The sequence below is a fragment of the Heptranchias perlo genome, chromosome 13 (genome assembly GCF_035084215.1).
Source record: "Heptranchias perlo isolate sHepPer1 chromosome 13, sHepPer1.hap1, whole genome shotgun sequence".
In the NCBI taxonomy this organism is placed as follows: Eukaryota; Metazoa; Chordata; class Chondrichthyes; order Hexanchiformes; family Hexanchidae; genus Heptranchias; species Heptranchias perlo.
The window spans coordinates 49,857,293-50,145,650 of NC_090337.1; the positions used below are offsets into that span (position 1 = coordinate 49,857,293).

At 42.4% G+C, this 288,358-nt stretch overlaps 7 protein-coding genes and 1 pseudogene across 9 annotated transcripts; 3 read left to right on the top strand and 5 right to left on the bottom strand.

The window, feature by feature from the left end:
* Window positions 1-11,679: 11,679 nt before the first annotated feature.
* LOC137331569 (transcription cofactor HES-6-like) lies at window positions 11,680-13,650 on the bottom strand. Its single transcript, XM_067995449.1, has 4 exons — window positions 13,382-13,650; window positions 13,187-13,273; window positions 13,014-13,095; window positions 11,680-12,839 (listed from the first exon to the last, which is right to left on the bottom strand). Exons 1-4 carry the CDS (start codon window positions 13,451-13,453, stop codon window positions 12,385-12,387), a joined length of 696 nt encoding a protein of 231 aa, XP_067851550.1. The 5' UTR covers window positions 13,454-13,650; the 3' UTR covers window positions 11,680-12,384.
* Window positions 13,651-19,027: 5,377 nt separating this feature from the next.
* On the bottom strand, window positions 19,028-20,606 carry her8.2 (hairy-related 8.2). The gene is made up of 4 exons (XM_067994690.1): window positions 20,453-20,606; window positions 20,249-20,344; window positions 20,054-20,132; window positions 19,028-19,794 (listed from the first exon to the last, which is right to left on the bottom strand). Exons 1-4 carry the CDS (start codon window positions 20,513-20,515, stop codon window positions 19,313-19,315), a joined length of 720 nt encoding a protein of 239 aa, XP_067850791.1. The 5' UTR covers window positions 20,516-20,606; the 3' UTR covers window positions 19,028-19,312.
* A 37,451-nt stretch (window positions 20,607-58,057) lies between these two features.
* cab39 (calcium binding protein 39) lies at window positions 58,058-128,113 on the top strand. 3 transcript variants are annotated; one of them, XM_067995450.1, is made up of 11 exons: window positions 58,058-58,281; window positions 89,399-89,540; window positions 107,894-108,103; window positions 108,328-108,381; window positions 109,413-109,577; window positions 114,658-114,776; window positions 116,445-116,613; window positions 116,940-116,999; window positions 121,899-121,964; window positions 123,982-124,125; window positions 125,028-128,113. In XM_067995450.1, exons 2-11 carry the CDS (start codon window positions 89,427-89,429, stop codon window positions 125,214-125,216), a joined length of 1,290 nt encoding a protein of 429 aa, XP_067851551.1. In that variant the 5' UTR covers window positions 58,058-58,281; window positions 89,399-89,426; the 3' UTR covers window positions 125,217-128,113. The 3 variants fall into 3 exon arrangements, with proteins under 3 accessions (XP_067851551.1, XP_067851552.1, XP_067851553.1); XM_067995451.1 differs by lacking the exon at window positions 108,328-108,381 and having other exon boundaries at window positions 58,060-58,281; XM_067995452.1 differs by lacking the exons at window positions 107,894-108,103; window positions 108,328-108,381 and having other exon boundaries at window positions 58,067-58,281.
* An 8,849-nt stretch (window positions 128,114-136,962) lies between these two features.
* Window positions 136,963-177,325, top strand: LOC137331571 (integral membrane protein 2C-like). Its single transcript, XM_067995453.1, has 6 exons — window positions 136,963-137,216; window positions 168,064-168,201; window positions 173,449-173,640; window positions 174,344-174,454; window positions 175,052-175,202; window positions 176,750-177,325. The coding sequence occupies exons 1-6, from the start codon at window positions 137,124-137,126 to the stop codon at window positions 176,839-176,841; spliced, it is 777 nt and encodes a 258-aa protein (XP_067851554.1). The 5' UTR covers window positions 136,963-137,123; the 3' UTR covers window positions 176,842-177,325.
* LOC137331761 (U2 spliceosomal RNA) lies at window positions 167,332-167,504 on the top strand (annotated as a pseudogene).
* A 21,244-nt stretch (window positions 177,326-198,569) lies between the features above and the next one.
* Window positions 198,570-199,738, bottom strand: LOC137331139 (lysophosphatidic acid receptor 6-like). Its single transcript, XM_067994743.1, has one exon. The coding sequence runs from the start codon at window positions 199,736-199,738 to the stop codon at window positions 198,758-198,760; it is 981 nt and encodes a 326-aa protein (XP_067850844.1). The 3' UTR covers window positions 198,570-198,757.
* Window positions 199,739-215,788: 16,050 nt separating this feature from the next.
* LOC137331088 (G-protein coupled receptor 55-like) lies at window positions 215,789-216,741 on the bottom strand. Its single transcript, XM_067994691.1, has one exon. It carries the CDS (start codon window positions 216,739-216,741, stop codon window positions 215,830-215,832), a length of 912 nt encoding a protein of 303 aa, XP_067850792.1. The 3' UTR covers window positions 215,789-215,829.
* Window positions 216,742-241,659: 24,918 nt separating this feature from the next.
* On the bottom strand, window positions 241,660-243,566 carry LOC137331089 (G-protein coupled receptor 55-like). Its single transcript, XM_067994692.1, has one exon. The coding sequence runs from the start codon at window positions 243,564-243,566 to the stop codon at window positions 242,655-242,657; it is 912 nt and encodes a 303-aa protein (XP_067850793.1). The 3' UTR covers window positions 241,660-242,654.
* Window positions 243,567-288,358: the final 44,792 nt, after the last annotated feature.

Below are 288,358 nucleotides of genomic sequence, written 5' to 3' on the forward strand. Positions count from 1 at the left end.
ATTTAAAGCATTTCTTAATTCTACAGTGATTTCACAAACCAGTAATTTTGGCTGATTATCAATACAACAAGGAAGTAGAGGACACTGACCGTAAGGCCTCGATATTACCAGGGAGGCGGTATGGCAGTGGGGGGGGGGGGGGGGGGGGCGCGGGGGGGGGGTGACTGGGCACGTGAGTAACCCGCCCAGTGAAATCTGTCCGTTCCCCACGTGATCGCGGGTAAATTGAAGCCACTTAAAGTGGCTTCCGGGTTTCCCGTCGGAAACCTGCACAGCGGGCGGACTGTGCACCCGCATCGCAGGCTGTCAACTGGAGGAGCTCTACTTAAAGGGGCAGTCCTCCAATGCTGCTCCTGCAGCAAGGAACCAAAATTATAGAATGGAGCAGCCCAGGGGAAAGGCTGCTCCCAGATTTACTGATGCCTCACTCCAGGTCCTACTGGATGGGGTGAGGAGGAGGAGGGATATTTTCTATCCGACGGAAGAGAGGAAGTGGCCTGTCTCTGCCACCAAGAAGGCCTGGCTCGAGGTGGCAGAGGAGGTCAGCAGCAGCAGCAACATCTCCTGCACGTGGATCCAGTGCAGGAAGCGCTTTAATGACCTAACTCGGTCAGCCAAAGTGAATACACTTACTCATTCTCCCACATTCTGTCTCCCACATCACCGCCCCCACCCCACAACTCATTCTGTACATGCCAACACTACTCTATCACATCACTCCTCACACCCACCCAAAGCTCATCCTCAACTTACCTGCACTTACTTACTTCCCCAGTACTCATCCCACCACGACCACTCAACCCAATCCTCATACAATGTCATGGCTCTGTCTCATATTCACCCTCTGATATGTCTTTCACGGTCAACCTGACCCAAACCAATGCATTCAGCAGTTGGCCATGTCACCATCCCTCGCTCAAGCCTCTCTACTTTCTCCCCTTATTGGAGAAGAGAGCCCAGAATGCACGGGAGAGGACAAAGACCGGAGGAGGGTCGCAACAACGCGGAGCAGGAAGCTCTTGAAGTGAGCTGCACCCTCGAGTACCTGTCCATCGAGGATGCCGAGACTGCCACCCGACAAACAGCTGGTGACAGAACTTTAACATTCAGCACTCACAATAGCAATTGATGTTAACATGCCTTGCCATCTTCAGCACCTCAACATCTGTCATCATGCTTAATATTGCCTTCTGTTCTTTTACAGGGCCTTCAGCGACCTCCGTGATGGACGGCGATTCCTCAGAGGACCTGCCGGCCTCTGAGGGGACACCGTCATATCTGAGCGAGCCATCCACCAGCGCAGATACACACACCTCGGTGGGTCCCCGTCCTCACTTAGTTGGGGTCGCACATGGTGAGTCACCACACACGTGAGCATAAGCTGACACTGGTGGCAGGGGCAGCTGTGGAAAGTCCACATCGGTGGGAGCACTCTTCTCCAGGCTCTGCTCAGCTGGACACAGATGCTGAACTCTGGGGGCCACCCTTTAAAAGGAGAATGATCGAGGGCAGCAGCACATTTGCGAGGTGCTGGAACAGGTGCCACGCGCAGTCTCCACAATCGCGCAGAGGATGGAGGAGTCCAACTCCTGCATGAGTGGAATGGTGGCACAGGTACAGGAGGGAATCTGAGATATTGTCACAGGGACGTGAGATAGTGTCCCGGGTAAGTGCGGGAATGTCTGCGATGGAGGGAAGGCTTGCATCCATCGAGCTTCAAGCACGGCTCAACAATGAGGCCCTTGAGGCCCTGACAATGGCCCTTTGGACTCAGGATGAGCAACTTTCTGCCGCCTTAGGCAGGCAGATACTCTAGCACTAGCCTTACAAGGCTTCACACAAGTCCTCCAAACTGTCGTCCATTAGGGTGGTAGGAGTGATGTGGGCCTGGCCCAGGAGAGGGATGATGGTGAAAGGGGACATGGAAGTGGGGACGCCACTCAAAGCGCTCCCACGACTCTCCCATTGTCCCCCTCTCAACCAGCACCCGCAATGCTGCCTCCTCTCCAGGTGGTCAAGTCAGCCCCTGCATAGGTGCAGGTGGAGCAGTCGTTGGAGGGGCCCTCACGGGCACCGAACCCAGAGGGCGTAGGCCCAAAGCATCTAATTGGTCAGGGCATGACCAAGAGCAACCTGCCACTACCTCTGCTGCAGCCACAGGGGAAGCACCACGTAGGAGTAGTCGGAAGCGTAAGGCAAATGTTTTGTGAGCACAAAGGGGATGCATAAGGGTGTTTGACGGTTTGTCATGTTTTTTATTTATATTTGATTTTTGTTAATGGCACATTAAGTATTATTATTGTCACCACTACTGCCACGCCTTGGCCATTCTTGACTGGCTTGTGTAATAAGTCCCTTTCATGAGGTTCACCATGAACACCCACACTTGATGCCACCCATTGAGTCACCCTACAGTGGGTGTATGTGTAGTTGCACAATTATTTTGTGCAGGTGCCTGTGGCGCAGCACTGTGTTGTGGAGCTCCACGTGGCGGAGGTGGACGACGTGCCTGGTGAGGCTGGTGATGTTGCTCGTCCTCGGATGAAGTGATGAATGCAGCTATGGCACCCCCACATCCTGACGGAGTGAGTTTGAGGGGGTCCGCAAAGTAGGTAAATGTGTTTGCACAGCAGAGTTTAGGGTATAAATTAATAATTTTGAGTGGAAAGACAAAGGTGTTGCAGCCAAAACTTTGTCTGAAGTGACAGAGTGCCCTGCTGCAATAAATGAGGTATTCCCCCCACCTGTCAAATAATCCTTTGCATCTCCCACTGGCTGCTGGCTGAAACACGTCTGCTCCGACAGGGAGTGTTTCCCACAGCACAGGAAACACGCTGAGGATCCTTCAAAATTGCACCCCTGCCAAAATCTCCACTCAATGAGGTCTGTCAACTAGCTAAGTAAGTATCTAAATTGTCATCCCGCCGGCTTTAATTGCCGGTGGGAGTCCCGCATGCGGGAGTTGCGCGCGCCCACCCGAACGCATCATTGGGGAACCCGGAAATGAGTGGGTTGGAGTCGGGCTCCGAACCCACTCCGGGGTTCCGCCATTTTCGGAGCCCCACCCCCAACACACCCACTCAGCCATCCGAAAATCGGCCCCTAAGAGTCTATACTGGCAGTACAGCAAATATAAAGATTGACAAAAAAAATAAAACTCCCATCTAAGATTGAAACAGAACATACAGTAAATGGTAATGGATACCTGTGATCTAATTTTCAGAGAAAATGATATCATTTGAGTTCTCCAGCCCTACAACCCTCCGAGAACTCTGTGCTCCTCCAATTCTTGCCTCTTCCGCATCTCTGATTTTAATCGCTCCACCATGGGTGGCCGTACCTTCAGCTGCCTAGGCCCTAAGCTCTGGAATTGCCTCCCTTAAACCTCTCCGCCTCTCTCCCTCTCTCTCCTTTAAGACGCTCCTTAAAACCTACCTCTTTGACCAAGCTTTTCGTCACCTGCCCTGTCCTTATGTAGCTCAGTGTCAAATTTTGTTTTATAATCACTCCTTTGAAGCGCCTTGGAACGTTTTACTATGTTAAAGGTGCTATATAAATGCAAGTTATTGTTGTTATCATTTTTTCTGGCTGGAAAAATTGAAAGTGGCAATGTACCCTATATTAACCATCACTTTATGTTTTAATCCTTATCAATATGTTCAACGTACATTTGAAAGAGAAATATTTCACCAGATAGGTCAAAGATAGGTTACAATCAATCTCAGGATCCCAGTACAAATAAATTACATACATACAACAACTTGCACTATTACGACATCTTTAATGGAGAAAATATCCAAAGACAAGGGGGAGAAAAAAAATTAAGTAATGGATACCAAGCCATGCTGAAAGGTTGAGAAGGTTTTCAAAGGTGGAGAGCAGTGGAGAGGTGGAGGGACTTAGGGGAGGGAGCGATTGAAGTCTCATCCACCAATGTTGTAAAGGGAGGACCGAATGTGCAAAAGGCCAGAGTTGGAAGATGAAAGGGGATGGGAGGATATAAGCTGGTGGAGGTTTCAGAAATGAGATATGGTGCAAAGGTATGGAAGCCTTAATCTAACAGTTGTTAAGTATTTATAATTGAATTAAATTAACTTTTTTTTTCCTGCCAAAGATATATATCAGAAAATATATACTGTAATCGTCAGCTCCCCCAGTGACTCAGTGACCTTGCACAGTGAGCAGCAAGATCCCAAGATCTTTGCTGAGTTAGCTGGCCTCATTGGAGGGAGTGGTGAAAAGGATACAATTTGCCTCAGTGCAACCTGGTTAAAAGAGGTCAAATCAGTTTGGATATCAGTCAGGATTGTAAATCCAATGAGCCTTGCTGGAAGTGCACATGTGTGAACATCACATGCCTGGTGTTTGTGAGCATGATAATGAAAATGATATACACTAGTAGTTCTTTGCGTCCCAAAACCATTTCTTCCACATTGTTATAGACCAGTTTTGCCTTTAAAACTAACAGCAAATGGAATTGTGACAGGATGAGTTGACCAAAGGAAGTTCCTTCCTGCAATATATTCCTTTTCTCATCGTAGGATGTATAATACAATTTGCATAACCTTGCTATTTCACTTCTACCTTACGTGTTACATCTCTGATAACATTTCTTTGTACTGTCACAGTGGTTATTTTTGCATATGCAGTATGTCTAATAATTACTACTTTCCTTTGTGTGCCTGTACATCCTCTGCTGGTACTTTATAGTTACATCCATGTCTTACCTTTGCGCTGTTCTGTGTTGCCACTACTTTCAGACCTACTCATATTTTCTGAGTTTTTGGCACCAGCTTCAATTTTTTTTTTGATGGTACATGTTAACCTTGTCCCTTTGGCAAATTTGTGGGATGTCCTCAACCACCAGTTGCCATTGCTCCATAACAGAGGCTGCCAGCATGGGTGGGGTCTCATTGTTAAATCTGCTGTTTTGAATTTTCCATTGAGTGTGTTTCCTCCAAAATGACACATTTCACAGCTGGTGGTGGTGTTTTCAAAAATAGAGCCAGTTAAATGGCTCCTTAGCTGCTTAAGAAAAAATAAATGATTGTTATTACGGGTCCTTATAGTTGGTTACTATTCTTTTCATTAATGCTAACAAAATCATACTCTCAAACTGTATTTTGCCACAATTCCAATAGCAGGCCCAGCAATTCTCCAGCACTTTTAGATGAGAACAATCTAGCCCTAAAATGGTTTCATAGGAATCTTTAAAAAGATAGTTTGTGAAATCATACTAAACGGAAACTGCAGTAAATCAGACAGCAGGATGATTTTTAAAAAAATATATCAGCTATGGTGCAATATAGTATAGTATTGCTATAGAAAGCTGTAGTGCCCCTTCTCCAGCCATCCTCACAAATTTATGATCTACCTGACACAAAAGGGACATCTGTTTACTGCAGTCAAATTGAAATGACTTTGAAGGAAATGGGTGGAATAAAAATAACAGAATTTCACTCTTTTTATAAATGGCGAGTGAAATGGTGAAGGTGGAGGGGGGTGGGGGGGGGTGATGGGTACTGCCTAAGGCTCCTTTCGTGTATCCAACCCTAAAAACATCCCTCTAATTCCAATACATGGTGCTAAAGCAAAATCATTGCCCTACTCCATACAATTCACTTCAGCAAACAGTCCAGAAAGTCGCACTGTGAAGAATGATTAGTGTCTTTATTTTATTGTCTCAGGAAAAGTGAGTTTGAAACAGGAAATGTTTTTTCCTCAAAATATTTGTGACTATTTTCCCCTGGTGATCTGAAGAACTGTGCTAACGTACATCGCGCAGTAAGGCCCTTGTCTATTTAACAGAGTCCTGGCAGGAGGATCTATAGATTCACCGCTGATTATTAACAGTTGTTACTTCAGAATCGGTGTCAATATTGGCACGTTGTTTGAAGGACCAGACAAGGTGACAGTTTTACAATCGGCAGGGTGAAAAGGTTATTTCATGTAATGAAACAGAGTAGGGGCTTTGATGTAAAAACAGCAATTCGTCTAAATGGGTAGCTGACCTTTCACAGATCCCACTCAACTTCACTTGCGTTCGCACTCAACTTTAAAAAGTTGATTTCTAGGGAACTTTGAGACCTCACCTAAAAGTTGCTCTTTTTAAAATCTCCTTTTATTCATTCTGCAATGCAATGGAATGGTTTTGTGGGGTTTTTTGCTATCAGTGTATTATGTATTTCTGATGTGTTTACTGTTCTGATTGTCTCCACTATCATAAACATTGAACAAAGAATCAATCAGCAAAAAATATATCTGACTTTCTCTATGCATTGCTGATATAGTGTTGGTGTGTGTATTTGCTTGGTGATCTTGTATTTATGAGTTTAGTTACTCTATTACTTTCATTTTCAGTATACCTTTAGTTTGATCAATGGTTAATGCTTAAATTGGCAATAATCCATATTGAAATGCATTTTAAATGGGAATTAGCATTGTCAAACATTTTTTATAATAGGAAAAGGCTTTAGTCAGTATAATACAAGGATAATTATGAAAATGTGGTTTTAATATTACAACATAAGTGTGAATTTTAATAACATACAATAGTTGCAATTATCAGAATTAATGCAAAATTGTTGTCACAGACCTTGTTGGGAATAAAGGAACACATTAACACATTATTAGGAATAAGGATTTGCAAAGGAAATTTCAAATTAATATAATTTGAGACCTTATATATAGTAAGCCTTGGTCATCACAATATAGAAGCTTAACTGCACCAACCATTATCAAAATTGTGGATACAAGAGAAGGACGGAAGGCTGGGTACTCTGCAATGAGTAGCTCATCATCTCACCTCACATTACCTCTCCAACATCTACAAAGCTCAAGGAAGTAATCTGATGGAATACTCACCACTCATCTGGATGGTTTCAGCTACAGAAACCCCCGGATAAAGCATTCTGCTTGATCAACATCCCTGCCACTGAACTCAATATCCACCACCATGCACCGTGACTATGTACAGGATGCACTGCAGCAAGTCGCCAAGCTTACTTTGACAGTGCCTCCCGGCCTGAGAGCTCTATTACCAGGAAGGAAAAGAGCAGCAACATCATGGGAACCCCATCACCTCCATGTTCCCCTCCCAAGAAAACATGTCATTCTGACTTGATCATGTTCCTTCAGTGTCGCTGGGTCAAGATCCTGAAATTCCCTACCCAACATCATCATGGGAGCTCCATCAGCACAAGGACTTCAGTAGTTCAAGGAGAAGGCCCACCGCCATCTTAGAGCAACTAGGGATGGGCAATAAATGCAGCAGTCAGTGACATCCACATCCCGAGAGCAAATACATTAGAAATGGATAGAATATCAAAGTTTAGAAACTGACCTCTTCCCTCTCCCCCGAGAAAGACAATGGTCAAAATATATTCTATTGAACTGTGATTGCTGTAGAACGTAATGTTGCTAGTGATATTATTGGAAGGGATTATTGAAAAACCTTGAAGGACCTTTATTCATAGAACTTGTGTTTTTAATTGGCATTTTCGCATACGATTGTAGAGTGGAGACAGCATCTCTTTAACCAGTTCAAAATGAAGTTACACTAGATAGAGATAATTGTAAACAATTTTACAACACCAAGTTATAGTCCAGCAATTTTATTTTAAATTCACAAGCTTTCGGAGACTTCCTCCTTCCTCAGGTAAATGTTTCAGGACCTCCTTGAAGCCTACGCATTTATACATATAGAACAATACATGGTGTTTACAGACTGCCCCTGCAACTGCCCGTTGCCAAGGCAATCACCGTGTTCAGACAGAGAGGTGTCACCTGCAGAACCCCCGAATACACATTCAACAAAAAAACAAACAGAGAAAAAAAACAGAGAGAGGCAGAAACATCCGGAAGGCAGAGAGAGCCAGCAAATGACCCATTATATTAAAAACAGATAACATTTGTTCGCTGGTGGGGTAACGTGTAGCGTGACATGAACCCAAGATCCCGGTTGAGGCCGTCCTCATGGGTGCGGAACTTGGCTATCAATTTCTGCTCGACGATTTTGCGTTGTCGTGTGTCTCGAAGGCCGCCTTGGAGTACGCTTACCCGAAGGTCGGTGGATGAATGTCCATGACTGCTGAAGTGTTCCCCGACTGGGAGGGAACCCTCCTGTTTGGCGATTGTTGCGCGATAGAGATAGATAAGATAGAGATAGAGATAGATAAGAATGTGTTTTATAACCTCTGCTTATCAGGAGGCCCTATAAGAAAATGTTGGGCAACAGTAGTTGACAAAATACAGATTTTCATGCATGCCAGACAGTTGTTTTATCTGGGAAAAAGGGAAGTGAACAAGAGCTGGCATTGTTCACTAATATTTGATGTGTAAAGGCGTTGTTCGTATAGAACCAGGTGGAGATTAATCTCAGCATCATTTTTGATCCCCAAAAAGGTTAGTTGGTCTGCAATAAAACCTTAGATATTACAGCTTTCATTTAGCTACAACTTTAGTAACTAGGCATTCACCATTTCTTTTGTAAAAAATGTCTGTTTCGCAGTCCTTTAGAAAGAAAGTGACAATGCTGACACAGCTGTTAAAGGCAACAGCTGGTTAAGTCAATATGAAAATGTCAAATCCTGGTCGTTGGGAATAGAAACCCCCAAAGAGCCTTTCCCTCGGCAGAACCTCTTGCCAGGGTTCTTTCAATGTTTTAAATCACTTGTCACAATTATCTACTAACTAATCAATCTCCTGTGGTATTACACACAGGGCTAGTGGGTATAGGATAATTGGATCAGGGCATGCAGACATAAATCAGTCCCTATTTTAAAGTCATACATTCTATCCTTTTTTTATATTTTCTTTATAAATTCCTATATACACATTTATAATGTAAACTTATCACACTGTAATTATACCCTTCTGCCACTGGTGGTGTTGTAGCATGTATTATGGCTGCATTATTCACCTTTATTTGCCTTGCTTGCAATGTAACTCAATCTTCCACTAACATAGATTCCAAAAAACAAAATTGACAGTACACTGTAATGTTATTTTCATAAAGATCAGTTGTACTACATACATATTTTGTGTTGGTACAAAGTGATTTTTGGCTTCACATCCATGCAATATGTGTAGTATAATTCAGTCATGAAGTCCAGATTCAAACTTCACTGAGTAACATAGACCATCTCAAGGACACTACTTTGGCTTCATAGTTGCTGTGTTATCAATGAAATGGATACACAGCAAGGTTTAAAGAGCTGAGAAGTTTCTATACATTTTAAAATTATTTTCATGTTAGCAGGGAGTTGACTATCATGTGGACTATTTATTAATGTTAAAATTTAACCAGCATTTGAATGTCAATGAGAAGAGCTGTCTTTCCTGGTCAGAGAGTTATTGGGATATAGCAATATAACTCAGGTCTGCTTGCATCACTCTAAAGCTACCAGTCTCAAATTTGTACCTGTAGTGTAACTGCATCATTCATATATACTTAATCATATTTATTTATATGCCAAATGGTGAGAGAACTATTCGGTCACAAAGTTCAAAATGCAAGAAAATATATAGAATTTTACGATTAAAGTGGCACCTGTATTGTAGAACAAAAATATATTGCATAGAAGCTTTGTATTCTAACCTACTAAACCAGCTTATTTCCTCAAAGGTGTCATGGTACTGCAGCTATCAGTCATTATATATGAAGTGTGATGTGCAGGTAGTACAGCTGACTTATAATGTCAATTGCAAATCACACGGTCAGTTACAAAAGAGCTGTGGGAACAAAAGCTCAGAGCTCTATTCCTGGACAACTAAAAGAGACCAGGTAAAACTGTTCATTTTCTCTGAACATTAAAACTTTCAAAAATAAATTTACAAATTGCCCCAGTAGTCCAGCAAACTGCCTGAAACTTCTGAAAAGCAGCTTTGCTGAAGTTATTACTCAAACCAATGTGAAATAACTTCTTGGAAAAGATTGTACATTGCTTGGTTTTACTGAACTCAACAATGAGATCAGGACCTGACTCTACATTTATGATACCAGTTTCAAGTACACACACATCCAAAACCTTTGCATTGAGGTGAAAGTAGTGATACCAGTGTATCTTAAAACAGTGCACACTCCCATATAGATAAACTGCAGTGGCCTTTTTCCTGCATAATATCACCAAAATCATAGTTAATTCAAATGAAAGGTTGTGGAAACTTACTAGCTTAAATTATATAGTACTATTTTTTCCCAATTTTGATTCTGGCTTCACTTTAATAAATATTGTTTGGTTCCTGAATAACCTCTTTGGGAAATGCCAGTCAGCCTTTCATAACCTAGCCACTTAGTTATATGTCTTCTTTAGGTTCTGTATTATATTATATGGTGTTATATTTTGCAAATAATCTAAAACTAGAATCTTTGTTGGAAAAAAGTCTATTGTGGTAATGGTATCTTGGTTCTAAAATAGGTGCACACATATACATCCTCTTATCATAAAGCAGTTCTAATTTACACAGAAACAGGCCATTCAGCCTAATAGGTCCATGTGGTGTTTGTGCTCTACACGAGCTTCCTCCTTCCTCATTTAATCTAACCCTATCAGCATATCCTTCTATTCCTTTCTCCCTCTTGTGTTTATCTAGCTTCCCCTGAAATGCATCTATGCCAGTCACCTCAACTACTCCTTGTGGTAGCAAGTTCCACATTCTAACCATGCTCTGGGTAAAGAAGTTTCTCCTGAATTCCCTGTTGGATTTATTAGTTACTATCTTATATTTATGGGCCCCTAGTTCTGGTCTTCCCCCGTAAGTGGAAACATCTCTGTCTACCCTATCAAACTCTTTCATAATCAGACCACCTCTCAGTCTGCTCTCTTTTCTAGAGGAAAGAGCCCCAGCCTGCTCAATCTTTCCTGAGAGTTATAACCCCTTAGTTCTGGTATCATTCTAGTAAATCGTTTTTGTACCTTCTCCAGTGCCTCTGTATCCTTTTTATAATATGGACACCAGAACTGTCCACAGTACTCAGTGTGGTCTAACCAAGGTTCTAATACAAGTTTAACAGCCTCTGCTTTGCAATTCTATCCCTCTATAAATAAACACCAGTGCTTGGTTTGCTTTTTTTTAAATTACCTTATTAACCTGCGTCACCACTTTGTGCATCTGCACCCTCAGATCCCTCTGCTCCTCTACCCCATTTAGACACTTATTATTCCAGCAGTATGTGGCCCCCTTATTCTTCCTACCAAAATGTAATACTTACACTTATCTATATTGAAGTTCATTTGCCAATTACACACCCATTCTGTGAGTTTATTAATGTCTTCCTGTATTTTGTCAGTTCTTCTCCATATTAACTATACCCCCCCCCCAATTTGGTGTCATCTGCAAAATTTGAAAATTACAAACTATTTGGACTCAGAAATCAGAAGTACAATGTTGAACAACACTGGTTCCAGCACCAATCCTTGTAGAATACCACTTCCCACCTTTTGCCAGTCTGAGTACCAGACTTTAGGTGCTTGGCTTGAGCACCATGGCAAATGCAAGTCTGGTTTCAAATGCCAAGACTACATAGTTACTGTAGAATATAGTATAAACCAGATCATATTATAACCTGGTGTATATATATACTATAATCAGGAAAGTACCATCACATCTATATTTTCTTTATTGATGTAGAAAGATGGCAAAGTGTATATTTATAGGTTAGAAAATAGACACTTTAAAAAGTGTTGAAAGTTTATTTAAATGACAAAACATAACAAAATTCAAATTACATAACTGACAATTATACATACAATTAAAAAACTCAGGTTAATGTGCTTTTCAAATGTAACTGTGCATGGAAGCACAGGGATCAGTTACACAAGTATCCTAAAGGCATTCTCCTAGAATTAATAAGAACATTTACATCTAACCTTTTTTTCCTTGCACATTTCTAATTCAGTCTTCCTTCACTGAAGGTAGAAACTATGAACCCTGTTACCAAAAATTCTAGCTCCAAATCAATCCCTTGACGGGATTATAACAATCTTTTTTACCACTAGAAGTAGAATGTTTACTTCCCCCTTAAAAATGTAAAAAAAATGGTTAAATGTCGTACTTTGTAGAAGCGCTTTGTTTCACTTTTCTGTTACTAAGAAACCCGAATACCTCTTAACCCGGAGACGCTAATGCAATTAGAAATGCATGACAGTATCTAAAACAGCTAAGCTTTAATATAGGATATCGGCCAATTGTTTTGTATTACTCCCAGTGCTATTTTCCGTTCAGTTTCGTAACCGTATTTCCCCGTTAAACACAGTACTGCATTTGTTATACACTCAATAATGTTCGTTGAAGGTAGTGATGACATGCTACTGGCTCTTAAAACGGAGGACCAATGTCCGACCCAAATTAGGCAGCTTTGTTATTTCTCTTGGGTTCATTCCGCTACCACGGCCTCCAGACAGATTTTGAATACATTACAGGGGACGTGCTTTGTGTCCTACAATTGTCTACTTTTTCTTGCAACAAGCGGTCCTGTCCAGCAGTAGGCGAATCCGCTTCATCTAGATCGGAGCACAGATCATCGCTGGCTACGGTAGAGGCGGGAGACGGTGCTGAGGGGCTGGTCTGGTCTCCACCTCCGGGGGACACCAATAAATGGCACACGTCGTCAGGGTCTGGCCACATACTGGGGCCAGTTTCAGCCATTAATTCGCCCAGTAAATCCTGAAAGTGGTCTTCGCTCAAAGGCATAGACTCCAAAAGGTGGTTGAGTAACTCGGCGGCCACTGCAGAGTCGATCCCCGGGCAGCTTGAGACGAAAGTGTGGACCTCATGCATACACTGAACGTAACCCGCTGCAAACCTCTCGTTCGCTTCCTGGTTAAACCTGTCCGTTTCTGCCAACAAGGAGAGGGGAGGGAGGGGAGAAAAAAAAGTCATATTCCATCGCCTATTAAATTATAATGGTCGCTTCGATAAGGCTATGCAGCAGCATTTGCACTAACTGAATGCCAGCCCCCGGTAGCTTCCAATCTTATCTGTTTTACAGGAAATGTTTAAACTTTACTCACCAACATTTCTGTTGCGAAGAATGTTTTGGACACGTTTCACGGTCATCTCCAGCACCTCCGCATTCTCCATTTTCGACTGCAGCTGAGAATATTTAGTACATTTTAGATTTTTAAATCATAACTGAAATCTGAAGGACTTTTTTTTCCCCCGATCAGCACAACATAAAACTCACTTCCGTATCCGCCAAGATCAGCCTCAGTTCTTGCAAGCTTTCGTTAATGCGGGCTCGTCTCTTTTTCTCGATCAGTGGCTTGCGAGTCTGAAATCAGACAGGAAACGCATGGAGTTAGAATGGTATTTATTTTAACACGGATGCATTATAAAGACCGACGTTTTAATGCTGCCCCTTTTAAGTGCACCGATTTACCTTCCGATCTTCTTTAACTGTGTAATAGTCCCCTTCATCCCTGACAGATCCAGGTTTGCACGATGGAGCCATGTTGTTTAGGATACCAACAACCTAACCCCCCCGCCCCCCAAAAAAAAAATCCTCCCACCAGAAGCACGTTTTGGTAGCAGCTGGTATGCGTACAATCTCCTATTTATTCACTGCAGCCTGCCGTTGGCAATCTCTCTATTTATACCCTGTCGTTTGCATTTGAATGACTGGGGAACGGTGCGTCCCAGGGACGCCTAAAGGTCATTAGCTTATCCAATGGGAGTGCGATGCTTTGTGTCGGGCTCAAGGCTGCGCTCTGCCTGCTGTCAGGCTCTGGCTGGCCACGTGAGTAAATGGGACTTTTAAAGTTATTTGTTATGCAATTCACCACAACAGAACTGTACAATTATTTTTTTTTAAAAACTATACATTACCCCATCCTGCCCTCACACTCCAAAGCGTTAGCTATCAATTGCAGGTCAATTTCATAAAAGCACGATTAAGAAACAAACAGGCTCACTATTTCCTGGATAAAATGGTAGAGCTTCAGACAGGAATCGTTCATTATCCTATTCAATGCAGGTTGACAGAAGTGTCGGGAAAAGAAAGCACAGTAAATTTAAACATGTACAACTATACTTGTTACATAAGAATAGGCCAAAACCAAAACAATAACTTAAATCATTAATGTTGATATTCGAGGTTTAATTTTAATAAACTCGTTTTTTTAAAGAAACTAATTTCAGAAGAACACCGAGTTTGAAATAGAAAAAGAGAAATTCCTTTTTTGTTCCGCCTTACACTTGGACAAAAATCTATTTCTGGGTATGTAGGTGAAATGTAATATGATGCTGACAGTTAGCAGCTGCAGCCTCTCGCCAGAATGAATCAAATAAGAGCATTAGTCCGCCCTAAAGAGCAAGCGACAGGTGTTAGCTCTTGCTTCGTTTGTTTTTGTCTTTTACTGCTAGTAACGTGTATTTGCCATATTTATTATATCCAAGCTACATCCATCCAGCCATCCTTCCTCCTCCTGCAGTGGTTTCTGCAAAAGTGATTTGCTAGATACATAATCAGCATAAGTCATTTATCCCCTATTTTAAAAATTACACTCTTGTCAGATCAATTATGTAAATCGTTCCCTTTTAACTAGCAGTTATCCTATTTTATTAGAATAGTAAACACACACAATATTGTCCAGCATTTTCACTCTAAAGAACACGTCTGAAAGGGGAGAAAAAGTATTTTGCATACTTTAGAAATAGCCTCAAAGATGACTGTTTGTAATTTGTATGGGAATGTTTTACCAGAATACAATAGAAATGTCTTTGCATTCGCTTAGATTCTGCTGCACGTTCACTTCGTGCTTCTACCACTCAGCCTCTTTATTATTGCAGCTTAAATCGCCTGGTGGGTGTTACTTGGTGAGAATTAAAGGGGTGCTATGATGTGTGCTGTACCAACTGAGAATGGTTTTAGCTGCATTTTTAATATATATTCTAAGCTGAATGCGTCCAGTGATGTGACGTCTTCCCGCTGTGTTACGGTTTGAGTTCATGTTCATTTTGCACGTATAGTGTCGCAGTGAAAGTCATTGTATTGTTAATGACATGCGTGCACTTCTTAAACATTTTCGTGTGTATAAAGAGGGAAACAAGCAGCAAAAAAAGCGTTGGTGGGATAGATAGACATATATCAAAACGCTTAAATGCCCAACAAATGAATATTAGTACACCGCCCGATATCAGGGGTTAACGGGACTAAAACGTTGTGACACTTCTATTTGATTACTCTTTTTAGATATAAAGTTATTTACTATTCACAACAAAAACATAGCTTCGACAGAAACAAAGGCTATAAAACGCCTGAAGTGGTAATTAGTTTTTTGGACTTTTCAGTTGATAATTCAAGAAGTTGGTGAGGAGATGAAAAAAAATTCCACAACGGGTATGAGGGGTACAATTCAGAGCTTTTTTTTAAAAAAAATTAAAGGTTGGCTCCTTGCCATGAACGTAATTGGGCTCAGTCATTATGCAACCTGGTCAGCGGATCTTGCAGCTGTCGTTGAAATCTTTTGTTTAGGGCAAGCAGGCGTACCCGATTCTCGCTTTCAATATATTTCATCAGTATTCAAGAATGGTTGGCTTGAGAAATAATTCTGATAATAGAGGGGACTGTGTGCCTCCCTTCAAACAAGTCACGGGGGATGCCTGCTAAGTTGCATCTGCGAGGTTGTGCCTCTTAACAATTTTCTTTTCTGTTTTCAAACACTTGGAAGAGATGGCAGTGGAATCAGAACGGAATGATTCGCTGTGCTTGCATCGGTCTATTTGTAGGTGCATCTGCGTTCGTGCTGGTTTCTTTGGAGAATGATCTGAATCTTTCTTTAAACTGTGTTAGTACAGTGTTTGGAGATGTGTTGCACCATGACCTGTACTGTCGATGGGGGTTAGAATCGAATGGCTGAAAATCAAATTGTTGCCCGTACTCAACTACAGGAATATTTTTGCAGCAAGCTTTCAATTAGAATGTACTGATAAATCCAGAGCTAAATATCCGAAACATTACTATAGGGAAGTAATTAGCTCGTGTTATTCTACTGCATGTAGGACAGATTCTCTATTTTGTTAGATGTAGTCTGATAACAGTGACCAGAGGAATCACTATTTTGAGCAAACAATTACTATTTTCCTGTTCAGAGAAGCTTTTCTATCCGTCTACTAATATGCACAATGTGTAAGGAAAGCCAGTCTCGCATAACGGGAAGGGTGGGACAAGGCCAAGGCCACCTATTGCCCCTCCCCCAACTCTCCATCACACACACGTAATGTGTGGATTCATTATTGTCAAAATTTTCCAAGAGATTTAGCCCACCTATCTGGACTTTGTTCTCTTTCTGTTCATACCACGGGACATTATATATCTGAATATTTCTTCAGGAAAATAAAATTACCGAGGACAATTGAGGGAAAAGTCTGTGATGCTATCTACAACTCAATTATGTTCTGGAACCACCAAAGCGACTCTTTCCATGCAAAATGTATTCTTAGTGAGATTGGTCACGTTCGTGGTAAGACCTGATTCGTATGTATTCTACATTGATTCCAAACTCACAATCAGCACAACAAAATCATAACAAAACATGTGTAAACTGATACATTTCGTGCTCGGTCGTTTCACAGGCTATAACGATGTCTCCATTTGCTACCATATTATTAAAAGTCCGACTATAACACGTTAATCTTGTTGCAGACGTGGTCCAGTTAATTGTGCAGAACATTTAACTTTTTACTCTGCTTTAAGAAATAAAATTGTTGTACCTCCGGTTTTGATTAGAGATGTGAATCGCAATCATTCATTTGCATTAAAATGCTCGTCAGATCAATTATGTAAATCGAACTCCTTTTAACTGGCAGTTCCCCATGTTTATTAGAATTGTAAACACACAATATGGTACAGCATTCTCACTTTAAAGGGCAGGTCTGAAAAGGGAAAAAAAGTTTTGCATACCTTAGCAAATCCTCAAACATGACTGTGTTTGCAACTTGTAATGGAATATTTTGCTGGAATACAATAGAAATGTCTTTGCATTCACTTAAACTCTGCTGTCCGTCCACTCCGTGCTATCACTCCGCTTCTTTTATTTATTGCTATAAATGTGATTATAATCTCTGGTGTTACTATCTGACCAGTTCTTCATTTTAGGAGTTTACTGCACCCGTGTGCACTGATGTACATGTCCCATATGGTCTAAGCAAATGCTAGACAAGCCTAATTTTGATCCTTAAGTGTTGATTTTGCTAATTCTCAATTTGACTTCCGTGGTATAAAGCGCTGTTCTATTCTGCATGTCTAGTTATCATCTTACTAACCAGACTTCTAAACTTAAAGTGCGCTATTGTGTTCAATATAATTTCTTTGCACTTGTTCATTTTGAATGTAAATGTTTTGTACTTTATTTAGTAACCTGCCTGGGCTGCATTTCTGTTGAAAACGTCGCTAAATAAATAGATCTGTGCGGAAAGATTCTAATTTTAAAAAACCCGGATCTTTTAAAATAAATTTAACCCTTTGAGGTTTTTGAGCATCAAAATTTAAAAGAAAAAGACCAGGCGTTTACATTGTCTAAGAATACTATAAATCTAGGAAAGGGTCATTTCTGTAAATTTCTCATTGCTATGTAATCCGAATGATTTAAACATCCGCAGGGCATCATGTTCGTAGCTGTAACTTGTATTTATACCAGAAAACATAATACCACTTTCATTATCGGGTGGGCTAAACCCGCACTGTTGGCACTGCTCTTTCAGCTTGGATAAGTTTGGACTTATTCTGAAGAACATCCTGCTGGGCATATTCCACTGTGCCACACGGTTTTTACCGATGTCCGCTACATGATGTGGAGATGCCGGTGATGGACTGGGGTTGACAATTGTAAACAATTTGGACACACCGTTCACCTGAGGAAGGAGGAAGCCTCCGAAAGCTTGTGGAATTTAAAATAAATTTGTTGGACTATAACTTGGTGGTGTAAAATTGTTTACAGCTGATATACATGGCATGAGGGAGGATGGGCACTGAAAAATTTGCCCTAATCTGTTTTAAAATGCTATTTTTTTAAAGTAAGAGTTCATCTTTATTGGGGAAAATTCTACTTCGGAGCCTGAAAAGACCGTTACTGCAATCGAAGGCAAAATGGGATTTACAATCTTAAATAAATTCACATGAGTTGTTTTATGCCCCGATTGTTAGCCGCCTTCAGACTGTGGGAACTTCCCTCTCAGGACTGTCAGTTTCCAGATCAAAGCAAAGCCTGGTCAGACTTGGGTGTTAAAAGCGACAGCTTTCACTCGCCAGAGATCACAGCAAAACAAACGATTTACATGACGATTGGTAAAACTTCTGAAGTCTCCATTAGCACTTGTGTAGTGTTTACTTTGAGTACAACACAATCGTTTCATTTTCTTTTACCGCATTTTACGACTTACTGAACAGCTCACTGTTTGAACTGAGATGTTTCGCGCCTCTTCCATTTTTTAATGCAGGGAATCGGGCTACGTGTTTTGTGAAATTAACCCTCGTTATTAAACGTTTGGACACAGACTGACTAAAGTATCACTATTTCCCTTTGTTGTAAATTACTTTCATTTTATTCGAACAGAAACAAAACCAAACCCCCAGAGATTATTTAAGATCTGCAGAAATGCCAGTTGTTGTTTGGTTGGGTTTAAGTTTGTTTGCAATGGACAAAAAGATCAATTTGGAAGTGAATGTTGCAGATTTAAGAGGGGGGGGAAAACTGTACTGCGACCTCCTGTCCTGAAATATTTGTAAACTCAGTCATTGTGAAACTTAAGTGGAAATGTCATATGTGCGATAAAATTAGATTATATTTATAACTTGCATATTGGTCCCACTAAGAATTCAGCTGGTTCTAGCTGAATGATATAGATGAGACAAATACTCTGTAGTTTTACAAAAAATGTAAGTTTCCTATGCTTTTTAAGTCTCCAATTTTATTAACTTTGCAGCATAAAAAGGCGGAGTGTTTTCCTACGGCAGTCTGCCGTTATATCTCAACGCAAAGGCAGACGAACAGAGCTTTTAACACTTGTTACAGAGTGAAACACAGACTGATTTTCAAAGTTTATTAATAAGTCGTTAATTGCAATATAAACATAATATCGGGGAAAGTAAGAAGCCCGCAAGCAACTCTCTATCAAATAAATTAGATGTATTTCATTGAATACAACATTGTAAACGCCTTCTACAATATAGGCTACGGATAAGCACCCTTCAGCGTGAAGTACCCTGATTTTAGCACACATAAAGGACATGATTTGCCCGGAAGTGTTTCGAGAAGCATATCTATGAGATACATAAGGAGAGTCTAATATTTAGAGAAGCTGTGCAATCCCTTCACCAGGGTCTCCACACGTTTGAGGATGCAATGGATGGATTGAGCATTAAGGACCAGTCTTCTTGGAGCTGTTGGGTAGGAGAGCTGGCAGGTAGCTGAAGGTTTGCTGTGGGATTTGGAAATGGTTCCACATTTTTCCCGCACGCTTTAAATCCAGGGTTGCAGACTCGGTCTGGAGATAAGCCAGGGGACGAATCCGCAACTCCCGAAGAAGCGGCGTTGACTGCAGGCGTGTTCCCATGGGTCACCGAGGAGAGCTGAGTCTGAGAAGGTTGGAGGTTAACGGTAGGTGTCTTCAGGCTAGACTGGCGCGATTCTTCGCTGGATCGAGGCAGTGACTTGAGTAAGTGATTCAACAAACGCGCCCCTACAGTTTTGTCCATCCAATCGCAGGTTAAAAGCAGGTTGTGAACTTCATGCATACATTGGATGTAGCCAGCACTATATCTCTGCTGAGCCTCAAGACCAATTTTAGTATCGGCTAAAATAAGAAAAGGAATAGGTATAAATAAACTTGCCGCATTTTACTTCCCAACTGTAATCTTATATTCATAGACAATCCATTTTCAAAGATGGAAATACATTTGCAAATTATTATTTCCCACGAAGTTGCATTTATACTTTAGGATTGAACTTGATACGTATATTTTTTAACGGATCTTCATAAAACCTTCTTTGTGTTCATGATATACATTACTCCGAATATCAGTAGAAATAACAGACATTGATATAAAACTCACCCATCATCCTGCTGTTTTGAACGTTCTGAAGATGTTTTACAGTCATCTCGAGGATATCTGCTTTTTCAAGTTTTGATTGCTATAAAATAATGAAAAGATGTTATATTCTGTCTCCCTAGGAGTTTAAATAAATACCATCAGTATGCGCGTATTTAAGGCAGAACAGCAAGAGCAGAGCACAGGAACTGTACTTACATCGAGCCGAAAGGCGCCGACCACGGTTTCTTTTAGTTGATCGAGGCAGTTATTGATCCGTTCTCGTCTTTTTCTTTCGATGAGAGGTTTTCTTAACTGCAGGACAGAGTAAACGGGGTAAGCAAATGCCAACGTCGAAACTTCAGTACAAACACCATTTTCGAGCTTCCAAAAGCAACCTTGTTGACAACGCACTCCTCTTACCTTGCGTTCCTCTTTGGCATTTGAGAGTTTTTCCACGTTGTTGCTAAAAGTTGTGGCAGTCATTTTTCCACCGATCTGCAGTCTGAAAGCTCAAGATAAGAGAGATTTGCTGCAAGCTTTTGCTAGCTAGTTTCAGCCTGTCTGAAGCTGTGATGTCTTCTCCCTCTCTGCTGAACTTCTATTTATATCCATGAATTAGCATGTGAATGCGTGAGTTCCTTCGCTCAGCCACTTTCCCACACTTGGGGTCGCGGCCAGAGGCGAGTGTCCATCAATCAGCAGTGACAGCTCACTGCTCGCACTCAATGGCCAGCCTGCCCGCCCAAAGAGCGACAGATGGCTAAGGCCAGGAATCTCTTCCAGCCCAATCTTATCTTTCCCTCAGCACTCAGAGCAGTTCGCATGGCTCTTCAAATCACCTCTCCCTACATTCCCATGGATTTGGTTAGCGGTGAGAAATGAGATGGTGTTACTCCTGGGAACTCCGTCCCTTTTCACTGCAATGAATGGTGTCAATTTTGTAACTGCAAAAACATGAAATGTATCCGCCCTTTCCATTCACAGCTGTTAGTTTGAATTCTTATTTAGGCTTGTATCATTTTCCTAGTTGCATTGTCAGGGCTCTGTTCATTATGGGAAGGAATACAGTGAAGTATTATTTGCATTTTCTTGAACGATACTGTATCATGTTTTGGAAATAGTTTATGTATTTACTTTTAACATGCTGTAGATGGGCCCATATAGGAAATCACCGCCCCCTCCATTTTTGTAATGTTTACTATATTGCTTATTGTCAGAACGACCCTTTTTAGCCAGTTCACAAAAGGTAAATCTTCTAAGTGTCTTTCATTAGAAGTGAGACTCACTCGTGTGGAATTAGGTCACTAAACACAGTTCCATATTTTAAATGGCTCTGCAAACTACATCAACCTTACAATCCAGTGTTGACCGATTAATTTTTATTAGCAACTTACTTAGGGACCATCTGAAATGAACCCACGTACATAAAGTACCATTAGCTGCATCGTTAGAATCGGCTATTAATGGTATTTTGAAAATATTGCTCTTTCAAATTTTTTGAATCAACAATTTCTTGCTAGAATTTAGCTTTCTGTGATTTCACCCTGTTCATTTTCTTTCCGTCAAGTGGAGAATGTAGCATTTTGTTTTTATTCGCAGATAGCCAGCGCTCGGATTAAAGGGCGGGCTGCATCGTGCTGCAGTTCACATCGGTTATCACTAGGGGATGCTTCGATCAATGTGTGTACATAGTCCTGTACCAGGAGGGCGCGCGCTTTCAGTTGGTTCCTTTGCAAATCTTTAATTCGTAGCTCTGCGATTCTGAGAGCAAGCCAGTTAAATCAGGCAGAGGTGAGACGTAAAGCGAGACACCATGTGACTCTCCATTGGAGAATCTAACACTTCATTTCACTTACAAAATGCTCGTTTCATGAGTTTTTTTTAAAAAAATGCTGGTTATTGAGTAAACCAGCAAATGGTTGATTTTTTTGTCTTATTTGGGGAGGACGGTGGAGGAATGATGCTCGAGCGTCTGCCCAAAAATGAAAGCACATACTGAAATATTCTGTATTTTGGACCCTGCATTTTGTTTTGCACATAATTAATCTGTAATATTTGTCTTGTGACAGCATTCAATTTCCGTTAATCCCAAACACCACCCCCGTCTCTAATGCCTACAGAGTCTGCTCTATTAGTTAAGGTAATTATGCAAAACTGTGCACTTATTTATATGAGGAAATCAATAATACAGCATTGGGGGATTGTCCTATTCATAATTTGAAAACACGATTTTAAAGAGCAACTATGTATTAACTGAATAGGTCACATTGTACGTGCCGAACCTTTTATAGTCAATCATATTATACGCTGCAGACGTCAATCAAGTTGGTACAGTACTTGGCTTTTAAATCCTATAAAATGGCAACATGTTTTAAAATATTCAAACTAAAATTTTATGTCCAAGTTCTTGGTTTTAGGTTAACAGGTGCAGTTCCTTAGAACAGAAGGTTAATCTGACGATTAACAGAATCTCCCCTGCCCGTAATCATGCATTTTGAAACCAGAACTTTAAAAAAAAAATGTCCATCACACTCCCTGAAGCGGTTGGAAGTGTTTTTGTGAAGGAGTTCGGGGTTTGTGAACATTGTGCAGCAGATACGCTGAGGCAGATGTCCATTCATTCACTGCAAAGTTTTCTTCTTTTTGTGGAATTCATCGCAGCGGTTCTGTTTGCCTTAAGACACGCGACTGCCAGGCGCATGAACGAACGTGGGAAATTCTTCTGAACAATAACCTCCTTTCACAATATTTCCTAACAACCGTCCAGATTAACTGCGGAGGCAGTGCTGTGGATGTGGACCATAAGGTGAATCCTTTCAGATGGCGTGACACCAGTTTAATCACCATGGCAACCGGGACACACTTGCATCACTCCAGTGGGTTTCGACAATTACATTTTTGTATTTACTCAATCCAATCTACTTTTAATTTTAATATTTTAATGGGTTTTCTTTTTGCTCCCTTTTAATTCGCGGGAGATCAGTAGCAATTTACCTAATATCCGATTTTACAGACTGAGACCCACATTACCATTTACCTGAATAATTGGATGATGTCAAATTATAGAAAGGACTTGTTTTGCCCCGCCTTAACGGAGCTGGAAACATAGGCTGAATGGCCTACTCCTGTTCCTATCGAGCCCGCTTCCCCATTCAATTAGATCACGGCTGATCTGTACCTCAACTCCAATTACACACCGTAGCTCCATATCCCTCGATACTCTTGCCTAACAAACTCTACCCTTCTCAGTCTTGAAAGCTCCAATTGTCCAAACATCCACATCCTTTTGGGGGAGAGTGTTCCAGATTTCCACTAACTTTTGTATGAATAAGTGCTTCCTGATTTCCCCCCTAAATGTCCCCGAACATAGATGCTGATTTTGTTACTCAGCAAGTCTAACATATTTGATACAGCTGCAATAAAAATCGATCAAACGTCTTTCACACCCTTCTGAATTCTACTTTTTTTTACAGTAAGTCGTTATATATTGGGTTCGTTTTCAGCCAATGCACTCAAACAACCCGCCCCCTTCCCATCTGTCGCAATAGGTTTCAGTAATTCCCACATAGGGTGCATAAAGTGCTTTAAAAGGCAGTGCAAGGAACATGCAGCAACATCCTATTTAGACGGTGGGATTGTGTGATACGACATCTCCTGACCCGGCATTGTTCGAACTCCTTCCCACGCCCGGAAGCTGAAGGTTACACTGCAGGTCTTTTCTAAATGGTTTAACGCTCGTTTTCAATGAATTGATCCTCATTCAGTTACCATAACGCCCCGCACAAGACTGAACAGCACGATTAAAGCCAGCACGCTGTCGCTTTTATGATCAATTCGTTCATTCCATCTGATCCAGGCTGTTCAGCGCGTGCCCGGAGTCTTCATTCCTTTTTTCATGTAATTTTTTTTAGAAAAAGTTTTTTTCACAATGACAGTGGATCATAATACATTTAAATGCACACGAGGAGAAGCAAAAGGAAAAACAGGGGATCCTGTGCAATAATTATCAGGGTTAAAAGTGTTTGTTGAATTCAATATTTTTAAAGCAACCCTATTTTGGTTCGATTTCAATTCTTCATTTGACCAGAATCGGGAAGAGTTGTTCTGGTCTATGTTCAAATGGTCATCAGTCTCTTTTTGGGTGTCTTAACCCTGTGCACAGCGAACTGAGAGCGAATCTAAGTCGCTGGGGAATAAACAGAAACTGATGAAAATACACTGGCTGGTCAGTCAGCATTTTGTAAAGACTTTGATGGGCTGGCTTTTCCAAACCAGATTTTGCTACCTTTTTCTGAAGGCAGTTTCCCCCCTCCCCAAGTTGTGCCGTCATGTTACAATGCTACCCATGATCGAGTTTGAAAGAAACTGCTGAAAGCCATTTTTACACTGTAGTCAGGGATATTGGTGTTGCAGTGACGTGGGTTTGCTTTGCTGCTACATTCATGGTGTATAAATGTACCATTTGATTGGCAACTGTTAACTGAATGTCAGGGTTTTTATGTTTCCTCATAAAATAACAACCCTTTCCCTGCCCTCATGGGACCAAAATTCATGCTAGTGATGTTTTCTGGGGTTTTAACATAACACTTATATACATAATTGTTAAATATGGTTCAGCAATTTCAAGGTTCTCACGATGTCTTTTTTTCCATATGTTTTCAGCATTTGGCATTGACTCAATACAGTGGATTGGTCAGGATAAAACTTTTTTGTCTGTTTGAGGAAGGGAATAATAATTTTCCCTACTTGAGGGTGTATAAACACTTTTTTTGGAGGGGGCACTGATGCCATAACTTTTGCAACCTCACTAATTTACACCCATTGAATTTGAACTGGGTCTCTGTCCCCTTTGTACTTCATTTGTATCTTCAAGGGTATCCCTGGTGTTGGATGGAGAACTTCTGCCTGAAACAAGTAGGAATGTTTAAGTGAAACATAAATAACGTAGGAGTGACATAAGAACACCTTCTGTATCACTTTCCTGGTACTCTGACTGTAATCTAATTTAGGTATGATGTTCACAAATTGCCTGAGTTTTCATTTTGTGATGTGACTGAAATTTTTCAATACCTGCTGTTGATTATTTTACATGCCCCTGGCGTTACTTTTAAATAGTCAAAATGAAAGCTTACCTATTTAACCAATTCAGCTTTTACAAAGCTAGTTTGTCAGAGTAAGTTTATTGAATAACAATCTATAAATTAAAACACTTTGATGGGCTGACTTCCTGAAAAGAAATCTTCATAAACAAAGGTGGAAGTAATTATACAAAAGTGTTGTCTTCCATTCTGAAGTTATTTGTTTCCTTTTTGGACTTGGCCCAGAGTTTCCATGAGATTCTTCCAAACTCCAACCATAAAGTCAGCGGAAACCCTGGAGAAAAGGCATTGGTGGCTACTTTTAGCCATTATACCATTTCTCCGAGGATTCTGATGTCCCAGTGGAGAACCCCTGTGGAAATTCCACGTGAATTTGTTTAATATGCCAATTCTGTCTTTATCAATGTGAAGCAGTTTCAGTTTGGCATTGATGCAGATTGTGTAGTGCAATTTGGGTGTGAAATTACCAGAGGTGCATTTAGCCAAGTGATGTGAGACCATCTCCAGGAGGTAATCTCACACCACTGTGGTTCACACCTACAGCAATTTAACTGTGGCCCATGCGAAGCCAAGTTTAAAATGTTCCCAGGCAGTCTATTGGACAGTCTGGGTACCTTTTAAACTTTGTTTTTAATATGTTTAAATGCTAGCAGACAAATCTCCTTTAAAGTCTCCAATGTAATCGGCATTCAGATGCTGGTGAGTGGAGCTCTGTGTAGTTTGGTTGCCCTTGGGAGGGGGTGGGAGTTGTAGGGAAAAAGGAACGTGCCTTTACCCCACGTTACAATGTTTGTGACTCCAGGAATTACAGACACATACACAAAATGTTGGATTAACCGTTAACACTTTTATTTGTCTAACTCAAGTTAGATAAGCACAATTTTAGCACAACATACACAGAGTAAATACCTTAAGTGTTCCTGTTTATGCTACCCAGACTCAAGTGCTGGTCAGGCTTACTTGCCCTGGGTGCCTCAACTTGGTGACCAAACCAAGGACTCATGCTTAACTGCAGTGCCCAGATCTCTCACTACCTTCATATTTATGTCCTGAATTATCGTGGCTGCAACATGCTGATCAATTGTGTGCTAATCTCACTTGATCAGTTTAATCAGTGGGCCTCAAGACCCATCTTCTCATTAAAAGTCAGCAACAGTTTCCCAATTTAATATTGTGGCCATTCCACGTGTCAATTCAACACAGGGCCATCTTACATGTCCCCCCTCACATGCCTGTACTGAAAAGTCAGAAAAGGCATGTACTTTGGCAACTGGACAGCACAAATAAAGTCCCCCTCTCATGTTACAAATTTTTTTCTCTCGCAGGGTATAGTAATTGCGCCATTTCCATCCGGCCCTGGGTAGCTCTCAGGCTCCTCACCAGGCACCAACATAACAGCAATACATAAGCATTATAAGGACAAAACAAGGCTGCACAAATAACAATATCACTGATGTTAGATGTAGCCATGGATTTTGGGACAGGTTGTATGTTGTCTCAAACCAGGGTCCCACTCCTAGTTCCTCATCTATCTGATTAGCTCTTTCCTTAATCCTCTCTTGCATGGTTACCAGATGTTTTTGGGAGGTCACAGTACGTTGCAAGATTTGCTTCAGATTTAGGGAGAGTGAAGGAATTGGGTGCCTGAAGGCTTGCGCTGCCTCAGCGGCTGTAACAATTCCTTTGATTTTTACTCGGAGGGCGGTGGAATTGTGTTGGTGCGTGGGATAGTACTGATCCTCTCCAATTATGGTTATCTGAGTGGGGTGGAAGCAGAAGTTATGGGTTGTGAACGCGGATGTCTTTAATCCATGTTTGTACGTTTTTCGATTGGTTACTCCACATTGAGGGCATATACCACCCTATGATTCGGGTGGCCCCATTTTTCAACGCTCGTGGAACAGAGCGGGGAATTGTCCTCGTTTTAAGGTGAATCTGGATCCCCTAGTTAGGTTACATCACAGGAGCAAACCAATGTTCCTCCATTCGGGTGGCAACATTCAGTGCAAGGTGCCTTCCAAGTTATGCCTCCTTATTAAGGTTGGGGCTGATTTAATGTGCTCCGAATGTACCTCACCCTCTAATACTCCCACCAAGGACACCGTAAATAGTTCCCATCCCTGTGACTTCTCCAATTTGGGAAACCAGAGGGCTGCCCCAGCGAAGAGTCCGGGACTGTTATCCGTGTGATTACTACTAGGACACGGTCCTTGGGCCACCATCGCCCTCCCATGTCTATGGTTCTTACACAGAGGAGGGGAGTCAATTCCAGGGTACGTTGGAGAGACTCACCCGCGGCGTTGGTCATCAGACACCCAGAAGGGGATCCTCCCCTTTTAGTCCACTAAAAGGGGAGACTATTCTTGTAGTCCCTCCTGTACTTGTGTCAGGAGGAAATTCCCGTACACCGTGCACGCTACCGCCTTTGCAGCTTGACTATCTGATTCCTCATTTTCCAAACTAATATCGTTAACCTTTTTCTGAGTATTTGAGTGCCGTCATGACCTCAATAATTGACTGGAGCATTATGGTATGCTCACTTAGAGACTGTTTTTGTTCCTCATTCATTCAGCAAGCTGTGCAACACTTTGCCCCTAGCCTGGTGCTCCTCCCAATAATCCTCTATGTCCTAAGAATTCATAATTGCGGTTCCTAGGGCTCCTCTTTCTATGCATCCCCCTCTTCGATACAGTTATATTCCCCTTGCTGGAGCTATTCTGCCCCCCCTGTTCAGGCACCTCGGCCCATTTTTCCTCTCCTGGTGGCCACTTATCTCCCCACTCTCTTCCTGCAGTGCGTTTTATAAAAGTTCTCAATTGTTTGGTCTAACAGCGTCTGGAATAGTCGTCAGTACCTCTGCTCACATAATTGTTCCGGAATGTTTAGAGCCGAGATCTCAAACCACAGGAACATTCTCCCATACGATGTTATTGATCAGAGGGCAGAGGCATTCGCTGGAATAGGGAGGGCTTGAACAGCCTCCTGTTTGGCCTGGTAAATGCCCCTTTCACCTTGTTTTATGGTAGGACCCAGGAATTGGACCTGTGACTGTCCGATCTGGGCTTTGTTTGGATTGACCTTTAACCCCACCTGCTGTGCAGTAACTGGAGGAGATCCCCCAGCAGTTGCCCATGATCTTCCCCACCTTCAATGAATAGTAGGAGGTTGTCTACATATTGCACCAATGAAGAGGGTTTAGAGAATCCCTCAAGTGCCTGCGCCATACGCTGGTGAAAAATAGAGGGACTATTGTGGAATCCCTGTGGGAGACAGGTCCAAGTGTACTGTTGTCCCTTGAAAGTAAAAGCAAATTTATACTGATCTTCCTTTCGAATGGGAACTGACCAAAATCGATTGGAGATATCCAAGACGGTAAAAGTGGTGGCATTCGGGGGAATATTGGCAATAAGGACCGTCACCGCTGGCATGGTGGGCGCGCACGCTGGGATATGCTGGCTTAGAATGCGATAGTCTATAGTCATGCGCTATGAATCATCTGGTTTCCTCACCGGCCAGATAGGGGAATTAAACCTCTGTGGTGATGGGGCGAAAACCCCTTGTTCAACCAGGGAATTAACCGTTGGTTCACGGTGGGCATTAGCTACTGTGGGGTAGGGATATTGCTTTTGTGGCTTCAACATTGGCTGTCCGTCGACGCAAACTTCTACCCCAGTCATTCTCCCACAGTCATTCTTATGACCTGCAAAAACATTCTGATGTTTCCTAACTACTCCCCTCAATGTCTCAGGGGCATTAGCACTCAGCCGTTCTAGGTCGTATACAGTGGATGGGTGTAACATGCACACTGGTCCCCATTCAGGGGGAATGATCACGACAGCGTCCAGACTCCCTACACCTCCTGCCCCTACCCAAACACAATTATTTTTAAATCTACAATCGCCTGATGGTGAAGCATCCAGTCAGTCCCGATTACCCCATGTTCCCATCTTAATAATATACAGCTCCAATCCATTTGGAGTGGACCGATTGCGACTGTTAAAGGTTTGGATGACGCCCCAGTCCTTTCCTGGCCCATGAATCCTGAGAGATTGTAAGGTTCTCCTGACGAGTGGGGTGAGTTAAGAGGGTCGCTACCGTGGACTACTGTCCGGGAGGCCCTGGTGTCCACCAAATAATCTCCCTCCCTGCCCCGCGACCTTTAATTTCACCCAGGGGCAACCCCACCCGTCACATCTGATCGAGGTCAAATACTCGGGCTGGGTGCGGCCACGTCATTGCGGGGCAGACCCTGGGGGGGTCCGCTTGTCATTCCTGTTGCGGCTATTGCGGGTTCGCTGGGTTTGAGATTCTGCAGGGCGTGCGTCAGTTGAAGCAGCGTGGCCTGCAGCTCATCTTTATTTGAGGACTGGTCTTTAGAATCCCGCGGGCATTGCAGTTTCCTGCATTCCTTTGCAAAATGTCCTCTCCTCCCATGGTTCTGGCACAGTCCTGCCTGTGGTTTGGAGGGCATTTTCCCCTTTTTGTCTCCATTGCTTATTTGGGGGTCTGAAACTGAGACTTATCAGTCTCTCCTCCTGGGTGATTCTCGAACAGCTTGCCAGACTTGGGTTCTGGCGCTTGGTCAGTATTATGGAGGAGGGTGAGTCTATGTAGGAACTCTGCCTTGGTGCTATTCTCATTGTCTGGGTCAAACCAATTAAGTGCCTTGACTTGGACAAGGGAAGGCACAGACTGATCAGTGTCCAGAGCCAGTGGTTTAGAGGGCCATCCTTTAGTTGGTGGCGAGCTGCCACCCTTCATGGGCTCATAAATAGGAAGGCCAATGTCGATCGGCAAAAGCTTTCGGGTATTCCCCTGGTTTTTCTCAGGCCTTGGAACATTCCAGGAAGAGGTTCCCTCCTGACATGCCAACAGCTTTCAAGATCGCCGCCTTCAAGCCGGCGGTAGTCCCCCGACCTAGTTTCAGGTCCAGTCCCAGGCCCCCATTAGAAACAGGAGTAGGCCACATGGCCCCTCGAGAGTAAATAACAATTTCCGATTTTCTTCCTCATCCAGGCCATGAATCCAGCAAATTGTGTGGCCAATAAGAAGGTGGGTTCGGGAGATTGGTCGCGTCTGATAGGTGGCAATTTCATCGCAAGTTCCTGTAGTTTGCCCATAGGGTGGGGAATCAAAAAGGTGCTTGCAAGTACTGGTTCATTACCCTCATCCTGACCGGGGTATAGTGCAACGGAAATATCAGCAACACCAGGCTCGCCTGAGGGCTACAGGGGTTAAATGGAGGAGATCGACTCTCAGCACATTGGATCCTATCATCGGGTCCTTGTACCTCTGTCTCGTCCCGCTCTATGGCCGGGGTTATTAGACAGACAACCCCTCATTGGGCACTAAGCACTGTTTTCAGCCTATTAATTTCTTGTTGACACTGACTGTGACAAGCAGTCTCACTTTTCTGCTATTTTAAAACTCTATAAGCTGTCTTCATATCCTCACGCCCCTGTTCTGCCGTCTCACATCATCTCTTTCCCGTGTTCGTTTCTGCAGTTTATCCTTTGCATTAGTCAGAGAACACTGTAGTAAATGCTTTTCACACTTAGTCTTCCTGCATTTGTAACTTCTCCTCCCCCACCTTTTGTAGCTCTTTCATCAACCTTTCTACCACTGCTTCCTGATTACTCAACTGTTCCTTCGACCGTTTGATCGCTCTGTCTTGTTTGGTGGTATTCCCTTGTTTATTAGTAATTTCACAATCCATGGCCAAAAGCCAGACTGCCCGTTCCGATTTCCCTTTTCGGGCCGAACTTTCCGACCGCTCAAACGCTCAGTCCTTCGGACTTCCTTAGGATTTACCTTTCGCAGACAATACTGGTAAATTTGCTCATGGCCCGGTGTGGGCCCCTTTCTCTTTCCCCTTACCCCTTACCGCTTAAGCCTGTATAATAGTCTAACCTCAGAGTCCTGCCGCAGGTCGCCAAATATGTAGGTAAAAAGGAACGTGCCTTTACCCTACGTTACAATGTTCATGACTCAAGGAATTACAGACACATACACAAAATGTCAGATTAACCGTTTACATTTTTATTTGTCTAACATGAGTTAGGTAAACACAATTTTAGCACAACATACACAGAGTAAATACCTTAAGTGTTCCTGTTTATGCTACCCAGACTCAAGTGCTGGTCAGGATTACTTGCCCTGGGTGGCTCAACTTGGTGACCAAACCAAGGACTCATTCTTGGCTGCAGTGCCCAGATCTCTCACTACCTTCATATTTATGACCTGAATTATCGTGGCTGCAACATGCTGATCAATTGTGTGCTAATCTCACTTGATCAGTTTAGTCAGTGGGCCTCATGACCATTGACAGTCAGCCTAACAACAGTTTCCCAATTTAGTATAGTGCCCATTCCATGGGCCCGATATTAGGAGGGAGGTGGGTTGGCAGCGGGGGGCCAACTGGGCGTGTGGGTAACGCACCCAGTGAAATCGGTGAGTTTGGCACGCGATCATAAATAAATTGAAGCCACTTAGCTTGGCTTCCGGGTTTCACGCTGGAAAGCTGTGCAGTGGGCGGACTGCGCACCCGCATCATAGGCTGACAGCTGGAGGAGCCCTATTTAAAGGGGCAGTCCTCCACTGACTGATGCTGCAGAAAAGAGGAAATATTACAGCATGGAGCAGCCCAGGGAGAAGGCTGCTCCCAGGTTTAATGATGCCTCACTCCAGGTCTTACTGGTGAGGAGGAGGAGGGAGATCTTCCACCCAGCGGACGAGAGGAAGTGGGCCTGCCTCTGCCGCCATGAAGGCCTGGCTCGAGGTGGTGCTGGTGACCTCCTCTGCCACTAACATATCATGCACCTGCATGCAGTGCAGGAGGCGCTTCAATGACCTAAGTAGGTCAGCCAAAGTGAGTACACTTACTCATTCCCCTACACTCCGTCTGCCACATCACTGCCCCCACCCCACATCTCCTTCTGCACTGCCAACACTACTCTATCACATCACTCCTCACACCCATTCAAAGCTCATCCTCATCTTAACTGCACTTACTCACCTCACCAGTACTCATCCCACCACTACCACTCAACCCAATCCCCATACAATCTCATGGTTCTATCTCATTCTCACCCTCCAATGCATCTCTTTCACGGTCAGCCTCACCCAACCTGCAACCACAGGGCATGCATCACATATGTGCAGTAGGAAGTGTAAGGCAAATGTGTCGTGAGCATGAAGGGGATGCACAAGGGTGTTTGAGGGTTTGTCATGGTTTTTACTTATATTTAATTTCTGATCAACTCACATTACATATTATATTGTCACAACTACTGCCACGTCTTGGCCATTCTTGAAAGGGCATTATTGCACAAGCCAGTCATGATGTTCTCCATGAACACCCTTGATGCCACCCATTGGGTCACCCTACAGTGGGTGTATGTGTTGTTGCACGACTACTTTGTGCAGGTGTCTGTTGCGCAGCACAGTGTTGTGTCGCTCCACGTGGCGGAGGTGTACGGCATGCCTGGCAAGGCTCGTGATGTTGGTCATCATCCAATGGAGTGATGAATGCAGCAATGGAACCCCCACCTCACCCCCCATCCTGACGGTGTGAGTCTGAGGGGGTCCACAAAGTAGGTAAATGTGTTTGGACAGCAGAGTTTAGGGTATGATTTAATAATTTGGAGTGTGGAGACAACGGTGTGGCAGGCAAAACTTTGTCTGAAGTGACAGAGTGCCCTGCTGCAATGAATGAGGGTTTACCCCGCACCTGTTAAATGGACCTTTGCAGCTGCCACACGTGTGTTTAAACAGGGAGTGTTTTCCCCCAGCGTGGGAAACACGCTCTGGGTAGTCCAGAATCTCCAACTAATGAGGTCTGTAAACGACCTCAAGTACCCAGATAATGATCTTAAGTGGGATCCTGCCGGCTTTCATTGCCGGTGGGCGTCCCGCAGGCGGGGGCTGCGCGCGCACCGATTCGCGTCATTGGGGGAATCCGGAAGTGGGCGGGTTGGAGACAGGCTCCGGACCCGCTCCGGGAATCCCCAATTTTAGGAGCCCCCCCACCACCATGAATGCACCCGCTTGGCCATCTGAAAATTGACCCCCATGTGTCAATTCAACACAGGGCCATCTTACAGGGGAGGAGAGGAATCAATGCAAGAGCTGATAGTGTAACTGGAGTCTGTGACTGTATGTTGCTCCAGGCAGGTATCAACTCCAGACCAGCACCTGTAGTATCACATTGCTTTAAAATACCCAGAGCTGTACAGAAAATTTAGAATAAAATCATGCAATCCTGAAAATAAATTTTGCCTCACATTTATCACCTTTGGGCATTAAAATAAAACGATTGCATTATACTGTGTGTATGTTAGTAGTTTAAGTTTTGTATTTGCTGAATGACTTCTGTTACTAAACAATCTCAACATTTTTCAGTTCTGTTCACCTGGTGGTATTTCTGGTTGCATCATTGTTTACGATAAAAGGCCATTAATCCAGTTTAAAAGCTCAGAAGATGTCATCAACTGCAATAACTATCCTTTGAATCCTAAGATTACATTATTGCCATGAACTCATTCGAGGTATGTGTTTTATAATGTATAACATAAGATTATTACCAACCACTTATGATTCCTGTAGTGTCTTTACTTGCAGATTTCTTTTCTTTCCCATTGGGAAGCATCTAACTTTTCCTCAGTTACACAACTGAGATTGTGAATCTACCATGTGGAGAATCAGGAATGTGTAATGTCATCCTATCACTCATGAGCACACTACATTGCAGCTCCATCATACTGTACCATTTCATGGTGAATTTTTATTTTGTGTTAGTTTATCAGCAGTGATTCTTTTTTTGCCAAGATTACTTTTCATCACAATGTAAACCATCCAGAGCGCTAGTGCACACACTCAACACAAAGAGTCTCGTGTCTCCTTCACAGCAATCTGAGCATCATAAAACTCTTTCCCCTGGACCTATTGGCCCAGCTTTTTTTCACACCCTCTTTGACACCTCTGTCCTGCAGCCTCACCTCCGTGAAATCTCTGGTTCTGTCCTTTCTTCAATCCATATATGGTCTTGCCAACCATCTCAGCCCAACTAGTTCCTCTTCAGTTACTTCCAGCCTCACTTCTTTCAGGAGAACAGTAGAAATAGTCTAAGCATTCCTCTCACTAATGATGGGGCATATCATCTCCATGTTCAAGTGCAAAAGGTCTGCGTCCATGGTTTCTTGACATTAATGATATGTGATTTACATGTACTTGTGGCCCATAAATGCCATTCCAAATTGTATGTGTGAATGCCAGACAAGGACAGTAACAGATTTCGGTGTGATTTCCTTCATAGTTGAATAGAATGCTGACTGTCAAAAAAACATTGAAAATGTATGAAGATAACCTAATTTGAAAGTGCAAAACATCTTTTTTTAAAAAGTTTGATACGTGATCTAAATATAATGATCTTTAGAAATTGCATTTGTGAAAGAGAGAATTTGCATTTATATAGCATCTTTTACATTCTTAGGACATCCCAAAGTGCTTCACAGCCAATTAATTACTTCTGATATGTAGTCAACAGACCTTGAGATGAGCTTCCGACCCCATATCTGCTCCATCACCAAGATTGCCTACTTCCACCTCCGTAACATCGCCCATCTCCACCCCTTGCCTCAGCTCATCTGCTGAAACCCTCATCCAATGCTCTCCTGCCCATGCCTCCCATCTTCCACCCTCCATAAACTTGAGCTCATCCAAAACTCTGCTGCCCGTATTCTAACTTGCACCAAGTTCTGTTCGCCCATCATGCCTGTGCTTGCTGACCTACGGTGGCTCCCGGTCTGGCAGCAAAAATGAGACTCTTTGTGTTGAGAGTATGCACAGGCGCTGTGGATGGTTTACATTGTGATTTTAAAATTCTCATCCTTGTTTTCAAATCCCTCCATGGCCTTGCCCCTCCCTCTCTCTCTAACCTCCTCCAGCCCTACAACCCTCAGAGATCCTCCTCCAATTCTGGCCTTTTGTACATCCCTGATTTTAATCACTCCACCATTGGCAGCCATGCCTTCAGCTGCCTAGGTCTTAAGCTCGGGAATTTCCTCTCTAAACCTCTCCGCCTCTCTACCTCTCCTCCTTTTAAGATGCTCCTTAAAACCTACCTCTTTGACCAAGCTTTCAATCACCTGTCCTAATATCTCCTTATGTGGGTCGGTGTCAGATTTTGTTTGATCACTCCTGTGAAACGCCTTGGAACGTTTTACTACGTTAAAGGCGCTATATAAATGCAAGTTGTTGGGCAAATGCAGCAGCCAATCAGTGGGGCACAAATAGCCTATAACTTACTTACACTATTATTAAGACCAAAAAACTATGGCCTAGAAATTCGGGCATGCAAAGGGAGTAGGAAACAATTCCTGTGTCTGAATGGATTGGCCCGATGCGCACCCAATAGTGGGCCTCTGGCTTCATTGTCATCGAGCTGTGGGCACCTAATAGGCGCCCCAGGCAGCTTGCCGGTGAAGAGAGTCGGAAGGGTAATCGATTAGGTTGGAAGGGTAGCAGCCAGGATCGAGGGGGTGGGGGAAGTGGCTGACAGCGGCCCATGTGCTTTGAATGTGGGGTCAGTCGGAGCATTCCTGGTTCCGCATTGAGATAACTATATATTTAAAAATGTACCTTTGTTGGCTATAGCCTCAGCAGCCCATTTAAGGGGCACCTGTTAGGCCTCATTTAGACCTGGTTTTCCTGAATGCAGCTAGCACTGGCACCAGCTTCCTCAGGGCAAACCAATATTGCAGAGGGGCCTTCACACAGGCATTAGGTCCCTTTATTTGCATATATAAAGCGCCTAATGCCTATTTCAGGCATTGGCCCTAGACGGTGATTTTATTTTTTGGCTTAATAATATGGCGGGTGGCGCGCTTCCTGCCCTCCGAAAAATGGGTGCTGAACGGTCGAATCGTTAGGCCTGTGACACCTTATTTTATAGCAAATATTATGGCAAAACTACATCAAAATCATAAGAGTTAGGTGCGATCAGAAACACTCTAAGTAATGATGATCAACTGCATTTATAAGAATAAGAAAGGATTTCCCAAAATTATTAAGAAAAATGTATTTGGGAAAACCTGGCCACATTGTGGAGTCTATCGAACAGTTTTTCTCCTCAAGGTGCTAACCAGCTTCACAACTTGTCAAAGAAAACCTATAACTCTTGAGCAGAACAGATAAGTTTGTTTCTAATCAGCATCAGTGTCCATTAAGAAGAATTATATGCTGATGAAACATGGTAACAGAAACTGATTGAAATTCACATAATTAAATATTACACCAGGCTGCTTGGGTTGACAAACTGTGCCTGGTGCATGTATTTGATGTTTTTAAGTACCGTTGAACCATCTGGACACGCGACTCAATTGCATCAGCTGGAGCGTGGGAAACATCCCTAGACAATAGGCCTTTGATAAACAAGCCATTCATCCCTTTCTACTCTCCAGCTCCACTCCTAATTGAGGTGAATTTAGATTGCAGTCTTAAACTCACTTTATCTCACCATCTGGGTTTGTAAACAAAAGGTTCTACATTTTGATTGTAAAGCTCACTGAATGTTGTTCATGCTCATTGTAAATGTATTAATATTTTAAAAATGGAATGAATTTTAAAATGGATCTAGGTAAATTAAAATATTAACAGCACATTTTTGTCCTCAACTTGTATATTTTCCATTATATTATGATCACAATATCAAACCAACAATCGTATTAACGATTCAAAACAGTGCCAAAACAATAGTTAGTAACAGACATGTGGAAATAAAAATATTTCCGTATTAGCTCTTCGACAGCATCAGACATTTTCGTGACTTTATAAAAACTTAGAGAAGGGTAAAATCAACTGATTCCCACTCCCGCTTGTTATCTAATGCACGTGTATTGCATAGGGTGAGGATGGGATTGGACTTGGTCATGATGTCCTCCGTTGTCTAATAAGCTACTAACACTCACTGCTTAGGCTCATACGTGGAGTGTGGTCACTTAGGAGAGGTACTGGAGAACTATTGATCCCCCATGTAATCAGATCCCAGCAAGAGTTCCCTCATCAGAGATGAGGGGAGGAAATTGGGGGAGTGGTAGTGAACTAATGCTTGGAATGATCAAAACTAGGGTCAAAAGATTTCCATTTGGCTCAATGCATCTGCATTAATGTTTTGATCCCCGGCACTGCCATAAACAGCTTTGCAGCACTAGCAGTAATGATTGTGGACTGTCTCCTTCCCCACACTACTAATAGTACTAAGGAGCTTGTGCTGCCCAGTGCTCGGAATGGGTGAGGGGGAGACACATAGACAGGCAGATTATGATTTTAGTACAAAAAATGCAATCTATAAATCAAGCCAAAGCAACTGAAAGTAAACTCATAGAGCATATGTTATCGTAAAGAAAAACCCCCAAAATGTAACTTACAACAGACTCCGATCCCTGGATTTGACAAGAGTCCAGAAAAATGCTTTTTGTTTTGTGTAGGTATTCAACTGGAGTAAGTCAGAAAATGACTGACAAAAGAAAATGTAAAAGTGCAGCATCATCCCATTAGTTTAACAGTAGTGACCAGTGATGCTAAAGGAAAGTAGTGGAAACATCATAATTTTACATTGTATATTTGCCCTGGGGTAGAAAATGTTACCATTGGACTGTTATATGTGGAATCAAATTACTGCCCAGATCATGTTACCTTTTTATCCACTAATACTGTTAGCCATATGTCTGCTACAAATTCACCAAAAATTCTTTGTCACTAATATACTTTGCAGTCTGCCTTAAGTGACTTTTATTTCTTGGGAGGCAGTCGATATCCATTATTATTAAGTGAAAGATGTCCGTACTGGGGAATCCAACACTTTCCCACTTTAAGCATTCCAGCATCAAGGACTTTCAGGTCAGGTATGGTACATCCAGTTGTTCTACTCTGTCTCAATAATGGGGCTTAGACTTCAACTTTCGACCCTCTATTGCACTAGTGTGACATTATTCCATTTCCCACAGCAGCCATTCTGTGGCTTCTTTGACTGAAGCAACTGAACTTATTTATGTTGGAGAAAAAACTGAAAGACTGAGGAGAGACGATGCAGGCCTTATAATAAAAAAAAGTATACATAAAGCATGAAGTAAGAAAGTTATTTAATTTCGTTTTAGGTTTATGAATTTTGCACTTGTGCCCTCTCGTTGTCCAAATTAAAGATTAGGAAAGGAATTACCTCTCACAGGATAATGGACACGTGGAATAGACTACCACAAAAGGTTGATGAAAAGCAGGCCCTACGTGGCAACCCAAGGATCCAAAGTAGCATCCGAGATATGCGCGCTGCACAGAGCGCCATCTTGATGCAGGAGGGAGTGCTTCACACACCGGCAAGATGCAAAGGAGGGAGAAAATCACCTGGATGTGTGTGCCATGCTGTGTGTAGGACGCGATTGCTTCAGTGAATCGAACACATGTGCTGACCTTGCTGTAATGTATCTGCAATGAATCTGTAATGTACCTGTAATAAATCTGTAATCAATAATCTGTATTGAGTATAATGCAATGAGACACCCCAGAGTGTCATGAACTGTAATTATGTGCAATGTGTTCATTGAACTGTACTTGATGTAACCTGCAAATTGTATAATCTGTATTGTGTACGTTTGGAATGTGATAAGACAACTGTATTGTATGTTTTGCTACAAATTTTATGAATAAAGTATATTTTTTGAAAAAAAATGTGCTGACCTCGTTCAGCAGAACATAACACTAACCAGCATGAAGGCCCCTTGACAGTGGTATTTAAAGGGATCATGCAGGGCTTACAGGTAAGTTGCTGGTTTACTACTTCTGGCTACTGTTTGACTTCTAGGCATTTTTGCAGAGCTCTAGCACTGTTCAAAGTTCAATTTGTCTGCAGAGAGAGAGGTCCGGCTGCTCTTGCACTCCTGTTGTTGTTTCTTTCACCAATTATCTAGCTCCAAACGTGAGTGGTGTGGTAGGGCTGCCTCTGGGAATAGAGCATGACAGGGAGCATGAGGGAAGACCCCGCAGAGCAGGACAAGCTGTCAGAAGAGGGAGGAGGAAGAGGCGGGCACTCAGCAGGAGGCCATATCCAGAGAATCCCCAGGAAGCACTTCTACTTCAATTTCTCTGAGGAGCAATCTATGAGGCAAGGTGGTTGTTACTGAGCTATGCCAGCTGCTGCAGCCTCAAACCAGGGCATGGTCAGCACTGTCTGTGACTGTCAAGTTCACCGTCACGCTCAATCTTTATGCCATGGGCTCCTTTTAGGCTGTAACAGGTGATATTAGCAACATTTCGCAGTACACTGATGTATCAGGGAGGTCACCGTGGCTGTGTACACAATGAGAAACACTTACATCTCCTTCCCTATTGACAGCAAGAAGCAGGAGGACAGAACATGAGGTTTCACTGACATGCAGACTTTCCATGGAGCCATTCAGTGCATGCACATTGTCTTGGATGCTCCTCATCAAAACCCTGGAATATTCATCAATTGAAAGACATACCATTCCCACAATGTGCAACTGGTTTGCAGCCACAGGATGTGCATTATGCAGGTCTGTGCTCACGATCCTGGCAGCAGTCACAACTCTCATACTGCATCAGTCCTTTGCCACTTTTATTCCAACCAGGCCTCCAAGGTAAAGGCTGGCTATTGGGCAACAAAGGTTATCCCCACCTGACATGGCTCATGACTCCGTGCTTAGCTGCACAGCAGACCTACAACGAGAGACGTGCTGCCACAAGGAACGTCATTGAGCAAACATTCGGCGTCCTCAAGTAATGCTTCTGCTGCCTGGACTGTTCAGGAGGAGCCCTGCAGTACCCCGCTGAGCGGGTATCCAGATTCGTGGTCACCTGTGGCATGCTCCACAACTTCACAGTCATGAGGGACCAGCCTTTACCACCACCTGCAAACCAACAAATGGAGGAGGTGTAGGAAGAGCAGGAGGAGGAAAGGCAGCAACCAAGGGAGCCCCTTTCTGCCCGAGCTGTAAGAAATCAGCTGATTGAGCGGTTCCACTAACTACAACTCCAAGTCCCCAATCACCAGCAGTATCACACTCCTTGCCCAGTTTCTTCCTATCACCATTACACTGTCCTCTTTCAGTTAACACATCAGTGGGCTGGAAATTGCTTTAAAAAGAACGGTGAGCTGAACAGTGCTCATAATTGTTAGTGGCTAAATGACAGAGCAAGTTCCGGAGTCCGCACATGCACAGACAAATGCGGAAATCTGGAACTTGAAGCTTTCCGGCAGGCTTCCCCGTACACCTAGCATTTGCCTTCGGCAGTCTGGCCCATAGAAGTTTGCATCTGAGTCGTCTGCAGCAGAACTAGTATGTAGTCTTGCCCTCCAGCGAGCTGGCACCTGTGGCATCCTTTTCCCCCTGCTTTAGCTCTTGCAAACTTGTGCCTGGTAAGTCACCTCATGCAGATTCCTCCTCTAATCTGGCCTCGTCTGCTTAGTGTTAGCATCCGAGCGAGAGTAAGATCAAGTGATGGAGTACCTTTCTGATTAATGTCGTCCTCTTCCTCTACTGGCTGAGGGACTTTCACAATCTGGCGAGCTGAAATGAAGAAGGGGCAAGGGTAGTTTGTGATGTGGGGAGAGCATCTACCGCTTGTCATGCAGTGTGTGTGGGCTGAGGGAGAAGAGAGGAGGATTAGGTATGAAGAAACCCTGCTCGGTGTGTTCTCCAGCATCGCCAGTGGCCACACCTCTGCTCTGCCCTGTCCCATTATCGCAGTGCCGTCTCCTCAATGGGGGGGTGGGTATGTAGACCCGTTGGTCCTCCACTGGTAGCAGTCTGTGGCTTTGTATTATGAGCCACCTTCTCCTGCAGAAAGAGGGATGTGTGTTTGTGAAAGTCTTGAGAGATGTTTGGGTAATGTGGCTGTTATGGATGAATAGCAGCCAGTGTGTGTGTGAGATGTGAGTTGTAAGTATGAAGTTTGTAGCTGTGCTGAGTGTATGAGGGTGAGGTGAAGAATATTAATTCTGTATTGATTTGTAGCAGATTTCACCAGGTTGGTGGGGGAGGGGAGTGCTGTGAATTCAGCAGTTAATGAGGCTGAGTGGTACAGCCGTTATGAGATGCCATTTGAAGATTGTTCTTACCTTAAACTCTTGTCAGATCATTAAACTTCTTGCGGTACTGCATCCATGTCCAAGGAGCCATGTTCTTCGCATTGACCTCTTCTGCAACCTCCTCCCACTGCCTGCGCATGAAATGCCTGGAGGGCTTCCTACCCCCCTTGGGGATAAAGAATGTCCCTCCTCTTATCTACCTCCAGCACCAAGGCCTCCTGTGCAGCATCTGTTAACGTTGGTGCCCACTCTCTCCCAGCTTCAGCCATCTCAGCTCACAAATGATTCCCAATAGTTGTTGCAGCCACAATGCACCTCCACTTTTTTTTTAAGAGGTGCTGGCTGCCTTTTAAGTAGCGTTATGGAGTCTTGATATCATGCTCCCTCCTCATGTGCAGCCAATGAACAATTATTTTAATAAGCAGGCAGAACAGATTTTAAGTGCTGCCTGCATCACTATGAACAAGTGCAGGTTAATCGCGTACTGTGATCCCCGCGCCTTTTCTAATTAATTGTACGCTTTCATTACCTTTTGATTCTGCTCGCCAATTGAAACGTTAATGATATTATGTCCGCTGTTTTCCAGGTATTCTCCCACATAGAGGTCAGATACCAAGTTAGGCTCATTATTAAACATTAAATCTAGTAAATGATTACCCCTGGATTCCTCTTTGACGTGTTGAGTTGGGAAACGGTCTTAACCGAGGACAATTTCTTTACTGTTGTTTGTACTAGAATGTCCTCTACAGGCAGAATAATGTCAGTGCACTTTTTTTATATCTTATTTTTTTATCAACTTTCTCAGTTTCTTTTTTGTCTATGTTGTTTCAAATGCAACCCTTTCCTAACTCTTCCTTTATCTTGTTTTGCCTGGGAGTTTTCTCATACATTTTTCTCCGCCAATTTTCTCTCCTCCAGTTATCACCTGAAGATATAATTTCACAGGTACCAGTTGCCCTTTGACGCCTCTTTCAAAGGCCCATTCCTCATTTATGGACCTTAACGGTGCTGATAGACTATTACATGGTGTGGTGACATTACAGCTCAACCCAGTCCTGGCCTCACCTGATGTCCCTACATGTGCACTTCCAGCATAGGTCACAGGATAACGATCAGGAGTGGGAATGCTGGCTAATTTCTCCCTCTCCAGTCCAGCGCACTGAGGCCAAATGTCATGCCTAATCTTTGCTTTAATTGAGATCAGCTACTCGGGGGTCAAACCTGAGACCTTTGTGATCTTTTTGGTGCAGATACTTAGTCAGCAAATTCACTAACCCATCACAGCAGCAGCATCTTAAGACGTGTATTGCTGATATTGTTTCTAAATGAACTGTTTTAATCAAATCAATCGACACTGAACCTGGATCAGTTCAATAATGATAATTTTTCTGTAGATATAATTAAACAAGAAAAATAGCTGTTCCCATTCATAAGTGACTGGAAAGTCCAATTTGTGTGCTGCCCATCCAGATGTGTCCTTGAGCTAAGTCATCATAATCCAATGGTGCACAACAGGTGGCAGAATGGTCAAGTGAAACTTAAAGGGAAACAGTCATCAGAACTAGTATTTGAAAAACCCAGTGTCACTGCACACTCCATCAGTGGCCTTTCAGTTATTGCATTATTCACTGTCAAGGGCTGTAGATTGAAAAAAATGTATCATTGCACAATGACCCTAAATGGAACTCCATCTAGTGGCCTAGGCAAGAACTTGCAAACAAAAATAAAATACTGCAGATTCTGGAAATCAAATAAAAACAGAAAATGCTGGAAATACTCAGCAGGTCAGGCAGAATCTGTGGAGAGTGTAGCAGAGTTGACTTTTCAGGTTGATGTTTCTTCGTCAGAACTGGAAGAAGTTAGAGAGTTAACAGTTTATACAAAAGTACAGAGGCAGGGAAAGATGGGTGGGTAGGAAAGGACAAAAGTGAAGATCTGAGATAGAGAGGATGGCAGGAATCATTAAATGACAAAAGGGATGATGGGGCAAGGCAAAAGGTAATGGGACGTAAAGAAACAAAAGATAGGTCTAGAGGAGCTGTAAATGGCAACAGCAGAACCATTACCAACACCTGCTGTCCGAAAAAATGGGAGCAGTGGTTATGATCTGAAGTTGTTGAGGCCGCAAGGCTGTAAAGTGCCTAATCAAAAGATGAGGTGCTGTTTCTCGAGCTTGTGTTGAGCTTCATTGGAACAGTGTAGGAGGCTGAGGTGGGAGTGGGATGGAGAATTAAAATGGCAAGCGACCGGAAAGTCAGGGTCAAGCTTGTGGACTGAATGCAGTTGTTCAGTAAAGTGATCACCCAATCTGGGTTTGGTCTCCCTAATGTAAAGGAAATCACATTCTGAGCAGTGAATACTGTTGAAAGAAGTACTAGTAAATCGTTGTTTCACCTGGAAGGAGGGTTTGGGGGCCTAGACGGTGGGAAGGGAGGAGGTGAAAGGGCAGGTGTTGCATCTCCTGCACTTGCACAGGAAAGTGCTGTGGAAATGAGAGCGGGTGTTGAGGGTGATTGAAGAGTAGATCAGGGTGTTGTGGAGGGAACAGTCCCTCCGGAATGCTGGGAGGGATGGGGAAGATGTGTTTAGTGGTAGCATCACATTGGAGGTGGCGGAAAAGGCGGAGGATGATATATCGAATGTGGAGGCTGTTGGGGTGGAAGGTGCCTCTTGTCCTCACCTATCATGGCTCTGGAAGGAAGGGGTGAGGGCAGAAGTGTGGGAAATGGGACAGACACGGTCGAGGGCCCTGTCAATCGCAGTGGAGGGGAATCCTCTGAGGAAAAAGGAAGACATGTCGGAAGCACTGGTGTGGAAGGTGGCATCGTCAGAACAGATGAGACAGAAAAGCTGGGAGAATGGAATAGAGTCCTTGCAGGATGTGGGGTGGGCGGAAGTGTAATCAAGGCACTTGTGGGAGTCGGTGGGATTATAGTGGATATTGGTGGACAGCCTATCCCCAGAAATGGAGATAGAGAAGTCGAGGAAGGGAAGAGTCGGAGGTGGACCACGTGAAGGCGAGGGAGGGTTGGAAATTTGAAGCAAAGTTGATGAAATTTTCCAGTTTGGGGCGAGAGCAGGACGGGCACCGATACAGTCATCAATGCACCAGAAAAAGAGGTGAGGGAGGGGACCTGAGTAGGACTGGAACAAAGAACGTTTCACGTATCCTACGAAAAGGCAGGCATAGCTAAAACCCATATGGCTTCCTATAGCAACATCTTTTATTTGGAGGAAGTGACTGGAGTCAAAGGAGAAGTTGTTCAATGTAAGAACAAGTTCAGCCAGGCAGAGCAGGGTGGTGGTGGATGGGGATTGGTTGGGCCTCCATTCAAGGAAGAAGCGGAAGGCCTACCGGCTGTCCTGGTGGGGGGTGGGGGGGGGGGGGTAGGGGTGTAGATGGACTGGACATCCATGGTGAAAAGGTTAGGGCCAGAAAACTTGCAAAATTAATTCCTGCTTCAGTAACGTTAAATGGTTGAGACTCAAAACCAGAAACATTTGCCTTGCTTTGAACCAAAAGCGTCTGCCGGGAACAGGGCGGGTTCGAATTGAATTCCCATTTTACTCTTCAGGTGGGTTAGGTTAAAGTCAAGAGTTTTCTTGATACTTTAAGGGGCTGGCCATAGGTATATCTGCTAGTAAGCTGTAGTGATGGAGTTGAAAATTTATACCAAAGGAGTGGGTAGGCAAATGGGGTTTCCAAAGCACGTACTTTCTGTTTTTGATCTTCCAGGTGGTTGGTTAGGTTGCATATTGGTGATTTACAACAATGTTACAAAGGTATTTAATGTTCATTAAATCTCTTTTATCTAAATTAAAATAAAAATGTTGGTGGAGGTTTGAATCAATTATTTCAGGCAGGGAGAAAGAAAGAAAGAGACAGAAGGTGAATGTGTTTGAGGGGAGTTGGAAAGCATAAGACTGGCAATAAAGGGGAGGGGTACACACATACAATATAAACCACCCTAGAACAACAACAACAACTTGCACTTATATAGCACCTTTTAATGTAGTAAAATGTCCCAAGGTGCTTCACAGGAGCATCATCAGACAAAATTTTGACATCGAGCCACATAACAGAGGTATTAGGATAGGTGACCAAAAATTTGGTCAAAGAGGTAGGTTTTTTGGAAAGAGTGGCAGAGAGATTAAGGGTGGGAATTGCAGAGGTTAGGCTTCCAAGACAGCTGAAGGCACGACCGCCAATGGTGGAGCGATGAAAATCGGGGAAGCACAAGAGACCGGAATTGGAGGAGTGCAGAGATCTCGGAGCCTTGTAGGGCTGGAGGAGGTTACAGAGATAAGGAGGGGTGACCACTTCGGCCTTCAAAGTTCTTGTTTGAATATTTGCTACTACCACCAAGAAATGCATCTGCAATGGTTCCACCCGGGCCTGTGCCCTGGGGTTCCATGCTCACCTCAACGGCCCTCCTACTCATTGTGGCCTAGCCCCCGCGGCTCTCCACTGCCGGCGATAGCTGGATATGGGCCCAATGCTCCAGCACCATCCATTTTCAGGGCTGGTTGATTCAGCAGGTGAGTTGTTACACACTGCTTAGAGGATTCCAACTTCCATGGCCACCATCCTGCTGTCTATCAACCAACACCTTTTTGTGAGGTCTGACGAGCGTCGGCATTGGGTGGCTTAACTTGGCTTCGGTTCATCCCGCAGTGTCAGTTTTGCTCACTAAAAGTGGCTCACTAGGCAGTCTCACTCCACATCCGACTTCAAGCCAACAAGTCGGGCTTCTTACCGATTTAAACTTTGAGAATAGATTGAGATCGTTTTAGCCTCTAGTCATTTGCTTTACCAGATCAAACAGCTTATGGACTAACACTAGCTATCCTGAGGAAAATTTTGGAGGGAACCTTCTACTGGACGGTTCGATTAGTCTTTCTCCCCTCTACCCAGGTTGAACGATCAAATTGCATATCTGGTCAAGGGCCTGTCAGCTTATCGATTGTCCTCTATCACTTCCTTGTATCCCTCTCCACCCATCCCCCTCTTAACCCCAGTTCCTTCTGCATCCACCCCTGGGAAAAAAAAACTCTTCCCCCAAGTCACTTACAACGGCACTTTCAAATTCCCAACTGTCTAGCTTTTGGCCTTCCATTCATCACAACATTCCAGCAGATACCGATCTGCTCAATCACACCCTCACCTCTACCTTTGATGCCCTGGTCCCCATTAAAACCATTACTCTCTCTCACCCTCATCATTTCCCCTGCCCTTATCTCTGCTCCCTTAAGTCCAAGGGATGCAGACTTGAATGTTTATGGTGGAAAACATTCATCATCAGATCTGGCTGGACCACATAAAGCACTATCAGGTCCTGCTCTCCTCTGCCAAAACTGCTCACTATCCCAGGATCATCCTAGAATGCAAAGATAACCCTCGGCTTCTCTTCTCCACTACAAACTGTTGTCTTAAACCCCTCTCCCCTGCCTCCTCCACCCTCACCTCCAACAACAATTGCGAGGAGCTCGTGGACTTCTTTGTCACTAAGATGGAGACCATCCTTTCAGCTGCCTCTGCCGCTTCCCTCCTTTCCCCCAGCCCACCAAGCCAAACTTTCCTTAAGGTTCCCCCCTGCCCCAGCCCTGAACTTGCCTCTTTCTCCAGTTTCGCTTGTATCTCCCCTCATGCTCTCCAAGCTCATCTTGACCATGGGACCCACTTCCTGCTCCCTTGACTCTATTCCCACCAAACTGTTGTCCACCCAATTTCCCTTCCTGGCCCCCAGTGTTAGCTGATAATGTTAACGGTTCCCTCTCCTCAGGTACTGTCCCCTTCCCCATCAAATCTGTCATCATCCCATTCCTCAAAAAACCCACCCTTGACCCCCCTGTCCTTGTAAACTATCACCCCATCTCCAACCTCCCTTTCCTCCAAAGTCCTTGAACGTGTTGTCGCTGCATAAATCCATGTCCATCTTTCCCGCAACTCCATATTTGAATCCCTCCAATCAGCTTTCCGTCCCTGCCACAGTACTGAAGCCGCCCTTATCAAAGTCACAAAAGACATCCTATGTGACTGTGACCATGGTAAACTAGCCCTCCTCATCCTTCTCGACCTTTTTGCAGCCTTTGTCACGGTTGATCACACCATCCTCCTCCAATGCCTTTCCTCCATTGTCCAGCTGGTTGGGACTGTGCTTGCCTGGTTCCATTCTTATGTATCCAGTCATAGCCAGAGAATCACCTGCATTGGCTTCTCTTCCCGCTCCCGCACCATTAGATCCTTGGGGGACTTGAGGTATCTTTGCCCCTCCCCCCTCAATGACATCATCTGAAAAGACAACATCAGGTTTCACGTGTATGCTGACGACACCCAGCTCTACCTCACCACCACCACCTCTCTCGAACCTTCCGGTGTCTGATTTGTCACACTGCTTGTCTGACATCCAGTACTGGATGAGCAAAAATTTTCGTCAACTAAATATTGAGAAGACCGAAACCAATGTTTTCGGTCCCCGCCACAAACTCCATTCCCCTAGTCACTTGAGCTCATCCAAAACTCTGCTGACCGTATCCTAACTCGCACCAAGTCCCATTCACCCTTCACCCCTGTGCTCGCTGACCTATATTGGCTCCTAGACTGGCAACGCCTCGATTTTAAAATTCTCATCCTTGTTTTCAAATCCCTCCATGGCCTCGCCCCTCCCTCTCTCTGTAACCTTCTCCAACCCTCCACGATCTCTGCGCTCCTCCAATTTTGGCCTCTTGCACATCCCCGATTTTAATTGCTTCACCATTGGTGGCCGTGCCTTCAGCTGCCTAAGCCCTAAGCTCTGGAATTGCCTCCCTAAACCTCTCCGCCTCTCTACTGCTCTTTCCTGCTTTTTAAGACACTCCTTAAAACCTACCTCTTTTGACCAATAACTCCTTACGTGGCTTGGTGTCAAATTTTGTTTGATAATGCTCCTGTGAAGCGCTTTGGGGTGTTTTACTACATTAAAGGTGCTATATAAATGCAAGTTGTTGTTGTTGTCGTCGTCGTCACTTCCAGCCTAGAGTCAATCATCATGCAATTTTATTTTTATCCTCATTCTTTATTTTATCTTTTCCCTCACCTTTTGCATTTTCTTCTTCCCATATCAAGCGCTGTCCTCAGCTAGAGAATAGGCTTCAGCTCGCTGCTCAGCATTACCAGGAAGACAGACAAGAACAGAGCAAGTTGATTAATGGCTCTGATTTTCCCACCCTCAAGGGAAGTGTCTCAATTCTGTCAAATTCAGCAGCTCTCCAGAAGGTACAATACTGCCTCGTATTGTTTTATTTTTAAGAGTCCGTTCCTTTTGGATAAAATCTTTAATTGCATTCTCCAGCATTCACAGTGGTCTGGTAATCCATGGCTCGAAGGTAGTGATCAAACTACTAAACTCTTAGTATTGAGCCATGTTATTTACCAAGTACTATGTAAAGGTTATTACTGTCACATAAGGGCCAATTTTAACTCGATCTGCCCAGTGGAAACAGGGACATTAGTGGCCCTAAAATAGCTGTGTTGCATTTACTGCCCTGTTCTTGCTCTGATACCACTTGCTGCCATGTTTCCTGGTGTCTGTCACTGGCTATTTGCCACTTGTTTGACCAGAAACTCAACTGGACCAGCCATATAAATGTTATTGCAACTGGAGCAGATCAGAGGCTGGGTATTCTGTGGCGAGTGGCTCATCTCCTGACTCCCAAAGCCTCTCCACCACCTACAAGGCATAAGTCAGGAGTGTGATGGAATACTCCACTTGCCTGGATGGCTGCAGCTGCAACAACCCTCGAAGCTCAACTCCATCCAGGACAAAGCAGTCCACTTGATGGGCATCACATCCACTAGCCTAAACGTCCTCCACCGGTGCACGGTGACTGCAGTGTGTACTATGCACTGCAACAAGTTGCCAAGCTCCCAAACCCGTGATCTCCACTACCTAGAAGAACAAGGGCAGCGTGTGCGGGGGGAACACCACCACCTCCAGGTTCCACTTCAAGTCACACACCATCCTGACTTGTGCCTATATTGCTGTTCCTTCACTTTGCCTGCCATAAGAGTGCTCAAATGCTGTGCCATTCTATGACTTTCCGACAACTCGCTTCTCCACATTTATTTTAGCCGCCAGTGGATTGTCACAGCCACATCTTTGTGGCCTTTGTAAAGGCTGAAAATTATTGTTTTATATTTGGGACAATTCAGATTTGAGAGCTGCTGCCACATAATTTCCTTCTCTCCTTCATCCCCACCGCCCCCCACCCCCCCCCACCCCAAGACACCAGCTCCCAATTCCAGACTTAATATTGGCTAAGAACTTGCTATAAACATTTAAGTAGGCCTCATCCTGGAAGGTTTGGTGGAATCGGGCATCCCCCATTCAGGCATTTCTCCCATTCTGGCAACATTTCAAAGAATGCTTTTATAAGTTAAATTATTGTTCTTTTCTTTCTCTAGTTGTTTTCTCTTCCTGTCCTAAGGCAAAATCATGTTGTTGTATGGTTGTGCAGGCACCAGTCATCCTCCTAGTAACCCTCCCAGGCAGCCACAGCTCATTTGTGAGCCCAGACGGTATGTTTCCAAGTGCTATTTGAATATAGAGGGTGTCCCAGCTGAGAATAAATCTGTCCTCATCCAATATCCATATAACTACAGTTCTTTCCCCATAGGAGTCACTGGACAGTGATCAGGAGTAGGAGCCTTGGCTTATTTTTGTTTCCCTTCTCCCTGATCTGGGATACTAAGGCCTGTTACAACTGCTCCAGCTAAGATCAGCTAACTTAATATAGGCTGGGAATTGAACCTGGTACCTTGTATTTTTTGAGGATCTCGTTTAAGAATAGGGGACCTGAAATGAATATGCTACTTAATCTGTAATAACTTGAACTCTGGCCTAGAAATTGGTTTGTGCCCAAATTTGGGTCCAATCACGGTGCAGCAGCTGCCACATGCGCCTAAAGAGACTGTCGGCAGGACCACGGGAAATTGGTCCACCATTTGTTTATTATCAGTGAGCTGTGGGTGCTAATCGCTAGTTGCTGGAGGGTGAGATCAGCTGGCTGGGACACTGGTCAAGGGCAGCAGGTAAGTCCATGAACGGGGGGTGGGGTGAGAGTGTGGGTTGTCAGCAGCCCACAATTTTAACGTGGAGCCAAGAGGGGCATTTCTGCTCCTCCTGGATCCACATTCAGGTAAGTATAAAATTTTGTGCTTATCATCTTGGAGGCAGCCTCCAGCAGCGGTCCCTTTAAGAAACGGTTGGTTTGGCTGCTGTGCGTCCGAGATAACGGACCACAGCACGCATGCTGCACTCAGTCACAACCCAATTTGACAAAGAGATCTGAAACAGGCGTTAAGCCCCTGATTTGTATAGGCAATGGGTCTAATGCCTGGTTTAGGCAAGTGCCCTCGACGCCCTAACCAACATGGCATGCAGTGCACATCTGACGCAGACTGAGCGCATGCCATATTGGACCCTTCAGCATCTGTTTCCCGCCTGAAAAAATGGACGTTGTGCAATCGAATTTCTAGTCTCTACATCACCCTTGATGCAACATTGGATTAAAGCTTTTGTGTCATAAATTTTCTTGTTTCCAATTAAGTACACAGATAATAGCAAACCATTCAGGTTGCAGGTTTGTTGAGTCAGTGCTCTCCAGTGGATTCTGCTCGAAAGTGTACATATAGCCATCAGGTTAGGAAAGGATTGGCCACTCGTGCAATGCCCTCTGAAGTTAAATAGCTTGCCAAATCTCACTGCCAAGTCTCATAAGTGAAGGATGTTCACTGACACAAGTTACTGTTGGTGCCTATGTAAACATACTTCAGCAAGAGTCAGCACCTTCAGAGGAAGAAGAGGGGAATATTTAAAAAGAAAAAAAATAGTTTGAAAAAACTAATAGGTCCCTAAAATCAGAGGTAGGTCATTGCATTGGGATCATGCATTGATTAAATGCATTCATACCAAGTGTGTGTGTGTTAAATAATCACAGAATTATATTGTTACTAAATCACTTCCATTTGGTTAAATTGTTGATCAGAATTGCTCCCAGCCCCATCTCTATGCTGTGTGACTTCTAATACTGGAAACCTAAATGGGAATTTATGTTAAAAATATTTGTTGACTTACTTCAAATGACTTTTAATTCATCTATTCATTGTTTTAATTCATCTATTAATTGTTAATTGAAATTGGAAAATAGAGAACACTCTCAAGCAATTACCCATCACTTCTGCACCTGTCTTTGATTCCAGACAGTACAACTCTTCTTAAGGTTTCTGAATGAATAAAGTTTTTGTCTCCTATTACCTTTTTATTGTTTATGTTTATTTCCAACAAGATTGGAGAGTTATTCAGTCCAACCATTCAAAGATCAAACTGATGTTTTCCTGACTTTGCACTTGTGAAATCTCATCAGCTTATTACAGACATTTCACCTTGAGTACTACATTCAGTTTTGGTCACCAAGACATGAAACATTCAAGTTCCAGAGCCAGTTGGGAAAAGAACTAGGAGGCTGATTCCTACTAGCAGAGCTAGTTCATGAGAAAAGACTGGAGAAAGTTATGCTAATCAGCCTTGAAAGGAGGCAACGTAGGTATACAGGATGGTAAGTGAAACAGAAAAAGTAAGTCTGGGGCACTACTGAAAACCAAACCATTGCAAGACAACAAGGGAGCATAGGCTCAAACTAGCAAAAGACTGCTATCAGGAAGCTCTTCATACAAAGAGCGATCAACAAATGGAATGAACTTTCAAGTCAGGTAGGGTAATTTAAGAAACAATTGAATGCTGTGATAGATTATTGTAGATTCCTTCTGGATAGATGAACTGGAATAGGCTAAATGGCTGTCTTCATATGCACTTAAAATAGTTTGTTAAAAGGTATTGGTTGCTGACTCAAAGCATTTTTGTTAAAGTATAAACCCTTTTTTATTTTGGTTACTTTTCCCCTTTTTACCTAGTCTTTATAGATCATGCACTAACTGTAGCTGAGTGTGAGTGAGCAGGTAACATGTCCGTAGGCCTACATTAGGCTGCTCTGTACCTAGTCTGGATGGGGGTGGTGATAGGTAGGTGTTAATGAGTCTCTACTAGTGATTATTTTTTATTCTACTGTGGGAGGTGTCTGACCTCCACTTTATGCAATACTTTCTAGCAGTGATGTGCTTGAGATTTACAACTCACTATTGTGGGGGATTGCAGGTCCAAACTTTCATTCCACCACTGTGTGGCACTACATGTTGATGCTTGACTGCACTGTGGGTAACTCTTTGTTGAAAAGTATTTCTAAATGTTGGCACAGTGCTGAATTTATGAATACTGTAAGTATTGGCATTTAAATCAGTGCCAAACTTGGCATTGGAATTGCCACATTCAGCAACGATACCATTTAGTATTTCTCCAGACTCCTCCATTTGCTGCCAAATCCCTTTTTATAAAAAAAAATTAAAGCCTTGAAATTCCTGGGTTGGGGGAGGGCATAGAAATTTTTCACAGGATCAATTTAGGCTGGATGTCCACTAGACAAGGGCCCCAGCATAAATTCTGTTCCATTTCAGGGGTTGCTAAAGAAGTGCTCACCTTCCCAGTGGCATGCATATGCAAATTTCAGAGTTGGGATGGGATGATGTCACCTGGCCTAAATTCCTGGACTTCTGCCTTCCTATCCATCCTTGCTAATTTGCACCACTGTTTAAAGAGTGCAGTTTCCCAGAGCCCATTCATCGAGGCAGAAGTATTTTGTTAAAGGGACATTGCTTGTGGAAACTTTTGGTCATATCTTGGGATCCACTGCAGGTATTGTAAAGATTTTTTTACTCTTGTACGCAGGGAGCCTTCTCCTACATTTTGCATTACCTTTGGAAGCCATTTAATTTCAACACTATTATTGATCTAAGATTTGAGGGCTGCACAATAGGCTTCCCAATCAGAATCCCACTTCAAATGATTTATATCCTGGAGGATGAGAAGCAGCAGGAGGCTGTAAGGGTAGCGAGATTAATCAGGCAGCACCAGAGGAGAGCCTGACCATCCCAGCGCTACTTATCCAGCAGGATGTATGGACCATGAAGCACTTTCTAAGGCCTGTCCCAGAAGCTCTGTGGCAGGAGACTGCAGCCAGATCTGAAACCAGGATCCACAGCTCTCAACCTTTATTCTACAGCCTCCTTCCAGGGAACCACAGGGGACTTCTGTCAGATCAGCCAAGTTGCTGTGCACTCCTCTATTTAAGGCAAGTCACCAATCTCCTCGTTGCCAAAGCAGTTCAATTTATATAATTTGACATTAGGGCTATCAAATTTCTCTCAATTGCTGGATTCACCCGGGTTGCCAAGGTTGGTGATGGCATCAATGTGGCATAGCGTGCCTCAAATGTAAAACTCTATATCTGTATGAACCACAAGGCTTCTATTCCCTACAGTTGCAGCTTGTTTGTGATGACATGCACAGCTTCTTGCACATCAATTCATGACATGCTGGGAGCTGTCATGATGCTTTTACATTTTGTCAGTGCAGTGTCTCGGCTCTATTTCTACAGCAGCCGCAAGAGGCAGAACGGCCGCTGGGTGACGAGGGATACCTGCTACTCCCATGGCTCGTGACGCCTCTTCGAAGGATAACCAGTGCTGCAGAGGAGCCCAACAATGAATCGTAATTTGAGTGGTTAACCACTAAAAATGGGAGAGTTCATAGAAATTATGACTTGAACCAATGAGTAAAAATCAGGATGGTGCAAAAAAAAATTGGGTAATGGCCAAATAAGAGTCAGAAGAACATAGCTCACCAATTCAAAGGGCAAGAGGATTACAAGCTTCCAAATACTACAAATGAATTATTTACTTTTACCTTATTATTACTTCCACTAGTATCTCTCTAATTCCAAGTTAGCAGTTCAATTCACGCTATTTACAAAATACGGACAAAACTATCCAGTACCGATGGAAATGGCGTGACTATCTAATATACAAGTTGGCAGACATATTTTGCCCTTGCAGGGTGGGTTGGGAAAAAGAGAGAAAGTCAAGGTGATGAGAAATGGGGAGAGTAGAGCAAATAATTTACTGGGAAAGTGTCAGGCTAATTCTCCTTTGGAGAGCTTCACCAGCACCTTAAACAAACTATGGTGATGCACACAACAGACTACAGGATGCTTTATATTTACATAACAAAAATGAAGTTTTAAAAAGTGGTGGTCGAAGTCATAACTTCAAGTCCTAGAATAATAATAAATAGCACTTCCCAAATTTGAAACTTTATGGGGGAGAAATTCGAGTAGTACCGGAAATTGGCACGGAGTGGGCGGCACGATCGCAATGTGCTTCTGATCACGTGAGGGAGAGACAGGAGCGAAATTGATGCTCGTGCCTCATTTGATTGATTGGCAAGCTGCCAGTGTTACTCCCATTGTTTATTGGCAGCTCGCTGATTGGGGGGGAAGATTGGGAAATAGGGCGTCGGTCACATCATTTAAAGACTCCTTGCACCTCCTTAAGGGGGGTGCATTTTGGCTGCTATCTATTGAATTAAAGTTGTGCAGGTAGAGATGCTGCAGGAAGGCCCCACCTTTCTGATGCTGCTTTGGAGGTGCTGGTAGAAGAGGTGACCAGAACAAGGAAGCTGCTCTTCCCTTCAGATGGCAGAAGGGTACCAAAGCAAGTTTCTTGGCACCAGTGGGTTGTGGTGGCTGAGCAAATTAATGCAAGGATCATGGCACCCAGGACTTGGCTGCAATGCTATGAGAAATTGAATGATCTGACCCGAGCTGCTAAGGTAAGAATCCTACTCGCATCTCTCTTACTCTGTCCTTAGCCCTGCAGAACTTATAGCCCCAGCACTCTCAAGCCTTCTCTCCCTCGCTTCTTATCACTCTCCTCCATCCCAGTAGTACACCTCCATCTGATGTTATTGTCACAGTTTGCACCTGCTACTGCCCTCACACCTCACTTCCTCACACCTGTGCCATCTTTGACACACCAGCAACACTTCTCCCCTGGCAGCTGCATCTGCACAACTTTCCACCAGCCCACATGCTAACACTTCCTTTCTTCAAGGAGAAGCTGGCTCACAACAGCAGGAGGAGGGCCACCATCCATCCATATCTTCTCCCCCATTGGAAGAGACGGCCATGGACATTGTGGGTACTGGGCGGGTCAGGTTAGACTGGTGAGGCTGGAGGATATGCTCCACATGGTGTTAGGCCATCTTTTTCTCTTCACACTGAAATCACCTCCTAAACCTACTCTGCATGACAAAGTACTGCTGCTTTGAGTTGATGCTCATCAGTCTCTACTTACCCTTAACACCAACTGCTAACTCTTGTACCTCTCTTCCCTCTCCATGTCCAGCAGAAGTACAGGTCTCTGTTGAAGCAGAGAAAGAGGACAGGTTTCCAAAACACACATCATTTGACCTTACTGTTATAGGTACCAGCTCAGAAACTGGCACCCTATGTAGTGCAGAATGTTAACTAGAGGGGTCTGCACTGGGACATTCACTGAGCATAAGACAAGAGCAAGGGCAGGGAGTCCAGCTCCAACTAGTGTGAGGTATTCCAGAATGGCATAGAAACGTAGTGGTCAACCATGGAGCCTATGGTCAGCTCTATGGATAGTGCAGCGGGGCCCACGGTGATTGAGCCTCTGGTGACAGCTTTGATGGAAGCTCAGACTGCTGCCATCTTTAGCTCTGTGTTCCAGCATCTTCTCTGGTGTTTAAAGCATGTAGGGGACCATGGATAGAGGCTTCCAAAGTGTCATATCACTCTTGCAATCTGTTATTGCACAGACAAGTGAGGATACTGAGGTGCAGCCCCATGACAGTGGCATTGGCACTATAGGAGAGGCAAATGCTGTCCCCTCTCAGGATGATAGCACACCTGCTGCTCTGCCAGCCTCAACCAGTGCCTGCGTTGGTGCATACAGCCAGCTGGGCCAGACTGTCCTGGCTGCCACTGACGTGTTGTAGTCTGCAGCCTGGCCCTCCAAGATTAGAGCTCCTCGAGGTCACTCACCACGGCCATCTCAACTGTCCACAGTGGAAGGTCAGCAGCTTTCCACCTCCCAGGCTGTTGCCACTGGAGAAGAACCCTGTAAGAGCACCAGAATAGGCCAATGAGCATGGAAGACGGGCACTAGGGATTTGCACAAGGGTGATTTTTAGGTTTTGAAATGAACTGTTATGAACCAGTTTGGTCCAGCAGTTTCTTTGCATTGGTGTTGGTGTTCAAGATAAAGGCATTCCATAGCTGGGTATAAAGTGTGGATGTTATGATAGGAGAGATTGTTAGTGCATTTGGAGGGGGGAGGAGGAAAAGAGAGGGATCATTCAATGGACCTGTTCATTGATAATTTGCTGCAACAGAGCTCTGGCAGTATTGCTGGCCTTTGCTCTTCCTGTTTGTCCTCAGCTTTCTGATCATCCCCTTTATCTTGCTCCTCAACCTTTCCCTCCTGTGGTGGGTCCAAGGGTAGCTCCCTTAGCAGGGCGAAGTTGTGAACAATGCAGAAGACCATGGCGATTCTGGAGACCCTCTCGGGGCTGTATGGAAGGACCCCTCCAAACATGTCCAGGCAGCGGTACCTCTGTTAGAGTAAATCGTTGGCATTCTAAATCAGACCACTGGTTGAGGTGTGGCTTTTATTGTAGTGTCTGTGCTAAGCTTCCTGACAGAGGTCATGAGCCAGATGGTCAGGAGATATCCCTTATCCCCAAGCAGCCAGCATGACACCTGATGTGTCTGGGTGGAACACAGTGAGGGGATTGAGGAGTGGTGCAGGACAAAGGTATGATTACTGTCAGGAAACTGGGTGCCGACCTTTATGATCCATTGCCTGTGGTCATATACCAGCTCCAGAGTTAGAGAGTCCTTACTGTTGCTTAAGATAGCAGGGTCTTCATAAAGAGTATGCTGGGCACTGCATGTGCAATCAAATGATTCCCTGGACCTGTGGGAAGCCAACAATTCAGATGAAGCTCAGTGCTCTCTGCTCTTGTTTGGCTGCCTCCATTGAAAAGGTGATATGTTTCTGCTTAACGAATTTGTGACTTGCTTAATGCAGTAATGAACTGCAGATTTACTTATGTTACTTGAAATAACCCTGAGCCACAGCCACAGGCCCTGTATGCTCGGACGCTGGGCTGGAATTGTAGCTGCAACAGGTGACATCCCTCAATAACTGCCTTCTTAATGAAGCCAAGCCGCTAGGCACACTGCACCTCACTGAAGCTGAGGTATTGTGTTGCAGAAGACCCCGTGACCTGTAAGGCCTTCTTGTGCCAGTAGCTGCAGGTCATCGCGAGGAGGGTTGAGGCACATTAAATTTAGTAAAATAATAAAATTGCAAATGTCAATTAAAAATGGATCCCTTTGCTTTTATTGCACATAGATTTCCTTTTGTTTTAAATCTCCAAGCATGCATCAATATCTATTTGTTGCACAACATAGGAGGGCTTCAAACCTTCTCACAAGGTATATCCTCACAGTAAACTAAATAGATGGTTTATTGTTTATTTAAAGACTGGGATGAAAGTTTTAAATTTGAGGTGTTGGGGCAACTTTGGCGGGTTGCAAATCTCAGCAATTTACTTTCACTCGTTCGTTTATCCTGTTGGATACAAAATATATCAGCAAACAAAATAACGAAGATAGCAGTGGAAGCGATTGCTCAGAGTTACTATTGAGCTGGAAAGTCTGCCCAGCCCAGCCCAGCCCAGCCTCACAACTTCAGCCCGCCTCAGCTCGACTGCGGAAGTTGCTCACGCGCTGACGTAATTACGTGACGCCAGAAACCTTGACGCGCTGACGCAGCACGTCGCGGGGCCGCCCCGTGTGTGGAGAGAAGGAAGCGGCGAAAAGCAGCAACCAGCGCTGCGCCGAGCCAGGCAGGCAGGCAGGCAACCAACCCGGGGTGGGAGGGGGGGGGAAACGGTCGAGAGACCCAGGGCAGCGAGTGGGCCAGGCAGAAGAGGAGTCTAGCGCTGAGCCGAGGAGCTAGGCCTCACAGAGAGAGACCGGCAGCGAGGCCCAGGTGACTGGGGACAGAATCGCCTACTCAAACCGTGAGTCACCAGCTGTCCGCGGCGCTCCGACCAAGGAGGAGGCGCCCTGACCCCCCCCGGTGTCCGCGCTCACTCCGGGCTCCGGCCTAGTTACCACAGTATTGGAGCTGGGAGCGTGGCCCCGGCCTGGGGGTTGTGTGTGTGTGTGTGGGGGGGGCCGGCCACCTCTGTCCCCTTCACCCACTCACACTCACACACACTCTCCCTCCGAGAAGTTTAAATGGGCGGCGGGTTGAGTTTGAAGCCGCCGCGAGATTTAGTTCATCGCTGATCATCTGCCAGTCTCCCCGTTTCCAGCGACTTTATATTTAAAGGAGGGGGCCTTGGGGGGCCCCCTGCAATGAGCCGGTTGCCTGAGCCCTTGGGCCGAGAGCGGGACTGCTGCTCCTTCCTGTGTTTGCACCTGTCTGTCATTCTGCTGCTTCATCGTCGCGCAAACTGCAGCGGTTCCTGTATTGAGTAATGCAGGGGGCCCCCCTCACAGCACACACAACAAAATAATCAGTGAATTAATGCCACAAGGCAGTGCAACAGAAGATTAAATGTGCCCTCAAAATAACGGCATTAAAAAGTATTTCTTTTGTCCTTAATTGTTTTAAATATCATATTGCCAGCACTCTTGTGCTCTGCAGGTGCTCCCAGGGCGGTCAGTGTAACCTTCTTCTTCTTCAGATAGATGTATCCTAGACTGCAGTGTTCTTTCTTCCTCTCGGGTTACGAGTGACCTCAAGAGTGCTCTGTTTATGCTATTTCACTCGCAGATGGAAAATCTAATGGTGTCAAATTCAGATGCGCTTGTTCACACCCGTCCCGGTCCCCAACATTTCTTACAAAGTTGCAAGCTTTCATTCAACGAGGGTCTAAAATGTTATATTGAGATCCTCGTTAGTCTCAATTTTGTGTACATTACATGTTTAGTTTTTAGTACTACTGGGTTTGAGATCATAGACTAGCTCTAAAGAATATTTGCAAGCATCCTTCTATGTAGGCCTCTGAATTATTTCACTACTGTACTCTGCATGGTGTATTGCTAATATGTTTACATCAACTTGATTGACTTTTTTTCTTCATTTCAATGCTTTAATTGAAATGCAGGGCTGTATTGATTTTATTAAAAGATTTAGTGAAGTCTGCTAAATACTACTTTGCTGAAACAGAACAAATTGTCCCTTTTGATTCTGCTAGGTTTATGAAGATTAATACACACACCAGTGCTTTGTAGCTGGAAGTTATCTTTGTGAATTCAAATATGTTAAAAAAAAAGGAACCATTTAGAACTTTTTTGTAAAATATGTCCTGTCTATTACTGCACTTTGACTTGCATTGTTTGAGTACATAAATGATTGTGGACATCTGTGGACTCTACCAGTATTCAATCTGCAGGAAGGTTTTGAAGTTTGGTTTGAGCTGGAACTTGTGTATTTATAAGATTGTTTTTGCATCTCCTTAGTTGTGTGCCTAATGAGTTAGTAGAGTTTGATAAAACTTTGTGCAGTCTGAACTGTCTAGAACCCAAACCCTGTTCTTGTGCATTGCACAATCTGTTAATTTCATGAACCACCCGATACTGGTTTTCATGCAGAGTGTGGAGGTAAATAGTGTTTGGATTGTAGATTTAAGATTTGCAAGAATGGCATACATTTGATTAGTAGTATATCTTACTTTGGATTTTAGCATTGACAAGTGATTGCCACAAAAGTAGACAAACACAGAGCCATTGTCTGGTTTAGTATCTCTGCCTCTAAGTGTGTGGAAGGGCTTACGTTGTCCTGTGGGTTGTTTGAGGATATTTGTGCTGCTGTTTCCAATAGCACATTATCCACCTCCCCCTTCCAATACTGTGGGACAGGGTGTACAGACAACCTGTTTCAGGCCTCTATTAGTTTGCTGTGCCAGTTTGCAGTTAGGTTGTGTTTTGAGACTCTTGTAGATCGGCTGCCCTTGCTTCTCCATTTTTAGGAAAGTTCCTAGTGCCCCCTTAATGGCCCAATTGAGAAATTCTGGGTGTAGACCTTTTTTGCCACTTTGTGGTATAGTATGTTAATATATTAACATGTTTTGTTGTGTGACTAATCGATGGGCATGCAGTCAGCTTGATTAACTATAGTGTCAAGATATTGACTTTATTTTCATCGTAGCAGTAAGAAAGAGTTGATGGAATTGCTGACATGGATTAATGCAATCGTAGCCTTATTTCAAGATTAAGGCTACATTTATTGCTTAGTTATGGATCCAGTGTCTATTGGTATTTATATCGCACTTGTTGCCTGAGATATGTTGTTCTCTTGCTTCTTCAACCTAGAAGTAAAGCTAATCCACATGACCTTGGTTGTGACCATCACCTGCATTTTTAAATGTTAATTGATGCACTGTACCTCAAATCTATCATGCAAATGGTACTGACAGCAGTGATTGCACATTAGGAAATTGTGCACACTTGGGTTATCGTGGCTATCCAATATCATTTTTTTGAGCTTTTTGGGTTGCAATTCTCATCACTTGGTGAATAATTTTCTGTATCTGTTTAATTCTTTATTAGTGTTTTGCTGAAATGGTACCTTCCTCTCTCGCTGGAGGTTTAGTCTTATACTTGTGCGCTGTAAAAGCTGTGCATTTGCTTCTGCTCACTTCACGCTTCATTTTTATTTCCAACATATTTTTGATCCATCTATGAGACTGCCAAAGGCAAGATCCATTTGTCTGAATTGCTTTATAATTTTAGATTGCAAAAGGAATTTCTGGGCTCCCCTGATGACTCATTGAGTCAATGTGCTAGCTGCTGGGGCACTGAGCAAAAAAAGGTCCCAGGTTCAATTCCTGATCTGTGCTGAGTTAATTGATCTGATTCAGGGCAATAGTGCGGATGCTACGTTTACTCTTGATATCTGTGGTTTTGGAGGGGGGATATTGGCCGTTGCTTCCATTACTGACCTCTGGAAATTGCAAATGTAGAAGATAGCACAAGAGAGGCCATTGCTGTGCTGTCCCATGTAGTTAAGTAGTCTGTCAAGATTCACTGGGCTCATATATGAAGAATAACCATGTGTGAGAAACCAGAAAGCCACTGCTTCCTGTGGCATTTTACCCGAGCGTAAGCCTGTCTCCAGGAAAGAAGAAAATTTGAAGGAAAAATAAAGTCATGATTCTTGTGCATTTGTTTGTATATTGTTAACATACCAGTTTGATACTGGAACGAATTCTGAAATTTCTGTCTCCCTGTGAGGAAAAGAGCAAATTGCAATCTATATTCTGTGGCAGACTCTAGGTATTCTTGACATTAACTTAAAAACTGTTGTCCTTTTGGTCTTTTTTAATAAGTTGATGTAAAAAATATGATTTATGGCTTTGCTTAATCGTGCACAGTGAGGTACCTTAGCAGCAGCCTGGCATGTTATTGGGAACCTGGGTATATTTTTAGAGTCCATTGGAGTATGTAGCGTTCTAAGTGTTTTTTTTACATGCTGCAGAATGTAAATCATCAACAATGCTAATCAAAGATTGGCGATGGCGAGAGATACTCATTGGTGTTAATTGCAAGCTGGCTTGTTCGTTTTTCAGCTTATGAAAGCTGCTAAATAACACCATGGTCGAGTGGAATTTTCCAGCTGTCGAGGGTGGGGGAGAAGGACTGCATTCTTCAGTTTCCAGAAGTTATGCAACTAATTAATATAGGATATATTCCCATTAGAATTTTGTTGGTCAAATATGAAATGTGATTTGCTCATCAATGGGCAGTTTCTTTAATTGCAATTTAAATGTAATCAATGAGATTAATTGAGCAGTTCAGAATTTTGATTTAATGCTAGGAGCTTTAATCGCATAGAATAAATTATTGCATATCTATAAAGATGACTTGGAAACTAAGTTTTCTAGATAACCAAGCAAAGATTCTTAGTGGTCCATTCCCTTTGGCAACTTAAGTTCTCGAATGGAAAAGTTAGTAAACTAACTATCATAGCGAAGAATTGTGCAAATATTTTGAAAACAAGCTTGGGAGTTTTCAGAAAATTAGAAATCTGTAAGAATTTAGAATTCTTACCAAAGCTAAAACATCGTATCTACTAAAATCGCTGAGGAAGCGTGATGTGATCAACAATTGGTAAATACTGAGTTTTTTCCCTCGGCGGCTTTTCCCACCAATTTTTCTTCCCCACCCCAAGCAATATTCACCTCTAGCCGAGATACAGTTCCACTGGCATAGGTCACCTTCTAGTACCGTACCAAAGTATTCATGTGTGAGCATAAACAGTAAGAGTTTATGCTCGCACATGACTACTTGGGCGAAGTACCACATTTAGGATAGGGAGGATTCTATTGCAAAATGGCCCTATCCTGTCCTCACTGAACATCCACATGGAAGGCCAGCTGGTTGTCTGCTTAACCCAAGGCAGTCGGATTGATTGTGATGTCTCTACCACTGCCATGGCTGAGCTCAGCTAACTCAACGTCAACTGGGAATCGTACCTGAGAGCTTCCTGATTGCATGGCTCTGCTACTGTTGGGATAAACTCACTCATCAGAAAGCAGCAGGTGGAATTCTAATGAAGAAATCAATGCAGAGTTCCTTTTGCTGTCTATTTTGAAGGCCTTTGAGCCTAATTTTATTTTGGCATAGCACCCTTATGATCAGTATGATTCCTTCACTTTGAGGTCATCTGAAGTTGCTGCAATTTTTGAGATGACTGAAAATCACATTATACAGTTATGACTATATACAAAGTAAAAATGGTAACATGCTTAACTATCAGAGTACTTATAGTTCTCAATGATAGTTAAACAGTTCTTTCACCCTGATTACAATTGAGTGAGTACCATGACATTTGATTTGAATAACTGGCAGTAACTTGTAAGTATTTTTGAGCACTTTTAAATGCTGCAAGTGACCAGGAAATTTTTAAAAAGTGCATTTATGTAGCACTTCATCACATCCTCCAGGACATCGCAGCCAATAGCGCACAAGAAGATCCTGTGAAGAGCAAATGACGTGGATGCTTTTTTTTTGGTGATGTTGGAGGAGAACTGTTGGTAGGACCCTGGGAGAACTTTCTGCTCACAAGATAGTTACAATAAGGAAGGCCATTCAGGATCTGAATTCATCCACTTAAAAAGATCTGAAGTCATATCCAATTGTTTCTTGAGAGATTTCAGGGTTTTTGCCTCCACTACTGTAGATGGAAGTCCATTCCATTTATTGATCTCACTTTCTATAAATAACTTCCTGGTATCAGTCCTGAAATAACCCTTTGCCAATTTAAATCTCTAATCCTTTAGGAGGTAGGGAACTACAGGACTTTGACTGCTTGATTACAATAGGAAGGACAATAAGTGCAAGTCAGATGGTGTGTGACTTGGAAGTTAAGGTGTTCCCATGAAGTTGCTGCTCTTGTCTTTTAAATTCACTGGCAGCGAAATTCATCAAATAAACTAATTTGTTCTGGATGGTGTTGAGATTCCTGTTGTCCAGGTCCTGCAGTAGGCTGGCATGTGTTGCTTCTTTATTGGAGGAATTGTGAATGGAGCTGAACACTGTAGAATCGTCAGCGAATAGCCTCTCTCCTGACCTTGTAATAGAAGGGAGGTCATTGATGAAGTAGCTGAAAATGTTTGGGCTGAGGGTGCTGCACTGAGGAACTCTGGTAGTAATGTCCTGGAACTACAGTGATTGGCCTGGACAACCATAGCCATCATCTTGTGTGCCAAGTATGGCTCCAGCCTCTGGACGGTTTTCCCTTTAGTCCTCATTAATCTTAGTTTTGCTCAGACTCCTTGATGCCAAACTTGGTTGAATGCTTCTTCGATGTTAAAGGCAGTTACTTTCCTTCCTCCCTTTCATTTAGCTTTTGTGTTCATGTCTGCTTTGATGAGGTCAGGACCTGAGTGGCTATGGAAGAACCCAAATTGAACATCATTGAGCAGGTTATTGGTGAGTGGGCATCACTTGATGGCACAGTTAACAGCTTCATTCATCACTTTGATAGGGTGGTAATTATCTTAGCTTGATTTTGTCTTGCTTTTGTGGATAGGATATACTTCAACAATTTCCCACATTGTCAGTTCAAAGCCAATGTCATAGTTGCACTGCACTAGCTAGGCTAGAGAAACATTTAGTTCTGGTGAACAAGTCTTTAGCATTACATCTGAGACATTGTCTGGGCATGTAGCCTTTGCTGCATTCACTATACTCAGTCACTTAATGTCACATGGAGTGAACTGAATTGTCATCAATGGTGGGTATATCAAGAGGAGGCCGAGTAAGATTGTCCACTTGGCACTTTTGGCTGAAGATGTTTGCAGATGTCTTGTCTCTTGCACTTGTGCTGGGCTGTACCATAGTTGAGGATGGTGATTCTCAAGGATCCTGTCAGTTGCTTAATTGTCCTCCACTGTGCTTGACTGGATGTGTACGGCTGTTAATCCGTTGGCTGTGGGGCAGCTTAGCTCTCTCTATATCCTACTGCTTTTGGTGTTTAGTATGCAGGTAGTCCTGTGTACTAGGTTGATACTCCGAGCATGCTCTTCTACATTCCCCGTTGAACCAAGGTTGATATCCCAGCTTGATAGTGATGAGGAATGTCAGTCTCAGGGTGTGTGGTATACAATTCTGTTGCTGCTTATGATTCTCAGCGCCATGTGAATGCCTAGTTTTGAGTTGTTTGGTCTGTCCCAATTAGCATGGTGGTAGTGCCACACTACACGAAGGAGGACACTCTAATTATGAACATGAGCCTTTATTTTCATGAGGATTATGCAGTGGTCACTCCTACCAGTGCTGTTGTGAACATGTTTGTGACCGGTAGGTGAGACAAGGTTAAGTAGGTTATTCTCTCATGTTAGAGCCAATGCTAGGTAGCCAGGGAACCATCTGGCAACTATGTCCTTCAGGGCTCAGTTAGTGGTGGTACTACCAAACCACTCTTGGTGGACATTGAAGTCCCCCACCCTGAGTACATTATGTGCCCTTGCTTCCCTCAGTGCTTCCTCCAAGTAAGTGGTAATCATTGGGGGGTTTACTTGGCTTTGTTTGACCTGAAACATTGATTCCAGGCTCCATAAAGTTCAATGTTGAGGACTCCCAGGACAATGCCCACCTCACTTATATATCACTGGTGCCACCAACTCTGTGGGGCCTATCCTCTCATTGGGATAGGACATACTCAGGGATGGTGTTGTTGGCATTCGGGATGTTGGTTGATATTTATGACTCTTGTGTGTGATTGTGTCTAGCTGTTACTTGAGCAATCTGTGAGGTATTTTCCCAACTTGGGACAGCAGTTCCTAAATGCTGGTGAGGAGGAATGGGCAAGACCGACTGGGCTGGGATTACTTGAGTTAGTTCTGTGTGATGCTTGGATAGTTACCAATAGACCTGTCCAATATTTCTCTCTTTTTTTCTTGTGGTTGGTTTGTACCTAAATGGCTTTGCTAGACCAACTACACATAAGGGGACTGGAATCATGTAGACCAGACAAATTAGGTAGATTGCCTTTCCTAAAGGAAATTAGTGAACCAGCTGGGTTTTTGCAACAAACTGGAAGCTTTTCATGGTTCTTTTCTCTGGCCCACAAACTACCAGATTTATTGGATTCATTACAGTTTACAATGACAACCTTGAAAGGCACTGACCAGAAAATACTTGTAATTGCTATTTGCCAGGGCTACACAACTCTTCCTGTATAATTGCCTTGTAAGCACATAACACGATCCAACTGGTGGAAAAGAAAATTTAATTAGCTAAACGATAGATCTAGGAAATGTATCTGTTTACTCATTCTACAACATTGGCAAAAAAAGTTGATTTAACATCTCCACTGCATTTCAGATATAATCCTTAAATTTTCCAGTTCTGTGAATTTGGTTCTGTGCCCCCTTATTCCTGCCGATGTTTTAAAATTCCATTTTGTTTTTGTCATTTTGGCTAGTAAATGTGAGTTACAGTATGTACATTAATTTCTAAGAAACTGTGCAAAAGTTAGCATAGCACTTCAGCTGTAACAGGTGTGTATTGTAGAAAGTAAGATCCAGTTTAAAAATAATCTGAACAGGATTGAGTTAAGGCAGGTGTCAGTGCAATGAGGCAAACCAATTAATGAATAATCAACAAATTTGAATTGTTGAGCTAAACTCATTTGCTTGAAATCATAAGCCCCCTTCCTGAAAGGGTATACAGTGGGAACCAGTGGACTTTACAACTGATTAGGCACTTTATAACCTTCCGGACTCAACATTGATTTCAGTAACTTCAGATCATAACCACTGCTCCCATTTTTTTGGACAGCAGGTGCTGGTAATGGTTCTGCTTTTGCCATTTACAGCTCCTCTAGATCCATCTTTTTTGTTTCTTTACTTGCCCCATTACCACCCTTGTGGCCTTGCACCATCATCCCTTTTGTCATTTAATAACTCCTGCCCTCCACCCTGTCACAGACCTTCCCTTTGTTCTTTCCTTCCTCACCCCCTCGCCTGGCTCTGTACTTGCTTAAAAACTGTTAAATCTTTATCTTCCAGATCTGATGAAAGGTCATCGACCTGAAATGTTAACTCTGTTTCTTTTTCCACAGGTGCTGCCTGACTTGCTGAGTATTTCCAGCATTTTCTGTTTTTATTTCAGATTTCCAGCATCTGCAGTATTTTGCTTTTGATTTGCCCAGCATCTTGCCTGAGTGTAAAAGGTCTCTGTAATAGTAGTCCTGTGATCTGTGAAGATCTTCCTTCCAAGTGAAATAAACTCCACGTCTTTTTACCATTCTTCATTGGCTATTAGCTATATGATCTGAATGTTGCCAAATTTTCAATCAGCCACTGTACTGAAAAATATTGTGCTTGCCACATCAGTTTCTTGTAACAGGCCATGTGGTACTGCCACTATGAAGTGTTTGAATATAGATTCATAAGACATGCATCACTGCAGCAGCTGGAAAAAAAACTATTATGATTAAGTTTCAAACTGTGTTTGTAAGCATAATTTTTCCTGTAGGGATATTTTTGTCACCTCACAGATTCCATTTTCTTATTTATGCAGAGAAAAAAAAATAGGGGAAGGAAGTGTTAAGGGGAAGTACTTTCAACCAGTAGTTCCTTTTTCTGCTTTGTGTCCTTCACTGACATGTTCTGAAAATATACCCCTACTCTTCAAGAGTAATCCTATATAGAACCCAGTAAGTGCCAGTTGTGAAAGTTGAGCTGTTCTATTAAAAGTCCAGCAGAGAAACCCATGGTAAATATCCATTGGAAGCCATTTCATTCAGTATGGGTCAGACAGATGAGCAATGTGTATTTGTTGCTCTCGCTTTCTGTTAGGCCAAGGTGCTGACTCATGGCGGGATACGGTTCTCTGATCCTTTACCGAAGTCTAAGCAATGAGAGTTCACCATGTGGGTATAACACCTGAGTCTAATCCCGTCCATGTGCAATATGCACATGCTTACTCTCCACCAGTGGTCTCTTGGTGGAAAAAATCATCTAATGTTGCCACCAGCCATCCATTCAAAGTCATCGTTAATCACGTTATACAAAATTGCATAAGTTTCTCTCTACCTGATGCGTAAAAATGCCTTCTGTCAGAAATTGGATTCCTTTTTGAAAATAGCTATACTGTTCCCATATCCAGTTTATTCAGTGAGTAACTGAGCTATTAATCACTTTTGATGGTAATATAGATTTTTAACCAGATTTTATAGATTGCTTTCTCCATCTGCATCAGTTTATAAAAATGTATGATGATTTTCCATTTGAGTGGGATTACTAAATTAATCCCTAAATTTAGTGAATTGCCTTAATGCCCATATGCTTAATACTTGTAGAAGGTGCCACTTCTAAGTTGTACACAGAACGTATGTAAAATATGTAAGTGTTGGCTTCGAAACTAGAAGTGGCCAGACATGCAAAATGCTTTTGAATGTTCCTGAGGTTTGCATGCCAATTAATTAGAATGCTCTGCAGCATACATCAATAACATAACGAAAAAGTTGTTTTTCTCCATCGTTCCAAAATGTAGGTTGCTGTGGGTTACAATGCTTGGGTTTTATCCCTTCGTTCAAATGCAGCCCAGAGACAGGTAGGTGCATTCTTCCTCTGATGGATTGCCAAAACTAGTATGAGGAGGTTCTGAAGACCAGAGAGAGTAGCTCATGCTTGTTGCTGTGTATTATCTAGTAGAAGATTTCATTGTGACAGTAGGACCAGATAGTTTGTCCTCTTATCCCATGCGACGCATAGTATGTGGCCACCAATGGACAGAGATTGGAACAAAATACGGAGCGATGGAGAATGGCCTCTAAAACTTTTTATAGGAGTATTTAACTGATTTATGAAGGTTGCTATTGAAGTTGGGGATAAATACATTGTAGCCGTGAGAAGGCTCAGTTCCAAGTGTTTTAGGAAAAATGTTACACTGTTTATTGACTCAAAGCTAGAATGTAAACTTACTAACAGAACTGTAAGGGATTAAAATGAAAAACAGGAAACTGAGGAAAAACTCTTAATAGTTTGGAATACTTGCTGGTGCTATTTTGCCGCAGAAGTAAATGTTTTTGCACAAATTACAAAGTCTGCATTATTTCTATAAGGACACAGTTTGTGTTCTAATTCACTTGGCTGACTTCAGAAGTTGAAGAGTTTACTGAAGTTTTAAAATTATATTTTTCCTATTAAAACAGTTTCAGTAGCATCTATGATAGTGAAGCCCAAAAGTTGATGTATTTCCATGGCGAGGCCTATTGCAAGCTCTGAGCCCAAGAATATGGCTGTTAGTAATTGCAGCCTAACCTTGGGCTGAGTGACCATCCAAACTTCTGATTCAGCTGTTTGGCCAAACGTAATGATAGAAATTATAACTACAGCTCCACATTTATAACTATATTGTCAAACCACTGCTACATTTTTCAAGCTGTGAAATGTATTACATATTCAGTGCAAAGGAGCACTCCTCTAAGTGGGTTTTTGCTCTATATCAACCAAAGCCTGACCTTTACATGCACAATCTCTTGTAATGTGTTGTTCAAGGTTAAATAGAACACACTTACAACTGATTTTTTTTTCATGAGAATGAAGTGAACCTTCTCATCTTCCTAAAGGAAGAATAACCACTCTGTCAGACTATGTGGCTTAAAATATAATCTGCCAATCAGATTTATTAAAAGTAAAATAGAAACAGTAGCAAAAAGATCAACAAAGCAGTTTCCACTAGGTCATATTTCACTTACAACTTCTACGTTCACAAAATAATAAAAGCTCCAGCGCTTCACTAACTTCTAAGATCAAATCTGGACCAATGTTCGAAACACACACAAATACATGAAGTTGAATCCATCCCATGAAACTTTTACTAATTCAGTTCTACAGTAGTACAAGAAGAACTGGTCAACTAGCCAAATGGTACCTGTGCACATGGAACAGTTAATCAACCTCTTCTCAGCGATACTCTGGGGCATCCTGTAATGTGAGAACCAGTTACTTAAGTTGAGGTCTCAGGGATTCAAGATTGTCACTCGTTAATCAAAAGATGCAGTGGCATCTGGTTAGCTTTTTTGTAGAACAAAAGTGCCTTGTGCTGCTTGCAATGTACAGGTGGCACCATGACTGTTGGAAGACCGGAACCCAGGCCGGTGCTGCTGCCCGGAGAGGTGGCAGCAGCAGACACTTGGACAGCAGCAGCCACCCTTCCGCTGCGGTCTTGATCTGCAGCTCGTCACCAGCCTGATGGCTGGCACGATGGCCTTGGTAAGAGACTTGAAGCCCCGATTCATTGCGCTCTTCAGTGTGTCACACAAAGCCTCAAGCAGAAGTCTGAGCTTCCATCAAGGTGGAAACCCTGACTGCTGATCTGTGTAGGAGCAATAAACATCTTTCTCCATTGTAAAATGGTACATTTTACAGAAATATGAACTGGTTGGATCAGTGGGTTAGCATACTTGAGTCTGTCACCTCCTGAGAGTCATATTTTGAACCAGCCTAGACTGGTGTGATGGAAATCTGTTCTTACTGTTGGCTGTAAGTGTCCTGTGTGAATTTCACACATCTCAACCGACTTCTTGGCAGGCTTATGCCCACAGTGCATATCTACTCCTAATTTAGGAATCTGAGGGGCCAGGGGATGACCAGAATGGGAAATGCCATGTAAATATAGTTCAGGGTGCTCTGGGGTCAATGACTCTGCATCTAACTCTTCTGTTCTTAACCTGGGAGTGCTTGATGGTGGCACTGAGATGTCCATTTCTCAACACTGCTTTTCTCTTTCCACCTCCTCACTGCATTTTAAAAAAAATTAAAGGTTGCTGTAACTGAAGTCCATTTGTGGAACTTGGGGTTGTGTGCGTATTCTGATGACCTCTGCTCTTCAATGCTGAGTTCTTGTAAATCCAGTTCATGTAACTTTATGTGAAGATTCTTTATGACAAGTTAGTGGAGGTCTGTTCTGAAAACCTAAATTTAACATGTAGGAATAAAACATTTAACAGAATGGTATTTCTATCTGAACATCAGAAAATGTAATTTGAGGCTTTGCAATTTTTATATGTTGGTTAAAAAACTATTTTTCTATGCCATACTTATGCTTTGGTGTCTTAAATATATGCCTTTGATTTGCTCAGTTGTCTTTTGTGAGGACCTTTTTTTAATTAGTTCTGGGAAATGTAGAATCATAGAATCCTAGAAGTTTACAACATGGAAACAGGCCCTTCGGCCCAACATGTCCATGTCGCCCAGTTTATACCACTAAGCTAGTCCCAAATAGAATCATAGAAGTTTGTGTTGTGATTTGGTGTGATTCAGTTATATCGTGAGCCACAAGGCATAGGGTGTGTGTTTGAAGTCAGTTTCCTAAATGGTGAGTTTCTCCTGTTGGCTGTGTCGTCTGATGGCGTTGCAAAGCTGTGGCTTGGTACTTCTCCACAGACAATTAACAGCAGAGTCACTAAGAGGCATATTCACACACCTAGTGCCTAGATTTCTGAATTTGCTCAGGCCTGTAAATAAGTTGACAAAGGACTTCTGTGTGATAACCAAACATTGGGAGAAAATAAAGGGGAAAAACTGGTCAGCCAACATATTTGGTACTGATTGCTGTACTTTATATACACACAGGTGTGCAGTTTGTAAGAAATACGTGTTGACCCAGTAAATAGATTCTAATGCCAAGAGGCTAGTTATGTGCATGCAACAACAACTTGCCTTTATATAGCACCTTTTAACACAGATAAATGTTCCAAACTGTTTCATAGAGGCATAATCAGACAAAAATGATCACTGAGCTAAAGGAGATATTAGGAAGGGTGACTGAAAGCTTGGTCAAAGAAGTGGGCTTTAAGGAGGAGAGGCAAAAATGTTTAGGGAGAGAATTTCGGAAGGTATGGTCTGGACAGCTGAAGGTCGGGCGAAGGGAAGTGGGATGCATAAGAGGACAGTCTTGTATGGCTGGAGGTTACGGAGATAGGGAGGGGCAAAATCATGAAGGGATCTAAACATGGAGATTTTGGAGGACTGGGAGCCAGTATAGCTCAGAGGGACATGATGAAGGGTGAGTGGGATAAGATACGGGCAGTAGGATTTTGGTGAGCAGATGTTTATGGAAAGTGGAGAATGACCAGCAGGAAAGCATTGGAGTAGTTGAGTTTGGAGTTGATAAAGGTATGGATGAGGGTTTCAGCTGCAGAAGGGCTGAGGCAGGGTGGAGGCGGGAGTTGTTATGGAGGTGGAAGTAGGCAGTCTTTGTGATGGTGAGGATGTATGATTGAAAGAGGCCGGACTGGGTATCATCAGAGAACACGTGGAACCTGCGTCATGTCTTTGGATGATGTCGCCAAGGGCAGCGTGCAGAAAGGAAGAGGAGGGAGCCAAGTATAGATCCTTGGAGGGCCCCAGAGGTAATGGTGCAGGGAGGGTAGTGAAGCCATTGTCGGAGATGATCTGGCTATAATTGGATAGGTAAGAGTGAAACCAAGCCACATTTGGGAGACAACAACACATTCAAGGACTTTGGCGAGGCAAGGGAGAATGGAGGTAGGGCGGTAGTTTGCAAGAGTAGAGGGGTCAGGGCGGTGAGGCAAGGGAGAATGGTGGTAGTTTGCAAGGGTAGAGGGGGTCACAGTGGAGTTTTAGGTAGTGGTAGGGGATGGTATCATCAGGGAGATGGCTACTGTTCTCTGCAGCCCTGACCGAGAGTCCCGAAAGCTGAGTTGCCTACCCCGGTGCTAGGGTTAAGGATATCTGCTCGTGGCTGGCAAAGAACTTGAAGCATGAGGGGGAGGTTCCAGTTGTCATGGTCCACTTAGGAACCAATGACAGAACCAAGAATGGGGTTCTGCTGAGGGAGTTCGAGGAGCTAGGATCTAAATTAATAAGCAGAACCTCAAAGGTAATAATCTCTGGGTTTCTACCTGAGCCATGTGCAAATTGGCATAAGGTCAAGCTGATCAGAGTGTTAAATGCGTGGCTCAAAAAGTGCTGTGGGAGGAAGGGGTTTCGATTGATGGGGCACTGGCACCGGTACTGGCGATAATGGGAGCTGTTCCGTTGGCATGGGCTCCACTTAAACCGGGCTGGGACCAGTGTCCTGGCTGTAGATCGGGCTTTAAACTAAAAAGTAGGGGATGGGGGGAGGGGTCAGGTGAGGGGAAATTTAGAAATCTAAAGAGAAAAGACAAGGCAATAGAGCAGTGTAGCGATTTGGGTAAAGATGAGCAGAGTGAGACAGGAAGGGACAGAGAGCTTAACGGAAATAGTGCATCAACGAATAAGGTCAAAACAGGGATTAATGGTAAAAAATTAAAATGAGAGGCTCTTTATCTGAATGCACAAAGCATTTATAACAAGATAGATGAATTAGTGGCACAAATAGAGATAAATGGGTTTGAACTGATAGCCCTTACAGAGACGTGGTCGCCAAGGTGACCAAGGTTGGGAACTAAGTATTCTAGGGTGCTTGACATTTCAGAAAGACAGGTAGAATGGAAAAGGAGGGGGTGTAGCCCTGATAAAGGATGACATAAGGACAGTAGTGAGAAAGGATCTTGGCTCTGAAGACCAGGAAGTAGAATCAGTATGGGTGGAGATAAGAAATAACAAAGGGCAGAAAACATTGGTGGGAGTAGTTTATAGGCCCTCTAACAGTAGCTATACCGTTGGACAAAGTATTAATCAAGAAATAATAGGAGCTTGTAACAAAGGTAATGCAATAATCTTGAGGGACTTTAATCTTCATGTAGACAGGGCTCATCAAATTGGCAAAGGTAGTCTGGAGGACGAGTTTATGGAATGCATTTGAGACAGTTTCCTAGAAAAATATGTTATGGAACCAACCAGGGAACAGGCTATGTCAGATCTTGTGTAATGAGACAGGGTTAATTAGTAATCTCATAGCAAAGGATATTCTGGGGAAGAGTGATCATAATATGATAGAATGTCACATTGAGTTTGAGAGTGACATACTTAAGTTCAAAATTAGAGTTTTAAATAAAGCCATGAGGGGTGAGTTGGCTAAGGTAAATTGGGAAATTAGATTAAAAGATATGACGGTAGATAAGCAGTGGCAGACTTTTAAAGAAATATTTCAGAATTCTTAATGACTATGCATTCCATTGAGAAATAAAAACTCCACGGGAAAAGCGATCCATCCGTGGCTAAAGAAGTTAAGGATAGGATGAGATTAAAAGTAATGTTGCAAAGAATAGTAGTAAGCCTGAAGATTGGGAGAGTTTTAGAAATCAGCAAAGGATGACCAAAAAATTGATGATAAGGGAGAAAATAGAATATGAAAGTAACCTCGCAAGAAGTATAAAAATGGATTGTAAGAGCTTCTACAAAAGGAAGAGAGTAGCAAAAGTAAACGTTGGTCCCTTAGAGGCTGAGACAGGAGAAATTATAATAGGAAAATAAGGAAATGGCAGAGACATTAAACAAATATTTTGTATCTGTCTTCACAGTAGAAGACACAAAAAGCATACCAAAAATAATGGGGAACCAAGGGGCAAACGAGAGTGAGGAACTTAAAGTAATTAATATCAGTAGAGAAAAAGTATTAGACAAACTAGTGGGACTGAAAGCCGACAAATACCCTGGACCTCCTGGCTTACTTTCGAGGGTTCTAAAAGAGGTGGCTGCAGAGATTGTGGATGCATTGGTTGTGATCTTCCAAAATTCCTTAGATTCTAGAACAGTCCCAGCGGATTGGAAAGTAGCAACTGTAACACTGCTATTCAAGAAAGGAGGGAGAGAGAAAATGGGGAACTACAGGCCAGTTCGCCTGACATCAGGGGAAAATGCTGGAATCCATTATGAAGGAAGTTGTAACTGGACGCTTAGAAAATCGTAATATGATTAGACAGGGTCAACGTGGTTTTATGAAAGAGAAGCCGTGTTTGACAAATTTATTCGAGTTCTTTGAGGATGTAACTAGCAGGGTAAATAAAGGGGAACCAGTGGATGTAGTATATTTGGATTTCCAAAAGGCATTCGATAAGTTGCCACATAAAAGGTTGCTACGCAAGATAAAGGCTCATGGGGTTGGGGATAATATGAGCATGGATAGAGGATTGGTTAACTGACAGAAAACAGTAGGGATAAACGAGTCATTTTCAGGTTGGCAGGCTGTAACTAGTGGGGTGCTGCAAGGAATCAGTGCTGGGGCCTCAGCTATTTACATTCGATATTAATGACTTAGATGAAGGGACCAAGTGTAATGTATCCAAATTTGCTGACGATACATAGCTAGGTGGGAAAGTAAGCTGTGAGGAGGACAAAAGGAGTTTGCGAAGGGATATAGACAGGTTAAGTGATTGGACAAGAAGGTGGCAGATGGAGTATAATGTGGGGAAATTGAGCGTATTCACTTTGGTAAGAAGAATAGAAACGCAGAATATTTTTTTAAATGGCGAGAAGCTATTACATGTTGGTGTTCAGAGAGATCGGGTTGTCCTCGTACAAGAAACACGAAGTTAGTATGCGGGTACATCAAGTAATTAGGAAGGCAAATGGCATGTTGGCCTTTATTGCGAGGGGGTTGGAGTGCAAGAGTAAGGAAGTCCTGCTACAATTGTACAGGGCTTTGGTGAGACCACACCTGGAGTACTATGTACAGTTTTGGTCTCCTTATCTAAGGAAGGATGTACTTGCCTTGGAGGCGGTGCAACGAAGATTAACTAGATTGTTTCCTGGGATGAGAGGGTTGTCCTATGAGGAGAGATTAAGTAGAATGGGCCTATACTTCTTGGAGTTTAGAAGAATGAGAGGTGATCTTGTTGAAACATACAAGATTCTGAGGAGACTTGACAGGGTCGATACTGAGAGGTTGTTTCCCCTGGCTGGCGCGTTTAGAACTAGGGAGCATAGTCTCAGGATAAGGGGTTGGCTATTTAGGACCGAGATGAGGAAAAATTTCTTCACTTTGGAATTCTCTACCCCAATATAGTCAGAGTCCAAAAATCTATCTAAGGGAATTGAGGGATATGGGGATCGGGCGGGAAAGTGGAGTTGAGGCCAAAGATCAGCCATGATCTTATTGAATGGTGGAGCAGGCTCGAGGGGCCATATAGCCTACTCCTGCTCCTATTTCTTATGTTCTTAAAAGGAGATTGATGATGATGGTTTTGAAAGGAAGGGACATGGTACCCGAGGAGAGCGAACCATGTACAATGTCAGCTAATGTGGGGGCTGGGAAGGGAAGTTGTGTGGTCAGCAGTTTAGTGGTATTGCTGTAGGGGAAACTGTAAAATTTCAAACACTGTTTGATTTGAAAACCCTTTTCTCAGTTTCATGTCCACCCTGTGAACTAGAGTTGAGGCGGTCTCAGCATTACAAAGCATGGCACTCCTGTTATATGATGTTTTTATATGTTGGGTGGGGCGATCTAAGCTCGAGGATACAGTGTTAATGCCTGGGAGCAGAAATCTTTGTGTTCAGTGTTCACATCAGGTTTTACATATGCCTTATGCAGTACCTGCATGATCAATAATTGATATTTATCCTAGCTCAGAAGGGAGCGCTATTTTGCATCAGGATGACTTTCATCTTGTACATTCTTGTGGCTTTGAGTGAGATTGCATATGATATGGTACAAGTAGAGTGGTTTTGTATTAAGACCTGAGCCTAAAGGGAATTGGTTTATGATTGCCTAAACTCATTTCACTTGGGACATTTACTGGGCTGTCAATTTCTTCTTAAAAAAGAGTGCTTCCCTTTTTGTGCAGTACATTTAATTCCTGATGGTCCCCAAGCAATTATCAGTTTTCTCTTTAACTTTTTTTTCTGTATGCAATATTCAATAAGAATTGAGGATTTTGAGTTTTTGTGGGAAATAAACTGAGATTGAAAACAGTAACATAATTTGGGGAAGGCAAGAAGAAAGAGCATAGGGAAATGGCTCAGCTTGCTCTCAAAGGTATAGATGAGAATAAATGAATTCCATCAAGGGTAATAGATTTGCACACAAAAGGGAAGTACTTGGATAAGATGGTCCTTAAGTTCTGGTAGTTAACTACTTTTTGTGTAAGTAATTGTCACAGGTTGTGTATGGGACCATTATAAAACAACCCAAAGCTGCATAATGAAGCTGAGTAGGTAGCCTCTATGCAGATGACCTGGCATAACTTGCCTGACATACCCACTCCCTGAGCTATCCTGACCATGAAGTATCCAGTATAACATGCAATCAATGTGTAAATCTGTGTACGATGATTTTTACATCCTTCTTCTTAATGGTACTGCAGGAGGCCACTTTATTATCAAATCCTAACATTTCTTGACACTCGCTTTCAGACCTGCTACAGGCTTTACTAATTCGCGTTTTCTAATAAAAATATATTGAGACAGGAGCTGTGAAATGAGTCCACATGTCTCAAAAAATGCTGTTTTAAAAAAAAGTTTCATTTTATTGGGATTTTAATTGCTTTTTTTTTGGTCCAGACCAGAATTCTTAAACTTGTATTTAGTAGGTTCATTTAAATGTTTCCAGCACAATGACTAAATATACAGATCAGACCATTGATGTATTCTTGCTTGACTAGTTCTGCAGTCTCTTCCTACATGCTTATTATGATGTAGGTTAGTGTAACCAAGATGCTGGTCTGCAGAAAAACAGATCCTGATTTTGAGCCTGTTGTGAAGAGTTCCTACTATTTTGCTGGTTCATCAGGCAGGTACCTAGCAAGAAAATGCTGAAAACCTAGCAAAGGCTGATTGCTTCTCACAACATGGAGGGAAAATTGACAGACATTTAATTCCTGGCCATAGTTACACATCTCTGCCAGTTAAAGTGGTCACAGTGAAGATAGGAATGCGGCCACAGAGGAGGATTAAAAAAAATATAATGCCTCAATGGCTAAGTATTGCGCCAAAAGTTTCTAGTAGTTAGTATTTCCCTTCCGCACAACTTTTGATTTCTAAATATTGACTAGCTATTGCATTTTTATAAGATTTATAAGTTATAGTTGTTTATGTCTTGGACAAATGTAAGGAGTCTTACAACACCAGGTTATAGTCCAACAGCTTTATTTGAAGTCACAAGCTTTCGGAGCTTTCCTCCTTCGTCGGGTGAGTGTAGGGTTCCATAAAGGCACAGCATATATAGTCAGACAACAATGCCTGGTGATTACAGATAATCTTTCCAACTGCCTGTTATCACACCTCGGCAGAGATATAATCAAAGCAATCAATGGAGTGGATGGTGTTCAGACAGAGAAACATTACATCCAAGACTACTGAATACACAAGCGGTCAGAACACAGACAGAGAGAGAGACACCCGAAAGGCATAGAGAGAGAGAGAATGACCAGATGCATTAAGAACAGATAACTTTTTTTTGCTGGTGGGGTTACATGTAGCGTGACATGAACCCAAGATCCCGGTTGAGGCTGTCCTCATGGGTGCGGAACTTGGCTATCAATTTCTTTGTCTTGGCACCTTGTTTTTCAAACTAAAGATTAGAGCTAAACTTGCTGCTTTATGAGCACATGACTACATAAACACCAAGCTGTGCATTCAGTTTACACTAACATTTGCCAGTGAGTGTGTTGGCTTTTGCTTAATTTGCATACCAAGTAACTGCTGTGTCTTGAAACAAAGCTATTCCAAGTAACTTTCAAGTGATGCTTGATATGGTTGAGTGTCAATTTTCATTCGTGGCACCAAATGTTTTAAATATGTAGATACTTGAATATAGTGAGATCTGCACTCTAACCATGGCAGTTGTGATGCACTTAGAATGATTACAGCACAGGAGGAGGCCATTCGCCCTGTCGAGCCAGTGCCGGCTCTCCAAGAGCAATCCAGCTAGTCGCACTCCCCTGCCCTTTCCCCGTAGCCCTGCAAATATTTTTCCTTCAAGGACTTATCCAATTCCCATTTGAAAGCCACAATTGAATCCGCCTCCACCACCCTTTCAGCCAGTGCATTCCAGATCATAACCACTTGCTGCGTAATAAAGTTTTTCCTCATGTCATCTTTGGCTCTTTTGCCAGTTACCTTAAATCTGTGTCCTCTGGGTCTCGACCCTTCCGCCAATGGGAACAGCTTCTCTCTCTCTGCTCTGTCTAGACCCTCATAATTTTGAATACCTCTATCAAATCTCCTCTTAACCTTCTCTGCTCTAAGGAGAACAACCTCAGCTTCTCCAGTCTATCCACATAACTGAAGTCCCTCATCCCTGCAACCATTCTAGTAAATCTCTTCTGCACCCTCTCTAAGGCGTTCACATCCTTCCTAAAGTGTGGTGCCCAAAACAGGACACAATACTCCAGTTGTGGCTGAACCAGTGTTTTATAAAAGTTGATCGTAACTTCCTTGCTTTTGTACTCTATACCTCTATTTATAAATTCCAGAATCCCCATATGCTTTTTTTAAAAAACTTAACTGGAGTTCTGTAAATCATCAGTACATTGATCACTGCTTGGATTTTGTATGTTCTCTTTGTATTTGGAATTGCAAGCTCAAGCCCAAATTTTCATTAAATTGTAATATTAAGACATCATCGTTCACCTGACTTTAATTAAAGTAGAAGACAGATGCAGAGTTAGGAAGTATAACTATTCAACGGCCATGTAGTCTGAGATGCATGCATAATTATAGCTTGTTGACAGAAAAACAGCAAAGGTTTTCACTACACTTATCTCACTTACTGGATTCAATTAGTTCCTGAACTACAGGTTCCACTGTAGTCAAAGCTAGCTTTGTTCACATTCTAGCTGGACAATTTTTATGTGAAAATCTTGCACAGACGAGCTCAGATTGAGTGTGCCTAAATAGGTAGATTTTGGTATTTTTCACAGTTTTGAAGTAGTTATTATCTGCCCTTGCCCAACTTCAAAATGGAGGCCTTAATTGTCTCCTGCTGTTGTGCCCAAGCATTTTATTTTTTCTTTATTTTATCTTGGGTACTTTCGCACTTATCTCGCTCCCACCACAGTTGAAACCCTTATCCGTGATTTTGCTACCTCTAAACTTAACTGCTCTAATGCTTTTCTTTAGTCGCAAGATCTATTCTTACAAGCTTACAACTTGGCCAAAATGCCTCTGCCCATGTCCAAGTCCTGCACTGAGTGTCCCAAATTTCCTTCTACTGCTTGGAGTCCGTTTTCTCCAATGTCAAATGCCTTTGGGAATTTTCTTTATTAAAGGCACTATGTAAATGTAAATTGTTGTATACCATTAGCTTATTATAGGAGAGACTTTGTATTGCTTTATTATCACTATGCTGTTAGTTTAGATAGAAACTACACAGCATGTCCCAATGAATTGAATGCTCCTAAAAGGGAATAGATCCAACCACATAATTGACATTGGTTTGATTGGATCAGTATTACATCTAATGTGACTTGATGTGATTTCTGTTTTCTAGCAAGATTTTAGTTTCTGTGATTTCAACATTATTTTTTAAGAGAATTGCTCAACACACCTCGAAGGCATGCATTTGATCACTCATTTGTATCTAAAAGTATTCTTCCAGTTTATATGTAGATGTATAATGGTTTTGTATAGACTTTTTCTTGGAATTGTAAGACCTAGAATGATGCCTATGATTTTTATCATCTTTTAGGTTGTGGGGGGAATATCAAGAATTAACTACCAAGAAGTAGGAAGTGAAAAGTATTTTCTTGTAAAGACTACTTATCCAAAGTACCAAATTTTGAAACATTTAACGAGACGGCATCGGGGTCTTTTTTCTTAAATATTCTATATTGAAGTGGATCACACACCTTTATTTCTTAAACCTGTAAGCAAAACAAAAAGGTTTACTTTGATGGTATGAGTTTATTTAAATTGGTCTGTGAGGAAGAAATCAAAAGGGAAATCTTTTGTAAAGGAAGTTTACAGTCATTTGATTCTGGATTGTACATTTCAAATTGGATCCTTTTGGAAATCAAAATCTGATGCCAGTGAATGTAGCTGAAGTTTATCTCTTTTTTTTGGAAATCCAGACTTTTCCCCCTATTTAACGAAGAGGAGGAGATTCCAGTACTCTACTTCCTGTTGTGGAACACTTTATCTTCCTTGGTTTTCCTTTCCTCTTGAAGTTTGCAGATTTTTAAAATTCAAGCTTGGCATCACCAGAACACTTGATTTGCCTTGTGTTCCATCCTGTTTACAAACTTTAGTAGTATTTTGAATTATGGCTTTTCAATTTTTATAAAAAAAACTTAAGGAATTGCTGTTTCAGAACAGAGGATATTGGACCGTAGCCCAGGTGAGGCAAACCTTTATGCCAAATTTCTCCTGTTCCAGCTCTTTCCCCCAAGGTAATTGAGTGAGATATATTTTGTCAGGGTCCTCCGAGATTCTTTTAGAGGAACTTGAATTTGCTTTGTTTGTTGTGTAGATTTGCTCTAGATGGCTTGAACGGAGGGGACCCCTCACAAACTAAATCTGGCAACCAATCCAGTAGACTTCAGTTAACAGTTTGGAGATGGCCTAGTTGAGAGCCTGATGATTATAGTAGGTCACTAATACTACAGTGATCTCTGGGAAGCCCGCATAGCTCAAATGTATACATTGATACGACTTGTCGTGCTGCATTAGGTCTTTCCTAATCTTTGTCACTTTTGAGTTTATAATTTTTTTACCTGTACAGCTTGGTTACAGTATTGATTTTCAGTTAATAGCAACTTGCATTTATATTTTACTTTTAACCTAGAAAAATGTTCACGGTGCTTCACACAAGAGGAGCAGATACTGAAAGCTTCCGCTACGAAATTTGTTTTGAGAAGATTTCTATAAGTAGGGAAGGGGTAAGAGAGATGGAGGGGTTTGGGCAGGAAGTTCCGAAGACTGAGGCAGCTAGAGGGTGTGCCTTTGAAAATGGAGCAGAGAAAAATCGGGGAGGGGGAAAGCCACCACAGCAGGCCAGAGTAGGAGGACTGGAGGATGTTGGAGGGTTGTAAGGCTGGAGAAGGTTGGGTGGGGTGAGAATTTTAAATCTGATCTGTACGGAGATAGAGAGCCAAAATAAGTCAGTGAGTTGAGGGTGATGGCGAACAGGGCTTACCGCAAGACAGGATGTGGGCGGTGGAGCTTTGAGTGATTTGGATTCAGTTTGCTGGTTTTACTGTTGAAAGCTTCTGTTGTATTGAGGCATAAAATTCACTTGAATTTGCTACTGTTCCACTTTTAATCTTAGATTTTGTGTTGGGTTGAATTCCATAGATTTTAATGTCATCGGACCATGGAATAACTTTATCATCAAAAATCATTATAATGTTGGACTTTTTTTCTTCCATGCCCTCCTTCCCAAATTCTACTATGAACCTATTTATAGCCTATGTTGTGAGCAAAGTAGCCACAATTCAATCGTCAGCCTGATGGTGAACTAGAAATTCACTACAGTAATGAGGCATTTATTCACAAATTTCTCCCTTTCTCCCATGAAAGCGGTGAAAATTACAGGGATAAGGTTGCTGGCAGCCATCGGTAACATTCCCAAATGACCGTTTTTTTATATTGGAACTTGGACAATAAACCATTTATTTGTTTGGGCATTACATCCTGTCGTCAGCTGCTAGCCACATACACCCATTTTCCAAAAAAGGCCTCTGGATAATCAAGAATGGGAACCCATTTTTATGTTATCCTAACTTGGATACACTAAAGCAAATTACATTAACCCTAGGGCTGTGCCAGTTGTGAGTGAACCTGTAATACCGTAGGTCTGTAAGGTTTAGTGTAATTCAGTGTTGTCTGATAGAGACCACTGACTAGCCACAGGTAAGGCTGTGGCGACACTGTTTTAGCCACATGCACTCATATTTTAGTTGAAAATGCTTTACATACTCTCGTACAATACCGGTAAAGTACTTACTGTATGTATTTACTCAACAAATACCTACCACCATTCAGTAACCAAGGAAGTAAAGCACTCAACGATCAAAAAACACTGGCACCTCTGCTTTTTGTCTTAACTATTTTACCAAGAAATATACAAAGATTCAAGTACATGTGGTGTGAATAAGAGTTTTGAGATCACATGTCCAATGACTGTGCCTATTAACTTTTTTATTCACTAATCAAAAATGCAATTAGCCACATGTGGCTAACAACACTGGAGTAATTCTAGATGTTATATTTATCCATCGAGTCAGCAGGACATTTGGATATTTCTTTCCTACATTAATTTGAAGGGGCAGTTCTGGACATAGTTTTAGGGAATGAAGCTGGGCAGGTGGAAGGAGTATTAGTGCGAGAGCATTTTGGTGATAGTGATCATAATTCAGTTAGGCTTAGTATAGTTATGGAAAAGGACAGAGAAAGAACAGGAAATTGGGGAAAGGACAATTTTATTAAGCTGAGAAGTGATTTAGCAAAACTGGACTAGAAACAGCTACTTGAAGGTAAATTAGTGTCAGAGCAGTGGGAGGCATTCAAGGGGGAGATAGTGAGGGTTCAGAACAACCTCATCCAAATCATTGATATGTATTGTGAATAGCTGGGGCCCAAGCACTGATCCCTGCGATACCCCACTAGTTACTGCCTGCCATCTCCGAAAAGACCCATTTATTCCTACTCTTTCCTGTCTGTTAACCAATTTTCAATACATGTCGATATAGTACTGCCAATCCATGTGCTTTAATTTTGCTGGCTGACCTCTTATGTGGGACTTTATGAAAATCCAAATGCACCACACCCACTGGTTCTCCCTTATCTATTCTACCAGTAACATCCTCAAAAAAAACTCCAGTAGGTTTGTCAAACACGATTTCCCTTTCATAAATCCATGTTGACTTTGTCTAATCCCGTTGATATTTTCTAAATGTCCTGTTATCACGTCCTTTATAATAGACTCTAGCATTTTCCTTACTACTGATGTTAGGCTAACCAGTCTGTAGTTCCCTGTTATCTCTCTCCCTCCTATTTTAAATAGTGAGGTTACATTTGCCACCCTCCAATCTCCAGGAACTGTTCTATAATCTATAGAATTTTGGAAGTTGTCAACCAATGCATCCACTATTTCCATGGTTACCTTTTTTAGTACTCTGGGATGCAGATTATCAGGTCCTGGGGATTTATCGGCTTTCAGTCCCATTAATTTCTCCAGCACTTTTTTTACTAGTACTAATTTCCTTTAATTCCTCCTTCTCACTAGTCCCTTGGTTCCCTAGCATTTCTGAAAGTTATTTGTGTCCTTTTCCGTGAAGACAGAAACAAAGTATTTGTTTAATTGCTCTGCCATTTCCTTGTTCCCCATTATAAATTCTCCTGTTTCTGACTGTAAGAGACCTACATTTGTCTTCACTCATCTTTTTCATTTTACATGTAGAAGCTTTTACAGTCCACTTTTATGTTCCTTGCACGTTTACTCTCATACTCTATTTTTCCCCTCTTAATCAATCTCTTGGTCCTTTTTTGCTGAATTCTAAACTGCTCCCAATCCTCAGGCTTGCTACTTTTTCTGGCAACTTTATATGACTCCCCTTTGGATCTAATACTATCCTTAATTTCTTTTGTTAGCCATGGTTGGGTCGCTTTTCCTTTTTTTTGCGCCAAAAAGGAATGTATAACTGTTGCAATTCATGCATTCGTTCCTTAAATGTTAGCCATTGCCTATCCACTGTCATGCCTTTTAATGAAGCTTCCCAATCTATCATAGCCAAATCACTCCTCATACTTTCGTAGTTTCCTTTGTTTAGATTTAGGACCCTAGCGTCGGATTGGACTACTTCACTTTCCATCTTAATGAAGAATTCTATCATGTTATGATCACTCTTCCCTAAAGGACCCCCCCACAAGAAGATTATTAATTAACCCCTTCTCATTGCACAATACCCAATCTAGGATAGTCTGTTCCCTGGTTGGCTCCTCAACATACTGGTCTAAAAAAACCATTTTGTACATACTCCAAGAATTCATCCTTCACAGTATTAGTGCTAATTTGGTTTGGCCAGTCTATATATAGATTAAAGTCACCCATGATTACTGTAGTACCCTTGTTACATGCATCTCTAATTTCCTGTTTGATCCCATCCCCTACATTACCACTACTGTTTGGAGGCTTATAGACAATTCCCACCAGTGTTTTCTGTCCCGTGGCGCTTCTTAACTCCACCCAGACTGATTCCACATCTTGATTTTCTGAGCCAATACATATCAATGATTTGGATAAGGGAACCAAATGTGATATTTCTCTAAGTTTGCTGATGACACAAACTAGGTGGGATCGTGAGTTGTGAGGAGGATGCAAAGAGGCTTCAATGCGATTTAGACAAGTTGAGTGAGTGGACAAATGCATGGTGGATGCAGTATAACATGGATAAATGTGAAGTTATCCACTTCGGAAGGAAAAACAGAAAGCAGAGTATTATTTAAATGGTGATAGATTGAGAAATGTTGATGTACAAAGGGACTTGTGTGGAATTGTACACTAGTCACTGAAAGCAAACATGCAGCTGCAGCAAGCAGTTAGGAAGGCAAATGGTATGTTGGCCTTCATTGCAAGAGGATTTGAGTACAGGAGCAAGGATGTCTTACTGCATTATACAGGGCCTTGGTGAGACCACACCTGGAGTATTGTGCAATTTTGGTCTCCTTACCTAAGAGCGGATATACTTGCCATAGAGGGAGTGCAGCAAAGGTTCACCAGACTGAATCCTGGGATGGCAGGACTGTTGTATGGGGAGAGATTGGGTTGACCAGGCATGTATTCACTCAAGTTTAGAAGAATGAGAGGGGATCTCATTGAATCATATAAAATTCTGACCGGGCTAGACAGACTGGATGCAGGGAGGATGTTTCCCCTGGCTGGTGGGTTCCAGAACGAGGGGTCACAGTCTCTGGATACGGGGTAGGACATTTAGGACTGAGATGAGAAATTTCTTCACTGACGGTGGTGAACCTGTAGGAACATAGGAACAGGAGTAGGCCATTCAGCCCCTCGTGCCTGCTCTGCCATTTGATAAGATCATGGCTGATCTGTGATCTAACTCCATATACCTGCCTTTGGCCCATATCCCTTAATACCTTTGGTTGCCAAAAAGCTATCTATCTCAGATTTAAATTTAGCAATTGAGCTAGTATCAATTGCCGTTTGCGGAAGAGAGTTCCAAACTTCTACCACCCTGGAATTCTCTACCACTGAAGGCTGTGGATGCCAAGACACTGAATATATTTAAGCAGATGGATAGATTTGTAGACCTAGAAGGCATCAAGGGGTATGGGGAGAGAGCAGGAATATGGTATTGAGATAGAGGATCAGCCATGATCATATTGAATGGTGGAGCAGGCTCGAAGGGCCGAATGGCCTACTCCTGCTCCTTATTTCTATGTTTCTAGAACAAACATGTTCCCACAAAGAAAAAGGGTGGAATTGCCAAATCTAGAGCTCCCTGGATGACGAGTATACAGGGTAAGGTACGGCAAAACAAGGAAGCTTATGTCAGATACCGAGAGCTCAGTCCTGTAGACAGCCTAGAGGAGTATAGAAAGTGCAGGGGTGAAATTAAAAACGAAATTACGAAAGCAAAGAAAAAATACTGGCAAGTAAAATCAAGTAAAACTGAAAGATGTTTTATAAATACATAAAGAGCAAGAGAATAACTAAGGAAAGAGTAGAGCCTATTAGAAACCATAAAGGTAACCTATGTGTGGAGGCGGAAGAAGTGGGTATGCTTCTTAATGAATACTTTGCATCTGTCTTCACAAAAGAGGGGGACGATGCAGAGATTGTAGTTGAGGAGGAGGAGGAGGAGGAGGAGGAGGAGGGTGAAATATTGGATGGGATAAACATAGAGAGAGAGGAAGTAGTAAGAGGTTTAGCATCTTTCAAAGTAGATACATTTCATTCGGGCGTGGCAATTTATCACAGGCTGTTCAAAGAAACAAGGCAGGAAATAGAATAGAATCATAGAAGTGATGTGGAGATGCCGGTGATGGACTGGGGTTGACAATTGTAAACAATTTTACAACACCAAGTTATAGTCCAGCAATTTTATTTTAAATTCACAAGCTTTCGGAGGCTTCCTCCTTAGTCAGGTGAACGATGTGTCATTTTCACATCGTTCACCTGACGAAGGAGGAAGCCTCCGAAAGCTTGTGAATTTAAAATAAAATTGCTGGACTATAACTTGGTGTTGTAAAATTGTTTACAAGAATCATAGAAGTTTACAACATGGAAACAGGCCCTTCGGCCCAACATGTCCGTGTCGCCCAGTTTATACCACTAAGCTAGTCACAGTTGCCTGCACTTGGCCCATATCCCTCTATACCCATCTTACCCATGTAACTGTCCAAATGCTTTTTAAAAGACAAAATTGTACCCGCCTCTGCTACTGCCTCTGGCAGCTCGTTCCAGACACTCTCCACCCTTTGAGTGAAAAAATTGCCCCTCTGGACCCTTTTGTATCTCTCCCCTCTCACCTTAAATCTATGCCCCCCTCGTTATAGACTCCCCTACCTTTGGGAAAAGATTTTGACTATCTACCTTATCTATGCCCCTCATTATTTTATAGACTTCTATAAGATCACCCCTAAACCTCCTACTCTCCAGGGAAAAAAGTCTCAGTCTATCCAACCTCTCCCTATAAGTCAAACCATCAAGTCCCGGTAGCATCCATAGTGGAGGCTCTGACCATCATTTTCCAATCCCCTCTGGCTACAGGCAGTCTAACCTCGGTGGTGGGCAAATTAATGGAATCAATTCTGAGGGACAGCATAAATCGACATTTAGGAAGGCATAGATTAATCAAGGACTGTCAACATGGATTTGTTAAGAGAAGGTCGTGTCTGACTAACTTGATTGAATTTTTTGAGGAGGTAACATGGAGGGTCGATGACGGTATCATGTTTGATGTAGTGTATATGGATTTTAGCAAGGCTTTTGATAAGGTCCCACATGGCAGACTGGTCAAAAAAGTAAAAGCCCATGGGATCCAAGGGAAAGTGGCAAGTTGGATCCAAAATTGGCTCAGTGGCAGGAAGCAAAGGGTCATGGTCGACAGGTGTTTTTGTGACTGGAAGGATGTTTCCAGTGGGGCTCTACAGGGCTCAGTACTAGGTCCCTTGCTTTTTGTAGTGTATATTCATGATTTGGACTTGAATGTAGGTGGCATGATCAAGAAGTTTGCAGATGATACAAAAATTGGACTTGTGTTCGATAGTGAGGAGGAAAACTGTATACTGCAGGAATATATCAGTGGACTGGTCAGGTGGGCAGAAAAGTGGCAAATAGAATTCAATCCAGAGAATTGTGAGATAATGCATTTGGGGATGTCAAACAAGGCAAGGGAATACACAATAAATAGGAGGATACTGAGGGGTATAGAGGAAGGGAAAGACCTTGGAGTGCATGTCCACAGATCGCTGAAGGTAGATAAGGTAGTTAAGAAGGCAGGTGGGATACTTTCCTTTATTAGCCGAGGCGCAGAATATAAGAGCAGAGAGGTTATGCTAGAACTGTATAAAGCACTAGTTAGGCCACAGCTTGAGTACTGCGTACAGTTCTGGTCACCACATTACAGGAAAGATGTGATTACACTAGAGGGTACAGAGGAGATTTACGAAGATGTTGCCAGGGCTGGAAAATTTTAGCTATGAGAAAAGATTGGATTGGCTGGAGTTGTTTTCTTTGGAACAAAGGAGATTGAGGTGTATAAAATTGAGGGGCCTAGATAGAGTGGATTGGGAAGACCTATTTCCATTGGCAGAGGGGTCAGTGACCAGGGGGCATAGATTTAAAATAATTGGTAAGAGGGGAGTTCAGGAGAAATGTTTTCACCCAGAGGGTGGTGGGGGTCTGGAACTCACTGCCTGAAAGGGTGGTGGAGGCAGAAACCCTCAACTCATTTTAAAAAGTACTTGGATGTACACTTGAAGTGCCGTAACCTGCAGGTCTACGGACCGAGTGCTGGGAAGTGGGATTAAGCTGGAAAGCTCTCTTTTGGTTGGCACGGACGCGATAGGGCAGAATGGCTTCCTTCTGTGCCGTAATTTTCTGATTCTATGAATGTAACACAAATGAGCCTACTAATTCTGTATGAGTGCTTTTAAAGACTGAAAGTATCAATTTATGTAAACGTTTTGAGTGCCCATCACACTCCAAATGTCACAACTTGTGTAAAATGCTAACAAATCACAACTGGACAATCTGAAAAAACATAGGAAAAAAGCAGTTTTTTTTTAACCTGGACAGGATGTTAAGACATGGAGCAAAGCCATGCAGTTGCCAATATGGAGAAACTTCCAGAAAAAGTTCCAAAAGCCACAAGTTATACGTCCCACAGGGAGTACCTGTGCATTATCCTTAGAGACAGGCCGGGTTAACAGTTAAACATTGATGCACTGACTGTATTTGTCACATTTAAGGAGCATAGTTTTGGGATATCAGGAAAGTGACCAACGACCATTAAATGTTTCAGCTCGGCTGCTAAAGAATGCCGTAGTTTACTGACCATTAGAACAAATTGGTTCATATTGGTTTGTCCATATACCTTGCTGATCTGGAAATAGTTATCCAGAATTTATTTGCATTTCTGCCCTCCCTTTTAAATAATTACCTCTGTGAATTGAATTGAATTGAATGGTTGGATAATTCCTATTAAAAGTGAAGGAAGTTAAAATTCCTGAAAAATCTTAATGTGCATTGAATTTTAGATGGTATTGAAACGTCTTCATAAAATTTCCTAAAATTACTTTTTTGTTCTGTCATTTACAGGTGGAATAGTCTGGTTCCCTTGGCGACAATGCCATTTCCATTTGGCAAGTCCCATAAGTCTCCAGCAGACATTGTGAAAAATCTGAAGGAGAGTATGGCAGTGTTAGAAAAACAAGATATCTCTGACAAAAAGGCAGAAAAGGTACAGTGCCATAAACACGTGAAATGGCTTCATTATCTTCCTTTTTGTTTTTAATCAAGTACAGAATGAGAATTGCAATAACTCTTGTCTGCTTATTTCAGTTATAGCACTTTCTGTAGCATTGCAAATGTACGTAACTTTTTGTTGAACTTCTAAGGTAGAAACTTGTTGAAAAGTTGTAAAGACTGTTTGATATTAAAAGAAATGAAAGCCACGCTCAATTTAACGCTTTCTTAACTGTATAGTTTATTTCACCTAAAATTCAATCCAGTTGTTTGTACTTGTTTTGTTGAGCTGCAGCAAAATATGATCTGATCAGTTGCAATACATGTTGTACCATTAAATATGTTGCAATTTTATAATCACTACATTACATTTTTGTAATTTGTTTGTCTCTTTTTAGGCCAATGTGCACCAAATCATTGCACTAAGATCTTTAGGGAACTTCCAGCCTTTTTGAACAGAATAAGCCTATGTCTGAATTTTTTATATCACCTGTCAGTAGTCACAACTTTGTAATGTTTATCAGAACAGTTGAATTTCTAATTCCAATACCATATTGGCATCTTTCATATTTACCATGTATGATGCTGAACTGAGCTTTCATCTGTTTTCCTCTTGCCCTCACTCCAGTTTGTGATATCAGAACTAGAAGATATACTGGTAGCTTTAAACTCTTGAAAGTGCTTTGGTGAGTTGTCACTTATCATCTACCCTTCTTGCTTAAAAGGGGATCAGAATGGAGCAATACTTCAGGCTCATTTTAAGTTCTACCACAAGTAATTTTGAGCTTCACTTAGATTGAAATGTTACTTTACTCCAAACAAATTTAGAATGGTATCAAAAATGCAGTCAGCTGCTTAGACATAGAGAAGATATTTCCACTTGTGGTGAAGACGAAGACTAGGGGTCATATATATGAGAAGGGGACAACAACTGAAACTTTAATTTTCCATCAGTGAAGTAACCAAATTGAATAGAGGCACAGCACAACAAAGAACTTAGGGTAGAAATTAATGTGGTACTTAGGTTACAACACTAACTTGGGGTGTCTAAAACTAGGAATAAGGAATTCAGGAGAAACTTCTTCACTGAGTAGTTAAAATGTGGAACTTACTACTACATGGAGTAGTTGAGGTGACTAGCATTGATGCATTTAAGGGGAAGCTAGATAAGTACACGAGGGAGAAAGGAATAGAAGGCTCTGCTGATAGGGTTAGATGAAGTAGGGTGGGAAGAGGCCTGTGTGGAGCTCAAACGCTGGCACTTGGGCCGAATGGCCTGTTTGTGTGCTGTAAATTCTGTGTAATACTTGTGACTATAGAAAGACCAAATATAAATGGGACTGGGTGCCATTTGTGGGTTGGACACTGGGCTTTCACCTCTAGGACCTGGGATAAAAAGTTCCATGGTCTGCTGACTGTAAGGGTTCTATATGAAATGAGTTTGGATGGTTTCAGTCCAGTTCCAAGGGAAAGGGTTGGGGGGGACAGGGGACAGGGGACAGAGACCATAAAGCTACCCAGTTTAGTACAATTGGGAATCTCACTGAGGCCAAAGTATGACTACTACAGTTCTGTGTTTCACCAACTCTGAAATTGCAAATGTAATTGCATGTGTGTGAATTTGGCCACAGATCTTTCCGAATGCTTTTGGTATCAACAGTTTTGGTTGGAGGCACTGTCAGAAACTCCTGTTCTAGGATGGTTTTGTTGTCTCTGTCAAAAGTACAGATAATTTATGTTACAGGGTGCCCCTAGCAGTACTTTTGCAGTCAAATAGTGCAGTATTAAAAAGAGGGCATTCTTTGCATCTACTTGGTCTACCCCTGACTTGAGTGTTTGATACTGACAGTGGATGCCAAAAATGGAAACTGTTCGATACACCAGTATTAACATCCTTCACCTTGATGAGCACAATATAAAGAAAAAAATGACCTGGTTATATCTTAAACAACATACTTAAAACCAGTTTCAAGTAAAGTAGTCAGAGTTGATCCAAGCAGGGAGAGGTGGCATGATTTTCTGTTCTAAATACTGCTGCTGTTGCAACAATCAGTTTGGTGGGTGGGGGAAGAGTTCACACGGTGGGTGGGGGAAGCAAAACTTCTCACTGAACACAGTATTACTGCAGGGAGATTGTTTGGCAAAGCCAAATTCCAGTTGAGCCATTCTGGTATCTGCAGTGATTCTTAATTAAACCAGTTTCCGTAACAAAGTCTAATTCTTTCTGAAATGTTGCTACTGATAAGTGAGAACAAATGCAGAGGTGAAGTACTTGTTTAAATGAAGCTGGCCACATGCCAACTTTCACACCACTCTTCTGTGTATTGATTTTGACTGAAAGGATGCATTTTTTTCCAGAGTGTGCAAATGCAGTGTTGTTAATATGGTAGGTAGGGGGAAATGTGCCAGTTCTGTCTCATAATGGTATGTGTATGTACAGTAGAGAATGATGGGTATCCAAGAATCACCATTAGGCAGTAATATCTGATACTCTTTCTTCTTGCCCCCAATCATCCCATGTACTGACTGTTTCTTGTAATATATACCTATGATGAGCTGGGCAGGTATTATGAATGAGTACTGTGGGAGACCTGGGTGGATCCACGCAGTTGATGTCAAGATTCCTTGCTAAAGGATTAACAATTTGGTTATAAACCCTACTGTTTTGTTGAGTGAGAAGAAAGAACTTGCCTTTTATGTAGTGCCTTTATAATATCCTCTGAGCATCCCAAAGCACTTCACATCCAATGTTGTAAGCAAAGCAGCATGCAGTTGATTATTTAAAATAGTGGTAATATATATATTGCAGGATTGTTTGCTGTATTTATAAAGAGCTGCTTGGGAGTTAGCCCATAACTTTGTAATAAAACATTTGTGTATGCTTGAGTCAAAACTACTGCTAAATCAACACAAATAGTTGCTCTTTGATCTTTGAAATGTCAATTCTTTGGGTGCTGTCATGTCCATGACATGACTCTTTTCTAGCCTTTCCGGTTTTGTAAATTTTCAACTTGCTGAAGGGGATGTCAGCAAATCCCTAGTATTATAGTGGTACAGCTAATCAAATTTTAGCAGCTTTAAGAAAGAAAAAGCTTACATTTTTATTACAACCTACATCCTCTGTACAAAAGCATTTGGCATCCAATGAATTAATTATTGTTGTTTTTGTTAAGTAAATTATAATTGTATAAACAAATTTGGCAGTCAATTTAGACACTGCAGGGTTCCCTAACAGCAAGTGAGATGAATGACCAGTTAAGCTGCTTTTGGTGGCGTGGGTTGAGATGAACATTGGTGACATCCTGCTTTTCGAATCGGTTCATGAATATTTCTCTTGCTCTTTCTTTCGCCAGCTCGCCCCAAAAATAAACTATAAATTTGTTTTCTTACATCAATGCTATTACAGGAGGGATGGCAGTTTTTTAATTTAGAAAGAGCAACTTCTTCTGCCTGAATGCTTGATACAAGTTGCTTGATACTAATGTTGAACCTGCTTAAATAACACAAATGTATTATAAGTCCGGGACTTGGCTGATCTGCTTTTGGATTTGTTTGTTGTTATTATAGAATTTAAAAATTAAATTAAGTGACATTTTAAAGATATTTGACAGTGTATGCATTTTGATACCCTACTGTTGAACTCAGACTGAGGAATCATCAGTAGACATAGAGCAAAGGTAGGGTCATTGATTTAGAGACTCTTGGGTCATATTGTATTGTGTGACATGCTAAGATTCTTGACGAAGGGGAAAGCCTCCGAAAGCTTGTGATTTTCAAATAAAACTGTTGGACTATAACCTGGTGTTGTAAGATTCCTAGGATTTTTGGAGTTAGATTCTAGATTTTCTCTGTACTCTGAAAAATGCACATTGCTTATTGCAAACTCACAATGTTTGATGTACAATGTTTGATGGGTGCGCTCACCTGGTTCCATTCTTATCTATCCAGTCATAGCCAGAGAATCACCTGCAATGGCTTCTCTTCCTGCTCCCACACCATTACTTCTTGAGTCTCCTAGGGAATCTGTCCTTGGCGCCCTCCTATTTCTCATCTACATGCGACATCATCCGAAAACATGACATCAGGTGATGACACCCAGCTCTACCATGCCACCACCTCCCTTGACCCCTCCACTGTCTGATTTGTCACACTGCTTGTCCGACATCCAGTACTGGATGAGCAAAGATTTCCTCCAAATAAATATTGGGAAGACTGAAGCCATTGTCTTCTGTCCTTACCACTGACTCCATCCATCTCCCTGACCACTGTCTGAGGCTGAACCCGACAGTTTGTAACCTTGGCATCCTATTTGACCCTGAGATGAGCTTCCGACCACATATCCACTCTATCACCAAGACCGCCTAATTCCACCTCTGTAACATCACTTGTCTGCACCCCTGCCTCAGCTCATCTGCTGCTGTAACCCTCATCCACGCCTTTGTTACCTTTAGACTTGATTATTCTGATGCTCTCCTGGCCGGCCTCCCATCTTCCACCCTCCATAACTTGAGCTCATCCAAAACTCTGCACCCTGTATCCTAACTCGTACCAGTCACCTATCGCCCCTGTGCTCGCTGACCTACGTATAAAATTCTCACCCTTGTTTTCAAATTGCTTCGCGGTCTCTCCCCTCCCTATCTCTGTAACCTTCTCCAGCCCTACAACCCTCCGAGATCTCTGCGCTCCTCGCAATTCTTGCCTCTTGCGCATTCCTGAATTTAATCGCTCTAACGCTGGCGGCTGTGCCTTCAGCTGCCCAGGCCCTAAGCTCTGGAATTCCCTCCCTAAACCCCTCCGCCTCTCTATCTCTCTCCTTTTTAGGATGCTCCTTTAAAACTTATGTCTTCACCTGTCCTTATGTGGCTTGGTGTCAAATTTTGTTTGATAGTCGCACCTGTGAAGTTCCTTGGGATGTTTTACCGCGTTAAAGGCGCTATATAAATGCAAGTTGTTGTTGTACTGCTAAAGAAACACTACAAGTGGTATAGTGGTAGAATGTTATTTTCATCTTTTTCAAAAGCTGTTCATACCCCTTTATGTCTCAAACACAGCCAGAGATGTATAGTGAGTAGTAATAGGTGTTAAAATGCTGTTCCTAGTCCCCAAAATACTGCAAAGGTCCAAGTGCCAAACTAACTGAGGATCAGTAACTAGGAGTCCCAGTTGAAATGAATAAATTCCATTCATCATAGCTTGCATGAAGTGCCACTTAACAAACAGAAAATTAGTTTACTCAGCACTTGGATATTTGAAGACGGAGCGAGAGGAGCGAGAAAGCGGTTAGGCCTCAAATATTACTAAAACGTCACGGTTACAATCATAACTGCTCTAGTGGCAAGTTGCATTGCGATTCTGTCCATTTGTCTAGGTATCCATTTTAAAACCGAAAACCATTGTTCTTGGCCAGTTAGACTAATAAGTGTGATTGCATCACCAGGTTTCAGCTCATTCACAAAAGTGCAGTAACTTTAAAAGCTTGCTTAGCGTGCCTAGTAATCATAGCAATATGAAATTATTAGCTTAGGAATGCAGTTTCTTTGGATGAAATGTGCTGCTTGTGCAAAGCTACCTCGCTAGCACTTGATGTAAAACACTGCTGATGCATAAAATTTGGTGACTCGTTCATCACTGTTTTGAGATATTCTGGTTGATTGTAGTTATTAGTATCATTACTCAGCATTTCATTCAAAATTTCACTGCAAAGTGAGTGAGTATTTTTGGTCTGTGTTTTAAAATTGAGTTTGATCAGTTATCTTGACAGTGTGAAATAATAGATGGCTGGCAATAAGTGCCTTTTTCTGGTGTCAATTTAGCACACCGGACACAAGACCAATAATCTTTAGCCACTACTTTTTTCATGAGCACCAACCCTGGTCGTGGTCCATATCGGTACCAATGACATTGGTAGAAAGAGGGATGAGGTCCTGCAGGCAGATTTAAGGAGTTGAGAAAGAGATTAAGAAACAGGCCCTCAAAGGTAGTAATCTCCGGATTACTTCCGGTGCCACGAGCCAGTGAGCTTAAAAATAGGAGGATAGAGCAGATGAATGCGTGGCTGGAGAGATAGAGCTTTAGATTCCTGGGGGATTGGGACCTATACAGGACGGACGGGTTGCACCTCAACGGAGCTGGGACCAATCTCCTTGCGGGGAGGTTCGCTAGTGCTGTGGAGGGGGGTTTAAACTAATTTGGCAGGGGGGTGGGCACCAGGATGTAGCAATGGAAAGGAGAAACAAGGGGCACAAAGGATCGGGGACGAAAGATAGCACTAGAGCAAGTAATAGAGTATGAGGTGGGATCAGACTGAAAGAGTACAAGAAAGTCTAAGACTCGTTTGCAGTGCATGTGTGTAAACGCACGAAGCATGGTAAACAAGGTTGGTGAGCTGCAGGCGCAAATAGCCACATGGGAATATGATGTGGCGATAATGGAGATCTGGCTCAAAAAAGGGCAAGATTGGGTACTAAATATTACTGGATACAATGTGTTCAGGAAAGATAGGGAAGGAAAGAAAGGAGGGGGCGGTGTCAGTATTGATTAAGGAGTATATTGCAGTATTGCAGAGAGAGGATGTCCTGGAGGGGTTGAGGACAGAATCTATTTGGTTAGAGTTAAGAAATAAAAGAGGTGCTATTATACTACTGAGTGCATTCTATAGGCCACCAACTAGTGGGAAGGATATGGAAGAGCAAATTTGCAGGGAAATTAGAGAGGTGCAAAAGCTATAGAGTAGTGATAACGGGGGACTTCAACTATCCTAATACAGACTGGGATAACAATAATAAAGAGGGGGAGGAATCTTTGAAATGTGTTCAGGATAACTTTCTTACTAGTATGTTTCCAGCCCAATGAGGAAGGAGGCATTGCTGGACTTTGTTCTAGGGAATGAGGTGGGCCAAATGGAGCAAGTGTCAGTGGGGGAGCATTTAGGGAGCAGCGATCATAGTATCATAAGGTTTAGAATAGCTATGGAAAAGGACATGGATCACTCTAAAGTAAAAATACTCAATTGGAGGAGGACCAATTTCAATGTGATGAGAACAGATCTGGCCCGGGTAAATTGGAATCAAAGATCTGCAGGCAAAACTGTAATTGAACAGACTTTGGCAGCATATTCTTCCTTGGTAAAGACAGATGCTCATGTAGTACCTTGGCCATCCCCTCTGTCTCCACGAATAGATCTCCTTTATGGTCCCTAACCCCTCCTCTTACTACCCGTTTACTGTTTATATGCCTGTGGAAGATTTTTGGATTCCCTTTTATGTTGGCTGCCAGTCTATTCTCATACTCTCTCTTTGCCCCTCTTATTTCCTTTGAGGAGCTGGTTTGGGTACAGTCTAGGCACATTCCCATGAGGCAGAAAGGTAGGGCAACTAAAGCCAGAGCTCCCTGGATGACAAAAGAGACAGTGAGCAAGATGAAATGGAAAAAAGGGGCGTATGACAGATGTCAGGTTGATAACACAAATGAGAACCAGGCAGAATATAGAAAGTTCAGCGGGGAAGTGAAAAAGGAAATGAGAGGGGCAAAGAGAGAGTATGAGAATAGACTGGCGGCCAAAATAAAAGGGAATCCAACAGTCTTCTACAGGCATATAAACAGTAAACGGGTAGTAAGAGGAGTTAGGGACCATAAAGGAGATCTACTTGTGAGACAGAGGGGATGGCCGAGGTACTAAATGAGCATTTGTCTTTACCAAGGAAGAATATGCTGCCAGAGTCTTAGCAAAGGAACATATAGTTGAGATACTGGATGGGCTAAAAATTGATAAAGAAGTAGTTCTTGAAAGGCTAGCTGTACTTAAAGTAGATAAGTCACCTGGTTCGGATGGGATGCATCCTAGGTTGCTGAGGGAAGTAAGGGTGGAAATTGCGGAGGTACTGGTCATAATCTTCTAAACATCCGTAGATACATGGGTGGTGCCAGAGGACTGGAGCTTTGCAAATGTTACACCTTAGTTCAAAAAAGGGTGTAAGGATAAACCCAGCAACTGTAGGCGAGTCAGTTTAACCTCAGTGGTGGGGAAACTTTTAGAAATGATAATCCGGTACAGAATTAGCAGTCACTTGGACGAGGGTGGATTGATTAAGTAAAGCCAGCACAGATTTATTAAAGGCACATCATGATAGTTAATCAGGTTAATCATAGTTAACCTGATTTAACTATCAGGTTAACTAACCTGATAGTTTTTTGATGAGGTAACAGAGAGGGTAGCTGAGGGTAATGCAGTTGATGTGCTGTATATGGACTTTCAAAAGGTGTTTGATAAAGTGCTGCATGGTAGGCTCGTCATCAAGATTGCGGCCCATGGAATAAAGGGGGCAATAGCAACATGGATACAGAATTGGCTAAGGGACAGGAAACAGAGTAGTGATGAACGGTTGTTTTTCGGACTGGAGGGAGGTGTACGGTGGTGTTCCCCAGTGGTCAGTGCTGGACCACTGCTTTTCTTGATCTATATTAATTGACTTGGACTTGGGTGTACAGGGCACAATTTCAAAATTTGCAGATGAGACAAAACTTGGAAGGGTAGTAAACAGTGAGGAGGATAGTGATAGACTTCAAGAGGATATAAACAGGCTGGTGGCATGGGTGGACACGTGGCAGATGAAATTTAAAGCAGAAAAATGCGAAGCGATACATTTCGGTAGGAAGAATGAGGAGAGGCAATATAAACTAGAGGGCACAACTCTAAAAGAGGTACAGGAACAGAGATATATGTGCACAAATCGTAGAAGGTGGCAGGGCAGGTTGAGAAAGCGGTTAAAAAAGCATACGGGATCTTGGCCTTTATAAATAGAGGCATGGAGTTCATAAGTAAGGAAGTCATGATGAACCTTTATGAAACACTGGTTCGGCCACAAGTGGAGTATTGTGTCCAGCTATGGGCACCGCACTTCAGGCAAGATGTGAGGGCCTTAGAAAGGGTGCAGAAGAGATTTACTAGAATGATTCCAGGGATGAGGGACTTTAGTTACTCCTGCTTCTCTTATGTTCTTATGGAGGATTAGTCTGATGTACAGCTGGACTAAATGCCATCTGTTACAATTTGCAGTTTAGAGTTGTGTACAAATTCAGCATCCACCAAATCAGCAGCGATGCTGGCCATTCAGAATTAAATAATCCAATATTATAAGACTGCAATGGAAGCACGGCAGCTCAATTTAAGCAACCAATGGGTCAGGATCAATAAGATTACTCACTGGAGGTGTGGTAATCACCTCCATCAATACAACTCAGCTCTCTATGTAATTTTAGGAAGCTTATAGAATCGTTTTCATTTACACTGGTGGGTAATCGTTCTTTTCTCCTTCCACCCCCCCCCCCCACTTCCCCAAACAAAAAACAGCACCCCACTAACAACTCTACCATGTGTACACTGATCTGTAACTGACTTTACTGAATTTAAAGTTAAAATTTAGGATGCAGACACTACAGCACTCTCCAATCCACCAAGAAGAGGGCTGTCCTCTAACAATAAGCAACCACCCTCTTGAAGGAAAACTTTGATTAGCAGAAGCTGTGAGTGTTTCTCCCTTCCCAAACCACAGGTCCATTGTTTGGTTTAGAGGCTTTACAAATTTCTACAAACTTTGGGTTTAAATCAGTTATTGCACAGGATTACAAGGTTCTGTAGTTTACCTTCTTCATAGATATCTTTATTGTAAGAGGCATTCATAACCCAGCTGCTTTTGCTCCACGCCCATAACCTATCCCCTTGCTATACAAATTGCTCCAGCCTGAACATAACACACTTGCACAAGAAACACAAACACCCACTCGACACAAACACCTGCTATACCTGCCTACAGCAATATCTGGCAATAAGTTCCATGTGCTTTTAGTCATAGCATTAGATAGGCGATGCCTCTCTCTTGCATTAGTACAGCAACGCAAAACTACAGTTATTCAGCAATGGCCACAGGGATGAAGTGTACATTGACGACAAAGTGAAACTCGAGTTCAAATAATTCAGTATAAAATCAGTTTGGACTCATGTAAAAAGGACAATGGTCAATATATTTAGTGAGGTTTGAAAATCTTAAAAGCTAAAATATAACCTCAACAGAGTCCTCTTCAGCAAATTAGAAGATTTTTCAAGCTCTGCAGGGAGGAACAATTTTTTTTAAGCTCTTAAAAAGTATGACCATTCATGTAAGGAGGTAAACTAAGATTCTTCATCAGCCAAAAGAAACCACACAGTTAGTGAGGAATTGGTTCTTCCTGCTGCACTTGAGAAGCAGTTAACTACATTAAAGGTGACCCTCTCTCGGGTACTAATGTTGCACGATATATTGAAGAAATTGTCCTCTGATATAAAGGACCAAACAGTTAAATTGCTCTGGGATCACTTTTGGTGCTGTAACTGGGAATTTAGTGAAGTGCAATGATTGACCATGCAAAATTTTCTTCTTAAATACCCATTTGAACAGTGAAAACAACCAACAGCAAAGTTATATATGCTACTCTTCCAAGCTTGGCTTCTATACAAAGAAACTATTTTGAGCTGTGCAACACTGATGGGAGTGGCAAGAGCAATGAGATGATGAGTCAAGAGCACAACATCAGAGTCACACAACATCAAAAAACAGATTGGCTTACAGGTGATTTTTCTTCTGGCACATATGCTAAATAAGCCTAGTGACAGCACTTGAGTTGGACTGTGCTAGTCTGTCAAACTCTGTACATCTTTTTATTACCTTGACAGATGATGAATTTATGGACAAACTATTGTCTTATCACAAACTGAATATAAGCAGGTAAAGTCATCTTCTAGCTTATTGAAAAATGAGTCAAATTCACTACAAGATAGCAGAAATTGTACATTCAGAACTACAGCAATGAACAGGCAAGAAAGTAATACTAACTGTGAAAAGATACTTGCTATTAATGACATTATATATTGCATCAAGAAGCATTGGTAGCTAGCTAAAAATACAATTGCTGAACTTCATGTTGCATTGTCAGGAAAGCAGGTCTGTGAAGGGGAGACCTTTTAAGTGACAGTTACTTCATGCATCTTTCTGTTCAGTGATGACTGCTGGCCACAAACACGTGTTGCTTCTCACAGAAGGCTGTTATTTTTCAAGTAGAAAGTAATGTATGAACTTTTGGTGCTTAGCTTACCAATTTCCTGTCAATTCACAATTTGGGCTTTGATGCCTTTTTCAATGATAACATCTCACTACACTTCAACCTTTTGATCACTTGAGCATCCTGAATGAAAATATGCAGTGAAATGAAATAAGCTTTTCATTCGTCAAGACAGAAATTACATTTGTTCAGGAATTATTTCAGAAATCAAGATAGATGAAAGGTTGCAGACAAGTATTTTGGAAACAAATCCAACAAGATACGGCCAAAGCCACACTAAAAGAGGAAGTAGTTGAGATAGTGTATGGGATAAATTTGATAAAGAGGAAGTACTAGAAAGGCTGGCTGTACTTAAAATAGATAAGTCACCAGATCCGGATGGAATGTATCCTAGGTTGCTGAGGGAAGTAAGGGTGGAAATTGCAGAAGCACTGGCCACAATCTTCCAATTCTCCTTAGACACGGGTGGTGCCGGAGGACTGGAGATTTGCAAATGTTACACCCTTGTTCAAAAAAGGATGTAAAAATAAACCCAGCAACTACAGGCCAGTCAGTTTAACCTCGTAGTGGGGAAGCTTGATTGAGTTTGTTGATGAGGTAACAGAGGGTTGATTAGGGCAATGCGGTTAATGTTGTGTATATGGACTTCCAAAAGGCATTTGATAAAGTGCCACATAATAGGTTTGTCAATAAAAACCCACTGAATAAAAGGGGCAACATGGATACGAAATTGGCTATGTGATAGGACACAGAGGGTAGCGGTGAACGGTTGTTTTTCAGACTGGAGGGAGATGTACAGTGGTGTTCCCCAGGGTCAGTACTGGGACCATTCAGTAGGATCGTGGCTGATCTTCAACCTCAACTCCACTTTCCTGCCCGATCCCCATATCCCTTAGAGTCCAAAAATCTGTCCATTTCAGCCTTGGATATACTCAACGACTGAGTATCCACAGTCCTCTGGTGAGGTAGCGAATTCCAAAGATTCACAACCCTCTGAGTGAAGAAATGCCTCCTCCTCGCAGTCCTAAATGGTGGACGCCTTATCCTGAGACTGCCCCCCAGCCAGGGGAAACAGCCTCTCCGTATCTACCCTGTCAAGCCTCCTCAGAATTTTATATGCTTCAATGAGATCACCTCTCATTCTTAGAAACTCCGTAGAATCTAGGCCCATTCTACTCCAACTCTCCTCATAGGACAACCCTCTCATCCCAGGAATCAATCTTGTGAACCTTTGTTGCACCCCCTCCAAGGCAAGTATATCCTTCCTTAGGTAAGGAGACCAAAACTGTATACAGTACTCCAGATGTGGTCTCACCAAAGTCCTGTACAATTGTAGCAAGACTTCCTTACTCTTGTACTCCAACCCCCTTGCAATAAAGGCCAACATACCATCTGTCTTCCTAATTGCTTGCTGTATGTGCATATTCACTTCCTGTGTTTCGTGTACAAGGACACCCAAATCTCTCTGAACACCAACATTTAATAGCTTCTCGCCATTTTAAAAAACATTCTGTTTTTCTTTTCTTCCTACCAAAGTGAATAACCTCACATTTTCCCACATTATACTCCATCTGCCACCTGCTTGCCCACTCATTTGACCTGTCTATATCCCTTTGCAGATTCTGTGTCGTCTTCACAGCTTACTTTCCCACCTAGCTTTGTATCATCAAACAAACTTGGATACATTACACTTGGTCCCTTCATCTAAGTCATTAATATCAATTGTAAATAGCTGAGGCCCCAGCACTGATCCTTGCGGCACCTCACTAGTTATGGCCTGCCATCCTGAAAATGACCCGTTTTTCCTATTCTATTTTCTGTGCCACCCTAAACATTTGTCTTGCATATTTAGGACACAATTATTCATTTGGCTGTTTGTATAGGTTTCTTCAACATACTGAACAAAGTTAACAGTGAATCTTGCTTTGGACAGTATAATGTAAGAATTTAAATGGATGAAGCTTGTTTTGTTTCGTGTATGATCTTTAAAATCTTGAGGAAAAATGTGTGATAATTATAATGGGTTTACGTTGAATTGATTTGTAGCATTTGTTGCTAGATATGTCAGCACTTGCCATCAAACAATTGTTGCAGTTATTGGAATGATGATGCCTTCTGGGCATTCACATGACCACTATATATTGGGCTTGAATCTAGAACCTGAGTTATTCCAGTGCATTGACCTGTTGTTGCTTTAGGGAAGGTCTGCACAAGCCGAGGCATCCACTTAAAGCTTTTTTTTTCTCCCAAGAATCACATTGCACATGGGATCAAGTGACTCTTAAAGTGGCCTCATAAACATGTAATGCAGTGAACTGTTTCCAAACACCTGAAATCATTATGCAACCACTCAGGAGAAGAATTTACTAAGTTTCATGAATAGTAGCATACATCAGTAACAAACTCTGATAACCAAAGCATAATTCACCAAGGCGTCTATAGGTTTTTGTGACATTTTCCTTTTACTTTTTTCTTCCTCCCTAACCCTAATCCACAAGCGCTGGTATTTCTGTAAAATGTCTCTTTTGTATATAGTTCCCGACCATAGGAGGTCCTCATGGAGCCTTTGTCTAAGCAGTAATGTTGGTGCCACTACTGTCTTGCTACTGACAGTCCATAATACTCGCATGTTTATTTCTTGCCTATCTGGTCAATGGCCTTGCATTTTCTGGGTCACTCATACCAGAGCTGTTGTTACTCAGTGTTTTTAACACTGGCTGATGACATTCACAGTAGATTTCCAATCAGGTCTGAAAGATACTGTACAGGTGCCCTTGACTAATCACTCCCAGCACACCTTCACATATAGCTAAGCTGATTTCATACTGACACAACACAAAATCAAGACAATTTTAACAGCTCAGGCAAACACGGTGGTGTTCCACTTCTTTGACCTTTATAACTGCAGTAACAAAATGCCAGTGTGGAATTATTAATGGGAGCTTGCATGTTATATGGAATAAATTAGGCATAACTGGACTTCAATTTTCAAGAGATTGTGTCTGAGGACTTCAATAATTTAGGTTAGTAAGCAGAGATAATGGGTTACTTTGAAGACGCGACAGCATTTTTCCATAAAATTAGTTTCAGCCTTGGCTCAGTGGTAGCACTCTCCCTGAGTCAGAAGGTTGTGGGTTCAAGCCCCAACTCCAGAGACTTGAGCATATAATTTAGGCTGGTATTTCAGTGCAGTACTGAGGGAATGTTTCACTGTCGGAGATGCTGCCTTTCAGTTAAACTGAGGCCCTTTTGAGTCGACTCGAATGATCCCATGACACTATAAGTAGGGGAGTTCTCCTGGTGTCCTGGCCAATATTTATCCCTCAACTAACACCTGAAACAGATGATCTTGCCATTTATTTAATTGCTGTTTGTAGGACCTTGGTATGCGCAAATTGCCTGCCACGTTTCCTACATTAGAACAGTGACATTACTTCAAGAGTACTTAATTAGTTATAAAGTGCTATTAGGGTGGCTTAAACTTGTGACTGGTGCTAGCAAATCTTTTTTCCCCTAAAATTGAAAGTGAGTTTAATAGTACAAATACAGGTTTCATATTTTCTTGAAGTAAGAAGTGATACGAATGGGCTGGAAAATTTCTGACTCAGTACACTGTATATATAACCTTTGTTCAGATGTGCCGACCATGGGATTTTTCCAGTAGGCCATCTGCATATTTCTTGACTTTATGAAATTGTTAATCCTGTAATGTGACCTATCATGCTTTATTGACATGCAGCACGCTGGTACACTGTGTCTGCACTAACAGTTGCACATATGTTGTAATTAAAAATTGAATTAAACCCGTAGAAATGTTATGGTCCATGTTCTGAATCTCTGTCGATGATGATTACGAAGTTGAACTTTGCATTCCTGGTTTGATGTCTTTTTAATTAACTCCAACACCCTTGGGTATCCATTATTCTTTGTGAACCATCTACTTAAAAGACTCTTTCTCTCTGTTCACTGGAATTCAAAACAAGAAAATTTCTTTGTCTGTCAGAATAACTAAAATACCTATAATTGCAGACAAAAGCTTTTTTTTTACAACTTTGTACATTTTGTGCTATCCTCTGGTATCGATGTTTTAATGCTTAAAGGCCAGGAAGCCAATTTTAAAGGAATGCATACAAGACTTTTTTTTCTAACTGGACAGGGCATTTAGAACTTGTGTATGTGGACTCGGTAGCAATTTATGCAAAATTAAATTCTTGAAACAGTCCATTATTTTGGGGAAAACTGAGTCCATGGTGAATTACACCTGTTTAACACACAAAAATTGGTGATAGAAATACTGCAGAAGGTGAAGCGAAATGCATGATGAATGACTAGATAAATGAAACGTGATCGTTCATATGAAAACAAGATAACAGCTGAATTTATATAGTACCTCATCAGATCTCAGAAATTCCTCATAGTGCTTCACATACGATGAACTAATTTGAAGTATAGTGATTTTATGAGGGCAGGCATAGCAGCCATATTGCACACTGCAAGATCCCACAAATAGTTTCGATGAATGACCAATGGATCTGATTAGATAGTGGTTGTGGGACGCATGTTGGCCAGTATATCACGAGAATTTGAGAGCAAGAGTAAGTAGAGGTAATACAAGCTCCATGACAAAACATTAAAAGGAGCGCAGACTTAGGAGTTCGAATACACAATTCTTGAAAAATGGGAGGAAATTATCAAGATTTTTTTTAAAAAAGCACCTAGGTTTTATAATGACGTGTATAAACGCAAAAAGGAAATATTGCCTAGCTTTGGGTATTCTACTTTAGGAAGAGTATCAAGGAAGTGCACAGGGTGCAGAAGAAATTCACCCGGATGATACCAGGGTTGAGAGGCTTTAGTTATGAAGAGATATTACAGAAAATGGGGCTTTTCTTTCAGAACAAAAGATTAAAAGGAGATCTGATTGAGGTGTTCAAAATTATGAAGGGTTTTAATAAGCTAAATAGAGATCACTATTTCCACAGGTTGGTGAGTTGTATACTAGAAAGCATTTATTTAAGATAATTATCAAAAGAACAAATGGAGAGATTAGAAGAAATTTATTTTATACAGAGAGTTGTTAGGACGGGGAATATCTTCCAGAAATGGTGGTGGAAGAAGAATCCATAATCGCTTTTAAGAGGAAATATTTGAGAGAGAAAACTTTTTACAAGAAGTGGAATAAGACAAAGTGGGTAGCTGCTTCAGAGAGCTATCATAGGACGGGATCGACTGGTTTCCTTCTGCGCAGTAAAGTTTTATGATTCAATAACTCCCTGCTCCTCTTCGATATTGTACATACACCTAAACCACTGGAACATACAGACAAGACCTTGGTTTGACCTTTTCTCTGAAGGTTGATACCCCTGACAATGCAACATACTCTCAGTGCAATACTGGTATGTCAGCTTAGATTGTAAACTGAAACGCCTGCTGGACTTGTTTTATAAAGAACAGTAGCAAGAATTTGAGTTAAAGAAAGTAACATTGTGATTTTTTTTTTTCCCCCCAGCACTGCCAGAACCCCTCTTCCATGATATAAAAATGCTGTTCAACACAACCGTAAACAACACTATGCTTGTGTTCACTCCTCAGAAGATTTTAGTTGCTAGTTTACCTGATCATTTTTACCTAAAAAGTCAAAACCTTTTGATGGCCCACAACTAAAAGATCACAGTATGAATTGTTGTAGACATATGTGACCGAGTGGAAGATGTAAACTTATTGTCATTGGCATTTAGATAAATGCTGTTAGAAAACTGTGTGGAATCTTTCACAAATTTTGTACAGCATTTTTGAATTAAACATGTTGACACCAACTCTGAATTTAAACTGAAGGAGGCATTTCAATACTAAACTAAAACACTACAATTTAATTTGAATACTTTTTGTATTTAAACATTTTGTAGGATTGCTCCGTTCTCAAATCTAACTTTTTGAAATAGTCAGCATTGAAAATTTGGCTTTTTTTTTTGCTGATCTTTGAAAAGTATGAAATGAGAAAAGAGCATTTGACTCATCAAGCTGGTTTTTGCCACAGTTCATGTAGATTCTGCTGTGTCCATTTAGTCTACTGAAGAGTTATTCTGCAAAAATGCCAGAATGTCATTCTTGATGTTGACTGCCTTGGTAGTGTATTTCCGTGGTTCCTTGTATACTTGGGGTTGCCTGTATGACGAGTGTATTTTGAAACCCTTTCAGAAGCGGTTAATAACCAACCTTTTTGTACAAGGGCTCAGTTTTGACATTGTTAAATTAAATACTGAATCTAATCACAATGTTATACTACAGCACTGTAGGTCTAGAGAGAAGTTTATCAAGCAGAAAAGGCTTTAGGGACTCCATCAGTGGCTCAATGAGTAGTCAGGCTATACAGATCAGGAAGGCCTACGGTAGGGCAGTACCTTAGAAAGGGGAGTCGTCAACTTCAGGAGGGAAGTGGGTAAAATTGGCAAAAGAAAGTGAGGAAATATAAAATAGGTGCAAACAAGCATAATTCATTAATTTTGTAAAATTAGCATTTGGAGCTATGCTTTCCGAATCTGTCCATCTACATAAAGGGGAAGAAGATACAAGTACTTTTTGTTCAAAAATCTCTCCTGTTTCCATTTATATTCAACCCCACCACCCTTCAAGCATTTTAAATATATTTTCATGCTCCATGGATACCCTTGTGGGGTGTCTCTCTTTGGTAGGCTGCTCTGGTGCTGTCAACAATGGAGAGCATTCTGGAGTAGCTGCATTTCAAGTGGCAGAGTGTAACTTCACATTTGTGTAAAGGCCTCTCTGGAGCCTCCTGACCAGTTGGAAGCCATGCTGCTGAGTGTGGGGTAGCAGGAAGGGAAACCCTACCCTAAAGTCTGTAGGACACCAGGAAAATGTTTATTTTTTTAAGCAGCAAATTTTTTAATATGCTTCTTCATAAAGTAGTTTGGACAAGACAGATTTTCCTGTTCACCATCCTTCATCTTTAAATTGAGAACCAGTGACTCTGAACATGCATTTTGACCGTCAGCATAAAGGCAATTTCTTTTCAATCCCTCATGTACATTTTGCCACAACTGAAGTAAGATGCTGAAATAACTTGCAGCAGTTGCACTTCAGTGCTGACTAGGAAAGGCTTTGAGATCCTAAAAGTACAGTTAGTCTGGTCAGATTGACTGTCCATAATTGTATTTTTTCCTACATTTATTGATTGATGTGCTTTGCTACTTGTTTTTCTTTCTGATGTGCTGTTTTATAAACTTTCTCCCACAGTCAGCAGGAGGGTTACATTGTATTCAGAGTGCTCCAGCCTTAATAAGTGCCTCCAGTCAGCAACCCACAAGGCGCAATCTGTTATCCAGCTACTCTGCAGACGAACTGCAGCTTGGTGACAAATCTAAGGATGCGAAGAAAATACCATGGCCAAAGCGGCACACTGTTGCGTTGGGGAAGGAGAAGCTAGACAAGACTGTTGTTTTATCAGTTAATGGATTTTTTTTGCCCCAGTTTTAGGCTTTCCCTGGTGGTGGATGACACATCTGTGGTGTATTGAATAGAATGATTTGCACAGTTTTTAAACTAATCACTTGGTAACTAACACATTTACTTTTAATTAATTGCAATTGGACAAATAACGGACAGTAACTTGTGTTTACTGCGATTTTACTCAGTTATGTTTAATTGGAAGTGTTTACTTTTCTGTTTAGAGCTATTGGCTAATGCAACAAGAGAAGGAAGGAAAATGTGTACATGCTAAGATGGTAATTTCCTGGGGCTGTTTTTTGTATAGGTTACTAAATAACTTAAGCTTTCTACAATTCCCATTCATTGCTTTGGTTACAAGCTGCAAAAAAATTACTTTGCAGATGATCAAAAAGCAGTGAGTCCAGTGGAACTGCTTTTTTTAAAAAGAACTTTTTAGTTTTGTTTTTTCTTAAAGTGGTACACTATCTCAATTGCTGCAATAAAGATAACCAAGTCTGCTTTCCTATTGGTTTACAGAAATATTTGCAATTTTATTGAGACTAATCCCCATTGATAAATCTTTCCTATGATTTGGACGGAAAAGGGAATTATGCCCCTTCAAAAATCCTTGAAAACCTTATCCTCCCTTCCTAGAATTAATGGGCCTACAAAATGTAATATTGTACGATTGATTTTTTTTTTGTTACCATTTGCTCATGACTTAATTGACACCAAGGGATTGAAAGTCAATTACACGTTTAAATAAAATTCCTATATTAAACTATTTGTGGGAGACATTTTTTTAAAATTCCATACTTTAGGCACTCCAATGCATGATGTCATTCTCGAGCTTAAGATCATGGGTCAGTGGCCTGCTTATTGATTTCAATACTACTAGGAGAGGCACAAGTCAACCCAAGATAACTTGCCTCTTTCTCTTATTTCTGCCCTATGAGCAGCTCCTTGCTTTGTCCATCCTCTTGATGGCCTCACAGAAAAAGGAATCACCTTTTACTGCATTGTAGACCTAAATTCTTGACTTAATATTCAAGGTAGTATAGCTGAGGACCAATGAATCTGTTACTGGTTGCTCAAATTAATAAATGACACTTTCCTGTCTGACTGGAAAACCAATGTTTTAACAGCTATTAAAACCACCAGAATCGTTCAGGAGGGGAATCTAAGAGACATTAAAAGTGTCTTGTAGTGTTTGAGACTTTCAGATGTGTAACATTGCTTTAAGCTTCAGTAGTTTTATACTTCAGTGAACTTAAGATATTGGCCTGTAAGAGTGCATCTGTCTTCTAAACCTTTGCTTTCTATCTAGGCCACAGAAGAGGTGTCAAAGAATCTGGTAGCAATGAAGGAGATCTTGTATGGCACAAATGAGAAGGAACCCCAGACTGAGACGGTGGCACAGCTGGCTCAGGAGCTGTACAACAGTGGCCTCCTCAGTACTTTGATAGCAGATTTGCAGCTTATTGACTTTGAGGTGAGAAGAAAAATGGTCTTCAAATGCAAAGTAATTTTTGTTTTAGAGGCGTATATATAATTAGGTTTTGTTCTGCCAATGTTGACAAAACTAAGATGTATTAAACACTCATTTGAGTTTGAGAGCATGTTTTCAAAGTGTTAAACTTGGATATACCTTCTGTGAGCCATTTATTAAGCAAGGAGCAGAATATAGCCCCCAGACATCCTTACAGATGGTCAGTAGCTCTTTTAGACATGCCAGAAGCAGGGTTCAAAATTGGCAACAGCTGCCTTGGCCAACATCTGTACTGAGTGATCGATCCGATGGATAAGTGAATGAAATTTGCTAATAGTTGTTCACGCTGTTATGCGGCAGAGTTGTTTTTCCACCAACCTGCCTTAAAGGGGAAGTGAAGAAGAAGCACTTTCAGTATTAAGGAGTTCCCTCATTATCTAAATCTATTTTCTGCCTCTTGAGAGAGCTTCATGCAAGCCCACTATTTCAGATTTTTCGTTAGCAGTGAGCTGCTATGATTAGTTGAAAACTGACTCCTAAGGCTTGTTTTTCAACACATCAAGACACTACATAGTGAAGATATTGGAATGACCAGGTCAAATATATGTGTTTTCCTTCAAGCAACTGTGGATGCTACATGAATTCAAATTCAGTGGGTGATGTCAAAATAAGTTGATGCCGTAAAGAGGTTAATTCTCTGATGGACTCTTTGCTGTGCAGGCTTGATCCTTCTCTAATTACTGGTTTACCTGCCTGTGTGCTTTTGATCGCTGCCTGTTTTATCTTTTGGGTTGCTGCCATGAATCAACTCTTCTGCTTTTGAGGAATCCAACGGAAAGGGGCTTAATATGGAAAAAGCACAGACAAAAGCCTGAAAGATGTTTTGCAAAGTGCACACTTGAGTGTTTTACCTTTTTTATATTTGACCTCTTGCTTCACCATAAAATGTTTGAAGGGTGGGACAAAGAATCCACTTTGATAAAATCCTGTTGCCTCTGGTACTGTGTAGCTAAAACAGTTTTTAAAATTGGTTGCCTACAGCTAATTGTTTTTTTTACATCCTTCAGTGGCTGGCATTTTAATGTGTGTTTCTAGTTAATTTTTACTTTAACTACTTGTGCATTTAATCATTTGAATAATTAATAGACAGTTGGGAGTAGGTGGAAAATAACTTGATACTGATACTGCTTTGCTATAATATTTTAATTGTGGATGATTAAAATCAGTTAGATTAAGTCATTAACAAGTTTTCTTTCCAGTAACAATAGTTCCAATATCCCATAAGTAAACACATTAAAACCATTTTATATAATGATGTGGAGATGCCGGTGATGGACTGGGGTTGACAATTGTAAACAATTTTACAACACCAAGTTATAGTCCAGCAATTTTATTTTAAATTCACAAGCTTTCGGAGGCTTCCTCCTTCGTCAGGCTTCCTCCTTCGTCAGGCTTCCTCCTTCGTCAGGCTTCCTCCTTCGTCAGGCTTCCTCCTTCGTCAGGCTTCCTCCTTCGTCAGGCTTCCTCCTTCGTCAGGCTTCCTCCTTCGTCAGGCTTCCTCCTTCGGAGGCTTCCTCCTTCGATTTTCACATCGTTCACCTGACGAAGGAGGAAGCCTCCGAAAGCTTGTGAATTTAAAATAAAATTGCTGGACTATAACTTGGTGTTGTAAAATTGTTTACCATTTTATATAAGGTTGTATAATCCAGCATTAGAGCTAATCATGAGAGTAATTAGCATTAATTACTTCAAGTAGCTTCAGCTTGTTCTCCAGTTTTTAAATGCTTAGAGTAGTGCTAGAAAATGTTTCCTCAGTCGATCATTGAGACACCAACTTCCAGGGAGCCATCTAGACCCACTTTAAAATTCGTAAAAGATGACTTCACTCAGTAGCCAGAAGACATGCCTCCATTTTCCTTCTAACTCTCTTATCCTTAATATACAGGGCAAAGCTCTGTTCTGTTTGACCCAGGAAAAACCCCAACATGCTATGTAAAAATTGTACATCTAATTGTCAGATTGCTGATGGCCCGGATTTTGCGCTAAGTGGCAAACAAATGGTGCCTGCCGCTCGTTAGATTTAAATTTACCCAGAAACTCTCCATGGGCTTTTGATCACCAAACTCCTGCAATGGGAAGTCGAGAAAAAGTGCACGTCCTTTCCCAGGCATCTCTCAGGTGTGTGAGCGGGGCAAGGAACTGTGTATCCCCATAACCAATCAGATTGAAGCATCATTCAGGAAGTGTTAGTTAGAATAGTAAATTCTATGTACAATCAGTTTATAGAAAGTGAAATAAAGAGAGGGTAAGAAATACTGAATTAAAAGACAGAGGTAAAAGAGACAAAGAAAAAGTAAAAACTTAAAGATTTAAATTGTTAACGTCCAACAACAATTAAATTTTGAAAGAATGAGACTCCACACATGTAAAAGTAAATTTTCAGTGCCAGAGAGGTTGTTTGGCAGTCATTAAGACTTAGCACACTCTTAAAGTTTTGGTTAGACTTAAACAGGATGTGCCTTTTTCTGGCAAAAATAATTAGTTTCCAGCAGGGCAGTGCAGCAACTTTGTGCCGTTGCAGCCATTTGAACGGCGAGCTGTCATTGTCGCACAGCTCTGAGGAGCAGGGCAACTGGTAAAGCAACTTCTGGATTTCCGCGTTCGATTGCGCATGTCACTTACTGGAAATTGCTATTCCATTTGCCCTGAAATAACGATGAGCCCTGTTAGGATCGCCGTTATTTCCAGAGCAAATTCCGGGTTATCGTCTTATTACAAGCCCAGCTTTAGACTTTGGGCTCTGATATAAAGCCAGATTTTGCTGTCAGAATAATAGTGACGCTAATGGTGTTTGCCATTTTTTATGCACAAATGGTACAGCACCTTCAGGTGAGGAGCAGATGTGCGGTTAAACACGGATATACAAATGTTGCTGTTTGAATTGGGCCGCTCTACCGTTAGCTTCGCAAAAACAGCATTTCACTGTCTGTCACCATTGAGATGCATTGAATGTCAAAGTTGCTGTATTTGTGTGATAAATACGAATTAAACTCGCCACAGAAAGTTAAGTCTTGTCCATTTCAGTCTAAGTACCCTTTTAATAATGTAATGTGTTAATTATTGCCAGTCAACCTCTCTGGCACTGAAAATTAACTATTACAAGTTTGGATTCTCATTGCTTCAGATTTTAATTGTTGCCGGAGATTTTAAAAATGTAAAATTTTAAATTAATTTTTTTTACTTTTTTCTCTTTTTTTAATCCAATCTTTCTTTACTCCCTTTATTTCTCTTCCAGTACCTGATTTGACATTGATTTCATACACTCCAATCTACACTTCCTTCTTAGTCCTTGCGCTGTTAATTTCACAATCCTTCAGTCTGTTAAGGAGATACACAGTTGCTTGCCCTGATCACTCGGGTCCTCGATGCCCTGTTTCCCTCACTGCAACATTATCAGCTCACACTTTCAGCAACTTGCCATGCAAAAAATTTAAAAACCTAATGTGTAAGGCCAAGTCGATCTAATGGCAGTCACTATTAGATGCCCTGCAGCAGCAAAATTTGGCCCATTGAGTCAGATCACGAGTGTTGATGTGTCACTCCCCTCCCAGTCATTCATGATGGGCATTGGTGGGTTCTATACAGAACCCATTGATTTTGAAGCCTTCGTTAATTGGTGATTCTGAACTAGAGACCACTAGTGCTAGAATCATGTTTTAAAGTTTTATTATAATTTTGAAGATGATTTAGGTACCTAAATTGTATCCAGGTCTTGTCATAATCTCTGGCTATTAGATTTAGGTAATGGGGGAACCCCTTAATACTGTGATTGCTTTCCTTTTTAAGGCAGGTTTGTGGCAAAAATCACCAAAAAGTTAGTATGCAGGTAAAGCAAGTGATTAGGAAGGCAAATGGAATGTTGTCATTTATTGCAAGGGGAATGGAATATAAAAGTAGAGATGTTTTACTACAGTTGTACAGGGCATTGGTGAGACCACATCTAGAATACTGTGTGCAGTTTTGGTCTCCTTATTTAAGAAAGGACATAATTGCTTTGGAGGCGGTTCAGAGAAGGTTTACTCGACTGAATCCTGGGATGAGAGAGTTATATGAGGAAAAGTTGGACAAGATGGGCCTGTATACACTGGCGTTTAGAAGAATGAGAGGTGATCTTATTGTAACATATAAAATCCTGAGGGGACTAGAAGGAGTAAATGCTGAGGGGATGTTTCCCCTTGTGGGAGAGACTAGAACTAGGGGCCACAGTTTAAAAATAAGGGGTCTCCCATTTAAGTCGGAGATGAGGAGAAATTTTTTCTGAGGGTCATAAGTCTGTGAAACTCCCTTCCCCCAGAGAGCGGTGGAGGCAGGGTCAATGAATATTTTTAAGGCTGAGTCAGATGGATTCCTGATTAACAAGGGAGTCAAAGGTTATAGTAGGTAGACGGGAAAGTAGTGTTGAGGTCACATTCAGATCAGCCATGATCTTATCAAATGGCAGAGCAGGCTCGAGGGACTGAATGGCCTACTCCTGCTCTTAATTCGTATGTTCGTAAATCAATTCTGCCGCACAACAACATGAACAAATATTAGCACATTTCATTCACTTATCCATCGGATTGGTTGCTCTGTATAGATGTCGGCCAAGGCAGCCGTTCCCGTGTTATTTTACGCTACGTGATGCTTCCGGCATTCCTCCATTGAGAAACCTTTTATAGTGTAAAGGGTTTTTGATAAACATCGGTGTATGAGTGAAAGAAAGTTAGACCTAGGAACCTAGTAGTCGAGTTTCTGTCTTTGCATGGATTGCAAGTTATTATGTGGTGGAGGGTGGTGTAAGTGTTGCGATTTTAGTGGGACGAGGGTGGCAAAGTTGAACTTTTCTATATTTAGCACAATAAAATTAACATTAATATTACATTATCTGTGCTACAGCCCTTGGTTATTTGCCAGAAGCCAAAACTTTTGAATAAGAGCAAGTGGACTAGTATCACTGAGAAGCTATGGCATGCCTCCAGTCTTGATCCCTCCATTAGCTGTAGCTCAGGACCCACATATAATTTATTTTTCTTACTGTTCACAGGGCAAAAAAGACGTGGCTCAGATTTTTAACAACATTCTTAGAAGGCAGATTGGAACACGGACCCCGACAGTGGAATACATCTGTACTCAGCAAAATATATTGTTCATGTTACTGAAAGGGTGCGTAGAATACCTTTTTGTACATGTGTAACTCTTAATCTGTTCCAGATATTTTTGAATAATTTTCTTGCAATATATCCTTTTATTTCAGTTAAAGAGGAGAGTTGGCGAGGTTTAACCTGCAAAAATCTCAACAGTCTACTTTTTAAAATCTATTAATCACGCTTCATTTTCTGGGCCAAACACCACCTACATTGACATCTACATGGATTCCGAGACAGTATAACCCAACGGCTTGGCAGGCACAAGAAGATGGTGTAGCCAAAGTTGTGGGGTATGGTGTTTGGCTAATTACTGCTCAAACTTTAAATTCAAACACACTCCTCTTTATGTTGTGTAAACTGAGTGCTAACATTCTTCTAGTTTAGCCAAAGAAAGCTGACGTTCTTTTGAGATACTAATTTGGAATTAATTTATAACCTATTCAATTCACAGTTGACTTTTTAAACTGCTGGGCACATGCTAGTTTGTAAATGTCTGTTTTTCAGGATGCTCATAACTAGATTCAAAAACTAGTTAAATACACACGTTTTCTGAAAAGTGGTTCTAAACTACAGTGTTACAGTGAATACTGCAAACCTACAGAGTGTAACCTCTATCTTGGTCACAATTATATATTCAGTTTTCCCCCCATCTCTTTTAACCCAACCCCATGCAAAAAAAAACTTGATATTACTTGTACCTAGAGCCTGCAATCTACAAATAATTTACGCTGGTTTCTTTTAACTGTAATCCTACTTATGTTCAAGAAACAGACTGGTAAGCATTTCTGGCAAGTGTTCCGGTGAAAGCAAAGTTTTTTTTTGTTACTAGCTTCCCATTTTAGGAAAGCTAGTTTGAAAATATTGGTGTATTCAGTGCATCAGCAATCATGTTGGTTGTGTTCCTCTTTTTTTTATAAAACAAAAAATGGGGAATGGGCTTTTGCTATTATAAGAAGGAACTTAGGAATCACACTTCCCAGAATACTAAATTCTACTGCTTTGGACAGGGTTTTGAGTATTAGCCATTCCAAAAACTCCTATTTTAATATATGAGGAATCCTGTACCATGACAGCTAGTCTAGGTTAGTTTATTAGGTTGAAGTAATTGTGTGCGCTAATACATAATTAAATTGGATTCATTTTAAACATTGTCCATTCTGTTCTACCTAGTTAAAATTTTTAAACATTATGAAATTAAACTGTCCGAAGTTAAATGCGTTGAAGTTTACTAGAGGCAGCGTTCCAGTGATGCTATAAAGGAGTTTGCAGTTTTAAGTCCTTATTGTTTTTTCAATATGCACAAGTGAAATGGCACTGTTACAATTTGTATTTCAGGTTGGCTGTTTCATAGAATTATATGTAAATGGCACTGTGGTCTCCTGAAAGTTGAAAGAAAATTTGAGTCTTTACTCATGTTTGCTTTGCAGCGCAGAAAATAGTCACAGAAGAGAGTTACACACAAGTTAATCAGTGGTCAAAAGTTCAAATGAACGTTTGCAGTGGAACTTGCAAAAAGCATTGTTATTTGCAAAACTCCCAACCTCGATGCATTAAATCAGAGTAAACCATACCAAAGTAGTGCAGTAGGGAAAAGCCATATTTGGACATCTGATGTAAAATATAGCAGGATATGGATAAAGTTGACCTTTGTGTGTTGTAAAGAATCTTTTTTATATTTTTATAGGTACGAATCACCAGAAATTGCTCTTAATTGCGGTATTATGCTACGGGAATGTATCCGACATGAACCATTGGCAAAAGTTATACTGTGGTCTGAGCAATTTTATGATTTCTTCAGATATGTGGAAATGTCAACATTTGACATTGCTTCAGATGCGTTTGCCACATTCAAGGTAGCTCACATATAAAATTTGAGTTTTTCTCATTGTTGAAAAATTACTGAAGGCTTTTGTATTTTTTGTTCTAGAGAAGGCGCAACATATGTTAAGCACGTAATGCAGATCATTAAACAATTTGCATAACTACAACTAATTTTTGCACTATTGAACAGTAGCTGCATATTTGGCACAAGTTTGACATTCCCTGAAATACTGTAAGGTAGCCCAGTTTTTGCTAAAATTGTCCTATCTTTATAAAGTGATTTAATTTTGTACCGTTGTATTTATTCTTGCTCTGGAAGTGAATTATAGTCATACTACAATGTGTTATTTCCTTGCAGGATTTACTTACACGGCACAAACTACTGAGTGCAGAATTTTTGGAACAGTATTATGATCGAGTAAGTAAAAAAACATTGTTTTAGGGAATGGGAGGTGACAAATTTGTATTGTGATTGTATTTTTACTATTTTTGTTTTGCCTTTTAAAATGGCACTTAAAAGACATGGTCCTTTTTTTTAAGAAAAGATCTCATCTAGCGTTTGATTTTTTTTTTTGTAGGGGTTGGAGGGAGGGAGGGGGGAAAAGGAGGTTGTGAGGGATCATTGTATCTTCCACTATCCAGCACTGGATTTGCACGGAGGATGTGCATTTCACAAAATCGTAAAGTTTAGTTTTTTTTAATGTGAAATAGACTGCAAGTTAGGATTTCAGTTTTAAATTTTCTAAAGGTCTGCTGAATTGCATTCTGAATAGAACTGTCCTTGGATGTTTTAGCCTTAATCTGAATTAACGCATTGATGGAATTTACACTGGTACAGCCATATTTGGCAAGTTGAAATGCAGCAAACCTTTTTTGTTCCGAGGTAAGTGAAATGTACACTGGTAGAAATGAGTTATCGTCCAAAGGGAGGACATTACAGGATACTGTCCCTTCAACATTTCGCATACGCAGCTGCATGATCTTCCCCCACTCCATATTTATATAGAAAGTCTTTTTATGGATTTGTCACCATCTTATTCTGATGAATCTATCCTTAGTGGAGGAATATTTTCTTCGTGATTGTGGATCCAAGGGGGTGCGTTTTTGACACATTTGAACTTCAGTCAGTTTATTCTTGCCGACATTCAATGATAGTCTGATCTGATAAGGCAAAAATAATGAGAAATCTATTTGTACTCTGCATAAGTTCCATTCGCAACCCCTCAAATAATGGTCACCCTATTATAGAAAGGATATTATTAAACTAGAAAGAGTGCAGAAAAGATTTACTAGGATGCTACCGGGACTTGATGGTTTGACTTATAGGGAGAGGTTGGATAGACTGAGACTTTTTTCCCTGGAGAGTAGGAGGTTTAGAGGTGATCTTATAGAAGTCTATAAAATAATGAGGGGCATAGATAAGGTAGATAGTCAAAATCTTTTCCCAAAGGTAGGGGAGTCTATAACGAGGGGGCATAGATTTAAGGTGAGAGGGGAGAGATACAAAAGGGTCCAGAGGGGCAGTTTTTTCACTCAAAGGGTGGTGAGTGTCTGGAACGAGCTGCCAGAGGCAGTAGTAGAGGCAGGTACAATTTTGTCTTTTAAAAAGCATTTGGACAGTTACATGGGTAAGATGGGTATAGAGGGATATGGGCCAAGTGCAGGCAATTGGGACTAGCTTAGTGGTATAAACTGGGCGACATGGACATGTTGGGCCGAAGGGCCTGTTTCCATGTTGTAAACTTCTATGATTCTAAGCAGTCCGAGCCCACATGCAGCAAGACCTGGACAGCATGCAGGCTTGGGCTGATAAGTGGCAAGTAACATTCGCGCCAGACAAGTGCCAGGCAATGACCATCTCCAACATGAGAGAGTCTAACCACCTCCCCTTGACATTCAACGGCATTACCATTGCCGAATCCCCCACCATCAACATCCTGGGGGTCACCATTGACCAGAAACTTAACTGGACCAGCCATATAAATACTGTGGCTACAAGAGCAGGTCAGAGGCTGGGTATTTTGTGGCAAGTGACGCACCTCCTGACTCCCCAAAGTCCTGCCACCATCTACAAGGCACAAGTCAGGAGTGTGATGGAATACTCTCCACTTGCCTGGATGAGTGCAGCTCCAACAACACTCAAGAAGCTTAACACCATCCAGGACAAAGCAGCCCGCTTGATTGGCACCCCATTCACCACCCTAAACATTCACTCCCTTCATCACCGACGCACAGTGGCTGCAGTGTGTACCATCCACAGGAGGCACTGCAGCAACTCGCCAAGGCTTCTTCGACAGCACCTCCCAAACCCGTGATCTCTACCACCTAGAAGGACAAGAGCAGCAGGTACATGGGAACAACACCACCGGCACGTTCCCCTCCAAGTCACACACCATCCCGACTTGGAAATATATCGCCGTTCCTTCATCGTTGCTGGGTCAAAATCCTGGAACTCCCTTCCTAGCAGCACTGTGGGAGAACCTCCACCACACGGACTGCAGTGGTTCAAGAAGGCGGCTCACCACCACCTTCTCGAGGGCAATTAGGGATGGGCAATAAATACTGGCCTCGCCAGCGACGCCCACATCCCATGAACGAATGAAAAAAAAGGAACATGAAACATAGTGGATGCCTGGGCAAGTATTAAGCACATGTTGGTGACTGTACCCTAGGCCCCAAAACAATGTGTATTTCTGGAGATTCTATTTGATGGCAACTTTCCTGAGCAAATAGCTTTTTTTAAAGGGATTTAAGATGTACGGTGGCCGCTGTATGTCGTGTACCGATCTCCTGGAACCTGATGTTCCATAGGTACTTGTTTCAGTTTCCCCTCCATCCCTAGAATCATCATCGAGCTTTGAGCAGAAGAGACAATATCATCCTGGTAACTTATCAGTTGAAAACTTGGTACTATGACGACCTATTTGAACTGTGATGGTCGGCACATGGATCCTTAAATTAGGGGGGGATCTCGAGCGAGCAAAGTTTACAAAAGTGGTGGCAGGGATATCTTGGTGAGGGCATTCAAAGAATTGGATGAATTACACTAGTGCTAAAAAGACCCATGTTTATTCATTATTGCTAGCTTTTGAAGTGGACATTTTTCTGGATGCCCACTTGGTCAAAGAACTGAGTTGTGAATCCAGAACAAGGCATTGTATGTGGTTTGGGCTTCGGGAGATCACGTGGCATAGGCATATAGTCACTGTGAGGAGGAAAATCAAAATGACCATGTTCTGTCATTTAGCCCATTTTGAATGATGGCCTATCAGTTTGCATGTGAAAAATGAAACATATTTAAGAATGAGACTGTACCAAAGGTAAGAAATTTGCAGTACTCTGAAAACAGCTGTTGAGAAAGTTACTATAACCTATTGCTAGGTTATAAAGTGTTAAATTTGTCTTTAAGGCAGAATTCCCCATGTAAGGTCACCCATGTTGAAATTATGTTATGGCTATTGGAGTGCACAAGTTATCTGACCAGCCTCCACAAACCATAATATTTTTTCTGAGCCCCTGGTATTAAATGTAGATACTAATATGCTGCTGCATTTTGAACCTTGCAATCATGTCCTGCCTCAATTCCAATTATTTCAGTATTTTTTAAATTTTGTGACGGGTTGTATTATCTTAAATGGACTAATGTAGCAAATTGAGGATACTTAAGAGATAATGTGCAATTTATATTCCCAGACAAAAGGATGATCCATTTAATTTGTGACACCCCCTTACCCATTTCAATCACATTTCCTGATTCCCTAAAATATGTTTTCATGAATAATAAATTAACTCTTGTCAGTTTCTCAGACAGACTGATAATTTATTATTTATATATGTTTGCGGAACAGGCTTGAGGGGCTGAATGGCCTACTGTTTCTATTTTCGTTCTCTGGCACGCTGTGTGTCTCTTACACACGTTCTGTCTCATCGGTGTGTGTGTGTGTTAAAATAAATATGTATGTATGTATCTTGCACGTAGTTGGAGTTTGAAAGTTAAGTAGAAGCACGGAAACACAAATCAATTGAAAACATTTTTGATTACGTGTAACCTTTGCAATACTGAGCTGTGACATGAAGTAAGACTGGGAGAATGCAAAGTATCAGAACAATGTGGAATAAACCTCTACATTATGAAGGACAAATTCTGTAATGATTTATCTCATGATCATATATATGTATTAATTTATAGTTCCACAATTCCTAGCATTTAACATTAATTTATTTAAAAGCCTCCCAACAAAAATGGGAATGCTGAATAAAGTTGCAAACTAAACCTGGAAGACAGAAAAATTGTTGGGTTTTCTAATATAAATTCAAATGTTAAATGTATCCACCCTATTCCAATGGAAAGCCATCTTCTACTATCTGTAGAGAAAGTTGATTCAAACTGTTCAAGTACACCGAACATTGTTGTGAATTCTTATACGGGAGTGCCCTCTAGTGACATTTGTTTGAATCCGTTCTTTCCCCTGGAATTCTATTGTGGAACAAAAGTAACAATCTTTTGGCTTGTTACTTCTGTTCCACAATAGAATTCCATGGCCATCACTATAACCAGTAATTGGCAAATTTTGAAATGCGCAGACCTGTTTTTTCTTTTTTGGAACGATGTCCTATTGTTACTGGTTTGGTGCTGAAACCCATAGTATATACCTTTTTGACTTCCATTTCTATCACATAATCATAGTTGAACATTAAACTACACCCTTACTAAACAAAAGAATTGGATTGAATTGGATATGCAATGGTTAGGCATGGCTCCCTAATGTATACTTAGGTTTTGGTGATGAGAAACAAGGCTTTAGTAAATGTTAAAGTTAGGAAAATCCAGGCATTATATATTATCCCTCATATCTATTGTGACATTTGTAAAAGTGCAATTGATCAAAAGTTTCAAAAATCATTCTGTTTTCATAGGCTGTACACAGAATAGGCTCATGCTTAGCGGCACTACATCTTGGCAGTATTATTCATTAAATATGTACCCAAGAAAGAATAAGTTACAAAAATAAAAAAATAACTTACAATTGAGTTGTGGAACAATTTTGTTGCATATGTTGCAACTTGATGCAAGTTTTTACAATCCCCAAACCTGGGGGAATTAGATGGCATGTGTACCAGTGCGCAAGGTACGTATATGAATAATCTCTCTCTTGCTGTCTAAACGTTGCAGGTGTGACCTCCAAAATGGATTTTTAAAATTTGTGCTTCTTTGGGAGGTTTTGTACAGCAGGTAGTATTTGCATTACAGTTTAAAATTAGAAGTTACAAGGCTGAACTGGAAGAGAGTTAATCATCTATAGCTTTCTTATTGCAGTTCTTCAGCGAATACGAAAAGTTACTCCATTCAGAAAACTACGTCACAAAAAGACAGTCACTGAAGGTAATTAAATTCTGAAGTTTCAAATGTTAGAGTATAATTTTTGATAACTTCGCTTCAGCAAAATAAATTTAAGATATGCAACAATGCAAAATTTTATGTCAAATGTACTACTATGAACATCTTGTACTATTGTACAGTTATGCCGCAAGTGTAAGGGTGCAGCCGTTGCAAATATTTGTTCAAATGCCTTGTTTGCATGTGTGGGATAGCTATTGTGTATTCCACTCGGGCTCTGAAATTACCACAGCCAGAACTCTAAGATCAGTATTTCAGTTTTGTTTTGGGGTTGGATTCAATTCCTTGTCCCAAGACTCATACACCTACATTTCTCAAAACTGTCCCCATTCTCATCAGTAAGGCCATATCCTGGCATTATTTTGTGCAATATTTTTAGTGCCACTTGGATGTAGTAGAGATGAACTTTGTAACCTAATTAAACTATATGGAATTTGAGGTGGTGCCTACAGAAAATTTCTGATTTTAATCCATAGTGATGTGAATTGTAAGATGGCAGGGTAAACCCCCTGGAAAAGTCAAAAGCTGCATGTTAATGATGTGATGTTTATTTAATGTGTTGGTGCTAATACACAACTGGAAAGTCCATCCAAGTCAATACCCTTGTTTGATCTTAATTCATCACCTCAAGCTACTATTGCCACTACGACCCATAACAGACCTATAACTACCAGTACTCCACTCTGTACAGTTCAAAATGCTCTCTTCAAACACAACTCTTATTTGGAAGGACAGAATCTATGTATACTAGTGCTAGGAGTACATGGTATGAAAGTTTTACCCACCCACCAAAACAGTTCGCTGCAATCCTAGTGACATGTTTTTTCTAAAATAGAGGAGGGGAGGGGGAGGTCCACAGAATTGGTGGTCAAGAGTGCCTGATCTCATAAGTAAGACACCTCTTTCCAGGGTGGGAAAGTTACTCTGTACTCTTGACAACACCGAGCAATTGCTGACTGAGCAGCATTGGGAACAGTTTTGCCTTCTCGTCACTGGGGAGCAGTCAACAAAATGGGAGTGAAATTAATTTTGAATTTGGGAAAATGCAAGTGAAATTTAGGGAAACCCAAGTTACAAGGGGAGAGATACAAAAGGGTCCAGAGGGGCAATTTTTTCACTCAAAGGGTGGTGAGTGTCTGGAACGAGCTGCCAGAGGCAGTAGTAGAGGCGGGTACAATTTTGTCTTTTAAAAAGCATTTGGACAGTTACATGGGTAAGATGGGTATAGAGGGATATGGGCCAAGTGCAGGCAATTGAGACTAGCTTAGTGGTATAAACTGGGCAACATGGACATGTTGGGCCGAAGGGCCTGTTTCCATGTTGTAAACTTCTATGATTCTAAAGTGAATTAAAGATATCTCATTAAGAAAAGTTAGGCATGGCCTGATGTGGGAGGGGTTACTAAGTTCCTACTCATCATACTTCACATTGTAAGTTACTAGCTTGCCCGTGTTGTCATTGGGAGATTCGCTGTAGAGGTTAGGTATGTAGCAAACAGAGAGGAATTTGGAGGAAGAAGCTGCACTCCGCTTCAGCACAATGATGGAACCTTGAGAACAGGTTTTCTGCTGGCCACAATGGCAAGGGATGGTGTACAACTGGAGGGGAAAATGGCCTGAGAAAAGTTCATAATTGTACAGTACAGTAGAAATGATTGCCCTTTGAACTTCCTATTACTATTGAACTTATCCTAATAGCTACTTTGTATACCAAAAGCCACGTGGTGTTGTGAATTTTTAAATGCTTAATTTTTTGCATGTTATTGGATTAGGTTAAACTCAACTGAAGATTGTTGCTTTTGCAGACTTATGATGGTAAAATAAAATGTTTTAATGGATTTATGTGGCAGATCAGTTCTAAAAGCTCAGATTGCAGAAATCATTTTGTAAAGGGGGAGTGTAACCTGTTGTACACATTGAAGCATTTTCTGCATTTGCGGTGTAATTTCTTCAATTTAGTCATCATTAAAAATGACTGAACTTGAATATTCACTATTATTTAGTTACTTGGAGAGCTTCTACTGGATAGACATAATTTCACCATTATGACGAAGTATATCAGCAAACCAGAGAACTTGAAGTTGATGATGAATCTTCTGCGAGACAAAAGCCGCAACATTCAGTTTGAGGCCTTCCATGTATTTAAGGTATTAGTACATGTGACTTGTCTGGGAGGGGGGGTAGGATAACAGGAAGTTGTAACGTAAAAGACCTTTTAATATCTCGGTTAAATGTCAGCTTCAGTGGTAGCACTCTTGCCTCTGAGTCAGAAAGTTATGAATTGAAATCTCACTCCAGGACTTGAGCATATAAACTAGGCTGACAATTTAGTGCAGTACTGAAGGCATGCTACTCTGTCAGAGGTGCTGTCTTTCCAAGGAGATGTTAAACTAAGGCCTCATCTGCCTGCTTAGGTGCAAATAAAAGATCCCACATAACGATTTGAAAAAGAACATGGAAGTTCTCCTATGTCCTGGCCAACACTATTCCTCAACTAGCAGCACTAAAGCAAATCTGGTCATTTATTTCATTGCCGTTTGTGGGATCTTGCTGTGCACGTTTGTCAACATTTACAACAGTGACTTCAAAAGTAATTAATTGGCTGTGAAGTGCTTTGCAACATCCCAAGGATGTGAAAGGGTCCATATAAATATAAGTTAGTTTGTTAGTTTTTTAATCGCAAAATAATTCAGCCATTGCTTTTTAGCCAATAAAACTGGTAAAGTACAAGTATTGTTTTTGTATTAGGTTGTTTTCATAAAAACAACCTATCGGCGCTCTAGGTTGCCAAAGGCTTGGGTTAAAGAGGAGGCCTATTTTAAAAGTTCTGTTAGTAACTGAATGGCAAAGGGTTTTGAGCTATCCCATGGATAGCAGAGCTCTTTGGTTGCTACCCAAAAAAAAAATTGCCAGTGTTTACAGTAACATTGTGTTAAGACTCACTTGCTTTTTAAAAAGAAGTCAGTATATACATATGTTCAGTTAGATTTGTCATCCTTGTTGAAGAAATGGTCATGCAAAGATGTGTGTTTTTTTTCTCTCTCTCTAGGTGTTTGTGGCCAATCCCAACAAGACCCAGCCAATTTTGGATATCTTGCTGAAAAACCAGACCAAACTCATAGAGTTTCTCAGCAAGTTCCAGAATGACAGGACCGAAGATGAACAATTCAATGATGAGAAGACTTACTTGGTCAAACAGATCAGAGATCTAAAGAGACCGGCACCCCAGGAATCTTAAAGCTATGTTATAAAACAGAACAGAATTTAAGCGACTGCTGTCTATTATTGAACATCAAGCACCCTTATTCGATTCTTATGGAATATTACTGCTAATCTGCTGTCCAGTGAACGGTTTATTTGTTTTTTATGTTTTGAAGTCAAAGATGAAATTTAGCTGCTGCTTTCCTGCGCATTAGAGCACAACATGGACTTTGTCTGAAGTTATTTTTTGTCATTGAAACAATGCAAACACACTGTCTTATGGTTAAGCGTAGGTGAAGGGGAACTTGGTTTATGTAAGCAGGTATTTAGAAATTAGAATGGGTCGATGAAGAAAGGATAACAACAGTAAAACCAAGATTGCATGCCTGGTTTTTAATCCACTTATTTGCATACTGTGCTGTGAGTTTGTCATGGATTTGATCTGTGCTGACATTTAAAGACATACACCATAGTCATGAGGATTAAAGTGCTGGATCTCTATGCTGTTGATTTTTCTTTATGAACTTGTGATATAATTTAGTTGGGAACATTTTGCTATGGTGTATGTTTTCTGAAGTCATTTATTAGCATTTGCTCACAAAATGGTTTGAAAGTGAACTCAACCCTAATAAGGGGTGGGGTGGGGAGAGAATTTAATTACTGTATAGAATTCTCTTCCTAGGGTGCAAAGCTATGCATGACTGCCATGGAGAAATCCAGCTTGCAGCATTGTGGTGGAGATTGTTCCCTGGTGCTTTGCCGACAGGTTTCCCAGTGAATAGTGTGTCACACCTATGACACTTTATCACTGACAAGTTTCCTAGTTAAAAATAAAGTTGAAAGATGAAATGCTGCACCTCCCCTCCAATAATTAGAGAATGCAGTGTTACAAGCTGGATTCCTTTGCATAGTTGTACACAATTCAGAATTCTGGCAAAGAATTGTAGATGTGAGAAGTTTTTTTTTCTAGGGTTGTAATCGTCCCCCTTAATGTATTAAGTAACTTTCAGGAGAATGAATGTCGGAAAAGGGCGGTTCTTATGGGGGGAAAAGAATGTACATACACCTTTCATTGGTTTATAGATTTTTGCAGGTAATTTTGATTTACAAGAATTGACAGTACATACACATTTAAACATGTTTTAGATATGTTAATTTTAATTAATTCTATTTTTCTGTTTTGGAGTTAGCATTGAAACTCTGCACTTCATTAGAGGGATTTTCTGGTTCTTTGTACATAACTCTTAGGCCGCTCAGTTCTAAAAATGATTAATTTGTACAGCGGAGGAATGTTATTGTATTAGTCTAACTATTTACTTAATATTGAGTTTTGCATATGAATGCTGGTATGTAATTTGAATATTTCTGCTGATCACATGAAATTGCTGATTAATATTTGCAGTAGAACAGCATTCAAAAGCCAATTCTGTATTTAAGCTATTAGCTAATGGGCTGCCGTGATCAGGATAGGCTAATGTATAAACTGGAACCCCAAACAACTAGATTTATGTTCACTAATAGTGAGGCCTACACATTCAGTTATTCAAGTTGGGACTTTTTAAAATTGGTTTAAATAAGCCTGCAGAAAAGTTCTTTGCTTATGTGTCCTTAACATAAACTTACCAAACAAGGTGGAAGCATCTAATAAATGCATTACTGTTTCTTTTCAATCCAGTTGATAACTTTCAGATCTTGCCTTGAAATGTACTTGAGCTTTTAGATTCCAGTGCAGCAGGTTTCTACAATTTTGAATCTCAGAAGTTAGTATACATTTGAAGGAAATGAGTGTAATTTTCAAAAACATCTTTGCTATAGTGTTTTCTGATAGGGTGAGATTGAAATATATATTGTAAATGTTGCACACTTAACAACCTAAATGTCAATATAAACTGACCACACTTTTAAGAAATAATTGTAAAACCACCTGGACTCGGTTTATTTTTTCCTCACTACAATTGCATGTTAAGTGGAGTGACTTTTTTTGTACTACTGATTGTAGAGATATTGTATTGGGATTCACTGATGTGAACTTAGCCATAACATCCAAATATTAGTCAACATTTTAAATTCCTGTCAAGTGACTGGCAGAATCAGATTAGTTGAATATCCATTTAACCATATCAAAAATATTTTTTAACACCTTGACCACTGCAACTTCAGGAAAGTAATAATGTAGCATTTTTTAATGTCCGGGAGGAGTTGACAAAATCGAGCCCTTGACTGAAACTTGTCTCAGCTTTACTGCCTTCCATTTTACACCTGGTGACTTAAGTCTGTATTCACTGTTGCTGTAATGTGTATACAGTTTTAGCCACCTCCATTCTTGCAAGTGCAGACTTGTTAAAGATACGTGTACAATCCTCATTGTATCTGGAAATGGTTGTTTTTGTTTCATTAGAGGTGCCCTGTGGGATTATTTTCCTGTAACTAATTCACCACTTGGTAGCTGCATAGAGTAACTCAACGGCAAGCTTTTAGTTCCTGCACTGGCTGTTTTGCAAGTCTGTCGTCATATTGAGAATTGGAATCCATGCATTGCTGAGTAATAACTTGCTGTGTAATCCATACTATAATTGGGTTGAAAATTAAAGCATGAGGTCACTTTAGGAAGATGCCAAATATATGAACATTTTAAGATATAGCATGAGTATGGTTAGAACATTTGTCAGCTGTGTTATTTGTAAGCATATATATGCAAATGATGCTGCAATTATAGGTTGTATGGAGCTGTTGCACTGGAATCTTCAAGTGTTTTTGAAACATTGCCCTCCAAAGATATTTCTGCAGGATTTGAGCACAGTTTTTGAATAATTAGGACTGCTTTACAATAGCAAATCTTGCTAACTACGTCCTGTCTCATTAGAAAACATCATTTAACGTCAAAACATCTGGCTGGCCCCAAGGATGCAAATAAATTTTGATTAAACATATAAATGTTCCTGTGTGTTTATTTTCACATTTTAATGATGTGATTTGTTTTGGCAAAAGTGCAGTTCAGTCTTCAGTAAACTGCAATTTTTAATGCTGAAGATGAGCTGTCAACAGCCTAAAATATCTAATGTGTACATTTGTCTCCACTTTCAGCCTCTGTTACTAAGAGGAAAGGATTACCTCTGATCTAAGGTATGATGTGGAATAAGAATCTGACACACTGCTTCAACATCATGTAGCAACTCATCTGATGGCCCAACAGAGAGTACCTGATTTGGACACCAGAGGCAGGAATTCAAACTCTGGGGCATTCAGTCTTTGAGTCCATTATTTTAGTACTAGCTATCAGGTTGCACTAAAGTGAAATTCTATATGCTTCCAGTAACAACCAGCAGAATACTTTATTTTTCCTTTTCCACATTAGATTGAAAGATGAGAAGTGCATCACACTGAATTACTGAGCAGTTTTTTGGCCCCTTACAGTCTGCAGCATTGAATTTGAATATGAAGGTTTGTATTATGGAAGGTTTATTGTTGCACGATAACTCAGTTGGGTAGAAACAGTATCTGAAACTGACCCTAAGCTAGTACTATATGGGCACCCTAACAGAAAAGAAATTACCCAAGCACATTTAGCTCCAATCAGAACTCCCTTTTCAGTATGGTACCAAGAACATTTGCTTTTTGCCATCAAATAAACAGTAGTGCAAATCATCCTCAGATTTCTGTTTTCTTCACAAAGTCGCACTTCTTTGACATTAACTACAACGCCGCCACCCTTCCCCCCCCCCCCCCCCCCCCCAAAAAAAAAGGTGTTTGCTAAAACCCTCATCCACGCCTTTGTTACCTCCAGACTGGACTATTCCAATGCTCTCCTGGCTGGCCTCCCATCTTCCACCCTCCATAAACTTGAACTCATCCAAAACTCTGACGCCTGTATCTTAACTCGCACCAAGTCCTGTTCTCCCATCACCCTCGTGCTTGTTGACCTATATTGGCTCCTGGTCTGGGAATGCCTTGATTTCAAGTCCCTACAACCCTCAGAGATGTTTGCGCTCCTCCAATTCTTGCCGCTTGCGCATCCCTGGTATTAATCGCTGCACCGTTGGCGGCCATGCCTTCAGCTGCCTAGGCCCTAAGCTCTGGAATTCCCTCCCTAAACCCCACTACCCCTCTCTCTTTTAAGACGCTCCTTAAAACCTACCGCATTGACCAAGCTTTTGGTCACCTGCCTTCGTATTTTCTAATGTGGCTTGGTGTCAAATTTCATTTGATTGCTCCTGTGAAGTACCTTGGGACATTTTACTACATTAAAGGCGCTATATAAATACAAGGTGTTGTCTTATTACAGGCCAAGAGTACTGCATGGTTCTAGACATGGGTTGAGGAAGTTACTACATGTGTGTACTGCAACAAATACCATTAATGATTTTGCTGTCACAAAAAATTCAGAAAAAGTCACCACTACATCACATAAAGTACACTATAGATCAGGATGAGGAAAAAATGCCTCATTATCCCAGAAGCTTTCATGTTTTTTGTTTAATAGGAAGGATGACAGGAAGAGTATGAGGGCAAGTAGAATGATTACTTGAGATCTAAGGAGCTTCTTGGTTCCTTTTTCGTGCCCCAACTACACAATTTCTATTTTTTCTTATTGGTTTTGTGCTCAAATGAGACTGAATTCCATGTTTTTTTTGGGAGACATAATTTTAATAGTTTCAGTTCTGTTAACATATTAAATTTTAAAATACTTGGATTCATGCTAAATCTTGGCATTAAAGTGTTTAAATCACAAAGGGCCTTTTCATTCCTTAGTCCCTGACTTGTGCCGAGCAGTCACCTCAAGTGGAATTTTTCCTGTTGACTATGTGCAAAGAAAATTTACAACTCAAAATGTTGTTTTTAGTTTAAAGGATTGGCCAAAAGTATTCACTGAAAAATTACAGCACCATGAAATAAAAGATGATTGAAGATAATGTTGTGGTAGTGCTGAAAAAACCCTACCATATAAAGTTGGTCCAAGGCCGTTCATAAACTGCGCTGTGTTCTTGCTGTTTGGTTTCTTATACACTATCATTGTAAATATACAATAGAGAATGAACTTCACGGTACTAGAAATTTCCAATCGTTTTTTTAAAAATGGTTGTCACGTTTTTCCTACTCTGTGTACTTTCTTGCTTTACATAACATGACCAGTTTTGGCTAAGATTGTAGTAAGGTTAGGCTGGAAGAAAGAATGCCTTAATGAGTACTCCAGTATATCCGTTACAATACAGTTTATGTATTGCAAGAAATATCCAAACATGACCTTTTGTGAATTTTATGTTCTGATTTTCACAATATATTGTGGCAGGAGTATTGCAGGATACTGCCTAAAAAGTAAAAAATATAATAAGAACCACATTTGAAGTATTCTGGTGACCCAAATTGTATTAATACAGTTTAGGACACTTTCTGATGCATTTTGAACCATCAGAAAGAACTGAAATCAGATGTCTGGTCAGCTCATTTCCAACCTGTATTTTTGTCTTTATGTCTGGTTGCACTAGCACTCACCTGTAAATCCATACAATAATCCCTTAGTTCAACCCAGAGAAACAACCTCATGCTGATATATTTACCAGATGTTATGCATGCTTTATGACTTTCCTGTAAGAAAGTACTGGAGGTCGTTACGTTTGTGTTGGTTGCCAAGCGAAAGGATGGTTTATTAGATCATTTTTTTGAGAACTATTCACTTTTCAAATTTCAGTTGCAATTCATGATATAGTGGGAAGCTGAGAGAAAGGTGATAGCTTGGTCACCTTGTTTTTAAATATGTCATCACATTGCAGAACTGGAGAAGGATCATAATGTTTTAGACGAGTAAAATAGTGATGAGATGCAGGTTACAATGCTGTATAATTCATAGCATCAAAGCACGCAAAAATAATTTGAATTTAAAAATTTGATCTGAACACATACTGATTACATTGGCATTTTCAATTTAATTAACAGCAGTGTTCTAAAATATTAAGCATACAGTGCAATGATGAGATGTATTTTTTCTTCATTTAAAATTAAGGAAAACTAAATACTTTCCTGTTTCAGGCACCCAGCCTTGGTTGTGGAGAAAAGTTCCCTCCATTCTGTTTCAATGTGACAGCCCTGACTGCAGAAGAGCACCCTGTATTGCACTAGCGTGACATGACATTACATTACATTACTCTGGCCAACCATCACTTGTAGTGATAGCATTGCTTCCTGGGGTCTTGTGACATTAGTTCAATTCTCTGGCCAGTCCAGTTTTCTCTCCTGTTTCCTATGGAGCCACTCACACTCTGTGATGTCATTGAAGCAGCCCAGGAATGAAGGAGATCCAACATGAGAATTTCCACTGAAGCAATAAAAGAAAAATTCTGGGTTTTTTGTTCAACATTTCTACCCTTAAGTTTTTTATTGCATCTCTGCAAAGTGCTTTGGGACATTTTTCTATGTTAATGGTGATATATAAATGCAAGTAGTTACAAAATTCAAATATTATGTGTGCTAATGACTTGCTTATAAAACTTGATTATTAGTTGAAGACCTGGAGGGAGGTTTCCACTGGAGGGAGTCCTTGGTGATATTTTAAAGTTACAGCATTATGTTTATGCTTACAATAATTCCAATTTTTTTGCCTTCCAGCAACTCAACAAACTGTTTGACCATTCCTTAGTTTAGATTGTATAAATGTAAAAAAAAATTGTGCTAACTAGCCCTGATTAGCTCTCGTGTCTCCAATTGCTAAGTAATTACATCCTGTATTTACAGGCTCTAGTAGTTTACCAACAACCGAAATAAGACTAACTGGCCTATTCTGTTTTTGTTTTTGGAAAGGGGAGTCACATTTGCCACGCTACAGTTCTCTGGTGCAATTTTCCTTTCCACGGAACTTTGGGAAATTATAGCCAGAGCCTCTGCTATTTCTTCCCTCAGGATCCTTGGATGTAAACCATCAGGCCCCAGTGATTTGTCTACCTTTTTAAGTGTGAGTAACTTCTTTAAGTGACATTTGCCTTTGAACAGTAACCTCTGGTAACTGTTCTACACCCACCTTTTAATGGTTTTACCATTTTCAATATCCACCTCATCTGTGAAGACCAAGGCAAAATATTTATTTTATATCTGTTATTACCTCATTTTCCAGTACAAGCTCATCTCCATCTCTAAGTCATGGTGGGGGTAGGGCTGCTAACATCTTACAACTAAAATGTCAATAGAAAGCCTCTTTTTATGGTTTTGCTGATTTTCTCTTATACTTGCATTTGGCCTTTCCAATTTTTTTTGTAGCTTTTCTATATTATATTTTTTGCTGGCTTTATTATCTGCCCTGTAAGCAGTCTTCTCAGTTTCAAATTTGATCTAATCTGCCTATTGATCTACAGAACCCCAGCCTTCAATATATATTTTTTTGTTATTGGAATATATGTGATTTGTACCCTTTCAATCTCCTGTTTAAATACTTCCCATTGCTTATCTACAGTTCTGTCAGTTTTTCCTTCCACTTAATTGGGGCAATGCTTTTTATCTGTGTAGTTTTTTTTCCTGGTCAAGCACTTTTATCCTTGAGTCTTTCCTCTTCTATTAACATGAATTGTATTATGCAGTGGTCACCACTTCCAATGTTCCCCCACATTTACCATCTTATTACCCAGAACTTGGTCAATTAATGTTTCCTTGTTCAAGTAGTAAAATATTAGCTGAAAACAGGTCTGAACACTGCAATAAAACCTCCTGTTTCTCACCGCATTTCTCTACCCTGGTCTATTTCGGGATAATTAAAATCTCCTACAGTTCTAACTTTATTGAATCATGCCTCTCTGTCTACAAATATCGTCTTTGATTATTTACCACTGAATAGTGGAAAGGAAATGCACTTCCACTATTATGACTGATGCCTTGCTATTTTTCAACTCAATCCAAAGTGATGCTGTTTGGACCAATTTTCTATTTAAATCCTTACATTTTGGTGCTATGATTTTAATTAATATTGTTACCCTTTTTCCTTCCCTATCCCTCTTTAAAGTTTCATAAATAAATAAAAGATTCTAAACTACTGAGTGTGACAGATCTAGGAAATTTTGAATTATGTGTTTTTACGTGAACTCATAGCTAGACCAGTGCCCCAGGCATTTAAAATGGACATCCACCAGTGCTTCCCTTGGGGAAAACTATTGTTTCCAAATGTGCCTTGAAGTCCCAGTCACTCATTGAGCTACAGCTAATCAAATTATGTACCTTTTGAAAAGATTGATGTTTTCACCTTTGATTGCTTTAATTATATTTGAGCAAATATGGATGACTTTGAACTATGTTAGATAGAAGTTTTCTGACTCATGTTCATAACATGATGAGGGAGCCAAAGGGGTTGCAATGTACAAGACACTGTGCTTTGTTCTACATGTCAGCCAGCTATCTCCAAGTCTAATCTGATTATTCCTCATCAAGATGTGGAGATGCCGGTGATGGACTAGGGTTGACAATTGTAAACAATTTTACAACACCAAGTTATAGTCCAGCAATTTTATTTTAAATTCACAAGCTTTCGGAGGCTTCCCCCTTCGTCAGGTGAACGATGTCGTTCACCTGACGAAGGGGGAAGCCTCCGAAAGCTTGTGAATTTAAAATAAAATTGCTGGACTATAACTTGGTGTTGTAAAATTGTTTACAAATATTCCTCATCAAAGCATTCATTCAAAGTGCTCCAGTATGTCTTTGATTCTGACTTTGATGCTCTGAGGCCTCCTATAGATAAATACTGCTGTTCATGTGACCGCATCACAGGTGAACTGAAACTCAGAAGCCCATTGTTATAAATTTTGATCTGCTCTAGATTTCAGGTTCAGCATTACCAATATCTCTCGTTAGCAAATCCTGTGTTTGTTATGATCAGTCTACCATTACTACTCGATCTAGTCATACAACCTCCAAGCCACATTATTGTAATAATGAAACTCACTTGGTACATAAACTGCATACCATAATCTTGCACATACAGCCACTTCAATCGTCTCTAATCTTTTGAAAGGGGGACTGATTAACATTTTAGTGAGACCAAGCTGAATGCAAATCAACAAACTGATTTATTTTACTCTTTGTTCACATAACAATTGTAACATTTGTAGTATATCTCATATCATCTCGACTTAATTCAGTAAACCCTCCCCATAGTGTAAAAAAAATAACAATTCACATGACACTACCCCTGTTAGCAGGCAAGGTTTCTCTGGACCTGTTGGCTTTCATAAAAAGAGGCCTAGTCCCATGTCTGCCTCTCAGCAGGCTTTCTATAACAACAACTTGCATTTATATAGTGCCTTTAATGTAGTAAAACATCCCAAGGCACTTCAGAGGAGTGTTATCAAACAAAATTTGACACTGAGCCACATGAGATATTAGGACAGGAGTGTCTTAAAGGGGAAGAGAGAGGCGGAGAGGTTTAGGGAGGGATTTCCAGAGCTTAGGGCCTGGGCAGCTGAAGGCACAGCAGGCATTGGTGGAGCGATGAAAATCAGGGATGCGCAAGACGCTAGACTTTTTTGATCAGGTGTTCCCTGTCCTTTTGTCTACTCCCTCCGCTCTTTGAGCTTCATCCATAAAACTAGCTAATTGTTTATCCAGACGAGGGCACACAACACCCGAAGCATCTATAAAAGTGGAATACTAGGGTAAAATATTCATGTCGTATTAACTCGGCCATTACGGGAAACAAAGTAGAACTTGCATTTATAAAGCATCTTTCATATCTTCAAGTCATCCCAAAGTGACCTCCTACCCAATGTTGGTTCAAAGGCAATTTGCACACATCAAGGTCCCACAAAGTGGTGTTGGGTTGAGGGGTGAATGTTGGTTAGGACACCAGGAGTCCTCACTCTTCAGGGAGTACCGTGGGATCTTTTTTATAGCCCCCTGGATAATTAGATTTGACCCCAGTTTAATATCTCATCCAAACACCTTCGATAACACCTCCAACACTGCAGTATTCCCTCAGTGCCCTACCGTGACTCTAGATTATGTGCTCAAGTTCTAGATTGGGACTTAAACCAACAATCTTCTGACGTGGGTGGGGTACTTGAGGTTTTCATAGATATATATTCATAAGGGACAAGAGATGGTTTACCACAGAGGGCATCATACTGTTGCTTAATAGTGCAAGGCATTTGTTACACAAAATGGAAAAACCTTGAGCCTTTGCTTTACTTAATCCTTACTTTCTTCAAAACTAATATTACCCATCATTCTCCAGGTGATAGTTGTATAAGAAAACCATTTACCATTTAACACAGCAGATCCACTTTGCTGATGCACTTACTGTGAGTATTGAGGTTAATCCTCACACTCTGGGCAAATAGCTTAATCACAAGGCAAAAGGCTATCTAATTGGACTGGCTAGCAGTGGAATACATTTGTGTTTGGCTATGTTTACCTATTGAAGTGTACAGGAAAATTTTAACAGTCTTTATGGCAACCATACCAAGAATACGTATAAATAGCAATACCAGAAAAAAATTGGAAGGAGACCAGATCCATTTTATAAGATGCTAAATAGATGTTAAAAAAAAGTTATTTTTATTTACCTTGGACTGGCAAACCAGAGGGTAGAAGTATAAAATTAACAAGCCTCCATCAAGATTTATTAGAAGGAATCTCTCCGCCACCCCTTCCAGAAAAGTGGACGTGTGAAATAGGTTCCCAGCCAAAACAGTTAATACTGTGTCAATTAACATCTTTGAAAATACGCCACAACTCAAAACTATCCTACTTTAGCATAAAAGGGAGATTTTCTGATGGTAACACGACTGGAAGTGCGTGAACCGGTCTCGTATCGCAGCTGTTTCGGTATTTTCTGAGATTCCCTCGCTTCAGGAATTATGCAGGGCTGATTGGACCATGAACAAGATGAGTGGAGGATAGTGGGGACAAGGGGCTCTCTTCAGTGAAAGGAGTCTGTATAACCACAGGGCTTACGTTTTGATCCTTCCTGCCACTCTGAAAAAGCGCAGAACCTTCTCGCTGCTGGTCGTTGTCTTTCGGAAAAGTAATTAAGTCCTTCACCCTGGAAAGCAACAGATAAGTACAGTGAAGCACTGCAGACTGCAGGTCACCTAAGGCAGTTTGAAAGAAGCCAAACTGACATCAACATTCAAAGAAGTAATAATTTGTATCATAGTCGTGAACAAGCTTTGGAGGTTTAAATACATGGGACAGAAACATTAATTTTAAAAAATCAATAATCACTGAAATTAACCGCAAATGGACCCTCTGCGTCTGGAGATAGCGACGCCTGCTATGGGCCTGACTATGTCCTCCGGACTCTCATATTTATGGAAATTTTAGCGTTTGCAACGCTAACAGGTTCGTCTGATATTTCTTTATCCGCTATTTTGACTGAGTGTTCCTTCATTTAAAGTAATGCCGCATATGGTATGCTAATGTTGCAAACTATAATTTCTGGGTACCTCAGTATTTTGATATCAATAATGTTGGCACTCTGCTTAAAAGTCTTCTATTTCCCACCATTCACATCTTCGCTTTATCTGCATAATAAAGATTTTTTTAAAAATGTCATCGTGCTTTATGTTGCTCAAAATAGATAAAATGGACTGTCGCGTAGGATGGAATTTGCAACAAGGATATTGTACCGACAGAAATGTATATGAAAGCAACACAGCGGGGAAAAATCAAGTTATTCACATTTTACAATTAAATGAAAATTGCTTTCAGCACCACCTTTAAGCCTTCCGTTCTTTCGCATGCCCACTTAAGAAAATTAACACAAAAAAGGCGTTCCCTTTCCATAAAACACACGAACACAAGCCCTGAAACTTCCGGAAACCGAGGAGAGAAACCGAAAGAACAGATCAGAAGCAGGAAGCGCAGACAGCTGGGGACATTTTTAATATTTTTATCTTAAACTCTCTCTCTCTCTCTCTCTCTCGCTCCTCGGATCTTAATATACCCCAACCCCCCCCCCCCCCCCCCAAAAAAAATGGTGAAGATCTCACTCCCCACAGCTCTGGGGCAGAAGCCGGAAAAACCAGAAAGCGACGCGGATAAAACCGAGATCCTCATCCCTCAAGATGTAAGTCAGTCTCAATTTGTGATCAATTGTATGTCAACAGCGTCACCGCTGTAAACACCGCTACATTTCTTCCTTCGCTGTCTCCGATTGTGGGTCCAAATCTTTCTGTGGACTGACAGCTACAAGCTGTGTCTTTAATTTCCATTAAGTTGGAAAAGGGGCAAAAAGCAACCTCGGAGAAGGGGAATGAATCGCGTTGGCAGTGCATCTCGCTGCGTTTTTCCTTTTTTTTCCTGCGTATTGACAAAAGGATGAACTGGACCAGTTGAAGACTGTTTGCTTTCCGTACACTGTGGGAAAAAAAAGCACTGTCTTCGTTATTTTGTTTATCTGATATCGTTTTAGTTAACGCGCAATATCGTCAATTTCGATTTCTTGATTGGCACTCTTAAAAAAATATATGAAGATGCGAATGGGGGGACTTTGTCTCTGAAATTTCAGCTGTAAAGTTTTATTCTTTTAAAAATGACAACATAATTTTGAGTATTGAAAATAGGAATGCGTTAGAAATTAGTTTTGTTTTAGCACAACCAAAATGATATGTATGTATTTGATGCTAGTTATTTACATTCAATTCAGCCTTCCACCCATGGGAGTAGTTAATGGGGTTGTTATTTCAAGAACTGACATTTGTTGTTGGGTTAAATTATATTGGAAACTAGTGGCAACAATGTTTATAAATATAGTTGGAGCTGCTCAAAACTATATTCAAGTTTCAGTCAGAAGCTTAGGCAAAAACATAAGCAGGAGGAAGGAACAATGTACAATATCAAAAAGAGATGCAGTAGGAAAGCCGATGCTTCATGTACGATTGTTTTAGTACTTTTGCATTAGAGAATGTTCATTCCGCTGTTCATCGTTGTCTCCTTTTTAAGAGCCACTTCTTAAATTAATGGCTAATTATAAACTTATTCAGTTTCTTTGAAATAAATGCATTTCAAGAGCAGTGATGATTCTAGAGAAGAATAATGACCCATCAAACTATTTACATTTCATCCCATTATAGCAAACTCCTCATCAAAGGATAACATTTAAATTCAAAATCCTAACCAGAACACAAAATATTCCCCAATCATTTAGTTTTTAAAACCTGCTATATTCTGTTGCTAAATTTCAGTTTAAAACAATAGCACAATATAGATGTCTAATCAGTTTAGTGTGTTTTTAAGAAGTATTTTGTGTTGAATTCAACTCATAGGGTGGTGAACCTGTGGAATTCTCTACCACAGAAGGCTGTGGAGGTCAAGTCACTGAATATATTTAAGAAGGAGCTAGATAGATTTCTAGACACAAAAGGCATCAAGGGGTATGGGGAGAGAGCGGGAATATGGTATTGAGATAGAGGATCAGCCATGATCATATTGAATGGCGGAGCAGGCTCGAAGGGCCAAATGGCCTACTCCTGCTCCTATTGTCTATGTTTCTAATTACTGAATTGGTGATTGTGCCAACTATGGTACAGAGACTTACAAATTGATAACATTTTTCTTCATTTTATTGAAATCCTAATCCAAATATTATGTTTTGCAAACTGATTCATCAGAATTCAGATATCTGCACTTAGTTCCTTTTTGCTGCACCATCAGATATTTTCTTTTCTTGATTTATCAAAGGTGAGTAATAAAACTCAAAGGCAGCCATTTCCACTGTTTTGCAAAACCTTCTACATAGAGGTGACACACTTAAACACTGGTTATAGACTGTAATGAAAATATTTATTTAATCTACTCAGTTTTGGGGTAGAATATAGGCCAGGACACTGGGGAGAATTCCCCTGCTCTTCTTTGAATAGTGGGATTTTTTACATCCACCTGAAAGGACGGACAGGGTCTTGATTTAATGTCTCATCTGAAAGATGGTAACTCCAACAGTGCAGCACTCCCTCAGTACTGCACTGGAGCATCAGCCTAGATTTTGTGCTCAAGCCTCTGGCATGGGACTTGAACCCACAATGCTCTGGCTCGGAGGTGAGTGCTATCACTGAGCCAGATTTTTCCCTATCTTAATGTCTGTGCAGCACTACAATAGATGAAGGAAACAGAAATTAAAAAGGAAAAACTCATAGTCCCCAAGAAAACATTGTTTTCCTTTAAGGCAGTTGTCTCTGGACCATTAGGTCTAAAGTCCTACTCTCCTATTTGTTATAAGGAGCTTTACCAAATAGCCATTATGTTTTTAAAAAATTCATTCGCAGGATGTGGACATCACTGGAAAGGCCGACATTTATTGTCCATCCCCAGCTGCCCTTGAGAAGGTGGTGATGAGCCATCTATAATGTACAGGCGATGCATCTTTATTTTCTACTTGTTGCTAATAGGTATGAACACTGTGCTCAAATAATGGATTAATATTCATGCCTTCCTATGCTCGAGGAATTTTATTATTTTGTTGAGTATCTTTATAACCCATAAAAATCCCAGAACTTACAATTTCCTTTGAAACATCATGTACTGGCATTTTTTTTTCAAATTTGATTGAGTTGTGATTATGTCATCTTTAATCACAAGCCAGATACCTAATTTTAAAAAACAACTTTATGGAGTATGAGATTGTAGCCAATGGCCTGGAGATAGCTGCTTTGAAGAAGAACTGACTCAAAAACTTGGGGACTATGAGTTGTGCCTTTTAAGTTTGTACCGCCAGTAATAGAGTGGGAAATGCTGTACTCGAGGCTGATAGCTTGAGAAAAATAACGAATTAGCTACTACAAGTACAGACTCAATTAAGTTAACACTGAAATGTGGTAGGTTGACAGGGCAGCCTGCTTTAAAATAGATTCAGAACAGATTGTTACGAAATAACTATAGACTTTTAAAACTTATTGAAACATCCAAAAATGACTCTATACTGTGATTATGCCTTTAGTCTCAAACTACTAAATAGATCAGTTAAGTGTTAGAATACATCTGCCAGCAGAGTTTCATCACAATTAGGACATTTAAAACAAACTGCTGTATCTTTTGTATCTTCAGAATGAGTTTGTATTGATGCTTCAGCAGATGTTTGTATTTTACCAGCTGGACCTGAATGTGTTTCTTTCTTGCCATCAATGATATTTTATGATATATAGTTCAGTTGCAAAGTAAAATTGACTTGAAATGCATGTGACAAATTGGTGAATAACTTTTACGAAAAGTACATTTGGTAAACCCCTTCCGCTTCAGTCAGTTTGAAAATAAAAAAAACACTGCCAGAAATTTCTCGTTTGTATGTTGAAATTTTTTTGCATTTAAACAGGTCAGAAAAAAATGGTGGTGGTCACCTAAGTTTGTTGTAGTTCCAAATAATTTATGATTTATGGACCATTTCCGAACACTTCCAAATGTGAACATACAAAATTGACAGGCAGGAAAAGACCAGCTGGTCCATCAAGCCTGCCCTAGACCATGATGGCTGGACCATCAAGGCTAAAAACTTCTTCCCATCTCCCACCCACCCCCGCAGCCATGTAAACTCCAGGGAGAGGCAAAAACTCAGAGAAAAAACCCAGGGCCAAATTGGACAATGCCATGTGTTTACATGGCGTGAATACTAAGGAACATATAATACCCCTGATAACTCAGATTATCCAGTGAGTAGCTGAGCCATACAAAACAGTAAGGTCTCTGGTTCGATGCCTGATCTTTATTGAGTTAGTTGATTGCAGCTGAGCAGTAGTGGGGCTACAATTGGCTGCGGCACCCCTGTGTTAGGGAAGGGCAAATTGCCCAGGGCACCAGCTTCTGATCACCAGCCAATGAACCCTACTGGAAATACATACATGTGGATGTCGAGTAAGGACAGGATCAGGCCCAGCTTTGATGTCCTCTATAGTTGGATAGCCTGCTAGTATTCCGGTTCCAGGTTCACACTTGAACAATGGCCACTTGGTCAAGGTACCAAAGTGTGACCACCTGCTGTTGAGATTCATAAAGCATGCGTGGAATAGACCATCGGTTCTAGTTTTTACACCTACATGGGCCTTTAATCTTGTTTGTCCACATATTTATGTATGCTTCCTTTTAGCCAACATCATGTCATCTCAAATACACTCTTAAAGCTGTCATAGTTTTGCTCTAGGAATATTGAGTCAATTTTCTCCTCTATCATCCCAAAAGTATTGCCTCTCTCACTGTGTACATTTCCACAGGTGGGGCTATTCTGTAGTTTTTGCCAACCACAGGAGTAGGGTAAACTGAACTGATCATCAAGGAACTCTGTTTGAACTCAGCTTGAGGCTGAGAGTGTTCAGTTTTGAGAGTGGGTGGATAATTGTAAATAAAGTAAGGTCGTACAGATTAAGGAAGTTGGATAGTGTGCCATAGAAGGGAAAGACTGTATGAGATGTGTGGGAGAAATAGCCTTGCTGTGCTAAATGGCCTGTCCTTGTCCCATGCTCATTTCCGTTCTTTTATTATAGTTCAAGCTAACCATTCTGACACCGTAGAACAGATCTCTTCTTTGTACTGTAAGTTTTCATAATTGAAGATTTTCTGGATTCCAAAAATGCATTTATCTATGGAGGTAACAACCCTCCATTTAACAACCAGTTCCTTTTAGGAGCTATGATGTCAACTGGAGGATCTGGGAGGCAGCTCTGTAGAAGAAGCGGGAGTTCTTATCAGAATTGCAATCAGTTGAATAAATCTTTACCATTTATCCCCAGTTTCTACCGATGTGCTGCAGATATGTATTTGTTGTAAATTTGCAACACAAGGAGAAACCTGGTTTTTAATCTTGTTTTTAGTTGCTGCTGATATTTATGAAGTTGCCCATATAACCACAAAAAATCGTTGAAGGCCTGACTGCACTATTGATAACAGTCACCATGGAGCAGCTGTATCTAATACAGTGTACCTGTGCAGTCACCATGGATTCGCTGTGTTCATCATCATGTCCCTGTGCTGATCTGTAAACAGATTTATCGTATGTTTTTTCTTCATCCAGTTATTGCCTCCTCTGGTCATGTGCTGTTCTGATGTTGATTTGTTAATTCCAGATGCTATCTACTTTCTAGATCTTCTAAAGCTGAGGTGCTGTATGATCAAAAGTGTTGTATAACAAATCGCTTTCTGGAAGATCTCTCTGCAGAACAGTATTATGGGAGGTATAGACTTATTAAGCAATTTCCTTTCATAAACAGGCTATTTAATGTACATTAACCCATAACTTGCTGGATCAACAACAACAACTTGCATTTATATAGCACCTTTAACATAGTAAAATGTCCCAAGGTGCTTCACAGGAGCGTTATCAAACAAAATTTGACACTGAGTTACATAAGGAGATATTCGGACAGCTGACCAAAAGCTTGGTCAAAGAGGTAGGTTTTAAGGAGCACCCTGAAGGAGAGAGAAGTTGAGAGTTGGAGAGGTGTAGGGAGGGAATTCCAGAGCTTCGGGCCTAGACAGCTGAAGATTGAATCAACCGGAACTCCACAAGGCTAACACAAGAAATAGTGTAGTAGACATTTTTTGAGTTAATAGGAATCTCTTTGCTTTTGCTTACTTACTGGTATCAAATTTTCTTACTATGGAGATATTTCAGATTTATGTTTGTTTATTTGTCATTTTTATGCATGCAATTTGAGGTACATAGGAACAGGAGTAGGCCATTTAGCCCCTCGAGCCTGTTCCGCCATTTGATGAGATCATGGCTGATCTGTGACTTAACTCCATATACCCGCCTTAGCCCCATATCCCTTGATACCTTTGGTTATCAAAAATTGATCAATCTCAGATTTAAAATTAACAGTTGAGCAAACATCAACTGCCGTTTGCAGAAGAGAGTTCCAAACTTCTACCACTCTTTGCATGTAGAAGTGTTTCCTAACTTCACTCATGAAAGTCCTGGCTCTAATTTTTAGGCTATGTCTCCTAGTCCTAAATTCCCCAACCAGAGAAATAGTTTCTCTCTATCTACCCTATCAGTTCCCCTTAATATCTTGAAAACTTCAATCAAATCACCCCTTAATCGTCTAAATTCCACTGAATACAACCCTAGTTTGTGTAATCTCTCCTCGTAATTTAACCCTTGGAGTCCAAGTATCATTCTAGTAAATCAATGCTGCACTCCCTCTAAGGCCAATATATCCTTCCTAAGGTGCGGTGCCCAGAACTGAACACAGTACTCCAGATGTGGTCTAACCAGGGCTTTGTATAGCTGTAGCATAACTTTTACCCCCTTGTATTCTAGTCCTCTAGGTATAAAGGCCAGCATTCCATTAACCTTTTTGTTTATTTTCTATACCTGTCCATGACATTTTAATGATCCATGTACATGGACCCCTAAGTCTCTTTGGACCTCCACTGTTTCGAGCTTTTCACCATTTAGAAAGTACTCTGATCTATCCTTTTTAGGTCCAATGTGGATGACCTCATACTTGCTTACATTGAAATCCATTTCCCACAGTTTTGCCCATTCACTTAATCTATTAATATCTCACTGTAATTTTATGCTTCCATCTACACTGCTTACAATGCTGCCTATCTTTGTGTCATCAGCAAATTTGGATATGTGGCTCTCTATCTCATCATCTAAGTCGTTAATAAATACAGTGACTAGTTGAGGCCTCAATACAGATCCCTGTGGGACACCACTAGTCACATCCTGCCAATATGAGTACCTGCCTATTATCCCTACTCTCTGCCTCCTGCTGCTCAGCCAATTTCCTAACCAGGTCAATAATTTGCCCTCAATTCCATGAGCTTCAATTTTAGCTAACAGTCTCTTATGAGGGAGTTTCTCAATGCCTTCTGGAAGTCCATATAAACAACATCCATTGACATTCCCCTGTCCACTACTTTAGTCACCTCTTCAAAAAATTCAATCACGTTCGTCAGGCATGACCTACCCTTTACAAATTCATGCTGGCTCTCTGATCAGCTGAAAATTTTCAAGGTGTTGAGTCACTCTATATCCTTAATTATAGACTCTAGTAATTTCCTGCAACAGGTGTTAGGCTAACTAATCTATAATTCCCTGGTTTCCCCCTCTCACCTTTCTTAAATAGCGGAGTGACATGTGCAATTTTCCAATCTAAAGGAACAGTTCCTGAATCGAGAGAACTTTGGAAGATTATAGATAGGGCATCTGCAATATTCTCATCTGCTTCCTTTAAAACCCTGGGTTGGAAACCATCTGGTACGGTTTGATGACAAAATAAATTTTGTTTGCAAATATCTTAATTTCACCTTGTGCTATTTTTGGCATGTTTGTGGTGTTATATAACATATTTAATCCTGAGTGGTTCAACAAGGAACTGTAAATAAATTCTACTTATCTGCAACTGAATTAGAAATCTTTATGCGAGGACAGCCAGACAAAATGACATGTAATAACTTTTTTTTCCTACTTTGTTACAAAAGTCCTTTAGGATCAATGGTAAAGCAGTTCAGAGGATTCTTTGGAACTTGGAAGATTAGAGAAGGTTATTACCCCCATAGCTTTTCCTTTACCTAGAGACTTGATTCTTTCCAATTATTAATTTCTTTGGTAAATTTATTTTGTTGCACTTCAGTAATGCTTTACCTGCTACAAATTGCATAATAAATAATCTTACATGATTGGAAGATTGAATTTATGAATAGAATTTGTGGCATGGCAGCATGCTGTGTGTGTGCAGCTATTTTTGGTCCTGGTGCTAGAGTTAAAAAATAGGTCAATTTTAATCCCTGCAGTTATTGTATTTTGAACCTATGGGTATCAATGTTATTAAGAGGCCTGGAATTTACTTAATATAGGTGGCAGAGGAGAAAGACTAGGAACAGAACAAACCAGACCTTTTTAGAAAAAAGGAAAAAAAAGTGCAGAAATAAAGACAGAAAATGTAGGAAGTGTACAGCAGGTCAGTCAGCATCTGGTCTTCAGTTCAGGTGAAGGGTACTGTTACAAGTTGAGGGTTTGATCTTGAATATTCTCGAATAAAGTGGTGCCAATCACTCCTGTAAGTGGTCTGAGCATCTTATGCTTAGGGGTGTGCCTGTACTTCCCAATGTCTAATTATAAAACAGCATAACCCATGGGTATAACAATACTCCCACTTGTGATCTGAACTGCATATTTGTGTCTTTCACATGTGCACTTCTGCAATCTTCTGGAAAGTAGACTGAGAAAACACTTGGTAAGACAAGGCCAGAAAGGAATCATTAAGCTGTTTATTTCATAACAAATAAACATATCGAGCAACGGTTATGATTGGACTCACTGAATTCAATCAGTACAACTTGTCTTCATATACAAAATAATGAATCGGCTCTGTTTTCTCACAACAATGGGTCATTTTGCTTGACTTAATCAAATTAACTTCTAATTGCTCTCCTGTATTCTAACCTTCTGAATCTTGTAAAAGGTTGTTCATGTAACTTTCTGTTTCAAAGCTTGACTGACTGTCTCTGTTTTTTATCTGTTGAATTAGAATCCATAATTTTTTTTCAAAGGCAGTTAATTGCTCAAAAAAGAGGAATATTAAAGGATGTGGGGGTGAGCAGGAGAGTAGGATTAAACTAAATGACTCATGGAGAAAAATACCAACACAGACTTAAATGCCCAAATGGCCTGCTCCCAGTTGATTGCTGGTAACCAGCTGGTAGGAGTGCAGAAGAGCTGCTTGGGGCAAATTTTTTTATTTTCCCCACTGATTCCACTGGAAAGCACCTGTCCTGTGCATCATGCTTCCCATGACAACATGGCTGTGTACCATGGGGCTGTTATATTATTCAATATATTTGCTGCGTGTTGTATCATTTAGTGCTGATTGCACTTTTCTGCCAAGAAATCTGCAGATGCCTTTTAATTCGAAGACTAGATCCTGAAAAATTAATTTTAGATCAGAGAAACATTTGTGAAATAGATGTCATAACCTATACAATGAAATTACTGTTCATTGTTGGAAATTTTGATAATCATGGTGATCCTTTATGTTGCTGTTTAGCAAGATGACTGTGGTGTCTACAAAATGTTGGAAATATAAAATAAATATCATTGAACACAGGTAATTTGTAATAAAGGTGCAGGTCAGCTAAGTACCAAATGCAAAAACAATATACACTGTCAAATTAAATCATTCTGTAGTAATAAGATTTTATTTGGCTAAATAATGTTGATTTTATTTGTGTAAATTATTTTCCATGCTAACAGCCCACCATATAAGATTTGTGCAAAATCAAATTTTCATAGTGAAAATGCTTGTGGTTGTCTTACTTTGTGTAAATAGTGCAAAGCTTATTTTACTGCAAAATTTACAGGTATAGCGTTTCACCGTCCTATTCATAGAATCATAGAAGTTACAACATGGAAACAGGCCCTTCGGCCCAACATGTCCATGTCGCCCAGTTTATACCACTAAGCTAGTCCCAATTGCCTGCACTTGGCCCATATCCCTCTATACCCATCTTACCCATGTAACTGTCCAAATGCTTTTTAAAAGACAAAATTGTACCCGCCTCTACTACTGCCTCTGGCAGCTCGTTCCAGACACTCACCACCCTTTGAGTGAAAAAATTGCCCCTCTGGGCCCTTTTGTATCTCTCCCCTCTCACCTTAAATCTATGCCCCCTCGTTATAGACTCCCCTACCTTTGGGAAAAGATTTTGACTATCTACCTTATCTATGCCCCTCATTATTTTATAGACTTCTATAAGATCACCCCTTAACCTCCTACTCTCCAGGGAAAAAAGTCCCAGTCTATCTAACCTCTCCCTATAAGTCAAACCATCAAGTCCCAGTAGCATCCTAGTAAATCTTTTCTGCACTCTTTCTAGTTTAATAATATCCTTTCTATAATAGGGTGACCAGAACTGTACACAGTATTCCAAGTGTGGCCTTACTAATGTCTTGTACAACTTCATCAAGACATCCCAACTCCTGTATTCAATGTTCTGACCAATGAAACCAAGCATGCCGAATGCCTTCTTCACCACCCTATCCACCTGTGACTCCACTTTCAAGGAGCTGTGAACCTGTACTCCTCGATCTCTTTGTTCTATAACTCTCCCCAACGCCCTACCATTAATGGAGTAGGTCCTGGCCCGATTCTATCTACCAAAATGCATCACCTCACGTTTATCTAAATTAAACTCCATCTACCATTCATCGGCCCACTGGCCCAATTTATCAAGATCCCGTTGCAATCCTAGATAACCTTCTTCACTGTCCACAATGCCACCAATCTTGGTGTCATCTGCAAACTTACTAACCATGCCTCCTAAATTCTCATCTAAATCATTAGTATAAATAACAAATAACAGCGGACCCAGCAGCGATCCCTGAGGCACACCGCTGGACACAGGCCTCCAGTTTGAAAAACAACCCTCTACAACCACCCTCTGTCTTCTGTCGTCAAGCCAATTTTGTATCCAATTGGCTACCTCACCTTGGATCCCGTGAGATTTAATCTTATGTAACAACCTACCATGCGGCACCTTGTCAAAGGCTTTGCTGAGGTCCATGTAGACCACGTCTACTGCACAGCCCTCATCTATTTGACCCTGAGATGAGCTTCTGACCCCATATCTGCTCCATCACCAAGACCGCCTATATCCACCTCCGTAACATCGCCTGTCTCTGTCCCTGCCTCAGCTCATCTGCTGCTGAAACCCTCATTCATGCCTTTGTTACCTCTAGACTCGACTATTCCAATGCTCTCCTGGCTGGCCTCCGATTTTGCACCCTTTGTAAACTTGGGCTCATCCAAAACCCTGCTGCCTGTATCCCAACTCGCACCAAGTTCCATTCACCCATCAACCCTGTGCTCGCTAACCTACATTAGCTCTTGGTCCAGCAATGCCTCGATTTTAAAATGCTCATCCTTTTTTCAAATCTCTCCATAGCCTCACCCCTCTCTATCTCTATAACTTCCTCCAGCCCTACAACCTTCCGAGATCTCGGTGCTCCTCCAATTCTTGCCTCTTGCCCAACCCTGATTTTAATTGCTCCACCATTGGTGGCCATGCCTTCAGCTGCCTAGGCCCTAAGCTCTAGAATTGCCTCCCTAAACCTCTCCGCCTCTCTACCTCTCTCTCCTCCTTTAAGACGCTCCTTAAAAGCTATCTCTTTGACCAAGCTTTTGGTCACCTGTCCTAATATTTCCTTATGTGGCTCGGTGTCAAATTTAGTTTCAATAATGCTTCTGTGAAGCGCCTTGGGACGTTTCACTATGTTAAAGGCGCTAGATAAATGCAAGTTGTTGTTGTTCACTGTTCTAACACTAGACTTACATACGTAAGTTACAACAAAAATGGTCCAACAAAAATTGTTTTAATTATATTGTGTCCAGTAATTGGACGACTACTTCCTTCAACTTAATTTTTATCTAAGTCACAAATTGACCAATTGTGATTATTCTTTTTGATTTTCTTTCCTCCCACTGCAGCGCTAGACAAATTACTAATTGGTATGTTAAGCTATGACCATTTTTCTTTATTTTTTAATGCCTTCATGTAGGTTTCTTAGAGAGTGAGTTTTTAAAATCAATGTCATAAGCCCAGAACACATTACATAGTTTATTTAGTTCAAATTGCAAAGAACGAATAAATGCCTCCGTTACCCATTGATTTGATATGTCAGAATAGCCATAACAGCCTTTTGACACGTCTGAAAGAGCTGAATGTAAAATGTTCAGTTGTACTGCATAGAGGGAGTTTCACACCAATATAAAGAGAGATGATCCTTATCATCGTGCAGAAATAGTCATTTAGATATCCAGTGAGAAGTGACTTGAGAAGGAAACTGAAGGCAGAATAACCAGAAAAAGTTCCCCAACCCTCAGTCTCGAGGGAATTGCAAGAATAGAAAAGAGTTAAATAACCGGGAAGAGTATATTGAGGCCACTTGCTCTATCTATTTCTTCTTTAGCTTTATGGGTTTGTGATATCTTTCTGCCACTGATTAGCTTGTGCTTTTAGATGCTGATTGACATGGTTCAAGTAGGGAGTGGTCATGAGTTGTCCCTCGAGAAAAATCATCTAATTTGCCATCATTCTGCATTATTTTAGATCTTCAGCCACCCAGCTCTATATTTAGTACATTCAGGAAGGAAGTACCAGGCGCAGTGCATACATTGTGATCGAATTCCTTGGAATAGTGATTGATGGTAAAGTTTGGTGATCAGAAAGCCTGCAGTTCCATCTGCTGAGACATTCATTTTGAGTTCATTTTTTTACTTGTGTTTAAGTGTTTATTGTTGTATATACATTTCTTTTCTAACAAAACAGTGAATCAATCTGTGTTGAAAAAAATTGGAAGCTACCCAAATTTTTGGATGGGTAAGGTTTCAGATGATAACAGTTTCGCATCAAATGGATAATTTCAATGACATGTTACAACCAAATCCTCTTTTTTCAAGTTTGCTGATGGATGCCCCTTTCTTGTGTACTTACTTTTAAATTTCCTATACCGATGCACATGACCATACATTTCTATTTACTGTAAAATGTATCTGCTAATTCTTAGCCCATCCTCTTAAGTTGTTTGTATCTCTTTGAATACTGCCAATCTCTTTTATGTATTGGGAGTATGGCTTGGTGTCATCAGCAAATTTAGATAATTAGAATACACTCCTTCACTATCTTTTTGGTTATCAATAGTGTAAACAACAAATGAACCACAATAGACGAGTGCCAAAATTAATTTCACATGTACAAGTTTGAATTCTGTTAACAGTACTCCAGGGATAAGTTTAATCTGTTTTAAAAATATTTCTTCCCTCAGGTTGAATCTTCTCCAACCAGACACTTGCATTTTAATTTTCTTCTAAAATCTTATGTAAAAATTACTGAATTTTTAATTGTACATTTTTTACAATGCTTTGTTATACAGTTAATGATTCCATTTTCACCCTTACACATTTTAAATTACTGTAAATGATCATAGAACAATTCTCTGCAATAGTTCCAGATGACATTCAGTACACTTTGTTTTTTACTTTGTAATATTCAATACTAAATGTGTTTTAGAATAATGTAGACATTTCAGCTTTACGACATTGTAAAATATAGCTTTACAGTTGATTATTAAAATGAGAGATCTTGGGAGTTTTTATGTGCTTGTCGTTGACTGTGATATAGGTCTGCACTGAAAAGCAGCAAGCGGTACAGGAAAATTGCAATGAGAGAGTGTTAAATCATTTTATTGGGTAATTCAAACATTCCATCAGATTTAACAAGTACAATATTTTAGATCCACTGTTACAAAGCTGCTGGCTCTCAATCAATTGGAGTTGCCTTTTAAGCTCAGTTCTATTGATTGTAGCAATTGTAAACTCATGATGTGAACTGCAGTTCACATCATGTTATGTTTATAGAACTTTTCTAACCATATCCTAAATTATTTTGGCTCTTGTTTCTTAGATTTCATTGGCAAGTCTCAACTGTCGAGGTGTCTAGCCTTCGCTTTCGAACAGCAAACCCTGTCTAGCAATTGCTTTTAGCTACTGGACTTATCCTATGCCTCCATAGGATCTCATTCATTCTTCCAAGCAGTAAAGCATCACATAGAATCATAGAAGTTTACAACTCTGACTCATTTTAAGTTTAAAAAAATCAAACAAATTTATTTTACAGAAGATGAGCAAGTACATCAGTAACAATTTTATAATATATATTTAGAGCAGACATTTTACCTAGCTCTTCGAGTGGACATAATATAGGGGGCTAAATTGGGCCGCATAGCGCGCCTTGTGTAGGCGCTATGCGGACTCCTAAGCCCTAAAAATGGCAACCGAGATGTGCGCACACATTTGCGACGACATCTTGGTAAAGGTGGCTGTGCACGTCCACCTAAAGAACACTGGATGCAGCATGTAAATTAGGGAGATTATTGTGCAACGTTGATTTAAAGGGACAGATGTGATTTTGAAATTCCACGCTCTAGCCAACGCACTGTCTTAACCTCACATAGCTGAACAGGTTTTAAAAGGCATGGAGGAGCCCCCACCAATGCTATTTAAAGAGATCATGCAGGAGTTACAGGTTAATTGCTGGATTATTGCTTCTGGCTGCTGATGCATTTGTACCTGTTTTTGGAGGTCTCCTATACTTGAATACTAGAACTAGGGGATATAGCCTAAAAATTAGAGCCAGGACTTTCAGGAGTGAAGTTAGGAAACACTTCTACGCGCAAAGGGTGGTAGAAGTTTGGATCTCTCTAACGCAAACGGCAGTTGATGTTAGCTCACTTGTTAATTATAAATCCAAGATTGATAGATTTTTGTTAGCCCCATATCCCTTAATACCTTTGGTTAAGTCGGGTACATGGAGTTAGGTCACAGATCAGCCATGATCTCATCGAATGGCGGAATAGACTTGAGGGGATAAATGGCCTACTCCTGTTCCTATGTTCCTGTAATAAAGTGTCAATACTCTACAGGGAGTGGGCTGGTGAGCTGACAGGCAACAGCAAGGGCACTGGCAGAGTGGCAGGGGTGGGACAAGATTGCTGTCATCCTGAGAGAGGACTGAAGGTTCACGTTCCATAGAGCCACTGCCACTTGCTGCCTCCTGTAATGCACAACCTTCTCCTGCAAGAAAGCAGAACATGTGTCGGTGAATGTCCTGCAAGATGTTTGGGTGATGTGGCTGTCATGGTTGAATAGCTACCAGTGTGTGTGACCTGTAAGTTGTGGGTGTGTGGCTTGCAACAGTGGTAATGTGTGAGGGTGAGATGAAGCATCTGATTGGAAGAGTTGAGTACTGATTGAAAGAGTTTGTTGGTGTGTGGATGATGGGGGGTGTAGTGTGTGGTGCTACTTGACAGTTGACCTCACTCACCTTGACCACTCATGTCAAAACATTGAACTTCTTCCTGCACTGAATCCACGTTCGTGGTGCCAAGCCTCTGGCATTGACCTCGTCCCCTACTGCCTCGGAAGCGTATGTCTGGAGGGCCTCTTGTCCCCCATGCAGATATAGGATGCCCCTCCTTCTGGCCACCTCTTGCACCAAGGCCTCTAGCGCATCATCAGAGAGCTTTGGTGCATGCTTTCTTGCAGGCCCAGTACAAACTCAGATCGGCAGATTGGAGGATGTGGGATGTAGTTTTTTTTATTATTCGTTCATGGGATGTGGGCGTCGCTGGCAAGGCCAGCATTTATTGCCCATCCCTAATTGCCCTCGTGAGCAATCTTTATTCAATGTTTTAAAATAACTCAACAGTTTGTAAACATAAGGACGGGACCTGCATCTGTGTTTTACGTGTGCAGTTTCTGCTCTCTGTTCAGACTCCGTGCAGAGCCGTATCTTATATTTTGTAAATATCAGAGTCCCACAAACTTTGAGCAGCCCAGTTGTTGCTCATTAAAAATTCCAGAGGTCCCATCATCACCAGACTGCACCATATTGCTGCACAGATTCGCTTCCCAATTGACTTCCACCACTTCTTGCAGCCACAACGTACCTCCTCTTTAAGAGATGCAGGCTGCCTTTAAGTGGTGCTAGCCACTCCCTATATCTGGGCCCCCTGCTGGTGCGTGCAGCCACTCAACAGTGCAGGTAGCACTGGCTGCACGCAACAATCATAGAAATCATCAGGCAGCATGAATGTTATGTGCTGCCAGCATCTCAACAACCGGGCGCTGGATGCGTTTGTTCAATATAATCTCTTCAGCATCTTTTGATATGCCATTCAGGATATCCTCATGACATATAGTGTACCTCCCTGCACTATTTGTTGCCAATTGCTATATCCCTTCATTTCCAAAATTTTCTTCCCTTCTCTCCTAGAGATGCTGACTCTATCACAAATAGCCCAAGTACTTTACCCTAGTGTACCTAGACAGTAATTGTTATCAGACTATTTGAGCATGGAGGGTATTACACTGAGCATAATCCTGTCCTCACTCAATGTTCACACACATGAACTTCCAGCAGGAAAAGCATGCAGGAGTAGGCACCTTGATTATTGTTTTTGACTTTATAATGCCAGGTATGCCAAATCCATTTTTAGATCTCTCGCTGCTGCTCTGCCTAAGATCAGCTAACTTATAACCGATCTGGAGGCCAAACCCTTCAATAGCATTATTTTCAAATAGAAAATGTTCACGGATTCTTTATCCATATCCATATTATGATATAACTCGGTTATGATTCTGGATACTTTTACTTAGGCAAGTGCTATAATAATTGGGAAGTGTCCCATTATCAATAATACACTTTCCTACAGGTAATGCCATTCAGCTCCTATATCACCTATATTGGAAAAAAAAAGCTTGTGCTTAAAAAATATATATCCTCAAATATAAAAAGCACCAGCTAGCTTTCAAATATCATTCTTGCTTTGCTGATACTTTATTGTTTTTCCTCACTATTTTCTTGCTGCAGCTGATGCTTCATGATTTGTTGCACCTCTTCCCCATCCCTCATTAGTGAAACAGTTCCTACATTTTATTCTCTTTTAGGATTCATTTCCTCTGGTTAACATTTAAATACATTTTGGTGAGTGGAAAGTGGACTTAGGCAAATTAGAAAAAAAATCACCAAAGCATTGCCAAACCCGTTCCTGGCACTGACATGACATTTGTACGTGAATCACAGTGGAACATTGAATAGAAATGGGTTGGTTAGAAGATTCCACCTGTATTCCCATCCTTCAGATAATTTCCTCAATTTCTTTCTACAGTACATATGCATATATACAATATTACTTGATAATCTCTCTATAATAGATAACTTTGCACAACAAAGGCTGCATGTTAAAGTCCTTTGTGTTGTAAGCATTTGAGTATAGAAGGAAGATTTCAACACCAGAGTAAAAACACCAACAAAATGCTTTGTGTTTGCCCTGAGAATAGTGTGAATGAAGAACTAATTTCTGGCCTGCATCTTCCTCTGATTCTCCTTCATATTATTACAGGTTTATAGAAAATGATTTCTTACAATTCTTACAGGACAAATAAAGTCATATATTGTAGAGTGCACACGCCATTAAATGCTCAGAGGATTAAATATGTCTTCATTTGGCATTAGCGGTGGTATGTTTGCTGATATTTTATTTCTACCACTAGCAGTCTTCCCAAGTAATATTGATATTACAATTTTAAAAATAAATACGATAGTCACAATGTCAGGTTCGCTATTTTGAATTTGACCAAGCTGAGAGAGCTCTGGCTGCACATTTTCTTCTGCTACAGCCTGATCGTATTTCAAGCAGCATGCTGTACAGTGATGTGCACAGAGCTCACCATCACATTTTCCACAGTACCTCACCCAGAGGGATACAGACAGGCTAGATTGAATGATCAAAATTGTTGTTGAAAATTTTTTTGTCAGGTGGCACGAGGTTACCTTAAGTTTAGAATAAATGGGGACAAAAAAGAGATACAGCTCATTTTGGATAATAGGATTCTGCAGTGTTAATCCCTCAGCAATGATTACGTTTTTGTTGATTACAAGCTAACCACCTTTCAGTGAGAACTAAAAGATCTCCTTGCTGCAGTTTCACCACCCACCTATCAGAGTGACTGTATAATTAGCATAAAGCAAAGAACATTTCTTTACTAATTATAGTCTTTGAGAAGCTGAGATAATCTCATACTATATTTTCCATTATGGTGCAGAATTGCAATTCTCGGAGGGTCTCAACTTCTGCAGTTGGCTTGGTCAGTTGTACAATGGAGAAAGTCTACATATATTTCATGACTACACGTTAGCCTTGAATTTTATTATTGCTAATCTTGATACTAAAATCAATCATGTTGATAGAAGTAGACAATGCTTTTTTCACTCTATTGTTTACAAGATGATGCCAGAGACAGATTGTCTGAATCAACCAGGTCATGTTGTCTGATCTGGTAATTAAATGGATAAGATAGCAGAAGACAAACAGCCAACCCTTCATACTCTTTCTCTCCAGGCCAATGCAATTGTTAATCACTGCACTGTTAATAGCATACTCCTACAGCCTGTGACTGGGAAGCTTTGAAATCTCTTTTTGATTGACGATTTTGATTCATTTTGAAGGTACCTTTTTAAAAGTGATACCAGCTTGACTTCAAATAACCAGCCTCGCTTCTTCAGTTCCCTTCTCTTTGTACTATAGGGATTTCATGAAATGTCTTTCTTACTTAAAAGCTTTTCATCAAACTGATGTGGGCCAAGGTACAGAAGTTATTGTCAAGTACTGCAACAGCTTCAGGACTTTAATTGATTTAAAACACTGTTGAGAAGTGATGTATTCATTTACTGTACTGATGGACCGTCAAGATACCATCTCAGCAACAAGGAGGCTCCTAGTGAAGATTTCAGTCACTACTGTCTTATTGCTCTTGGCCTGTTGAATTGCTGACATTTGATACTGTTCTTGGCAGGCTTTGAGCTCGATGTATCATTGCTCTGTCAATGAGGATCGTTGTAAACAATTTTACAACACCAAGTTATAGTCCAGCAATTTTATTTTAAATTCACAAGCTTTCGGAGGCTTCCTCCTTCGTCAGGTGAACGATGTGAATCGATGTGAATGAGGATCGTGGCTGTGGCAGTCTCTTTTCAGCTCTCCTGCAGCTGCCCAAGTCTACTTCTAGCTGACTGTGGTCTGCTGTTTATATCCACATCACTGGTACACTCAGTTCCCCAACTTCATTTTTAAAAAGAAAAGCTTTGAAGATTTGCCCATTGTATAATATTGTGTCAGGGGCCGAAGTTTTGTTTGTTTCCTGGTGACCCAGTGTCTTGACCAATTGATGCCAAGCTCTTCCTTGCTCAAAAAGGTGATTTTTTCCCCTCATCAGTGGATTCTCAATGACATACTCCTGCTTAGCACCACAACACTGTCTACATAAACAAAGAAAAAAAGAGTGAGAGGGAGAAAGGAAAAAGTAGCATTAAAGGGGCCAAACTGAAGGGAAGAGCTGTTACAAAAAATCTACAATCACCCGTGATAAGGTCAGATGCCCCAGCCTCTAATGCTTTTCGCTCCCCCACCTAAACTTCATTCCATTTTCATCCACCACTTTATTCTTCCACTGACTCCCAAGGCTCCTGGTTTTTGGACTTAATTTCTGCTCCTCTACTGAATTTATCTCAGGTCCTTATATCAATCTTCCCTCCTCCACTATTTCTGTGGGCCCTTAGATTAACCTCCATTGGCTCCTGATTCATTCTCTGTTCATTCCTTTGGCTCCCTGAATCCACGGGCCTTTTTGGATCAACCTCCACTAGCACTTTGGTTGATACTCTGCTCCAAGGCAACTCTTGTCTCTACCCTTATCCTCTACTAGCTTGGAAATTGGCTTCTTTACTTAGATGACTGGTGGCTGCTTCGCCCTTCCCCCCCCCCCCCACCTCCCCCATTCTTCACCGCTTGTCTACATTTGGTCTTCATTGCACCTCTACCACCTGGCTTTCAGATTTTGGATTGATTATCTTCTCTCCTCATTGTCCTCCATCCGAAATTTGCCGCTGCCTCATGTCGATCTCTGTCATTTTTATGTAACTTAGGTTTCCTTTGTGCCCATTTGTGTGTGCACCTTTTCCGTGACACTGGACCAGCACCCAGTACTCCTGTTTTCGCCACTTCAATATGTTTTGGGCCCTCCTCTTCTCTCTCTTCCTCCACTTACCCATCACTACTCCACATAGGAACATCTGTTCTGCCGTCCTATGCTTGCATCCCCCTTGAGTGAGCCCATTGTCTCTCTGTCTCCCTCAGCATTCTTCACCAGGCCCATTGCTGGCTCTTTCAGAGCACCAACTGTAATTGCCCCATCCTCTGCTGTCAGTGATCATCTTGGCCAGTGCACACCTCACTTTTGTGAACAAGGGCATTTCTTGAACTATTTGCTTTAAAACTGGTCCTGTATTGGGAAGTGGAGACCTATAACAAGTTAATGGAAATGGAGGAAAAATTTTGTGCGAGTTTAAAAGGGATCATCAGATCACTTGAGGTTCAAAGGCTATGGACTATGATGGAGAAGTGACATTCAAAGTAAGAGAATAAAGGAAACAGGATATTTTTACAGGATATAGTAGTGGTTGAGCTACTGCAACCAATTACACCATTCAGATCCAGTCAGGTACACAAAGCTACCATCACTGAAGAGTCCTTATTAACTGACATACATGCTGTTGAGTACTGAATAATATAAAAAAAGTAAACTTGTTATTCAGCCGCGCTTCCATGTATAATACTACATTATGGAACTAATGATAGACTGGATGATCGACTGGCTCAAACCATGGCATTGTCAGTCACTCAACCTGCCTGTTCTAAATTCCCCAGTGAAAGCATGTGTACAATGTATTGTCATATGACAATGTCTTTTTATATTTGTAAGTAAATGTCAGTCAACGCCTTTGAGTATGAAGAAACTGTCTATTTTTTGTTGTTTTAAAGTTGAAGCAATGTCAGTCCAAGTTGACAGTGCAGGAAAATGCAGTCTGTCTCATGAGGGTGTTTGCAATCATGTCAAGATGCCCTCAATCAAATGTCAAAGGATACTTGGAAGACAGCCAGTATGTGTGGTTATCTACAGGCATGACTCTTGAACAGGATAAATTAAATTCAAATGTAGCACTTTGAGATAGCACACTGGGGCATGACATCCTGCCCAGATCACAATGGAGGGTGATTATCTACTGCAGCTATGCTGGGTCCTGCAAACAATCTGAAAGCACAATTTAACAGACTGTAACTTATCAAGGCTTGTTATAGGGATGCTGCTTGTAGTTATCAGAACCTGTTTGCCTGTGAAGATGTGATTGACTACACTCACTGCGGGTTTCTATGTGTGCCTGCAAGCAAGGCTCTCTTATTTTGTTGGTTTGAAAAAAAAGAGACCTTGCCTTATCAGTACTGGAATCAATCCTAATGAATTAATAATTGACATTTTGTGGTGTTGCGAAGTGCAAAAACATTTGTGCCATGCAAAGTAAATCCTTTCAGCATGTGTGCATCCTTTTGCAATACTGGAAGCCAAATTCGGCATAAATCACTGCCACTGAGTGTTCTTGCCCCAGGGTTCTCTCATGTATTTTTAATGGGTCTTTGGAACTGAGTATCTTTGCGTTGACATGTATTGGTTTCAGAAATGACAGCTGTGAACCTAAAGTTTTGAGCACATAATTCACAGAAGACTTGGTCTATATTTTATTATCTAACTCCAACTGATAACTAATTGGAGTTTGTTAAGTGTTGGCAGCATGTGGACACGCAGGGGGTGAAATTGGTCTTTGACAGTAGCGCAAAACGGGCGCCAGTGAATCGGTAGTCCATATTACACCCCGCCCGATTTCCTGCAATGGGGAAGAAAATCAGGCGGAGTTTAAAACAGGCGGCCGATTCGCTGTCGCCTGTTTTGCTCTACTGCCAAAGATCAACTTCAGCCGCGCGGTATCTGTGAAAATAGAGAAACACTGAGGTTGCTGTCAACCTGAAGGTTTTTAGTTAAAACATAAAAGAAATTAAATCTTATGACATAGGCTAGCATAGAATCAGCTAACAAGACTATTATCATTTTGTAATATTTATTTTGTTTACCACACCCGTAATTCAGCTGATGCAACATCCCTTTGGAATAGTTGGAGTGACAGATTGTCATTTCTGACCTTGTGTGTCACCTGACTGGGAAGTAGAGCCAAGGTGCAGTCAGGTGGAATGTGCAGTTACGGTCTGTTCAGCCCCACCCACATTCAGAGTGCCAACCCTATTGTATAAGCAAGAGTGGCATTCTGCTTAAAATCAATGGTTTATTTTTAAATACAGTTTTAATTAGCAGTATTGATAGTAGTAACAGAAAATCTCCTATTATTTTGTGCCAATAATGGCAGTGTAAAGTGAGCAACGCAAGCCAGAAGTATGAGTAGAGATTGGAATGCTGATTTCCTCCCCCATTTCATACTATTCGACCACTTCCAGCCAGGCACAAAGTCAGCACTCAGCGGTTTTGCTGGAAACTAGCAAGATGCTGATTTTAATATTATAATAAAGAGGATAATGAGCTGCTGAGGGTGGCACGCCTGCATCTAGGATAAACATCAGAAGTATGCTCACTGAAAATAGGAATCCAAAACTTTGGAAAGTAGAAAGGGAGTGCACACTTCCTTTAACGCTGCACTTCCCAGTATGACAGGACTGTACAGCCTAATTTTAAAAGAGTTTTTGAAAATGTTCATTTTTCATTTGTTTGCCCTCTAGAAACCACTAGGGGTTAGTGTGCAGTTTACACCTACTAATTCCAATAACACTCAAAATATCAGCAGGAGTTTCTGCATGGGATTTATTGTATGTTTTTATGTTTCATGGAGGAAGAGGAGGATAAATGAGGGGGGTTATCCGCAGCTCAGGTTACATCATAGGCACATTTACCACACCATCAACTATCCTCCAAGCCACATATATCAACTGAGGTGATGATACCCTTTCTATGTTTGAGGAACATTATCCCAGGAAGTTCAGCTTCTGTAGAGAGGCATGCAGACCTCCACTTATGCTCCATTGCAGGCATGATATTGCCATTAGTAGTGATGGCCACTATTGCCCTCAGTTTCGACAGGCTAGGATCCTTTCAAGTGCCCACACCTGCCAGTCTGCCATCCGTAAGTTTGTACAACAGGTGACCGATGCACAGTTTGCAGGATCCAGCCAAATGATTGCCTTCCCAATCAGTAGCCGCATGCCCATGCTATGAATTTCTAATGTATAGCAGGATTCCCTTGAATCCAGGAGGTTCCAGATGGTCACTAAAAAAATCCCCAAGGTGATGCATCTACACTGGTGCTTGGATGGGTAGAAATAAGCAATGGTAGCTGGTGTGAACTGTCTGGGAGGTCTGCGGCAGTGGTCTGATGAAATTTCTCCTGCTGGACATCCAGAAAAGGGAAAGAAAATTATTTACAGTGGTTAAACCACATGCAAATTGAGTTCTTTGAGAATTTGTCACACATTCTGATGCTTGAGCAGAATGATTGAGGTCTCTGAACTTCTTACATACTGAAGCCATGTCCTTTGGGGCTTACTTTATGCATTGACATGGGTTGCCACCTCCTCCCATGCATTTCGGGCCACTCTACTATGGGGACTATGACCTTGGCTGCCAAATACAGCTACCATCTTGAAACCTACCTGCTTTAACAGGACCTCAGTGCTGCCATCTGAGAACGATGGGACTTTCGGTACTGCTCCTTTAGTCTGTTCCATCTTCTACACTATTCTATTGTAAATCTTGCCTCCACAAACTTTTCCCCCATTAGGACTCAACTGTAGGCTTTTAAAGTGGTGACCTCCCAATACAGGTATTGCACACACTGGGAGCTCGCTTGTTTAAAGTTAATCAGTGTGTCATGAAATTCTGAACAAATTGGCAATTGTGAAGCTCACTGTGTCCACCTCTGACCCTGGTACACGCTTGGACTGAAGATGTTAATTTCTTTAATTGATTATAAATGCTAATTTGGTTTTGGATGCCTGTCAACTCATCTTTTTTTCAAGGACTTCTGGTGGTGGTGGTCGTGGGATGGGGGGTGAGGGTGTTGGCAGTGGAATCATGGTTCAGCACCATAGCTGCTCAGCAAACCCCTGTGCTTTTTAGAATCAATCTGCGTCTTTTGTTTGCCAACTAGCCTCTGAATAAATAGCACAAAAATCACACATAACACGGCCCTGGGCAATAAAATAAGGGGAAAAAAGTTGTTTCTTAGTAATGGTCTCTTAGACTGCAAGCAGTGTGACTTGTAGAGAAGAAATCTCAGAGCATAATACAGAATGAAAGGAGCTTACAATGATGTTGCTACTTTTGATGCAGTCCATGTTTACCTTTTATGCTTGTTCTGTGGAAAAAGAGATTGCAGTTACAGACCACGTCTTTTGTCTGTTTTCCTCCTTTCACATGACTTCAGGTGTACTTGTTTCAGGGTTTTGTCACTGTCAAAGTCTTCTGGGATCAACAGTGGTCGACTTTGTATTGCAGTGTAATTAGATTGCTAAGAAAATGTATGCTTGGTTCAAAATTTCTGCATACAGCTTAGTGTCACCATTTTATACATGCAGACCTGATGGAGGACAGTTTGCCTTGCGGTTTAATTGAAAGGGACATTCCAAAGTAGTAACAAAGAGTCACTCACTGGTACCTCACCAGCTGCTGGAAGCCAGAATGATCAGGAATGTTGCACTTCCCACACAAGGGCAGTGAACTTTAGGAATTTCGGGAAACCCAGGCTTAAGAAACTTGAGCAAAGGCAGACTTTCAACCTCATTCTTTATGAGGAGCTAAGATGACAAGTTTGCTGAACGATGAATAATTTTCATTAATACAAGATAGAAAAGGAAACCATTAACCTTTTTGTCAGGATTTAAAACTGCACACTTACATGAAAATGACTCATGGTTCCGGATTTGCATTGTGTAATCCTTTAGTCTTTTTTGACAAGCTGTTTCCAACGGTAGATGGAACAAGTATAGTTGTCAGTGTTAAAATTTTGTGTAGCTCATATAGAATTAAATGGTACGTATTAGCATAAAATTGATACAGGAAAGGAAGTATATAGTCAAGAGATATAGCAAAGTGAAGAGTTTCACTATACCATTTCACTAAAGAGCTGTTTGAGAATTGGAAAAAGAAGATACATATTGGTAATCTGGAGTTGCCTTTTATAAATCTTGAAAATATATATTACTGACTTTTATTAAATGATGAGAAAAAAGAGCGTTGTGGACTGTGACCCTTAGATCTTGGTTCTGCCATGCTTTTGAAATAAATGATTTGTCAATTAGTTTTTGTCCATTAGGAGAAATCATTAATTTCCACATATCCTACATTGGGACTTGAACTGGGCTGACTCATCTTATTTCATGGTAGTGCAGGTATTTGAGGTAAGGCTGTGAGGCTGTATTATGGAGTAGTAATTTTCCAAACCAACTGATATGTTTCAACAGCAGAATGAGCAACTTGTGCCTTCAGGCAATGTTATAATGGCCTGAAGCTACTATTATTCTTGCAGGGGAAACACCTGAGTGCATCAGCCAGCAATCTCTATAGATAGTTACTGATGCATAATGTTTAGAATTGCATTCATTTCATACAATATTGTTAAACCATTAGCATCTTTTAAAGAATCTATAGAATACCTTTTTGTCCTAATTTGAAAGTAGTTAGTCCCCCCTTTCAGTTGTCAACATAAGAACATAAGAAATAGGAGCAGCAGGAGGCCATACGGCCCTTCGAACGTGCTCTGCCATTCAATAAGAACATGGCTGATCTTTGACCTCAACTCCACTTTCCCGTCCGATCCCCGTATCCCTTGATTCCATAGAGTCCAAAAATCTATCAATCTCAGCCTTGAATATACTCAACGACTGAGCATCCACAACCCTCTGGGATAGAGAATTCCAAAGATTCATAACCCTCTGAGTGAAGAAATTTCTCCTCATCTCAGTCCTAAATGGCTGACCCCTTGTCCTGAGACTATGCCCCATAGTTCTAGACTCTCCTGCCAAGGAAATCAGCCTCTCAGCTGGAAATCAGCCTCTCAGCGGGAAATCTACCCTGTCAAGCCCTCTCAAAATCTTACATGTTTCAATTAGATCACCTCTCATTCTTCTTAACTCCAGAAAGTATAGGCCCATTCTACTCAATCTCTCCTCATAGGGCAACCCTCTCATCCCAGGAATCTAGTGAACCTTCATTGCACCGCCTCTAAGCAAGTATATCCTTCCTTAGGTAAGGAGACCAAAACTGTACACAGTACTCCAGGTGTGGTCTCACCAAAGCCCTGTACAATTGCAACAAGACTTCCTTACTCTTGTACTCTAACCCCCTTGCAATAAAGGCTAACATACCATTAGCCTTCCTAATTGCTTGCTGTGCCTGCATGTTAACTTTGTGTTTCATGTACAAGGACACCCAAATCCCTCTGAACACCAACATTTCTTAGTTTCTCACCATTTAAAAAATATTTTGTTTTTCTATTCTTCCTACCAAAGTGAATAACCTCACATTTCCCCCATTATACTCCATCTGCCACCTTCTTGCCCACTCATTTAAGCTGTCTGTATCCCTTTGCAGACTCTGTGTCCTTACAGCTTACTTTCCCACCTAGCTTTGTATCGTCAGCAAACTTGGATACATTACACTCAGTCCCTACATTTATGTCATTAATATAGATGTTAAATAGCTGCGGCCCAAACACTGATCCTTGTGGCATCCCACTAGTTACAACCTGCCAACCTGAAAATAACCTGTTTATTCCTACTCTCTTTTCTGTCCGTTAGCCAATCCTCTATCCATGCTAATATATTATCCCAACCTTTTATGTGGTATCTTTTGAAAATCCAAATATACTACATCCACTGGTTCCCCTTTATCTACCCTGCTACTTACATCCTCCAAAAACTCTAATAGATTGGTCAAACATTATTTCCCTTTCATAAAACCATGTTGACTCTGCCTAATCATATTATGATTTTCTAAGTGCCCTATGCATCCACTATCTCTGCAGCCACCTCTTTTAGAACCCAAGGATGTAGACCATCAGGTCCAGAGGATTTGTCAGCTTTTAGTCCAATTACTTTTCCAGTACTTTTTTTTTACTAATATTAATTCCTTGAAGTTCCTCATTCTCATTAGACCCTTGGTTGCCCACTATTTCTGGTATGTTTTTTGTGTCTTCTACTGTGAAGATAGATACAAAATATTTGTTTGCCACATCTCTGCCATTTCCTCATTCCTCATTATAATATTTTGTGTTTCAGCTTCTAAGAGACCCTCGTTTACTTTTGTGTTATTACACAAGCGCCATTTGCCTGGCTCGGAGGGTGTGGGGGGGGTGGGGGGCGGGGGGAGGGGGGGAACAGGGTGTCACAGAGCTGCTTTTGGACCTCTGTTATAGAATCTTACAGCACAGAAGGAGGCCATTCGGCCCATCATGCCTGTGCCTACTTTTTGAAAGAGCTATCAAAATTAGTCCCACTCCCCTGCTTTTTCCCCATGGCCCTGCAATTTTCTCCCCTTCAAGTATTTATCACTGCTGCTCTGTAACTATTCACTAGGAGGGGTGTGTGCAAGGTACAAGGGTTAACACACTGTTTAATTCTGCTCAGGTGCTGCGTGAGGAATCGGTGCAGCACCCACGACCTTCTACTTCAGAGCACAATGTGCTGCGCTAAATCAAAAATGTTTTAAAATCAAATAAACTCTGTAAAAAGTATTATTACAAGTTAATGCATAAAATCTGCCATGTAGCACAAAAAAGTTCTAAAAATATTTTGAATATACAAATTAGACTCCGTTTCTAATGTCCAGTTCGATAGAATTTTGTAAGGCTTAATGTCATATGGATTCTATGACGGAATGATTAACATTTTTATAATAGTCCATGAAAATACTTAGCTCTGAGTTGAGCATGCTTGACTTAACTTTAGCTTGACTCAACTTTAGTGCTACTTGAAATAACAGCACATTTTGTTTTGCATTTTATAAAAAAAATACTGAGCTCTATTTGGTCACACAATTTTCTTTACAGAATAACTATTCCTTCTTTCAGTGTGAAACCAAATTATATAGATCAATATGCCAGTAGTAAGATAAGAATATGTTTAAAGCAACATTTGGCTCATAACCATGTATTAATTAAAAACATGACATTATTTAATAGCATGACATCAAAGCTGCATGCACCTGTGTTTAGGCTGATGACTATATAAATGATGAATATAAATGTACATTGGTCATTTGTCTGTAGACGGCTATCACAGTCAAGAGTTAACATTTTGCTGAAAATCTTTTTTATAAGTTCACTAAAACCCTTTATAATCTAACCAATAGCTAAATAGAGCCTAACCTCTTTGAATTTTTCTAAATATATAAAATGCAATGTAAAATGGGTTGTCATTTCAAAGTTGTTCTTAATATTGAAACAAGCACTTTCAATTCAGAGGTATGTATCTTCATGTACTGTTAAAAGAATGTAAGAAATCATTCTGTTAGATAACCAACATTACATTAAGCCAAACATAAATGAAGTACGATTAAACTGGATGCTAAACCCAATAAAATAGTTTGGTTCAAATGTATTCTAATTTGGGTATGTTTTATAATTTTTTTCTGAAGTTTTAGAATCTAACACTAATGCCAGGGTCTGAGGGTTAATGTGAAACATTCTGCCTGAATTTTTGCTATTTAGAGTGTCTTCTGACATTAGAAAAATGTATTTCTGATCAGTCGGCAGTTACTGTATGATTTATAACAATGCATTTTTCCATTAAGGTAAAATAAGATGATGTACAATCACAGTATAAGTTTTCAGTGTAGGGTGTTAGAAGTTGCCAGCAGCCCTCACCACATGCTGTTAGATTCTCATTGCTTACAAGCTGGTCGGACATTTGAACAGATGGCATTCAGATCAGATGATGAAACACATTGGCTGCAATAACAATAACACACTTTTTCTTGTCAAGTTACTCTAGGCTACTGTCCAATTTATTTATTGTCCTTCAAAAGCAGCTGTTTGTACAGCCATGAGCTTGAGCTTGAACAACTTAGTAACACACAAGAGGTGAATTTCCTCGGGGCTTCTCTCGCTCCGCCACTGTAACTTTGGTGGAAACTCCGCTTATGTGAGTAACCAGGGTTTTCGCCGAAGTTACAGTGACAGGGAAGACCTGAGGAAATTTCCGGTGATACTTTCTGGAACAATTTTTAGTGAGATGCACTGAAAGTTTTGTATTGGTATTATCAGGTATTGTTTCTCTATTGTAAACCCTAAAAATTAATGACTCTCAGTGCAGCACTGCTGTACACATTGACTTCTGGATCTCTGGTTCTGCATTGAGTTTATTCATTTACTGTAAACTAGTAAGCCTTGGTATAAAGTGCCAGCTTGCACTGTGTGGTGGCGCAATTTGCTGTTTTCCCACTGTTTCCGTATATGCGCACATTGATATTTTAGGGTTTACGATTCGAACTGTGTTGCTACATGTAAAGCTATCCTTCTCTGTAACACTGTGATACATCAGTGTGAATTCAGTCTCCCAAGGGAGGCACTCAACCATAGGTAATCATCCAGAATGTCGACGTATATCAAAATATCAACCAATTCCATTCCATAGGTGACTTATCCGTTGCCCTAACAACCCAGGAACCATTTTGTACCACACAGGGTTTGATTTATCTTTGTCTGTCTTCATTTTTATAACCAATCTTAAACAGACATCTATCCAGCATGTCCAGAACTTGGGTGAATGGGGGAGGGGAAACATTGTGTTTTCTAATTTTACTGTAAGTCTGTTATGTTTGAAGTTACAACCTCTGGTTCGCCTTAATACAGTGCAAATTAAATAACATACATATATCCGTAAGTAGATACCATAATGCATCAAGCAGTTTTAGATGTAAACATTCTTGCATCACACACAATCTCCGATATAAGCAACACTGCATCATACACACTCTGAAATGCTAGCATCAGCCTGCACTGTACACAATCTCATACACTTCCTCAAATGTAAGACTGCCTATAATAAGGGGTCCAAACTGTGGCCTGTGAGCTACATGCAGCCCCTGACCACCCCAGCCTTTGAAGCCCAGGTAACTCTATCCTACATTCTGGAATGTGCCTTTGCAAGGAAGGTCTGGAGAGAGATGCAGTGGTATCTGTCCAGGTTCGTCCCGAGCAGTACCGTAACACAGGACTCTGTGCTCTACGGGCTGTTCTTGGGGACGCACACTGAGATGGACATTGACTGCTGCTGGAAGACCATCAACTCGGTGAAAGATGTCCTTTGGTCTGCCCGAAACTTGTTGGTCTTCCAGTGCAAGGAGCTGTCCTCGACTGAGTGTTGCAGACTGGCACATTCCAAGGTCCAGGACTACGTGCTCAGGGACGCATTGAAGCTGGGTGCGGCCGCCGCAAAAGCTCTGTGGGGAAAGGCAACTGTTTAAAGCCTTCCCGCCATTGTATACCGAGGGGCTGCAATCAGGGAAAAACCACCTCGGGCAGAATGTAAAATTCAAATTGATGTAATGTACTCGCAATAAATCTGTATTGAGTGTGATGCAATGAGGCACCCTAGAGTGTCATGAACTGTAATTATGTACAATGTGTTCATTGAACTGTACTTGATGTAACCTGCAAATTGTATAATCTGTATTGTGTATGTTTGGAAAGTGATATGACAACTGTATTGTATGTATTGTTGCAAATTTTATGAATAAAGTATATTTTTTGGAAAAAAAAATCTGTTCTTATCAGTTTAATATCTGATGCGTCCCCTATCTGGGGACCATATATTAAATTGATTTTTGGAACAGGGAGATGGAATAGGGGCTTGCTCCATCCACTCCATGCATCGATCCAGTATTGCAGTGTCTCTGGGAATGGTGCACCTCCCTGTGGGGAGATATTCAAAAGAAAAAACAGGTCTTTCCCAGCGTCTCTGTATGTGTGTATGTATTATTACTGAGAATAAAGCTGATATATCGCACTTAAAAAAAAACAAAATTTGCACTCATAATTTCCACAAGTGCTGTCCCAATCTCCCGCCATCACTTCAGCGGGAGATTGGCGGAGAGGCTGGAGAAACAGTGTAAATGTTTACCTACTTCTGCATGGGTTCCACCCATGTTTCGTCAAAGTTACAGCTTGAGATCTGGAGAAGTCCGCTGAAATTCTACCCCATTGTTCTTATTCGGTGGTTTGTACTGTTTGAAATTCGCGGCCCTGAAAGTTTGGAAAGAGCTGCTCTTAGCAGTGTTGCCTCATTGATGGATAAATCCTAAATCTGAACACAAAGACCTGTTACTATCGGTGACTTGAGATATAAACAATTTAACGGGAGGGTAGATATGTGGCCCAGAAGGCTCCTTGGTACGCACCTACGCCACCCACTAAGTCAAAAAGGTTATAAAACCCTGATTTTTAATGTCTAATAATTCACTTATTTTTTTCAGGACGTGCACACTGTCCCAGCAAGAACTCGGAAGTCTGCCATTAGTGGCTTTTGGTGTCTGACACTTGGATTGGTTATTCTTCTTTCTGGATTAGTCTTGGGGGCAGTATATGTCTACAAGTACTACTTTGTCACTCGGGTATAGTATATATTTTATTGACTGAAAATTTAATGATTCTTAAAGTATGAAAAAAAACTGTTCGACTATAATGAAATGACACCGCAACTTCAAATATTCAACAAGGATTCAACATTCCCAGTGTGTGGCATTGATTAGCAAGAGATATCGGGACTGATTTTTGTTTCCCTACCATCATGCTCATGCTGAAAAATGGAGCAGTAAGCAGATTATATTTTTTTTTTTAAAAACCTACCGCCCATTGGCGCCCGAGGCCCGCCCGACTTGATTTTCGAGCAAGCCTCAAAATAGGCGGCCAGTGCTCCCACCCAAAGAAAGGTGAGAGCTGTATTAAAATAGGACCCTGACCCAATTTGCAGGCGCCCATCGGTACTTAACATAGAGCAGCCTAACCAGTGGTCCTTATAGGGAATGCTAGAACCTGCTCTCAAATGCACAAAAACACCTGTGGCACTGATTTATTTGTGGCTAGGAGGAGCCTACTGCCAATCCTTTAATGCCCTGCCACCACAGCACTGTTTTCCCCTATAAGTGTGCACTTCGTGCTCAGTACCACAGGAGAGTCACCAGATTCCCTCTTCCCACCCACCCACGAGATACCTGTCAGTATTCATTGAGCATTGGCAGCTCGCCTATATTATGCGGATAAGGCCCGACTATGAAAATGGTTTGGGCCTCCCGCTGGTGCCAATGGGCAGGCGTAGCCCACTACTCGCCTGATTTGCGCGACAGTTGAAAATCATCCCAATCTAGTCAAGTGTAAGTCCAATAATGATCCAGTGAACTGGTGCTGTATGTACTGATGCCACCCTCTTCTAATGGAATATGTTTGTAAATGCTGTTTCAGTTAAAATGTTTATGAATGCGTTCTCTTATAGTTACTGTCTACATCTGAAACTGAGACCTTCTCTTGACAAAACATGATCATTGGGTTATGCTTGTGCTGAAATCTCCCTTTTAATGAAAGAGAGGCATACCCATTTTTTCTCAGAAATCACGTATTTCAAAGCTGAATATGCCTGCAATTTCATTAGCTTGTCATTAATTATTTAGAAAAACAGTCATTAATTTTTGCATTTTTCATTAAAAAAATTCTTGGTTTTATTTTGACTATTTCTCTTCGTTCAGATGTTTTTCAACTCCTAATTTGTGGATGTCATAGTCTTTTTGACCATCTAATTGGCACCTTCTATTTAAACCTTTCAATGTACATCTCTTGATTCGGTGCTAGTTAATTTGGAGAAAAACACTAATATTTGTTAGCAAACCAAGTCAATGTCTTGATGCTATTCCTCAGTTTTTAATGGAGTTTAAATGTTAAGTAGAAATGTAGTTAAAAGATTTCAGATTGTGCTAATTGATTTGCTGCTTTTTAAACCCCTTAATCTTCTGTTTCTTTGATTTTCAATAATAATCTACCAATTTGATCAGTAATTACATCTATAGAGGATTATGGTTCTTTTTTCCATTCTACTAGATTCAGTAAATTCTATCAGTTTAAGGAAAACATAAATCCAGTATTTGACCAATTTCAAAACACAAATAAAAGCAGAAATGAATTTGAGGACTGGAGCATATTACAACCTTGTAAAGAGTATGTTTCAGCAACTCGCGAGGTGTGATTATCACTTTGAGAATTTAATACAGTTCTATAAATCATTAAACTATTAGAAAAAGGTGACATAGTTCTCATAGTGAATACCCAGGGCTGCGATTGCTGCTGATGAGGTATCTGGGCAATTTAATAGGACCTCATGTGAAAAGCTATTGAAATAATTCCAATATATTTTCATTTGAAGTCATCTGCACTGCAGTATGCAATATAATTCAAGGATTGAAACTTTTTAATGGAAAACAGTTAACATTGATTTTTCATCAATAACCTATTGACATCAATTTACCATGTATTCTGGAATACACCAAAATTCTAGAAATTTGATTGCTCAACAGGTTCTATAATGATGCACATTTCTTTATACATCAATTTTCTTTCATGTTAAACCACTTGAGACTACAACTTTTTCTAAGGCATGTAATACTTTTTCTAAGGCATGTAATACTTTTTCAGAAATACACAAAGTACCAGCGGATAAGATTCTTTATTCATCAACTCATGTCGATAAATACCATATCTTTTAACTGTCTTGTTTTAATTGAGATCTCCTGACATTAAGCAGTGTCTCTGAGAAAACAGCAGAATGTAAAGGTCTCCCAAGGTGGCAAAATTAGCTGATTTAAAAACCCGCTCCCAATCCAAATATGAACCTGAATTCCACCCTTTCGAAACATTGCAGGTTGACCAGTATGAGAAAATTTTTCTATTCACAGAACAGACATCTTGGAAGCTCCTAGGTGACCAGATTTATTTGAAAGAAGAGTCGATTGTTACATAAATTAATATGGATATATAAATGATATTTTATTTATGGGAGAAGAACTCAATCTGAAATTAATAAAATGGCATACCTTTTTAAATACTTTACATATGCAGTACCCCAGCGTCCCCCCGCCCTACTTTCCCAGGGTAGCAGTAAGATTAATAGAAGGCAATACTGCTTAATAACCACAACTTGGTACCTCAGAAATTAAAGTGCTTGCTTCCAAACCAGTATGGACTCATCTCTTTGGCCAGAACGCAATGATTTGTCAGATCTTCTGTCCACTGGGTAAAGCACCTAAAAATAGCAGTGTTCAGTCTTGGCTAGAGGCAAAAACTGATCTGCTGGTTGGCCTACTGCAAGTAAATCTGCTGATTGTTATTGAGGAATATTTGTAGTATTGATAGAAAATTCCAAGGCCTGGACAGCCTGTCGTTCTTCCCAGATGAAGCAGATCAAATGGAGGTAAAAGGCTTTGTAGAAAGGCAAGTTGTGGAAAAAAATTTGAGCGTGAATAGAGAAAATGAAAAGCAATGCACTGGTACTGTCACTAGGCTAATGAGCTTTCCTCTCTGTAATATGGGATAGTACGAGAGATGTAAATTATACAAAGTAATTGAAGCCTTACCAGTGAATTCATGCAAGAGTATTATCAATCTGAAGGACACTGGATTTTGTATTAGCAATATAGTCCATTTCACAGAAGATTGTAGATATTTAATTCATATGATTAAGATAAAAATCCTTTACATGAAAACAAGTCAAAATCTAATGGCTAATTGCATTTGAAAAGTGAATGTGATCTGCTTCGTTATTTAGCTGCATGACAAAATGGAACGTAGCACGAGTCAGTGATTTAATCAACACACATGACATTCACTGGAGCATTAAAGGTATTCCAAACCATAACAAAACATTTCAAACGGTATAGCAATAAAATAAAACATTGGAAATGACTGGGAATAGTATAAAATGGAAGTCAAGATTGATATCTAAAAAAGAAAAGTTAAATAGATTTATTCTGTAATAACTTCTTCAAAATTTGTTATATGGTGCAATTATGTAAATTAGGTCCTTATGTGTAGCACTGAAGCCACAATGATTGTGATATTTACCAAACTGTGATTTTCCAGTTACAGTTTTCAGTAAGTCCTACTGGTAGATGGATAATTTAAGTCTAAACATTGATTTTTAAAAAAATCAGTAACTGTAGGATCAATTAGTTACAGCTATCACTTTCAGCTAAGTGAAATGATATAGAGACAAGCTATTTTTAGATGCTTTATCTAGCAGACAGAACAAGAAATTACGCATCACCACACTTTTGAGAGGCAGATTTGAGTGTCAGCCTGCTTTGTAAACCAGCACTTTAATCTTTGGGTTGCCAGGCTGAGGTTATTAAGCAGTATTTTCTTGGATTAGTCTTATTTTTAGTGCACAAGGCTTCTGGGAAGGAAAGGAAACTGGTTATGTAAAATATTCCAAAGGGAATGATATATTATTAAGTTTAGACTGAGTTCACCTTGGTCAGATAAACGAAGTATTGTCTATATATCCAGATTGTTCTTTGACTGAATTTACTGTAATTCTCAACTCTTGCATCTATTGATGAAGCTCCACTTCCTTGAAATGCAAAAGCATCAGTTCGGTCTCTGGATTTTTTTTGGTGAGGGAGAGAAAGTATTTAGTGTTCATCCAGATGTGTTCATGCTAACATTAAGAAATTAGACATTTTTCTATCTTTTGGTGGCAGTATCAGCATTAAGCATTCCCTGGTTAGCTATAACATGCATCAGTTGGTAAAGCTTCTTGTGTCCCTGTTGTTATGTGTTGGTGGCGTCATAAATATAGTGGGAAGATTTCTTATTTTTGCCATTCCTAGCAAAATCATAAAACCATTCTTTTAGAATCTTTCCACTATGTTTAGAATGTTGCTAATAAGTAGAGTCGAGTGGAAATCTTCCCCAGCCTGTCTTAACTGCAGACTTAGAACATCCCCTTCTCCGAGACCAGTGTGACATTTCCATCTCTAACACGAATCGGCCTTGTGCCATCTCTAAGTGAGACTGACTATTTGCTGCCTGTTGTTGTTGGATTATGAGCAGTTTTGTGCTGTGGACTATCATCCACTAAAAACTGGGTTAAGACTGGGAACTTAAATTTATGACAAAGGTTTTCAAACTGGGGTCTGTGGATCTTATGGGGTTCATGAGCAGATCGTAGGGTGTCTGTGAGACGAGCAGATTTCTATCCGTCTGGGACTGGGCATGCCTCAAGAATTCTGTATTTTATAATTTTCTGTATTATTGACTTGCTAACACATTGGGGTCATTTTAACCTAACCTGCCCAACGGGAAACTGACTGGATCGGATTGACTGCCCGTTTTACACACCTCTTGATTTTCCTTTCCACTGAAGTTTGTTTCTGTTGCTGCTTAGTAATAAAAAAAAATGTTTTCTGCATTGATACCACTCTTCCTATGGATCACTGAAGCTGTCTTTTGAAATTTAGGATGGCGGGGGGGGGGGGGGTTCCCCAAATTCCCTCCAAGAAAACAGCGTAAAAATGCCATACTCTTGGGAGGGCGAGTGTAAAAATTGGGGTGGGGCCCAGATATGCCAGGTCCCCATCCTTTTTCTACCTAGCAATATTTCCTTTTGATATGCAGGAAGGAGCATAATTAGCCAGTCTACAAATGGATGGACTTATACTGCCAAGAAAATGAGGGAAAGGTTACATGATATATTCCCTTCAAGGTGTTTATTTACAAAGGAAATGGTAGAGATTCCAAGGTGAATATTTGTAATATTCATGGCTGTTAACTATACTGAAGACGTCAGACTTTAATTATTTCCGCTCTTTAAATAGCTCCCGCAGGAGAATATGTTTCACTGCTGTGTACTGTACGATGATGATTCTGACTACGCACCATTTAGAGCCCGGATGGAACTGGAAGAGGATGTAGAAATTTACCTGGAGGATGAGGTAGAGTTGATCAATGTCCCTGTGCCCCAGTTCAGAGGCGGTGATGCTGCCGATATCATTCATGACTTCCAGCGGGTGAGTAGAGCTAGATACAAATAGCCATAATAAATTTGAAAGTAATTTAGTCATAAAAAAATGAAATGTGAAAAAGTGCAGAACTTATTAAAAAATAAGCGGGCATGGTGTGATTGTAACAAGAAAAAACAAAGATTCTATTATCATTGTTGTAGTGTGTGCTGTTACAGAGCAGAATTCAAACACGGTGTCTGATTTTATGCTTATTAATGGTGGTGCAGGATCTTTATATCCCAGTGGAGGGGCACAGATGCACTGTGTCATGTTAGATCCTTTGACTCCTCATAATTTCACAAACTCATCCCACTGTGCGAAGTGTTAAGCAAAGGGCAGGTGCTTCCTCACATGGAGCAAGGTAAAATCAAAGAGTGAGCCTATTCCAGAATACTTACTAGAAGTTGGTTTCAGAGCAATATTCATGGGGTCCCAGTGGTGGGTTGTCCACCTACTGTGGTTTGAAATGACACATAAGGCTAGATCACAGGAAATTGCGCTCCCAATGCCAAGCTTTGAATCTCAGGATGTCATCCGCATGTTGAGATTGTAGGTGTGGAGTAACGCAGGCAGGATTTTCTGACTAATAATTAAGTTCTGCACTGGGAGGATGAATTTGTTAAACCCAACATACAGTGCAGAGAGACCAAGGTAGGGAAAGGAGAGAAAATAATTTCCAAAATACAAACCATATTTGCTTTTTTTGTAGAGGTTGACTGCTTACCATGACCTCTCTCTGGATAAATGCTATGTCATTGAACTCAACACCACCATTGTAATGCCACCACGCAATCTCTGGGAACTGCTTGCCAACGTTAAGGTAAGTCCATTTTTTTATTTTGTCCTTTAAGACTTGTTAAATACTTAATTTGAATCCTGTATAAATGAGAAATGTTCTATTTAGTAACAATCGGTTAGATTTTCAACTTAGCTCATGGAATTGAAAATCGTCACTTTCTATAAGGGGCAGCTGATCCACAACACCAGCTTTTATGCCAGGCGGCAAATTGAAAATCTATCCCGATGTTACAAAAGACTTGAGGGTTGAAATTGTACAATGTGATTTGTGGAACAAACGTGTTAATACGATTAAAATTCCTTTGTTCATTGTTTTAACTATGGTACTAACCTGTTTATTTTAAATACGATTTAACACCCCTGCTGCCTTACCTGATATGGTTCCACACCCTCGTTAGTAAATGATTTCTTGTCAATGTCTCCTGCATGGAGACAACCACAGGATGAGAGGCTTCATTAAAGTAAAACTGTGAGGGACCACTTCCCCCTCCTTGCAAAGGCAAATACAAATACAAAAACTGGAGCTAACTCAAGAACAAACTGCCTCATTGTGCAGAGAACTGCAATTATCATTGTTCCTTTGTTTTTGAGTTAACAATCAGATTATTAATCTTCACAGAAGGGAACCTACCTGCCACAGACTTACGTTATTCAAGAGGAGATGGAAGTCTCAGAGCAAGTCAGCAACATGCAGCAACTGGGTGCCTTTATCCACAGGCTGTGCAATGGAAAAGAAACCTACAGACTGAAACGCAGGAATGTTAAGAGAAGTAAGTCCTGCAACTTTTAAATTGATGCTCCCAGTGTGGGTTCTTGGTCTCCACCAAGGTGAATGGCACTTACCTGAGACACGAGTGCTGATCTGAATCAGTTGACAATTTGTTATAAGGAGCTATGGGTAATTTAATTTTATTCTTTTCCTCCACAAAAGTAAAATTGTGTGAACTTCAATAATGTCAAGCACTGCTGAAACTCATTAAAATAGAGTCAACAGATCTGAAGTACCATCCAGCATTCTGATTCAACAAGTGACTACATGGATATGATTGAAGAGAGCTGCATTTTGACAAAAATTTTGGAGTCAAACTCTTGATGAGTAGAGAAATTAAACTGATTGGAGGTTGACTGGGCCTAATATGGACAGCGCTATATTTAAGAGCTGAAACAGAAAGTGCCTCAGAGTGACTTAAGCATGATGTAAAAATACTAATCAGCCAGACAGATGTGAGCCCCTATTGAGCAAATATCACACTTGTCGTAATACACTGAAAAGGAGCTGATACGGTGTCAAATGAATACGGTGTCAAATGAAGCATCAAATGCCATTGCTTAAGGCTGAATTCACAGTTCTAAGAGAAAAGTGGGAAGGTGAAACAAAAGGGCAGTGAAAGAGATTGAGTTATCTAGCGGGAAGGTCTCATGGGTAAGAGTAGTACTTGGTATAATTTGCACCATGAAGCCTTCATGCTGTCCTGACCACACATAAACAGATTAAATCTGGTACAGCCTCAACACAATTTTTCTCTAAGGGTAATGGGCATAGCAAATTATCATACTATTTCAGGACAATTATATCATTATACATGTTGCAATAAACCATCTCGCAAGAAAATTTTATATGACAGTCTTCCTTTAAATTGATTATACAGCAATAATTATGTAGAGTCATGACAACTACAAAATGAGCATGTGTATACCCTTAAGCACCATAACAAATTTGGATCTTTAAATAGCAAATTTATTTCTTATTAAGGGGAAACCATCTCATCGCCCAATGAAGTAGAAAATTCACGATAAGCAATATAATCTGTATATCTATATATCAAATATTTTACATCTGCATGCACTTCCTGGCAACTTTTTCCTCATAAATTTCTATGTCCACATTTATAATGGAAATTGACAATGTAAACTTGTCATACTATCATATTCTCCCCTAGCACCATCACCGGTGGGAGGGTGTAATTACAGTGACAAATTTACATAGGCAGTTTCCATTATAAATGTGGACATAGGAATTTATAATGGAAATATTAATATAAGGAGAGAATGTCAGATTTTAAAATGGGAACTGAATTAAATATGCAATCACTGATCTAATTATCCCCTGCCATCTAACACCTGACGACTACACTTGATCTTGACTCCCTGTTTGCAATGGCACGAGAGAGCGACTAGTACATTATGTAAAAAGATGAGGATAATGTACTTGTTCAAAAAATAGTTACAGTTAAAAATCTTCCTCATTAAATTGAACAGTGGAGAGATATGTGCATTCATAGAATGTACCAGTAACAATTTCAATTTCTCATTTCAGCCATTGAGAAGCGTGACGTCAAGAACTGCCAACGTATCCGACACTTTGTAAACGTATTTGTGGTTGAAACATCCATCTGCGAAAAGAACTGAAGTCATGAAGCTGATAGCTTACAGTTTTTATGTTATTCAAGGCACAGTTGCTTGCAGTTACTCTTGCACTCGATGTCAATGATGTATTAGTTTCCTGTACTCTTGTTCACATTTTGTAATGATTCTGTAATGCTGCTATTTAAGTGGTCACAGTTGCATTTTAACATTGCATTAGTTGCTTTTTGCAGCCTAACAGCCTTTATGCTGATGAATAAATCAGAACATAAAGGATAGTCTCTCTTCCCTCCTTTAGCACTGCATGGCTGAATCTGTTGAGAATTTGAATTGGGAGTATATATTTCACAGCATCATTTAAAAAAAAGTTTTAGTTGAAAAGACAAAGTAACAAAATTACTGTTTCAACCAAAATGAGAAAAGAGAAATGTACACCTGAGCCAAAAATGAGTGTTGTGTGTATTTAGATTGTAAAAGCAGAATAGCAGTAAATAACATTCCTGAGAGAATAAAAGTGATGAACCAAAAATGGGCTCACATTTTTCTTCATGTCTCCATCTCCCTCTCACTGTTTCTTTAGTGCAGTTGTGGACCATTAGGCAAGTTGTGGAAGCAATGTCAATGTCACATGTTTGCAGAAATTTGCCCTGTTCAGTCCTGCTGCGCTGAACCTGTATAGAACTCTCTGAGAAGCACATTGAGCACACAGCATGTTGATGTTTAAAAGAGCAGGCCCATCATTCATTTTTCCTTCTGCAATGTTTATCATGCCCATACTCCAGCAGGAGACAAATTCAAGCTGCGACTTACAATTGAGAGCCTTATATTCCAAAAAATCACACATGAAATCTTTGTAACATAACTCACCTGCATGATTCGTGGTTACTCACTGAAACAAAGGATGGACTTCAGGATGGCCTCATGCCTGCCAACAGTGATCTCTCGACTTTAGGCAATGCAGCAGTGTGGTGACATTAGGCATTACAGTCACTTTCCTAGTGAATTAACAGACATTATTGGGCTATTTTAAGTTCTAAATAAAGAACCAGAGAGGAGATGAGGAGAATTTTTTTTTACACAGCGAGTTGTTATGATTGGAATACACTGCCTGAAAGGGTGATGGAGGCCCTTACAAAAAATATTGCAGGGCTATGGGGAAAGGGGAGTGGGATTAATTGGATAGCCCTTTCAAAGAGCCGGCACAGGCACGGTGGGACAAATGGCCCCCTTCTGTGCTGTATGATTCTATTATGCTGCCATTGCTATTCAGTGGGGAAAAAAGGTGCATCAATCACCTGTTTGACATATGTATGGGTGACACCTTGGCTGATACTGCAGATGATCTCTATGCTAGTCTGGAAGGAGATGGTGACAAAAAGATTGAAGGAGGAGGTGATCTTTTGGTATAGGTTGGCTGCAGAAGTCCTCACACATCTGAAACTGGCTCTGTGCTTGCCTGGAGCCTGTGGAGACTGTCCCCAGGTTCATTACCAAATATGTGTGTCAGGACCTGCAGATATGCTTGTTGTAAACAATTTTACAACACCAAGTTATAGTCCAGCAATTTTATTTGAAATTCACAAGCTTTCGGAGGCTTCCTCCTTCCTCAGGTGAATGTGTTCCCACATTCACCTGAGGAAGGAAGAAGCCTCCGAAAGCTTGTGAATTTCAAATAAAATTGCTGGACTATAACTTGGTGTTGTAAAATTGTTTACAATTGTCAACCCCAGTCCATCACCGGCATCTCCACACCACGATATGCTTGTTGGCATAAGGCAGGTGTAGGCATTATAGCTCCGGTGCCCACTGATCTCAGAGAGATTTCTTTTCATCCATTTTAAATGGGTGAAGGGAGTAGCCAACCAACTATCCAAATAATGTCCACAATGAATTTCATGGGTTTGGTTGAGGATCTGCCTATAGCTTTAGCCTCACACATAAAAACTGGCTGTATGAGTGCCGAGTATGGCTTCTTAAAGGTAGTTTGCTGTTGTTTAGATTGAATTTCAAGTACTACTTTTGTGACTGGAAGCATTTCTCATCTTCTGCATTGAAAACTTTGTGAAGTTTTCTTTGGTTCCCTTATGCTGCCTTTTTGCACAGTTCTTTATTCGATTGTGCTACACTTGCATTTACTATTTTCTTTTGCACTCCCGCTGCCTCCTTAAAATTTGCTGTCACATTTGAAAGAGGGCAGGGCCCTTGAAACCTGAGATTGCTGCTGATCAATGAAAGCTGCCTGATTTTGATCAGTGGTGGGAGTGTGGTGGAGAGTGGCCGATGACATCATCAGTTTATTCTAGATCTGCTGTTTCAGCATCTGACATTGGACAGAACAAGTAATGTTGGAGTTGGGAAATTACAATGCAATAAGTTTATTGTTATGGTTGGCTGGCTGTTTGACATGTAGGGAATCCAATGCTGAAAAGTTTCCAAACCAAATTATTGAGAAATCCATGCAAGTAGGCCTCTTGTTTGCCTGAAGTGCAATGCACACACTCTCCCCATAGGCATACACCCAACTTACCGAAACACAAAAAGATTTGGGCACAGGTTGGCGAAAGCCAAATCTTGGGGATCCCCTAGTGTGCACAGCAATGAACAAAAATGGCTTGCACCTCTACATTGCCTTGAACTGCTTATCTGCATACAGCACTGGGAAGCTTTCCACTCCTATATCAAATAAGATGACCCCTGTGAGGAGGGTATTAGCGTCTAGGTGGAACTAAGTGGGAAGAATCCTACTCCTAGTGACAGGGCTATCCCTCCGGTTTCTGCTGAGAGTAAATAAGGGGCTTAACCCCTGTTTGAGGCCCTCACGGCAAGATTGGTTTGCCCGAGGCAGCCAGCACCAGCATCGGCTGCACTCAGTAAAGCCAGACTGCTACCTACAAGGTAAGTTTCTCAAATTTACTTACCTGAATGTGGAGCCGGGAGGAGCAAGAGTGCACCTCCCGACAATACAGTTAAAGAACACGAGCCGCCAGTCTGCCCTCGATCGGCGCTGTTACGACGCGATCAGTGTCCCAATCATGGTTTCCTCTTCGCCGGCTGGCTGTTTGCGCCATGCCGGTGGCATTGAAATGAGGCCCGAGGCTCAATATCGAGGGCACCTCGGCCTTTACCATTCAAGATGTGGAGATGCCGGTGATGGACTGGGGTGGACAAATGTAAGGAGTCTTACAACACCAGGTTATAGTCCAACAGCTTTATTTGGAATCACAAGCTTTCGGAGCTTTCCTCCTTCGTCAGGTGAGTGTAGGATTCCGTAAATGCACAGCATATATAGTCAGAGAACAATGCCTGGTGATTACAGATAATCTTTCCAACTGCCCGTTTTCACACCTCGACATAGATATAATCAAAGCAATCAAAGGAATGGATGGTGTTCAGACAGAGAAACATTACATTCCAGACTACTGAATACACAAGCGGTCATAACACAAAGACAGAGAGAGAGAGAGAGAGAGAAACACCCAAAAGGCGGCGAAAGAGAGAGAATGACCAGTTGTATTAAAAATAGATAACTTTTTTTTGCTGGTGGGGTTACATATAGCGTGACATGAACCCAAGATCCCGGTTGAGGCCATCCTCATGGGTGCGGAACTTGGCTATCAATTTCTGCTCGACGATTTTGCGTTGTCGTGTGTCTTGAAGGCCGCCTTGGAGAACGCTTACCCGAAGATCGGAGGCTGAATGTCCTTGACCGCTGAAGTGTTCCCCAAATGGGAGGGAACCCTCCTGTCTGGCGATTGTTGCGCGGTGTCCGTTCATCCGTTGTCGCAGTGTCTGCATGGTCTCGCCAATGTACTATGCTCTGGGGCATCCTTTCCTGCAACTTATGAGGTAGACAACGTTGGCCGAGTCACAGGAGTATGAACCATGTACCTGGTGGGTGGCGTCCTCTCGTGTGATGGTGGTATCTGTGTCGATGATCTGGCATGTCTTGCAGAGTTTGCCGTGGCAGGGTTGTGTGGTGTTGTGGATGCTGTTCTCCTGAAAGCTGGGTAATTTGCTGCGAACGATGGTCTGTTTGAGGTTGGGTGGCTGTTTGAACGCGAGTAGTGGAGGCGTGGGGATGGCCTTAGTGAGGTGTTCGTTGTCGTCGATGACATGTTGAAGGCTGCGAAGAACATGGCATAGTTTCTCCGCTCCGGGGAAGTACTGGACGACGAAGGGTACTCTGTTGGTTGTGTCCCGTGTTTGTCTTCTGAGGAGGTCTATGCGATTTTTCGCTGTGGCCCGTCAGAACTGTCGATCGACGAGTCGAGCGTCATATCCCGTTCTGACGAGGGCGTCTTTCAGCGTCTGTAGGTGTCCATCACGTTCCTCCTCGTCTGAGCAGATCCTGTGTATTCGCAGGGCCTGTCCATAGGGGATGACCTCTTTGACGTGGTTAGGGTGGAAGCTGGAAAAGTGGAGCATCGTGAGGTTGTCCTTGGGCTTGCGGTAGAGTGAGGTGCTGAGGTGCCCGTCTTTGATGGAGATTCGTATGTCCAAGAATGAAACTGATTCTGAGGAGTAATCCATGGTGAGTTTGATGGTGGGATGGAAGTTGTTGATGTTATCGTGTAGCCTCTTCAGTGATTCTTCACCGTGGGTCCATAGGAAGAAAATGTCGTCGATGTATCTGGTGTATAGTGTTGGTTGGAGGTCCTGTGCAGTGAAGAAGTCGTGCTCGAACTTGTGCATGAAAATGTTGGCGTATTGGGGTGCGAATTTGGTCCCCATGGCTGTTCCGTGTGTTTGGGTAAAGAACTGGTTATCGAAGGTGAAGACATTGTGATCCAGGATGAAGCGGATGAGTTGTAGGATGGCGTCTGGAGATTGGCCTCCACTACTCGCCTTCAAACAGCCACCTAACCTCAAACAGACCATCATTCGCAGCAAATTACCCAGCTTTCAGGAGAACAGCGTCTACAACACCACACAACCCTGCCACGGCAAACTCTGCAAGACATGCCAGATCATCGACACAGATACCACCATCACACGAGAGGACACCACCCACCAGGTGCATGGTCCCGTGACTTGGCCAGCGTTGCAGGAAAGGATGCCCCGGAGCATGGTACATCGGCGAGACCATGCAGACACTGCGACAACGGATGAACGGACACCGCGCAACAATCGCCAGACAGGAGGGTTCCCTCCCAGTCGGGGAACACTTCAGCAGTCAAGGACATTCAGCCTCCGATCTTCGGGTAAGCGTTCTCCAAGGCGGCCTTCGAGACACACGACAACGCAAAATCGTCGAGCAGAAATTGATAGCCAAGTTCCGCACCCATGAGGACGTCCTCAACCAGGATCTTGGTTTCATGTCACGCTACATGTAACCCCACCAGCAAAAAAAAGTTATCTGTTTTTAATACAACTGGTCATTCTCTCTCTTTCACTGCCTTTCGGGTGTTTCTCTCTCTCTCTCTCTGTCTTTGTGTTATGACCGCTTGTGTATTCAGTAGTCTGGGATGTAATGTTTCTCTGTCTGAACACCATCCATTCCTTTGATTGCTTTGATTATATCTATGCCGAGGTGTGATAACGGGCAGTTGGAAAGATTATCTGTAATCACCAGGCATTGTTCTCTGACTATATATGCTGTGCATTTACGGAATCCTACACTCACCTGACGAAGGAGGAAAGCTCCGAAAGCTTGTGATTCCAAATAAAGCTGTTGGACTATAACCTGGTGTTGTACGACTCCTTACATATACCATTCAAGCATAGGGAACGCACTCCCCCTGGACCCGCCCAAATTTCTACCCCATTGAATCTAAATGCCACAGACTAGTTCAGTAATTCATGCTGAGCTACCAAGTTAGTTTTGAAACAGCAGAAATTATGACATAGACTACAGTTTGCAGACAAAAAGCAATGCTAAGCCTTGACTGTCATGCTATAATTGCTAGGTGGTGCTGTTGTACCTCCCCACCACCTTTCCCACATGTTCTGCCTCTCCAACCACACAACTTAGATCTGGTCACGTATCAGTACACCAAGGACTGTAATTAACCAACATGTTATCAATTTAATAAGTTCAACTTCAAGTCTGGCTCTGTGGCAAAAACCTCTTAACACCTGCTTAAAATAGATACAGACGCACCTCCAAACTATTCGATTCAGAACACCAGCAGTAAAGCTCGGTTGCCATAATTTTGAGACTGAATTTTTAAGGATGAAAGCAAGGCTAAATCTTACTTCTATCTTCAATCTTGGGGCTGCTCCTCGGTCGCTGACTGGTCCATGAGTCCCAATGCCCTCTGCTTGGGCATCCAATGGGCCAATGAGGAAGAAAGTGAGGTGGAAGAATGGCAATGCCCCCTCCCACCTCATATATGTTACTGCGATGGGCATTACTGTGATTACTACAGTTCCCACCTGTTAGCGGATTTTCCCATTACAGTCACAACTATGGGTTGTTAATCCTTCAACAATAACTTCCACTTGATTCTAGCTCGAGTGCTTATAAAATAGTAAGTTTATTAATTGACTTACAACAGAGTTGCACTACAGCTGTCTTCAACATTACTTTCAACAGTATATAGTTATAATACTACTGTCTACCGATTACGTTAAATGACAAGCAATCAGTGCAACCTGATCTGTCTGAGAAGCCAGGATGTTCAGACCTGACCTTCACAGACTGCCTGGCAATGGATTTCCGACTATCTCTTCTTGAGACTGCTAAATTTTGGGAGGGAACATAACCTATGTTTATACTATTCAGCTGCATTGGTCTGTACGTAAGCATCGCTGGTCTTATCTCATGGTCGTAAATCCTCCCACTGTGCTGACAAGTCATTAGCAACTCAAGATAAGCTGTTTTATGTAATGTAGTCAATGACTTCAACCCCATCTCTGTTTTCAAGCTCATATGTTCCATTGATCCATTGAGGAATGCATAGGTTCTTCTTATCTGGGTACAGACCTGCTCATGGCCTTGCATGGCCCTACCAAATCTAATTTCCTAGAAACCACATCTCTTGTTTTAGTATAAACCACCTTCTGACATTATGGCATCTAGAAATGGGCCATCTCTTGACCTTTGGGTGTTTATAGTTCTGTCTTTTACAAACTCATTGTTCACACACAGCAAGACATGACTTCGCCGCCCACCCCATTCCTATTAACATTGCCCACTTGCTAAATGTTTGGGAACTTTATGCAAGCTATGCGAGATGGGATATTGACCATGCGTGGCTTTAAACCATATTCTTTCATCTCCCTCCTCTTGAACCGAAGTGGAACCACTTTGGTTCAATTTTCACTTTATCCCTCAACTATCTCCTTGGGAGATAGTGAATGGGTGACCAACAGACAGAGGAAGAGTAGGAAGGCAGTACAGGGGTCCCCTGCGGTCATCTCCCTCCAAAACAGGTATACCGTTTTGGATACTGTTGGGGGAGATGGCTCACCAGGGGAAGGTGACAGCGGCCAGGTTCATGGCACCGTGGCTGGCTCTGCTGCACAGGAGGGCAGGAAAAAGAGTGGCAGAGCTATAGTGATAGGGGACTCGATTGTAAGGGGAATAGACAGGCGTTTCTGCGGACGCAACCGAGACTCCAGCATGGTATGTTGCCTCCCTGGTGCAAGCGTCAGGGATGTCTCGGAGCGGCTGCAGGACATTCTGGAGGGGGAGGGTGAACAGCCAGTTGTCGTGGTGCATATAGGTACCAACGATATAGGTAAAAAACGGGATGAGGTCCTACAAGCTGAATTTAGGGAGTTAGGAGTTAAACTAAAAAGTAGGACCTCAAAGGTAGTAATCTCAGGATTGCTACCAGTGCCACGGGATAGTCAGAGTAGGAATGACAGGATAGCTAGGATGAATACGTGGCTTGAGAGATGGTGCAAGAGGGAGGGATTCAAATTCCTGGGCCATTGGAACCGGTTCTGGGGGAGGTGGGACCAGTACAAATTGGACGGTCTGCATCTGGGCAGGATTGGAACCAATGTCCTAGGGGGAGTGTTTGCTAGTGCTGTTGGGGAGGGTTTAAACTAATGTGGCAGGGGGATGGGAACCGATGCAGGAAGTCAGTGGGAAATAAAGTGGTGACAGAAACAAAAGGCAGTAAGGGAGAGTGTACAAAACATGACCGGACAGATGGTCTGAGAAAGCAGGGCAAAGACCAAGGGAAGTCGAGATTAAACTGCATTTATTTCAATGCAAGAAGTCTGATGGGCAAGGCAGATGAACTCAGGGCATGGATGGGTACATGGGACTGGGATGTTATAGCTATTACTGAAACATGGCTAAGGGAGGGGCAGGACTGGCAGCTCATTGTTCCAGGGTACAGATGCTATAGGAAAGATAGAGCAGGAGGTAAGAGAGGAGGGGGAGTTGCGTTCTTGATTAGGGAGAACATCATGGCAGTAGTGAGAGGGGATATATCCAAGGGTTCGCCCACTGAGTCTATATGGGTAGAACTGAAAAATAAGAAGGGAGAGATCACTTTGATAGGATTGTACTACAGACCCCCAAATAGCCAACGGGAAATTGAGGAGCAAATATGTAAGGAGATTACAGACAGCTGCAAGAAAAATAGGGTGGTAATAGTAGGGGACTTTAACTTTCCCAACATTGACTGGGACAGCCATAGCATTAGGGGCTTGGATGGAGAGAAATTTGTTGAGTGTATTCAGGAGGAATTTCTCATTCAGTATGTGGATGGCCCGACTGGAGAGGGGGCAAAACTTGACCTGCTCTTGGGAAATAAAGAAGGGCAGGTGACAGAAGTGTTAGTGAGGGATCACTTTGGGACCAGTGATCATAATTCCATTAGTTTTAAGATAGCTATGGAGAATGATAGGTCTGGCCCAAAAGTTAAAATTCTAAATTGGGGAAAGGCCAATTTTGATGGTATTAGACAGGAACTTTCAGAAGTTGATTGGGAGAGTCTGTTGGCAGGCAAAGGGACGTCTGGTAAGTGGGAGGCTTTCAAAAGTGTGTTAACCAGGGTTCAGGGTAAGCACATTCCTTATAAAGTGAAGGGCAAGGCTGGTAGAAGTAGGGAACCTTGGATGACTCGGGAGATTGAGGTCCTAGTCAAAAAGAAGAAGGAGGCATATGACATGCATAGGCAGCTGGGATCAAGTGGATCCCTTGAAGAGTATAGAGATTGCCGGAGTAGAGTTAAGAGAGAAATCAGGAGGGCAAAAAGGGGACATGAGATTGCTTTGGCAGATAAGGCAAAGGAGAATCCAAAGAGCTTCTACAAATACATAAAGGGCAAAAGAGTAACTAGGGAGAGAGTAGGGCCTCTTAAGGATCAACAAGGTCATCTATGTGCGGAACCACAAGAGATGGGTGAGATCCTAAATGAATATTTCACATCAGTATTTACGGTTGAGAAAGGCATGGATGTTAGGGAACTTGGGGAAATAAATAGTGATGTCTTGAGGAGTGTACATATTACAGAGAGGGAGGTGCTGGAAGTCTTAACGCGCATCAAGGTAGATAAATCTCCGGGACCTGATGAAATGTATCCCAGGACGTTATGGGAGGTTAGGGAGGAAATTGCGGGTCCCCTAGCAGAGATATTTGAATCATCGCCAGCTACAGGTGAGGTGCCTGAAGATTGGAGGGTAGCAAATGTTGTGCCTTTGTTTAAGAAGGGCGGCAGGGAAAAGCCTGGGAACTACAGACCGGTGAGCCTGACATCTGTAGTGGATAAGTTGTTAGAGGGTATTCTGAGGGACAGGATCTACAGGCATTTGGAGAGGCAGGGACTAATTAGGAACAGTCAGCATGGTTTTGTGAGAGGAAAATCATGTCTCACAAATTTGATTGAGTTTTTTGAAGGGGTAACCAAGAAGATAGATGAGGGCTGTGCAGTAGACGTGGTCTACATGGACTTCAGCAAAGCCTTTGAGAAGGTACCGCATGGTAGGTTGTTACGTAAGGTTAAATCTCACGGGATCCAAGGTGAGGTAGCCAATTGGATACAAAATTGGCTTGACGACAGAAGACAGAGGGTGGTTGTAGAGGGTTGTTTTTCAAACTGGAGGCCTGTGACCAGCAGTGTGCCTCAGGGATCGGTGCTGGGTCCGCTGTTATTTGTTATTTATATTAATGATTTGGATGAGAATTTAGGAGGCATGGTTAGTAAGTTTGCAGATGACACCAAGATTGGTGGCATTGTGGACAGTGAAGAAGGTTATCTAGGATTGCAACGGGATCTTGATAAATTGGGCCAGTGGGCCGATGAATAGTAGATGGAGTTTAATTTAGATAAATGTGAGGTGATGCATTTTGGTAGATTGAATTGGGCCAGGACCTACTCCGTTAATGGTAGGGCGTTGGGGAGAGTTATAGAACAAAGAGATCTAGGAGTACAGGTTCATAGCTCCTTGAAAGTGGAGTCACAGGTGGATAGGGTGGTGAAGAAGGCATTCAGCATGCTTGGTTTCATTGGTCAGAACATTGAATACAGGAGTTGGGATGTCTTGTTGAAGTTGTACAAGACATTAGTAAGGCCACACTTGGAATACTGTGTACAGTTCTGGTCACCCTATTATAGAAAGGATATTATTAAACTAGAAAGAGTGCAGAAAAGATTTACTAGGATGCTACCGGGACTTGATGGTTTGACTTATAGGGAGAGGTTGGATAGACTGAGACTTTTTTCCCTGGAGAGTAGGAGGTTTAGGGGTGATCTTATAGAAGTCTATAAAATAATGAGGGGCATAGATAAGGTAGATAGTCAAAATCTTTTCCCAAAGGTAATGGAGTCTATAACGAGGGGGCATAGATTTAAGGTGAGAGGGGAGAGATACAAAAGGGTCCAGAGGGGCAATTTTTTCACTCAAAGGGTGGTGAGTGTCTGGAATGAGCTACCAAAGGCAGTAATAGAGGCAGGTACAATTTTGTCTTTTAAAAAGCATTTGGACCGTTACATGGGTAAGATGGGTATGGGCCAAGTGCAGGCAATTGGGACTAGCTTAGTGGTATAAACTGGGCGACATGGACATGTTGGGCCGAAGGGCCTGTTTCCATGTTGTAAACTTCTCTGATTCTATGATTCTAATATCCATTTGGTGGATATTTTTTGCTAAGTATTTTTTTTCCCTAGCCCAATTTCATTATTAACTGAAAGCAACCTAACCCTGAATTTTGGAAATCCAAATTATTATGTCCTTTTTCAATTTCAATCCCTCTGATCGGTATCAGTGTTGCCTGATTGTTTTATTAATTAATCGTTTTATCTATGGAGCATATATCTGTGGGGTCTTGGAGGTTTTTGCTTCTCTCCCCCTGCCTGGTCCTGATGTCTCGGGTAGTGGCGAGGCTATCAAATGCAGTTTTCTCATTGTTCAGTATGGGCAAGGACACAAATACCTCCAAGAGAAAGCTAGCAATTTATTATTCTCAACTACACTTTCCTGACTTTCATTAGATTGTACATTTGTACCAGACTCGTACCATGCCCAGGTGATTTATTTACCTCTAATCACCCAGGGTGATGACTTAAAAAAATTCCCATTTGGTGGTGTAATTTCTGTTTCTATCTTATATTCTCAATCACGTCCTCTCATCCAACTTTACACATCCCATTATATTACCATTTCATCTCATTCATGAGCCCTGGAGGAACTTTACTGTCCAATACAATGTTTACAGTCTGGTCCAATATCTCAATACATTTTTTGTTTATTTTACTTAAATTCTTCTTGGACCACTTTTCAATTTCAGAAACCAATTGTGTCCAGACTTTGTGATTTTACAGTAGAGACAGAAGTGCTTGTAATTACTCTTGGATAGTAATCCCCCCCCTTCCTATAAGCACTCTGTCTTGGAAAATAAATGAGTTAAAGCAAACCAAATCAAAACGTTTTCAAAAGAGGAAAAGCAACTTGGATCAGGGCTGATGATTCCTTTTCCTTCTCTATGTAATTTTGAATTATCGAAATCCAAGTTTTAAGTCTAAGTCCAAAACGTCACCATGCTGTGACATTTGATATCTGCCGGTGTCTGCAGATAAGTTATTAAATTCTTCAGACAACTGGATGTTTCCTGCACCAATATTTCTCCAGCAAAAATTGCTCCATAACTTTGTGAAGCCATTTTTATGTCAAAGAACTACTCTTGGTAATCCTGCATTATCAACACTCATGCGGTCCCGAAAACCATGTTTCCCCGTCTAAAAAGAAACACAAAAAATCCATTGTGGCTCTTCTTGAGAGCCCAAGGGTTAATTTGTCAATTCATGATTTCATGATTTAATTCGGTCACCGTGGGGAAATACCCAATTAAATTATGCCAATTATTTTAAATAAATACAAAGGTTGTTGCTTGGTGAATTAAAAACAGATGTCGGTGTCCTTGGAAAGGGTTAACTTCTTTGCAGAAACAAAACGACAGAGCCAGATATCATCAGACATTCTCTGTGTACGTCAACATAGCTTTCACATAATTTTTTTAAAAATCTTTTGTGTTGGGAGATAGCATTTCAGTTCATTCATCTTAGTTTTAGATAGTCCAACATTTCCAGATTGTTGTCATGGAGACACAAGATTAAGTTTCGTTTCATCCACTTTAACTTTTGGCAAAACGTTTTCAAACCTTTTTATCTACAAATTTTGCAGATCAAATTCCAATTGTTGTTAAAGCATTTGGCATTTATTTAAGATAAATCATATTGTTGAACTGAGCTCTCTACCCCCTGATGTCTGCTCGATGTATGCGTCCATCGGACAATCTCTTTTCTGAGTTCTGTGGGGATGATCATTTGGTTCTGATAATGTACCAATTTATTGGCGTCCAGGGTGAAGTCCTCCCCATTTTTAGGACATCCCTGAGGCCATGGGCCTGTGCCCTGTACAGCAGGCTTCAGCTGCCGGATCCAGGCATCCTTGTTTTTCAAATCTATCAAATTTAACTGTTGGCATGCCACTTGGACAGGAGCCATCCGAGGTCGCTCAATAATGGACCATTCACCACTCTGCTGGAAAGCTTTAGCCAATAAATCAGCTTTTCCATTTTCTGCCACTCATGGCGTGTTTTTAGAATGTGCCTTTACTTTTACAATAGCTACCAAATTTGTTTGATTTTGACCCAGTTCCAAAGTTTTGTAAGGGGTCAGCGGTGGGTAATAGATACTTTATAGGTCGTAATCTTTCTGAACCCAGGAGTTAAAGTCACTCCTAGATAGCCTACCTGACCACAGGAGACTTGCGCCTTTTCTTTTGGTTTAATTTTAATCCACTCACTGAGATCACTTTCAACAGTTCTTTTAATGAATCGTAATGTTGTTCCATAGTCTCAGTATGTAACAAAATATCATCCAAATACTGTACTAATGCGGATTTGTCACAAAATTCGGTAAAGGAGTCCTTCATCATCTGATGAAAAATGGAGGGGAAGTTTTGAAATCCCTGTGGTAAATAGGTCCATGTATACTGTTGCTCCCGTAGGGTGAAAGCAATTTTATACTGGCACTGACTGGTCAATCTGTACTACTCGGTCTATTCTGCCGCACACACTCTTGTATTGTGTCCAACAGGGGGTGATCTTTAGCAGTTGACCAAATTATCTCTGTGTCAGAGGCACACTGCTAAGTCATATTGACTTTGGATCCCTATCAGCAGTCCTCCTTGTGGAGAGTTTGCACCCATTTGCCACAAACACATATTTACCATGTCCACTACCACATTGTTCTTTTCCATCCAATCTACTCCTAAGATACTATCCTCCGTCTCCTGTCGTTTTTGAGTCCACACGACTGTGTGGTGAGTGTTTACATCATAGAACCCCATTCTGTACCGACTCAAACTCTCAAGCTCACAGTCTGCGTGCTCTCCCAAGCCTGGTGAAAGATCCCTCCATCTTTCATTTTGTTCTTCCTCATCTTTCAAGCTACCCTTCCGAATTTCAACTCCCTCTCTTAACCTCGCTAACTCCTGTGGCTGAAACAACAAGACACCTGCTTTCCAATCCTCCTAATTTCCTTTTCCTTTACCAGTTTCTTCATCTTAGTCTCCACCTCACACAAAGTCTGACAAGTTCCCATTTCAACTCCTCATCCTTCTGCACAATTTCTTTCCTCTTCTCTCAAGGGCATACATGACCATAATTTTGACTTCTCTGCGTACGTGGAGATTGTCGAGCATTAACCATCCGGTGCACTCACCGTGGTTTATTTTCTCACAGGCTTGTGGTGTGGCCGCCTCGTCGATCACAACCACTTCCTCACCGTCTCATCGGATTACAGTCAATTCTACCGCAAACCTTTAAAACTCGTGCCCACCCAAGGAAGCCATATGTTAGCGGATTTTCCCCTTACTGTCACAACAGAAGGTTCACTTGGTTAATCCCGGGGATGAGGGGGCGGACATATGAGAAGAGGTTGAGTAGATTGGGACTCTACTCATTGGAGTTCAGAAGAATGAGAGGCGATCTTATTGAAACATATAAGATTGTGAAGGGGCTTGATCGGGTGGATGCGGTAAGGATGTTCCCAAGGATGGGTGAAACTAGAACTAGGGGCATAATCTTAGAATAAGGGGCTGCTCTTTCAAAACTGAGATGAGGAGAAACTTCTTTACTCAGAGGGTAGTAGGTCTGTGGAATTTGCTGCCCCAGGAAGTTGTGGAAGCTACATCATTAAATAAATTTAAAACAGAAATAGACAGTTTCCTCGAAGTAAAGGGAATTAGGGGTTACGGGGAGCGGGCAGGGAATTGGACATGAATTTAGATTTGAGGTTAGGATCAGATCAGCCATGATCTTATTGAATGGCGGAGCAGGCTCGAGGGGCCGATTGGCCTACTCCTGCTCCTATTTCTTATGTTCTTATGTTCTATGGGTTGTTAATCCTTCAACAATAGCTTGATTCTAGCCCGGGTGGTTATAAAATGTCAAGTTTAATAGATTGACTTACAACAGAGCACTACAGCTGTCTTCAACATTACATTCAACAGTATTATAGTTATAACACTACTGTCTACAGATTATGTTAGGAATCTTACAACACCAGGTTATAGTCCAACAATTTTATTTTAAAATCACAAGCTTTCGGAGATTATCCCCTTCGTCAGGTGAATGAGTGGAAGGTTCTCAAATCGCATATCTTATATTAGGCTGGGACAGCATCACACCAATTAAAAGGTGTCGTTGTTATTCAAACAGGCCAGTCACGGAGAACAGCACGCCCCAGTACAGTGGATATACATTGTGTCAATTACACAGACAGAGAGAAAGAGACCCAAATGGCAGAGAGAGAGAGAGAGAGAGAGAGAGAATATTAAAACACATAACTTTTTTTTCCCTTTTTGCTGGTGGGGTTACGTGTAGCGTGACATGAACCCAAGATCCCGGTTGAGGCCGTCCTCATGGGTGCGGAACTTGGCTATCAATTTCTGCTCGACGATTTTGCGTTGTCGTGTGTCTTGAAGGCCGCCTTGGAGAACGCTTACCCGAAGATCGGTGGCTGAATGTCCTCGACTGCTAAAGTGTTCCCCGACTGGGAGGGAACCCTCCTGTCTGGCGATTGTTGCGCGGTGTCCGTTCATCTGTTGTCGCAGTGTCTGCATGGTCTCGCCAATGTACCATGCTCCGGGGCATCCTTTCCTGCAATGTATGAGGTAGACAACGTTGGCCGAGTCACAGGAGTATGAACCATGTACCTGGTGGGTGGTGTCCTCTCATGTGATGGTGGTATCCGTGTCGATGATCTGGCATGTCTTGCAGAGGTTGCCGTGGCAGGGTTGTGTGGTGTCGTGGATGCTGTTCTCCTGAAAGCTGGGTAATTTGCTGCGAACGATGGTCTGTTTGAGGTTGGGTGGCTGTTTGAAGGCGAGTAGTGAAGGCGTGGGGATGGCCTTAGCGAGGTGTTCGTCGTCATCGATGACATGTTGAAGGCTGCGGAGAACATGGTGTAGTTTCTCCGCTCCAGGGAAGTACTGGACGACGAAGGGTACTCTGTTGGTTGCGTCCCGTGTTTGTCTTCTGAGGAGGTCTATGCGATTCTTCGCTGTGGCCCGTCGGAACTGTCGATTGACAAGTCGAGCGTCATATCCTGTTCTTACGAGGGCATCTTTCAGCATCTGTAGGTGTCCATCGCGTTCCTCCTCGTCTGAGCAGATCTTGTGTATTCGTAGGGCCTGTCCATAGGGGATGGCCTCTTTGACGTGGTTGGGGTGGAAGCTGGAAAAGTGGAGCATCGTGAGGTTGTCCGTGGGCTTGCGGTAGAGTGAGGTGCTGAGGTGCCCGTCTTTGATGGAGATTTGTGTGTCCAAGAAAGAAACCGATTCTGAGGAGTAGTCCATGGTGAGTTTGATGGTGGGATCGAAGTTGTTGATGTTATCGTGTAGTCTCTTCAGTGATTCTTCGCCGTGGGTCCATAGGAAGAAAATGTCGTCGATGTATCTGGTGTATAGCGTTGGTTGGAGATCCTGTGCAGTGAAGAAGTCGTGCTCGAACTTGTGCATGAAAATGTTGGCGTATTGGGGTGCGAATTTGGTCCCCATGGCTGTTCCGTGTGTTTGGGTAAAGAACTGGTTATCGAAGGTGAAGACATTGTGATCCAGGATGAAGCGGATGAGTTGTAGGATGGCGTCTGGAGATTGGCTGTTGTTGGTGTTGAGTACTGAGGCTGTTGCAGCGATGCCGTCATCGTGGGGGATACTGGTGTAGAGTGCCGAGATGTCCATCGTGGTGAGAAGTGTTCCTGGTTCAACTGGTCCGTGGGTGCTGAGTTTTTATAGGAAGTCTGTAGTGTCACGACAGAAGCTGGGGGTTCCCTGTACGATGGGTTTCAGGATGCCCTCGACGTATCCAGAGAGGTTCTCACACAGGGTTCCGTTGCCTGATACAATAGGACGTCCGGGTGTGTTGGCTTTGTGTATCTTTGGGAGGCAGTAGAAGTCTCCCACGCGGGGAGTACGTGGGATGAGAGCACGTAGGATGCTTTGAAGGTCTGGATCGAAGGTCTTGATCAGTTTGTTGAGCTGGTGGGTGTGTTCTTTGGTCGGATCTGCGGGTAACTGACTGTAGTGTTCCTGGTTGTCCAGTTGTTGGTATGCTTCTTTGCAATAGTCCGTTCTGTTCTGTATGACAATGGCTCCTCCTTTGTCCGCTGGTTTGATGACGATGTTGCGGTTGGTCTTGAGAGCGTTGATGGCTCGGGTGACATTCTGGACTGTCTTGTGAGTGCGGCTGATGAATCTGGCATTGACGCATCTCCTGACAGCTTGAGCATACATGTCAAGCTTAGGGCAGCGACCCTCCAGAGGAGTCCAGTTTGACTCTTTCTTCTTCGGTTGCTGTACCGCAGATCCCTCTGTCTGCTGTTCCGGATCATTGATTGTCTCATTGGGCTCGCTGCTGAAATCTTGGGATTTGTGGAAGAATTCCCGGAATCTCATTCTCCTGATGAATTCCTCTGTGTCTGCCGCGAGACCGATGGGGTCCATTTTGGTGGTGGGGCAGAAATTGAGTCCTCGGCTGAGAACCTCGATTTCGTCTGGTTGAAGGGTGTGGTCGGACAAATTGACAATAGACTTCCCTGTGGTTGTAACCGTGGTACCGGGGGAGGCTTGGATTTTTTAACAGATTATATTAAATGACAAGAAATCAATGCCATCTGATCTGCCCAAGAATCCAGGGTGATCAGACCTAACCTTCTCAATGGACTTCCGACCATCCCCTCTTGAGAGCGCTAACTTTTGGGAGGGAGCATGCCCTATTTTTATACTATTCGGCTGCGTCGTTTAATACATAAGCATCGCTGGTGTCATCTCATGGTCTAAGTCCTCCCACCGTGCAACTCAAGATAAGCTGTTTTACATAACGTAGCTGATGACCTCAATCTCCATCTCTGTTTACAAGCTGTTATGTTCCTCTAAGGACTGCATAGATCCTTCTTATCTGGGTACAGACCCACTCATAGCCTTGCACGGTCCTACCAATGTCGCGTTTCTTAGGAGCCACATCTCTTGTTTTGGTATAAATCACCATCTGACATTATAGCATCTAGAAATGGGCCATCTCTCGACCTTTGGGTGTTTATAGTTCTGAAGTTTCAGCATTCTCTGTTTTTTTACAAATTGTCTTTATTCATACACAGCAAGACGTGGCTTCGTACCCCCCCCCCCACCCACCCCCGTCCCGCTATTAACATCGCCCTCTTGCTAAATGTTTGAGAGTTTTATGCAAGCAATGCAAGATGGGATATTGACCATGCTTGGTTTTCAACCATATCCTTACACTGCCCCACCCCCAGGTGGAGACCCAGTGAAAATGGGACAGGTGCCAGGAAAATCAGCCCCACTGTCCTTTGGACAAGTTATTAAACACAGTCCTGTCTGCCTGTTCAGGAGGATGTTCAAGATCTCTTGGTACTAGTTGAAGAAGAGCAAAGCATTCTCATAGTATACCATCTAACATTCTGCCTTTGATCAACTCCACCAAAAATTGGTTGTTCTTCTCATTTTGTTCAGTGTGCAAAATGCCTGTTGTGTTTATCTGTATAGCAATTCAAAGTAGTTCATCACATGTGAAGCACATGACACCTTTCTGAATGATGTAATAAGGTATATAAATGCAAGTCTTTCTTCCTCATTCTTTCTGAACACTTTCATGCCATTGCGGTTTTATGTAATGAAAGGATACAGTAGTCACCTGCACGCCACGACAGAAAAAAAACATAATTGAGAGGAGAGCCAATAAATTTACTGAAAACTAGGAAAATTACCATTACAAATGCTTTTGTTTATTGTTTTAATTTAGTAAAGCATTATAGACCCCACCGCATAGAGCGGGCGCATTCATGGACAGTAAAACCATAATGAGCCAGAATTTGCTGAAGGAGGGCATCCAATGGTGTCTGTCATTAGTTAGGTATTTTACCCTTAGCTCAAAATATTTTTTCCCACAAAGTTGCTGAAAGTGCGAGCTGATAACGGTGCAGCGAGGGAATGAAGGCATCTGGGACTTGAGTGAACAGGGCACAAGTAGGGTATCTCCTTAACCAATGAAATTTAAGGATTTGGAAATAAACACAGGAAGGTAGGTGAATTAAAGGGGGTGAATTCAATGTCAAATCAGGTACGGAAAGAGAAATAAAGTGAGGGAAAGATTACGAGATCGGAAAAAGAGACAGAAAGGAAAAGTAAGAAAAAAATGACATTTTTAAAATCTCCTTGAAAACTTCAAAACTTGAAGGGATGAGTCTCCACACTTGTAATAATTAATTTTCGGTGCCAGAGAGGTTGATTGGCAGTCATTAACATTTATCATGTCATTAAATGGGTACTTACACTTGTAATGACAAGACTTAACTTTCTGTGGCGTGATTAATGGGCAAATACAGCAAGTTCCTAAAAAATACAGAGAAGCTAAGGGCAAGATGCCGTTTCCATGAAGCTAACGGTGGAGTGGCACAACTCGGGCAGCAACTTTTGGATATTTACATTTAACTGCGCATCTCCTCCTCGCCTAAAGTTGCTGTACCATTTATCCATAAATAACAGTGAGCACCATTAGCCTTGCCATTGTTTTGATAGCAAATTCTGGGCCACTGTGTTAAAAGTGCGAACAGTTGATTGAAGCTGCCCGAAGTCTCCACTTGTCGACTGCCTCCCATAGTTGTTAACAGTGTGACCAACTGATTGAAGCTGTTTGAAGACCTAACTTAACAGTTTAAAAGCTCTGCTGATTTCAGGCGAAGTATTGAATTGCAGGAGATAGCCGGCGTGCTTAACATGTTTTTAATGGTGCCTTTGCGATTGCCATTTGCTCAATATAGGTGGATATCCGTGATAAGCGCAGGCAGTAAGTGGTGGGGACTCGACCATGTACTATTGTGGTACACGTCTGCTGGGGAGCAGGTGCAGATAATGACCACATCAGCACCACTGTCTACATTTAATGCAGTGTAAATTCTTCTTCTTCAGTCTTAGTACTCACGTTATTTAAAGCTGAATTAAGTCCCACTTCTAACAACATTTTGAACAATGTGCAGCTGCTCAGCCAGCCATATTTGTTAAGTTTCTGTCTTTAGTGCAAGCAGAATGCTTCCATAGAATCAACACATGCATTTCACACTTGTAAAGAAGAACCTGCAATAATATTTAAAGTCGATCATATTTCTATTTTTTATTTTTAAGTCATCTAATTTTCTCTCATTTATTTATTCCGCACTGTGAATCATTGTCCAAATTTGAGAGGCTGGATGGGTGACCTGAACTCCGGTCTCTACTAATTATTGAGAATGGCCAGGGGTAAGTTGCTCACCAAAGATAAAACATTCGGATTTGTAGGTTCAGGTCATTAGCATGGTCTTGACAAGCCTACCTCCTGGAAGAGCAGCCATTTAATTATCCTAGCCTTTCTCCACACCCATATTTTTATTTTTCAAATATTTATGCACTTCCCTTTTTAAAAGTTATGATGGATTTTGTTTTTGTTAGAGCATTCCATGTACTAATAACCCTTTGTGTAAAATGAATGTCTTCTAATTTCTCCCATCACTCTTTTTGTGATGATTTTAAATTTACGCCCTCTAGTTGCCGTGTGCTCATCAAGGTGAGGGATGTGAGTGCTATGAATTTCAGGCAACTAGCAGGTGTCATTAGCAAGCAGTCACAGTTCATCCATACAGGGTTAGATGTAGATTGAAGGTCTCACTACTGTACCTGGACAATGTGACTTCACCCTAACCTCACAAGAGCATCCTACTGCACCAATGTGATATTTGTTCTATTCCCTATACCAGCTATCTCATCGCCTTTCTGAGCGAGACAACCTTTAAGGCATTTTTGTGTCCACGTTTACTAGGAACTGGGCTAAGACTGCCCAAAATGTTGTTTCACCTTTTAAAAAAATACAAAATAAAAATACACTCAAAAGTTATAAAGATTTATTTGTAATGATTTTTTTTCATTATTAGAGCAATACACAAATTATGAAACTTTTGGTAAATCTGCTACTTTATTGATGATTAAAATAGTAATCATAACAGTATAGCGATGCTCACTCCAGTCGTTATTCAACATACACTTTGTAGCAGGGCTCACCGGAGAGAGATTTTACCCCACCCTAGGCTGGAGACATGAAGGCACCTGAGCCTCAGTGTGGATCCGGCGTTGTAATGCAGTCAGTATGCTGAGTGAGTGGGGGTGTACTGGCTTCCACTAGGGTGAATGTGGGCCCCGCCAGTAGGGTCCAGGCCAGACAAGTGGCATGGGCCTCAAGGAAGCTGAACCTTTCTTTTTCAAAACGTTCACCAAGATTGACGACCTTGCTCGGGGGAGGTGGGGGGGGGAGGGGGTTGGGAGGAGCTGATAAGACCATTGCTGGGGTTGGGGGCAGGCCTAGGAACACCACCTTCCCCAGGCAGGCGGGCATCAGAGTATCTAGCAAGCATGGACAAGCAGGTGCTGGAGATGCACCTGAAGTGCCATCTGCATCTGCCTGGCCCAGTGCCTTCCCACTGACCCCACAAACTCGACAAACTTTGTACTGTTCCTTGGGTAGCTATCTTGCGAAGGCGAGTCCCCATCATTCTCAAAACATGTCAAAGAGTTATATTTAAAATCCGATGGTCTGGTTAAAAACTCATATAGAAAGATATAATGCAGAAACATTTTGGAATATGACACAGAACTGAACTTTCTGTTTATCACCATTAGTTTAAGCTGTTACAAGATCTGAACATGTTTGTTAATACCATTTGAGTTCTCTGCAATGAATTGCATGGTATAAGTTTTCAGAAAGATTATATCTGATGTCTCTACCAACCAAAGTAAGTAACACACAACAGTACTTAAAAACCAGATTTAGTAGCAAAATCGCAGTATTTCATATTTTCTCTCTTCTAATCAATGTTTTTAGGTCAAAACTCATTAAGGTACAGATTTAATTCAATATAAATTTAAATTATTCTACAAAGAACTTCTTATTACACACTTGCAAAATTGTACAACTATAATTCAACTCAGATGCACATCTATACCTGAAAACTTCTTAGGTGATGGGTGATGTGCCATCCATGGTAGTTTGATGTTTTCTTTTTGTTAATTGTATTGTGTTGTGAGTGTCCTTTTCACTTTTCATTGAAAAAGCTCTGAAGGCATCTGTGGTAAAATAGTAGATAATGGGATCCAGGCAGCTGCTGATGCTGGCCAAGCACACGGTGATGGCATGAGCTACGAAAAGCTGCACAATCTTCCTCACCGAGAAATACCTTGCTTGGTGCATTCCATACAATATTAAAACAAAGTTGAAAGGTACAAAGCACACAACATAGACCCCAACATTTATTAGGAATAAACGTATGATCTTGTACTTTTTAAAGTCTTGAGATTCTTTACTGATTCTGATCATAACCCTGACAACAGCAAAAAAGCAAATGGTGATTATTATGAAAGGCACTAAAAATCCCATTGTGATTACCAGTGATATGAGTACAAAAGCAGATTGCCAAGTCCCAAAAGAAAAACCCTCATAACATCTTGTAACATTGAGTTGCCCTGTGATGGTCTGATGATAGAGACCAATTGGAATGCTCCACAGCATGACAATCAACCAGACAATAGCACAGGCAACTTTGGCTGCTTTAGGACTTCTAAGACTGCGTGAATTCAGCGGATGAACAATCGCAAGATAGCGATCCAAACTTATTAATGTAACCAGTAAAGATCTTGTGTAAAAATTCACTGAAAATATTGTTCCGGACACAATGCAAACAAGATTTCCAAAAATCCACCTAGCAGTTGCGAAATAATATATTCTGAATGGCAATGAGAGAACAAAGAGTAAGTCTGAAATTGCCAGATTAGTCATGTAAATAACCGGGGCTGTTCGCAGTTCCAACTTTGTGAAGAACACCCATAACGAAATGCTGTTCAGAGGTAATCCAATTGCCAACGTCAACCCATAAACAGAAGTAAACAGAGGATAATGAAAGTGGATTGTGTCGTTCGAAACATCGGAATCATTTTCCATTTTATTCCTTTTTTTTGATCAGCCAAAGAGTACAGTTTTTAATTAAAATTAGCATAGACCAAGCTAGTGGAACAAACGCCAATCCACCAGGCTTGATATGTAGTAGAGAAATGAGGAAAGGAAGTTCTGATGAAGAGTTACACCACAGTGTTAAGCCACTGATCTGTTACTATTTCTGATTGGATAGTTATTTTGATGGTAATCTACATTCACTGTAATTACTACAGATTCATGCTGCCTAATGTATATTAAACACATCTCGGAGATAGCGACTACATAATTAAGTTTGGTATGATTTGAGATTCAAAACTGACCAGGATCAATGCACAAGTATACACAACACAGGTACAGACAAATGGAATACCTTCAAAAGCATATTGGGGAACATGCAGGACAAATATATATAACCAAGATTATCAAGCATAGACTGAAAAACATGATGTTAAATAGATTAAGAAGACATTCAGAAGTGAAATAAGAAAAATAAGCTTCACCAAGCCTGCCGAGAAGGAGGACGGGAGTCCTCTGAAATGACTGCAGGAAATTTCAGAAAGGTATCAAAAGTGTGATGTAAGAAGCAAAGAGGGAACTGAAAATAAATATAACTGCAGATACTAAATATAACAGTATGAAATCCTTCCAGTACCATAAGAAAAAGAGGATAGTCAGCTACGGGTATGGTAGCATAGTGGTTATATTACTGGACTAGTAATCCAGAAGCCTGGATAAATAATCTAGCGTCATGGGGCGTCATTTTAGCACCCGCTATCGGGTGCGTTCCTGGCGGGGGGGCTCCGAAAATCGGAGAATCCCGGCGCGGTACCGGAGCCCGCCCCGAACCCGCGCACTTCCGGGTTCCCCGCTGACGCGCCGGCGTGCGCGCGCAGCCCCCGCTGGTGGGAATCCCGCAGGCAATTAAAGCCAGCGGGGTTCCACTTGAAGGTATTTATTTAGGTATTTCAGAGCAAACCGGGACTGTTTCCCAGACTGGGGGAAACACTCCCAGGTCAAATGGACGTGTTGCAGCTGTCAGCCTGCGGCAGCTGCAACAGTCCATTTGACAGGTGGGGGGGGGGGGGTGGAGACCCTCACCCATTGCAGGAGGCCACTCTGTCACTTGGGACAAAGTTTGGCCCCCACCACCCTCCTCCTGACAGTCAAAGTCACCAACCTGCACATTTACCCCGGGGTCCAGAGACATGTACCTACCTTGCGGACCCCCTCAGATGTACATCTTGCGGATGGGGGCCGCCGTAGCTGCAGTCATGACCTCCTCGGAGGGCGAACAGCATCACCAGCCTCACCAGCCTCGCCATCCACGCCGTCCACCTCTGACGCGTGGAGCTCCACAACAGAGTGCTGTGACACAGAGTGTAGCCCTCCATCCACCTGTACAGCAGGAGGGAGGGCTACCGCAGAGAGAGATGCGTCGCAGAGGGCACTACCGTCGCCACAGGGTCCACAGACCGAGGCTTAGCTTCCTGGACCTCTCTGAGCAGCAGTGCACACGGAGGCTCAGAGTCACTCGACATGTAGTCGTGGACATCTGAAGCCTCTTTCATGCCGAGCTGCTCCCGGCTGGCCCGAGCACCATCTTCTTACCTGTCACTGTCAAAGTCACCACTGCCCTCAACAACTTCTCCTCCACATCCTTCCAGGGTGCAACCGGGGACATCGCCGATGTCTCTCAGTCGTCTGCGCAAAAGAGCCCTGCAAATACACCTACACCCACTCTGCAGTGACACAATGGGTGGCATCAGTTGTGGGTCCTCATAGTGATCCTCAGGAGAGGGCATCATTGCACAAACCAGATAGGATTCACAAAGACGTGGCAGTAGTGGTGCCAATATAATATGTAATGTGAGTTGGTCAGAAATTCAATATAAGTAAAAACCATGACAAACCCTCAAACACCCTTGTGCATCCCCTTCATGCTCACGACACGTTTGCCTTACGCTGCCTACTGCACATATGTGATGCATGCCCTGTGGCTGCAGCACAGGTAGTGGCAGGTTGAGTGAGGCTGGCCGTGAAAGAGATGCACGAGAGGGTGAGTATGAGAGAGAGCCATGAGATTGTATGAGGATTGGGTTGAGTGGTAGTGGCGGGATGAGTACTGGCGAGGTGAGTAGGTGCAGGTAAGATGAGGATGAGGTTTGAGTGGATATGAGGGGTGATGTGACAGAGTTGTGTTGGCAGTGCAGAAGGAGGTGTGGGGTGGGGGCAGTGATGTGGCAGACGGAGTGTAGGGGAAAGACTACGTGTACTCACTTTGGCTGACCTACTGAGGTCGTTGGAGCGCCTCCTGCACTGTATGCAGGTGGGCGATATGTTGGTTGCGCTGGTGACCTCCTCTGCCACCTCGAGCCAGGCCTTCCTGGTGGCAGAGGCAGGCCGCTTCCTCCCGCACGCCGGGAGGAAGATCTCTGTCCTCCCCCTCATCCTCACCCCATGTATTGATACCTGGAGTGAGGCATCATTAAACTGGGAGCAGCCTTCCCCCTGGGCTGCTCCATGCTGTAATTTTTGCTATTTGTTGCAGCATCTGTCAGTGGAGGACCGCCCATTTAAATAGAGCGCCTCCAGCTGACAGATCTTACTGCGCATGCGCAGCCCGCCTGATGCGCAGCTCAGCAGTGGGGAACCCGGAGGAGCAGGTAAGTGGCTCCAATTAGTGGATTGGATCCTACAATCGCGCGGGAAACTGACTAATTTCACCGGGCGCGTTACCCACACGCCTGCTAGCCCCCCCGCCGAGAACCCGCAGCCCTGCTAACATCGGGCCCATGAGTTCAAATCCTGCCATGGCAGCTGGGGAATTTAAATTCAATTAATTAAATAAAATCTGGAATTTAAAAAAAACTAGTATCAGTAATGGTGGCCATGAAACTACTGGATTGTTGTAAAAACCCATCTGGTTCACTAATGTCCTTTAGGGAAGAAAACCTGTGCAGTCCTGGTCTGGTCTGGTCTATATGTGACTCCAGACCCACAGCAATGTGGTTGATTTTTAATTGTCCTCTGAAATGGCCTAGCAAGACACTCAGTTGTACAATCTTGCAAAAAAAGTCACAATAAGAATAAAACCGGACGGACCACTATGCACCGGACATGACTAAAGGCAAAGTCAAACCCAGTCGACCCTGCAAAGTCCTCCTCACTAACATCTGGGGACTTGTGCCAAAATTGGAACAGCTATCCCACAGACGAGTCAAGCAACAGCCTGATGTAGCCATACTCACAGAATCATACCTTTCAGCCAATGTCCCATACACTTCCAACCCTGTGGTATGTCCTGTCCCACCGGCCAGGACAGCCCGACCAGAGGTGGCGGTACAGTGATATACAGTCAGGAGGGAGTGGCCCTGGGAGTCCTCAACATTGACTCTGGACTCCATGAAATCTCAAGGCATCAGGTCAAACATGGGCAAGGAAGCCTCCTGCTGATTACCACCTATCGTCCTCCCTCAGCTGATGAACCAGTCCTCTTCCATGTTGAGCACTACTTGGAGGAAGCACTGAGGGTAGCAAGGGCACATAATGTACTCTGGGTGGGGGACTTCAATGTTCATCACCAAGAATGGCTCGGTAGCACCACTACTGACCGAGCTGGCCGAGTCCTGAAGGACGTAACTGCCAGACTGGGCCTGCGGTAGGTGGTGATGGAGAAACCTACTTGATCTCGACCTCACCAACCTACCTGTCGCAGATGCATCTGTCCATGACAGTATTGGTAGGAGTGACCACTGCACAGTCCTCGTGGAGACGAAGTCTCATCTTTGCACTGAGTGTTGTGTGGCACTATCACCGTGCTAAATGGGATAGATTCAGAACAGATCTAGCAGCTCAAAACTGGGTATCCATGAGGTGCTGTGGGCCATCAGCAGCAGCAGAATTGTATTCCAGCACAATCTGTAACCTCATGGCCCAGCATATTCCTCACTCTACCATTACCAACAAGCCAGGGAATCAACCCTGGTTCAATGTGGAGTGTAGGAGAGCATGCCTGGAGCAGCACCATGTGTACCTAAAAATGAGGTGCCAACCTGGTGAAGCTACAGCACAGGACTACATGCATGCTAAACAGCGGAAGCAACATGCTATAGACAGAGCTAAGCGATTCCACAACTAACGGATCAGATCAAAGCTCTACAGTCCAGTCGTGAATGGTGGTGGACAATTAAACAACTAACGGGAGGAGGAGGCTCTGTAAACATCCCCATCCTCAATGATGGCGGAGTCCAGCACGTGAGTGCAAAAGACAAGGCTGATGCGTTTGCAACCACCTTCAACCAGAAGTGCCGAGTGGATGATCCATCTCAGCTACCTCCCGATATGCCCACCAACACAGAAGCCTGTCCTCAGCGAATTTGATTCACTCCATGAGATATCAAGAAACGGCTGAGTGCACTGGATACAGCAAAGGCTATGGGCCCCGACAACATCCTGGCTGTAGTGCTGAAGACTTGTGCTCCAGAACTAGCCGTACCTCTAGCCAAACTGTTCCAGTACAGCTACAACACTGACATCTACCCAACAATGCGGAAAATTGCCCAGGTATGTCCTGTCCACAAAAAGCAGGACAAATCCAATCCAGCCAATTACCGCCCCATCAGTCTACTCTCAATCATCAGCAAAGTGATGGAAGGTGTCGTCGACAGTGCTATCAAGTGGCACTTTCCCACCAATAACCTGCTTACCGATGCTCAGGGGTTTGGGTTCCGCCAGGACCACTCGGCTCCAGACCTCATTACAGCCTTGGTCAAAACATGGACAAAAGAGCTGAATTCCAGAGGTGAGGTGAGAGTGACTACCCTTGACATCAAGGCATCATTTGACCGAGTGTGGCATCAAGGAGCCCTAGTAAAATTGAAGTCAATGGGAATCAGGGGGAAAACTCACCAGTGGCTGGAGTCATACCAGCACAAAGGAAGATGGTTGTGGTTGTTGGAGGCCAATCATCTCAGCCCCAGGACATTGCTGCAGGAGTTCCTCAGGGCAGTGTCCTTGGCCCAACCATCTTCAGCTGCTTCATCAATGACCTTCCCTCCATCATAAGGTCAGAAATGGGGATGTTCGCTGATGATTGCACAGTGTTCAGTTCCATTTGCAACCCCTCAGATAATGAAGCAGTCCGTGCCCGCATGCAGCAAGACCTGGACAACATCCAGGCTTGGGCTCATAAGTGGCAAGTAACATTCGCGCCAGACAAGTGCCAGGCAATGACCATCTCCAACATGAGAGAATCTAACCACCTCCCCTTGACATTCAACGGCATTACCATTGCCGAATCCCTCACCATCAACATCCTGGGGGTTACCATTGACCAGAAACTTAACTGGACCAGCCATATAAATATCGTGGCTACAAAAGCAGGTCAGAGGCTGGGTATTCTGCGGCAAGTGACTCACCTTCTGACTACCCCAAGCCTCTCCACCATCTACAAAGCACAAGTCAGGAGTGTGATGGAATACTCTCCACTTGCCTGGATGAATGCAGCTCCAACAACACTCAAGAAGTTCGACACCATCCAGGACAAAGCAGCCCGCTTGATTGGCACCCCATCCACCACCCTAAACATTCACTCCCTTCACCACTGGCGCACTGTGGCTGCAGTGTGTACCATCCACAGGATGCACTGCAGCAACTTGCCAAGGCTTCTTCGACAGCATCTCCCAAACCTGCGACCTCTACCACCTAGAACGACAAGGGCAGTAGGCACATGCGAACAACACCACCTGCACATTCCCTTCCAAGTCACGCACCATCCCGACTTGGAAATATATCACCGTTCCTTCATCGTCGCTGGGTCAAAATCCTGGAACTCCCTTCCTAACAGCACTGTGGGAGAACCTTCACCACACGGACTGCAGCGGTTCAAGAAGGCTGCTCACCACCACCTTCTCAAGGGCAATTAGGGATGGGCAATAAATGCTGGCCTTGCCAGCGACGCCCACATCCCATGAAAGAATAAAAAAAAGGAAGTGAGAACCTCAAAGGACGCCAATGGGGATGAACTTGAGGATAAGCAGAAAATGGTTAATGTACTCTGTGTGAACTTGCTCCATTGAGGGTCCTGTAAGTGACTGTTAGAAAGAAAGACTTGCATTTATATAGCACGACCTTTCACAACCTCAGGATGTCCCAAAGTGCCTTACAGCCAATGAAGTACTTTTGAAGTGTAGTCACTGTTGTAATGTAGGAAGCGCAGCAGTCAATTTGCGCACAAGATCCCACAAACAGCAATGAGGTAATCACCAGACAATCTGTTTTAGTGATGTTGGGTTGAGGGATAAATATTGGCCAGGACACGGGGAGAACTCCTTGCTCTTCTTCAAAATAGTGCCTGGGGATCTTTTACATCAACCTGAGAGGGCAGATAGGGCCTCGGTTTAATGTCTCATCTGAAAGATGGCCCCTCCGACAGTGCAACACTCCCTCAGTGCTGCAATGGAGTGTCAGCCTGGTTTGATGCTCAACTCTCTGAAGTGGGACTTGAACCCACAATCTTCTGAGGTGAGAGTGCTACCCACTGAGCCACGCATCAAATATCTTGCATGCTTTTTGTAAGCTTGCTGCAGTTTGCATGTTTCAAAACATAACATAACCACAACATCCTGTTTTCTGTGTGAAATAAATTGTTTTCATTTTGTGCAGTTTATTAAAGTTAGTTTGCAAGATGCCACTTCAATATTAAATTAATAAAGTCCTTTCTTCTTCTGTGTTAAGTTTAGATCATTGTCATAATCCTCAAATGTTAGTTAAGGCAAAAACAAAAGCAGATGTTTGTCTTTTTAGCGGATGTGGGTTCTGGTTGAAACAACGATGTTCTACGTGGCTTAGATTCTGCACAGCAACAGTTCTGTTAAAGAGAACAGTCTGTAAAATGCAAATTTCTAACCAAGCATTGTCCCTTAGAAAGAAGTGAGGTAGTTTTAAAATCCAAAATCATTTGAAAATGAATACTTGTAAAATATAATCACATAAAGTCACATAAAATGCACTGAACTCAGCAGAGGTATCAATCCCTTCAAGTTTGGTTGACAGGCATTCAGAGGATGTCAGAGCGTGCAAAGAGGTAGCAAAGAGGAAATGATAAATAGCTTACATAAAGATCTCATGCAACAAAATGTTAGACATTTCATGATAACAAGTAGCTGCCCTATTTTTCCAATGTAATTTCATGTAACTGCTTCCAAACAAACAGTGCCTACTTCTGCTGTTACTAAAACTACAGATAGTTAGAGCATGGTGATGATTATACTCAGAAATGTAAGACTTAAGGGTTTATAATAATAGTTACCATTGTAGACAATATAATAATTTATTGGATTTTGGATAGTCAACATCGGGTCATGATAAAAGAAAATCTTCTCATTACAACATCTAAGGATAGGAAATATGCTTAGCTTCATTTTGCTCTTCACTTTTATCTGGGATCTGGTGGATTTCTTCAAGTGTGATGATGTTTGGCAGTACGGTAGTGTGGCACATTGATGCATCAACCTGTGGGACAGTGGAGGGATCAAGCTCAGTTCTGCCCTCCTCCAATCTGCTGCATTCCTGATCTCAGCTGCTCAGTATGGGGAGGTGCCAAGTGTAACCTTAGTCCCTCACCATTGTGGGAGGGGAAATCAGAAGAATCATCGCTGTGCCAGTGTTACAAACTTCCAACTGCCTGACATTGCAGCTGCACTCTATTAAACTTGTGCAGGGGACTAATGAAAGGGATCAGATGTGTTGCTGCCCTGAGAGAAAGCACCATCGTCCCTGTGCTCATTCCCGCCTTGCCTCTGTTGCTGAGCCCTATCCCATCATGAACACTAAGTGGTATGAACACTAATTGGCATGAGAACAGAACTACTGACACCAATGAGATTAGTGAAGCTCTGCCTCATGGTCCTCTTTAGCCGATCACCAAGCCTGTCAAAGCTGAAGGAGATAGCTCATTCACCCTACAACCCTAGGCCTCTATGGCAGCAGTATGAACACTCAGAGTTACATTACATAGAATTTACAGTACAGAAATAGGCCACTCAGCCCAACTGGTCCCTGCTCCACACAAGCCTCCTCCCACCCTTCTTCATCCAACTATCAGCATAACCTTTAATTCCTTTCTCCCTCATTTGTTTATCTAGCTTTCCCTTAAATGCATCTATGTTATTTGCATGCGATTTCAGGGCCACAAAGTCAAGTTGAATTCCTAGCCTGTATGCAGTTGGCTGATTTCAGAAGTGGCAGTGCTAGGGCTCTACGATTCACCTCAGTTTCCTGGCTAGGGATGCAAAAACTTCAGACAGGATTCCCATTCCTGATTGACATCCAATGGGTCTTGCCCATCAGCAGCACAAACTTGTAAAATTACCAAACTGATGTCTACATAGAAAGACACATCTTCCTCTGATTCCACCACTGGATAGAAGCTTAGTGTACTGCATCTGGGAATTAGAACTTTCATCTGATCTGCATGAAGGTGTACTTCAGATTTACCTTTTGAAAGCTTCAACCTAATCATTAAGAATTAACTGCAGTTAATTTAAACAGAATGAGGAAAGTTTGGTAGATTCTGTCTAACTGCTGGTATGATTTGCACATAACATTTTAAACTTTTTTGAGATCATAAACTTTGGACCAGCGCTCAACAAATTTCGCACTCCTGAATTGCTAATTAGATAGCAGCATAACATATGTCTTTGCCTGAAATTCTGCCTCACTTGACTCTGATCTCAACTCCCTCCTACCTCCAATATCCCAACGTATTTTCCTTCAATTCCCTCTTCCTGTCTCTGTTGACTGTCCTGGAGTTCATTAATAACTCCAAGTCCTCCTCTTTGCCCTAATGCATCTAAGTTTTCCTTTCCAGCCACTCCTTGTGCTTCAAAGTCTTCCTTCCCTTCCTGTTTCATAAGCCTTTTGGAGAGCAGCAGCGCCCTCTCTTGCTCTTAATGATTTTTAAGTTGACTTTGAAACCAATCCATCTATTCTTACGGTGGTTCAGACGCAAATGGAATTGAGGTGATGAGTGAAGGTTGGGCAAAAGTATAAGGCGTAGGCAGCAGAGAAGAAAAAAATGGCTTGCCTCAATGGGCAACTGCTCTAAAAGCCCACAAACACCATTTGGATGCCTGAGGAATCTGGGTACCTAGTGATATTAAGCTCTACATTAGGTTATTTTAGAATGGAATTATACTGACTTAAGTTCAATGCCAAAATCTTTTACTATGTGGAATGGATAGATTTAAATTTTATTTCATAAATGCTACAACACAAGAAATGCTTTGCGAAATATATTTAATCACTCAACATAATAGGCTAATAAAATATGAAACGAGCATTATCATGGTACACATCAATACACTTAATTTCTAAATATCTTACAGACAAAATATTTTTGAGGAAACACTATAAAGTAGCAGTTAATAGTAAATTCATATAGAGAAATGCATATGAAGCATTATTTACATTCTCGGGCTAAAAAGATGTAATCGCTTGAAAATCTATCATGTGTGAGAAATCAGAAACTGCACCTAACTGCTATCAATAAGTGATTGAACAGAGAGACATTTACTATTTCAAACAGAGGGAGGGTCTAATGTAAAAAGTGTTGTAGTTTGATTCACTTAGGATATGACCAGGCAATATAACTTATTTTGCCTAAGTGATCATTTACCACTATAACCCTGGCTCCAATCAATGTACAAATACACACATATATATTAGCTTAGAATGTTGTCTTATTAGTAGATTCTGAGTTTTCATTCTGGCAAGTAAAGCTTTGTAAAAGTCTTATCTATCCAATAGCTACATTGATGGTCCTGTATGTGGTTGTGCACTTCCCGACTGAAAAACCTTACTTGTTGTCATGTTTTTGGAACTCTTTTGCCTGAACCTTTTCCATCATGAATTCCTTGTCAGATCTCCTGCCATAATTGCAGTGGAAGATTGGTGGAAACTCAAGAGAAACGGCTTAAACATCCATATCTTCTGAAGTTATGGCGGGATCAGGGAACCCCAATGGAGATTCTACCCCCATATGTCCACATTTATAATGGGATCTGCCTCTCTCTCTCTCTATATATATATATATATATATATATATATATAGTCATGTTGTAATTACATCCTCTCACCAGTGGTGGAATTTTGGCACTTCAGTTTTGCATCGCCCTGCTCCTCGGCCTGTACTGCAGAGAAACTCCCTTTGCTCCAACAAACTGTACTTCTCTTTCGCACTGCTGTGTGTTTTGTCATTTAACTATAAATAGTAATATAAAGTCAAAGTACTATATAAAGAGGAGACAATGTAAGGCTTTAAAATTGGGACTGAATTATTTCTGACGTGCTCTTCCTCAATTATCCCATACCAAGTAATGCTGCTTCACCCAAAGACTACACTTGGTCTTGACTCCACAGAACATTGACTAGTAATATAATAATAACCTTGGGGGCAATTTTCAATTCCAACATAAATCGGACAGGTGGTGGGTTGGGTGTGCGCTGCGTCTGCCTCAAAGGGTTGGCATGAAACCCAAGACATTTTCGTGGTCGATCCCCATTAATATTAATACAGAGAGTTGCCAGCATTAAACATGCTCCTTATAGTCAGCTTGCCGATCTGAGGATGGGAAATCCAGCAGAGTGGCTACTTTTGAAGAAGTCTGCAAGCAGCAACTCAGAGAGATGGGGAGGGAAATGTGAGAGTGAAATGAAGCACCAGTTTACAGCACCGGGCAAATTATTGCTGTGTCTACAGCAGCAAGGAGATTAAATATTGGATGCCTTTAAGGCTCAAAACCCACAAACGACTGCTGTAAAAATGAGTGCCATACCTGCTGTGAGTTTTCCATGACTGCAGCTAAGGACTGCCTGCTGCCTTCAGCGTTCATGTTTGGTGGGTTGGAATCTGGTGAGCAGGCTCGTCAATGGCATTGTGGATGTAACTACGTCATCTGATTAACATATATTCATAAGGCTGTTTCCAGCGGCAGCTAGAGCTGCCAGGACTGAGGTCTGCCCAAAAATCAGAGTGGTTGAGACCTTAGCAGTAAGTCAGCTCTTCAACTATATGAGCTACTTTTGTGCCATTACTGCCCCGTTATTTAGTGCAAATGGGGTGACTGGGACACAAATATCGCCCTCCCTTTTTGTATATTGCTGCCATCACACATTTCCTGTAACATTGGTGAACCAATAGTAATCACTAGCTAACTTATTCTAACCAGGGCAAATATATTCTACCATCTTGATTAGGTCATTCTTCCCACACAGTTGAGTTGTGCTCCCTCAACCTCACTTCCATTTCTTAACAACTGCACCAGTCTACAGAGAAGTAAGTTAAAACAAACTGAATACAATTGATTAGCTCTAAGTTAGGTATAAATGTGGGAAAGTTTAAACTTTTTAAACAATGATTCTTACAATTAGGCTAAGTTAAAATTTCTGTCTCTTGCGCTCAACTCTTACAGATGCAAAATAATTTTAAAATGCTGTGTATTAGAACCATAGAAGCATAGAAGTTTACAGCACAGAAGGAAGCCATTTAGTCTGTTCTTGGCTGTGCTAGCTCTTTGCTACAGCAATCCAAAATTAATCCAACTGTCCTCTCCTTGTATCTCCCTCTGCTTCTAATTTTTATCCAATTTTCCCTTAATAAGCAATGGTCTCTCTCTCAACCACTCCCTGTGGCAAAGCTTTCTATTCTTCAATAACCCTCCATGTTAAGAAATTTCTCCTAACATCTTTCCTCATTGTCTTAGTGATCATTTTAAATTGATGACCTCTTATCACTGACTCCCTAACCAGAGGAAATAGTCTTTCTCTATTCACTCTACCAAAACCCTTCATAATTTTAAAAAACCTCAATTACATCTCCTCATAGCCTTCTCTGCTCCAGTAGAAATAGTCCCACTATCTCAGGATCGAGAACTTTAGTTTCCCATGCTGGCATCTTCCTGATGATTTTATGCTGTACACTCCCTATGACTTTAATGCTATTGCTATAATGGGGTGCCCAAAATCGCACACAGAATTCTAACTGTGCTCAAACCAATGTTTGCATCAATTAATCATTAATTCTTTGCTCTTATACTCTACCTTTATCTATAAAATTCAAAATTATATTGGATTTTTTATGGTATAATTTACCTGTGAACTTTCCGTGAATTATGTATTTGAATCCTTGGGTTTCTCTGTCCATACACATCCTTTAATGTTTTTCCATTAAATGTATGCCCCTGTTCCTTGTCTTTCTCCCAAAATGTATTATTGCACACTTATCCACATTACATTGCATCTGCCACCTGTCTTCCCATTCTGCTAAAATGTCTATTTTTTCCTGAAGTCTTTGACAGACCTCCTCAGTATTTGCCAAACCCCCTACTTTTGTATCATCAGCAAATTTCAAGACTGTACTCACCCAAGTCTAAATTGAGAACAAAAGTGGACCCAGCGCTGGATCCTGGGATATATCATTTCCAACCCTTCTGCAGTCCGAGCAACACCCATTTACCCTAACACTTAGCTTTCTGTCCATCAGCCAACTTTCTATCCATGTGGCTACATTTCCTCTTATACCATTTGCTTAATTTTTCCAACAAGCCTCTTGTGAAACACTTAATTGGAAGCCTTCTAAAAATTCATATTCACAACATCTAATGCATTTCCTTTATTTATCTTCAAAAATCTCTATTAACGTTTTCAAACACGATTTGCCTTTAAAAAATCTGCGCTGGCTGTTCTTGATTCACCCTTGCATTTCTAAATGCTTACTAATTTTGTCTTGAATTATGGATTCTAAGAGTTTGCGAACAATTGACATTAGACACACTCAGCTATTGTTCCTTGGTTCCATCAGCTACTCTCCAGTCCTATGGCACAATTTACAAATTTGATGAAGATTCAAATATTGTGGCCAGAGCCTCTGTTATCTCCTCTCTGACTTCTTTCAACAGCCTATGATGTGTGCCATCAGAGCATGGTGACTTATTCACCTTGTGTTCCACTATTTTTTTCAGAATTAAATCCTTTTCTATAGTTGGCTCTTTCAATTGTTCCACTTTCTACTTTAGCACACCTATGTTCTCACTTTTACCATCATTTGTAAAAACCAATGCAAAATATTTATTTGATATCTCCGCCATCTCTTCATCCTCCACAATTAGACGCCCTCCTTTATCCCTGAGTAGGCCTACTCTCTCTTTAGTAATTCTTTTACTTTTTATATGCTTATAAAATCCCTTACTATTTTCTTTTATATTATCTGCTAGTTTTTTTTCATATTCTCCTTTAGCCCTTCCAATCTCCCTTTTCACTTACTTTCTACACTTTCTATATTCCTCAAGATTATCTTTAGTATTGTTAGCCCTAACTTTATCATTTGCCTCCCTTTTAAGTTTCAGTTTAGTTTTAATGGCCCCAAAATTTCATGGGGGTTTTATTAGAATGCCCGTCCGCTCCTTACAAGGCAGATGATTGGCTGGGGCAGGGCCGGGGCAGGGACTCCCTAAGCTGGCCTCCACAAGAACGATGTGAGCCCCACCAGTAGGTGTCCAGACTTGGCAAAAAAAATTTTCCTGGATTGGCTCCCTTGCTCAGAGGTTCATCGGAATGATGGCGGTGGGTTGGGATGGGTGAGGGGGTGGGCAGCCATTCCAGTTTCCGGATGCATGGGGTAGATGGGTATCAAAGACGGGCCCCAAGTGGCACCAACCCCACTGACCCGCAAACTCTGCAGGGGGGCTGGAGAGGTGAGTGTTCGAGGATACTGGTAGCTGCTATCCTGGTGCAGCCAGAATTGGGGCCCATAGAATTTCCAGGGCAATCTCTCCATGCTTTGATGTATCCTCTTTTCACCTTATAACAATATATTTATTTTTTACTCTATGTCTTTTCATATTTGAAGATTTCCCACTTTTCTGTTAATTTAGGTCTGATTGCCTATTATCTCACAGAACTTTGCCTTTTTCCAATCTGGTAACCTTATCTTTAACTCTTTGTTATCCTTTTCTGTTCTTCCATTGAACCTAAGCATGTTGTGGGCACTATTTCCTAATTGCTGTACTCTCAAATCAGTTATTTGCTCCACTTCAGTTCCTAGAACTAAATCGAGCAATGCTTCTTTCTTTGTTGGACTTGAAACATGTTGATCTGAGAAGTAATTCTGGGTGCATTCTAAAAAGCATTCCCCACTTTGTCCACATGCATTATCTTTATTCCAGTCTATTTTGGTATAGTTTAAATCACTCAATATTATTGTTTTGTTGTTCTTACGTATCTCTGTGAACTGCCTGCAGCTCGCTCCCTTTATCTCATCTCCACTGTTTGGTAGCCTGTAATGCAAATCAAGAATTACACCATTTCCCTTCCTTTTTCTTAATTTTGTCTATATTGGTTCTGTCTTAATGTAATCCTTAGGATATTCTTATGTTTCATTACTGCAATAGAATCCTTCACTAACACTGCCACCATTACCTATCTCCAAGAGCATTGTTATTCCACAATGCCTACAAATTCTTGATTGTCCTGTCAGTTAAATAAAGCCAGAGTTCTCATTTGCAACCTGAATTCTTAAGTGAACCCACTATTAATTCTAAAGACACAGAACAGTCATGCCTTGAAACACACTGTGAACTGGCCACTGTGCTGCATGATCATAGAATCATGCAACACAGAAGGAGGCCATTTGGCCCATCATGTCTGTGCCGGCTCTTTGAAAGAGCCATCCAATTAGTCCCACTCCCCCACTCTTTTCACCCATAGCCCTGCTAATTTTCCCCTTCAAGTATTTATCCAATTCTCTTTTGAAAATTATTATTGAATCTGTTTCCACCACCCTTTCAGCCAGTGCATTCCAGATCATAACAACTTGCTGCGTAAATTCTTTTTCCTCAAGTCGCCTCTGGTTCTTTTGCCAATTATGTTAAATCTGTGTCCTCTGGTTACCGACCCTTCTGCCACCGAAAACAGTTTCTCCTTATTTACTCTATCAAAAGCCTTCTAGCCCTAAAAGGCATACCCCAACATCCTATTTTACATGGTATAACTTTGTTGTCCTTAAAAAATGGTACATTCTCTGACTTACCATGAGTAGTGCCAAAGGAGAATGGGAAATAAATATATGTATGATTTGCTAATTATTTTTAGTCTCATGGCGACTCAGGATTTTGGGTATACACTTTAGTAACATAGACAAGCCCATGTGTAGCCTAGATGTTCTGCACTGATTCCAATGGAAACCTGTAATTTGATTTAGCTGCTATATCATGAATTGGACTCTCAACGATAGGTAGAATAATCAGCCATTCTAACCCATGTCTTGATTTAATGCACAGAGATCCACTGGACAAGGATTGGCATCCCTCCTGATTTTGGCTGCTGATGCTAGTGTTCAAACTCAAGTCAAACAGCATTCTAGCTGGGGCTCAAACCTGACTGGTATTGATTCTTTGATATGGACCTAGCTGCTTGGATCAACAAACAGGTGCTGGAAGGTGCCAATCCCTCCTTACCTCAATGGCAGCAAATTGGAGGTGGACCCACTAGATAGGTCATTCAAGAGAGAGGCCAACATGACAAGTATACCAAGGTTGCTTCGAGACCTGTGCAACTTGAAATATTTCTTATCAAATAGAATATTTAAAATATATATATTTGCAACAACATGAAAATGTCAGTATAAATGTAGCCTAAAATTTAGTCTGTAATTCACTGAATAACAGCCCCATTGGCTGATTTTCCAGCCAATCAGTAGACTGAACATTCACAATGGACCTGGTTGCATCATTTAAGTGATTAGGTCCAACATTAATATCTCTTTTGCTGCCCTTTGCAAACATGAAACACCCAACAATATAAATCAGTTACCTCATTGGAGGCAGCCCAAAAGCAAAAATAATGTTTTCCACCATTGAAAGAGCTGGATCTAAAAGAATGGATGAAATTTTTCAGTCTATGTTACCATGTGAGCTCATCAGTAAGAATATTTTTATTACCAGCATCCATTATTCTCCATTTCATTGTTATACGCAGGGCAGCAGTAGATGATTACAAACTGATTTAATCCTGGCACATGCTGCAAAGATGAATTCTGGAAGTCAACTAGAATGGGTTTCAATGGGTTCCTCTGTGCTCTTGACCTTTGATTTCCAGAACTCCTTAATGATCAAATAATAGTACATTGCATCCAGGCAACAATTTATGGTCGCCAAACACTGAGAGATCTGGAGAAAGATGCGCAGAGGCGCCAAGTAATCATTTGCTATATAGCATTGTCTTACTAAAAGGTACAGCAGCATGGCTACATGATATGGTGTAAAGCAGAGAAGGAAGATTACCAGATTTGAAGAGATAACATTCATTGACGTTCTCATGTTCATATCTTCTCTCTCTTCTTCCACTCTTTGCAAAGTTCCGATTATCTGAATACTACAGAAAATCACAGTAACTGCAGAAATTAAAAATATGGTTTCCATACTCAAGGGAATTATGCCCTTTTCCCAAAATTCTGAAAAATTTGCGAAGCACGCTTCATTTGGCAGATTACTGTCAATTTGGATGTAATTTGGAATGCTTGCAGACCAGACACAAACCCACACCACAGTGCAAGCGAGGGTGGCTTTCCTTGGAGATCTGAGGGTTCTTGCCAGGAAAGGATGTTTGATAGCAATGTACCGATCCAGAGATATCAGCATTATTAACAGGATGGTCCCGTAAGTATTCACAAAGTACAGGGACTCCACAAATGCACAGAACCCTGGGCCCAAATGCCACTTTCCACCGACTCGGTAGGCATGGATTTTGAAAGGCAGAGAGAAAAGCAGAAATATGTCCGAAAAAATTAGGTTTGTCATGTAGATCGTAGATTCCGTCCACTTCTTTAATCTAAAGCACAGGATCCAGAGCGCAACTGAATTAATGATCAGTCCCAGGATGAAAGTTGGTATATGTAATACATACTGAAACGTCTTCACAATTTCAAAGTTCATTGTGTTGCTCAAATTGCACATATTTGCTGAAAAAAGTAGAAGCAGGAAGTTGGTTGTATATACTGTATCCAGCTTAGTTTACTAAGTTCTTAAATTTGCTCTAATTTTCTATCACGCTCACAAGCTCAAGTGTGTAAACATTTCCTCAAATAAAACTTAAAACACTCTGTTATACGTAATAACGACCAAAAATTCTTACTTACCAAGACCTGCAGTCATGCAGTTTTGGAGAGTTGACTTGTTATTACATATTTATTACATTCACTATCCTGTGCCACATCCTTCTCAGAATCAGAATATCGACTTTGCTATGTCTCGCATCAATAGAAAGTGATCTTTACATGAACTGAAACCAAGGTTATTTCCGATGAGTGGGAGGATGGAGAATGTATGAAAAGGACTTTTAAAAAAAAATCCTGCACATTATTTTCCTCTGGATAGGTGGCAATTTATTTAAAAAGCATGATAAAATTGTTAAATGGACATTTTCAGTTACTCTCACCGTGCCTTAGAGTGGGCAAATGGACCACCCATGTGTGCTGAGTCACACAGACTAGGGAAGTCCTAGGTCCACTCCCTATCTGTGCTAGACTAAATCATCTCAGCCTTGCAGCGCCTGGGGTACTGCAGCAGACTACAATACCTCTGGCCTAGGCAGCTGAAAACCTTGCAGATTTTCCACCTTGATTGCTATCTTCCAGTGAACATTGCTGAAGAATATGTATATGCATATGTTGGGTCATAAGACGATTAGATTTGGTTATGATGCATCCCATGCATGAATAGCAAGCTGACCGTTTGGTTTAAATTTTCAGATCTACATTATGTTAATGTGGGCATTAACCCATTTAAGATCTATTTAAGATATTAGGGCCCCAATATTAACTTGGAGCCGGGAAGCGAGCAAGGGGTGCGGGGTTTGTGGATGGGAAATCCAGAATGACATAGAATTACATAGAATTTACAGCACAGAAACAGGCCATTTGGCCCAACTGATTTATGATTCACACGCGTCTCCTCCCTCCCTAATCCATCTCAGCCTATCAGCATAACCTTCCATTCCTTTCTCCCTCATGTACTTATCTAGCTTCCTCTTAAATGCATCTATGTTATTCACCTCAACTACCCCATGTGGTAGTGAGTTTCACATTCTAACCACTCTCTGGGAAAGAAGTTTCTCCTGAATTCCCTATTGGATTTATTAGTGACTATCTTATATTTATGGCCCCTAGTTTTGGTCTCCCACAAGTGTAAACATCTTCTCTACTGTACCCTATCAAACCCTTTCATAATTTTAAATGCGGTCACCCCTCAGCCTTCTCTTTTCTAAAGAAAAGAGCCCCAGCCTGTTCAATCTTTCCTGATAGGTATGACCTCTCAGTTCTGGTATCGTCCTTGTAAATCTATTTTGCACCTTTTCCAGTGCCTCTATATCCTTTTTGTATTATGGAGACCAAACTGAGCACAGTACTCTTAAGTGTGGTCTAACCAAAGTTCTTTACAATGTTGATATTTTTGTTGCAATAACTGGAAGAACATGAAAAACCAACTGCAAGAGCACTCTGACCCATACAAGAGTTAAATAATTAGATATAGAAACTGTTCAAAGTAGTATACCTGAGATTTAATTATATAATGCAAACTTCAGGAAAAAAATTACCTATTTTCTATTTAAAAACATGGTTGTTCATATATTAAATATTTAGATTTGCAGTTACTTTATTGTATTTTAATATTTGGAAATTGATTTGGTGATATAGTTTAACATTTACAATATTAAACTAGTTTATCCTTGCAATAAAACACTTAATAATTTAAAATATTCTAATATAAATATTAAACAGAATTAATATAAATTCTGAGGGCTTCCCACAAGTCCTAATGAATTTAATGGTAGGACCTGCTTTAAAATTTTTCAAAAGGTTTCTCGCCCGATTGCCAGCTTGATTGAGGCCGGGAAAGTAGTCGGGGGAGGTAAGTGGGATTTTGGATGGGGCGATCTTTGGGGGTTGGATGGGAGAGATTGGGAAGTTTGGGGTTGAATGGATGGGGAGTTGGGGAGAGATCGGGATCTTTGGGGGTTGGACAAGGGGCGTTGGGGAGAGATTGGGGTCTTTAGGGGTTAGATGGGGTATCGTGGAGAGATGGGAATCTTTGAGGGTTGCGTGGGGGGATGATCGCGGGGGGGGGTGGGAGAAGTTGGAGATCGTTGGGGAGGTGAGCAGTCGGAGATAGTTGGAGAGATGAACAGTCGGATATCAGGGGGTCTTGGACATCGGGGGAGGGTCTCGGACATCAGAAGGTCTCGGACACTGGGGGGGGTCACTGGAGGGGGTTCTCGGACACTGGGTGAGGGTCTCGGACATTGTGGGGAGGATCTCTGGCATCAGGGGGAGTCTTGGACACCGGTGGGGGGGGTGGGGGGGGTGGTGGGTGGGTACTCGGCTGTGTTCCCATGAATTCACAAGATGCATTCTCTGTTAGTGCCACTCTCCACTGGGAATGCCAGAATTTGGAATCATCCCTTCCATATTTTTAATATGTGGGATTCAAAACCCCTTTAACAAAAGACATTTGAAGGAAAGGGTTAACACTGCCCCTTTTAAACAAAGACATTTGAAAACCTTCAAACACAGTAATGTAGTAAACTGTGGGCACTAAATTGGGCCATGTAGAGCCCGTTGTTTCGGCATGACGTGTGCCGGACGCCATCTTGGTATAGGAGTTAGCGCATGCGCAAATACCGAATGCCGGAAGTATGTAAAATAGGGAGAAAATGCATGCAATCAGTGTGCAACGCTGATTTAAAGTGATTGACACCATTTTGGACCTTAACGCTCAACTCAACGCACAGTCTTAACCCCGACCATCTGAACGTGTCTTAGAGTGCCTGGAGGACCCCCCCCCAAACCAACGCTATTTGAAGTGACCATGCAGGATTTAAAGGTTAGTGGCTGGATTATTGCTTCTGGCTGCTGGAGGAGTAGGAAGTTTTTTTGAAGCTCCCTATTCATACTGAGAGTTCCTGGACCACATTTGAGAGTGGTTTGGCAGGTACTGCCTTACGGGTCAGAAAGTTACAACCATGGTTGAACAACAATCCTGCTAGGGCTCCCACTGGGCATTGAGCATGACTGGGAGCATGCAGAGAGACCACGCATAGCAGGTCAAGCTGCGAGGAGACGGAGGGTGAGGAGGCACAGGGCACTGAGCAGGAGGCCCTACCCAATGAGGGCCTTCTGGGACCGATTCTCTTACCTCAACATGACCGAGGAGGACTGCATCCTACGCCTAAGGTTCACCAAGGAAGCCGTGACCGAGATTTGTCAACTGGTGCGGCCACAACTGCAGCCTCAGAGCAGGGTAAGGACAGCATTGCCTGCGGCTGTGAAGTTCACGGTGGCACTGAATTTCTATGGCTCAAGAGCATTTCAGGCCTCTGATGGCAACATATACAACATCTCGCAGTATGCAGTGCACTGCTGCTTAAGGGAGGTCACAGATGCACTGTACTAGATGAGGAACGGGTTCATCACCTTCCCTCTCCACAAAGACAAGCAGAACGAGCAAGCACGGGGGTTCGCCCACAATGCCGGCTTCCCCATGGTGCCATGGACTGCACGCATATTGCCCTGCGTGCCCCGCACATCAACTCAGCCGTCTTCGTCAACCGAAAGGGCTTCCACTCCCTCAACATGCAGCAGGTGTGCGACCACACGCATCGAATCATGGAGGTCGATGCCCGCTACCCTGGGAGCAGTCACGACGCCTTCGTCATGCGGCAGTCCAAGATGCCAGCTATCTTTCACCTGACTCGGCAAGTCAAAGGCTGGCTACTGGGTGACCAGGGCTATTCCCTCATGACATGGCTCATGACACCTGTCAGGAATCCACGCACAGCTGCACAGCAGGCCTATAATGAGAGCCATGCTGCCACACGCAACATCGTGGAGCACACCATAGGCCTCCTCAAACAACGCTTCCGTTGCATAAATAAAAACCACCACCAAATGCAAAATCAAAGTCTCATTTATCAATGAATAAATGAAATTATGCAAACATAACAGAACTATTCACCCTTGTGCATTCCCTTAGTGCCTTTTTCTCGTATGCCTTTACCTATCCTAGTGCTTCTACGAGGTGCTTCCCCAGTGGCTGGAGCATGGGTGGTGGAAGGCTGCTGGCCTTCAATGGAGGAGAGTGCAGATAGCCTTGGAGGACGACCTCGAACTGCTCTGGGCCGGGAGGGCGGGCTTCGGACTGCACCATTGCAGCATGGGCTGCAGCAGTCTGGCCTAGCTGGCCGATAGGCAACAACAGGGGCACTGGCGGAGTGGCAGGGGTGGGAGAAGGAAGGCTGTTATCCTGAGAGAGGACAGCAGGTCCGACTGCCATGGCACCACTGCCACTCTTCCGGGGTGGTGCCTCAGCACTCCTGGTGATCAGCTGGAGAACGGATTGCTGGAGTGCTGTGACGCCCTAGAAGCCCTGTTCCACAGTGGTCCCCAGACCAACGATAGCAGCAGTCTGAGCTCCAAATGCAGCAATCAGACCTTGGATGGTAGATGTTTGTGTTGCAATGGAAGCTGTGACATCAGTCATCAGACGCTGCATCATGGTGGGTTCCACAGGTGTGCTGATGGAGGTGACCACATGTTCCATGTTGGAAAGGATGGGCTCCAAGCTCTGCACAAAGCCCTGGGCCAAGTTGGAGCTGGACTCCTCCATGCCCTTTCTCATGGTGCGCAGGCTTTCCGGCAGGTTTTCCAGTGCCCCAAGCATTTGGTGGTGTATGTCCATCAGCCGTCTTCTGTAGATTGGCCCATCAAAGTCCTCATCTGACTCCTCTGCAGCAGAACTAGTGAGCGACCTCGCCCTCCGGCAAGTTGGCTCCTGTGGTATCCGTTCCCTCCGCCCTGGCTCCTGCACACTTGTGCTCGGTGTCTCACCACATGCAGATCCCTCCTCTAACCTAACCTCTAAAGGATGCGCAGTATCAGTCTCTGAGCTGGTGGAAGCAAGTGTCAGATCGAGTGATGGTGAGGCTTCAGTGTCCTCCTCCTCCTCCTTGGACGGTGCCACCATGTGTTCTTGGGTATCTGCAATGACAAAGGGAAACAGGTTGAGTTGTGGAGTGGGGAGAGGAGCAAGTAAGACACGTGTGCTGACAGCATCTGCAGCATGTGAGTCAGAAAAGATTATGGGAGCAGGGAGATGTGGAAAAGGAGAAGAAGCATTAGATATGCAGAAACCCCCTTCATCGGGACTTCCAGCGCGGCATGTTGTGACGGCTGCAGCGACGGCCCGCCTAATGATCCTAAGCACTGTCTCCTTTAGTGGGGTGAGGACGTGTAAAGGTGCCTGTCCACCCTCAGGTTCTTCCTGCTGCCAGCTGTTAAGCTCCACCTTCTCCTGCAAGACAGACAATAGTGTGTCAGTGAGTCTCCTGCAAGGTGTGTGGGTGATGTGCCTGTCATGATCCAATAGCTGCCTGTTTGTGTGTGACTTGTGAGTGGTGGTTGTGTGGCCTGCAAGTGTGGTACTATGTATGGGTGAGATGCAGCATGCCGAGTGCAGCATTGCGTATGGATGGGCAGTGTTTGTTGGTGAGTGGGTGACGGGGGTTGTGATGCATTGAGCAGTGGTGCATTTGGTAGGATGTGCCACTTGACACTTGCATTCACTCACCTTGACCACTCGTGTCAAATCATTGAACTTCTTCCGGCACTGCACCCACGTGCATGGTGCAATGCTCCTGGCATTTAATTCCTGCGCCACAGCCTTCCAGTGGCTGCGGAGCTGCAGTCTGGAGGGTCTCCGGCCACCCTGTGGGTACATATTGGCCCTCCTTTCATCCATGCCTTCCACCAGGGCCTCCAGAGCTTCATCAGAGAAGTGTGGAGCCCTCTCTCGTGCCGTTCCTGCTATTCTCATGACCATCTTTCCCTCCTCCAAGTAAGCTGTGTACCTGCCATTTGAAATGTGCACCTGCATCTTTAAAAGGTGCAGGCTGATGATGATGTGCGCTGTGCACGCCCCATTTCCAACTTCCTCATTCTCCGTGCAGCCTCTCAGCAGCACACATTCACGTGCTGCTTGCGTAGGGTCCATCGGGGCGCGGGGTACTAGCGCATCACGCTACCCCCAACCAAAAATGACCCTTATCGAACTTTTCCCCCTGTGTTCTTGCAAATCCTGTTTTTCCCTCAATGGCGCTGATGGCATTGGAGAAGTATGTATTCGGGATCAAAGACATTGTACTGCAGATAGATATTTAGATTATTAAATAAATAAGCTAGATGGCTAATATTGAGCTTAAAGCATTGTCAGGCTTTCAAAACACATAGGCTTTTGGAAACATAAGCTTTTCAAATAGCAGGGGGTAATATAAGAAAAGGCAACAAGGGCATACATCAAAGGCTTCGGATCAGGAAAGCAATGATAGGTGCGAAAAAAGCATAGGCCTCTCGTTCCTATCTGATAACACCACTGTTCGCACCTTCAGTGTTAGAAATGATTAATTCTGACCATCAAGAAGAATTTGTTTGATCATCAAAGGAGCCTGATTTACCATCAGACTAAAGACAAACACGTAATAGAGGAATAGCCTAATAGATCTCAGACAATCAGGTTGGGGCCCCATGGAGTTGTCTCCCATATAACATCCAATCATAGTCTCAGTTAAAAGCTACGGAAAAGAACTGCAAAGATTTTAGACTTCTGAAAAAAGATCACTGAACCTGTCTGTAAAGTCGGTCATTTTGTGTAGAAATATCTGCAAGATCTGACCACCCCTAAACCTGTGCTTCTGTCTGGGCCCTGCGTCTTGAGTTGGAAATTTCACCCGGGCTTTCAGTGCTGGCAATTTCTAGCTGGGAATTGGTCCAGTTGCTTCTGACATCTGAAAGCAATTGAAACCACAGGGTGCGTATACCTCAATGGCAGGATCGCTGCTGGAAGTGGGTCAAGGTGGGATTTCTGCCTGCCAGTCTAACACTGGTCGCGGTCAATTAAGTTTGCAGGGCAGACTTCAAGCAGTATCTCTATTCTTTCAGTTCACTAGCCACTTCTCTGCTTCATTCCAGAGAGACAATATGGGGTAGAAAAAGTTTTGGTGCTGCAACAGAGCACTTGCTCTAACACCTACAATGAGTGCTGGAGTCAAATATTTTAATTGGCTCTGAATGAACCCAGACAAAAAAGAACAGGCATTTTGAGGGGTTGGGAAAGGGAGAAGTGGCCATGTTTCCTATCTATGAAAAATCATTCACCCAGCCTCACAAAGTCTCCCTCGCACCTCCTATAGAATCATAAACAGTTAGGGCACAGAAGGAGGCCATTCAGCCCATCGTGCCCAGAGCCGGCCGAAAAAGAGCTATCCAGCTTAATCCCACTTTCCAGCACTTGGTCCGTAGCCCTGTAGGTTATTGACGATCCGGATTCTTTCCCCTCAGTCTGGTTCAGTATAATCTGAAGTCGAGTACATTTTAAAGTTCATCACAACTTTAATAGCAGGGTTCTTAGTCTGCAGCATTGATTTGGACTCCTGATAGAGTCCCTCTATGCTGGCAGAGCAAGAACAAGAAACATACAGAAATCCACACGTTTTTATACAAATCAATAGGGGTTGGAACATACTTAACAAGGGTCAACACCAATCATAAGCCGGGTATAGGTTGCCATGCGAGGTTACATTATTTCCGGCCAATCATAAATCGTCCATGTGCTGATCATGCTGCTGTTAGACATCAAAGGGGATACTTCCTCACCTTCCAACCTGGAATGTCTTTCAACTTTGGTTAAGCTCGTTACCTATATTGATCTGCCATAAACATGGAGACATTCAGACCAGTCCTTGAATCACATCAAAGACTCTACATTGCTAAGACCATGCAAACCTGCAAACATATGGCCCAGCAGGAGGCCAGGCCACCTGTACCAATCTCAGTTACTAACTAATTAACCCTTTCTAATCATTTTGCATTCTGCTTCTTTGCCAAGTAGGCATCTTAATATTTTACCGAAAACTGACCACGTAGGGATTCTCATTCCCCCCTTTTATCATTTTATGATAACCAATTATTATGGTGCTCACTGATTCTGCAGGTTCTGCAGTGCAGCAACATTTAAGTAAGCAATAAACTATAAGAATTATAACAATGAATATGACTAGCCCTTGAACTAGAGAAGTCCCAATAGAACACAGACATGTTTCATCAATACGCCTTTGTACTCTTATCTGTTCTCAGGAACAGACTCCTTCTAAACATCTCTCAAGTAAGTTGCGAATGTCCTTGGTCAGCTAAACCTATTCATGTTAATTTGAAAAGGCTAACATAGTCAAATATCCTATGGTGCTTTATATTTTGTTTCCAGCCTAACTAGACTGAATGGTACCTTTCAGATCATTTTACACCTGTGAATTGGTGCCCTCCCCATTATATCCCTTAATCCAAATTCTCCCTACAATATCCCGTTAGATGCTGTACCTCATCTTAACCAGGTTCCCTTCGTGTTGGCCACCAGTCCGGGTGGAAGAGAGGCAGAGCTATAATTGTCTTCCCTTTTACATGCACCTTACCCCATTAAGATGTGTTCTTAGTTGAAACCACAGAGACAATGGGGACATTCTCACCCAGGCTCTGTTTTACTATCTTTGCCAAACCCTTCATCCTCTGCTTACATTTATTACATGCAATGAAAATCAAGAAGCACATTACAACAAACTGCACTACGACTAATACATATGAAATTAATCTAATCCAAGGATGGATCTGTATATTCAGTCCGAAATTCCAGAGGTCATTTCACCAGGTGGTGACTTTAATTTGGTCAATGTCATGCTTAATGTTGTTATTGTCCTGTTGTAGGTTATAATAAACCTTCTGGGAGAGGCGTATCTCCATTCGCAATGCTTTCAAGTATTTAGGCAACAGGGTGTCAGATACCCAAATGTGTCCTGATATGCTTTTAAGTCCTTTCTGACATTCTCAGAAACTTGTAAGGTGGTGAGGTTATGCCGGTGTATCTCTATCAGTTCCTCGGGTCCAATCCGAACCAGGACTTCAGAAATGGAGTACAATTCTGGACTTAAAATATCACAAGTTAGATTGGCATATTTAAACGTTTTCAAATTAGTTGTAACACAATATTTGCCCTCTCCGGCATATGCCACTTAAGTGGGTTTTAGATCCGCCTCTAGGGCCTCCATGGTACAGTTAATATCCGGATTGGTACCGGTATTATTAAACCCACACTGTGCTTCTAGGCTGTGTCCAACACTATGTGGACACACAGTGACAGCATGTCTAGTAACACATCCCTTTAATTTTGTTCCAGCCAATCAGCTTAAATCTACGTCCTCTAGTTCTTGAACCCTCTGCTAGGGGAAACAGGTACTTCCTGTCTACTTTATCTGGGCCCCTCATAATCTTGTAATTTTGTATCCATCGTGCGGATATCTTCTAAATATTGTTTCTCCCAATTTTATTGTTAAGTGATGGGAACCTAACCCTGAATTTTGGAAATCCAAATTACTGTGTCCCTCTTTACTTTAATTTCAGTCCTTTTGATTGATACCAGTGTTTCCTGACTGTTTCATTAATTAGTTGGTTTCTCTATGGACCATGTGTCAGTGCCTTGTTTAAAAGGATTTCTCACTCGCCTGGACCACATTAACCATTTTCCTGTTGTGCTGTTGTCAAGTAACTGAGCCTGTCTGAGACTCATTCTTCAATGTATCTTCTTCATGTATCTCCGCATACTAGCAGCATCTCATAGGAATGAGCTTAGTGTTCTTGGATATTAACTTTCTGCTGGCCAGTCTCTTCTTCCTCATGGTATTTCCGAACATTTTCCATGGCACACATCATATGTCCTGTAGGATTCAGTCCTGTAAAAGCAACTGGTTTGTTTAAAGAGTGGTTGCAATAGCTCACCAGGCCATAGGCCTTTGTAATCATGTTCTTCATCCTGATCTCCGTTTCAGATGATGACAACATACATTTGTATCTTTTATGTCCAATGTAGCCACTCTTAGGTTTTCAGGTTATCTTATCAAAAAGATCAGGGGTGTCTAGAGTGCTTATCTCCCCCTGCATGGTCCCGATGTCAGGGTAGTGGCCAGGCTATTGAGTGTAGTTTTCTCATTATTCATTATAGGCAAGGACACAAATATCTCCACGAGAAAGCTATCAATTTACTATTCTTAACTACACTTTCCTGACTTCCACTAGATTGTATATTTATGCCAGATTGATTTTTTTTATCATGCCCAATTCAATGACTTTAGAGAAATTCCCATATCTCCCCACCTCGAGCACTCTGTCTCGGAAGACAATAAATAGGTTAAAACAAAACAAATCAATATGTTTTCAAAAGAAGAGAATCAGGTTGATATCACCATGCTGTGACATTTGGTATCCGCTGATGTCTGCAGCTAAAGTCTTAAATTTTTAACACCACTGGATCGTTTCCTGCACCAAATTTCTCCAGCAAAGGTTGCACCATAACTTTGTAACTACTCTTGGTAATCCTGCACCATCAACACTCACGTGGTCCCAAAAAAAAACCAGGGTCACCTGTTTTAAAAGAAACACAGAAAATCCATTGCGGCTCTTCTTGAGAGCCCAAGTGATTAATTTGTCAAATCTTCATTTATTATTTATTTATCCAAAGGAATAATCCCTTTACCCGAAACAAATTCAGAAAACAAAACAGGAGAGAGAAATTGCCTAGTTCCACTCTCGCTCTCTCTCTCTGAAGCACGCAGCCTGTCTGAAATAAACACTGTCTCTCCCACATATAGATGTACGCAGGGCTGCAGACTGGAATTTCTAACTCCAAGTCCTAATCTCTGTGTTTTCAAGATGTAACCACATTAAGCAGATATCATTAGCAGCCGCCTGCTAAGATACGTTATATTCCTCTTTTATTAATTTATTAATGGTTTGGGCATGTGTTTCTAGCACTGTAGCTATCCTTTGCAAATATATGGTCAGCATTTGATCCTCAGACAATTCCTTATCTGTATTTTCATTTATCTTTTAATATATCTTTAATGCGAGACCCTAAATCTCTGACCTTTTGATCTAATGTTGTCAAATCAATGGTGTTAACAACTGAGGCAAAGGCAGTTGCTATATCACTTATCACAGATCTTTACGTCTCCATATTTGCCTATCTCTTTTTACGATGTCCACCTTCATTCCATGTCGCTCTTTGTTTTAACATTTGAGTTAGGAGGTGTTGATCTAATTGTTGAGTTTTCTTAGCATTCTCAATGCGAGTTATATAATTTGTCAGGGAAGGTCTCCCCTCTTTGGTCAGATCTTGTATTCTGCTATTAATTTCAAATAAAATTGAATAGTCCCAGAACTTGTCAAAACTTCCTTATCATACTGTGGCAGGGTAAAACTGATAGGCATTTAGTACCCTGTGTCAGTACATAGCTCAAGTAATGGACTTCCGATTGTCTAACCTATGCTTCCTTTTCATATGATTTGTTTTACATTCCTTTCTTATCAATTTTTCACTGTAGCGTGAAAACTTATATCTCAGTCAATTGTAGCCTTTGGCATTTCTGAGTAATTGGGACAATTTTACTAATATAACCTATACCAATTATTACCTCATGTTCTCCTGTGTTCTGGGCAAGCCTCAGACAGTTCTCAACCGACTGGGTCATTTCTATCTATTTGAACTGGTCTTGGCATGACAGTCTGGCTTCTTGGGATGGAAGGGGTTAACATTAACTTGCTCTTGTGGTAGGAGTAACTTGATCCTTCTCCCTTTTGAGATTAAGTTCCCACCTTCAAAATTTCACTTCACACAGGTTTGACTGAATTTTTTACTTCTCACATTTGTGGATTGCTTTATACTATATTTTTGCACACTATTTTTTCACATACTTTTAGTGGATGTGATTATAATCAACGCTCCGAGCTGTTCCAGCTTTCCGACTTTTCCTATCACAATGATCCTGATAGTTTTTTTAATCTATCCCGTTAATTTTTAACCTCTTTTTAAACCACAGCCAATCACAAAATAAACATTCAAAATGCCAATTTTTTGAAGATCCCATGTCTGGAATTTAACATGCCCACACTTTATAAGAACCAGAATTTAATAGGTCACTTAACCTCAATAACTCCAATTTTAATTCAGCAGTATCAGAATTAAACACATGACAAGACAGATACATTACACAAAGGAAGAAAACACGTAAGACACAGTAAGAAGGGGGCGTGGCCCACAACACCGACAAAAAAAACACTGATCAAGACAGGCTTTTTAAAGGGACAGTACACTTAAACAACAAAACCTTTCTTTTTCGGGTCTCTGTCTTTTAAACATTTGTCTAGTCACTTAATTCTATCCATATTTTTTTTTTGACAGTACTGTCTCCATAAAGCAATTAGTTCTTTGGCTGTGGTACCTCTGTTATTTTTCCAAATTAATTCCTGAGCCTTTTTGGCGGCATCTAAGTTTTTAGTCAGTGATATTTTGATCACTAGTTCCTGTTTATATCCAATCACCAGGAACTTAAACCCTGACTACCCTCAGTGATATTAACCACTGACCTCCCGCTTACAAGTTATTCCCTCAGTGATATTCGACCACTGACCTCTTCCTGCTATTTCTGTGTATTCGCCAGAATGACCTGAATCTTGTAAGGACGCCACACGAGTGTCAGCAATTGGACGATTCGTCGTCAGACTGACGGATTGGAGGAAAACTGACGTAGTAAATTAAGACTATTTACATCGGGGCGCCATTTCCTTCCTCCGTGTCTGAGATAATCCGCCTCTTACTCCGCGAACTCTCGGTGAACGACCGTTAAGATCCCCGTACGCGCCACCAAATGACGATCCGGATTCTTTCCCCTCAGTCTGGTTCAGTAAAATCTGAAGTCGAGTACATTTTAAAGTTCATCACAACTTTAATAGCAGGGTTCTTAGTCTGCAGCATTGATTTGGACTCCTGATAGAGTCCCTCTATGCTGGCAGAGCAAGAACAAGAAACATACAGAAATCCACACGTTTTTATACAAATCAATAGGGGTTGGAACATACTTAACGAGGGTCAACACCAATCATAAGCCGGGCATAGGTTGCCATGCGAGGTTACATTATTTCCGGCCAATCATAAATCATCCATGTGTTGATCATGCTGCTGTTAGACATCAAAGGGGATACTTCCGCACCTTCCAACCTGGAATGTCTTTCAACTTTGGCTAAGCTCGTTACCTATATTGATCTGCCATAAACATGGAGACATTCAGACCAGTCCTTGAATCACATCAAAGACTCTACATTGCTAAGACCATGCAAACCTGCTGACTACGCAAACATATGGCCCAGCAGGAGGCCAGGCCACCTGTACCAATCTCAGTTACTAACTAATTAACCCTTTCTAATCATTTTGCATTCTGCTTCTTTGCCACGTAGGCATCTTAATATTTTACCGAAAACTGACCACGTAGGGATTCTCATTATGACACTTCAAGTGCTCATCCAAGTACTTTTTAAATGAGTTGAGGGTTTCTGCCTCTGCCACCCTCTCAGGCAGTGAGTTCCAGACCACCCTCCACCCTCTGGGTGAAAAAAATTCTCCTCAGCTCCCCTCTCATCCTTCTACCAATTACTTTAAATCTATGCCCCCTGGTCACTGACCCCTCTGCTAAGGAAGAAAGGTCCTCCCTATCCACTTTATCTGGTCCTGTCATAATTTTATATACCTCAATTAAATCTCCCCTCAGCCTCCTTTGTTCCAAAGGAAACAACCCCAGCCTATCCAATCTTTTCTCATAGCTAAAATTCTCCAGCCCTGGCAACATCCTCATAAATCTTCTTTGTACCCTCTCTGGTGCAATCACATCTTTCCTGTAATGTGGTGACCAGAACTGTACACGATACTCAAGCTGTGGCCTAACCAATGTTTTATATGGTTCTAGCATAACCTCCCTGCTCATATATTCTATGCCTTGGCATAGAATATAAGAGCAGGTACATTGCCCAGAGCATGGTACATTGGCGAGACCATGCAGACGCTGCGACAACGGATGAACGGACACCGCACAACAATCACCAAACAGGAGGGTTCCCTCCCAGTCGGGGAACACTTCAGCAGTCAAGGACATTCAGCCACCGACCTTAGGGTAAGCGTACTCCAAGGCAGCCTTCGAGACACACGACAACGCAAAATCGTCGAGCAGAAATTAATAGCCAAGTTCCGCACCCATGAGGAAGGCCTCAACTGGGATCTTGGGTTCATGTCACGCTACTCATTACCCCACCAGCGAACAAATGTTATCTGTTTTTAATATAACGGGTCAGTTGCTGTCTTTTCTATGTTTCTACCTCTCTATCTCTGTTTTTTTTTGGTGATTTGTATATTCGGAGACCTTGTAGCAAACACCTGTCTGTCTGCACACTGATTGCCTTGGCAACGGGCAGTTGAAAAAACTGTCTGTAATCACCAAGCATTGTTCTGTGATTTATAAATGCGATTTCATTTCGAGGATTTCATTTCTACAACATTCACCTGAGGAAGGAGGAAGCCTCCGAAAGCTTGTGAATTTAAAATAAAATTGCTGGACTATAACTTGGTGTTGTAAAATTGTTTACAATTGTCAACCCCAGTCCATCACCGGCATCTCCACATCTTGGCTAGTAAAGGTAAGTATCCTGTCTGTATGCCTTTTTAACCAACTTATCTATCTGTCCTGCTACCTTCAGGGATCTGTGGACATGCACTCCAAGGTCCCTTTGTTCCTCGACACCTCTTAGTATCCTCCCATTTATTGTATACTCCCTTACCTTGTTTGCCCTCCCCAAATGCCCACCTGACCAGTCCATTGATATCTTCCTGCAGTCTACAGCGTTCCTACTCACTATGAACCACACGGCCAATTTTGGTATCATCTACAAACTTCTTGATCAAGCTCCCTGCATTCAAGTTCAAATCATTAATATATACCACAAAAAGCAAGGGACCTAATACTAAGCCTTGCGGGACCCCACTGGTAACAGCCTTCCAGTCGCAAAAACACCTGTCAACCATTACCCTTTGCTTCCTGCTACTGAGCCAATTTTGGATCCAGCTAGCCACTTTCCCTTGGATCCCATGGGCTTTTACTTTTTTTGACCAATCCGCCATGTTAAAAGCCTTGCTAAAATCCATGTATACTACATCAAACGTGTTACCCTCATCGACCCTACTTGTTACCTGCTCAAAAAATTCAATCAAGTTAGTCAGACATGACCTTCCCTTAACAAATCCATGTTGACTGTCCTTGATTAACCTGTGCCTTTCTAAATGATTATTTATGCTGTCCCTCAGAATCAATTCCAATAATTTGCCCACCACTGAGTTTTGACTGACTGGCTTATAATTACTCGGTCTTTTTTAAACAATGATACAATGTTAGCAGTCCTGCAATCCTCCGGCACCACGCCTGTAGCCAGGGAAGATTGGAAAATGATGGTCAGAGCCTCCGTTATTTCCTCCCTTAACATCTTGGGATACATTTTGGGATACATCTTGGGATACATTTCATCTGGGCCTGGTGATTTATCTACTTTCAAAGATGCTAATCCTCTTAATACTTTCTCTCTCACTATGTTTATCCCATCCAATATTTCGCACTCCTCCTCCTTAACTACAGTGTCTGCATCGTCTCCCTCTTTTGTGAAGACAGACGCAAAGTATTCATTAAGAACCATACCCACATCTTCCGCCTCCATACATAATTTACCTTTTTGGTCTCTAATAGGCCCTACTCTTTTCTTAGTTATCCTCTTGCTCTTTATGTATTAATAAAACATTTTTGGGTTTTCCTTAATTTTACTTTCCAGTATTTTTTCATGCCCTCTCTTTGTTTTCCTAATTTGTTTTTCAATTTCACCCCTGCACTTTCCATTCTCCTCTAGGCTTTCTGAAGTATTGAGTTCTTGGTGTCTTACATAAGCTTTCCTTTTTTGCCTTATCTTACCCTGTATGCTCCTTGTCATCCAGGGGGCTCTAGATTTGGCAGTCCCACCCTTTTTCTTTGTGGGAACATATTTACTCTGAGCCCCTTGAATCTCCCCCTTGAATGCCTCCCACCGCTCCGACACTGACTGACCTTCAAGTAGCTGTTTCCTGTCCACTTTTGCTAAATCACTTCTCAGCTTAGTAAAATTGGTTATAATAAATGTCCTCGTCTTCTCCTGCATTGGTGTTTCAGAAGGGAAATGGAGGGAAATAGACTGGAATCTTGAGGCCCATCATATTGCTAACATTTAAATATGGCTCTTAATGTTAGCAGTGAAAGCAGAACAACATCTCAAAAGCTAATTTTAAGGGTGATGATGCAGTAGCAAGCCTCCCTGTCCCATTTTTCTTGATTCTCCAGTTTTCGGGCTTGAACTTTGAGAAAAATCTTCACCTATATCTTTTTCAATTTCTCACATCCCTCTCAATGCTTCTAAACAATGTACAACAGGAATCTCCCCTTAGAACAGCTACAGAGATAATTCATTTCATCTACTCCATTCAGTCTGCAGACACACATGCATTAGCATTTCAAAGGGGGTTGTCATGCCAACAAGTACATTTTGACCGAGTATGTTTCTGACTCTTGGGCTGTGGCTCTAACAACAAATGTTGATCATCTCCCATTGAAACTGTGTCTATACCTGAAGAGTTGTATATTGACCATTCAACTGGCACAGAGACATAGGAATGTTCTTTCTGCTATAACTAGCTGAAGCCAAAGTTTAAAATTGCATCTATCCTCGCTATCTATAGTCACATTGAACATTTTTTTATATACGTTCATGCAATGTGGGCGTCGCTGGCAAGGCCAGCATTTATTGCCCATCCCTAATTGCCCTTGAGAAGGTGGTGGTGAGCCACCTTCTTGAACCGCTGCAGTCCGTGTGGTGAAGGTTCTCCCACAGTGCTGTTAGGTAGGGAGTTCCAGGATTTTGACCCAGCAATGATGAAGGAACGGCGATATATTTCCAAGTCGGGATAGTGTGTGACTTGGAGGGGAAGCCGATATCAAGAAATGGCTGAATGCACTGGATGCAGCAAAGGCTATGGGCCCCAACAACATCCCAGCTGTAGTGCTGAAGATTTGTGCTCCAGAACTAGCAGCGCCTCTAGCCAAACTGTTCCAGTACAGCTACAACACTGGCATCTACCCAACAATGTGGAAAATTGCCCAGGTAAGTGCTGTCCACAAAAAGCAGGACAAATCCAATCCGGCCAATTTCCACCCCATCATCAGCAAAGTGATGGAAGGTATCATTGACAGTCCTGTCAAGCGGCACTTACTCACCAATAACCGGCTTACCGATGCTCAGTTTGGGTTCCGCCAGGACCACTCGGCTCCAGACCTCATTACAGCCTTGGTCCAAACATGGACAAAAGAGCTGAATTCCAGAGGTAAGGTGAGAGTGACTGCCCTTGACATCAAGGCAGCATTTGACAGAGTGTGGCACCAAGGATTCCTAGTAAAATTGAAGTCAATGGGAATCAGGGGGAAAACTCTCCAGTGGCTGGAGTCATACTTAGCACAAAGGAAGATGGTTGTGGTTGTTGGAGGCCAATCATCTCAGCCCCAGGACATTGCTGCAGGAGTTCCTCAGGGCAGTGTCCTAGGCCAACCGTCTTCAGCTGCTTCATCAATGACCTTCCCTCCATCATAAGGTCAGAAATGGGAATGTTCGCTGATGATTGCACAGTGTTCAGATCCATTTGCAACCCCTCAGATAATGAAGCAGTCCGTGCCTGAATGCAGCAAGACCTGGACAACATCCAGGCTTGGGCTGATAAGTGGCAAGTAACATTCGTGCCAGACAAGTGTCAGGCAATGACCACCTCCAACAAGAGAGAGTCTAACCACCTCCCCTTGACATTCAATGGCATTACCATCGCCGAATCCCCCACCATCAACATCCTGAGGGTCACCATTGACCAGAAACTTAACTGGACCAGCCACATAAATACAGTGGCTGTAAGAGAAGGTCAGAGGCTGGGTATTCTACGGTGAGTGACTCACCTCCTAACTCCCCAAAGCCTTTCCACCATCTAAAAGGCACAAGTCAGGAGTGTGATGGAATACTCTCCACTTGCCTCGATGAGTGCAGCTCCATCAACACTCAAGAAGCTCGACACCATCCAGGACAAAGCAGCCCACTTGATTGGTACCCCGTCCACCACCTTAAACATTTACTCACTTCACCGCCGATGCACCGTGGCTGCAGTGTGTACCATCTACAGGATGCACTGCAGCAACTTGCCAAGGCTTCTTCAACAGCACCTCTGAAACCCGCGACCTCTATCACCTAGAAGGACAAGGGCAGCAGGCACATGGGAACAACACCACCTGCATGTTCCCCTCCAACTAAAAACATCATCCCGACTTGGAAATATATCACCGTTCCTTCATCGTTGCTGGGTCAAAATCCTGGAACTGCCAACCTAAAAGCACAGGGAGAACCTTCACCACATGGACTGCAGTGGTTCAAGAAGTTGTCTCACCAGCAGCTTCTCAAGGGCAATTAGGGATGGGCAATAAATGCTGGCTTGCCAGCAATGCCCACATCCCCAGAACGAATTAAAAAAAAACTTATCCAGTTCCCTTTTGAAGACCATGATTGAATCTGCCTCCACCACCCCCTTGGGCTGTGCATTCCAGATCCTAACCACTCACTGTGTAAAAACGTCACCTTTGGTTCTTTTGCCAATCACCTTAAATCTATATCCTCTGGTCCTTGACCCTTCCGCCAATGGAAATAGTTTCTTTCTATTTACTCTGTCTAGACCCTTCATGATTTTGAATACCTCTATCAAATCTCCTTGCAGCCGTCTCTGTTCCAGGGAGAACAACCCCAGCTTGTCCAGTCTATCCACATAACTAAAGCCCCTCACCCCTGGAATCATTCTGGTAAATCTCTTCTGCACCCTCTCTAAGGCCTTCACATTTTTCCTAAAGTGCGTTGCCCAGAACTGGACAATACACCAGTTGTGGCAGAACCAGTGTTTTATAAAGGTTCATCATGACTTCCATACTTTTGTAATCTATGCCTCCATTTATAAAGCCAAGGATCCCGTATGCTTTTTTAACCGCTTTCTCAACCTGTCTTGCCACCTGAAACAATTTGTGCACATAAACCCCCAGATCTCTCTGTTCCTGTATCCCTTTTAGAGTTGTGCCCTCTAGTTTATATTGCCTCTCCTCGTTCTTCCTGCCGAAATGTATCACTTAGCATTTTTCTGCGTTTAATATCATCTGCCATGTGTCCGCCCATGCCACCAGCCTGTCTATATCCTCTTGAAGTCTATCACTACCCTCCTCACTGTTCCAAGTTTTGTATCATCTGCAAATTTTTGAGATTGTGCCCTGTCCAAGTCCAAGTCATTAATATATATCAAGAAAAACAGTGGCTCCAGCACCGACCCCTGGGGAACACCACTGTAACCTCTCTTCAGTCCGAAAAACAATCGTTCATCACTACTCTCTGTTTCCTGTCCCTTAGCCAATCCTGTATCCATGTTGCTACTGCCCCCTTTATTCCATGGGCCGCAATCTTGATGATAAGCCTACCATGCGGCACTTTATCAAATGCCTTTTGAAAGTCCATATACACCACGTCAACTCCATTGCCCCCAATTACGCTCTCCGTTACCTCATCAAAAAACTAGATCAGGTTAGTTAAACACAATTTGCCTTTAACAAATCCATGCTGGCTTTCCCGAATCAGTCCACCCTCGTCCAAGTGCTGCAAATTCTGTCCCAGATTAACATTTCTAAAAGTTTCCCCACCACTGAGGTTAAACTGACTGGCCTTGTTGCTGGATTTATCCTTACACCCTTTTTTGAACAATGGTGTAACATTTGCAAATCACCAGTCCTCTGGCACCACCCCCATATCTACGGAGGTTTGGAAGATTATGGCCAGTGCCTCCGCAATTTCCACCCTTACTTCCCTCAGCAACCGAGGATGCATCCCATCCGGACCGGGTGACTAATCTACTTTAAGTACAGCTAGCCTTTCAAGAACATCTTCATCAATTTTTAGTCCATCCAGTATCTCAACTACATCTTCCTTTACTGAGACTCTGGTGGCAACTTCTTCCTTGGTAAAGACAGATGTAAAGTACTCATTTGGTACCTCGGCCATCCCCTCTGCCTCCATAAGTAGATCTCTTTTATGGTCCCTAATCGGCCCCACCCCTCCTCTTACTACCCGAACCAGGAACACTTCTCACCACGATGGACATCTCGGCACTCTACACCAGTATCCCCCACAATGACGGCATCGCTGCAACAGCCTCAGTACTCAACACCAACAACAGCCAATCTCCAGACGCCATCCTACAACTCATCAGCTTCATCCTGGATCACAATGTCTTCACCTTCGACAACCAGTTCTTTACCCAAACACACGGAACAGCCATGGGGACCAAATTCGCACCCCAATACGCCAACATTTTCATGCACAAGTTCGAGCACGACTTCTTCACTGCACAGGACCTCCAACCAACACTATACACCAGATACATCGATGACATTTTCTTCCTCTGGACCCACGGCGAAGAATCACTGAAGAGACTACACGATAACAACAACAACTTCCATCCCACCATCAAACTCACCATGGACTACTCCTCAGAATCGGTTTCATTCTTGGACACACGAATCTCCATCAAAGACGGGCACCTCAGCACCTCACTCTACCGCAAGCCCACGGACAACCTCACGATGCTCCACTTTTCCAGCTTCCACCCTAACCACGTCAAAGAGGCCATCCCCTATGGACAGGCCCTGCGAATACACAGGATCTGCTCAGACGAGGAGGAACGCGATGGACACCTACAGACGCTGAAAGACACCCTCGTAAGAACGGGATATGACGCTCGACTCGTCGATCGACAGTTCCGACAGGCCACAGTGAAAAATCGCATAGACCTCCTCAGAAGACAAACACGGGACGCAACCAACAGAGTACCCTTCATCGTCCAGTACTTCCCCGGAGCGGAGAAACTACGCCATGTTCTCCGCAGCCTTCAACATGTCATCGATGATGACGAACACCTCGCTAAGGCCATCCCCACGCCTCCACTACTCGCCTTCAAACAGCCACCCAACCTCAAACAGACCATCGTTCGCAGCAAATTACCCAGCTTTCAGGAGAACAGCGTCCACGACACCACACAACCCTGCCACGGCAACCTCTGCAAGACATGCCAGATCATCGACACAGATACCACTATCACACGAGAGGACACCACCCACCAGGTACATGGTTCATACTCCTGTGACTCAGCCAACGTTGTCTACCTCATACGTTGCAGGAAAGGATGCCCCGGAGCATGGTACATTGGCGAGACCATGCAGACACTGCGACAACAGATGAATGGACACCGTGCAACAATCGCCAGACAGGAGGGTTCCCTCCCAGTCGGGGAACACTTCAGCAGTCAAGGACATTCAGCCACCGATCTTCGGGTAAGCGTTCTCCAAGGCAGCCTTCGAGACACAAGACAACGCAAAATCGTCGAGCAGAAATTAATAGCCAAGTTCCGCACCCATGAGGACGGCCTCAACCGGGATCTTGGGTTCGTGTCGCGCTACACGTAACCCCACCAGCGGGTAAAAAAAGTTATCTGTTTTTAATACAACTGGTCATTCTCTCTCTTTCTCTTCCTTTCGGATGTTTCTCTCTCTCTCTCCCTCTCTGTCTTTGGATCTGGCCGTTTGTATATTCAGTAGTCTGGTATCTAATGTTTCTCTGTCTGAACACCATTAAATTCATTTGATTGCCTTGATAACGGGCAGTTGGAAAGATTATCTGTAATCAGCAGGCATTGTTCTCTGACTATATATGCAGCAATTTTCAAGGAATCCGACACTCACCTGACGAAGGAGAAAGCCTCCGAAAGTTTGTGATTTTCAAATAAAACTGTTGGACTATAACCTGGTGTTGTAAGATTCCTTACATTTGTTTACCCGTTTACTGTTTACATGCCTGTAGGAGACTTTTGGATTCCCTTTTATGTTGGCCGCCAGTGTATTCTCATACTCTCTCTTTGCCTCTCTTATTTCCTTTTTCACTTCCTCTTTGAACTTCCTATATTCTGCCTGGTTCTCACTTGTGTTATCAAGCTCTCATCTGTCATACGCCCCTTTTTCCATTTCATCTTACTCACTATCTCTTTTGTCATCCAGGGAGCTCTGATTTTAGTTGCCCTACCTTTCTGCCTCTTGGGAATACGCCTAGACTGTAGCCGAACCATCTCCTCTTCAAAGGCCGCCCATTGTTCAATTACAATTCTGCCTGCCAATCTTTGATTCCAATTTACCCAGGCCAGATCTGTTTTCATCCCATTGAAATTGGCCCTCCACCAATTGAATATTTTTATTTTAGAGTGCTCAGTGTCCTTTTCCATAGCTAATCTAAACCTTATGATACTATGATCGCTGTTCCCTAAATGCTCCCCAACTGACACTTGCTCCATTTGGCCCGCCTCATTCCCTAGAACAAAGTCCAGCAATGCCTCCTTCCTTGTTGGGTGGGAAACGTACTGGTTTAGAAAGTTCTCCTGAACACATTTCAAAAATTCCTCCCCCTATTTGCTCCTTATATTATTATTGTTATCCCAGTATATATTAGGATAGTTGATGTCCCCAATTATCACTACTCTATAGCTTTTGTACCTCTTTGTAATTTCCCTGCTAATTTGCTCCTCTATATCCTTCTCACTAGTTGGTAGCCTATAGAATATATCCACTAGTGTAATGGCACCTCTTTTATTTCTTAACTCCAACCAAATAGATTCTGTCCTCAACCCCTCCAGAGCATCCTCTCTCTCCAGTACTGCAATATTCTCTTTAATCAATACTGTCACCATCCCCCACCCCCACCACCTTGCTTTCATTCCCTATCTTTCCTGAACACCTTGTATCCAGGATTATTTAGTACCCAATCCTGCCCTTTTTAGAGCCAGGTCTCCGTTATCACCACAGCATCGTATTCCCATTTGGCTATTTGCGCCTGCAGCTCACCAACCTTGTTTACCATACTTCGTGTGTTTACACACATGCACTGCAAACCAGTCTTAGACTTTCTTGTATTCTCTCTTAGTCTGATCCCACCTAATACTGTACTATTACTTGCTCTAGTGCTATCTTTCACCCCCGATCCTTTGTGTTCCTTTTTCTTCTTTCCATTGCTACCCCGTGGTGCCCATCCCCCAGCCAAATTAGTTTAAACCCCCCTCCACAGCACTAGCGAACCTCCCTGTCAGGACATTGGTCCCAGCTCCATTGAAGTGCAACCTGTCCGTCCTGTACAGGTCTCACCTTCCCTATAACTGGTCCCAATGCCCCAGGAATCTAAAGCCCTCCCTCCTGCACCATCTTTCCAGCCACACATTCATCTGCTCTATCCTCCTATGTATAAACTCACGAGCGTGTTGCACCGAGTGTAATCTGGAAATTACTACCTTTGAGGACCTGCTTCTTAATCTCTTTCTTAACTCCTTAAAATCTGCCTGCAGGATCTCTTCCCTCTTTCTACCTATGTCGTTGATAGCAATATGGACCACGACCTCTGGCTGTTCACCCTCCCCCCCACAACAGAATGTACTGCAGCTGCTCAGTTACATCCTTAACCCTGGCACCAGGGAGGCGACATACCATCCTGGAATCACATCTGCGGCTGCAGAAACGCTTGTCTGCTCCCCTAACTATAGAATCTTCTATCACTCTTCTAATGCTCTCCTGACCTTTCTCCCCCCACCCCTCCGACCCCATACACCTGAACCATCCATGGTGCTGTGGACTTGGCTCTGGCTACACTCCCCAGAGGAACCCTCTCCCTCACCAGTATTCTCTGGTTAGAGTGAGTTGCACTCAGGACATTCCTGCACTACCTGCCTGGTCCTCCTTGTCTGACTGGCGGTCACCCAGTCCCTCTCTGCCTGCACTCTCTTAAGCTGCGGGGTGACCACCTCCTGAAACGTGCTATCCACGTAGCTCTCAGCCTCGCGGATACACTGCAGTGACGCCAGCTCCTGCTCAAGCTCTGAAACCTGGAGCTCGAACTCCTCCAGCTGACGACACTTCCTGCACTTGTGGTTGTCCAGGACACGGGAAGCATCCTGGAGTTCCCGCATGGTACAGGCCGTGCATTCGACGGGTGTGAGCTGCCTTGCCACACCTCGATTTATTAGATTGTTTTCTAAACTTAACAAAAATAAATTAAGCCTTTAAAAAAAACACTCATCAGATAAAGAAGTGCTCACCAGCTACCAGCCAATCAGCTTCATCCCTTGTTTATTTATAGCTTTATTAGTCTAGTTATTAAACTAATTTAAGTTATTAAATTTAATAAGCAGTTTTACGCCCCCAGCTTTTAATTTGATTTTACCCAATTTCCTAACTCAGAGGGAAAAAAGAAGCTGTAACACTTACCAGCCAATCACCTACCTGCTGTCCTGTGACCTTACTCCTTGGGTTTTTTTCTTGATTCCTACCGACTGTCTCTGCAAGATCCACCAGTCCGCTGCCGCTGCCTCCGCCGCTCCCAGTGAGTTTAGGCCTTCGAGCCTGGACCTTTATTTGAGTGTCTCTGCCGCCTCTGGTGCTGTTCTAGGTCTTAAATTAGCTTGCTTTGAACTGTCCTACATAACCTAATTTGCATTTGTGAGGCACCTTGGGAAGTTTTAGTACATTAAAGGGGCTATATAAATGCAAGTTGTTGTTGAAAAATATTGATTACGCCCGGTCTGTCACCAACAAGACTAAGGTACAACACCAAATAAAGTGCAACTTAACTCAACTGCAAGAGGTAACAAGGACTCAGGTGGGCATACAAGGGTATCTCTAATATCACTTTATTTGATTACATCAACTATACATCAATAGTATTATTCTAAGGGTCAGTATTGGTTATTACAATAAAGGTAGTGGATATAATTTGATAACATAAGCTCGATAATAAACATAATTATAAGTATTACTGTACTCAGCATTAGTTGAGTTCACTTGATAAAAGTATAACAGAGTAGTATTTGATGTCAAAATTAAATCCACAATCTATACTAATGATGGAACCAGTAGGTCAAGTCTCTCTAGGTGATAGTATCACAACAATATGCAAATTCCCTCCTCAGGCAGCAGCCTGGCTATATCTCAATGTTCTGCCTTCCTCTGCAATGCTCTATTTTCACTTGTGGGACTCCTTTGAGATAAATTGCTATCTATAGTATTGTATTGTAGTTTATTGATGGTCTCCTCATCTTAACCATTTGCTAACCTTCTCATACCATCACCTTTTCTCTCTGTAATTCAAAACTTATGCCACTGAATTAGCTGTAGGCATATACTTTACATTAGCTACTTTCAAGTTGATCTTAACCTTTCCAGGAACTTTCTAAGACCACTTTAGATGAATGGTGACTGACGTTAAATATCTTAAGCTTAACAGTAAGCACCACTTCAGCTGACTTGACCAACCACACCAATACATTCACTTATATGAATCACTTTAAAAATGTAATTCAAATAAACAAAGATCTAGGACACTTAAACGGCTTTCTTTCAATTAATTTTCTAAATAACATACCTACACTTCTAATGTACGTGAATTAGGGGGAGGCACACATGACTGATAATCTGGACTCGAGGCTTATTGGTACCATGCTATTGGTCCAAGATTCACAGAAAATGAATTCCTTCTTGTTTAAGCTCATCACTCTTGCTAGTACAACTTCAGCATTATCTGCACTAAGGCATCAATATAGGTTAAAAGAATAAACCCCATAACTTGAGAATCTTTTATTATCCATTATTCTTCATGTAACAACTATAGGTAGGTCGGCAATTTGTTTGTAAGTTCATGTGACCGAGGCCAATAATGCAAAATGAATTCTGCAAGTCAACTAGTATGGGTTGAAACAGTTTCCTCTGTACTCTTGACCTTTGATTTCCAGAACTCCTTAATGAACAAATAGTAGTACATTGCATCCAGGCAACAGTTTATGGTCGCCAAACACTGAGAGATCTGGAGAAAGATGCGCAGAGGTGCCAAGTAATCATTTGCTATATAGCATTGTCTTACTAAAAGGTACAGCAGCATGGCTACATGATATGGTGTAAAGCAGAGAAGGAAGATTACCAGATTTGAAGAGATAACATTCATTGACGTTCTCATGTTCATATCTTCTCTCTCTTCTTCCACTCTTTGCAAAGTTCCGATTATCTGAATACTACAGAAAATCACAGTAACTGCAGAAATTAAAAATATGGTTTCCATACACAAGGGAATTATGCCCTTTTCCCAAAATTCTGAAAAATTTGTGAAGCACGCTTCATTTGGCAGATTACTGTCAATTTGGATGTAATTTGGAATGCTTGCAGACCAGACACAAACCCACACCACAGTGCAAGCGAGGGTGGCTTTCCTTGGAGATCTGAGGGTTCTTGCCAGGAAAGGATGTTTGATAGCAATGTACCGATCCAGAGATATCAGCATTATTAACAGGATGGTCCCGTAAGTATTCACAAAGTACAGGGACTCCACAAATGCACAGAACCCTGGGCCCAAATGCCACTTTCCACCGACTCGGTAGGCATGGATTTTGAAAGGCAGAGAGAAAAGCAGAAATATGTCCGAAAAAATTAGGTTTGTCATGTAGATCGTAGATTCTGTCCACTTCTTTAATCTAAAGCACAGGATCCAGAGCGCAACTAAATTAATGATCAGTCCCAGGATGAAAGTTGGTATATGTGATACATACTGAAACGTCTTCACGAATTCCAAGTTTGTTGTGTTGCTCAAATTGCACATATTTGCTGAAAAAAGTAGAAGCAGTTGGTTGTGCATATTGTATCCGACTAAGTATACTACATTCTTATTTTGCACTTAAATTTGCTGTATTTTTTTTATCGCCCTCACAATTTGAGAAATATAAATGTCATGAAATTAAATCTGAAACTATATCCTTATAGTAAAGATATACTTGCTATTCGTGCTTACCAAGATCTGCAGTCGTTTTCTTTGAACCTTCTTTTGACACCTGTTTATAGCACCAGCCACATCCTGTATTACATGCATGTCAGAAAAAATGACTGACATCATCACTGTATCTTAAAATATCTCATGGAAAATAATCCATTACAGAATCTGAAGCCAATTAACAGCGAAGGAATGTATGAAAAGGACTTTCTATAATTCCTGTGCGTTGTTCTCTTATGGTTAGGCGAACACTTTATTTAAGAGCTCTTAAATAGACATTTTCCAGTTGCAAAGTAGTCAGGTGGATGTTAAAGATCGCATAGCAACATTTGAAAAATAATTGGCAGTTCACCCACTGACTTGGCCTTCACCAATCAACGCAATCAAAAATAGATTAAATAGTGATTTAGCTCAATGTGGTTTATGGGATCTTGGTGTGCGTAAAGTGCATTTACTTGTACAATAGCAATCACCTCATTTGAAAGTAACTGACTATAATCCTAATATGCACATTGGGCCTTTTTTGGGGCATAAACCAGGCAACAGGACATTGACACGTGCCTTATTTACACAGTTTGGGTGAGCCACAAGCATTGGCAGTTGACCCATTCGTGGGTGGAAAATTGCTGTGTGTAAGGCATAATCATTAACGCAGTGAAATTTAATGGAATATTGACAATTAGTCAAAGAGGTTGCTCTGCTTCACGGTTTTCCAAAAGACAAAGGAGATCAGATGGTGGCCAGATATCAGGGATGACTGGCTCAGGCTGTGTGGCAGGAGATAGCCTATAACATTAAATGCAAATAACATTACTCAACAGCCATGGCTACAGTGCTGCAAAATTTAAAATTTCACTAGGTGCACCAAGCTAGGAGTGCCCATCATGACTTCATTATGAATACCCATTATGCTGCAGGATGCTTTCTGCGACAGTTCCCATCATCTCTGAGTAGTTCTTTCCTTGCATTTTTGGATACTTTTCCCCTGGCAAATCCTTGCAACTTGTAAACGAATATAGTTTTCACACAAATGTATGAGGAATTCAAAGGGTTAGACTTAACAGGGTTATGGATGAGAATACTCGTGGTTAAAAACACACAAACATGTGAGGCAAAAACAGTGAAACAAAAGATGGGCCTGTATGTCCAAACATGTCTCTAAGCAATTACATTCCAGAATCAAGGAAGAACAATTGATGGGCCCTTAAAAGTGCTGATAAGGGAACCATCTATAAGTGGCTTAAATTTGCTGCAGTGAAAAGGAGGGCCAGGGGTTAACTCAGTGTATAAGTAGCCAGCCCCTATTCAGACTCAGGGCAGAGGAGAAAAAAAGTAGAAGCGAGAAGCAGATACACATTCTACTCAGAACGGAACGGTAATATAAGTCTTGTTCTGTACTGCTAACCACTGCTTAAACACTTGCATGCATTGATCCTTGTGTGAAGTTAATAAAGTATCACTATATCCAATTGGAATCAAGTCGAATCATTCTGACAAAACTGGCGACCTTGTGGCAGGACTTGGGGTGCATTCCTGGCGGGGGGGCTCCGAAAATCGGGGATTCCCGGGGCGGGTCGGGAGCCCGGCTCCAACCCACCCACTTAAAGCAATTAAAGCCGACGGGGTGCCACTTAAGCTATTTATTTATGTATTTCAGGTCATTTACAGACCTGATTAAGGAGATATTTCAGGAGGGTTGGGATTTTACAAACAACTGGGACTGTTTCCCATACTGGGGGAAACACTCCCAGTTCAAATGGACGTGTTGCAGCCATCAGCCTGTGGCAGCTGCAAAGGTCCATTTGACAGGTGGGGGGGGGGAGACCCTCAGTCATTGCAGGAGGCCACTCTGTCACTTTGGACAAAGTTTAGCCTCCACCACCTTCCTCCTAACAATAAAATTCACCAACTTGCACACTTACCCTGGTGTCCAGACACATTTACCTACCTTGCGGACCCCCTCAGATGTACATCTTCCGGATGGGGGCCGCCGTAGCTGCAGCCATGACCTCCTGGGAGGGCGAACAGCATCACCAGCCTCGCCGGCCACGCCATCCACCTCTGTCACGTGGAGCTCCACAACACAGTGCTGTGACACATCCAGCTGCACAGCAGGAGGGAGGGCAACCGCAGAGAGAGATGCGTCGCAGGAGGCACTACCCTCCGCACAGGGTGTACAGAGCGAGGCTCAGCTTCATGGACCTCTCCGAGGAGCAGTGCATACGTCGGCTCAGAGTCAATCGCCAGGTAGTCGCCGACATCTGCAGCCTCCTTAACGACGAGCTGCTCCCTGATGGACCAAGCAGCATCTTCTTGCCTGTCGCCGTCAAAGTCACCACTGCCCTCAACTTCTTCGCATCCGGTTCCTTCCAGGGTGCCACCGGGGACATCACTGGGGTCTGTCAGTCCTCTGCACACAAGTGCATAAGGCAGGTCACCGATGGGTTGTTCCGCAGGGCCTCGCACTACATCAACTTCGCCATGGACGAGCGCAGCCAGATGGAGAGGGCGGTTGGATTCCATGCCATGGCCGGCTTCCCACGGGTGCAGGGTGTAATCGACTGCACCCACATCGCAATACGGGCACCTCCGCATGAGCCAGGGCTGTTCATCAACAGGAAGGGGTATCACTCCATGAACGCCCAGCTCATCTGTGACCACCGCCAGAGATTCCTACACGTGTGCGCCAGATACCCCGGCAGCTGCCATGATGCCTTCGTCCTCAGGGAGTCCGCCGTCCCGCCCATCCTGCAGGCACCCAACGCCGGCAACGGCTGGCTCCTCGGCGACAAGGGGTATCCCCTACACACGTGGCTCATGACACCTCTGAGGAACCCCATCACCGAGCCGGAGCGTCGGTACAATGACAGCCACACTGCTACCAGGTCTACAATTGAGCAGACCATAGGGCTTCTCAAGATGCGCTTCAGGTGCCTTGATCGTTCTGGGGGAGCGCTGCAATACACACCATTCAGAGTGGGACGAATCATAGTTGTCTGCTGTGCCCTGCACAACATGGCCCAACAGAGAGGGTTGCCGCTGGAGGAGGCCCCATCCACACCCGCCACCCACATTGAGGAAGGCGAGGGCGAGGAGGAGGAGGAGGAGGAGGCGGAGGAGGAGGACGCGCCAGAGGATAGTGGACGACCCATGCGCCGAACCACGACTCACCGGGATGGTCGCCGGGCCAGGGAGGCACTCATACGTCAACGGTTCTCCTAGAGTCAGACACTGCGAGGCGCTCGCATCTCCTCACCTGCACATGCGAGCGGCCATACCAGCCCCCTCCACTGAAGACTGTTGCCAGTAATCCTGCACCCACAGCAGTGTGCCCAATGGGTGGCAGCAGGTGTTCGCCGTCATGATGGCCTCCACGGAACGCACCTATTGCACAGGCCGCGGAAGAATGGACGAGAGGTGGCAGGAGTGGTGAGAATATAGTATTTAATATCTCCAATGTGACATTATATAAAAAAAAAATGTACAAATTAATAGACACCCTGGTGTATTCCCTTTGTGATTATAACGCCTTTGCATTTCTTTTACGGGTACCCCTACGTGGTGCTACCCCTGTGGCTCCAGCAGAGGTAGTGGCAGGTTGCTCGTGTTCTCGCCTTGACCGGGTAGATGCTTTTGGCGGACGGCCCCTGGGTTTCGGTGCCCGTGAGGGCACCTCCACAGACTGCTCCTCCTGCACCGGGGCAGGGGCAGACTCGGCCACCTGGAGAGGAGGCACCATTGTGGGTACTGGTTGAGAGGTGGGCAACGGGTGGGACGTGGGGGCGCCTTGAGAAGCGTCCCCGCTTCCATGTCCCCGGTCACCATCATCCCTCTCTTGGCCTCGGCCCACATCACCCCTTCCACCCTGCTGGACGGCAGTTTGGATGGCATGTGTGAGGCCTTGCAAGGCCACCCCTAGTGTATCCGTCAGCCTGTTGATGGCGGCGGAATGTTGCTCACCCTGAATCCGTACAGACGTTGTCAGGGCCTGCAAGGACTCGATCTGGAGCTGTGCGTGACGCTCGAAGGAGGCCAGCCTGTCCTCCACCGCAGACAGTCCCGCACCTACCCGCGACACTGTGTCGCCGGTACCCTCCTGTGCCTGCGCCACCAATGCCCGCATGCAGGAGTTGGACTCCTCCATCGCCTGCGCTATTGTGGACAATGCGCGCGGCACCTCTCCCAGTACCTCAGCAATTAGCTGGTGCCCCTCGACGACTCTCCTTTTCACTGGTGGCCCCCTGGGTTCAGCATCTGGGTCCGGCTGAGCAGAGCCTGGAGATGAGTGCTCCCTCCGTCGCGGACCCTCCGCGGCTGCCCCTGCCACCAGGGTCTGCTCATGCTCACTCGTGCGCGGTGACTCACCAAGTGCTACCCCAACTAGTTGGCGAGGGGGACCCACCGAGGTGCGTGTCTCTGCGCTGGTGGATGGTTGGTTCTGATGTGACGATGCACTCTCAGAGACCGCCATGTCCTCTGAGGAATCGCCCTCCTCGAGCGCTTCACACACAGACGGACCTGCAAGAGAACAGAGGGCACTTTGAGGCATGTGGACCAACTTGACAGTGCGCCTGATGGCAGGTGATGATACGGTCACTCGCGATCATGGGTGTTGAGTGTCAGCTTTCCTTTACCAGCTGTTTCGGCAGCGACACACTCGCCATCAGCCACCGACAGGCAATGTCGCGTGCGGGCGAGGTCGAGCGCCTCCACCTCGGCGTCGGTGAGCTCCACCACTTGCGGCGGGCCACCTCCGGTGCGTGCCCTTTCGCGATTGTTCTTGCTTCTCTTCTCCTGTGAAGGCAAAACACAGATGTGTGAGTGGGTGCGTATTGCATCGTGAGACGCATCGAGCATCGGTGTGGTTGGGTTGAGCGTGGCGCAGATGGATGGGAGGATGCGTGGGCCACGTGCCCATCCCATTGCATGGGGTTTGGGGTGTGTGGTAGTGTTCGGGTGGGGTCAGGGACGGTGGGTACTTGCGTGCACGGCGAGGATGGTGAATGAGTGGCTGTGAGGATTGCTGCGGGAGCGCTGTGGTGGCTGTGCAGGAGGGGTTGTGATCTGTTTGGCGTGATGGTGGGGACGGGATGTGGGAGGGTGCGTTGGTGTACTCACCTTGCCAGACCTAGTCAGGTCATTGAAGCGCTTGCGGCACTGCTCCCAAGTCCTTGGGGTGTTGCCCCTGCTGCTCACCTCCGCCGCCACCTCTGCCCATGCCTTCCTGGTGGCAGCGGCAGGGAACTTGCGTCCATCTTCTGGGAAGAGCGTTTCCCTCCTCCTCCTCACGCCCTCCAGCATCAGCTGCAGTGCTAGGTCTGAAAAACGGGGCGCAGCCTTTCCCCTTGGCTGAGCCATCGTCTCAAACCTCTTGATTGCAGCAGGAGGGGCTTTGGGAGACTGCCCCTTTAAGTGGAGCTCCTACATCGCGTCGACGGTACTGCGCATGCGCAGCCGGCCGGCACGCAGCTGGGGAGCGGAGAACCCGGAAGCAGGGCTTAATCGGTCCAATTATCCCGCGATCGCGTGGGGGACGCACACGATTAGCCGTCCGCGTTTTCGACGCTCCCGGAGGACCACCCGCTCGGAACCCGCAGGCCTGCTAAATTCGAGCCCCATGGGTGGCATCAGTTGTGGGTCTTCATTGTGATCCTCAGGAAAGGGCATTATTGCACAAACCAGACAAGATTCGCAAAGACGTGGCAGTTGTGCTGCCAATATAATATGTAATGTGAGTTGCTCAGAAATTAAATATAAGGAAAAACCATAACAAACCCTCAAACACCCTTGTGCATCCCCTTCATGCTCACGACACATTTGCCTTACGCTGCCTAATGCACATATGTGATGCATGCCCTGTGGCTGCAGCACAGGTAGTGGCAGGTTGAGTGAGGCTGACCGTGAAAGAGATGCGTGAGAGGGTGAGTATGAGATGGAGCCATGAGATTGTATGAGGATTGGGTTGAGTGGTAGTGGCGGGATGAGTACTAGCGAGGTAAGTAAGTGCAGGTAAGATGAGGATGAGGTTTGAGTGGGTGTGAGGGGTGATGTGACAGAGTAGTGTTAGCAGTGCAGTAGGAGATGTGGGGTGGGGGCGGTGATGTGGCAGATGGAGTGTAGGGGAATGAGTAAGTGTACTCACTTTGGCTGACCTACTTAGGTCATTGCATCGCCTCCTGCACTGTATGCAGGTGGGCGATATGTTGGTAGTGCAGGTGACCTCCTCTGCCACCTTGAGCCAGGCCTTCTTGGTGGCAGAGGCAGGCCGCTTCCTCCCGCCCGCCGGGGGGAAGATCTCTGTCCTCCCCCTCCTCCTCACCCCATCCAATGATACCTGGAGTGAGGCATCATTAAAACTGGGAGCAACCTTCCCCCTGGGCTGCTCCATGCTGTAATTTTTCCTATTTCTCGCAGCATCAGTCAGTGGAGGACTTCCCCTTTAAATAGAGCTCCTCCAGCTGACAGACCTTACTGCGCATGCGCAGTCCGCCCGCCGCGCAGATTAGCAGCGGGGAACCCGGAAGACCAGGTAAGTGGATCCAATTAGCCTGCGATTGCGTTTGGGCAGACTGTTTTCACCGGGCGCGTTACCCACGTGCCCAATCGCCCCCCCACCCGCCGTGAACCCGCCGCCCTGGTAATATCGGGCCCATAGTGATATTTGTTTTCTTTAAACGAGGTCCCAGGGCTGACCCATTTGATTGGTACATCAGTTTGGGAAGGAAACCTTAGAGGCGTTCAGGCAACTTGTGTTATCTGCCAGTAGTCAACGTGTTCCATAATGGCCAACTCTACGGAGATAGGGAAGGCATTATTAAAGAAACTAGAGGAACTAGACATAGCGGAATTACTGTCTATGATTATATCGAGAAACAAGTGGATGAGAAAAAGATTAAAATGGAGAAGGGTAGACAGTTGTTGGTCTATGCTGTGCATCTCTGTGCACATCAGGGTGAACAGATGGCTAGCTCAACCAATATTGAGAGAGCCCACGATAAGAAGTTTGCTTAACAGATTTAGTAAAGTTTTTGACCAGTCCTGAAGGGGACTTGTGTCAAAAGGCAATAGAGTGGATGATTGAAGCAAGAGAAACAGGAAAGAAATTGTGCAGGAGGACGAGGAGTTAAACATGAGTCCTTTCACAGCAGACAGAGGCGGTAAAGGAATTATGTAAAAATCAGACGCAAAGTACATCCCAGAGAACATAGGAACTTGTGCTGTATTAGTTAAAATCTGTCAGACTTTCTGTGAGGTGGAGACTAAGATGAAGAAACATAGAAACATAGAAAATAGGAGCAGGAGTGGGCCATTCGGCCCTTCGAGCCTGCTCCGCCATTCAATATGATCATGGCTGATCCTCTAAGGTTTCCTTCCTAAACTGATGAACCGATCAAATAGGTCAGCCCTGGGACCTCGTTTAAAGAAAACAGATATCAATATATGTCAGGTCCTGCCACAGGGACAGCAGTTTGTCAGAATGATTCAACTTGACTCCAAAGAAACTGGTAAAGGAGAAGAAAATTAATGAAGAGGATTGGAAAATGGTAGTCTTGTTATTTCAGCCACAAGAGTTAGGGAGGTTGAGAGAGGAAGTTGAAATTCAGAAGGGTAGGTTGAAAGATAAGGAAGAAAGAAGAACAAAAAGAAAGATGGAGGGACTGTCACCACACCAGGCTTGGATGAGCACACAGACTGACTTTGAGTCAGTACAGAATGGCGTTCTATGATGGAATCAAGAAGGAGAAAGGGAGAGGATCACAAGCTACAGAATGTGTTCTTTTGTTTTCAGTGTGTTCTTTTGTCTCTTTAAAAAGCCTGATCTCATTGTGAGTGCTTTCTTTTCACTGATGCAGGCAATGACCCCTTTCTAGTGCTTGTTGTGTGTTTTACTCTTTTATGTAGTGTTACAAAGATTTTATTTAGCTGTGAAAACAGATATTTCCAGTATTTTTACATTTTTTGGAAAGGCACGCCTGAAGAAGATGATGTCATTTATTGAGTTTTAATAAGCACGTGCTATATTGATAATTTTATTTGTTTTGTCTTGTGTTTAATTTTGATATTGCTGAATTAAAATTGGAGTTATTGAGGTTAACTAACTTATTGAATTGTGAAAAACAGCCTTTTATTGTGGCCACATAAAATTCTGGTTATTTGTGTGACAGTCTCTAATTCGGACATAAGAATATCACATAAAAATTGGCATTTTGAATTTCTTAAAAGTTTAATAATTTGAAGTAAATGTCGAGTGATTTGAAGTTTAAGTTGTGTGAGCATCGGTGAACGTGAATTGATGTGTTGAAATATTAGGCCATTTTGAAGTAACTTTATTTGTTTAATCATGTTTTATGGTATACTGAAATGTGAAAGCTGATCTTGTGATTGATGGTGGTCAAACCAAAGTGGCCATGGAGAAGAAAAAAAATGGTTAGAGGATCTCTGCTATCACTGTGATAATGATCTGGACTGGTTAGATTGTAATGCAGGATTGTTTCATAGAATGTTTAAAGTTGATAGAAGGAAATACAATTGATTTCTACTGTTTTTAATGGATTTTCAATGACTAAGAATGGATAAAAATTGGTGAATCTTTTGTGCCTACATGGCTCATGTGTTGAAAATTGGAAGTTAGAGGAGCTGAAACTTATTATCCAGAGTTTAATTGCATTAGAATCTTTGTGCAAGTTATCACTGTCATAAAAGTACGAAGTCTTCTTGGAAAAAGATCAAATTGAATTTCTTTAAAGCATTTTTGTTTTAATGACATTACAGCTAAAAATACCTGCTATTGTGATTGACTTCTCCCCATCTTCTGAACTTTCAAGCATGTTAATCTGCTGCCTCATAAGCAATTTTATTATCCCTTAATGAGAAAGAGAGAGAAAACTTGGGAGATAGGCTCTCCCAGGTTCTTCTGGCGCAATGCTTTACTTAAGCGTATAAGATTTTTAAGTTTCTTAATTTAAGTGGATATTTCACCACGGTGACAGAAGGAAATCATGAATTGACAAATTAGCCTATTGGACTCTCAAGAAAAGCCACAATGGATTTTGTGTTATTCTTTTCTTTTACACAGGAAACTATGGTTTTCAGGACTGCATAAGTGATGATGCAGGGTTACCAAGATTAATTCTTTGACATACAGTGGCTTCACAAAGTTAAACAGCAACCTTATCTGGAGAAGTGTTGGTACAGGAAACGGTCCAGTGGTGTGAAGAATTTAAGACCTTATCTGCAGACATCGGCAAATATCCAATGTCACAGCGTGGTGATGATTTGGACTGAGACTTTGCCTCTCAAAGGCTCGGCTTTAACCCATTCAGGGTTATTTATCGTATTTCAAGACAACGTGCTCAAGGGTGGGAGATATGGGAGTTACATTCAAAGGTAATTACAAGCACTTCTGTCTCCACCGTAAAACCACCAAGATTGGGCAAAATTTGTTTCTGAAATGGGAATTGATAAAGTAAATTGATATGAGTTGCTGTTCAAGCACTTGAAAGGAAAATTTACCTGTAGTTTAAGGGAATAATCAAATTAGATTTTAAAATAAAAGGAGTCGAGTCTAGGTGGTTCTTGCCCAATACTGTGTATCAAGGAAGAAATTTTTTGGGGACGATATAAAATTGGACATTGACAAGTCCTGTCAGTTTAACAATACTGCTCTTTGGAATTAGGATAATTTTGAAATGATGGAATGGACTCAGGCATAATGTAATGGGATATTTTGGGAAATGAAAAGTGGTCCAAGAAGTATTTAAGTAAAATAATCCAAAAATGTATTGATATTGGACCAGACTGTAAATATTGTTTTGGACAGTAAACTTCCTCCATGGCTCATGAATGAGATGAAATGGTAATATAATAGGATGTGTAAAATTGGATGAGAGGACATGGTTGAGGATATAAGATAGAAACAAGGAAAATTACACCACCAAATGGGAATTTTTCTAGGGACATCGCCCTAAGTGATTATGGATGAATTTCAGGAACCAAACCAAAGGGGTTAGGGAAAGATGTGTGAGTACTTCCATGAGTAACATAAATCACCTGGGCATGATTTAATAAAGATATCAAACTGGTATAAATGTACAATCTAGTGAAAGTCAGGAAAGTGTAGTTGAGAATAATAAATTGATAGCTTTCTCTTGGAGGTATTTGTGTCCTTGCCTATACTGAACAATGAGAAAACTGCATTTGATAGCCTGGCCACTACCTGAGACATCAGGACCATGCAAGGAGAGATAAGCATAGACCTCGAGACACTCCCCGATCTTTTGATAAGATAACCTGAAAGCCCAAGAATGGCTACAGTGGACATGAAAGATACAAATGTATGTTACCATCAATTGGAAACGGAGGCCAGGATGAAGAACATGATTACAAAGGCCTACGACTTGGTGAGCTTTGGAACCACTCTTTAAACAAACCAGTTGCTCTTACAGGATTGAATCTTACTGGACATATGATGTGTGCAATGGAAACCACGTTCGGAAATACCAAGAGGAAAAGGAGACTGGCTAGCAGAAAGTTATTGGGCTCGATTTTACCGTCGGGTTTCCTGTGGGTTTCCAGCGGGGGGCCCCGAAAATCCCGATATCCAGTCACGTGACCGGATCGTGCCACGATCCCGACCACTTCCGGGTTCCCCGATGATGTGCGGGGCTGCGTGCGCGGCCCCCGCTGGTGGGAATCCCGCAGGCAATTAAAGCCAGCGGGGTTCCACTTGAGTGTACTTACCTTGCTTGTTGAGGTCATTAAATGAGCTGAATCAGCTGTCAAAACAGGAAGTGTGGGATTTTACCTTCAACGCAGAGTGTTTCACACACTGGGGGAAACAGTCTCCCTCTAACCAGGCGTGTTGCAGCCAGCAGCCTGTGGCAGCTGCCAAGGTGCACTCCACGGGGGTGGGGGGGGTGAGAGCCCTCACCCACGCAGGAGGCCACCGCGTCACATAGGGCAACCCCTGCCCCCCACCACCCCCCGCCAAGCCAGAGGACAGACCGACGCGAAACCGCAGCCCCAGTCCGAGGAACCACCCACCTACCCTGCACAACCCCTCAGACCAACACCTGCCAGATGGGTGGTGCGTGGACACCCTCGGAGGACGAACAGCATGACCAGCCCCAGCAGCCTCGCAGTCCACGCCGTCCGCCGCAGAGACGTGGAGCCCCCCAACATGGTGCTGTTGCACACCCACCTGCACAGCAGGAGGGAGGGCAACCGCAGAGAGAGATGCGTCGCAGAGGGCACTACCCTCGCCACAGGGTCCACAGACTGAGGCGCAGCTCCCCGGACCTCTCTGAGCAGCAGTGCACACGGAGGCGCAGATTCACTCGACATGTAGTCGCGGAGATCTGCAGGCTCTTTCATGCCGAGCTGCTCCTGGCTGGCCCCAGCACCATCTGCTTACCTGTCGCTGCCAAAGTCACCACTGCCCTCCACAACTTCTCCTCCGCATCCTTCCAGGGTGCAGCCGGGTACACCGCCGATGTCTCTCAGTCGCCTGCGCGGAAGAGCCCTGCAAATACACCTGCACCTACTCTGCAGTAACACAATGGGTGGCATCAGTGGTGGGTCCTCATAGTGATACCCAGGAGCGGGCATTATTGGACACAACAGACAGGATTCGCGGAGACATGGCAGTGGTGGTGCCAATATAATGTGTGAAGTTTGTTGCTCTGAAATTCAATATAGGTAACACCCATGGCAAACCCTCAGACACCCTTGTGCATCCCCTTCATGCTCACGACACGTTTGCCTTACGCTGCCTACTGCACATATGTGATGCATGCCCTGTGGCTGCAGCACAGGTGGTGGCAGGTTGAGTGAGGCTGGCCGTGAGGGAGATGCACGAGAGGGTGAGTATGGGATAGAGCCATGAGATTGTATGAGGATTGGGTTGCGTGTTAGTGGCGGGGTGAGTACTGGCGAGGTGAGTAGGTGCAGGTAAGATGAGGATGGGGTTTGAGTGGGTATGAGGGGTGATGTGACAGAGTAGTGTTGGCGGTGCCGAAGGAGATGTGGGGTGGGGGCAGTGTTGTGGCAGACGGAGTGTAGGGGAAAGACTACATGTTCTCACTGTGGCTGATCTACTGAGGTCATTGGAGCGCCTCCTGCACTGTATGCAGGTGGGCGATATGTTGGTGGTGCAGGTGACCCCCTCTGCCACCTCGAGCCAGGCCTTCTTGGTGGCAGGGGCAGGCCGCTTCCTCCCGCCCGCCGGGTGGAAGATCTCTGTCCTTCCCCTCCTCCTCACCCCATCTGATGATACCTGGGGTGAGGCATCATTAAACTGGGAGCAGCCTTCCCCCTGGGCTGCTCCTTGCTGTAATTTGTTCCATTGGTTGCAGCATCTGTCAGTGGAGGACTGCCCCTTTAACAAGAGAGCCTCCAGCTGACAGATCGTACTGCGCATGCGCAGCCCGCCCGACGCGCAGACCAGCAGCGTGGACCCCGGAGGAGCAGGTAAGTGGCTCCAATTAGTGGATTGCCTGCTACGATCGCGCGGGCAACCCACTAATTTCTCCGGGCGCAGAGGCCACGCACCCGAAACCCAACCCGCCGGAAACCCGCAGGCCTGCTAAAATCAGGCCCATTATCTCTGATATGTTGTATGTGAGGCAACCAGTCGGCGGAAATGCATGATGAAGATGCACTGAAGCACAGGTCGCAGGTAACATGCTCAGTTACTTGTCAACAACATGACATGAAATGATTACTGTGGCTTAAAAGAGTGAGAAAACCTTTTAAGCTAAGCACTGACACATGCCCCATAGAGAAACCGATTAATTCATGCAACAACCAGGTTAGAGTTGAACACTGGTGCCTAATAGAGGGATTGAAATTAAAATAAAGAGGGACATAGTCATTTGGATTTCCAAAAATTCAGGGTTAGGTTCTTTTCAGTTAACAATGAAATTGGGACAATTGAGGAAAAATAACCACATGATGATTGTTTTTCAGACCGGAGGAAAGTATACAGTGGTGTTCCCCAGAGGTCAGTATTAGGACCACTGCTCTTTTTGATACATATTAATGACCTGGACTTGGGTATAGAGGATATAACTTCAAAGTTTGCAGATGACACAAAACTCAGAAATGTAGTAAAACAATGTGGAGAATAGTAACAGACTTCATGACGACATTGACAAACTGGTGAAATGGGCAGACACACGGCAGATTAAATTTAACGCAGTGAAGTGTGAAGTGATGCGTTTTGGTAGGAAGCATGAGGAGAGGCAATATAAACTAAATGGTACAATTTTAAAGTGAGTGCAGGAACAGAGAGACTTGGGGTGCACATACACACATCTTTGAAGGTGGCAGGACAAGTTGAGAAGGCTGTTAAAAAAACCTATGCGATCCTGGGCTTTATAAATAGAGGCATAGAGTATAAAAGCAAGGAAATTATGCTAAATCTTTATAAAACACTGATTAGGCCTCAGCTGGAGTATTGTATTCAGTTCTGGGCACCACACTTTAGGAAGGCTGTCAAGGCCTTAGAGAGAGTGCTGAAAAGATTTTCTAGAATGATGCCAAGGATGAGGGACTTCAGTTATGTCGAGAGACTGGAGAAGCTGGGGTTGTTCTCCTTAGAACAGAGAAGGTTAAGGGGATATTTGATAGAGGTTTTCAAAATCATGAACAGTTTTGACAGAGTAAATAAGGAGAAACTGTTTCCAATGGCAGAACGGTCAGTAACCAGAGGACAAAGATTTAAGGTGATTGGCAAAAGAGCCAGAGGCGACATGAGGAAACATTTTTTTATGCAGCGAGTTGTAATGATCTGCAATGCACTGCCTGAAAGATGGTGGAAGCAGATTCAATAGTAACAAGGGAGTTGTTGGAGAAGTGGGCATGGAGGCAATGACACTTTCAAGAAGATTGGAGATGGGGCACTAGTCGGAGAGGGTGGACAGGTCTAAGGTGGGCATTTTGAACTAGAACAAGCCCAATCTACACTGCGGCTGGAGGAAGAGTTGAGGCGGCACAGCCACTGTCATTCTCACTGTACCTCGCTGACAGGCGAGAGTCCCAGAGGCAATGAACCCATTCTTCTGACAATGGGAGAGTGGACCTCTTCAGGGAGTCATTTAACAGTAGCAGCTGTGGGGGAATTTGAATCATTTGATGTTTTGTGTGTATTGTTGCTGTTTACTGACCCTGAGAGTCCCTTCTCCATGGTACTATCTCTATTTGTGAATAACTGGACTGCCAGCTGGCAATAACCTTTCAGGCTGACAGTTCATTGCAATCTCAATATTATGTTTGAGAGAGCAGCTACTCCTCATTTCCTTTAAGTTGATACCTTTGGCAGTGGGAACAGGAGGCAAGGTTAGTCCTGATTGCACATGGCATATGTTTGCTGTGAACTAATTATTCAATTTGCTTTAGCTTTGGACAAGTGATGTTTTGTTTTCAAGCAGAATAAAATAAATAATAGTGTCAGATTTAAGATACATTTTAATATTTTTTGGGGAATTCAATGCTGAGTCATAACAGCAAAGTGCACTCCACAGCTACATAAATGAAAGTTTTCTCATTTATATTACTTAAATGTCAATTTAGCTGACTGAGAAGTGCAAAAGGAGCATTAGGGTAAATCATAGAATCATAGAATGATACAACTCAGAAGGAGGCCATTTGACCCATTGTGCCTGTGCCATCTCTTTGAAAGAGTTATCCAATTAGTCCCACTCCCCTGCTCTTACCCCAACTTTTTCCACTTCAACCAATTATCCAATTCCCTTTTGAAAGTTATTGAATCTGCTTCCACCACCCTTTCAGGCAGTGCGTTCCAGATCATAACAATTTGCAACGTAAAAAAAAATAATTCCTCATGTCACCTCTGGTTCTCTTCCCAATTACCTTAAATCTGTGTCCTTTGGTTACCAACCCTTCTGCCACTGAAAACAGTTTAAGAATATAACAACAAAAGAAATAGAAGCAGGACAAGGCCATACGGCCCCTCGAGCCTGCTCTGCCATTCAATCAGATCATGGCTGATCTTCAACCTCAACTCCACTTTCCTACCCGATCTACATATCCCTTGATTCCCCTAGAGTCCAAAAATCTATCCATCTCAGCCTTGAATATATTCAATGACTCAGAATTCACAGCCCTCTGGGGTAGAGAATTCCAAAGATTCACAACCTTCTGCGTGAAGAAATTCCTTCTCATCTCAGTCTTGAATGGCCGACCCTGTATCCTGTGATTATGCCACCTAGTTCTAGACTCTCTAGCCAGGGGAAACAATCTCTCAGCATCTACCCTGTCAAGCCCCTCATAATCTTATATGTTTCAATGAGATCACTTCTCATTCTTCTAAACTCGAGAGGTTATAGGCCCATTCTATTCAACCTCTCTTCATAGGTCAACCCTCTCATCCCAGGAATTAACCTAGTGAACCTTCATTGCACTGCCTCCTTAGATAAGGAGACCAAAATGGTAGGCCTACTCCAGGTGAGGTCTCATCAATGCTCTGTACAACTGTGGTAAGACTTCCTTACTCTTGTGCTTCAACCCCCTTGCAATAAAGCCCAACATGCCATTTGCCTTCCTAATTGCTTGTTGTACCTGTATACTAACTTTTTGTGTTTCTTGTACCCATGTCTCTCTGAACACCAACATTTAATAGTTTCTCACCGTTTAAAAAATATTCTGGTTTTCTGTTCTTCCGACCAAAGTGAATAACCTCACATTATACTCCATCTGCCATCTTCTTGCCCACTCACTTAACCTGTCTATATCCCTTTGCAGACTCTTTGTGTCCTTCTCACAGCTTACTTTCCCATCTAGCTTTGTATCATCAGCAAACTTGGATACATTACACTCAGTCCCTTCATCTAAGTCATTAATATAGATTGTAAATAGCTGAGGCCCAAGCACCGATCCTTGCGGCACCCCACTAGTTACAGCCTGTCAACCTGAAAATAACCCGTTTATTCCTACTCTCTGTTTTCTGTCTTTTAACCAATCCTCTATCCATGCTAATATATTACCCCCAACCCCATGAGCCCTTACTTTGTGTCACAACCTTTTATGTGGCACCTTATCGAATGCCTTTTGAAAATCCAAATATATTACATCCACTGGTTTACCTTTATCTACCCTGCTAGTTACATCCTCAAAAAACTCTAATAAATTTGTCAAGCACAATTTCCCTTTCATAAAACCATGTTGACTCTGCCTAATCATATTAGGATTTTCCAAGTGCCCTGTTACCGCTTCCTTAATAATGGATTCCAGCATTTTCCTGACGACCGATGTCAGGCTAACTGGCCTGTAGCTCCCTGCTTTCGCTCTCCCTCCCTTCTTGAATAGTGGGGGTACCTTCCAATCCAATGGGACTGTTCCAGGATCTAGAGAATTTTGGAAGATCATAACCAATGCATCGACTATCTCTGCAGCCACCTCTTTTAGAACCCTTGGGTGTAGGCCATCAGGGATTTGTTGGCTTTTAGTCCCATTAGTTTGTCCAGTACTTTTTCTCTAGCGATATTAATTGTTTTAAGTTCCTCACTCTCATTTACCTTTTGGATCCCCATTATTTTTGGTATGCTTTTTGTATCTTCTACTGTGAAGACAGATACAAAATATTTTTTTAACGTATCTACCATTTCCTGATTCCCCATTATAATTTCTCCTATCTCAGTCTCTAAGGAACCAACATTTACTTTTGCTACTCTCTTCCTTTTTACATACTTGTAGAAGCTCTCACAATCTATTTTTATATTTCTTGCTAGTTTACTTTCATGTAAATCTATTTTCTCCCTTTTAATCAATTTTTTGGTTGTCCTTTGTTCGTTTCTAAAACTCTCCCAACCCCCAGGCTTATTTCTCTTCTTGGCAAAATTATAGGCCTCTTCTTTTAATCTAATACTCTCCTTAACTTCTTTAGTTAGCCATGGGTGGATCACTCTTCCCATGGAGTTTTTATTTCTCAATGGAATGTATATTTGTTGAAATATTGAAAAATTTCTTTAAATGTTTGCTATTGCTTTTCAACTGTCAAGCCCTTTAATTTAATTTCCCAATCTACCTTTGATAACTCACCCCTCATATCTATGTAATTGGCTTTATTTAAGTTTAAGACTCTAGTTTCTGACTTAAGTGCGTTGCTTCCAAACTCAATGTGAAATTCTATCATATTATGATCACTCGTCCCCAAAGGTTCTTTTACCGTGAGATTACTAATTAACCCTATCTCATTACACAATACAAGATCTAAAATAGCCTGTTCCCTGGTTGGTTCCATGACTTATTGCTCTAGGAAACCATCTTGAATACATTACATCAACTTGTTTCCCAAACTACCTTTGCCAATTTGATTTGTCCAGTCTATATGCAGATTAAAGTCCCCCATGATGACTGCATTACCTTTGTAACAAGCTCCTATTATTTCATGATTAATACTCTGTCCCACAGTATAGCTACTACTAGGGGACTGATAAACTACTCCTACCAGTGTTTTCTGCCCCTTGTTATTTCTCATTTCCACCCATACTGATTCTACTTCCTGATCCTCCGAGCCAAGATCCTTTCTCCTTGTTTACTCTATCAAAACCCTTCATGATTTTGAACACCTCTATCAAATCTCCCCTTAACCTTCTCTGCTCTAGGGAGAACACCCCAGATTCTCTAGTCTCTCCATGTAACTGAAATCTTTCATTTCTGGTACCATTCTAGTAATCACCTCTGCACCCGCTCTAAGGCCTGGACATCCTTCCTAAAGTGTGGTGCCTAGTATTGGACACAGTACTCCAGCTGGGGCCTAACCAGTGTTTTATAAGGGTTTAGCATAACTTCATTGCTTTTGCTCTCTATGCCTCTATTTATCAAGCCACGGATCCCATATGCTTTTTTAACAGCCTTCTCAACTTGTCCTGCCACCCTCAAAGACTTGTGCACGTACACCCGCAGATCTCTCTGTTCCTGCACCCCCTTTAAAATTGAGCCATTGAGTTTCTTTGCCTCTCCTCATTCGTCCCACCAAAATGAATCAGTTCACACTTCCCTGCGTTAAACCTCATCTGCCATGTGTCTGCCCATTTCGCCAGTCTTTTTTTTAATTTGTTCATGGGATGTGGACATCGCTGGCAAGGCCAGCATTTATTGCCCATCCCTAATTGCCCTTGAGAAGGTGGGGGTGAGCTGCCTTGTTGAACCGCTGCAGTTCATATGGTGAAGGTTCTCCCACAGTGCTGTTAGATAGGGAGTTCCAGGATTTTGACTCAGCGACGATGAAGGGACGGCAATATATTTCCAAGTCAGGATGGTGTGTGACTTGGGGGGGAATGTGCAGGTGGTGTTGTTCCCATGTGCCTGCTGCCCTTGTCCTTCTAGGTGGTAGAGGTTGTGGGTTTAGGAGATGCTGTCGAAGAAGCCTTGGCGAGTTGCTGCAGTGCATCCTGTAGATGGTGCACACTGCAGCCACGGTGCGCCGGTGGTGAAGAGAGTGAATGTTTAGGGTGGTGGATGGGGTACCAATCAAGCGGGCTGCTTTGTCCTGGATGGTGTCGAGCTTCTTGAGTGTTGTTGGAGCTGCACTCATCCAGGCAAGTGGAGAGTATTCCATCACACTCTTGACTTGTGCCTTGTAGATGGTGGAAAGTCTTTTGGGAGTCAGGAGGTGAGTTACTCGCCACAGAATACCCAGCCTCTGACCTGCTCTTGTAGCCACAGTATTTATGTGGCTGGTCCAGTTAAGTTTCTGGTCGATGGTGACCCCCAGGATGTTGATGGTGGGGGATTTGGCGATGGTAATGCCATTGAATGTCAAGGGAGGTGGGTAGACTCTCTCTTGTTGGAGATGGTCATTGCCTGGCACTTGTCTGGCATGAATTTTACTTGCCACTTATCAGCCCAAGTCTGTATGTTCTCCAGGTCTTGCTGCATGCAGGCACGGACTGCTTCATTATCAGAGGGGTTGCGAATGGAACTGAACACTGTGCAATCATCAGCGAACATCCCCATTTCTGACCTTATGATGAAGCAGCTGAAGATGGTTGGGCCAAGGACACTGCCTTGAGGAACTCCTGCAGCAATATCCTGGGGCTGAGATGAGTGGCTCCAACAACCACTACCATCTTCCTTTGTGCTAGGTATGACTCCAGCCACTGGAGAGTTTTCCCCCTGATTCTCATTGACTTCAATTTTACGAGGGCTCCTTGGTGCCACACTCAATCAAATGCGGCCTTGATGTCAAGGGCAGTCACTCTCACCTCACCTCACCTCTGGAATTCAGCTCTTTTGTCCATGTTTGGACCAAGGCTGTAATGAGGTCTGGAGCCAAGTGGTCCTGGCAGAACCCAAACTGATCATCGGTAAGCAAATTATTGGTGAGTAAGTACCGCTTGATAGCACTGTCGATGACACCTTCCATCACTTTGCTGATGATTGAGAGTAGACTGATGAAGCAGGATTGGATTTGTCCTGCTTTTTGTGGACAGGACATACCTGGGCAATTTTGCACATTGTTGGGTAGATGCCAGTGTAGTAGCTATACTGGAACAGTTTGGCTAGAGGTGCGGCTAGTTCTGGAGCACAAGTCTTCAGTACTACAGCCGAGATGTTATCAGAGCCCATAGTCTTTGTTGTATCCAGTGCACTCAGCCGTTTCTTGATATCACGTGGAGTGAATCGAATTGGCTGAGGACTGGCTTCTGTGATGGTGGGGATAACGGGAGGAGGCCGAGATGGATCATCTACTCGGCATTTCTGGCTGAAGATGGTTGCAAACGTTTCAGCCTTGTCTTATCTATGCCTTATCTATGTCCTCCTCAAGTCTGTTACTATCCTCCTCACTGTTTACTACATTTCCGAGTTCGTGTCATCGGCAAACTTTGAAATAGTTATATAGATATAGTTATATACCCATGTCCAGGCCATTAAAATATATTTAAAAAGCAGTGGTCTAACACCACCCACTGGGGGGCACCACTGCACACTTCCCTCCAGTCTGAAAAATAACCTCTCACCACTACTCTCTGCTTTCTGACCCTTAGTCAATTTCATATCCACACAGCAACTGCCTCTTTAATCCCATGGGCTTCAATTTTGCTAACCAGTCTATTATGTGGTACTTTATCAAACACCTTTTGAAAGTCCATATGCACAACATCAACTGCACTACCCTCATCAACCCTCTCCATTACTTCATCAAAGAACTCAATCAAGTTAGTCAAACACAATTTGTCTTTAACAAATCCATGCTGGCCTTCATTTATTAACCCATAATTTAACAAGTGCCAATTAATTTTGTCCCGGATTAATGTCTCTAAAAGTGTCCCCACCACTGACGTTAGGCTAACTGGCCTGTAGTTGCCGGGTTTATCCCTCTTCCCTTTTTTGAACAGGGGTGTAACATTTTTAATCCTCCATTGCTCTGGCACCACACCCATATCTAAGGAGGATTGGGAGATTGTGATCAGAGCCTCCGTAATTTCCATCCGTACTTCCCTCAGCAACCTTGGATGCATCACATTCAGTCTGGGTGGCTTTTCTACTCTGAGTGCTTCCGCCCTTTTAAGTACCTCCTCTTTATCTATTTTTATCTGATCCAATTTCTCTACTACCTCCTCCTTTACATTAACATTGGTAGCATCTCCTTTTTTTCATGAAGACAGATGCAAGGTATTCATTTAGTACCTCAGCCATGCTCTCTGCAAGAAGACCTCCTTTTTGGTCCCTAATCACTCTCACTCTTCCTATTAACTATTCATATGTTTATAAAAGACTTTTAGGTTCTCTTTTATGTTACCCGCTAATCTATTCTCATACACTCTCGTTGCCCCCCCCCTTATTTCCTTTTTCGGTTGTCCCCTGTACTTTTTGTATTCAGCTTGACTCTCTATTGAATTATGAACCTGACATTTATCATAAACCTCCTTTTTCTGTTTCATTTTAATCTCTATATCTTTAGTCATCCGAGGAGCTCTAGTTTCGGATGCCCTTCCTATCCCCTTCATGGGAATGTATGTACTCTGTACCCAAACTATCTCCTCTTTGAAGGCCCCCCCATTGTTCATCTACTGTTTTACCTGCCAATCTTTGATTCCAATCCACCTGGGCCAGATCCCTTTTCAACTCACTGAAATTAGCCCTCCTCCATTTGAGTATTTTCACATTTGATTTTTCCTTGTCCTTTTCCATAACTATTCTAAACCTAATGATATTGTGATCACTGTTTCCCAAATGCTCCTCCACTGAAACATGCTCCATTTGTTCCACTTCATTCCCCAGAAGTAGATCCAACACTGCTTCCTTCCTCGTTGGGTTGGAAACATACTGATCAAGAAAGTTCTCTTGTACACATTTCAGGAATTCCCCTCCCTCTTTGTCCATTACACTGTTACTTTCCCAGTCTATATTAGGATAATTGAAGTCCCCCATTATCACTATTCTAAAGTTCTTGCATCTTTCTGCAATTTGCCTGCAAAATTTGCATCTCTATCTCCTTCCTACAATTTAGTGGCCTATAGTGTACATCCAGCAGCCTAATAGCTCCTCTATTGTTCCTTAATTCTAACCATATAGATTCTATCTTTGAACCATCAAGTACATTAATCCTTTCTAGTTCTGTAACAGTATCTTTGATCAATATTGCAACCCCCTCCTTTTTTTCCTTCCCTATCTTTCCTGAATACATTGTAGCCAGGAATATTAAGTGCCCATTCCTGCCCAGTTGCATCATGTTTGATTGGTTTTCTGATGTTCCTGCTGACAAATTTATGGTCAGTAAAACTGACCACAGGAAAGTAACACCACTTTACTTGGCAGCTATTAAAACCTACAGAAAATTGGATAATGAACAGTTTTTTAACAAAGGAGTGTCTGCCTCTTAATTGTTGGAAATGACTGTTGGTGATATCAGTAGATAAACACCTAACACAGTCGTATGACATTCCTTTATCTGCTACTTAAGCAGAGGCGTTAACCTCTATTAGAGTAAAAGGCATTTGTTCACTAATATCATCAACAGTAATTTCTGGGATAATGTGCTTTGTAATTTGTATATGTAAACTGTGAAGCAGAAACATATTGTTTTGTTTCAATTCTCTTTGTAAATGGTAGATGTGTGCAATAAATTAGCCGCCCTGCTTTAAATATTGTTTCTATGAAGAATTGACTGGTGTGACATTTAATTTGTGTGACATTTGGTCATTTCCGTACCGTTCACCTGAGGAAGGAGGAAGCCTCCGAAAGCTTGTGGAATTTAAAATAAATTTGTTGGACTATAACTTGGTGTTGTAAAATTGTTTACAATTGTCAACCCCAGTCCATCACCGGCATCTCCACATCATTTAATTTGAAGGAAGTGGTTCTGACACAGCCTGTCTTTCAAACGCAGAAACAGTGCCTTATTTTAGGCTTATGGTTAGCAGAATAACCATCCTAGTTACACATTTCGATAAATAACCCCAAGCAGTAGTTGCATCTCTACTCATTTTGTGGGTTATTAGTAATTGCATTAACAGTTTCCTGTAAATGTGTGACTAAATACTATGCATATATTTTTTGCAGATTTCACATTAGCTGAGCTACTATTACGATTCACCAATGCTCACTGCATTTTTTGGTTGATTTGCTGCCTTTTGAAATGCTTTCTCAAGGTCTTCGAATGATACAGCACACAGGATTATGGTTAAAAGTATGGGTCACTTTTTATTGCAGATGTAAACAACAGAATAATAGAGGTTTGCTTAGAAACTAATATTGGACTTGTATCTGTTCTGGCAAAGTAGCTCCATATATCTATCTATGTTAGGGGGAGTATTATCCATCCATCACAGTAATGCTCTGCTGTAGAGAACCATATTTTCTGCCCTAATTTCTCAACCTTTGAACCAGCCAAATGGGTGACAGTCCCCAAATGACCAAAATTAAGAGCATCCAAAATATTAATCCAGAATCTGGCATGTGATCTCAGGCTATCTCCATGCTCTCTGACAAATTCTCAAAGTTAACACTTTCATGCTTTAGTAGGAAACAAGAGTGATATGTTCAAGAGAGTCATGGCCTGAAGATTTAGCTGCAACCCTCTCAACTCATTTGTTACTTTATTTTACATATTTCTCTTTTACTTTTTTTTCTCTCTCTTGCTTTATTTTCCCTTTGTTATTTTTCTGTTTCAGTGTTTCTCATATCTGATTTATTTGTTGACAAATCCTATGTTCTATTAACCCCTCCGGTATTTTGCATTGTTTCTTCTGCTCTATGCGCTCTAAATTCAAGTGTATGTTTTTGGTGTGATTTAGCCATTGGGTAATTTTTTTTTCTTGAAAATAAAATTCTAAATTGAATTGAATCACATATATTAATGAAAAATCATCCAAACCAGGAATATGTAAGGAGTGCAGAATTGCATCTTCACATTGGCAGAGATAAAATTAATAGAATTAATTTTCTGAAAACTAGGTTTAGGCTAACTATAGAATTATAGCAATTTACAGCTCAGAAGGAAGCCATTCAGCCCATTATGTCTGCGCCAACTCTCTGAAAGTGCTATTGGCTAAGTCCCATTTCCCTGCCCTTTTTAAATTTTTATTTTCAATTGTAACAGAAGTGTCGAAAATAGTAATTTCAGCCATTAGTTTTTATTGTTTCAAGTAGCTAGAGTTTAAAATGGAGGCTATTACTGAGCACAAAATCGTGGACCAGAGACACTCTGGGACTGATTTTCTGAGTTTGCACTGTCAGCAGAGATCATTGGCGACTGGTAGTGTGACCTCGTAAAATTATCCGCTCTGTCTGATTGAACCTGGCAAGATTGTTGTCAATGAATTAGTTGATCCCTTTTGATGGCTGAGCAGCATGTTTAAAATGCTAAAGGGTGCAGGTTTAATCAGGTGGAAATATAGGGAAATTTGACAGTGCAAGAACGGGCGGCATTGTATGGGCCGTCCGTTCTACTCCCTGCCCGGTTTCCAGTTCCATGGCCTTCTATAGGACTGAATATTAAGTGGGGCCTATAACAAGCGACTGGTGCATTACTGTCTGCTTCACATACCGCCCAGGATTTCTATCCCATAATTTCTAGTTGTGGTCATGTGCAAAAACAAATTGGAGGAAAATGCCGAAAGGAAATACAATTGTTGCAGGCCATTATCTCATTGTCTATTAAAGTGTGAGGACTATTAACATTTTGTTTTCTGTTTGTTTGACAGCTTCAACAGAAATGTCTTCATGTCAAAGTGGATCCACGGGATAAATATTCTAGTTCTGGCTACTAGTCTTTAGTTCTTGCAAAGATGCATCAGACTACATAGGTGCTTGAGGCTGACATATATGTAACATCTTATCCCGAAAGGTACGTTTTAAGACTTTGTACAAAGAAAATAAACTGTTACATACCAAAAATAGTAAAAAGAAAACTTTCTTGAAACTGCATTAATCTTTTGTGGTCTGATTCCTGTTTTCTCATATTAATATTGTGCTATTTAGTATTTTGCCTGTCTCTTTTTGCTTCTGTGTATCATGTTAATTATAATAAATCAGAAATGATAATTTAGCCTGTATAAAATAATAGTGCCATATTCTCTATCATCCTGACTGACAGGTGACAAAATGGCTATCCTACACATTAGGACCGATTTTGACTCCTGGTGGGAAGCTGGCAGGAGTGAATGGCAATCCTGGCCTGGAGTCTTTGTTAGAAGCCCGGCAGATTTTAATTCTCGGGCCTCACGCAGCAGCTTGCCTGTTTCAGATGGAAAGCAGCAGCTGGTGGGTTGGGGAATGAAGATCGGGTGCCATCAAAAGCACAGATCCTGGTTGGTTTCCCCTCCCTAACCCCAAAGCACTGAAGCCAATTGCAGCATCCCCAAACAGTTGCCCTGGCTGGGACATTAACATCTTCCAGTGATCTCTGGTGTCCCCAGTGATGATACTGGAGCACAAACCAATGTGGAAAGCTTTCAGGCACCTACAAAGTTAAAGTGATCCTGTTGCAAATGAGAACTTTGGTCTGTAAAATCTGAAGTGACCCAAATAAATTCAGGTGTTTGTGAGTGAGACTTGTTTTACTGATTACTGAAGTGGAATGTGTGCATGATTCATCACCTATACAGAGGCAATGACACCTTTAGCAGCAATGTGAAGTAAGGTACATGCAACTTTCTTGGTTTGAAGGCAAGCAGGAAGTATGGAGACAATTGTTAGCATGCTAGTGGTTATATCTGTGTCGCTATATATGTATGAATGTAAGGAATCTTACAACACCAGGTTATAGTATCTGACGAAGGGGATAATCTCCGAAAGCTTGTGATTTTAAAATAAATTTGTTGGACTAAAACCTGGTGTTGTAAGATTCCTTACATTTGTCCACCCCAGTCCATCACCGGCATCTCCACATCATGGCTATATATATAGTTAACTATGCGGTTACGGCTGGCACATTATTATCAGCATCCTCATCTCTACTTGGCAAAATTGTGTTAGGTGTGTGAGTTTATATTTCTGTTTGGATGAGAATTTGCTGCCTACTGTTGATATGGATATATCACCTGCCATCTTTTTCCTGGAAGGGCTATGCTTCCCTGTGGAGATGTTCCTCACTTATTTAAATTTATTTTTCCTATGCCCCTCGTCTCCTGAAGATGCTGACTTATGCTGGGTGCTACTCTGTTGTACCATGCGAGTATTCTTCATGTGTCAGCCTAGACATTGAGTCTCAGCAGGTTATTAGACAGAATTCATCCTGTCTGCATCCCAGATCCACACACTCACACTTTCCAGCACAGGTCTCTGGGTAATGATCAGGAGCAGAAAACTGGGCTGATTTTTTCCCCCTCTTTCCTAGCCTGGCCTACTATGCTATGATCGCAGCCATGCTACCAAGCTGGCTGAGGTCAGCTAAATGCAGTCTGTATACCTCAGAACCATACTGAGTGGTACACTTACACATTAAGCCATTGGGGGAGCTGATACCCACTTTATCTTTGCTTTTATTCTCCCCTAATAGGTGGATATATAATCTCACTGCTCAACCAAGGCAAAAACATGTCATCATAAATTGGTAGATGTCTTCTGATTCCCATATTAGAATTTAATAATTGTAGATGCGAACTGTAAATTCTTCATGACAATTGTTAACAGTTGCAAAATTAACTTAGAATGCACAGTGGTGGATTCATTTGTGACACAACTGTGGTGCATGTGGAGATGAGGGGGGAGGGGAGGGTTGCTCACTACAACCCTAATTAAATAGTGATCTGAAGCATATGAATCGAACCAGAGCGCTGATCTGTATGACCTGAGTGATTTACGTGGCTTGGGTGGAGGGCAAGCCAAACAAAATAGGATCTGGCACTGTTTCAGTAAGTTGTAACATGGGAGGGAGTGTGGGGCAGGTTGGGGGATTTCATGAGGATAAAGGGAGAATTAACCATTCTTTTATTTTGTGTTTTCATGCTGATTTGTGTCATGGTCAAGGCTCTGGAATGAAACATAAAAGGAGCATGTTATGTTAGAGCACTGCACTGGGGAAGCCTGACCTGCCTGGCATCCTCTGCAAATCCTCCTCTTCCTCTGAACACTTGGTTTGGAGAATCCCCATTGGCAAATCGACTGACACCTGTAAAGAGAGCTGGGAGCAAATTGAAAAATTGATGACAAATGGCTCAAGGCTCCTGAAAGCCAGCAAAAAATACAAGCAAAAACATTACAAGAAGAGCCTTTCAATGACCTAGAAACACTTACCTTTGACATCTGTGAGCCTTTTAAAGATTCTCCTGTCTGAAGGTCTTCCCCTTGGTCTTCCTTCCGTCAAGGCTGGCTGGTGAGTCAGCATCCAGCATGCCTATGGGCTGGAAAATGGAACTGTGCTCTTCTCCACCCTCATTTGCATAAGAAAATGAAACACCCACCTGCTTCGAATGAACTTCAACTGCTGCAAAAATTACCCCTGGAAAACGGGTGGAAATCAGGTGGGACTGAAATTGTTTGTGCTCAAAATTAGGATGGCAGCTATAGTAAAATCATCACCTATATGGTTGCTTGAATTTGGCTTGGCTGCTTCCTCGAGCTTTGGCGACAACTGACAAATCCTTGCAACATGTGCACAAGTTAGGCTGGGACATGATATTGACTGCAGCTGTTTTTTTAAAAACTCCTTACAGTAGATTTATTTCTTCACACCGCCTGATTTTCAGATGGTTCTGAGGTGGGGAGGGGTGGAAAGCGAGATGGGGACCCATTACGTTAAACCCCCGCCCATTCTGCCCGATCTTCTGACATAACTTCTGCCAGACGCTTGAAGCATCCGTCCAAATACGGGTGGTCATATTCAAATGAGGCAGTAATGACATGATGATATCAATGCTTCCCATTATCTGTTATTACTGTCACATTTACGCTGGATGTTAATCTATAAAACGGACGACTAGGTTAAAGAAATGGTAGAAGTAAATTTAAAGGGCCACAGCATAAATTCTGGATGTTGCTGGTGACATTCAACCTATCAGATATCATCTACGAGGCAGTTTAGACCACTCTTTTCTGGGAGACTGCACTTCAGTGCCAGAGAGGGAAGCAATCTATTGCCTCACTTCATCCAGCATTGATTTAGCACATCATATGCGTATGTGCAAGTGGGAACCTTCCATTTTACTGAATTTTGCAGCTTTTATCCTTTTCCCCTTGATTTGCAAGTGATAATGCGACCTTTAAATGATAGCTGCAGTTCTTTGAATACCTCTCAGCTCTGTGGCACTCTCTCAGGCAGCTTAATGTTAATACCCTTTATAGGGCAAAAATGGTCAGATGAGAAATCAGTGGGAACTCTGCATTCCATCATTCCTGCTTGAATTGTGCCCCATCAGAATTTCTACCCTATTAAGATTAGAATGACCACAGCAAAAAATCACTCAGAGTATGGGTACCTATCTGCATGCAAGATCATACTCGGTCCTAGTGTAAGGAAATATAGGTTTTAGGTTTTAAAAGGTATTTACGGAATTAGGCTCAAAAAGCGTTAATTAATTAAAACTTTAGTTGGAGGTACTGCACTATAACATAGACTGCTTTTAAATTAACTTACTGCAGCTGCAGGCAATGAAAGCTATTAGAATCTTGTTGTTACAAACTAAGGGAAGAACATATGGGTAATCCCCCACTGCTCCAGACACCCTGGAATGCTGAAACTAGGTATGTCTTGTCACTTTCGGAGCCTATAGGTTGATTTATCAACTGTAGGGTCTGCAACCAAGTTAAACAAAGAGAGATTAAAGGTCTCCAACTTAGAAGGAGGTAACCCTTGGGTATGTGAACGTCACTAGCCCAGGGCCCACTGTTGGCAGGCCCTCATTGGCCCAATGAGTAATTAAGAGATAAGGGAAAGTAACCTGAATGGGTTAATGCTGTTAATCATTAGGCATTATTTCTACTAGAAAGAAGAGCCCAAAACTCGTACTTGTTGTAGGGGACAGAAAAGAAGGTACCGAGCGGGTAAGCAAGAACGAGAGTACGTGCATGAGGGAACATGGAACGAAGTCGCGGCCTCCACCCAAAGGACAACAGGGTAATATAATTCTCAACTGTGCTTTGCAAACTACTGCCTAAATACTGTAATGTATTGATTCTTTCTTGTGCTAAATAAAGTCATATGGCTATTAACCATTATGATGCCAGTCTCGAACATTGAATAGAGAGTCAATAGAGAGAACACAATGGCCTTTTGTGAAACAGTTGCAAGTAAGTGAGATCACAGCAGGAAATCCACCCAGGTCAAAATCTTCCATTGAAGGACCAAGCCTTATATGAAACATACAGAATAAAGGAACTACAATCAAAATATGTACAATATAATGACTTATTTCAAAAGATTTAAATGTGTTGTAAAACCTCTTGTAAACACGGGGGTGGGTAGGGATTTTCACTTGCTCCACCAGACAGAAACAAGATGGCAGCACCCTGAAAATTGTGGGGAATTAGCTCCATTCCCACTCATGATCTAGCTGGCATCATCCTGAAAGGAGCCTACACCATCCTGAGTGGCCGGAGCATCCAATTGTTTCAAGTGGGAGGCCCTTTTAATACCCAAATGACGCACAAGGGACTCAGACTGCCATTTTGGGAGACAACTGGGCCTTGCACATACCACCCAGTTTTACCTGACGGTACAGCTGAAAAGGACCAGAAATGATTTCAAAATATTTCTGTGGGGACAGGAAGAGCATAAGTGCTCCTCTGGGCTCCACAAAAATAACGTGGACTGCTGCTGACCTGGGTTCCAGAATGCTTCCAGGAGGGAGGGAGGTAGAACACTGAAGTAGTCATCAAAGTTCAGTTTCTGCACAGGCCACCTGGGCAGTTATGGAGCTGCATTGACAAAAGCAGGCAACCAGCCTGTTCTCTCTCAGATAATGAATGGCATATGGCATAATTTCATAATGCACATCAGCCTGGGAATTTATTACAGGGGGTCACAAAGAAAAACAAACTTGTTCTGATAGAAAAATTTAATGTGACTAAGTGAGCTGATGTTCAGTTACCCTACAAACCAAAATCAAAACCAAAAGAGATGGCGGATAGCAGATCTTTGGTCTTCTACCACCAAACGCAAGAGTTGGAGAACTTATAAAAATAGCTTTTGGAAAGTGAAAAAGCATCTACTGAGGTGAGGTTACAATGTTGAGAAGCTGAATCACTAAAAGAAATAGCTGCAGAGTAGATTTTCTGGAACTGCGGTTTAGCGAGATTTACATTCGCTGAAATTGTCTAAGTCTACAGGAGCACCACATATCTGTTTGGCAGAGTCAAATGACATGGGAGCAGATGAGAAAAAATTTGCAACAGTAAAGCTAGCTACCTAGAAATGGAGCTCTTCATTGCCCACTCGGTCAGTCAAATAGGAAATCCAGAAATTCTGCTCCTTCTTGGGATGAAATTCTGGTGCATTAGAGATGGAGGCACTGGAATAAAGTGCAAGCATTTCTTCCCTTCCATAATGGTAATCTGCTAACTTATACTTTGGCAATGCTGGTGAGAGTAGAGGGGAGGTAATGCTCCCGGTGCTTGACAATGCACGAAGCCACTCAGATCCAAAGTTAAGTGTCTGTGTTTCTGCTGCCATTTTTTCTTTTTTCCTCAATTCACTGCGCTAATCGCGAACAGGAAGGTTTATCACAGAATTTGGGGCGGACCGACTGGATTTCTGTCCCTTCAGTTCACCAACAGCAAATTCCAAGTGGGGGCAATGTTAGCACGTCCACTATTGTCCCTGTGTCCTGACAGCAGTTTCAGGGTGTGCCTAGGGGCACTCCCAGGCTACTCTGGAAATCCTACCAGATACAACTTTGATAGGCCCAGCAGTATCTACTTCTGCAGAGAGGAGGCGTGTGTGCTATCCTGGGCTGAATGTGGGCCCCTCATTAACAAATGCAAACAGCAATCAACCCCAGAATATTTGTGCCAAAGTGTTTCATGTTTTAATTTTACTGAAGTCTGAGACAGGCAGATAAAAACCAATTTATAATAAAACAACAAATGACACCTGTTATTTAAATGCCTGAATATAACTTCCTTGATCTCTACAATAAAGCTGTGGAGAGCTCAGAAGTGCAAATATGATTTGTGTAAATTTTCTGTAGAAATGTAGCTAGCTCATTTTAAATATCTAGAAGGTGTGGGGTGGAGTAGAAATGTTTCTGTTTTTCTCTTGGAGTGCCACATAAGTCATAGGTTTTCAAACTGGGATGGCCAGTTCCCAGGAAGTCTGTGGGATCATCAGATTTCTTTCCATTTGTCATTAGATTTCTCTATTTTTCTGTATTTATTGATTCACCAGCACATTCCTTCTGTTGCTCCTTATTAGCTGTGGTTTAAACCATCTTTTGGAAGTTAGGGCAGAAGTGTGTCAGGGGGTCCCTGGAAGAGTGTCAGTATTTACAGGGGGTCCCTGGAAGATGTCAGTATTTACAGGGGGTCCCTGGAAGATGTCAGTATTTACAGGGGGTCCCTGGAAGATGTCAGTATTTACAGGGGATCCCTGGAAGATGTCAGTATTTACAGGGGGTCCCTGGAAGATGTCAGTATTTACAGGGGTCCCTGGAAGGGGGTCAATATTTACAGGGGTTCCCTGGAAGATGTCAGTATTTACAGGGGGTCCCTGGAAGATGTCAGTTTTTACAGGGGATTCCTGGAAGGTGTCAGTATTTACGAGGGATCCCTGGAAGGTGTCATTATTTACAGGGGGTCCCTGGAAGGGTGTCATTATTTACAGGAGGTCCCTGGGAGGGTGTCATTATTTACAGGAGGTCCCTGGGTGGGTGTCATTATTTACAGGGGTTCCCTGGGAGGGTGTCATTATTTACAGGGGTTCCCTGGGAAGGTGTCATTATTTACAGGGGGTCCCTGGGAGGGTGTCATTATTTACAGGGGGTCCCTGGGAGGGTGTCATTATTTGCAGGGGTTCCCTGGGAGGGTGTCATTATTTACAGGGGTTCCCTGGGAGGGTATCATTATTTACAGGCGATCCCTGGGAAGGTGTCAGTATTTACAGGGAGGGGTCTCCCCACCCCACCACCACAAACATTTAAAAACCTCTTTCTTCAGAGAGACCATTGTGCTAATTTTTTAGGAATTGATCAGTAAGTCTGTGATCGTTGCTAACTTTTGTCCTTGGAATGCCTATTTGTTGCCCAAAAAACACTTGCTTGCTGAAAGGGACAGAGAGATAATATTATAATGCTGCCTTTATTCTGCATCTTAGATGCCACTGTTGTGCTAGGACAATGTAGGACCGCTGATCATTTTTATGATTTTGGTGCTCTCCTGATACTGTTTCTCGTACTCAACACAAAGATCTACATCCATAGGCAAACCTATGAACCAAAACTTTATGCACAAAGTAATCAGGGACTGCAGCCTACAGGGTAAGCAATGAACCATTATACCGATGAGGTACAGACTGAAAATACAACATTACTGCTACGCACAGTAGATCACTCCATTAAACATTATGATCGACTGTATATCTCAGGCTAGAATCTAGGTTTGTTGAGTAAAATTAAAAAGAAGCAAGAGTAAACACGACATATTTTGTTAGATTACAGAACTTTACTCAATGCACAATACATGTTTCAAATTAATATAACATCACAATGTTCTGACTGTTCTCTGTAATCTTACATTTTTATTTCAGACGAATGTCCATGAAGGGAAGTTTATACGACAAATCAAATAGTTACAACCCATTTGTTTCTCCAACCATATGAGATTTGCTAAAGAATTCTTGATATGGAGCCCCAGTTATATCCTCTCTCTTTGTTTGTCCAAACTGAGACAAAGGTATCCTTCAAATTAAATATTACCCTGGAAAGTGATTTTCAATCAAACTGCTTAACAGATTTTTCCATTGTATAACGAATCATCTGTGATAATAGTGGTCATCTGTGATACTTGTTAATGAATCCATCTTGTCAGGGTCAGACAGTCTCCTTTGATGTGACATTAATACATTGAACAAAACATGCTTTCTCCCTGATACACAGAAGCAGACCGCCTTGCGAAGATAAAGGAGACATTTTGGGCTCAATATTACCAGGGCGGCGGGTTCGCGGCAGGGGGTCTATTGGGCGCGTGGGTAACGCACCCGGTGAAATCAGTCTGCCCCGCACGCGATCGCAGGCTGATTGGATCCACTTACCTCTTGTTCCGGGTTCCCCGCTGCTGAGCTGCGCGTCGGGCGGACTGCGCTTACGCAGTAAGGTCTGTCAGCTGGAGGAGCTCTATTTAAAGGGGCAGTCCTCCACTGACAGATGCTGCAAGAAATAGGAAAAATTACAGCATGGAGCAGTCCTGGGGGAAGGCTGCTCCCAGGTTTAATGATGCCTCACTCCAGGTATCATTGGATGGGGTGAGGAGGAGGGGGAGGACAGAGATCTTCCCCCCGGCGGGCGGGAGGAAGCGACCTGCCTCTGCCACCAGGAAGGCTTGGCTCGAGGTGGCAGAGGAGGTCACCTGCACCACCAACATATCACGCACCTGCATACAGTGCAGGAGGCGCTGCAATGACCTAAGTAGGTCAGCCAAAGTGAGTACACTTACTCATTCCCCGACACTCCGTCTGCCACATCACCGCCCCCACCTCACATCTCCTTCTGCACTGCCAACACTACTCTGTCACATCACTCCTCACACCCACTCAAAGCTCATCCTCATCTTACCTGCACTTACTCACCTCGCCAGTACTCATCCCGCCACTACCACTCAACCCAATCCTCATACAATCTCATGGCTCTATCTCATACTCACCCTCTCATGCATCTCTTTCACGGTCAGCCTCACTCAACCTGCCACTACCTGTGCTGCAGCCACAGGGCATGCATCACATATGTGCAGTAGGCAGCGTATGGCAAACGTGTCGTGAGCATGAAGGGGATGCACAAGGGTGTTTGAGGGTTTGTCATGGTTTTTACTTATATTGAATTTCTGACCAACTCATATTACATATTATATTGGCACCACTACTGTCACGTCTTTGCGAATCTTGTCTGGTTTGTGCAATAATGCCCTTTCCTGAGGATCACAATGAAGACCCACAACTAATGCCACCCATTGTGTCACTGCAGAGTGGGTGTAGGTGTATTTGCAGGGCTCTTTTGTGCAGATGACTGAGAGACGTCGGCGATGTCCCCGGTGGCACCCTGGAAGGATGTGGAGGAGAAGTTGTTGAGGGCAGTGGTGACTTTGACAGCGACAGGTAAGAAGATGGTGCTCGGGCCAGCCGGGAGCAGCTCGGCATGAAGGAGGCTGCAGATGTCCACGACTACATGTCAAGTGACTCTGAGCCTCCGTGTGCACTGCTGCTCAGAGAGGTCCAGGAAGCTGAGCCTTGGTCTGTGGACCCTGTGGCGAGGGTAGTGCCCTCTGCGACGCATCTCTCTCTGCCTTTGCCCTCCCTCCTGCTGTGCAGGTGGATGTGTCACAGCACTGTGTTGTGGAGCTCCACGTGTCAGAGGTGGACAGCGAGGCTGGTGATGCTGTTCGCCCTCCGAGGAGGTCATGACTGCAGCTACGGCGGCCCCCATCCGGAAGATGTACATCTGAGGGGGTCCGCAAGGTAGGAACATGTGTCTGGACCCCGGGGTAAGTGTGCAAGTTGGTGAATTTGATTGTTAGGAGGAGGGTGGTGGAGGCCAAACTTTGTCCAAAGTGACAGAGTGGCCTCCTGCAATGAGTGAGGGTCTCCCCCCCCTCCCACCTGTCAAATGGACCTTTGCAGCTGCCACAGGCTGATGGCCCCAACACGTTCATTTGAACTGGGAGTGTTTCCCCCAGTACGGGAAACAGTCCCAGTTGTTTGTAAAATCTCACCCCTCCTGAAATATCTCCTTAATCAGGTCTGTTAACGACCTGAAATACCAGAATAAATACTTTTAAGTGGCACCCCGCCGGCTTTAATTGCCTGCGGGAGTCCCACATGTGGGGGCTGCGCGCGCACGTCAGCGCGTCTGTGGGGAACCCGGAAGTGGGCGGGTTGGAGCCGAGCTCCCGACCTGCTCCGGGATTCCCTGATTTTCAGAGCCCCCCCGCCACAAACGCACCCGATAGCGGGTGCTAATATCGAGCACTTTAAGTTTCTAAAAATACAACCAATCTGTGAATTCCCATAAAGAATATAAGTGCTAATTTGCAATCCTGTGCAATGTTGCAGCCATATCTCCAACCTGTGCTTTTCGCATGGGATTGCAGAATTCACCCTTTAAAGCCTGGTATGATTCCAAATAAGACAGGTCTCCAATCCATCGCAGGCTAGTATTGGCAAAAGTGTGAATACCTGAAATAGCTGGTTTTGCATCATTTTTGATGCAAAGCTTTTCTTTAACAAACTTGCTATTTCCACTGTTAAAAAGAGCTGACTTTCTTGTCAGCTCCAATCTATATATATAGCTCACTGGTAGTCAGAAGCCAGTAAGCAATGTATAATGCATGCATTTTGCAGAAGCACTGAGATCTGTCATCATCCACTGCACAACGGCAATGTAACTGGTGGTGTGCTGCTCAAATGTTGGTCAGTCGGTGACCCATTGGGCTTCCTTCTAATTTTCTACTGCAATATCTCAATGCCCCTCTTATCAAAGTAGCCTATCTCAGACTACATTTACTCCACATCCACAACATCACAAAATGATGCACAATTGCTTTTTAAAGTACTACTGAGATACTTACAAATTTGGTTCATTTTTGTTCAACACTTATAACTCACATGATAACTGCACACTTCCTCTTTGAAGACTGCTGCCAAGTCATATTCTCCAATTTAAATGAACTGTTTCGTACAATAGGCTGAACGATTCTATTATTGACAATTGCTAACCTTGAGGGTTATGTGCTCTCAGATCGTGATCAGACTTTTTCTGTATACTACACAATTTTTCTCTGTACCTTTCCTGTAAATCATTGGTTACTTGCTTGTATATGTTCTAAATTAAACAAGGAGAGTCTGACATTATGAAATTGCTGTGCTTTTTTCTCTTCCAAAAATTTGCTAATAAAAATTTATAAGGACTTCTAAGAAGCCACAATACAGGTTTAATCCTTCAAAATGACATTAAAAAGCCAATTTCCCAAGCTATGAAAAAATCAAATGGAAATAAAATGCTTGTACTTATACAAGCTATTGCCTTGGAGCAGTGAAATTAAGCTCCATAGGCTGGAAATCATTGTCCCCTCCTTTCTGCCATCTTGCAAAGTCCTGTGCCATTCTTTAGGTACCTCTTCCAGGATATACTTTAAAAATGGCACCAAATAGCACATGAGCCAGTCATTACAGCTACCTGACAGTCAATTCACTGTGTCAGTCACTCTCCTATATTACTTGCTACTCTCTCAGCCTACTGCTGCAATCTTCAGCCCTCTTGGCATTTTAAAGGCTACACTCCTAATTCCACCCCCCCCAACGCCACCCCAGTGCACTGGCTTCTGTGTGACATGGGAATTCCGCCACTGAACCACCAATGGATATTTAAATGAGCTGACTCCACAATTTATGGTAGGGTTAGTGCCGGACAGCATCAGCAGACACAAGGGCCCCGATATTACCAGGGAGGCGGGATGGCAGCGGAGTGGGTGACTGGGCGTGTGGGTAACCTGCCCAGTGAAATCCGTCCGTTCCCCACGTGATCGCGGGTAAATTGAAGCCACTTACCGTGGCTTCCGGGTCAGAAACCTGCACAGCAAGCGGACTGCGCAGCCGCATCACAGGCTGTCAGCTGGAGGAGCTCTACTTAAAGGGGCAGTCCTTCAATGGCTGCTCCTGCAGCAAAGAACCAAAATTATAGAATGGAGCAGCCCAGGGGAAAGGCTGCTCCCGGGTTTATTGATGCCTCACTCCAGGTCCTACTGGATGGGGTTAAGAGGATGAGGGATATTTTCTACCCGCCGGACGGGAGGAAGTGGCCTGTCTCTGCCATGAAGAAGGCGTGGCTCGAGGTGGCAGAGGAGGTCAGCAGCAGCAGCAACATCTCCCGCACATGGATCCAGTGAAGGAAGCGCTTCAATGACCTAACTAGTTCAGCCAAAGTGAGTACACTTACTGATTCACCTACTCATTCTCCGTCTTCCACATCACCGCCCCCACTCCACAACTCATTCTGTACATGCCAACACTACTCTATCACATCACTCCTCACACTCACTCAAAGCTCATCCTCAACTTAACTGCACTTATTCACCCCCCTAGTACTCATCCCACCACTACCACTTAAACCAATCCTCATACAATGTCATGGCTCAGTCTCATACTCACCCTCTGATGCATCTCTTTCACGGTCAGCCTCACCCAAACCAATGCATTCAGCGGTTGGCCATGTCACCATCCCTCACTTAAGCCTCTCTACTTTCTCCCTTTATAGGAGAAGAGAGCCCAGAATGCACAGGAGAGGGCGAAGACCAGAGGGGGGCCGCAACATCAGTTCGTCCTCACCGACACGGAGCAGGAGGCTCTTGAAGTGAGCCGCACCCTCGAGTGCCTGTCCATCGGGGACGCCGAGACTACCACCCAACAAACTGTTGGTGACAGAACTTTAACATTCAGCACTCACAATAGCAAATGATGTTAACATGCCTTGCCATCTTCAGCACCTCAACATCTGTCATCATGCTTAATATTGCCTTCTGTTCTCTTACAGGGCCTTCAGCGACTGCCGTGACGGCGGAGGGCGATTCCTCAGAGGACCTGCCGGCCTCTGAGGGGGCACCGTCACATCTGAGCGAGCCATCCACCAGCACAGATACACACACTTCGGTGGGTCCCCGTCCTCACTTAGTTGGGGTCACACATGGTGAGTCACCACACACATGTGAGCACGAACAGACTCTGGTGGCAGGGGCAGCCGTGGAGAGTCCGCGTCAGAGGGGGGAAAATCCTCCAGGCTCTGCTTAGCTGGACACAGACGCTGAACCCTGGGGGCCATCCTTTAAAAGGAGAATGATCGAGGGGCAGCAGCACATTTGCGAAGTGCTGGAACAGGGGCCATGCGCACTCTCCACAATCGCGCAGAGGATGGAGGAGTTCAACTCCTGCATACGTGGAATGGTGGACAGGTACAGGAGGGAATCTCTGAGATACTGTCACAGGGACATGAGGGCATGTCTGCGATAGTGTTGCGGGTATGTGCGGGAATGTCTGCGATGGAGGGAAGGCTAGCCTCCATCGAGCTTCAAGAATGGCTCACCAATGAGTCCATTGAGGCCCTGACAACGGCCCTTCGGACTCAGGGTGAGCAACTTTCTGCCGCCTTAAACAGGCAGGCAGATACACTAGCACGAGCCTTACAAGGCTTCACACATGTCCTCCAAACTGTTGTCAAGCTGAGCGGTGGGAGTGATGTGGGCCTGGCCCAGGAGAGGGATGATGGCGAAAGGGGACATGGAAGTGGGGACGCCACTCAAAGTGCTCCCACGTCTCACCCATTGCCCCCCTCTCAACCAGTACCCGCAATGCTGCCTCCTCTCCAGGTGGTCGAGTCTGCCCCTGCACAGGTGCAGGTGGAGCAGTCTTTGGAGGGGCCCTCACAGGCACCGAACCCAGAGGACGTAGGCCCAAAGCATCTAATCGGTCAGGGCATGACCAAGAGCAACCTGCCACTACCTCTGCTGCAGCCACAGGGGAAGCACCACGTAGGAGTAGTCGTAAGCGTAAGGCAAAGGTTTTGTGAGCACAAAGTTGGATGCACAAGGGTGTTTGATGGATTGTCATGTTTTTTATTTATATTTTATATTTGTTAATGGCACATTAATTATTATTATTGTCACCACTACTGCCACATCTTGGCCATTCTTGACTGAATTGTGTAATAAGTCCCTTTCATGAGGTGCACCATGAACACCCACACTTGATGCCACCCATTGGGTCACCCTACATTGTATGTGTAGTTGCACGACTATTTTGTGCAGGTGCCTGTGGCGCAGCACTGTGTTGCGGAGGTGGACGACGTGCCTGGCGAGGCTGGTGATGTTGCTTGTCCTCGGATGAAGTGATGAATGCAGCTATGCGCCCCCGATCCTGACGGTGTGAGTTTGAGGGGGTCCGCAAAGTAGGTAAAAGTGTTTGCACAGCAGAGTTTAGGGTATAAATTAATAATTTTGAATGGATAGACAAAGGTGTTGCAGCCAAAACTTTGTCTGAAGTGACAGAGTGCCCTGCTGCAATAAATGAGGTTTTCCCCCCAACTGTCAAATAATCCTTTGCATCTCCCACTGGCTGCTGGCTGAAACACCTCTGCTCCAACAGGGAATGTTTCCGACAGCACAGGAAACACGCTGAAGATCCTTCAAAATTGCACCCCTGCTAAAATCTCCACTCAATGAGGTCTGTCAAGTACCTCAACTAGCTAAATAAGTATCTAAATTGTCATCCTGCCGGCTTTAATTGCCGGTGGGAGTCCCGCATGCAGGAGCTGCACACGCACGCGAACGCGTCAATGGGGAATCCGGAAGTGAGCGGGTTGAAGCTGGGCTCCGAACCCGCACCGGGACTCTGCCATTTTCGGAGCCCCCCCACCCCCACGTACCTGCTTGGTCATCCGAAAATCGGCCCCAAGCTCTCACTCTGGAGTACAAATGGCCCTGTGAAATTTCAGGGCCAAGCTGTTTATGGTGGCATTACCGTATACCACTGTTGGAACCAATAGTGTTTGTGTTATCTGTGCGTCAACTTGTCCTGAAATGTAGAGGGATGGTGTTGATGAAAAAGTGCGAAAACTAGAATACGTTTGAGAGTAGTATCAGTGAGGTAGACTACTCGATTAATGCCTACATAAACACGTCAGCAATGCCCAGAAACTTCAAATGGTACAGCAGTCTGATCTGTTCATAAGCATCACTCAAGACCGTTGGATGATATTTGATGAGTCATGCATCATCTGTGACAGACATCTGGGGCATCATTTTAGCACCCGCTATCGGGTGCGTTCCTGGCGGGGGGGCTCTGAAAATCAGGAAATCCCGGAGCGGGACCGGAGCCCGGCTTCAACCCGCCCACTTCCGGGTTCCCCACTGACGTGCCGGCGTGCGCACGCAGCCCCCGCTGGTGGGAATCCCGCAGGCAATTAAAGCCAGCGGGGTTCCACTTGAAAGTATTTATTTTGCTTGTTCAGGTCATTAACTGACCTGATTAAGGGATTATGTGAGGAGGGGTGGGATTTTATAGCAAACTGAGACTGTTTCCCGTACTGGGGGAAACACTCCCAGTTCAAATGGACGTGTTGCAGCTATCAGCCTGTGGCAGCTGCAAAGGTCCATTTGACAGGTCGGGGGGGAGACCCTCACTCATTGCAGGAGGCCACTCTGTCACTTGGGACAAAGTTTGGCCTCCACCACCCTCCTCCTGACAATCAAATTCACCAACTTGAACACTTACCCCGGGGTCCAGAGACATGTACCTACCTTGCGGACCCCCTCAGATGTACATCTTCCAGATGGGGGCCGCCGTAGCTGCAGTCATGACCTCCTCGGAGGGCGAACAGCATCACCAGCCTCACCAGCCTCGCCATCCACGCCGTCCACCTCTGACACGTGGAGCTCCACAACACAGTGCTGTGACACATCCACCTGCACAGCAGGAGGGAGAGCTACCGCAGAGAGAGATGCGTCGCAGAGGGCACTACCCTCGCCACAGGGTCCATAGACCGAGGCTCAGCTTCCTGGACCTCTCTGAGCAGCAGTGCACACGAAGGCTCAGAGTCACTTGACATGTAGTCGTGGACATCTGCAGCCTCCTTCATGCCGAGCTGCTCCCAGCTGGCCCGAGCACCATCTTCTTACCTTTCACTGCCCTCAACAACTTCTCCTCCGCATCCTTGCAGGGTGCCACCGGGGACATCGCCGACATGTCTCAGCCGTCTACACAAAAGAGCCCTGCAAATACACCTACACCCACTCTGCAGTGACACAATGGGTGGCATCAGTTGTTGGTCTTCATAGTGATCCTCAGGAAAGGGCATTATTGCACAAACCAGACAAGATTCGCAAAGACGTGGCAGTAGTGGTGACAATATAATATGTAATGTGAGTTGGTCAGAAATTCAATATAAGTAACAACCATGACAAACCCTCAAACACCCTTGTGCATCCCCTTCATGCTCACGACACGTTTGCCTTACGCTGCCTACTGCACATATGTGATGCATGCCCTGTGGCTGCAGCACAGGTAGTGGCAGGTTGAGTGAGGCTGACCGTGAAAGAGATGCATGAGAGGGTGAGTATGAGATAGAGCCATGAGATTGTATGAGGATTGGGTTGAGTGGTAGTGGCGGGATGAGTACTGGCGAGGTGAGTAAGTTCAGGTGAGATGAGGATGAGGTTTGAGTGGGTATGAGGGGTGATGTGACAGAGTAGTGTTGGCAGTACAGAAGGAGATGTGGGGTGGGGGTGGTGATGTGGCATATGCAGTGTAGGGGAATGAGTAAGTGTACTCACTTTGGCTGACCTACTTAGGTCATTGAAGCGCCTCCTGCACTGTATGCAGGTGCGCGATATGTTGGTGGTGCAGGTGACCTCCTCTGCCACCTCGAGCCAGGCCTTCCTGGTGGCAGAGGCAGGCCGCTTCCTCCCGCCCACCGGGGGGAAGATCTCTGCGGGCAGGAAATTGGACATGAATTTAGATTTGAGGTTAGGATCAGATCAGCCATGATCTTATTAAATGGCGGAGCAGGCTCGAAGGGCCGATTGGCCTACTCCTGCTCCTATTTCTTAAGTTCTTATGTTCTTATGTTCCTCACCCCATCTATTGATACCTGGAGTAAGGCATCATTAAACCTGGGAGAAGCCTTCCCCCTGGGCTGCTCCATGCTGTAATTTTTCCTATTTCTTGCAGCATCAGTCAGTGGAGGACTGTCCCTTTAAATAGAGCTCCTCCAGCTGACAGACCTTACTGTGCATGCGCAGTCCGCCCGCCGCGCAGCTTAGCAGCGGGGAACCCGGAACAAGAGGTAAGTGGATCCAATTAGCCTGCGATTGCGTTCGGGGCAGACTGATTTCACCGGGCGCGTTACCCACGCGCCCAATCGCCCCCCGCCGCAAACCCGCCGCCCTGGTAATATCGGGCCCACACAATGTGAACATGTACTCTTATACAAGTACTGCAGATAAATACACAAATACAGTCCATATATATATAAATACACCAAACCCCTTATCAAATTACACAAGCAGAACAAGATGAAATTATGAGCCAAAGTAATGTGTACTCTGATCAGATTTTTTTGCCAATCGAGTGAGCATGATATGTTCAAGGTTTAATTTTACTGACATTATCCAAATCCAAATCCATGTCCATTTATACCCAGAGGCTGTCCTGTCATCAGCAGTTCCATACATAAAATATCTCCAGAAGTGAGGCTGACCAGAAAACCTATAAATTTCAAATTTAATTAATGGATGATGTTCACCCTCATAAGGGGAGACTTTTGATTAGTTGGTTACGGCACTTGCAGTACTAGCAACTGGAAAAATATTTTCAAATTAGTACTTTTGTAGCTCAAGAAAAGCAGGTAAAGCTGCTTTGTGATATGATTTTGTCACTGCAATTTCGTGCCAATTCAAATCCGATTTTAATTAAAATTAAAAAATTTTTGGTAAAAGGGATTTAAAAAAAAATTCACATAGCTTTGAAATGTTTAATTTTTATTCAAAAAATAAAAATTGCATTTTCATTTCAGGTTTAGAACTTTAAATTCTGGACTACCCAATCTTGCATGCTCAGCCCATTTTGTGCATGCACAATGGACCACAATAATGTTACTTCCCTCATTCTCTACCCCAATGAGGTCAGTTGCGATGAGACTTTGCAAAGCCACGTGTTCTTCCCACGCATTCTCGCAACAATGAATCGCCTTTACCCAAGTTAGTTCCCTTTATCTAGAATCCCCCAGATTAGGATCAAGGTTCTGCTGACATGTTCTAGTTCCATGTGCAGCCACTTCTGTAGCCAGATGTGAGTAGTGCTGTATCATTTTTAACAGTGGAGCTTCCCTTTATTGTTACTATAGCAGTGACCTTTGCGATGAGTAGCACCGTGGGAATGGAAAAATACAAGAAATCTGGATCTATAATTTATCCTCTGGAAGATTAGAATGTTTAAATAGAGAAAGAACTTGTATTCATATCGTGATTTTCATGATTTCAGGATATCCCAAAGGACTTCACAGCCAATGAAGTACTTGTTGAAGTGTAGGCACTTGTAAAGTAGGGATACACAGTAGTCAATTTTCACACAATGATGTCCCTCAAACAGCAATGAGACAGATGACCAGATAATTTATTTTGATGATGTTGGTTCAGGAATAAACGGAGGTCAGGACACAAGAACAACTCTCCTGCTCTTCTTCAAATAGTGCCGTGGGATCTATTACACCCACAAGGGGGGCACTGCTAACAACTGACCTGAAAGATGGCACCTCTAACTGCTGCTCCATTGCTGTTACTACAGTAATACATAGATTTTTAAAAAAACAACAGAATGAACTGAAAACTTAAATTAGAACAAAATGTGTTTATTGGACACCTTCCAATTGTACTAGAACTAAACCCACAATAACCAACACAAACCACATGCAGCACAGCTCACTGACAACAAAAGGATGCTACTCGACATTGCAGCACAGCTAAGTAGGTACCGATGAATTAATGAATTAATGGAGCAGCAGGAATGAATGATTAGTAAATCTATAGAGCAGCGGCACAATAAGTCAAGCAGAGGCAAGAGTGCTACCATGGAGCCAAGGCTGACACCTTAAAAGATGACTTAGACATCAATAATACATATATATCCATATCTATGTACCTGGAAAACATCCAGGCTTGGGCTGATAAGTGGCAAGTAACATTTGCGCCAGAAAAGTGCCAGGCAATGACCATCTCCAACAAGAGAGAGTCTAGCCACCTCCCCTTGACATTCAACGGCATTACCATCACCGAATCCCCCACCATCAACATCCTGGGGGTCACCATTGACCAGAAACTTAACTGGACCAGCCACATAAATACTGTGGCTACAAGAGCAGGTCAGAGGCTGGGTATTCTGTGGCAAGTGATTCACCTCCTGACTCCCCAAAGCCTTTCCACCATCTACAAGGCACAAGTCAGGAGTGTGATGGAATACTCTCCACTTGCCTGGATGAGTGCAGCTCCAACAACACTCAAGAAGCTCAACACCATCCAGGACAAAGCAACCCGCTTGACTGGCACCCCATCCACCATCCTAAACATTCAGCCCCTTCACCACCGGCGCACCGTGGCTGCAGTGTGTACCATCTACAGGATGCACTGCAGCAACTCGCCAAGGCTTCTTCGACAGCACCTCCGAAACCTGAGACCTCTACCACCTAGAAGGACAAGGGCATCAGGCAAATGGGAACTATGCCACCTGCACCTTCCCCTCCAAGTCACACACCATCCTGACTTGGAAATATATCGCCGTTCCTTCATCGTCGCTGGGTCAAAATCCTGGAACTCCCTTCCTAACAGCACTGCGGGAGAACCTTCACCACACGGACTGCAGCGATTCAAGAAAGCGGCTCACCACCACCTTCTCAAGGGCAATTAGGGATGGGCAATAAATGCTGGCCCTGCCAGCAATGCCCACATCCCATGAACGAATAAAAAAAAAACCTACATATTAAAATGATGATCTGTATTGAATTATTAATCACCTTCAAGATACTAGAGAACATACCAGATCAGCCACAATATAGGACAGATATCTGCATAAGTGAGGTGTTCTTGATAACACATGTACAACAAAGTTAGCAATGAGTTTCACTCATTTCATGCATGGAAATACCAGTTGTATTGCATGGCTAGACATTACATATTTTATTTATAACACATGATCAACTTAACAAAGCTTGAGAATTTTTTGTAGTTTATGTAGCTCAAGAAAATCAGTTTAAGGTGCTTTGTGATATCACACTTGAGGAAATATGATAATTATTTCTGCGGTGTTTCCCCAAAGAATATGATAATAATTCTAATTGACCAATGAGTCCCACAGGCTGTGTGCTGGGATCTTTGCTGTTTATATTTCTTCAATGACCTGCACAAGAATACAAAAGAATACAAAAAGAATGTTCAAGTTTAGCAAATGAAACAAATTTGTGCAAGAATAAGCAGTCCAG

Excerpts from the sequence above, each read along its gene's own strand:
- LOC137331088 (XM_067994691.1), bottom strand. The coding sequence starts at position 216,741 with ATGTGCAATTTGAGCAACACAATGAACTTTGAAATTGTGAAGACGTTT.
- LOC137331569 (XM_067995449.1), bottom strand. The coding sequence starts at position 13,453 with ATGGCTCCATCGTGCAAACCTGGATCTGTCAGGGATGAAGGGGACTAT. Across the intron at positions 13,274-13,381 it reads CAGTTAAAGAAGATCGGAAG|ACTCGCAAGCCACTGATCGA; the intron begins GTAAATCGGTGC and ends GTCTGATTTCAG. Across the intron at positions 12,840-13,013 it reads TCTTCGCAACAGAAATGTTG|AAACGGACAGGTTTAACCAG; the intron begins GTGAGTAAAGTT and ends CCTTGTTGGCAG.
- LOC137331139 (XM_067994743.1), bottom strand. The coding sequence starts at position 199,738 with ATGGAAAATGATTCCGATGTTTCGAACGACACAATCCACTTTCATTAT.
- LOC137331089 (XM_067994692.1), bottom strand. The coding sequence starts at position 243,566 with ATGTGCAATTTGAGCAACACAACAAACTTGGAATTCGTGAAGACGTTT.
- cab39 (XM_067995450.1), top strand. The coding sequence starts at position 89,427 with ATGCCATTTCCATTTGGCAAGTCCCATAAGTCTCCAGCAGACATTGTG. Across the intron at positions 89,541-107,893 it reads CTGACAAAAAGGCAGAAAAG|TCAGCAGGAGGGTTACATTG; the intron begins GTACAGTGCCAT and ends TTTCTCCCACAG. Across the intron at positions 116,614-116,939 it reads ATGCGTTTGCCACATTCAAG|GATTTACTTACACGGCACAA; the intron begins GTAGCTCACATA and ends ATTTCCTTGCAG.
- her8.2 (XM_067994690.1), bottom strand. The coding sequence starts at position 20,515 with ATGACTGCCACAACTTTTAGCAACAACGTGGAAAAACTCTCAAATGCC. Across the intron at positions 20,133-20,248 it reads TCGGCGCCTTTCGGCTCGAT|CAATCAAAACTTGAAAAAGC; the intron begins GTAAGTACAGTT and ends ATTATTTTATAG. Across the intron at positions 19,795-20,053 it reads TCAAAACAGCAGGATGATGG|CCGATACTAAAATTGGTCTT; the intron begins GTGAGTTTTATA and ends TTCTTATTTTAG.
- LOC137331571 (XM_067995453.1), top strand. The coding sequence starts at position 137,124 with ATGGTGAAGATCTCACTCCCCACAGCTCTGGGGCAGAAGCCGGAAAAA. Across the intron at positions 173,641-174,343 it reads TCATTCATGACTTCCAGCGG|AGGTTGACTGCTTACCATGA; the intron begins GTGAGTAGAGCT and ends CTTTTTTTGTAG. Across the intron at positions 174,455-175,051 it reads AACTGCTTGCCAACGTTAAG|AAGGGAACCTACCTGCCACA; the intron begins GTAAGTCCATTT and ends TAATCTTCACAG.